The following is a 288,358-nucleotide window of genomic DNA, read 5'->3' on the forward strand; positions in this document are numbered from 1 at the left end:
AGTTTCTCTAAATAGTGGCCTGTTTACCCAAGAATAATTTTTGCACTAACCCGTTGACTCCATTTTTAATTCAGAGCCTTCTAATTTGGCTCATCTGATTTTCAAAATGGACATCATGCTTTTCTAGTAAACACAGTGCGTTCCATCAGTCCACTGCAGATCAGATTTCAAGCAACCTCCAAAAGAATCAAGATAAAGCAGCGACTATTCATGATTAAGCTCAAGAAATGTTCGAAATCAGTGCATGAAACTTTTTTTTTCTACACTCATCAGCTAAGAAACCCCAAGATGTAGGTCTGTTGAAGAAATAATGTATCCCTGAGTTAAGTTTACATCACTAATAATATTTACATTAGTTTTGAACAATGTCTGCTAAACTTTTGCGCACATAGAAAATCCTTGAAAAAAAAATGGTAATAGCCATTGCAGTGGCCTTGGGTTTCTTGCTGCCGATGACAAAAGTTCTAAATGGAAATCTTTCAGGTGCTGGAGAGCATGAAGACTGGCAATGTTCCCAAGACAATTCAGTATTGTGCCAGAACATTCAGACTTCAAAACTGGCTAACTCCAAACTATCCACGTTGCTTTGCAAAAAATCCCTACCACATTCCTAATATCCAATTTTAAAACTTGTTACCTGTAACTATGTGGACAACTGCCATCCTGGTGTTTCTAGTAACAATAAAAGACGATGAGTGAACTGTATGATCTAATTGCTCAATGACCTAACTCGTCTAATCCAAGGACTGAGTAGCATTCAAAATTCCTGCCTAATTGTTTGCAATCCGACTGGTTCAAGAAATCAGAATTACCTCTTTCCTTCTTGACTCGCTCAAATCAGAAAGAGAGTCAGTGTTCCATTGTGTGAATGTAAGGAGAGATTTTCTTGCTATGTAAAGGAGCCAGAAGAAGGGAATGGAACTAAGCTGTGCAGGTACAGTGACCTAAATGGCTGCCCCCTGTGCATTAAATTCCTGATTCTATGACTACAAGTAGTATTTTGGGTAAACCTAAGCCCCAAAACATGTTGCTCGACTGTAACCCACCAGAAACCCTACAATTACTAAGAACCATTAAACATGAGTAGTTGCTGTTATGTGAGCTCTCTTTTTAAATATGTTGCTTTTGATATCTGTAAACCATCTCATTTGAACAGTTTTAACACATTCACCATAATTTCTGTTTGGATTAGGCTGCAAAGAGATGTGCAATATTACAGAGCTGTCATAGTCTTTGCCTTGGACATTGAGCAGACCAGGTCACTTCTGAAGGGCAGCAGCTTGGAAGAATAACCCATGATTTGTCAAGGTTAATGATCAAGAACAACGGTTGACTATCTGCCTTCAAGTATATTTTAAGTCTTTAACTAAAATTAGTCTCTATTTACAAAGTGTGCCATTTGGTCTCTGATTAATTGCATTTCTCAGTTTACAACAACAATAACTTGCATTTTATATTGCTCCTTTTTATTTTGTATTGCTCCTTCAATGGAGAGAAACATCCTAAGGCGCTCTACAGAAGCTTATCATACAAAATTGAAGCCGAGCCAAAAAGGAGATATTATGAGGGGTGACTAAAAGCTTGGTCAAAGAAGTGGGTTTTAAAGAGGGCCTTAAAGGTGGAGAGGGAGGTGGAGAAGCAGAAAGGTTTAAGGAGGGAAATTCAGAGCTAAGGGTCTGGATGACTGAAGGTACAACCGCCAAAGGTATAACAAAAGAAGTATGGGATGCGCGAGAGGCCAGAGTTGGTGGATCACAGAGTTCTTGGAGGTATGTAGGGCTGGAGAAGGTTACAGAGATAGGGAGGGGCAAGGCCATGAAGGGATAAGAATTTTAAGTTTGAGATATGGAGGACCAGGAGCTAACGTGGGTCAGCAAGCACGGGGTGATGGGTGAGCAGGACTTGCTGTAGGATAGGATATGGGTAGCAGAATTTTGGATGAGCTGAAGTGTATGAAGTTAGAGGATGGGCAGCTGGCCAGGAGAGTATTGGAATAGAGTCTGGAGGTAATAAAGGCATGAATGAGTGATTCGGCAGCAGAAGAGCTGAGGCGCGGAGAGACGGGCAATGTTGCTGAGTGTTTCCAGCGTTTTCTGATCTTACTGCAGATGCTGGAAATCTGAAATATTTTGCTTCTGATTTTATGTTCTCGGCTATTTCGTTTTCTCCTAAATTGTTCCATCTTGTGGGTAAAATTTTGGAGTCTATTATTAAGGAGACAGTAGCGGAACATTTGGATAAACATAATTTAATAGGACAAAGTCAGCATGGCTTTACGAAGGGGCAGTCATGTCTGATAAAATTTGCTTGAGTTCTTTGAGGACATAACGTACAGGGTGGATAAAGGGGAACCAGTGGACGTAGTGTATTTAGACTTCCAGAAGGCATTTGACAAGGTGCCATATAAAAGATTATTGCTCAAGATAAAGAATCACTGGATTGGGGGTAATATTCTGGCATGGGTGGAGGATTGGTTATCTAACAGGAAGCAGAGAGTTGGGATAAATGGTACATTCTCGGACTGGCAACCTGTAGCCAGTGGTGTTCCGCAGGGGTCGGTGCTGGGTCCCCAACTCTTTACAATCTATATTAACGATTTGGAGGAGGGGACCGAGTGTAACATATCAAAGTTTGCAGATGATACAAAGATGGGAGGGAAAGTAGAGAGTGAGGAGGACATAAAAAACCTACAAGGGGATATAGACAGGCTGGGTGAGTGGGCGGAGATTTGGCAGATGCAATACAATATTGGAAAATGTGAGGTTATGCACTTTGGCAGGAAAAATCAGAGAGCAAGTTATTATCTTAATGGCAAGAAACTGGAAAGTACTGCAGTACAAAGGGATCTGGGGGTCCTAATGCAAGAAAATCAAAAAGTTAGTATGCAGGTGCAGCAGGTGATCAAGAAGGCCAACGGAATGTTGGCTTTTATTGCTAGGGGGATAGAATATAAAAACAGGGAGGTATTGCTGCAGTTATATAAGGTATTAGTGAGACCGCACCTGGAATACTGCATACAGTTTTGGTGTCCATACTTAAGAAAAGACATACTTGCTCTCGAGGCAGTACAAAGAAGGTTCACTCGGTTAATCCCAGGGATGAGGGGGCAGACATATGAGGAGAGGTTGAGTAGATTGGGACTCTACTCATTGGAGTTCAGAAGAATGAGAGGCGATCTTATTGAAACATAGATTGTGAAGGGGCTTGATCGGGTGGATGCGGTAAGGATGTTCCCATGGATGGGTGAAACTAGAACTAGGGGGCATAATCTTAGAATAAGGGGCTGCTCTTTCAAAACTGAGATGAGGAGAAACTTCTTCACTCAGAGGGTGGTGGGTCTGTGGAATTTGCTGCCCCAGGAAGCTGTGGAAGCTACATCATTGAATAAATTTAAAACAGAAATAGACAGTTTCCTCGAAGTAAAGGGAATTAGGGGTTACGGGGAGCGGGCAGGAAATTGGACATGAATTTAGATTTGAGGTTAGGATCAGATCAGCCATGATCTTATTGAATGGCGGAGCAGGCTCGAGGGGCCGATTGGCCTACTCCTGCTCCTATTTCTTATTTTCTTATGTTACAAAGGTGAAAGAAGGCGCTGTTTGTGATGGTGAGGATATGGGGTTGGAGGCTCAGCTTGGGGTCAAATAGGACGTCGAGGTTACAAACAATCTGGTTCAACTTGAGACGGTGGTTGGGGAGGGTGATGGAATCATTGGCGAAGGTACGAAGTTTGTGGCGGGTGGCGAAGACGATGGCTTCAGTCTTCCCAATTTTCAATTGGAGGAAATAGCATCTCTTTCTGGACTAGTTGTTGGACAAGCGGGCTTGACAACACAGGCAGTGAAGGGGTCAAGATATTTGGTGGAGAGGTAGAGCAGGTGTCATCAGCGTACGTGTGGAACTTGACGCTACGTCTTTGGATGATGTCACCGAGGGGCAGCATGTAGATAAGAAAAAGGAGGAAACAAGAACAGATCCTTGGGGGACTCTGGAGGAAAATTAGATTTAAACTAAAATGTTTTCCTGCACTGAGAATATAATTCTCAGGTTAAAAAAAAAAATCATGCACAATGAAAGGAAATAAAAGCAACAATTGGAGCAGCTTTAAGGTCACTGGAGCAGTGGATAGTGAACACTTGCAGCAGCAATGGTTAAAGCTTTTTTAACTATGTTAGGAGTCAAATGAGCATTAAAGACTGTACCAGGCCATTGAAAGATTCTCTAGGACTCCCAGGTATTAAATGATTACTTTGTATATGTCTTTACTTTGGAAAGTGATCAACTATCAGCAATAAGTTAACAGCAAAATTGTAAATATTAAAATAGATGAGGATATCATCTTAGACAGAATCATCTGCAGTCTGCCTAGGGCAGGTTCTGACTCAATTATACCTTCTTCAAACCACTCAGTCTTGTGCTTCTCTCTTCAATTTTCCATGCGTTTTTCCTTTCTTCAGATGATCCCAAAGCATCCTTCTTTTCCTCCCTTAGACAGAATAAGGAACCTCAAAATAGATGGGGCTGCCAGCTCAGATGACATCCACTCAAGGGTCCTTAAAGGGTTAAGACGTGCTTTGTGAGCTCCTTGCCCATTTTTTTTTTAAACAGTTCATTAGAGTTATGGGACTGTTCCCTTGGATGAAAGGTTGCTCATGTAGACCAATTTTTAAAAAGGGTGACTAGGCAGAACCAGGGAACTATAGGCCCATTAGTCTTACTTCAGTCATAAGTAAGATTTCCGAAGGAACCATAAGGGAGGCTCTTATGATCAGCTAGAGATGGAGTCATCAGGGGCACAACACAGCTTCTGGAAAAGGAGGTCATGTCTTACTAATTTGATCAAATTTTTTGAAAAAGTTGCTAGGTTAGCGGATGAAGGTACCCCGGTAGACATTGTCTATCTGGATTTTCAGAAAGCCTCTGATAAGGTACCTCACAATAGGTTACTCTATAAGATAGAATGTTGTGGAATTAGTGGGTAGCTGCTACAGTGGTTAAGAATTGGCTGCACGCTCGTAAGTAGAAAGTATCAATGGCTGTGGATCTGCTTGGAGACCAGTTACCAGTGGTGTCCTACAGGGATCTGTGTTAGGGCCTTTGCTTTTTACTACCCTTATTAATAAGCTCGATGTAGGTTTCGGGAAGTGATCTGCAAGTTTGCGGATGATACAAGGATTTGTGCAAGTGTTAGAACGGTGAGGAGACTAAACTACAGCAAGCAGATCTTGATGTGTTGGGGAAATGGGCATATGCTTGGCATATAGTATTTAACTTAGATAAGTGCAATATCCCAAATAGGCTTTAAAAGCTGGCTCTATATACTTTAGAAAAGCGTATACTCGGGGACAATTTGCTTGATGTCCAGGAAATAATGAAGGGACTAGCTTGTGTTCACAACGACAAATTATTATCATTTAGATAGGTTGGAGAGGACCAGGTGGTCATACTGATAAATTACGCAAGGGCAGATCTAGGTTAAATATTAGGCAGTTCTTCTAGAGAACAGTAGACAATATGGAACCAGTTACTGGCTCATGTGGTGAGTGCTGGTTCGCTGACTTGGGCAAAGATCACATCATACAAGGGATAGATACCCAAGCAATAGAAGACATATAAGCTGCAATGTGGATCCTGGACTAATTCCGATTACCTAGGGGGATTGGAAAGGAATTTTGCAGATTTTTTTTCCTAATTTGCCTTGGGTTTTTATCTGGTTGTTCGTCTCGTTCCAGAAATTACATAGCTCCTGGTGGGTAGGGAGTGTCTTCATTGTGATTCATAAAGCACCACAACTGTATGGGACGGGCTAGATGGAACAGCTGTTCTTTTCCTGTCCGATATTTTTATATATTTCGTATGTAACAGTGCAGGGGCAGGAAGAGAAGAGATTACTGGAGATGCCCTGGCTATGATTGGATAGGTAAGAGCGGAACCAACTGAGTTGGACCAGAGAGGAGAGGTGCTGGAGGAGGATGGTGTAGTTGAACATGTCAAAGGTTGCAGAGAGGTTGAGAAGGACGAGGAGGGATAAGTGCACTACTGTCAGAGGATATCATTAATGATTTTGATTAGAGCTGTTTCAGTGCTGTGGCAGGGGTAGAAACCTGTTTGAGGAGATTCAAACATGGAATTGCAGGAAAGCTGGGCACATTTGGGAGGCGACAAAGAGTTCAAGGACTTTGGAGAGGAAAGAGAGGTTGGAGATTGGTAGTTTGCAAGGACAGAAGGGTCGAGGATTTTTTTGAGGAGGGAGGTGATGACAGTGGATTTGAAAGGCAGGGGGACAGTACCCAAGGAGAGAGAATCATTTACAATGTAAGCTAACATGAAGTCCATGAAGGGACGTTGGGTGGTCAGCAGATTAGTGGGAATGGACAAAGGGAGCAGTAGATGGGTCTCATCGATGAAATGAGCTTGTTAGCGTGGATTTTGGACTGTTGAATTAAAGGCAACGATGAAGTCCGTTGTTGCTGTGCGGACTTAATTGGTTAATGTGTGTAATCAAGATTTATGATGTAAAAGCTACTGAAATCTGTATTTCAAAGGTATAAAAAAGCATGACAACCATTTTAAAGTTGAGAAGGGAGCTGCGGTGTTGCGGAATGCCCAGCCTTCTCCCAAAGTACTTTGTCCAATAAACTGCATGTTGAATCTTTAAGTCTGACTCCGAGTGGTGATTTTTTCCCACAACAAGCTCAAAGAGCATGGCAGGGAGATGTGGGTTCAGAGCTGTGGGATGCTCGGGGAGATATGTCTTGGTGGGCAAGGAAAGCGGGAGAAGCAGCAGAGGTCAGGTGGTCTCAGTCTTGGTGACAAAGAAGTCCATAAGCTCCTCGCGCATGTTATTGGAAGTGAGGGTGTATGTTCATCTTGGAAGTGAGGGTGTATGTTCATCTGGGATCAAACTGGCATGCAGTTCGGGCTTCAAAATAGCCCAGTGCAGCAGAAATGGGACAGATGTTTGACACCTTAGGATAAATTGTATTTCGAGGCTACAGCATGTTTTGTATGAACAGAGAATTTTTAGAATAGCAGCCTAGAATGCTGGGATAGGCTAACTTAAGTCAGGATTGTGAAGGCTGCTTGTTCTTCCACTGAAAGCAAAGCAGTGTTCAAGTGCAAGCTGGTGGCCATTATTTGCAGGTGTAACACTTTAATAAAATGTTTTAATTCTATCAACTTAGCTTTACCTAATATCAACTTTGAATACTTGGGAGATACTTTAATACTTTCTGGTAAAATCACTTTTACCTTCTAGGACACCAAGCTGGGTGGATCAGTAGCAGGCAGGACACAGCACCCTTGATATTGAAAACTCCTAGCACAGTGCCACCCACGGGCACAACCGGTACTACAGGCAGTATAGTGTTTTTTCCATGGAGGCAAGGTGACCATGAACATTTTCAATAAAGCACACATCCCACATACCAAATATAATAGATGTCCACCATTCCACTAATGGTGGGCTGGGGGTTAGTCAGGATCTGTCTCGATAATCGGGTTGGTAAACTGTGAGGACCTCTTTACTCTAAGGCAAGCTTTAATAGTGCTTCAGTCTTTCAATAAGCTCATTTTCATCACTGATTGAAACTCTGCATTATAAATATTACCAGAAGATGGGGATATTTCCTCTAAAATCAAAATGAATAATTACTATTACAAGAAATCTAATCATTAGATTTCATTCTATGATATAAAGCAATGTAAAAGTAAAAGCAATTTTTTTCTGAAAACTGAAATTTGATGTTCTATGTGAACTAGGTTCAATTTTTAGAAAGTCATAATGAACAGTGTGTCGAGGCACCAGAATAAAGCATAGTTTCTTCAGTATAAATCATAAAGCAGAATAGGGATCATCAAGCTTTTGAATGTTCCATCTCATTGAGGCTTTAAACTTTAATGAGATATAAATCCGTTCACTCCCGAGGATTATCTCTAATTGTTGAAGGAAATCCTTGAAATGTATACAACACCTGAAAATTAGCAATGTACAAACTAAATTACTTGTTTTTACAAGGCAATATACACTATACCTAGTGTTTGAAAGTTTATTGATGTGATGTTTTTTTAATTACATGTTTCTGAAAAAATGTTTTACAGTAGATGTAATTACACATTTGTTTTCTAATCATTGAGATTTTATTTGTGGTTTGGCATACAGTATACAGTGGTATATGAAGTTTGCCAAGTAGAACAATCGATCACGTACTCCATCCCGTGAGTTCAGAATGGAACATTTCCTTCCTGTATGAGATTGTCGCTTTATCATTATCATTTTTTGCATCCATTGTTAACTACATCCATGAAGAACTGAATGCCAACAGAAATAATCTCTATTTGGTCTTCATTGTTGTCTCCAGAATTCCAGTCAGAATAAAATATAATTCAAACAGATATTTGCCTCCTGAGAGTCCATAAATAGATCTAGGATTTCAAATGTACATTTCTTAAAATCATTCATCCTAAAAATTATGGAAACAAATATTTTTACAAGAAATTCAATCCTTCCATTTTGCTAATGGTTGGATTTCAAATGGTCAATAATCACAATATGGGGTGTAACTAAATCTTGTAATTTAATATATGCCATTTTGCTTTTTGCTGAACATAGCTTTATTTCACAAATGTGTGTAACTTTTAGATTTGTTTTAGAATATTTGACATACATAAATATTGTCAGAAAAAGGGTGCAGAGATTATTGATATTAAGACACATTTTGTGATTTTAAATTATCTCTGGTGTTATTGTGGGGAATACATCTATTTGTACACTTTTATTAACTAGTATAATGAGTTATGTATCACTTACATCTTCAATACTGATTCTGAAGCTACTTATAAAGTTCTAGTATTATCTCTGTTTTGGTAAACTCTCTGTGAACTTTTACCCAAGGCAAGTAATGAAAAAAAAGTCTTGTAAGAAAACTCTGGCCAATTTGACTACAAAATGTTTGGAACAAACAATGTGTCAATTTGTCTAATTCATATATATACAATTACAGTAAGAAAACTAAAGTTAAAAAATTAATGTTGTCTTTGTAGTAGATTAATTGGCTCAAATGAAATAGTTTATTTGGCGTAATCACAGAAAAGTTAGCCAGGGATTTAAAACATTGCATTTGCCTTCATTCCCAGAAAGATTCATTTTGAAACTTGTATTTCCTTAAATCCCTCTTCCAGCCCCCGCTATCCTTATCTCAAACATCAAATGCAAAGAATTCAGGGATTACTTTGTCTCAAAAATCAAGACCATTCATGGTACAGCTACTGCTGCTTCCTCCAGCTCAACATCAAGAAGACCAAAGTATCATTTATGGCCCCCACCACAAATTGCACTCTCTTGCCACTGTCTCCATCCCCCTCCTTCAGACCGAATCAGATTATTTAGAGCGTTGGTGTCATGTATGACCCTGAACTGAGTTTTACGCCACACATCTTATCTATTACCAAGACCATTTATTTCCAATTCTGCAACATTGCTCACCACTGCCCCTACCTTTGACACTAAAACTCTCATACATGCATTCATCGCCTCCGGAATCTGTTACTCTAATGCCTTCCTTTTTGGCCCCCATCCTCCACCCTCAATAAACTCTAACTTCTCCAAAACACTGCAACCTATTATCCTGTCCCACAATAAATCCCGTTGGCCCATCACCCCCATTCTTGCTGATCTATAGTGGCTCCAACATGTCAAATTTAAAATTCTCATCTACAAATCCCTCCATGGCTTTATCCCACCCTACCTCTGTGATCTTCTTCAGCCTTATATCCCCTCCTGAATGATCCATTCCCCTGATCCCAGCCTTTTGTACATCCCCTATCCCTTCATGCCTCCATTAATGGCAGAACATTTAGCCACTTTGGTCTGCTCTCTGGCACTTGAAAGGAAAAAGTTTGCAGGGCTACAGGGGAAGGGCAGGGGAGTGGGACTAGCTGGATTGCTCTTGTATAGAGCCAGCATAGACTCAATGGGCCGAACGGTTTCCTTCCGTTCTGTAACCTTTCTAAGATTCTAACTTCCTCTCTAAATCCCTTCACCTCTCTCCACTTTTAAAAACCTTCTAAAACCCATCTCTTTGTCCAAGCTTTCTGCCAACCCTCCTGATCTCCCTCTTTCTGGCTCTATGTCCATTTCCCCTATTTGATTTATGAAGTACTTTGGAACATTTTTACATTAAAGGGACTGTATAAATGGAAGTTGTTGCCAAAATTACTCAGGTCACCTTCTGGACCTCCTGGGCACTTTATAAACTTGAACAGAGTGTTTTACTGATTTGCAAAATCAGATGTTCCCCTTTGTGCTCTCAAAACATGCATGTAAACACTAACGTGCAAGTCTCTCTCATAGTCAGGGCATAGCCAGGCAATGTAACTGGTTTTCCCAACCTCAAAACATATTCTACAATGTCTGATTTCAGAATGGTAGTGCAATATAACAGTAACCTAAAATTACCTGAAGCAAATAGATCCTGATGATTATGAAATCTCCAGGGAAAATCGTCCTCATTTTTGATCCATGGTATCTGATTCCTCTTATGGACTAAGTAAGAATTTATGTCTCTGCTATTACTATTTGTTCCACAAATGTGCATGGGTTGGAAGAGAATTTCTCATAAGGGAAATTGATATAAAGGTTGTAAGTCATTTAAAAACATTTTCTTTTATTAAAAATAATGTTGCAAAAAATGAAGAAGCTAGAAATTGAAAAGATGTAGGGAAATTATAGTGGGTACCAAAAGGTAAGTTACATATTTTTCTCCAACCACATTGGCTATTATCCTGTATCAGCAATGGCAGAAGAAGTGTGCATCTGTCACAAACTTTACAAGAAGGTTTGAAAGTGCATTACTACATAATGTTTTGCACCATGGTCAAAATTTTAACGTTCTTTACAAAGTGATCATAAAGACGTTGGTAAACTTATATTTTCACTATCATCCTGGATTAATAGCTTTTAGTGGTCTGTGTTGTTATTGCAACCTGTTGTGTCTTGCCTACCACAATGTATCAGTTTTAAGTGAATTGATCTTGGGTCAACTGATCAACAGTTTTGCAAACATATTGAGTATCCTTTTAAAATAATACTGCCTATTGAGTCACTTTAGATGTGTATGCAATATCTGGACCAGTTGAGAAAGTTTCTAGTATTTATGCCATCCAAGTGACATTGCCAACACAAATCCTACAGATGAGCAAGCAAGTTAGCTAATGTGATGGTTGTGGAAGAACACGAATGATGGACTATGATCCCATTTTTACAGAAAAAAACTATTATAGACAATGTTTAATATTTCAATTGTAGCCGTACACCAAAACTATCATAAGGGAAGTCAAGGTTATGGTAGCCTAGTGGTTATGGCACTAAACTAGCAACCCATGAATTCATAATCCACCATGACAAGTTGTGAAATTAAATTTGAAAAATCTAATAATTTGTGGGCTAGCACCAGGAAATAACCATGAAAACTTCTGGATTGCTGTAAAAACTCAACTGGTCCATTAATGTCCTTCAGGGAAGGGAACCTGTCACTCCTACCTGGTCTAACTTACATGTGGCTATAATTAAGAACATAAGAAACAGGAGCAGGAGTAGGCCATATGGCCCCTCGAGCCTGCTCCGCCATTCAATAAGATCATGGCTGATCTTCGACCTCAACTCCACTTTTCAGCCCAATCCCCACGTCTCTTGATTCCCCTAGAGTACAAAAGTCTATCTATCTCAGCCAAGAATATCCTCAACGACTCAACATGCACAGCCCTCTGGGTAGAGAATTCCAAAGATTCACAACCCTCTGAGTGAAGAAATTCCTCCTCATCTAAGTCTTAAATGGCTGACCCTTTATCAATCAAGCCTGGGAAAAAAGTTAGTATGCAGGTACAGCAAGTGATTAGGAAGGCAAATGGAATGTTGTAATTTATTGCAAGGGGAATGGAATATAAAAGTAGAGATATTTTGCTACAGTTGTACAGGCCATTGGTGAGACTACATCTAGAATACTGTGTGCAGTTTTGGTCTCCTTATTTAAGAAAGGACATAATTGCTTTAGAGGCAGTTCAGAGAAGATTCACTCGACTGATTCCTGAGATGAGGGGGTTATCTTATGAGGAAAGGTTGGACAAATTGGGCCTGTATACATTGGAGTTTAGAAGAATGAGAGGTGATCTTATTGAAACATATAAGATCCTGAGGGGACTTGAAGGATAAATGCTGAGAGGATATTTCCCCTTGTGGGACAGACAAGAACTAGGGGACACAGTTTAAAAATAATCTCCCATTTAACACGGAGATGAGGAGAATTTTTTTCTCTGAGGGTCATGACTGTGGAACTCCCTTCCCCAGAGAGTGGTGGAAGCAGGTTCATTGAATATTTTTAAGGCTGAGTTAGATAGATTCCTGATTAGCGAGTGAGTCAAAGGTTATAGTAGGTAGATGGGAAAGTAGGGTTGAGGTCACAATCAGATCAGCCATGATCTTATCAAATGGCAGAGCAGGCTCAAGGATTCGTATGTTCGTATGTAATCTAGTGAACCTTCGTTGCACTGCCTCCAAGGCAAATATATCCTTCCTTAGATAAGGAGACCAAAACTGTACACAGTACTCCAGGTGAGGTCTCACCAAAGCCCCGTACAATTGTAGTAAAACGTCCTTAGTCTTGTACTCCAACCCCCTTGCAATAAAGGCCAACATGCCATTTGCCTTCCTAATTGCCCACTGTACCTGCATGCTAACCTTTTGTGTTTCTTGTACGAGGACACCCAAATCTCTCTGAACACCAACATTTAATAGTTTCTCATCATTTAAAAAATATTCTGTTTTTCTATTCTTCCTACCAAAGTGAATAACCTCACATTTCCCCACATTATACTCCATCTGCCACCTTCCTGCCCACTCACTTAACCTGCCTATATCCTTTTGCAGACTCTTTGTGTCCTTCTCACAGCTTACTTTTCCACCTAGCTTTGTATCGTCAATTCTACCCTATATGGTTGACTCTTAAGGCCTGCCAGTGGTGCCCACATCCTAGGTACAAATAATAAAGTGGTAAATAGGTAGTTCTTTTCTGGGTTGTTTGAGAATTCTCTCTTTCCTCCCTCCTGCAGTCTGATGAACAGCTACAATAAATGTCCAAAATATTCTCCACCACAGCAGATATCCTTGCCATTCTGTCAGTTAAACTTGTAAGTGTTTCTTTTTAATGCATAAAGGTTAAGGAATGATAAAGAAAAGCAGTAAGTTTAAACGAAGGGAATAATTTGTAATTCATTTAAACACAATTGGTAACTTGCACAATATTTTATAGTGAAAACCCAAGTATCTTAAACATGTAGACCTCCATAATGCTGTATGAATATTATCATGAGGGTCCACATATCTGTATTCTTGTTCAAACAAAATTAAAATTACATCCTTCAAAAAATGACATAACTACTTGCATTTCAGCGCATACACTTAACTCTAAAGGTTTGTTATAGAATGAGCTGGAAAGGGTATTTTTTTAAATGAAAGAAAAATACAAAAATTGACTTTTTGGGGGGGAAACAAAAGCTGTTGAGAAATCATTTGCATCGCGGTTCGAGGTGTTTGAAGCCACCGCAGTGCCTGTGCGGGACGGACCGGCGATGCTAACGGGACCGCCGTCCTGTGTATCCCTGGAGCTCGAGGCCCGGATGTGCGGTGCTGCTTCTCCTCATTTCCATAAAAGGCAGCGGAGGCTCGGCCTCATTGTTCCGAGTGCGGGGATCCTGGCGGGACTGGAGCGATAGGACGGCGCCACAGCCTGCAACCGAGCGGCACTCGGATCACGGCAGGGAGAGAGGGGGAAAGGAGGAGGAGGAGGAGGTGGAGGTGGTGTCTCTTAGTCTGGGTGCAGCGATGGACGAGGCGCTGTGAGCTGCGAGTGCTGCAGCTGCTGAGATTGAACTTTCAGGCGAGTGACGTTGAAGTCCAGTGGGGAGGGAGGGAGGGAGAGAGAAACAAACCAGGATTGACTCCATTAAACGTCCAGCAGGGAAGCGAAGAGCCGGCAGTTTGGACACTTTTCTGCGCCTACACTGGGAAAATTGTTACATTGTATCCCCCCCGCCCCCCCCAATCCCCCTGCCCACTGTTGGGCTACCGCCAACATTACTTGCAGTGGATTCTCGGAGGTAATTTTCTTTTGCATCTTTGCAGTATTTAACCTGGAATAACTGTTGCTGTCGAGCAAAGGCACCCCCCCCCCCCCCACTGTTTTATCTTTAATGCCACACTCGGTGACTTTCGGAACCCAGCCTCAGTTCAGGTTTGGTGGACTCTGGTCGGGCAGATCCGGGGGGTTTTGTTTTGTTTTTTTTGTTGGTTTGGGGGAGAAGCTGTAGTGAAGCGGTGTCCTTGTCCTTCTGGATCCAGTGACAGACGGGGAGGGGTCTGACACGATGGGCTTCATGTTAAGGATCGTTTGTAAAGCGGAAAACATGTTTAAAGACGCCCAAGGTTTTCATTGTATCGAAAGCTACATTCGAAGACCTTTCCCTTGGTTGTGCTGCTATTTATACTGAAGTGTTTTAATCAGTTTCAGATTGTGAACTGCAAAGTCATAAATCAGCCCTTTGAAGTGGTAGTTTGTATCCAACGTACTCGATGTAATTCTCACGCTATATTCGGAATGGAACAAGAAAACATTGCTAAGCTTCATTTTGTTCTCAATAATGTTTTAACTTTTTTAAATATATAAAACGATTTCAACAGGTTTGCAGTACTGCCATGGCGATCATAAACTAATTTGAAGCCCTATAACGGAAAATGCATGGCCGTGGAAAGGCGACTCCTTGCAGCTACATTGTACGTGCAAAGACCTTCAATTCGATGATCTTTGTTGTCACTTTGATTCTTATGGTCTGCATTTAATCTACGTTGTTTGCAAAATCTATTTTACTTCACGCCTTGCTGTGTTGTCACCGTGTGCTATCTGGGTGGGAAAAGTGAATGACATTTTTCGTTTATTCCAATAGCTATTGGTTTACCCTGACTGTTTTAAAAATCTCGCTGATGATTTTTTTTTTGACCAGTTAGCTTCAATCTTTGACATCCCTTTTTTTCCTCCAGGTTAAAAAATGGCACTGGACGGTATTCGGATGCCCGATGGCTGTTATGCTGATGGGACGTGGGAGCTAAATATTCTTGTGACCGATCTGAGCCGCGATGTTTCCCTCCGAGTGACTGGGGAAGTGCACATAGGTGGAGTGATGCTCAAGCTGGTGGAGAAACTGGGTAAGTCCTGCTTTTAGTGGATGTGCCATCTCTTACTTTTGCCAATTCCAAAAAAAACGTCTTATGGATGCTGTCGACATAGCGCTTGCACGATGCCTTGTATGGTTTATAGTTTAGACCAAAAGATGCGTTGGCTGTGCAGAGAAAGAATTTCAGAATGTTGAGCCAAACTCCAGTTTTACTTTCTGCTGAATTGCTGCCAGTCTGGTCCTGAGTTATGTTGAAACTCACCGGAAAAGGGTAAAAGCCCTTTAGAGGGGTTATATTTTGGTACAAATCATGGCAGCGCTAATTTTAAGAATTTTGTTTGTTGTTCAGTGGTTTGAAGTCCGATGGTGTAATGTTGGGTAAATAGGTTCAGAGGTCTCTTCCCCCCCCCCCCCCAACATTCATAAAGAACATGTATTTTTAAAAGATTAGTAACAATGTTGTAGTGTATAGGTTTACAGAAGAAAATTGCTAATCCTAATTAACCCTGGGTGGTTATATTTGGAGCTGCAATCTCTGAGGCTACGTATGTTGCAGTTGCAAAATAAAACTGGGAGGGGGAAAGAATGTATTTGTAGTAAGTATTTTCCAGTCTTGGCCTTTTTTATTTTTGGTATATCAAAAGCAAATGTGAAGTCTTTCTTAAAAAAAATATCATGCATTGTATTCCAAGATCTAATTCTTATAAGCAACAGAAAATTGACTACTTCCAACTTAATGGATTGTATTTTATCCAGTCTCGTCCTCACCCCAGCTCTTTCCTAGTGCTTCCAGTTGATTTGTGTTGTGGAGGAAATACAAAATGATCAATTGTGTTGTTTAAGGATTATCTTCACAACTGATGGGTGAAGGCTTGTTTAAATTTCAAACATCTTGCCTTTTTATATAAGTTTTTTTAAAAAAGCACTAGGTTATTTAGGATTTTGGTATGTGCCGTTTGGAATGGAAGTGACTGCATGCATGTAATATACAATAGATATAATCTTTAAAGATAAAAGTGGCTTCACGATAAAGATAGCAGTGTAAACTATACTCCTTTAGTAACTTTATTTTAGCCCCCAAGGAGTCTTTGTAATGTGTAAAGATAGACATAGGCATAGATAAGCCTGTGTAAAGGACTGGTATAGATAAGCTTTGGTTGTGGAGAAACAGTTATCCTTTTTGTTTTGTTAAAACAATGAGATAAATAAATTGCTCTCTATCAAAAAAATCAGGATTGGAGACGCATATCCTGGAAGGTTTAAAGATGAGCAGCACTGCAGCTTTCATTGTAGGAATGGAAGGATCAGAGGGCCAACCTGTCATGTGACATGTATCTATGATGCGCGATCCTCAATCCACAGACAATTTGAAGAGTGTATATATGTGAGGCATTTAAGATGTTGTATTGCTTAAGTAGAGGGTCACTGAGCTTGAGGACTAGCTGGCTACACATTATAAAGTACAGAAGATGGAAAGTTCTCTATAACATGCATTTCCACAGTGTGTGAGAGGCCAAGATAACACAGCATGGGAGAGGTATTGGCTTGCCACATGTAGGGGAGATAAGAGAAGACCAGAGCTGCTGGTGTAGGGAACCTTTAGAAGCCTGGACTTGTACTGTGTTCTCAATACGTGTGATACAGGAAGGATAATCGAGAACCACAGCACTGGGATGAAGCTGCCTTTTGCAACAATACAGGTGGTGGTCTGGGGCTTGGTCACATGGGAAATTGGGAAATTTCTTGAGTGCCGCGTGAGTGGTGGCACAGTCCTGTTTTATCAGTGTCCCTTTTTTTTTGAGACTCCCACGTCCTTTCAGTCGAGCCAGTCTGCCTCCGATGGTAGTTGTAGGAGATTTTGCTAATTAGGTCGTTTGTGATGCGGTTGTGTCTTGAGTCCTGAATCCATGTGATGCCTTCCAGATACCAGGGTAAAGGACGTAATGTAGCTGGCTGAAAATTTCCTGGCATGGGTGGGAGAACAGCCAGGAATCATGTTTCATGTAGGACCCATCAACATAGGAAAGAGTAGGTTTTAGGCAGGTGCATTTTGTGGGATAAGGAGGAAGGGACTAATACATATTTTTTTGAAGAGAGGAATATGAAGGCAAGAATACTTAATGTAGAATACCTAATACAGAAGTAATATTTCCAGGGTGAAAATAATTATAATTGTTATCATTCATAATAGAGGTGATGGACAGGCTGAGGGGATTAAATGAGAGTAAGGAATCTGGCCTGGATAGACTGTATACTAGGATACTTAAAGAAAAGCTAACGAAATTGGTCCTTTCTGGTTGAGATATTTAGGGAATCATTGCAAATTAATGTGATGCCCAGAGATTGGAGACTGTTGAACATAGTGCTGATTTTTTTTAAGCCTGTACAGATGACCCTACAGGGCAATGAATCTGACATTGGGAGCAAGTAGAATATTAGAGGAATCCTAATGTAACTTCTAGATAAATATACAATAATAAGGGATTGGCACGTCTTTTGGGTAGAGTCATCCCTGACCTCTGAGTTCTTTGAAGAAATAGTGAACTTGGTGTATCATGTATTTTGATTCTAGCAAAGTTTTACACATAGGGCCACATCGGAGATTGGTCCTCAAGGTTTGAAGAGAGAGAGAGAAAACTTGGAAATGTTTGCATTGAAGGTTCAGGGACAATGTTATTGAAGAATACTAATGATTTGAATCCTAATATATTTGGTATGAAGTCTGTACAACAAGGGAATACTGACTGAAGCTTAGTTGGAGGGAAGATGACTGGACAATTTACATTGGCCAAGCCAAATTAGCAATAATACTGTGGAGGATGAATTCCTGGAGTGTGTACGAGACGGTTTTTTAAACCAGTACGTTGAGGAGCCAACGAGTGAACAGGCTATCCTAGATTGGGTATTGTGCAATGAGAAGGGGTTAATTAATAATCTTGTTGTGCGGGGTCCTTTAGGGGAGAATGACCATATAATGATAGAATTCTTCATTTAAGATGGAAAGTGAAGTAGTCCAATCCGAAACTAGGGTCCTAAATCTAAACAAAGGAAACTACAAAGTTATGAGGAGTGAGTTGGCTATGATAGATTGGGAAGCTTCATTAAAAGCTGTGACGGTGGATAGGCAATGGCTAACATTTAAGGAACGAATGCATGAACTGCAACAGTTATACATTCCTTTCTGATGCAAAAACACAAAAGGAAAAACGGCCTAACCATGGCTAACAAAAGAAATTAAGGATAGTATTAGATCCAAAGAGGAGTCATATAAAGTTGCCAGAAAAAGTAGCAAGCCTGAGGATTGGGAGCAGTTTAGAATTCAGCAAAAAAGGACCAAGAGATTGATTAAGAGGGGAAAAATAGAGTATGAGAGTAAACTTGCAAGGAACATGAAAGTGGACTGTAAAAGCTTCTACAAATATGTAAAAAGAAAGATTAATGAAGACAAATGTAGGTCCCGTACAGTCAGAAACGGGAGAATTTATAATGGGGAACAAGGAAATGGCAGAGCAATTAAACAAATACTTTGGTTCTGTCTTCACGGAAGAGGACACAAATAACTTCCCATAAATGCTAGGGAACCAAAGGACTAGTGAGAAGGAGGAATTAAAGGAAATTAGTATTAGTAAAAAAAAAAGTGCTGGAGAAACTAATGGGACTGAAAGCCGATAAGTCCCCAGGGCTGATGATCTGCATCCCAGAGTACTAAGAGGTAGTCATGGAAATAGTGGGTGCATTAGTTGTCCTCTTCCAAAATTCAATAGATTATGGAACAGTTCCTGCAGATTGGAGGGTGGCAAATGTAACCCCACTATTTAAAAAAGGAGGGAGAGAGAAAACAGGGAACTACAGACCGGTTAGCCTAACATCAGTAGTAGGGAAAATGCTAGAGTCTATTATAAAGGATGTGATAACAGGACACTTAGAAAATATCAACAGGATTAGACAAAGTTAGCTTGGATTTATGAAAAGGAAATCATGTTTGACAAACCTACTGGAGTTTTTTGAGGATGTAACTGGTAGAATAGATAAAGGAGAACCAATGGATGTGGTTTATTTGGGTTTTCAGAAGGCCATTAATAAAGTCCCACATAAGAGGTTAGTGTGCAAAATTAAAGCACATGGGATTGGTGGTAATATATTGGCACGGATTGAAAATTGGTTAACAGACAGGAAACAGAAAGTAGGAATAAATGGATCTTTTTCGGGGTGGCAAGCAGTGACTAAGGGGTACCGCAGGGATCAGAATTGTTCAAAGTGTTACCTAATATTCACAATGTATATCAATGATTTGGACGAGGGAACCAAATGTAATATTTCCAAGTTTGCTGACTACACAAAACTAGGTGGGATCGTGAGTTGTGAGGAGGATGCAAGGAGGCTTCAAGGTGATTTTACACAAGTTGACTGCAGATGCAGTATAACGTGGATAAATGTGAAGTTGTCCACTTTGGAAGGAAAAACAGAAAGGCAGAGTATTATTTAAATGGTGATAGATTGGGAAATGTTGATGTGCAAAGGGACCTGGGTGTCCTTGTACACCAGTCACTGAAAGCAAACATGCAGGTGCAGCAAGCAGTTAGGAAGGCAAATAGTATGTTGGCCTTCATAGTAAGAGGATTTGAGTACAGGAACAAGGATGTCTTACTGCAGTTATACAGGGCCTTGGTGAGACCACACCTGGAGTATTGTGTGTAGTTTTGGTCTCCTTACCTAAGAAAGGATATACTTGCCATAGAGAGAGTGCAGCGAAGGTTCACCAGACTGATTCCTAGGATGGCAGGACTGTCGTATGAGGAGAGATTGGGTTGACTAGGCCTGTATTCACTCGAGTTTAGAAGAATGAGAGGGGATCTCATTGAAACATATAAAATTCTGACAGGGCTAGACAGACTGGATGCAGGGAGGATGTTTCCCCTGGCTGGGGGATCCAGAACGAGGGGTCACAGTCTCAGGATACGGGGTAGGATATTTAGGACTGAGATGAGGCGAAATTTCTTCCCTCAGAGGGTGGTGAAGCTGTGGAATGCTCTACCACAGAAGGCTGTGGAGGCCAAGTCACTGAATATATTTAAGAAAGAGCTAGATAGATTTCTAGACACAAAAGGCATCAAGGGGTATGGGGAGAGAGTCGGAGTATGGTATTGAGATAGAGGATCAGCCATGATTATATTGAATGGCGGAGCAGGCTCGAAGGGCCGAATGGCCTACTCCTCCTATTTTCTATGTTTCTATTGTAACTACTTCACACTCTGTAAATATATGGAACAAGCTGACACTGTCTGCAAAGACAGTAGATATAGATAATGCTAGCAGAATTTAGAGGGAAATGGATAAATATTTGCCAGTGAAAATAATTTTGGGGGTATGAAAGTTTATATATGGTAATTTTCAAAATTTGAGACGGGTCCTGTAAAATCATAAAAACCCCCACAGTGGATACGTAAAATTATTTGGTCCAAAACTGCAGTTTCATCTTGTATTTAAACGGGTGGCTCTGAAGTAGATATGGTAATCTGTGTAATCAATTGTGCTGGTCAAACTTTAAAAAAAAATCAGAATTATTTCCCTCCTTCCCTGAAGCTGTACACTGGGGTTTGGTTCCATGATGCAAGCAGCCCTCTGGTTCCCCGCTCAGTGGCAATTCTTCTGTGAATCTAGTCACTGAGTGTAGCAGGCTATTTGGCCTTGTGAAGGGGGTCTCAGCCAAGCCTGAGAGGAGGGGTTGAAGAGGAGACAGGTTGCCAAAGTCATAAAAGGTTTTGAAAGCAAGGAGAGAAGTGGCAAAGCAGAGGGATCTGACTACACATGTTCCAGATGGCAAGAGCATAGTGACTAAATAGTCAGTAGAGAGAGTGAGGGGTGGGGAGAATTTTAAAATCAACACACTGGAAACCAGTGTCCTCTCCCAGCAATAATGGTGTGGAGGAATGTGCGATCTGCTGCAGGTGAAGTTGTGGATTCTGGTGTTTTGCACGAGTTGAAGCAGGGAAGCTGGCAACGGCATTGGAGCCTTGAGTGTTGACAACCTCAGAGTTTCAGCAGCAGAAGATTTGAAATGGAAAGGTGGCTGGCAGTGTTGCAGAGGTAAAAGAAAGGGGATTGATAATGGAGAGAGTATGTCAGGGAATGTAAGTAATGGAGGGATTGAGCCAGGCACCAAGGTTCCACCTCTTGACTCTGAGCTGGGGGAAGTTGATAGAATTGAGGCTAAAGGCTCCGATGTACTGATGGGAGCTGAAGAGGATGGCTTCCGTTTTGCCACTGTTCAGCTGGAGATAGTTATAGACCAGATCTATAGCTCAAGTGCTGCATCATTGTTCCTGGTATAGATTTTCCCATGAATCAGATGTATAATGATGAAGAGGAATGAGAAGTATTGCAATGGGATGAACAGTGCCCTCTCATCTATAGAACCTAGGTTTCAATCCACCCTAATCCTTCTCTTGTTGCAAACTCTAAAGTGAATTTTATTTGGGTGAACTCCAGTTCTTGGAGGTCTGAGTCCTCAGTAGAAAATCTACTTTATTTTTGCACTAACTGGCAGTATGATTGTGAGACCACCAAGATGGAAATGAAAATGTCATATTTAACATGCAGTAGTGTTGGAGCACATCCTTCATTTGTATTCTCTATACATCAAGAGGAGAGCTACATAAAGAAGTGTTTTTTTTTTCTCCTTGCTGGTTTGTGGTTCTCTAGTATGTTGGGCTATTCAACTGTATAACATAGCAGAAGCCAATTTTATCCTTATCTGATATACACTTCCAACAGGTGTGTGTGCGTGTGTCTGAAGATGGCTTCTGGTGTTTGGGTTGGGACATGACTCTAGAAGGACGGCTTGGAGGTCTCTTTGTGATTAGACTTCGCCAGAGGTGCAGGAGGCCCACTAACCTTCCTGTTTTTGTTTTAATTTGTTTATGGGATATGTGCGTCGCTGGCAAGGCCAGCATTTATTGCTCATCTCTAATTGCCCTTGCGAAGGTGGTGGTGAGCCGCTGCCTGGAACCGCTGCAGTCCGTGTGGTGAAGGTTCTCCCACAGTGCTGTTAGGAAGGGAGTTCCAGGATTTTGACCTAGCGACAATGAAGGAACGGCGATATATTTCCAAGTCGGGATGGTGTGTGACTTGGAGGGGAACGTGCAGGTGGTGTTGTTCCCATGTACCTGCTGCCCTTGCCCTTCTAGGTGGTAGAGGTCGCGGGTTTGGGAGGTGGTGTCGAAGAAGCCTTGGCAAGTTGCTGCAGTGCATCCTGTGGATGGTACACACTGCAGCCACGATGTGCAGGTGGTGATGGGAGTGAATGTTTAGGGTGGTGGATGGGGTACCAATCTAGCGGGCTGCTTTGTCCTGGATGGTGTCGAGCTTCTTGAGTGTTGTTGAAGTTGCACTCATCCAGGCAAGTGGAGAGTATTCCATCACACTCCTGACTTGTGCCTTGTAGATGGTGGAAAGACTTTGGGGAGTCAGGAGGTGAGTCACTCACCTCAGAATATCCAGCCTCTGACCTGCTCTTGTAGCCACAGTATTTATGTGGCTCGTCCAGTTAAGTTTCTGGTCAATGGTGACCCCCAGGATGTTGATGGTGGGTTATTTGGTGATCGTAATGCCGTTGAATGTCAAGGGGAGGTGGTTAGACTCTCTTGTTGGAGATGGTCATTGCCTGGCATTTGTCTGGCGTGAATGTTACTTGCCACTTATGAGCCCAAGCCTGGATGTTGTCCAGGTCTTGCTGCATGCGGGCACGGACTGCTTCATTAACCGCGGAATTGCGAATGGAACTGAACACTGTGCAATCATCAGCGAACATCCCCATTTCTGACCTTCTGATGGAGGCAAGGTCATTGATGAAGCAGCTGAAGATGGTTGGGCCTAGGACACTGCCCTGAGGAACTCCTGCAGCAGTGTCCTGGGGCTGAGATGATTGGCCTCTAACAACCACTGCCATCTTCCTTTGTGTCAGGTATGACTCCAGCCACTGGAGTGTTTGCCCCCTGATTCCCATAGATTTGGTATGGCTTGTTACCTAGCATGCAGTGCATTTACTCACTGGATCCATGTGCCCCTGCAACTTCTGTATATAATGTGTCTCTGCTAGGAATCTTTTTTCTCTTTTTCGGCCCCCCCCACTTTTTTCTCTCAATTGCTGCCATTTAAAATTGCTGTTTTCCTTGCAAAGGAAATGAGAAAAATCATATTTCTTGACAAGCTTTAAGCATTGTGTTAAAATGTCAGGATGTTTTCGATCTAGGATAGCCATTTTTGACCTCTTTGAAGGATTCTCCTGGTGCTGTCTCTGGATCCCACAAGGAATATCAAATTCAAACCATGACTTTTTTTTCTCTTTGTGTCTCTCTTTAATCTTATTACTAAGCCCACAGAATGCCCTGGCAAGTCTTGGATGTCATCACAATAGAGTGCTTTTATTCACCATCACTTTTTCCACCCATCAATAGCATTGGGCCTCCTGGAGCTAAGTCCTGTCCTGGCTAAGTGATCTCACTACCAAAGCTGAAATTTTCTTTGCTGTGAAATTGGCAGTCTTTACTTTACTGCATGTACATTAGTGTGATGGATAAGATTACACTGCACCACTGTGAAATGTGCAGTGTAGCTGGGAGCATAAAAGCTATAATAGTACAACGAAAATTACAAAGATGTTTTAGCAGCTTAAAGAATCAGGGCTCCTAGCAAACTATTTGTTCTACTTGGTGCATTTTATCCCTTTGCTAGTGGTGATTCTGGACAATGGTGGTAGGATTGGTTTGCCTGGATTATTTTTTTAATTTCTGTGAGTAGCGCACATATAAATGTTCTCTTGAAGAAACCAGTTTGAGATTTTTTTTCAGTGCCTTAGATTGTTTGCACAGGAACTGCCCTGGACCATGTGACGTTTTGATTTTGTTCTCCAGCTGCGGGCAGGACTGTTGAAGGTGATTTGCTTTGTCATTGTGTGGCTTGAATGGAGTTCCATGAACCAGAATCACTATATGAAAGGTTAACTGCATGCAGTGAAATGGAAAAACTTTCTAAAGAAGATTAACAAAAGAATTGTTCAAAGTGTTACCTAATATTCTATTAGAATTTTTTTTAGAAGGAAAAAGTATGGAGAGCACTTTCTGCACAAAACACTATGCATCTCCTGTTTTTTTTAAAAAGTTCAACCAGGTGTTTTAGTTAAGATCTTGGTTCTAACGAGTATTTTGGCTGCTACGGCGACCTGTTCACTCCAGTATGTTGGGAGGTAGCCTTTGTACGTTCTTGAACGGCCACAGCCATTTCAATGGGAGGCCAGGGTGGAAGCATGTGACCTGACAAAGCCAGTACTCCTTAAGTAGCTCCTCAGCTGGTACAAACATTTTTCCCAACTCAGGAATTTTGAGATTGCTGTATCTGCTGGTCCAATGCACAGCTGCCATTGAAATGTTTTTGGATGCATGTGGACTGTGGGAGCAGTTTAATGTGGAGATCCAAAATGGAATGTTTCAATAATGGGCAAACCAAGCCATCAAAACTAAATCTTTTCTTGCTTTACAATAAGGCAGATGGTGATGGGGAAAGTACTTCTCCTCTGCCCCTCCCACACCCTTTCTTTCTAGGCTGTCCTTTTTAATTTAGTGCTTTGAAGGAAATGCTCATTTTAGGCAATGCAATGCAGTCGTTTCAACTCACCTGCTGTTCCCTGGTGCTGTTTCAGATCTGGGAACAAAGTACACATGATGATACAAATGGAGGAGGGAGAGAAGCAAGGACTGCTCTCTGGCACTGAATTAGATGCGAAAGAAATCTAGTGGCATTTTGTGTATTTATCAATATATTCAAAGTTGCGATTAAATCATAAATTAATAATTGATCTAATTGCAGCAACCACACTTGTAAAATATTCAACAAAGCTATTAAATTGATAGTATATTCAATACAACATATACTGCATTGAGCCTATGTATTTTCTTTGAATCCTTTTCAAAAACTATAGTTTTATGCTTTGTACATACTTGGTCTAGTTTGTCTGCAGTCAGCCACACAATACTAAAACTCTTACTTGCCCACTCCCAAAACCTAAACAACCCTAAATTTTCCCTCTGTACCTGATAATTTTTGCTGGTAAACCTTGGTGTGCACTCAAAATGTTGATCCTTTCTTTAACTAAAAGGAATTTGTTTTCTTCCACTTAACCCCGAAACAGTGCATGCGAAGACTTTTTTTAACCATTTCATGAAACAAATCTGGAGGTTTATGTGTTTAACACAGTTAGATTGTGCTTATGTTCCCGAGCTTCAGTGGTAACCAACTTCCAGATATTTAAAACTGACTACTATTCACAGGGAACAAAATTGCTGGCACTTCTGTTGAAATATTCTTAATTATATGAATGAATAAGTTGCATGTTCAAGGCTGAGATTGATAGATTTTTGGACTCTAAGGGAATCAAGGGAAATAGGGATCGGGCAGGAAAGTGGAGTTAAGGGCTAAGATCGGCCATGATCTTATTGAATGGCGGAGCAGGCTCGAGTCGACTGTATGGCCTACTGCTCCTATTTCTTATATTCTTTTATTAATTTTAAATCTATATAAGAACATATTAAAATTCTTTCATGGAGTATGCAGTTCCTACCCATAAACCTTACTTCCTGTTATGATTTTGGTCATTTTTTGTCAACATTTACTACTGTAAACTCCTATAACTGCTGCCATGACGTACTTACCAGCAATGGCCACTAGGTGGCTCTATGGAGGAATTTCTGATGTCTCTTCCTAACTCCATTTGCTTGCATGTGTGTGAGAGTAGAATGTACATAAGCCACAAGCAATTTACTAGTCTCAATAGACACTTAGTGCTCAATACCCCTCCCCCACAGATGGAGGCGCATTCCGTGTAAGTTGTAACTGACTACTAAGCATGTTTACAGCTTATGGCTGGGGCCACTGTTTTATGGTGAGTGATTTTAAGTCTGATTTCTGTTTTTATCACAAGATTGAGATTTTTACTGATGTTTTGGGGATTTTGTTATGTGACTTGCCTGTTTATAATTGGGTGCACAGGTTTATGCTTAAATTCTGTTTTTATTACATGGGATTTTTTGGAGGTCATTCAATTTCATTCTGTGACCAAATCAGGTGATCTTGCTCATGACCATCCTGGTGCAGTCTTTTGGGTAGACTGTTCAACATCCTGTTTAAAATAACCCTTTTCTCGTTCTCTGCTCAGTCACACCCTCCAACCAGAAGGATGATTGCGAATGTAATTAAATGCATATTTTCACTTATTCCTTCTTGGTCTTTATTTCTAGGCAGTAACTAAAGCTAAAAGGGAAGTGTTTTCCGTTTCCACATTACTTTATGAATGATCCACGCATTCAAATATTTTAAATTTTATGAAATGACCTTGGAAAAAACTCAAAAGCCGTTACATGGTAAGGATTACATATTACACAGGAAAAGCTGCTGCAGCCAAAATTGCTGCTTCCTCCAGGAATACTGCTGCTGAGGTAAAACATGCCAAATAGTGCAAGTCACTTCCTGTTCAGGAAACTTTATAGATTTCTGCTGCACTGAGCCATTTGTCGCTCTTGTGTATGTAGTTTCTGTAGTGCTTTTTAACACTGATGAATAGATTTTTGTTGGTTTATAAACTTTAATATTACAGAAGTCATACAAGGAGCGATTCAGATTTTTTTTTAAGACTCCAAATTCTCTGCTAAACATAAATATCCAAGAGGCATGTTTATACTGATTTAATTGAAACAGCATTCATTACTTCAAGCATTATATTGGGAGTTAAAGATAATAGATTACTGAATGCAAAAATACATCACAAGACTGATATTTTCATAATCTAAAAGTGCCTCTGATTTTTGTGCTTTAGTTCTCTTTTGTTGATAACTTCAATTCATTATGCTTGCTGTTATTTTCTTGGGCACAGATTGCAGTCTCCATATTTTTTTCTCTTAGCCAGGGGTGCATTTTCTTTTTCTTTTTTTTAAAAAAGTAGTTAAATAAAGTATCATTGAATATTTTTGATGGAAGTCTTTTGTGTTTTGGAGGGGTGGGGGTGAATATTATCTTGTAATGTTGAAACTTCAGTTTTATTCTTGTACCCCTAGTTTTGGAAACGGCTTGTAATCTACATACATCCCATACTATTTGTTTTAATGACCAGGTTCCCACTTGTTTATCTTTGTACTAATGAAAACTGCCCTTTTAACTTTTTGCTCATTTCTGAATTGCCTCTTTCACATTAATTGAAAGTAAGGAACACTATTTCAAATGGAGCCAAACAATCAGGTTGTACAGGTTTAAAATAACTTTTTAAAATATAGGTATAGTCTTGTACCTTGCTCAGGTACCCATTATGTGAGAGCACTGACAGTGTCAGCAATACCTGGTTACATATTTGATTATGGGAGTAATTCCTGCGCTCACCTGATGTGTACAATTTGAGTTCCAGCAAGTCAACCGAAAGTAGTCTGGAGAGTTTCCCCCCTTTCTAATGCAGAATATGCGGAAGCCAATTGTAGCCCCCCTACTGTCACCCTGGTTAAGTTCAGCTAACTCCATACGAACTGAAGATTGAACCTGGAACCTTCTTGGCCTGTGACTCAGCTACTCTTGCAGAGTTTTATAATTTATATCTTAAAAATGGTTGTAAATTTCACTTTGATTATAAAGATTTTGTGCATCAAAGTATATTATTACAACAATAATAACTTGTACATGTCTAGCACCTTTTTAATGTAGAAAAATGTCCCATAGTGCTTCAGAGGCATCATTTTAAAAAAAAATCAAACACTGAGCCAAAGAAGGAGGTATTGGGAGGGGTGACCAAAAGCTTGGTCAATGAGGATGGTGGGGAGGAGGGGTTAAGGCTTTGATGGGGGAGTTGGAGAGGCAGAGGAGTTTAGGGAGGGAATTGTAGATTTTGGGGCCTAAGCGGCTAAAGGCATGGTGGGCAAAGGGAGGGGAGTGCATGCAAGGCCAGAGTGAAAAGTTTGGTTCTGAGGATTGTAAGGCTGGCAGAGGTTACGCAGATAGGGTGGGGCAAGGCCATGAAGGGATTTAAATGCAAGAATGAGAATTTTTAAAATTGAGACATTGGGCGACCAGGAGCTAGTGTAGGTCAGAAAGGACTGGGTGATGGGTGCTCGGGACTTGGCGTAGAATAGGATATGGGCAGTATAGGTTAGTGAATTTCTTTTTAATATATAAATTGCCACCAAAAAAAAACAGCTATTGTCTTGAATTTCTGTTACATAACAGTAAATTGTACAAACCAACTAGTCAAAAGCCCCAGTGAGAGTGGTATTTTTGGGGCATTACCAGCGGACCTCCATGGATAGATTGGGATCTGGAGCACTGCTGTGATAGAATGAACTTTCGTTTATATATAGTGCTTCACAACCAATGAGTTATTTTTTGAAGTGTAGTAATTGTAATCTAGACAAACACAATTGCTAATTTGTGCACAGCAAAGTCCTATGGTTGGCAAATAAGAGTGATCATTTAGCTTTTCTTTTGGTTGTGTTTCACAGAGACGTGTTGAGCAGGATACTGGGAGAATTCCCCATTTAGCTGTTAAGGTGGAGTAGTGTTTAACCTGTCCACTTAAGATCACCGCTCAGACAGTCCCTATAGAGAAGTGGTCTAAACAGGAGCGTACAGAAGTTGATTACAGGCTTACTGTTGAGGGCAGTTTCTGTACATTTGGCAGCTACTTGTAGATCCCCAGGGAGAGGCCAGTTTATTGAGGTGAGTGAATCCAGCACAAATGAACTGGCTGCTTTTGACAATTTGGAGTGTGACTGACAGAAAAAGGGTGGCACCTAATCAGCTGTGCTTCCCTCTTGCATTTTATTATTTTCTCCCCCCATGCTCCCTTTTTATAGTACCTTGTAATTCACTGACAGCAATTCAATGACTTTTTTAACTAATTGATAATTGTATGAAGAGTAAACAAACCTGTAACTTTCATGGTATTTGTTGTTAATAACAGAATGTAAGTTGCTTTTGTATATTTTCTTCCTTTTTGAAGTTGGCCGAGCTGAACGACATTCAATTGAAAAGTACTGACAGGATGTTTATAAAGAGGTTAGCACGGTTCAAGATGTGGGTTTATCTGATTTAATTATTGATATGTAATACCAAATTGTGTATAAACTTAAATACAAATCACGTTTGTCATTACTGTTGGATCACCCTCACTTATTGAATTGCCTTGATGTATCGATATTTACCCCCAGTTTCCGCCCCCCCCCCACCCCCTACTGTGAAGATGGGGAGGGAGCAGGAATAAGGATATCAGTTTTAATCTAGGAAATCCGTGTATTTTTGTTGTGATTTTGCTGAAATTCTTGCTTGATTTAAGCACCATTTTATTCCTTCTTGAGCACAGGAAGCAATTTGGTCAGAATTGCGAGCTGTGCCCAGCCCAGTGGTTTCCGGTTATAAGGCTGTGTTCTGCTGCGATTTTGTATTTGAGCAAGTTTTTCACTTACTGGACTATAGTCACAATGATTGGTCCCACGCGAATGAAAAGAATGGGAGGGGGGAAATTCAATTTCTGCAGGGATTTATTTTGCATGTTAATTCTTTTTTCCTAATGGGGAAAATCTGTTGCTTGTTCCTTTTTGTGGTAATCCTACCGTCCCTTTCCTAATGGTGTTTTATTGGATCAGACCCAAATATTGTATTTTTAATGTTGTACAATCAAGGTGATCCAAAGGCACAAACAACATTCTGGTTCTGAATGCTCTTTTTTTTATTACTTTAGCAAGCAATCTCCTACAATACTGCTCATGGTAGGTTGGTATTTTAGAAGGACGGGAGCATTATACCATGTAATGCACGTCTTTTGCTGCTAAATAGCTGTGTATAACTTAGAGTGCCATTTGTTAGGGCGCAAGGTGTAACTGTTGTGCCTTCCTGCGGCCATTTGGTTGCCAGTCGCCTCCAGCAGATCCTTGGGTTATGTTTTTTGTTTTAATTTTGTTCTTGGGATATGGGCGATGTTGGCAATCCCTAGTTATCCTGAGATAGGAGTGCGGTGGTGGGCCTTCACAAGGACTGCAGCAGTTCAAGGAGGTGATGGTACTCCCACAATGGTGTTGGATAGGGAATTCCAGAATATCGACCAAGCGACAATGAACGTCCAACTAAGAATATTGTGTGATTTGTGGTGGAACTTGGAGGTGATGGCAGCAATTTTACATATCATCTCGAACCTAATGAGGTCTAGATTGTAGTTTTGTAGTGGAACCCGAACGGAGTGTGAGCATGTTATTGGTGACTACGTGTTGTTTAATGACTTCTTGCGTCACTTTACTGATAATTGGGAGGAGGCAGTAGGGTGGTAATTGGCCAGACTAGATTTATCCTGCTTTTTTTTTGGGATGGGAATTACCTGGGAATTCTTCTACATCCTGAGATTTTAAAAAATCTCAGGATGTAGAAGATTTATATAGAGCCTTTCACAACCTTTGAACTTTTTTACCAAAGCGCTTCACAGCCACTGAAGTACTTTTGAAGTATAGCCACTGTAGGGTAAGTATATTGGAAGATATTTGTTGTACATTAGAAATTATTTCTCTTCCCCCTCCTCTCTTTCCCCCCCCCCCCCCCCTCCTCGTGTGCGATGCAGAAGCATACATGTGTGACGTGTCTCATAGTGGTTACGAGTCAGGTTTGAGGTGATGGGTGAATTAAAAATATCACTGTACACGAAAGTATGGTTTTAAGTAATGGTAGTAATATACTAAATGAACCTAATAACTTTGCGCTGTTGCATCATGAGTTTGTGTTCAAGTTACTGCTAAATGGTATACTTTTTAGCTAAACGTTTAACCAAGTGGGGCTAATACCTGAGAATATGTGGAAATCATACCATAATATAATCCGGTTCAATTCAGAATAATGTTTCAAAAATAAGGGTTCTGGATTTTTTTAAAAAAAGGATCTGGTGCTAATTGACTGGGTAAAATATTGTGTAAACAGCGGGTAATCTTCAAATACCAGATGGATAGAGTACAAAGTAAATATTTCTATAAGACAAAAATGTTCTGTGTTCTAAACAAACTTAAAAGGGAGCCATATGATAACATTAAGGTTAATGATACTGTTCTAAAGATATTCATGAGGAATATAGAAAGTGTAGTGGGGAGGTGAAATAGGACATTAGAAGGGCTAAAAAGGAATGAGTGGGAGGGGGGGAAAGCTAGCATACCACATAAAGATGTTTTATAAATATGTAAAAATAGTTGGAGAGAATGGGACTGCTCAGATGAAGGGAGTCTTAATTGTAGAGTTTCACAATATGCCAGAGATTTATAATTTGCATTTTTTTTTACAAATGTTGGAAGATGGTTGCTGGAGGAGAATATAAAACACTTGTTAAGAGTTAACTGTAGAAAGTAGATAGGTTCTGCTCATTTTATTCAGAACCTGAGGTTGGGTCACTGGGCCCTGATGGGGTGCAGTCTAGGCTGTTCAAAGAAGTCCGTGTAGAAAAATACATGCTCTGGTCATTTTTCAATTCTCAAATGGGCAAATTGTGCCGTTTGTTGTTCTCCAATCCTGTTCAAGAAGGGAAAAGAATAAATGAAGGTAAGTATAGGCCACTCAGTCTAATGCCAATTGTAGGCAATCTCTATAATTTGAGAGAAAATTAGTGAGCAATTAGAAATGCATGGGCTAATAAAAGGCAGCCAGCATGGATTTGTTAACTTTGTCAAGCATGACTTAACTTTAATAGTTTTTTCCTACTGAATTTCAATTTTAGTTTAGCAAAAAGGAAGATTTCTATATTAGCCTTCCCAAGCAAAGCAACACCCCTGCATTCCACTCGAGTCTCTCAATCTCATGTCTGCCTGCGCTGCTAATTTCTGGCACTTCCCTTGCATCTTCTCACCTGAGGAGTAAAGGCAAAGCACGAGAATGTTATTTAGACAGTGCTCTGTCTGCAGTCATTGCAGTAATGAGAGGTCTAGATTAAACCATGTACGGGAGAGAAATAGAGAAATATGAGGAAGTGAGGATAGAGCAAAGGAGAGAATATATTAATGCTAAAACTAACATGACTTGTGATTGGCAGCTTGCCACTTTTAATCTTGTTTGATTTTGAGAAGCAATGCCTTGTAGGTAGCTTGCAACTGAAAATCTCAATTGTGCAGTATCAGCAGCTTTGCTCTATTGCATGTTGGTTTTTTTTGTTATTGCTGTGTCACAAGTGACAGTTACTGAAAATAGTAACGTCTTGGATTGGTACAGAAGCAGATATCTCTGGGCTATCATTTAAAAGGCTGCTATGCTGATTTGTAAGATGCCATAAAAATACATCAGTTTTATTTCCAACATATGCATGCTATGCCAGTTGTATTAACGTGTGAATCATGGAAAGTTTACAGCATGGAAGGGGGCCATTCGGCCCATCAAGTCCATGCTGGCTCTATGCAAGAGCAATCCAGCTAGTCCCACTCCCCCGTTCTATACCCATAGCCCTGCAAATTTTTTCATTTCAAGTACTCATCCAGTTCCCTTTTGAAGGCCACGATTGAATCCGCCATGCAGCAGTTTATCAAACGCCTTTTGAAAGCCCATATACACCACATCAACTGCATTGCTCTCATCTACCCTCTCTGCTACCTCATCAAAAAACTCTATCAGGTTAGTTAAACACTATTTGCCTTTAACAAATCCGTGCTGGCTTTCCCTAATCAATCCACACACGTCCAAGTGACTGTTTGTTTGTTTATTCTGTCCCGGATTATCGTTTTTAAAAGTTTCCCCACCGCTGAGGTTAAACTGACCTATAGTTGCTGGGTTTATCCTTACATTTTTTTAAACAAGGGTGTAACATTTGCAATTGTCCAGTCCTCTGGGACCACCCCCGAATCTACGGGTGTTTGGAAGATTATGGCCCATACCTCCGCAATTTCCACCCTTTCTTCCCTCCGCAACCTAGGATGCATCCCATCCGGACCGGGTGACTTATCTACTTTAAGTACAGCTAGCCTTTCCAGTACCTCTATCAACTCTTGGGGTACCCCAAAGAAGAAAGTTGCCAGAATGAGGTGTACCTCAACCTTATCGCAGATATTTGTTGAAGTAAGATTGTCCTATTTCGGGCCATGTGTCTGTAGTTCCCTTCGTCAGTGTCTCTTCTCTTGTGCTGTTGGAGTTGCCAACTAGATGCATTTCATAAGGTGTGAAAGAAATACCAGTAATTTCTTGGCAACTGGACTGAGCAGTTGTGGTGCGGGGATGTGTGCTCACTGGGAGAAGGTGTATGAAGGCTTGGGTGAGGGGAAAAGCCTGTACTTTGCTTTTCCTCCTACCTCCCCCTGCCAACCACTCAAATTTTTTATATTTTATTGTGGCAATTCTTTTTTCCTAAAAAAAAATGTATAAATGATGCCCCAGGAGGCCCAGAAAAGGAAATGCTATTTTTGTGGTTGTGCCATTTAAACTGGGGTTTTGATTTTAAGTGTCTGTTCCAAATCCAACTCTGATTCAATTTTTAGATAGATAACTTGAATTTTCTCCATAAATATTGGATATTTTAGGAATTTAACTTTTCCAATGGGTTCAAATCTCTTTTATACATATTTACTAACTCAGGAAGTCCTAATTAAAGCAACATGGGTGCTAGAGGAAGCTGCTGATAGGTGTGTGCTCAGTTACAGCAGATGATATGGAGAGGAAATATAAGCTTATTTCACCAATACAGAAGTGGATCTCTCAGGGCTAGCATTTAGAAGGCTGCTCGTCCTTGATATGTATTCTGATAAGATGCCATAAATATGTCAGTGTTTCTTCCAACATGTGCATGCTATGCCAGTTGTGTTATCAGCGTGTGAATTGATGCCATTGCACCCCAAAGAAGAAAATTAGCAGAATGAGACGTCCCGCAACTTTTAAGTTTGACAAATCCTCTCCTAAATGGTCTGGTTAAGGGAACAGAAAGAGATATAACTTCATGCTATGTCTTTTTTTTTCTTTTCCCTTGTCCCCAAAGGAGATGCTAAATGGAGGGTAATACTAGCAGGTACCTAGCATTCACATTGAAAATCAGCTCTTCCAGGCCAGTGTTCCACAATTGCCCCAGAATACCAGCAATGCCAGATTTTGTTCATGTGCATGGTGAGATGTGCCCCACACTGCACAGCTCCTCTTCTAAAGCCTTCCCAGAAAGCCCTGTGAGATTGCATGGGGCTCCACGCTCCTCGTCAAGCAAGAGATTGTGTTTTAGTAACAGAACGTCTCAGTTTGGAAATAAATCCTATTGAATTATTGGGGAGGGAAAACCCACCAAATTAGTTAATTTAAATGTTTGTGAGATAAGCATACATGTATAAATATATATACATACAGAAATAGCATCTCCCACAATAGACTGTATGAACTACATTTTAAAAAGTATCAAAAATTGTTTTCTTGTGTACGTTAAAGCATAATTTGGTTTCCATTTCATGAAAGAAGCCAAACCAGCATACTTGAACAGTTGGATTTAACAATCGTACATGCAAACCATCAGGGTTTGACGTGGACATTGAGGGTATTAATCATGAGTTCATAATTTCAGACGAAAACCATCATCAGTCTTGGACACCCTCCATAGCACCACTCCAGGACTTTTACCTCCTTTTGGTGCTGCAGTTTTGAACATCATTGCACAGCATCAGGATCTCTTGAGATCAGGAATTCCTGATGCAGTGACATTCAAAATTAGAGCAACAAGAAGATGATAAGAACCCCAGTACAGCACTGAGGAGGGAACACAGATTGTGTTTTGTGGGGGTTGGGGCGGGAGGAAGGGAGTGCGTGATGGGGATATGGAAGCTGAAGAATGGTGCAGGTGGGGGGCAGCATAAAAGCAGTACTGAATGGGAAGAGAAGAGTGAAGCAAACGCACAACAGCAGTATTGAGAGAAAGGAAGAGGAGGACCCTCAAGTAACGCCAAGAAGGTGGGAGATGTCGAATATGTCAGCTTGAACTGGGTAGGAGGGCGGTAACATGAATTGATAGGGAGGAATGCTAGCATGGAGGGGGAGAATACATCTGTTGGAGGGGAATTTTAAATGAGCAGGAATGCACCATTTTTAATATAAAACTTGCATATCCCAGATGCCCTGAGAAATGCACCAACAACTACTTGCATTTATAAGAAAACAAGAAACAGGAGTAGGCCATACGACTCCTCGAGCCTGCTCCGCTATACAATAAGATCATGACTGATCTTCAACCTCAATTCCATTTTCCTGCCCAATCCCCATATCGCTTGATTCCCTTCGTGTCCAAAAATATAAGACCGTTTATATAGTGCTTTTAACATATAAAAATATACCTTCCAATGATGGTATGAGGGGGGTGGGAAAGCAATGAACAAGAGGCTAGCGTTGGGAGGTCAGAGGGTTCGAGGTCAGAGGAAATTCTGGGGCTGGAGCAGGTTACAGAGATGGATTCGAGCCCATGAAGGGATTTAAACTGGAGGATGAGAATTTTAAATTGGAGGCGTTGGCAGTCCGAGGGACAGTGTAGGTCAGCAAAGTGAGGGGTGAGCTGGATTTGATGTGGACAATAGAGTTTTGGATGAACTGAAGCTTATGGAGGATGGAATGGTATTGGAATAATTGAGTCTGGAGGTGACAACGGCACCAGTTGGCACAGGATAGCATTTGGAAGGAGTATGTAGAATTCCAAATTTTCTCCCTTCGTCCCTGACTGTTCAGTGTCAGTTGGTCAAATTTCCTATTTGCTGTTAAGCAATATTTGTAAGTAAAAAGACCTAAACTCACCTGATAAATTATCTGTTACCATTGAGAGAAGTTTTAAAATATAAATTCCCAATGGCAATGAGTAGTTTTCAGTAAAATTAACCAAATGTCATTTTTTGCAATTTAAAAAAAACTAATGCCTGTGTTCATTGTAGAATCCAAAATGCTGGAAACAACACGAGATAGTGTGAAAAAGATCTTTAGGGTGGGGGAGAAAATGAAACCTTGTGCCTCAACACGTACTCCTCCTCTTTGGGTTTTTGTACATTTTTGTCTGTCTTCTCCCTCCCCAAACTAGTGAAAGAATGTGCTTTACTAAACCTAGAACTTAATTCTAAGCCTATGCCCCACTATACTTTTTCACTGTAATTTACCTCTGTTCACATGTCCTAAGTTTATGTTCAGTGCCATTTTGGGGCTATCTGCTTTTTTTTTTCAGGCTGTTTATCAGGCTTTAGCAAATTTTCTAGCTTGCCATGTATTTGCGTGGAATTAGTTTTTTTTTGTGTTGAGTAAAGATATTCGTCTCTTTTAAATGCTTGAAAGAAATGGGCAGAATTTTGCTAAAGAACATACACTGAGTATCCTGTGTGGTTTCGGAGGGGCGGGACAGAGAGAGAAGATGAGTGCATCAAGCACAACGTGGTAAAATGAAGTAAGATTTTGTCCAGACCTAGGTTGCTTTAAAGTGATGGCAAGTTCCTCCTCCCCCACCTCCCTCCCCACCAGCAAAAAAAAATACACAACACTAAAGAATATTCTTCATTTGTTGGTTTCTCAACTTTGTGAAGATCTGCCAGTTTGAAATTCTTTGAATTGGAAGCAGCTCAATTGTTTGACTGACTTCCATTATGATATGCTGCATGATATGATGTATATCATTTAACTCCATTTGGTAATTCCCAGGATGTGTGTAATTCAGGAAAAGTTACTGCCACCATTAGCGTTTGTCAGCTTGGGCTTTAACTGTTGGGCATTTAAGTGGAATGTGGCATCAAGCTGTATCATTCCTATGGAGTCATTCCCAGGTGCAAGGGGAATCTGTGATGGCAAGTCACCAGAGGACTGCAGTGATTTTGGCATTTCTTCTACAATACCCCAAGTGGTTTTCTTTTAGTGTTGGGTGGTAGGAATTTTATGTTCCCATAATTTGAATTTAAAACTTTTTTTTTTGGTTCTGTGCATTTCTTCTATCTAAATGTTGATTTTTGAAGTGTATATATAATGTGTAACATGTTGCTTTACTTTTTAAAATTACAAATTGCCTTAGATGGAAAGTTAATAATGCTGGTATATGACATTTGTTTGAATTTTCTGATGTATACATTACCATAGTATAGGTTTAATTGTCAATATAATTACTGAGCAGATATTAGATGGGAGCTGAATTCGATCAAGGCTCTTTTCATTGGTTTATATTCTTTGCATTTTATTCGGTGTACTCTTGTGTGCTGTCAGTTGTTTGTGTCCACTTTATCCTTCGTGGGTTGGCTGGACACATTGGTGTGAAGAATTGTGTCCAAATGTCATCATGGACTTGTGGTTCCTGCACAGAACCACCTTTTTTTTCAGAACTGAGCATTGATTTACATAAGTCATGATGCAGTTGTACATCTTAAACAATAGTTGCAGGAGTGTGCATTTGATACAGTCTGTTGGTAAAGTTGTATATATTGTATAGTAATGTTACTTTAGCTTCATAGATGTAACAAGTAATGAACCGTCTACCTGTTTACGCAAGAAACGTATTGCATCAGCGAAAGGTGAATTCCGATGGATACAGATGCAGTGCATTTTATTTTGGATTGGTGTTTGTTTTGGATTTCAGACCTGTTTGATATCTTCTTAGATCTGGTATTTTGTAACAATAGATTTTTTTTTTAAACTTAGATTTACATATCGTCTTATGACATCTCCGAGGAACATATTCAAAGTGCTTCACTCAAATTACTTTTAAAGTGTAGTCACTATTATTTAGTAGGAAGACAGCAGTTGATTTGTGCACAAAAAGATCCCACAAACAGCATTGAGATGAATGACCATTTAATCTATTTTGGTGGTGGTTGAGGAAGGAATCTTGGCCAGGACATCAGGAGCACTTCTTACTCTTCCGATGTTTGTTTATTATCTATCTGAACAGATGGGACCTTTTTGTTTAACATTTTGTCTCAAGAATGGCATCTCTAACAATGCAGCACTGCATCCTAGAATATGAGCTCAAGTCCTTGAGTAGGATTTGAACTTAAAGCAAGTACAATTTAAGCTTGCTTTAAGTATTGATGGATAGTATTCTTGCCTCGGAGTCAGAAGGCTTTGGGAATGAAGGGTTTGACATCTGCAATAGTGTTCTTTTTTTTCCTGTTTTTAAACTCCAGTGAATTTTAATTTCCATGGTTGAATATCCCATCAGCACAGCCGAACATGATCCTGCTTCATCTGCCTACTATATACATGCATTTTTAGTAGTGGGTGGTAATTAGGAATAGAAAACTTTTAAGGCCAGTTGTAGCATCTTCATTAATATCCTGGCTGAAATTGTCTAGCTCAGTCCCAGCTAGGAACTAAATCTGTGTTCTTGATCCGAATGGCTCAGTACACGGTCATGCACTAAATTTACTCCAAAAACCATGGACATTTCATACAATTTTGTAAAATTAAATTGCTGGGATCTGGGTGAAACCCGTTTTGTATAGTATCATGTCCATTTTTCTGTCTGGATACAAATTTTTTTTAAAAGAAACACTCCGTTGTTGATCTACAGTGCTGTGACAATTTTTTCCCTTGCCTATAGTGTCCCAGTCAACCTCCATAAGTGAGGAACCTGATCAGAAACCTTCCATGGACCTTCCACAGTGTTTTGCATTTTGCATTGACTTTGTACTGTATCTAACCAACCGCATTGTTGAAAATTTGGTGAGACTTTAGGATTTATTTTTTTTTAAAACTTTTTAAATAAAGGACATCATTCATTTGTGGAACCATGTACCATATAGAATCATAGAAGTTTACAACATGGAAACAGGCCCTTCGGCCCAACATGTCCATGTCACCCAGTTTATACCACTAAGCTAGTCCCAATTGCCTGCACTTGGCCCATATCCCTCTATACCCATCTTACCCATGTAACTGTCCAAATGCTTTTTAAAAGACAAAATTGTACCCGCCTCTACTACTGCCTCTGGCAGCTCGTTCCAGACACTCGCCACCCTTTGAGTGAAAAAACTGCCTCTCTGGACCCTTTTGTATCTCTCCCCACTCACCTTAAATCTATGCCCCCTCGTTATAGACTCCCCTACCTTTGGGAAAAGATTTTGACTATCTACCTTATCTATGCCCCTCATTATTTTATAGACTTCTATAAGATCACCCCTAAACCTCCTACTCTCCAGGGAAAAAAGTCTGTCTATCCAACCTCTCCCTATAAGTCAAACCATCAAGTCCCGGTAGCATCCTAGTAAATCTTTTCTGCACTCTTTCTAGTTTAATAATATACTTTCTATAATAGGATGACCAGAACTGTACACAGTATTCCAAGTGTGGCCTTACTAATGTCTTGTACAACTTCAACAAGACATCCCAACCCCTGTATTCAATGTTCTAACCAATGAAACCAAGCATGCCGAATGCCTTCTTCACCACCCTATCCACCTGTGACTCCACTTTCAAGGAGCTATGAACCTGTACTCCTAGATCTCTTTGTTCTATAACTCTCCCCAACGCCCTACCATTAACGGAGTAGGTCCTGGCCCGATTCGATCTACCAAAATGCGTCACCTCACATTTATCTAAATTAAACTCCATCTGCCATTCATCGGCCCACTGGCCCAATTTATCAAGATCCCGTTGCAATTCTAGATAACCTTCTTCACTGTCCACAATGCCACCAATCTTGGTGTCATCTGCAAACTTACTAACCATGCCTCCTAAATTCTCATCCAAATCATTAATATAAATAACAAATAACAGCGGACCCAGCACCGATCCCTGAGGCACACCGCTGGTCACAGGCCTCCAGTTTGAAAAACAACTCTCTACAACCACCCTCTGTCTTCTGTCGTCAATCCAATTTTGTATCCAATTGGCTACCTCACCTTGGATCCCGTGAGATTTAACCTTATGTAACAACCTACCATGCGGTACCTTGTCAAAGGCTTTGCTAAAGTCCATGTAGACCATGTCTACTGCACAGCCCTCATCTATCTTCTTGGTTACCCCTTCAAAAAACTCAATCAAATTCGTGAGACATGATTTTCCTCTCTCAAAACCATGCTGACTGTTCCTAATCAGTCCCTGCCTCTCCAAATGCCCGTAGATCCTGTCTCTCAGGATACCCTCTAACAACTTACCCACTACAGATGTCAGGCTCACCGGTCTGTAGTTCCCAGGCTTTTCCCTGCCGCCCTTCTTAAACAAAGGCACAACATTTGCTACCCTCCAATCTTCAGGCACCTCACCTGTAGCTGTCGATGATTCAAATATCTCTGCTAGGGGACCCGCAATTTCCTCCCTAACCTCCCATAACGTCCTGGGATACATTTCATCAGGTCCCGGAGATTTATCTACCTTGATGCGCGTTAAGACTTCCAGCACCTCCCTCTCTGTAATATGTACACTCCTCAAGACATCACTATTTATTTCCCCAAGTTCCCTAACATCCATGCCTTTCTCAACCGTAAATACCGATGTGAAATATTCATTTAGGATCTCACCCATCTCTTGTGGTTCCGCACATAGATGATCTTGTTGATCCTTAAGAGGCCCTACTCTCTCCCTAGTTACTCTTTTGCCCTTTATGTATTTGTAGAAGCTCTTTGGATTCTCCTTTGCCTTATCTGCCAAAGCGATCCAGTCAGAATTCAACTCTTTAGGATGTTTTAACCACTAGATCTCATTTCATGCTGTACACAAAAACCAGTGTGCCTCTTTCCAGAGTGCATATACTGTTGTGAAACAACCTACCCATATTACTACACAGAAGAAAGCACAGTGAAGGTAAATTCTGTCTCTCTCAAATACTGTCCATCAACATCCTAGCCATGTGTAGTATAATTTGAGAAAATAGTTTTCACCGCTTTCTAATTGCCGTTATTTTAATATCGTCCTGATGCAACTCCGGTTGTAAGGAGACCAGAGCCTGTGATCCTTTTTATAACCACATGATGGATTTTTTTTATGGTAAACAAGTACAAAAAAACTTCCACATTCCAGGACCTTAAGTGAAGAAATTTAATAAATACTTAAGTCCACAGTTCTATAACTCAGTCATTTTCAGAAATGTGGAATTCCTCATTGACATAGCTAAAACTTAAAAACAAAAACAGGGACAAGGAGTGATCAAAGAAAAGGGAATTGTAATTTCTAAAATGTGTAAAGGGCACCTTCCTCAAGCTGTCTGTTCATGGGGCTACAAGGGGAGAGGTGTTGCTAGATCTAGTTTTGAGTAATGAATTAGATCAGGTAAATATGGGTGAGTAGCGACCATATTATGATGAGATTTAAGGTCTAAGTAGAAAGAGTAATAATACAAAAATAAGGACACCAGATTTGAATAGGGCAGATTTTAGAAAGGGGAGGTGGGAAGAAAAATTGGCACACAGCACTGTGTGTCAACAATGGCATTTTTTTAAAAAGAGATTGCAAAAGTGCAGAATAAATAATAACCCTTTTAAGGAAGGAAACTACTTCCAAGTTTCGGGATGCCATTGATAAATAGATGTTAGGAACAAACTAAAGAGGGCATTATAGGTGTGATTTTAAAAATAAGGGAAAATACAAGAAAGTAAGGAAATGAGTTATGAGAGGGTTAGGAAAGGAAGGAGGGGATATGAGCAATGAATCTTAAAATATGAATGTGAACAGTAAAGGATTCTAAATATTAGTAAAAGAGAAATATTAAATGTGAGGTGGGAGCCCTGAGAGGATAGTGAGTCAGTAGATGAATCAGAAATTGGCAGGGATACTTAACAAGTGCTTTACATAAACGTTTACAAAAGAAAAGGATAATGAGAAGAGGTAAATCCTGAATTGGTGAAAAGCAAGATGAGCAATGTTATAATAAAAGGAAAGTATTGGAGAAGTTAAGCTAAAGGAGGCTGAAATGCCAAGATATGACTGACACATCCAAAAATCCTGAGGGAAATGGGGAAAGACATAGTGGAGGCCCTATGAAGTATGGGAGGGGAAGGATTTTGATTTGTAGAGTGTTTAAAATTATGAAGGATGGGACAGAGTAGTTAGAAACAGACTCTTTCCAGTGATTTGAGAGGACATAGATAACATAAGATTTAGAGATTTAAGACAGAGAGCAGGAGAAACACTGAGGGTTGTAGGACTGTGGACTGCACTTATGGAGTTAGTGACCGAAGCGTATCAAGATTTAAGAATTGTGTCTAAAGAAAAAGGGATTAAAGGAAATGGAGCAGGACAGGCACATGGAATTAGGGCTACTGGTCATCTGGAGGATAAATACCAGCCTGTACTAGTTAGGCCAAATGTCCTGTTTGTGTTGTAATCTCTGTGTATAATTCTATGTAATTACATTGCCTCATTCAAGATTTTATATAAATTTGAAAGAAGCTCATCTCAGAGCAAATCTCTCTCTGGCAGTAATGGTAACTAATACATTTTCTTGGTTGAACAAACTCAAATTTGGTGAAGTCAGATGATTGAAACAATCACTTTATAACCCAGTGTTGAATAGAACTGAAACCCACTAGCACGTTACTACTTGACCAGCATCAAGTTCAGAATCTTCTTACTAATAATTACATTTCTTTATAGTAGCTGCAAAATTGGACCCGATTCTAAACATTTGTTCAGATATTAAAGCAACTTTTCCAAATCCCTCTCAGTGGAAAGCCGAAGGTCTGTTCACTTTCCATTTTAGAAACATTTTCCTCTCCTGAGCCTGTGGTAGCCATACTGTCCCTGCTGAGATCAGTCAAATGGCATTATCTAGGAATCAAAGCTGGGACCTTTCTGCTCTTTATGGCTCCGTACCACAACACACATTTACTCAACCATTGAGGAGCTCTTCCAGCTTTATTAAAAGGTTGGGGCTGGGCAGAGTAATGGCAAGTGGTGAACTACTCCCAAGCCCCTGTGCTATTTTGTACTGCCATTGAGCTGCTGGAATGTGCTGAAGAACAGCCTGGGCAGTGACTTCATCTTTCAAGTTCCCATTTTCTTGTGCTGAAGGAGACTTAGCATTCACTCAGTACTTCCCCAGCAGTGGTGAAGGAACTTGCTATGTGGGGCAATTCTTGGATACAAAGCCATGTTCTTTCTCTCTTCCCTCCCCCCTTTCCCACAGGCGCACTCCACCATTGCATTTTGTCAAATTACTACTGGCAGTTTGAATAGCTTACAGTTCAGTTCAAAGGCCCTGCTGAAGAATTTATGATGCAATGTTACTTGTTGGGTTTTGATGAGGTAAATAGGGAAACATTTTTTACTGGTGATCAGTGACTAGAGGTTGAGATTGTTGACAAAAGCAAAGGGTAGAGAGAATTCTTATATACAGGAGGTTAATGGGGCATTTCATGTTCTGTCAAAAATAATGGTGGGAGCAGAATCTATAATTTCTTCTAAGAATAAGTGAACAAATATTTGGGGAAAAAAAAGTGGGGATTGGGACTAAGTGAATAACTCTTTTTCATAAAGCTTATATAAGCACAATGGACTGAATGACCACATCCTGTGCTATTAAAATTTTAAGTTCTGTGTGTGAGTGAATAAAAGAGACCAAGTGAACTTGTATTTTTAAATGGGCATTTTAGCAGTATGTATTGTAGATTGGACCCCTCTCCTCCCTCATACATACTTATAGGTCTTGTGCTCTGTGCTGTTCTGTTTCTGGAATGTATTAAAGTGTCCACACTACAGTATGTACATTTACCTCTATCAGATTCAAAAAGATACTATTTGCCAGATATCACAATATTTTCGAATAGTATAAATGGTAAGTGTAAGTTCTCTTCAAAGTTTTTAAGAGAATGGAAGCTATTCTTCATTCAAGTTGAGACTATACATACTCTCTTCACTATTTAACCACTGTTGATGTTGGTAGATTGCTAAACTAAATTGCTTTTGATTTTTCTTTTTAAGAAGACACACCACGTTTACAGAAACCGAACAAAGACATGGTTGGACTACCTTACTGTTTGTGTGGTTTAATACAAATTTAATCTTGAACAGTTGTTCTTTAGGGTAGGGCTTTGTATAAGTCACTTTGACATTAATGAAATACAATAAAAGCAGCTTGGTGGTATGCGTTGTGCTGGGTTTCTAGTACATGTTTCAGGCCAAGTCCTTGAATCTAATGCAGATGATTATAATCTCTGATTTTTGAATTTGGCCTTGCACCAACTGTACTAGTTTATTTTTGCTGCCTGAATTCTTGCTGTGGAAGACCTTTTCATAGAATCTTAGAATGATACAGCACAGAAGGAGGCCATTTGGCTCATCGTGCCTGTACCATCTCTTTGAAAGAGCTATCCAATTAGTCCAACTCCCCAGCTCTTCTCTCCATAGCCTCGTAACTTTTTTTTCCCTTCAAGTATTTAGCCAATTCCTTTTTGAAAGTTACTATTGAATTTGCTTCCATCGCTCTTTCAGGCAGTGCATTCCAGATCAAAACAACTCTCTGCATTTTTAAAAAAATAATTCCTCATGTTGCCTCTGGTTCTTTTGACGATCACCCTAAATCTGTATCCTCAGGTTACTGACCCTTTTGCCGCTGGAAACTGTTTCTCCTTATTTACTCTATCAAAACGTCTCTTATGCTCTCTCGTTAGAGCAGAGACGATTAGCAGTTGAAAAGATGGATGACATTTGTGTGATTATTGTGGAAGGAGATGGTGTCTCTGTAACTTTAATTTGAAGTACAAAGCATTAATTTGATAAGTTATGGTTCAATTAAACTGACCTTGTCTGGCTAGCGGTTATAAAATGAGATGCAATAGAGTGAGTAGATTGTAACTTTTTGTTTATTTCTTTAGAAACAACCTGCCAGAATGTTAAAGTTTGGAGACTTATCTTTTTCCCTGTACAAGTAGCAGTAAATGAAATGACTGCAATCTCTTTCAGAAAAATAAAATCTAAATCCATAACTGCCTATGCAGATCAGAGCAAATAACAGTTGCTGCAAAATAACTGTCCCATTTCAAGGAAGGCAAGGTGTCACCAATTTAAACCCAGAAAGATGTTTTTCAGGCATGTTTTTGAAGAAAAAGGTCAAGTATAACTTGGTGCTTAGTGAGCAGAATAATTCCAGCTGAAATCTGTACACTCAAAACCTTGGAATTCAGACGTGGTCCTTTTATTAACCACCATTTGGATGGCTGTGTTCCAGTATGGTACATCAATGCCTGTCTATTTTGGGAATAGCAGTAGAATTTGCACATATGGGCCTAGAAATTCAATGGCGCCGTGCCCGTTTTTCATGCCCAAAATGGGCACCTAAGCATCCAATATGGCAGTTAAGGCACACGCGCGCTCGCTCATTGCATGCCAGAAATGCATTGGCCACCATATTGATGAAGGCAGAAAAGGAGACGTATAAATAGGAGCCCCAACGCCTGATTGAGGCCTCCTACCCAAAATTCGGCTGTCCTGAATACTGCTGGCACCAGGCTGGCTGTGTTCAGAAAACCGTAGTCCTTAAAGGGACCGTTGTAGGCTGCCACAAAAAAGTAAGTTTAAAAAAACTTACCTGAATATGGAGCTGGGAGGTGCAGGAGTGCTCCTCCCAGCTCCACTGCAATGTTGAAGACTGTTGCCGGCCCCCTCTCCCAGGATCTACGTGAGGGTTGTTGTCAGTGATTTAATGGCCCGAAATTTAATTCCGCTTTGCCCGCGAGCTGCCTGGGGATGGCCATCAGGCATTTGCAGCTCGCCAGCATCATTCTAAATGAGACTTGAGGCCCAATATCAGGTCTGCCGTGGACCTACCCATTCCAGTGCCGGAATCATTCCATGTGCCCATATCGCACCAGCAGGCTGGCATGAACCAATTCCTAGTTCTTAATGTCTTGTGGTCTTTGATCACCAAAAATTCTCTTGAATTACCATGGTTTTGACTGTTCTGAACTTGCCTAAACCAATAGAAAATTTGTATATGGTTGTGATTATTATATTGTGTGCAAGCAGGATCTAGTGGTGGAAACCAAGCACTACATTTGCATTTTTTTTCTCTCTCCTACAGCTTGAATTGATGCTATCTAAGTTTGTATGGAAAACCTTCAGTAGATTTGCTGTATAAAGATATATCGTGCTACCTAAGGTGTAATACAATCTTGAGAAGAATGTTGTCCCAGGCCACAAGACCACAAATATGAATTGGGGTTTTAAATTGGGCAAAAGCAAAGTGTATACCATGGATGTCTTATGCACAAATGACAGGGGTGGTTGTTCAAATCTGACACTGCTTCCCCTCATTTCAGTTGCTTTCTGTGGCAATTTTCCAATGGTTTTAATAGTCTAAATGCATCTAAACTTTTGGGCTTGATTTCTTTATATGTGCATCATGTATCAATCGCTAGAAGCGTACCCTGAAACATCCTTCTCAATTTTTGAATTCCTTCTTCAGTGCTATCCTTCTGCTTACTCTCTTCCACTATTGACCGTTGTTCCTTTAGGCTTCACACTTCTGCCTTTCGAATCACTCCTGCCTTGCTACCTCCTTCCTTGCTTTCAAAAGCCTTCTAAAACCCCTTCTGTTTGACTTGGTTTTGAGCAACATTCCTTAAATCCTTTCTTGCTTTTACCATCTTGCTCAGCATTCATTTTTTTTTCTCCCCTCTGCTCTAAAGTTTTCTGTATGTGAGGAATGTTAGAGAAACTTAATTTGTTGCATAGTTGCTGTCTGAATAAAGGGTTAATGACTTTGTTACAACTATGGAAATGAGACCATGTTGTGTTTATCAGGTAATGTGTATGCAGTAAAATGGTATTTAATATGCATAGTCCCATCTGTTACACAGGTGTTGAGAGGAAACTTTCTTGTGAAAGTTGACTGAGTCTTACATTTTTTTTTGGAAAATGTTTGTATTCGATGGCCTATACAATTTAAAAGCTCCAGAGAATTTACTACTTTGGATTTATCTTGGTACTTCGGAACAGTCAAGTAGCCGTTTCTCTGAATACTTCTTAAAACTTGATATAGTTTTTAAATGCTACTATAGTTCTTTTAAAAGTAATTAAAATACAGGAAGTACATCCCAGCCTAACTGAGCACTATGGGGTGGGGCGAGGAAGGCAGGTCATGGTAAAAGAGGCCAGTGGGTGTCTGAAAACAAGAGCAGAACGCCTAGAAGGAGCCAAATACTCAAAACAATTTTTTTTAATTTAAAAAGTTTAAAAATACTTTTAACATTTAAAAATACACATAAAGATAATTGCTGTAATGACTTGCCTTCCAGCAGAACAATAAGATGGTGACAGAATTGGGAAACCTCAACATTGAAAATTGGCATGCAGTGCCACCTGGTGACGAGCCTGTAACTACAGCATTACAGCCACTGTTTACATAGGCAGCTTCAATTTTAAACGTTGACATAAGAGTCACATTCTATGACAATAGAAAGTAGTTTAGATGGACAGAATCTGTATGCATATACAAGTTTTGAGTGAAAATGTGTGGTGAGGCAGGAGGGGAACTGCTCATTGAGGAGCTTTGGAATTGGAAGTGAGAAATAAGTACATTTCTTGCTCAAGAACCACTGACCAGGTGTGTTTTCTCTGACCCTGTTGACTGCTGAGAGCACAAAAATGTGGAAAAATCTGTGTTTGGACATAAATGAAATTCCAGAAGCAAGCAAAACTGTTTGAAAGCATTGAACTGTACTGATTCATATCCCTAATGTGAATATGATCATATGCACGACTAACTTAATGCTGTGTTTGTAAATTCTGGAAAAACTTGATTTCAAACTTTTTTGTTTGGAGGAACTCCCCTGCAAATATTGACCCACTCCTGGGGACCCGTGTCCTAACTTCTGAAAGACAGTGTTAGCACTGATCAATCTCTCAAATGATTTTCTTTTACACTACATAAATAATGGGCTACTAAGTCAACAAATGCATAAATGTGATTCCCATTTGGACTTCCTAAAAGTTGGAGACCCCAATTTGAAAACCTATGCTATAATATAACCTATAGCTGGATTCCTTAGCATTTGGAGCAAAAAAAAACTGCATACTCTGCTGTTTATGTTGCAGTTTCTGATTTTTTAATTTTCTGACCATCAAATCCCTCAATGGTTGAGTGACTAACAGTGGCTAGAAAAGATGGCGGTTGCCTGGTTCCTTCAGAGGTAGAATTTTACATTTGCCACTGGAAGGCTGCTTCCAAATGCATGGTAAATACACCTTCAGGTAGATGTTGGTGTCTCCAAAGCTGTTCTTTTACGTCCTTGCTACCTCCTTCCCTGCTCAAGGTAATGCAATAAGTTAAATGCCCCATCAAAGTTGGTATACAGATTAGGAGGGAGAATTGCTTCAAACAGATGTTGCAGAAAACCATTTATTTTTATTGCACTTCCCCCCGCACACGCACACACGCCAGCACACAATAACTTTTTATAAATCATTTTTTTTCTTACTAACAAATTATTTTTCTTGCAGATGTGAAGAAAGACTGGTCAGACCATGCTTTGTGGTGGGAGAAGAAAAAAACGTGGCTCTTGAAAACCCACTGGACCTTGGATAAATATGGTGTGCAAGCTGATGCCAAACTGATGTTCACACCTCAGCATAAAGTACTTCGCCTCCAGCTGCCCAATATGAAGACTGTGAAGGTGAAGGTCAACTTCTCGGACAGAGTCTTCAAAGCAGTCTCTGATATCTCCAAGACATTTAGTGAGTACCAGTGTTTATAGCGCCTGTTGGGTTTAGTGGCACCTTTTCAAAAACAGTAGAAAAAAATAACAAACGGTAAAGTTAATATCAATATTTGCATTGCAAAGATCAATATTTCACCTCGTATCAACAAAAACTGAAGTTAAAGTTACACTAGAAACCTAGCAGTTACATTTAGCTCATATCATATCTAAATATTTACCAAAATTGGATTTGGAAAGTGACTCTGAACATTTGGGGTCAGTTTGGACTGTTTGGAGTCGATCAGCACCTGTTGAGACAGCAGCTCCAATTTTCAAAAATTTAGTTTGAACAAGAACAATCAGAATTTTTGTTCCGATTCAGTAAATTAATTGTTGTTGTGACAAATGAAACCAATTGATTTAAACTTCTTTGATTCTGCTCCTGTTTATAGCAGCTAACCAGGTAAAACTGAAAGGATGTCCATCTGATTCCATAAGTAGTTGGTTGAGCAAAGTAGATGTTGCACAAGAGGTCAAACTTTGTGATGTCCTAAAATGAGCAGGTTCAATCTGCAGAATTTGTTTAGACACTCTTTTTTCAAAACTTAACTATTTTAATCCTTGAGAATTCCTGCTGCTGTTTCAAATTGAAAAGAATAATCTGAGCTTTTATCCATCACTGCCTTCAAGTTTTTTTTTTATTCGTTCATGGGATGTGGGCATCACTGACGAGGCCAGCATTTATTGCCCATCCCTAATTGCCCTTGAGAAGGTGGTGGTGAGTCGCCTTCTTGAACCACTGCAGTCTGTGTGATGCAGGTACTCCCACTGTGCTGTTGGGAAGAGAGTTCCAGGATTTTGACCCAGCGGTGATGGAGGAACGGCGATATATTTCCAAGTCGGGATGTTGTGCGACTTGGAGGGGAACATGCAGGTGGTGTTGTTCCCATGTACCTGCTGCCCTTGTCCTTCTAGGTGGTAGAGGTCGTGGGTTTGGGAGGTGCTGTCGAAGAAGCTTTGGCAAGTTGCTGCAGTGCATCCTGTAGATGGTACACACTGCAGCTACGGTGTGCTGGTGGTGAATGTTTGGGGAGGTGGATGGTGTCGAGCTTCTTGAGTGTTATTGGAGCTGCACTCATCCAGGCAAGTGGAGAGTATTCCATCACACTCCTGACTTGTGCCTTGTAGTTGGTGGAAAGGCTTTGGCGAGTCAGGAGGTGAGTCACTCGCTGCAGAATACCCAGCCTCTGACCTGCACATTCGCTGATGATTGCAGAGTGTTCAGTTCCAGTCGCAACCCCTCAGTAAATAAAGCAGTCTGTGCCTGCATGCAGCAAGATCTGGACAACATCCAGGCTTGGGCTGATAAGTGGCAAGTAACATTCGTGCCAGGCAATGACCATCTCCAACAAGAGAGTCCAACCACCTGCCCTTGACATTCAATGACATTACCATCACCGAATCCCCAACCATCAACATCCTGGGGGTCACCATTGACTAGAAACTTAACTGGATCAGCCACACAAATACTATGGCTACAATAGGAGGTCAGAGGCTGGGTATTCTGCGGCGAGTGACTCACCTCCTGACTCCTCAAAGCCTTTCCACCATCTATAAAGGCACAAGACAGGAGTGTGATGGAATACTCTCCACTTGACTGGATGAGTGCAGCTCCAACAATGCTCAAGAATCTCGACACCATCCAGGACAACGCAGCCATGGAGACGAAGTCCCGACTTCACACTGAGGATACCATCCAACGTGTTGTGTGGCAATACCACCGTGCTAAATGGGATAGATTCAGAACAGATCTAGCAGCTCAAAACTGGTCATCCACGAGGTGCTGTGGGCCATCAGCAGCAGCAGAATTGTATTCCAGCACAATCTGGAAACCTCATGGCCCAGCATATTCCTCACTCTACCATTACCAACAAGCCTGGGGATCAATGAGGAGTGTAGAAGGGCATGCCAGGAGCAGCACCAGGTGTACCTAAAAATAAGGTGCCAACCTGGTGAAGCTACAACTCAGGACTACATGCATGCTGATGAGCGGAAGCAACATGCTATAGACAGAACTAAGTGATTCCACAACCAACGGATCAGATCAAAGCTCTGCAGTCCTGCCACATCCAGTCATAAATGGTGGTGGACAATTAAACAACTAACTGGAGGAGGAGGCTCCAAACATCCCCATCCTCAATGATGGCAGAGTCCAGCATGTGAGTGCAAAAGACAAGGCTGAAGCGTTTGCACCATCTTCAGCCAGAAGTACTGAGTGGATGATATATCTTGGCCTCCTCCCGATATCCCCACCATCACAGAAGCCAGTCTTCAGCCAATTCGACTCACTCCATGTGATATCAAGAAATGGCTGAGTGCACTGGATATAGCAAAGGCTATGGGCCCTGACAACATCTCGGCTGTAGTGTTGAAGACTTGTGCTCCAGAACTAGCTGCGCCTCTAACCAAGCTGTTCGAGTACAGCTACAACACTGGTATCTACCTGACAATGTGGAAAATTGCCCAGGTATGTCCTGTCCACAAAAAGCAGGACAAATCCAATCCGGCCAATTACCGCCCCATCAGTCTACTCTGTCATCAGCAAAGTGATGATGTGGAGATGCCGGTGATGGACTGGGGTTGACAATTGTAAACAATTTTACAACACCAAGTTATAGTCCAGCAATTTTATTTTAAATTCACAAGCTTTCGGAGGCTTCCCCCTTCCTCAGGTAAATGTTTACCTGAGGAAGGGGGAAGCCTCCGAAAGCTTGTGAATTTAAAATAAAATTGCTGGACTATAACTTGGTGTTGTAAAATTGTTTACAATCAGCAAAGTGATGGAAGGTGTCATCGACAGTGCTATCAAGTGGCACTTACTCACCAATAACCTATTCACCAATGCTCAGTTTGGGTTCCGCCAGGACCACTCGGCTCCAGACCTCATTACGGCCTTGGTCCAAAGATGGACAAAAGAACTGAGTTCCAGAAGTGAGGTGAGAGTGATGTCAAATGCCCTTGACATCAAGGCAGCATTTGACCGAGTGTGGCACCAAGGAGCCCTAGTAAAATTGAAGTCAATGGGAATCGGGGAAAACACTCCATTGGCTGGAGTCATACCTAGCACAAAGGAAGATGGTAGTGGTTGTTGGAGGCCAATCATCTCAGCCCCAGGACATTGCTGCAAGAGTTCCTCAGGGCAGTGTCCTAGGCCCAACCATCTTCACCTGCTTCATCAATGACCTCCTTTCCACCATAAGGCCAGAAATGGGGATGTTCACTGATGATTGCACAGTGTTCAGTTCCATTCGCAACCCCTCAGATAATGAAGCAGTCCGAGCCCGCATGCAGCAAGCCCTGGACAACACCTAGGCTCGGGCTGATAAGTGGCAAGTAATATTCGTGCCAGGCAATGACCATCTCCAACAAGCAAGAGCCCAACCACCTCCCCTTGACATTCAACAGCATTACCATCGCCGAATCCCCCACCATCAACATCCTGGGGGTCACCATTGACCAGAAACTTAGCTGGACCAGCCACATAAATACTGTGGCTACGAGAGCAGGTCAGAGGCTGTGTATTCTGCGGCGACTGACTCACCTCCTGACTCCCCAAAGCCTTTCCACCATCTACAAGGCACAAGTCAGGAGTGTGATGGAATACTCTCCACTTGCCTGGATGAGTGCAGCTCCAACAATGCTCAAGAAGCTCGACACCATCCAGGACAAAGCAGCCCGCTTGATTGGCACCCCATCCACCACCCTAAACATTCACTCCCTTCACCATCGGCGCACTGTGGCTGCAGTGTGCACCATCCACAGGATGCACTGCAGCAACTCGCCAAGGCTTCTTCGACAGCACCTCCCAAACCCGTGACCTCTACCACCTAGAAGGACAAGAGCAGCAGGCACATGGGAACAACACCACCTGCACATTCCCCTCCAAGTCACACACCATCCCGACTTGGAAATATATTGCCGTTCCTTCATTGTCGCAGGGTCAAAATCCTGGAACTCTCTTCCTAACAGCACTGGGGGAACCTTCACCACATGGACTGCAGTGGTTCAAGAAGGCGACTCACCACCACCTTCTCGAGGGCAATTAGTGATGGGCAATAAATGCTGGCCTCGCCAGTGATGCCCACACCCCATGAACAAATTTTTTTTTTTTTTTTAGTTATTTCCTACCCATCTCCACCCCTGCCTCTGCTCATCTGCTGCTGAAACCCTGACTTCCATTGCTTGCTGGCCGGCCTCCCATCTTCCACCCTCCATAAACTTGAGCTCATCCAAAACTTTGCTGCTCATATCCTAACTTGCACCAAGTCCTGTTCACCTATCACCCCTGTGTTCGCTGACCTTCATTGGGTCCTGGTCCGACAATGCCTCGATTTTAAAATTCTCATTGTCGTTTTCAAATCCCTCCATGGCCTCACCCCTCCCTACCTCTGTAACTTCCTCCAGTCCTTGAACCCTCCGATCTCTGCGCTCCTCCAATTCTGGCCTCTTGCACATTCCCGATTTTAATCGCTCCACCATTAGTTGCCAGGATGTAACTGATTGAATGAGGATGTAACTGGTAGAATAGATAAGGCAGAACCAGTGGATCTGGTGTATTTGGATTTTCAGAAGGCCTTTGATTAAGTTCCGCATAAGAGGTTAATGTGCAAAATTAAAGCATGTGGGATTGGGGGGAATATACTGGCATGGATTGAAAATTGGTTAATAGACAGGAAAGAGAGTAGGAATAAATGGGTCTTTTTCGGGGTGGTAGGCAGAGACTAGTGGGATGAGTGCTTGGGCCCCAGCTATTCACAATATATATCAATGATTTGGATGAGGGAACCAAATGTAATATTTCCAAGTTTGCTGATGACACAAAACTACGTGGGGTTGTGAGGAGGATGCAAAGAGGCTTCAAGGCGATTTAGACAAGTTGAATGAGTGGGCAAATACATGGCAGATGCAGTATAATGTGGATAAATGTGAAGTTATCCACTTCAGAAGGAAAATCAGAAAGGCAGAGTATTATTTAAATGGTGATCGATTGGGGAATGCTGATGTACAAAGGGACCTGGGTGTCCCTGTACACCAGTCACTGAAAGCAAACATGCAGGTGCAACAAGCAGTTAGGAAGGCAAACGGTATGTTGGCCTTCATTGCAAGAAGATTTGAGCACAAGAGCAAGGATGTCTTACTGCAGTTATACAGGGCCTTGGTGAGACCACACCTGGAGTATTGTGTGCAGTTTTGGGCTCCTTACCTAAAATGGGTATACTTGCCATAGAGGGAGTGCAGCGAAGGTTCACCAGGCTGATTCCTGGGATGGCAGGACTGTTGTATGAGGAGAGATTGGGTCCTTTGAAATGTATAAAATTCTGACAGGGCTAGACAGACTGGATGCAGGGAGGATGTTTCCCCTGGCTGGGGGGGGGGGGGGTCTAGAACGAGGGGTCATAGTCTCAGGATACGGGGTAGGACATTTAGGACTGAGATGAGGAGAAATTTCTTCACTCAGAGGGTGGTGAACCTGTGGAATTCTCTACCACAGAAGGTTGTGGAGGCCAAGTCACTGAATATATTTAAGAAGGAGCTAGATAGATTTCTCAAAACAAAAGGCATCAAGGGGTATGGGGAGGGAGCAGGAATATGGTATTGAGATAGAGGATCAGCCATGATCATATTGAATGGCGGAGCAGGCTTGAAGGGCCGAATGGCCTGCTCCTGCTCCTATTTTCTATTTCTATGTGCCTTCTGCTGCCTCGGCCCTCAGCTCTGGAATTTCCTCCCTAGACATCTCTGCCTCTCCACCTCTCTCTCCTCCTTTAAGATCCTCCTTAAAACCTACCTTTTTGACCTGTCCTAATATCTCCTTATGTGACTTTGTCAAATTTTATTTGATAACGCTCCTGTGAAGCGCCTTGGGACTTTTTGCTACATTAAAGGCACTATATAAATACAAGTTGTTGTTGTTGAACTGGGACCACTTTCAGGAGAGGAGGAGGAAAAATATCATTCATGCTCTGCAGAAAGTAGGAGGTTTATGTTGACCATATTTAAATGTTTTTTTAAACTTTTGTGGGAGATCAAATCTGGTGTCAATTACAAGGAGTTTAACTCTTACTAAAATTGGAGTAAATAACTCCATGCTACTTTAATACTATGAATTAAATTTGTTACCAAAGCTGGATCATTTTAATGCACATAGGATCTATTAGGTTTAGCCATAAAGTACAGCCACACATTTGAAAGTCGAAGGTAGATTTCTCTGTTCTAATGGGATGGTTCCCTTTTTATATATCGACATGTCTTCCTAGAATTTAAATACATAGTTAAACCAATGGAACAGCAAACATAACCATTCATCTTAATGTCAATGAAGTATTTGTCATTGGCACAAGAATAAATTTCACATGAATTCTCCTCTTTCTTTCTCCCTCTCTCCACCTCAAAAATTATGTCTGGTATTCTGAGCTCTGGTTCCATTGTGGGGGATGGGACAAAAAGTATGGTTCATCACTTGTTAGCACTGAAGTTCTGAATGGAGAAGAAGTAGCAGAAAGGGAAGACCAGGGTAATGCAGTAAATGTAATATATTTGGATTTTCAAAAGGCCTTTGATAAGATGCCACATAGTAGATGCAAGGCTAAGGTCAGAGCATGTGGAGCCAGGGGACAAGCAACAGAATAGATAGCAAGCTGGCTAGAAAACAGAGAGTAGGGGTTAAAGTTACTTACTCAAACTGGCAAAAGGTTCCAAGTGGTAGTCCACAAGGATCGGTGCTGGGACCACTGTTGTTCACCATTTACATAAACAATTTGGACTCTGGAATCGGAAGTACAATTTCAAAATTTGCGGACAACACCAAGTTGGGGGGTATAGTTAATACTGAGGAGGACAGCAACAAACTACTTATTAAACTTGTAGAATGGGCATGCAGTTGGTAAATGAATTTCAATATGGACAAGTGTGAGGTATTACATTTTGGTAAGAAGAATAAAGGGGCCACATACTGCTTGGATAATCGTCTAAATGGGGTAGAGGAGCAGAGGGATTTGGGGTACAGATACACATCACAATGTAGCGACACAGGTTAATAAGGCCCTGATAAAAGCAAACTAAGCACTGGGGGTTCATTTCTGACGGGATAAATTGAAAAGCAGAGAAGTTATGTTGAACCTGTATAGAACCTTGGTTAGACCACACTTGGAGTATTGTGAACAGTTCTGGTTTCCATATTATAAACAGGATATAGGTGCAAAAAATATTTACTAGGATGATACCAGAACTGAGAGGTTATACCCTTCAGGAAAGCTTGAGCAGGCTGGGGCTCTTTTCTAGAAAAGAAGACTGAGGGGTGACCTGATAGAGATCTTGAAGATAATGAAAGGGTAGACGTAGAGATGTTTCCACTTGCAGGGGAGACCAGAACTTTGGGCCATAAAATATAAGATAGTCACTAATAAATCCAATAGGGAATTCTGGAGAAACTTCTTTACCGAGAGAGTGGTTAGAATGTGGAACTCACTACCACAAGGAGAAGTTGAGGTGACTAGAATAGATACATTTAAGGGGAAGCTAGATAAACACATGAGGGAGAAAGGAATAGAAGGGTATGTTGATAGGGTTAGATGAAGTAGGGACGGAGGAGGCTCGTGTGGAACATAAACACTGGCATGGACCTTTTGGGCCGAATGGCCTGTTTCTGTGCCATACCTTCTATGTAAAAGGATTAATGGGAGGTGTCGATCTGGACTGGAAACCACAAATGCTCATATTGACTCTTTATCTTATGAGTCCTGTGACCTTTGTCTCTGCTTTGACCTGCCTCTCAGACCAGGCAGAGGTCTGGGAACTGTCAATTTTTGGCACAGTAGGAGGTCATTTTGCCCATTTGTGCTAGTGCTAGCTCCACATCCAGGTTTGCCAATCCCAGGGGTCTCCCAAAACTAAGAATTGATCTCCCGGTCACTGCATAGCAACCCAGGAGAGAAGAACTTTGCATTTGTGGCTCGCGGAACTTTGTGCCTGCGTCGCCTCTGTACTCTGACCGTGCAATTCTCACCCACACCGTCATTTCATTTCTGTCTGCCTTTTCCACCCGCCCCCCCCCCCCCCCCCATTTCAAGAAGTGACCTAGAATTTCTTCGTAGCTAATCCCGCCCCATCACTGACTTCGCTGGAAATGTGGCTAGCTGCACTTCCAGTGAAGTTATGGCATGCAGTGGGACCAGCCATTGGGAAATTCCCTGCCGGCTTTGAGAATTTCAACTACTAAGCAGCCCGTGATCGGTAAGTGAAAATAAACAGTAAATTGCACACACTGAGGTGGTGGAAGCCCAAGGAATGCACCTGGTATATGTTCTTTGTTAGTACTGCACGATTTCTAATGCTGTACTTGCTGTAGTTCATGCTATAGTCTGCAGATATTTTAAATCTAGCAATGCACTTAGTAATAAAAGGAAAGCTGTCAGCAATGTAGGAGGAGTAAGGCTGCTTTCTTGGTCACCACCTTTAAATCATGATTCCTGACAGCTATGATGGCCACTTATGTTAATGATTGCATATTCTAATAACCCTTTACATGAAAAAGTTCTTCTAACTTCCACCTTTATGCTTTTAAGAAAACCTTCAAAAAGCAGATCTTATTGCATTGCCTAGTACTTCTGGTCAACTTGCAGATCATTGCTCATGTGAAGGATTGAAATCCTTACCATTAGCATACTAGGAGGTGACAGCACTTTTTCTCTGACGAGTCCTGCTTTTAATATGGGGCAAGGTTAAGTGAATTTTAAACAAAATAGCAGTGAGGTATCTTCTGGGGAAGAATGAAACCAAGAATAGCTCCTCCTGAAGTACAAGATTAGAAGGAAGTAGATGATTTAAATCTTCATGACCCAATGGAATGCTGTTTAGCATTTCATATTGAACTTGTTCCTAGTGAGTTTTTTTAAAAATCAGCTATCTTCACTTGTATAACTACATGTTTTTTCCTCGATCAATTTTGTTTCTCCCTTCAGCTACTGAAGGTGAGTTTATTTCCACTATCCTCTGTTGTGCTTTTTAGTACCTTGCATTATCTGTTATCAGTACCTATCTATCATTCATGTGTAAGCTCTGATGGATTTATGGCAGGCTATTCAACTGTGGTGGGAGCACTGGATGAGCCCAGGCCATTTAAGTCACTCCTAAAACCTATCTCTTTGACCAAGCTTTTGTCCTAATATCTCCTTATCTGGTTCGGTGTCACATTTTGTTTGACAACACTCCTGTGAAGCGCCTTTGGACGTTTTACTATGTTAAAGGTGTTATATAAATGCAAGTTGTTGTTGGTCCTGTCTTTGCCCAACATCCCCACATGTAATATTCATGGGGGTCACTGGATAGCAAACGGGAATGGAGCACTGCTGATTTTCCAACGCCCAAGAATGCTGAGACCAATTGAGTTACCTTCCTTTCCCCACTACTCTTGCTGAGGTCTACTAACTCAGTAGAGTGGGGATTTGACCTACAACCTTCCTGATCTGATGACTCAGCTACTCGCTGAGCTAATTTTGGTATTTTTAATCCCTTTCAGCAACAGTGTTTCATGCTGTTGAGGTTATGACCAAGCCTCTAATCACAGTTTATAATCCTTGACATTTTTGAAGACTTTACAGAAAAATTACATAGCGGAGCTCCATATGACTTATAGCTGATTTGGACTTTTACAAAGCTTTTCACAAAATCTTCTATATGAAGATTTCTAATTGAACTAAAAACTCTGGGAACCTAGAACAGAACAAAGGATTGTATAAGAAGCAGGTTTTAAATAAAATAGGAAACCAAGTGAAGGTTCTTGCTTGGCATCTGTTGTTTCAAATCTAGGTACTGAACATTATTGCATACTTGTCAGATTTGCAGAAGGATTTAGCTCAGTTACACAGTTAGAAAGAAAGAAAAGGAAGACTTGCATTTACATAGCACGTTTCACAACCTCAGGAAGTCCCAAGGCGCTTTGCAGCCAATTAAGTTTTTTTTTGAAGTATAGTCACTGTTGTAATGTGGGAAACAGGCAGCCAATTTGCACACAGCGAGCTCCCACAAACAGCAATTTGATGATGACCAGATAACCTGTCTTTTTTTAAAAGTGATGTTGCTTGAGGGATAAATATTGGTCAGGATACTGGGGATAACTCCCCTGCTCTTCTTCGAAATAGTGCCATGGGATCTTTTACCTGAGAGGGCAGACGGGGCCTCTGTTTAACGTCTCATCTGAAAGGCACCACCTCCAACAGTGCAGCATTCCTCAGTACTGCATTGGAGTGTCAACCTAGATTTTGGGCTCAAGTCTCTGGAGTGGGACTTGAACCCATGACCTTCTGACTCAGGTGAGAGTGCTACCGGTTGAGCCACAGATGTGTAGAGAAATAGCAAATTACATTTAATAGACAACTAACATTTTGAAATAAAAACAGAAAATGCTGGATTTACTCAGCAAGTCAGGCAGCATCTGTGGAGAAAGAAACAGTCAATGTTTCAGGTCGATGACCTTTCGTCAGAACTGGAAGAAGTTAAAGATTTTTAAGCAAGTACAGAGCTGGGGAAAGGGATGGGGGTGGGGAATTGTGGAGGAAAGAAAAAAAGGGAAGGTCTCGGATAGGGTGGAGGACAGGAGTGATTAAATGACGAGGGATGATGATGCAAGGTAAGGAGGGTGGTAATGGGACAAGTAAAGAAACAAAAGATGGGTCTAGAGAAGCTGTAAACAGCAACAGCACCTGTTGTCTGAAAAAATGGGAGTAGTGGTTATGATCTAAAGTTATTGAAATCAATGTTGAGTCCGGATGGTTGTAAATTGCCTAATTGTAAGATGAGGTTCTGTTCCTTGAGCTTCGTTGGAGGAGAGTAGGAGGCTGAGGTAGGAGTGGGACGGAGAATTAAAATGGCAAATGACTGGAAGGTCAGGGTCACGCCTGCGGACTGAGCGGAGGTGTTTCATCTCCTGTGCTTGCACAGGAAGGTGCCGTGGGAAGGGTTGGGGGTGATGGAAGAGTGGACCAGGGTGTCACGGATTTTGAATACTGGTCAAAAATGTGCGATACAAGCTTCCAATCAATGGAAGATATAAAATAAATGGAATAAAATTAGCAGAGAGATGGCATCACTTTCAACAAATAGACAATGTGGAAAAGCAGTTTAAAATGATATATAAACAAAGCATTGCAATACAACAGAACATTAGAATACAAGTCTACACAGGTTATACAGAGTCTTTACAATACACTAATACAACTATAGACGTTTACAGCACAGAAGGAGGCCATTTGGCCCAGCTTCTTGTTCAATCAACCCAAAATTAATCTTGCTGCCCTGTGCTCTCCCTGTACCCCTGTATCTTCCTCTGCTTCAAATATTTATCCAATTTTCCCTAAAATAAAATGCAGTGTTCTCTGCCTCATCCACTTCCTGTGGTTAGAATATTCCCTGCTCCAAGAAATTTCTCCTAATTTCTTTCCTCACTTTTGATTATTTTAGATTGGTGATACTCTGTCAACCAGCAGAAATGGTATTTCTCTGTTCGCTATCAAAACATTTCATAAGTTTAAAAACCTCCCTTAGCTTTCTCTGCTTTAGTGGAAATAGTACCACGTCTTAAGTCTTTCCTCATAACAAAGTCTTCCACCTGTGGCATCATTGTGATTAATCTATGCTAAATGTTCCATATGGCTTTAATGAGGCACCCAAAACTGCGCAGTGGTCTAACTGTGACCTAACCAATGTTTTGTATAAATTCATCATTCTTTCTTTACTCTTGTACTATATGCCCCAGTCTTTAAAACACAAAAGTCTTTTTTTTAATTGCTTTGTCTACTTGCACATTTTAAAATTCTCATCCTTGTTTTCAAAACCCTCCATGGCCTTGCCCCTCTCTATCCCTGTAACTCCTCCAGCCCTACAACCTTCCGAGATCTCTGTGCTCCTCCAATTCTTGCCTGTTGCGCGTCCCTGATTTTAATCGCTCCTTTTGCCACTTTATTGCTCTCTTGGGCATGTTTTGAAGCATTCAGCAGCATGCCAAACTCTAAATATGTTTAAAAATAACATGCAGACTTACATCAGCATAATATTCTTGTGACTCTTGGCTCTGATTTCTACATCTTGCTCTACAAACTTCATTTTTCAGAAGGTTTTTTTGTGACCATTGTTCATGTTGCTGATTTACGTTCCTTGAATGTCTCAATTCCCAATTATCTTCCATGTTGTTTTTCTATTCTAATAGATATAAGGCATCCTGAAGAACTCTCGCTCCTGAGAAAACCTAAAGATCCAACAAAGAAGAAAAAGCGAAAGGCTGATGAAAAAGACCAAGGTGAAGATGAGACACTGGAGTTGGAGGGACCTTTAATTACTCCAGGATCAGGTCTGTAGAAGTGTTCTTGCTATTGAAGAAAAAATTGAATTGTTGGCCTCCCAGTCTGTTTGGCTGAGGTTGAGTCCCTAGGCTGCATGCTTCCTCATCTGCAAGATATGTTCCAGACTTTACGTGCCCCCTCCTATTCTACCAGTGGTTTGGGAATAAAAGAATTTTATGTCATTTGTCATACTAAACCAGAGAGAAGCTAGACATAGACGTGCAGCTCATGGTATCTGCATTCTACAACTTCTATATAAACATCACTTTTTTTTTGTAATTAAGTAGATATTCATACTAGAGCACATCCACACAACTTTGATGGGACAGGGGGGCAGAGAAAGAAAGGAATGAGGTGGAATCCTGCTAAGTGCATTATTAGCTTGTTTTTAAAAAAAATAAAATCAGCTATTGTGCTTGAAACAATTTCTGTGTAATTTTTCAAGCAATCTGAATTAAGCTTGAATATGTAAACAACTTCTATTTTTAAAAAAATGGATTAATCAGTGTGTAAAAATTGACCCATGCAGAGCAGTGGATCCTCAGAAGTAGTGATTCATTTGCTTCTTAGAATCATAGAATGATACAACACAGAAGCAGGGCACCTTAAGTCTCAAGAACATAAGAAATAGGAGCAGGAATAGGCCATACGGCCCCTCGAGCCTGCTCCGCCATTCAATCAGATCATGGCTGATCTTCAAATTCAGCTCCACTTTCCTGCCTGATCCCCATATCCCTTTTATTCCCCCTAAAATCATAGTTACGGCACAGAAGGAGGTCATTCGGCCCATCGTGTCCATGCCGGCCGAGAAAGAGCTATCCAGCTTAATCCCATTTTCCATCAGGTCCGTAGCCCTGTAGGTTATGGCACTTCAAGTGCACATCCAAGTACTTTTTAAATGAGTTGAGGGTTTCTGCCTCTACCACCCTTTCAGGCTGTTAGTTCTAGACCCCCATCACCCTCTGGGTGAAAAAATTTCTCCTCAGCTCCTCTCTAATCCTTCTACTAATTACTTTTACATCTATGCCCCCTGGTCACTGACTTATCTGATAGTCCTCCCTATCCACTCTATCTGGTCCTGTCATAATTTTATGCACCTTTTTAATTAAACTCCCCTCAGCCTCTTTTTTTTCCAAAGAAAACAACCCCAGCTGATCCAATTTTTTCTCATAGCTTAAAAAGCTTGCAGCCCTGGCGACATCCTCATAAATATCCTCTGTACCCTCTCTAGTGCAATCACATCTTTCCTGTAATGTGGTGACCAGAACTGTATGTAGTACTCAAGCTGTGGACTAACGAGTGTTTTTTGCAGTTCTGGCATTACCTCCCTGCTCTTATAGTCTATGCCTCAGCTAATGAGAGAAAGAATCCCATATGCCTTTTTAACCACCTTATCTACCTTCAGCGATCTGTGGACAAGCACTCCATGTCCCTTTGTTCCTCTATACCTCTCAGATCCCTCTATTTATTGTGTACTCCCTTGCGCTCCCCAAATGCATTTCCTCACACTTCTCTGGATTGAATTCCATTTGTCACTTTTCTGCCCACCTGACCAGTCCATTGATATCTTCCTGCAGTCTACAGCTTTCTTCCTCACTATCAACCACATGGCCAATTTTTGAATCATCTGCAAACTTCTTGATCAACCCCCCACATTCAAGTCCAAATCATTAATATATTACAAAAAAGCAACGGACCTAGTACTGAGCCTTGCAGAACCCCACTGAAAACAGCCTTCTAGTTGCAAAAACGCTCGTTGACCATTACCCTTTGCTTCTTGCCACTGAACTAGTTTTGGATCCAGCTAGCCACTTTCCCTTGGATCCCATGAGCTTTTAGTTTTTTGACCAGTCTGCCACGTGGGACCTTGTCAAAAGCCTTGCTAAAATCTATGTATACTACATCAAACACATTACCCTCATCGACCCTGCTTGTTACCGCCTCAATAAATTCAATCAAGGTAGTCAGACACGACCTTCCCTTAACAAATCCATGCTGACTGTCCTTGATTAACCCGTGCCTTTCTAAATGGCGATTTATGCTGTCCCTTAGAATCGATTCCAATAATTTGCTCACCACTGAGGTTAAACTGACTGGCCTATAATTACTCGGTCTCTCTCTTTTTCTCCCTTTTTAAACAACGTTACAACGTTAACAATCCTTCGGCACCACACCTATAGCCAGGGAGGATTGGAAAATGATGGTCAAAGCCTCTGCTATTTCCTCCCTTCTCAACAGCCTGTGATACATTTCATCCGGGCCTGGCGATTTATCTACTTTCAAAGATGCTAAACCCCTTAATACTTCCCCTCTCACTGTTTATCCTATCCAATATTTCCTAGAGTCCAAAAATGTATCTATCTCAGACTTGAATATACTCAACAACTCAGCATCCACAGCCTTTTGGGGTAGAGAATTCCAAAGATTCACAACCCTCTGAGTGAAGAAATTTAACCTCATCCCAGTCCTAAATGGATGACCCGTTATCCTGCAACTATGCCCTCTAGTTCTAGACTCTCCAGTCAGGGGAAACAACCTCTCAGCCTCTACCCTGTCAAGCCCCCTCAGAATCTTATACGTTTCACTGAGATCACCTCTCATTCTTCTAAACTCCAGAAAGTATAAGCCCATTCTACTCAATCTCCCTTCATAGGAAAACGCTCTCATCCCAGGGATTAATCGAGTGAATCTTCTTTGCATCGCCTCTAAGGGAAGTATATTCTTCCTTAGATAAGGAGACCAAACTGTACATAGTACTCCAAGCGAGGTCTCACCAAAGCCCTGTACAACTGTAGTAAGACTTCCTTACTCTTGTGCTCCAACCCCTTTGCAATAAAGGCCAACATTCCATTAGCCTTCCTAATTGCTTGCTGTACCTGCATGCAAACTTTTTGTGTTTCCTCCTCGCTGCTTACTACATTTGAGTTTCATGACATCTGCAAACTTTTGACATTATGCCCTGTATACCTTGGCCCAGGTCATTAATATATATCAAAAAGAACAGTGGTCCCAACACCGACCCCTGGGGGACAGCACTGCACACTTCCCTCCAGTCTGAAAAGCAACCGCTCACTATTACTCTCTGCTCCCGAAGCCAATTGCATATCCACATAGCCACTGCACTTTTAATCCCACGGACTTCAATATTGCTAACAAGTCTATTATGTGGTACTTTATCAAATGCCTTTTGAAAGTCCATAAACACAACGTCAACTGCACTACCCTCATCAACCCTCTGTTCTTTTATCAAAGAACTCAATCAAGTTAGTCAAACATGATTTGCCTTTAACAAATCCGTGTTGGCTTTCATTTATTAACCCATATTTTCTCAAGTGCCAATTAATTTTGTCTCTGATTACTGTCTAAAAATTTCCCCACCACAGACGTTAGGCTGTAGTTGCTGGTTTTGTCCCTCATTTTTTGAACAGGTGTGCCACATGTGCAATCCTCCAGTCCTCTGGCACCAATCCCATACCTAAGGAGGATTGTAGGTTTGTGGCCAGAGCGTCTGCAATCTCCTCTTATTTCTCTCAGCAACCTAGGATGCATCCTATCCGGACTAGGTAACTTTTCTACCTAAGTGCCTTCTCTATCTATTTTTATCCTTTCAAATTTTTCTGCTACCTCCTTCTTTACTGTGACATTGGCAGCATTCTGTTTAGTGAAGACAAGTACAAAGTACTCTGCCTCCACAAGAATATCTCCTTTTTGGTCCCTAATTAGCCCCATCCTTCCTTTGACTACCCTTTTACTATTTATATGTTTCTAAAAGACTTTGAGTTCCATTTTATGTTACCCACTAATCAATTCTAATACTCTCTTTGCCCCTCTGATTTCCTTTTTTCAGTTCTCCTCTGTACTTAGTATTCAGCTTGGTTCTCTACTGAATTATGAACCTGACATCTATCATAAGCCAAAAGTTCTGACGAAAGGTCATCGACCTGAAACGTTAATTCTGTTTCTCTATTCCTAGATGCTGCCTGACTTGCTGAGTATTTCCAGCATTGTCTGTTTTTATTTATCATAAGCTTCCTCTTTCTGTTTCATTTTAATCTCTATATATCTTTAGTCAACCAGGGAGCTCTAGCTTTGGATGCCCTTCCTTTCCCCCTTGTGCAAATGTTTCTACCTCTGTACCTGAACTGAAGGCCTCCCATTGTTCATTTAGTGTTTTACCCTCCATTCTTTGATTCCAATCCACCTGGGCCAGATCCTTTTTCAACTCACTGAAATTGGTTCTCCTCCAGTTGAGTATTTTCACATTTGATTTTTTTCCTTATTCTTTTCCATAACTATTCTAAACCTAATGATATTGTGATCATTGTTTTCCAAATGCTCCCTCACTGAAACGTGCTCCATTTGCCCCACTTCATTCCCCAGAACTAGATCCAGCACTGTTCCTTCCTCATTAAGCTGTAAACATACTGATCAAGAAAGTTCTCTTGTACACGTTTCAGGAATTCCTCCCCCTCTTTGGCCTTTACACTGTTACTGTCCCAGTCTATATTAGGATAATTGAAGTCTCCCATTATCACTACTCTACTCAAGTTCTTGCATCTTTCTACAATTTGCCTGCAAATTGGTTCCTCTTTCTCCTTCTCACTATTTGGTAGCCTATAGTATACAACCAGCAGTGAAATAGCTCCTGTTGTTCCTTAATTCCAACCAAATAGATTCTGTCTTTGAACCAATTACAGCTGTGAGGAGGGATTATATGTTTGAAGGATCATCAAATGAGGCCATATGGGTTGATCTAAGGAACAAAAAAGTGGGCAGTCACACTGCTGGGAGTGTACTATAGACCCCCAAACAATCAGAGGGAATTAGAAGAGCAAATATGTAGGCAAATTTCTGAAGTGCAAGAACAGTGGGACAGTAATAGGGGATTTCAACTACCATAATATTAACTGGGACACAAGCATGTGAAGGGTATAGAGGGTGCAAAATTCTTAAATTGCATTCAGGAGAACTTTTTTAGCCAGTACGTAGCAAGCCCAACAAGAGAGGGGGCAGTTCTGGATTTAGTTTTAGGAAATGAGGCTGGGCAGGTGGGAGAGTATTTTGGTGGTAGTGATCATAACTCAGTTAGATTTAGCATAGTTATGGAAAAGGACAAAAATAGAACAGGAGTTAAAGTTCTCAATTGGGGAAAGGCCAATTTTACTAAGCTGAGAAGTGATTTAGCAAAAGTGGACTGGAGACAGCTACTTGAAGGTAAATTGGTGTCAGAGCAGTGGGAGACATTCAAGGGGAAGATTCAAGGGGTTCAGAGTAAACATGTTCCCACAAAGAAAAAGGGTGGGGCTGCCAAATCTAGAGCCCCTGGATGTCAAGGAGCATACAGGGTAAGATAAGGTAGGAAAGGAAAGCTTATGTCAGACACCGAGAACTCAATACTGCAGAAAGCCTAGAGGAGTATAGAAAGTGCAGGGGTGAAATTAAAAGGAAATTAGGAAAGCAAAGAGAGGGCATGGAAAAATATCGGCAAGGAAAACCCAAAAATGTTTTATAAATACATGAAGAGCAAGAGGATAACTAAGGAACGAGTAGGGCCTATTAGGTCTCTGTGTGGAGGCGGAAGATGTTGGTTTGGTTCTTAATAAATACTTTGCGTCTGTCTTCAAAAAAGAGAGGGACGATGCACACATTATGGAGGAGGAGGAGGAGTGTGCAATATTGGATGGGATAAACTTAGTGAGAGGAAGTATTAAGGGGATTAGCATCTTTGGAAGTAGACAAATCACCAGGGCCAGATGAAATGTATCCCAGGCTGTTAAAAGAAGCAAGGGAGGAAATAGCAGAGGCTCTGACCATCATTTTCCAATCCTCGTTGGATACAAGCGTGGTGCCAGAGGATTGGAGGACTACTAACGTTGTACCATTATTTAAAAAGGGAGCGAGGAATAGACCGAGTAATTAAAGGCCAGTCAGTCTAACCTCGGTGGTGGGCAAATTGTTGGAATCAATTCTGAGGGACAGGATAAACCGTCAGTTAGAAAGGCAGCATGGATTTATTAAGGGAAGGTCGTGTCTGATTAACTTGATTGAATTTTTTGAGGAGGTAACTAGGAGGATCGATGAGGGTAGTGCGTTTGATGTAGTCTACATGGATTTTAGCCAGGCTTTTGACAAGGTCCCACATGGCAGACTGGTCAAGAAAGTAAAAGCCCATGGGATCCAAGGGAGAGTGGCAAGTTGGGTCCAAAATTGGCTCAGTGGCAGGAAGCAAAGGGTAATGGTCGACGGGTGTTTTTGTGACTGGAACACCGTTTCCAGCAGGGTTTCGCAGGGCTCCGTACTAGGTCTTTTGCTTTTTGAGATATATATTAATGATTTGGACATAAATGTAGGGGGCATGATTAAGAAGTTTGCAGATGATACAAAAATTGGCCGTATGGTTGATAGTGAGGAGGAAAGCTGTAGACTGCAGAAAGATATCATTGGACTGGTCAGGTGGGCAGAAAAGTGACAAATGGAATTCAATCGAGAGAAGTGTGAGGTAATGCATTTGGGGAGGGCAAACAAGGCAAGGGAATACACAATAAATGGGAGGATACGGAAAGGTGTAGAGGAAGGGAGGGACCTTGGAGTCTATGTCCACAGATCCCTGAAGGTAGCAGGACAGGTAGATAAGGCGGTTAAGAAGGCAAATGGAATACTTTCCTTTATTAGCTATAGAATATAAAAGCGGGGAGGTTATGCCGGAACTGTGTAAAACATTGGTTAGGCCACAGCTTGAGTACTGCGTACAGTTCTGGTCACCACATTACAGGAAAGATGTGATTGCACTGGAGAGGGTGCAGAGGAGATTCACGAGGATGTGGCCAGGATTGGAGAATTTTAGCTATGAGGAAATATTGGATAGGCTGGGGTTGTTCTCTTTGGAACAGAGGAGGTTGAGGGGTGATTTAATTGAGGTGTATAAAATTGAGGGGCCTAGATAGAGATGGACAGGAAGGACCTATTTCCCTTAGCAGAACGGTCAATAACCAGGGGGCATAGATTTAAAGTGATTGGTTGGTTGAAGGATTAGAGGGGAGCTGAGGTAAAATGTTTTCATCCAGAGGGTGCTGGGGGTCTGGAACTCACTGCTTGAAATGGTGGTAGAGGCAGAAATCCTGAACTCATTTGAAAAGTACCTGGATGTGCACCTGAAGTGCTGTGACCTACAAGGCTACGAACCAAGAGCTGGAAAGTGGAATTAGGCTGGGTGGCTGATATTCGGCTGGCGTGGACGTGATGGGCCGAATGGCCTCCTTCTGTGCCATGAAGGTTAGAATCAGAAACTTTAAGTACATCATCCCTTTCTAGTGCTGTAACGGTATCTTTGATCAATACTGCCACTACCCCCCCTGCTTTCTTTCCTTCCCTATCTTTCCTGGATACATTGTAGCCAGGAATATTAAGTGCCCATTCCTCCCCTTGTTTGAGCCACGTCTCTGTTATTGCCACTTTATCATAATCCCTTATGGCTACTTGAGCCTGCAACTCACCAACCTTATTTACCACGCTTGGTGCATTTACACACATGCATTTCAAACCCATCTTAGTCTGCCTCACATTTCTTCCGCCCCCACCAGTCTGATCCCTCCTATTTCTAAACTACTCTTTATTCTAATGCTGTTTGTCTCTCCCTGTCCTCTGCATCTTTTATCTCCTCTCTAATCCTTCATCCTGGTGCCCTTCCCCCTGCTAAATTAGTTTAAACCCTCCCTCACAGTACTAGTTAACGTCCCTGTGAGGACATTGGTCCCAGCCATGTTAAGGTGCAACCCATCCATCTTGTACAGCTCCCTCCTATCCCAGGAATTTGAAGCCCTCCTTCTTGCGCCATTTCTCCAGCCACGTGTTAACCTGTCTTATCATATTGCTCTTTTACTCGCTAGCACGTGGCACTGGGGGTAATCCAGAAATTACTACCTTTATGGTCCTACTCTTTAACTTCCTCCCTAGCTCCTGAAAATCTGTCCGTAGGATCTCAACCCTTTTCCTACCTATGTCATTGATTCCAACATGGACCACAACTTCTGGCTGTTTCCCTGCCTCCCTCCGCCCCCCCCCCCCCCCCCCTCAAAATGTTCTGCATCCATTCAGTGATGTCCCTTACCCTTACGTTGACGGTTGCAGAAATGCCCGTCTATCCCCCTGACTATCGAATCCCCTATGACAACTGCATTTCTGCCGTTTGCTGTGTCCCCCTGTGCAGTCATTTGCCCCATGGTCCAGTGGATGTGCTCTAGACTGCACTCCCCTGAGGTGTCATCACCCTCACTGGTATTCAGTACTGAAAACTGGTTTGTGTGCCACACTCCTGGAGGGTCCCTGCCTCTTCCTACCCTGCCGAATGGCCATCCACTTACTATCTTCCTGAACTCTCGTTGGCTGTGGGGTGACCACCTCCTGAAACGTGTGCTCCAAGAAATTCTCAGCCTCCCATATGCCCTGCAGTGACACCAGCTGCTCCTCAAGCTCAGAAACCCTGAACTTGAGTTTGAGCAGCTGGAGGCACTTCCTGCACATGTGGTTATTCAGAGAGAGAGAGCGAGACTTGTGGTAGAAGCATGATGTCTAAGAATTTAGTGCCATATGAGAGCCATCTGACTTCTCACTCTACTGCCAAAGCCCTCAGTTCTTTTTCTCCTATTGTCAGCAGGTCTCTATGTTCCCCATCACTAAAAAATCAATTTCAGTCTGATTCTGTGGCACAGTTGGTAACCTTGTAGTCGTCTTCAGCAAAATTAAAGCCCATGGGATTAAAGGGACAGTGGCAGCGTGGATACAAAATTGGCTAGGGGACAGAAAGCAGAGAGTAGTGGTGAATGGTTGTTTCTCAGACTGGAGGGAAGTATACAGTGGTGTTCCCCAGGGGTCAGTATTAGGACCGCTGCTCTCAATTTGATATAAATGACTTGGGTATAATTTCAAAGTTTGCAGATGACAGGAAACTTGGAAATGTAGTAAACAATGAGGAAACTAGTAACAGACTTCAGGAGAACATAGAAAGACTGGTGAAATGGGCAGACACATGGCAGATGAAATTTAATGCAGAGACATGTGAAGTGATGCATTTTGGTAGGAAGAATGAGGAGAGGCAATACAAAGTAAATGGTATAATTTTAAAGGGGAGTGCAAGAACAGAGAGAGACCTGGGAGTGCACATACACAAATCCTTGAAGGTTGTGAAGGCTTATGGGATTCTGGGCTTTATTGATAGAGGCATAGAGTACAAAAGCAAGGAAGTTATACTAAACCTTTATAAAACACTGGTTAGGCCTCACCTGGAGTATTGTGTTCAATTCTAGTCGTCACAATTTAAGAAGGATGTCAAGGCCTTAGAAAGGGTGCAGAAAAGATTTATTAGGATGGTGCCAGGGATGAGGGACTTCAGTTATGTGGAGAGACTGGAGAATCTGGGATTGTTCTCCCTCGAATAGAGAATGTTAAGGGGAGATTTGATGGAGGTTCAAAATCATGTATGGTTTTGTCAGGAGTAAATAAGGAGATATTGTTTCCGGTGATAGAAGGGTCGGTAACCAGAGGACGCTGATTTAAGGTGATCGGCAAAAGAGCCAGAGGCGACATGAGGAAATTTTTTTTACACAGTGAGTTGTAATGATCTGGAATGCACTGCCTGAAAGGGTGGTGGAAGCAGATTCAATAATAACTTTCAAAAGGGAATTGGATAAATACTTGAAAGGGGAAAAATTTTACAGGGCTATGGGGAAAGAGCAATGGAATGGGACCAACGGGATAGCTTTCAAAGAGCTGGCTCAAGCACGATGGACCGAATGGCCACCTCCTGTACCGTACCCACTATGATACTATAGTTTTCAGTTACTCAGTCCATGTACTGACATCAGCATGCATCACATAAAAGAAAAAGCAGAACAGCCATTTAGAAGCCTCCAGTTAGACTTTTTAAAAGGATTTTTTGGGGGCGTGTCCTTGGTGGCTATTTTCCAGTGTTTATTCTGGAGAATGGGGCAGATCTTTTAAGGAGGGACTTCATTTCCAAGAGCTGCCTGGGACATAGGCCTCCAAACAAAGGCATGCTGCTGTCTCTGGACATAAATTACATCTCACTGATAGGAACATATGATGATCTAGTTATCTCCGTACTGTTGGGTGGCAGTATGAAATGACTAATATGGTTTCTTTAGTGTATTGCTGACATTATTGGCATCATAGTAAACTAAATAGGTATCGACGCTGCATTGCAACATGTACGCTGGTGAAAAAGGTTTTTTTTTTAACAGGCATTGCCACTAATAGTAACAAAACCAGAATTGGACTGTCATTCAGGTCCTGTTTTCTGACTAATATAAAACCTACTATAAAGCAATTTTGTGCTTACTGGACTGTGTGGATCTTCCCCGGGCATTGAGAAGGGTACAGCATACATAGCTGCAAATTGCAGCTCGAACAGCTATACATTCGTACCACACTATCCCAGCGGTCAATGGAAAGTATAAAGTTTCCTGCCAGGCGAGTGTTGCTTATAACATATTGAGGCACTTTTAACTGTTTAACATCAGTCCTGATAAAAACAGTTGTCAGCTATAACATGTTTATGACCTCCAATACATGGGTTAAGTATCACACTTCCTTATTCGCATTTGTTTTTAGAAACATGGAGAGCACAACTTCTATGTAGTGTCATACTAACTTAAACACTTAAATGAATCATTAAGCTTATAGTAGTTTTATGTGATGGGTGTGGTAATTTAGTAATTGAAGCCAAATAACTTCTATCAACCATTCCTTTTATTAAGAGGAAGTCTCCAATTGATGGGCTGAAAAAGTATGATTGTAGTGAATGAGGGAATCATTTCTGCCAAGAGCCGTCCATATTTAGGAAGGCCTTTTCAGCTTTCAAAACATGATATATTTGTGCGGCACAGAAACTTGATTTTTAGCAGTTTAGGAATGAAAAATGCACAGTATAGAGCAACGATAGTGCATTTCTTTACCAAATGCAGTGATGTTGTGAGAACTGATGTGTTTCAGTTAAACCACTGTTATTTACTGTAGCTATTAGGATGAATATCTTTACATTTTATTTAGCATATAAATGCATTTGGTTTTGTATCAAGGACTCTGAAGTATTTGCAATCTTCACAACCCGCATCCCAACAATTAGCTTATTGTCGTTACTCTCCTTGTTGGACAGTTTTAATAATACCAATCCTATTTTTATTTTTCTGATTATCTGTCTGCTTCAGTGTGTGGTGTCCTTCAAGGTTTCAAAGCTCAGGGTAGATGGACATCATTAAGCATTAGTCAGGATCAGTTCTGAAGAACATGCATTTTTCCACAGAATATGACTGCAATGGGTTAAAACATCAACAAGAATTCCAGCTTCTGCTCTTTGTTGAGACATAATTGTAGATGCATCTTTGGTGCTAAAAATAATTAACCTTTGCACAGTACATCTGGATACAGAATGTAGCCATAGATTACTAGAGCAGAGATGGGCTGCCATTTTAATGAGTATCAAATCTGTTAAAGGAATCTGGAATATTGAGTTATAGTCAATGATCTCCTGTTTTCCTAGGGGGAAATATTCCTCCCTAAATATTTCCTTATTCCAAGAATTTACAAATTCTTGTGATGTTCAACCTCCCCTGAGAGAGGCTAGGTTCTCAGAGATGCTAGAGCCAAGATTCAAACACACTTTTGTTTTCACTCACAATCTAGATCTACTGACACAAATCAGATGCAATTCCTTCTGGCAGTTTCCCAATTAACAGCTTAGCCTGTTAATTATGGGGCTTCTGAACTTGTGGATACCATTTTGGCATTTTGATAATCCATTCTAAAGCCATGTAATGTGGTAAAGGGTTTGCTTTCTGTTGAGTTCATTTTAATTGATGAATTGATTTGAAATTGATAGTTGGCAAATCTTTTTAATATTTGCATAATTGGGGTTGGTGCTAAGTTTGATCAGTGCTCATTTGGAGGTGCCTATTTTAGTATTATAGCCCTATTTTGATAGGATGTTTTCCAACAATTTTCCTGTCATTTCAGGCCCTTCATTTGGCCTATGACTCCAGTTTCAATCTAATGTCCTCAATTATTCAATGCTCTTCTGAGTATCATTTGTTTCTTAGTCTTAAAATAGTTATTTTTCTTGCATTTGGTTTGTGAGAGTCGATTTAAGTGAGCTTCAAGCACTTGGTCTATATCAGTTCCATTATTTGGACCAAGGTATTTTTGCAGTTCATGTCATAAAAGGGAGTGGTGGTCAGGCAAAAATCGGTCCCACTTATCTTCACCCATAGCTATTTCAGTACCATTTTTTGGAGTACATGTGTTGTCCATTTTCATTCCTATGTGTAGTACTTCACATATGTCAGTAATAAATTTCATCTGCTATCAGCCTGCCCATTTCAATATTTTGTGCAACTCATTTGTTTGACCATTTTGCATTGGGTTCCTGAATCCAAGTCATTTTATATAAATTGGAACCACTAGTGGTCCCAACATTGAGCCATGGGGCATCCCACTTGATATTTCCCCCCACTGACATAACTCATCTAGCAAGTGCCTGTTGTTTACTAACCTTCAGCAAATTGCTTATCCATACCCAAGATTTACCCAGACTCCCAACAGCTTTGAGCCTAACTATTAGTCTTTCACATGAAACGTTGTCAAAAGCCTTCTAGAAAGTTTAGGTACAACATGTTGTGGAGCTTACCATGGTCCACCTGGGATTTCACTTCCTCAAAGAAGTTAAGGAGGTTTTTAAGGCAGGATTTTCCCTTCTGAATCTATGTTGATTGCTATTAACTAAGTTAATATTGTACACAAGAAATAATTTCAGCCAGTGGTAGTCATCAAATGACTGGGGGCTATGTGATGTGGTGAAAGCAGAGCTCATTCTTGCTTCAAACTGTAACATTCCTGGATTATAGTACTGTTTGATTTTTTTTGTTTGCTTGGCCAGGTATTGACATTTAAAATGGAACTCTGCTGCACTCAAAGAAACTTTTTTTTTTCTTCACTCGGGGTTTAAGTTTAAGCAAGGATGTCATATTTGAAAGTAGAGGCTTACAGTGTAGAAAATCAGGACTACAGATCTGTGTCCCACTGTGGTACAGTGTGACTGTGTTCCACAATTTAAAAAACGCTCAGGATTATGGTCCTTCACTTTAAAGAATGCCTTGATGCAGCAGACAGAAGGAATTGAGCTTATTTGGCTGTGCAGATGTGTCTCAAAATATACCTAATTTACAAGCTGGAAGTTCTGTTGGAATATTAAATAAAAGCAGAAATTGTTGGAAATATACAGCAGATCCATCAGTACCTGAAGAATACAGGTGAAAATACATTAACATTTTGGGTATAGAACCTTTGTTGGAGCTGGAAAATAAGTGAGTCCCTTAATGGGAGTGAACAAAATTTAAGTCTTTTACTTGTACTGCATGGAATGTTAAACCTGGAAATACTTTGTGTATTCTTCCTTCTTCCATATCTACTTTTTAGAAGTCACAAAACTTGGGGCATGACAAAAATATATCCAGTTTCTTCTTGTAAGTTTATTGTAGATGTGCATTACCCAAACTGATATAATTGTGTGTTTCTCAGCAGTAACTCTACATATTAATATTTTATGACCAATTTGGTTTACTGTTAATTAAGGGGTTCCTCCACATGTCTGTAACATGGAGATGATGGCAGTGTATTTTGTGTATAGTACAACGGTTTTCTTTTGCAGCCTCATCTTGGAAGCTACAAATAAAATGCATACTTCAGAGCTAATACAACAAGCTAGTGAAGCTCTTTGTCATATTGGAGCAGCATATTTTGTGTGCATATTTGTGGGTTTTTTTAATTGAATAATAGGAGAACTCATAAAATGGAGGTCTTCGCTTTTGGTTTGGAATGTTTGGTCATCTCTGGCAACCAGAGAACTGTTATTTCAAAGGCTGCACTAGGAAATATATCAAACCTCATTCCTAATGCTAATGCTCTGTGTATCCAAAGCTCACACATGGTATTGTGTAATTGCTAAAGACCAGGCTGAATGTGGATTATTTTTTTCTTCCATATATAGTATACTAAATGAATACAAGCTATTTTAACCCAGCATCGCTCATGTTCTATAAAATGAACAGTACGTGTGTTTTAATTGTTTCACCTATTACCAAATGAATGACCTATTCATTATTTTTCTTCGTTTTGAGTAAATTAGACTTGTGATTAAACTAGATTAGATTAGAGTCCTTTTAAACCCCAAGGAAATTAACTGTTTGGCTGCACCGAAAGGCCATCAGTAAGACGTTGGAGGAATTGCATAATTTGGAGGAATTTGGGAGTTAGCATTTTTCAGTTCTGATTTATATCAGTTTTCTGTCACTTATTAATGATTGCTAAATATTTTCTGTCTTAACTTTTAAGACTCCAGTTAAATTCTTGAGATTTACTGCAAATTTAAGTCCGATTCTTTCAACAAAAACTTGCTGGTCATTGGGATTCCTGTTATTGGGGATTCATTTAAGTTAACCAGTTTATCCCAAGCTTTTTATGAATATTAGTGGCAATTCTGCAGAATTGCTCATGGGCAATATAGATTTAGAGGCTATGGGTGCTTATTTTGGGCTGCTTAGCGCCCATTATGTAGGCACTACCTGGACTCAAGTCCCAAAAATAGTGTCCAAGATGCGCGCGCGCACATGACGTGCGCAGGACGCCATATTGGTAAAGGCGTTTGCGCATGCGTACCTACCGAACGCTGGCAGCATGTAAATAGGGAGATTTTGACCCTAATCAGTGTGCAACGCTAATTTAAAGGGACCGCTGCTATATTGGAACTCTATGCTCCAGCCAACGCACTGTCTTAACCTCGCACAGCTGAACAGGTCTTAAATGGCATGGAGGACTCCCTACCAGTGCTATTTAAAGGGATCATGCAGGAGTTCCACGTTAGTTGCTGGATTATTGCTTCTGGCTGCTGATACATTTGTACCTGTTTTTGGAGGCCTCCTATACTTGCCCCCTACTTCTAGTATTCATAGCATAAAAGTTAGAGCCAGGACTTTCAGGAGCGAAGTTAGGAAACACTTCAACATGCAAAGGGTGGTAGAAGTTTGGAACACTCTCCCGCAAATGACAGTTGATGCTAGCTCAATTGTTTTTAAATATGAGATTAACAACAATCTATCAATCACAGGTATTAAGGGATATGGGGCTAAGGCGGGTATATGGAGTTAGGTCACAGATCAGCCATGATCTCATTGAATGGCAGAACAGGCTCGAGGGGCACTGGCGGAGAGGCAGTGGTGGGACAGGAATGTTGTCAAACTGAGAGGACATCAGGTTCATGTTCCATGGAGCCACTGCCAGTTGCTGCCTCCTGTGCCATCTTCTCCCACAAGAAAGTGAGAAGTGTGTCGGTGAGTGTCCTGCAAGATGTTTGGGTGATGTGCCTGTCATGGTTGAATAGCTGCCAGTGTGAGAGACCTTTGAGTTGAGTGTGCGGCTGGCAACAGTGGTGATGTGAGGGTGAGATGAAGCATCTGATTGAAAGAGTGTGTTGGTAGTTGGGTGATGGGTGTGGTGCGTGGAGCAGCGGATGCGGCTAGTGGTGCAGTTGGTAAAATATGCCACGTGACAGTTGAACTCAATCACCTTGACCACTCATGTCAAAGCATTGAACTGCATCCATGGTCGTTGTACTATGCTCCTGGCATTGACCTCATCCCCTACTGCTTTCCACTGCCTCGGGAGCGCATGTCTAGAGGGCCTCTTGCCCCCACTGCGGAAATCGGATGCCTCTCCTTCTGTCCACCTCTTGCACCAAGGCCTCTAGTGCATCATCAGAGAACCTTGGTGCATGCACTCTCGCAGGCCTGATACAAACTCAGTTCGGCAGATTGGTGGGGTTTGGCATGCAGATTGGAGGATGTGGGATGTAGTTGTGAGCAACCTTTATTCAATATTTTAAAATAAATCAACAGTTTTTAAACATAAGGCTGAGACCTGCATCTGTGTTTTACATGTGCGATTTCTGATCGCCATTCAGTCTCTGTTCAGACCCGTATCTTGTATTTTGAAAATATGAGTCCCGCAAACTTTGAACAGCCAAGTTGTTGCTCCTTAAAAATTCCAGAGTTCCCATCATCACCATGCTTCACTATATTGCAGCACAGATTCACTTCATCATTGACTTCCACCACTTCCTGTAGCCACAGTGTATCTCCCCTTTTTAAGATTTGCGGGCTGCCTTTAAATGGTGCTAGCCACTCCCGATATCTTGGCCCCCTGCTGGTGCGTGCAGCCACTCAACAGCGCAGGCAGTGCTGACTGCACGCAGCAATCATTGAAATCACCAGGCGGCATGAATGGGGGCCACTAAAAGGACCGGCAAGAGTGGACCTGAGTAGTGAAATCAAAAAAATCAAGAATAGACAAACCGTGACATCACAGGAGCGCCGAGGGTAAGTCAGTGTAAGTATTCAGTTTATTAGTAAGTGTTTTTAGTGGTTAATTTCTTTAGTGGTGGTTAGTGTTTTTAGTGGTTAGTCTATTGGTGTTAGTCAAAAAGGCTTAAAACTAAACAATTAAAAGGAGGAGGAAACTAGTTTAAAGTAGATAAATTAATTAATTTTTTAAAAAAAGAAAAATAAACCATGTCAATTAATTACATAAAAACTTTGATTAAATATATAAAACAAGGTTAGATAGAGATGGTAGGACAGGTGGTGTGTCGTAACTGCAGTGTGTGGGAATTGATGGAGACCATTGAGATCCCAAGCAACCATGTCTGCAGTAAGTATTTGCAACTCAAGGAACTTCGGCTCAGTTGCTGAGCTGGAGTCTGAGCTGTAGACGTTGCGATGCATCAGGGAGGGGGAAGTGTTATCTGGATACTTTGATCCAGGAAGCAGCCACACACCCCTTTAGGTTAGGTAGTAGTTTAGATTTGGTCAGTGGTCAGGGACAGGAGGATGTAACTGCGAGTCAGGCAGGTATGGGGACCCAGGATGCAGTGATGGAGGAGCCTCAGCCTTTGACCTTGTCCAACAGGTACAAGGTACTTGCTACCTGGTGTGGATGAGAACAAAGACCATGGAGGATGGGCAATTTGATCACGGCACCGTGGTAGGAGGCCATTCAAGTGGGCGGAGTAAAAAGCAATGTGGTAGCGGATAGTATAGTCAGGGGGATAGATACTGTTCTCTGCAGCCGTGACCGGGAGTCCCAAAGGCTGTGTTGCCTGCCCGGTGCCAGGGTTAAGGTTATCTCCTCGTGGCTGGAGAAGAACTCGGAGCATGAGGGGGAGGATCCAGTTGTTGTGGTCCACTTAGGAACCAACGACATAGGCAGAACTAGGAATGAGGTTCTGCTGAGGGAGTTTGAGGGGTTCGGGTCCAAATTAATAAGTAGAACCTCAAGGGTAGTCTCTGGATTACTACCTGAGCCACGTGCAAATTGGCATAGGGACAAGCAGATCAGAGAGTTAAATGCGTGGCTCAGAATGGTGAAGGAGGAAGGGGTTTCGATTCATGGGACACTGGCACCAGTACTGGGGAAAGAGGGAGCTGTTCTGTTAGGACGGGCTCCACTTAAACCAGGCTGGGACCAGTGCCCTGGCGAATCGAATAACTGGGGGGGGAGGGTTCAGATAAGGGTAAATTTATAAATCTAAAGAGAAAAGTCAAGGCCATAGAGCAGTGTAGTGATTTGGGTAAAGATAAACAGACTGTGTCAGGAAGGGACAGAGAGTTCAACCGTAATAGTGCATCAGTGAACAAGGTCAAATCATGGAACAATAGTAAAAAGTTAAAATTGAAGGTGCTTTATCTGAATGCATGAAGCATTCATAACAAGATGGACAAATTAATGGCACAAATAGAGATAAGTGGGTTTGATCCAGTAGCCGTTACTGAGACGCGGTTGCAGAGTGACCACGGTTGGGAGCTAGATATTCCAGGGTATTTTGACTTTTTGAAAAGACAAAAAATGGAAAAGGAGTGGGGGGGGAAGCCCTGATAATGAGTTAGCTGTTTGAGTACTTTAGAGGAGGAATCTATCTCACGGTGGGCATGTCTCTTTACAAAAGTCACTCATAAGCACCAGGATTAAGTAGTTGGCGATGAATAAGTGGAAAGTTAGTTGCAAGCAGTACTTACAGATTGCATGGTGTTTGCTGGTTAAAGACAGTAGTGAAAAAGGATCTTGAATCAGTATGGGTGGAGATAAGAAATAACAAGGGACAGAAAACACTGGTGGGAGTAGTTTATAGGCCCCCAACAGTAGATACTCTGTTGGCCAGAGTGTTAATCAAGGAATAAGAGGAACTTATAACAAAGTTAATGCAATAATCTTGGACTTTAATCTTCATATAGACTGGGCAAATCAAATTGGCAAAAGTAATTTGGAGGACATGTTCATGGAATGCATTCGAGACCGTTTCCTAGAACAATATGTCATGGAACCAGGCTATTTTAGATCTTGTCTTGTGTAATGACAGGGTTAATTAGTAAGGGATCCTCTGGGGAGGCATGATCAAGCTGTGGTAAATTTGTGGCAAAAAGAGGAAGTGATTGCCAGGTGTGCAGGTCTACAGCCTACATGAGTCAGCTGTTTGAGTACTTTAGAGGAGGAATCTATCTCACGGTGGGCATGTCTCTTTACAAAAGTCACTCATAAGCACCAGGATTAAGTAGTTGGTGATGAATAAGTGGAAAGTTAGTTGCAAGCAGTACTTACAGGTTGCATGGTGTTTGCTGGTTAAATACCAGCAGTTACTCTGAGCACATTTGGAGGCAGGGGTACCTAAGCCTGACTCTGCTAGCCTGCATTTGAGCCCTCTGGATTTGGGTATGTGGGATAACTCTCTGAGGAGGAGGTGTTCCCTATATGTTGTCAGTGGATGTGGATTTCTGCATAATTTGGTTTAGAGACTCTTAAATATAATGGGTTTCCATTGGTGATGGCTGACCAAAAAATTAGCTTTCGGGCCTAGAAAAGTTTCCATATTCTTTACTCTATGCCAGTAGAAGAGCCTTGCAGCTCAAGGGTTTGTGGAAACTTAATAATAAGCATTGGGATGATAGAGCCAATAGTTGCCCATTGACTTTGGCTTACGTCAGGTCCGTATTCACTCACAGCTGATGTTGCTGTGAATCTTGGTGGGGGTGTCTGAGCGGTCTGACTCTGTCTCAGAGTCCCTACTATGTCTCATTAAGTGCAGTTATAGGAAACTGTTATGGTCAGTTTCTGTTCTTCGTTTTGGAATCTGGTTCCCCTACCCAATCTGAAAACAGAGGGACCATTTAGGGTATTGAAACATTTTTTAATTGAAACAGTTTTGTGAAATGGCCTGTAATTCATCAACTATCACCTTTTTGTCTTGCAGTAGTTTTTTTTCTCATGAAAAATCTTCGCTGATGTCAGGAGTTTTTTTAAATTACTATCTGCAATGGTTTAGATGAATTGTTTACAGCAACTACTTTTGTAGCCAAATTACAATCTCATCAAGTTCTTTCCAAAAGCAGTTTGTCATTTGTGTATATGCTATTCCTGTAGTACTTGTATTTACTTAAAATTATGCTTGCATTAAATGATTTGGAGCAGAAAATAATATGGGCTTTCCTATTGTGCAGCCTTGGAAGAATTAAGGAGTGTGCTGTCTGATTTATGGTGACATAAAGTTGAAAGCTATTAACATTTTTCTGCAAACTTTCACAGTGCATGCTGTCTATATAGAGGTTTGGTCTGCGGCCCAAGGCATTCTGTTCCACAAGAATGAATCATAGAATCATATAGCACAGAAGGTGACCATTCTGCCCATCGTGCCTGTGCTGGCTCTTTGAAAAAGCTATCCAAATAGACCCACTCCTGTTTTATCCCCATAGCCCAGCAAATCTGACACATCACTGTTCCTTCATTGTCGCTGGGTCAAAGTCCTGGAACTGCCTACCTTACAGCATTGTGGGAGTACCTTCACCACAGGCCAAGAAGGAGGCCCATCATCTCCTTTTAGAGGACAACTAGGGATGGGCAATATATGCCAGCCTTGCCAGTGACGCCCACATCCCGAGAATGAATTTTAAAAATGTATATCTAATTCCTTTTTGAAAGTTACTATTGAATCTGCTGCCATCACCCTTTTTCAGGCAGTGCATTCCAGATCATAGCCACTCAGTGTAAAAATATTTCTGCTCATTCTCTTTCTTCTTCCCCTCCCACCCCAAGTTCTTTTTTTGCCAATTATCTTCAATCTTATTCCTCTGACTACTGGCCCTACTGCCAGTGGGAAACAGTTTCTCCCCATCTAATCTATCAAAGTACATGACTACTACTTTCAAAGCAAAAACTAAAATGTGTTTGGGAGAACCTGGAGTGATCTTATCTAATCTCCCAGATGAAGGAAAGGAAGAGAGAGACCAAGTAATTATAGGCCAGTCAGCCTAACCTTGGTGGTGGGCAAATTATTGGAAAAAATTCCGAGGGACAGTATTAATCATCATTTAGAAAGGCACGGATTAATCAAGGACAGTCAGCATAGATTTGTTATGGGAAGGTCGTGTCTGACTAACTTGATTGAATTTTTTGAGGAGCTCACAAGGAGGGTTGATGAGGGTAATGCGTTTGATGTAGTTTACATGGATTTTAGCAAGGCTTGTGACAAGGTCCCATATGGCAGACTGGTCAGAAAAATAAAAGCCCATGGGATCCAAGGGAAAGTGGCAAGTTGGATCCAGAATTAGCTCAGTGGCAGGAAGCTAAGGGTAATGGTCGACAGGTGTTTTTGTGGAAGGCTGTTTCCAGTGAGGTTCAGTACTAGGCACATTGCTTTTTGTAGTATATATCAGTGATTTAGACTTGAACATAAGGGACATGATTAAGAAGTTTGCAGATGATACAAAAGTTGGCCGTGTGGTTGATAGAGGAAGAAAGCTGTAGACTGCAGGAAGATATCAATGGACTGGTCAACCGGACAGAAAAGTGGCAACTGGAATTCAATCCAGAGAAATGTGAGGTAATGCATTTGGGGAGGGCAAACAAGGCAAGGGAATACACAATAAATGGGAGGATACTGAGAAGTGTAGAGGAACAGGGGGACCTTGGAGTGCATGTCAATAGATCCCTGAAGTTAACAGGACAGGTAGATAAGGTGGTTAAGAAGGCATATGGGATAACTGTCCTTTTATTAGCCAAGGCATAGAATATAAGAGCAGGGAGGTTATGCTAGAACTGTATAAATCACTAGTTAAGCCACAGCTTGAGTATTGTGTACAGTTCTGGTCACCACATTACAGGAAAGATGTGATTGCACTAGAGAGGGTACAGGATGTTGCCAGGACTGGAGAATTTTAGCTAAAAGGAAAGATTGGATAGACTGGGGTTGTTTTCTTTGGAACAGAGGAAGCTGAGGAGATTTTAATTCAGGTGTATTAAAATTATGAATTATGAAAATTATACAATGGATAGGGAGGACCTATTTCCCTTAGTAGAGGGGTCAAAAACCAGGGGGCATAGATTTTAAAATAATTGGTAGAAGGATTAGAGGGGAGTTGAGGTTTTTTCATTCAGAGGGCAGTGGGGGTCTGGAACTCACTGCCTGAAAGGGTGGTGAAGGCAGAAAACCTCATCACATTTAAAAAGTACTTGGATGTGCATTTGAAGTGCCGTAACCTACAAGGCTACGGACCAAGAGCTGATAAGTGGGATTAGGCTGGATGGCTCTTTTTTGGCCGGCACAGACACAATGGGCTGAATGGCCTCCTTCTGTACCGTAAATTTCTATGATTCTATGAAGTGTTGAAGCACCAAAATGGAGCCACAAGTTTTTTTTAACAAGGGGGTGGATTCTTGCAGATTAAAACTTCCATCTATCTGTAACTCCAGATATGTGTTGAGCAACAGAGAGGTCAGGGTTTGGGCAATGCTGGCATGGCTGTATTTATTAATGACCTCTTGTTTTCTGAACTGAGACTTGCTAAGCCCTTAGAGGGCATTAAGGGCTCAATTTTCGGGTGAAGGTGCTGTTGCGTTGGGGGCAAGGGGGCTCTGAAGATCACTGAAATCCCGAGTGGGTCCAGGGGCCGGAGCCCGGCTCCAACCTGCCGACTTCCGGGTTCCACAGTGACCCGTCCGGGTGCGCGCATGCCTCCCGAATGCGGAACTCCCACCGGCAATTAAAGCCAGCGGGATGATACTTTGCATTGTTTGTTAGCTAGTTGAAGTACTTAATTGTCTCGACATTTTGGCAGGGGTGCGGTTTTGAAGGATCCTCAGTGTGTTTCCCGTGATGTGGGTAACACTCCCTGTTGCAACAGACATGTTTCAGCCAGCAGCCAGTGGGAGATGCAAATACTTATTTGACAGGTGGGGAGAAAACATCATTTACTGCAGCAGGGCACTCTGTCACTTCAGACAAAGTTTTGGCTGCAAGACCTTTGTGTTTTCACTCAAAATTCTTACTTTCCACCCAAAACTCTGCTGTTCAAACATATTTAACTACTTTGCGGACCCCCTCAAACTCACACCGTCAGGATAGGGGGTGCCATGGCTTCATCCGAGGACGAGCAACATCACCGGCCTCTCCAGGCACGGCGTCCACCTCCACCACGTGGAGATCCACAACACAGTGCTGCACCACAGGCACCTGCACAACAGCATAGAAGGCAACAACAGAGAACGATGTCGCAGGAGGCACTACCCTCCCCACAGGGTCTACAGACAGAGGCTCAGCTTCCTGGACACCTCTGAGGACCAGTGCATACGGAGGCTCAGTCAGTCGCCAGGTAGTCGCAGACATCTGCAGCCTCCTTCATGCCGAGCTGCTCCCGGCTGGGCCGAGTAGCATCTCCTTACCTGTCACTGTCAAAGTCACCACTGCCCTCAACTCCTTCGCCTCCAGATCTTTCCAGGGTGCCACCAGGGACATCACCAGGGTGTCTCGGTTGACTGCACACAAGTGCGTACGGCAGGTCACCGACGGCTTGTTTTGCAGGACCTCCCACTTCGTCAACATCCCCATGGATGACCTCAGCCAGACGGAGAGGGCAGTGGGATACTATGCTGTGGCTGGCTTCCCAGAGGTGCAGGGTGTAATTGATTGCACCCATATAGTAATACAAGCACCTCCACGCAAGCCAGGACTGTTCATCAACAGGGAGGGGTATCACTCCATCAACACTCGGCTCGTGCGTGCGCCAGATTTCCTGGCAGCTGCCACGATTCCTTCATCCTCCAAGAATCCAACATCCTGCCCCTCTTCCACACACCGAACAAACTTAAGGGCTGGCTCCTCGGGGACAAGGGATACTCCCTGCACACGTGACTCATGACACCTCTGAGGAACCCCACCACCGAGCAATAGCGTCGATATAATGAAAGCCACATCGCCACCAGGTCTACAATTGAGCATGCTATAGGGCTGCTCAAGATGCGCTTCAGGTGCCTTGATCGTTCTGGGGGAGCGCTTCAATACGCACCAGACAGAGTGGGACGTGTTATAGTCGTGTGTTCTGCCACCCATATTGAGGCGGAGGAGCAGGAGCAACCCATGGGCAGAACACCGGCTCACCTGGCTGCTCGTCAGGCCAGGGAGTCACTGATATGTGAACGGTTCTCCTAACATCAGACAGTGTGAAGAGTCCAGTCCTCTCACCACATGGATAGAGCAGCACCCACATCAGCACCGCCCCCCCAACCCTCCCCGCACTAAACAGTCCTGCTCCTGCACCTACACATACACCCACTGTAGAGTGACCCATTGGGTGGCATCAAGTGTGGGCGTTCATGGTGAACCTCATGAAAGGGCCTTATTACAGAAGCCAGTCAAGCATGACCAAGACTTGGCAGTAGTGATGACGATAATAATACTTAATGTGCGTTTAACAAAAAGCAAATATAAATTTAAAAAAAAACATGACCAATCGTCAAACACCCTTGTGCATCCCCTTTGTGCTTACAAAGCCTTCGCCTTTCGCTTCCGACTACTTCTATGTGGTGCATCCCCTGTGGTTGCAGCAGAGGTAGTGGCAGGTTGCTTTTGTTCATTCCCTGACCGATTTTAGATGCTTTGGGCCTACGCCCTCTGGGATTTGGTGCCAATGAGGGCCCCTCCAATGACTGCTCCGCCTACACCTGTACAGGGGCAGACTCGGCCATCTGGAGAGGAGGCAGCATTGCGGGTACTGGTTGAGAAGTTGCAACGGGTGAGACGTGGGAGTGCTTTGAGTGGCGTCCCCTTTCGTCATCATCCCTCCCCTGGGCCAGGCCCACACCACTCCTACCGTTCTGCTGGACAACAGTTTGGAGGACATGTGTGAAGCCTTGTAAGGCCAGTGCTGGTGTATCTGCCTGCCTGTTTAAGGTGGTGGAATGTTGTTCGCTGAGTCCGAACAGCTGTTGTTAGGGCCTGAATGGACTCATTTGTGAGCTGTGCTTGAAGCTCAATGGAGGCTAGCCTTCCGTCCATTGCAGATATTCCCGCGCTTACCCATGACAGTATCTCCGAGATGCCCTCGCCTCCCTGTGACAGTATCTCAGGGAGTTGTTCATGTCCCTATGATGCTACCTCAGAGATTCCTTCCCGTACCTGTGCCACCATTCCACTCTTGCAGGAGTTGGACTCCTTCATCCTCTGCGCTATTGTAGAGCATGCTCGTGGCACCTGTTCCAGCACCTCTCAAATGTGCTGCTGTCCCTCGATCGTTCTCCTTTTAAAAGATGGCCCCCAGGGTTCAGCATCTGTGTCCAACTGAACGGAGCCTAGAGAGGTGTGCTCCCACTGATGTGGTCTCTCCACAGCTGCCCCTGCCACCAGTGTCTGCTCGTGCTCACGTGTGGGGTAACTCACCATGTTGTGACCCCAACTAACTGCGGACTGGGACCTATCGAGGTGTGAGTGTGCACTGGTGGATGGCTCGCTAAGATGCGACGGTGCACCCTCAGAGGCCGGCAGGTCCTCTGAGGAATCGTCCTCTGCCATCACAGCGGTCCCTGAAGGCCCTGTAAGAGAACAGAAGGCAGTATTAAGCATGATGACAGATGTGTCATGTTGCGATGAGAATCCTTGTGCTGAGGATGGCAAGGCATGTTAACAACAGTTGATATTGTGTGTGGTGAATGTTGAAGTTCTGACACCAGACATTTGTCGGGTGCCCGTCTCGGCGTCCCCGATGGACAGGCACTCGAGGGTGCCGCACAGCTCCAGCGCCTCCTGCTCGGCATCTGTGAGGACAACGGTTTGTTGCGGTCCCCCTCCGGTCCTCGCCCTCTCCCGTGCATTCTGTGCTCGCTTCTCCTATAAGGGAGAAAGTATAGAAGCGTGACTGAGTGATGGTGACCTGGCCAACCGATGAATGCATTGGTTTTGGGTGCGGCTGACCGTGCAAGGGATGCATCAGAGGGTAAGTATGAGACAGAGCCATTACGTTGTATGAGGATTGGGTTGAGTGGTAGTGGTGGGTGACTAATAGGGAGGTGAGGAAATGCAGGTAAGTTGAGGCTGAGCTTTGTGTGGATGTGAGGATTGATGTGATAGAGTAGTGTTGGCAGTGCAGAATGAGTTGGGGGGTGGGGGCAGTGATGTGGAAGATTGAATGTAGGAGAATGAGTAAGTGTACTCACTTTGGCTGATCTAGTTAGGTCATTGAAGCGCTTCCTGCACTGGATCCAGGTGGGGGAGATGTTGCTGCTGCTGGTGACCTCCTGCCGCCTCGAGCCAGGCCTTGGGGGCAGAGACAGGCCACTTCCTCCTGTCCACCAAGTACAAGACATCCCTCCTCCTCCTCACCCCATCCAGTAGCACCTGGAGTGAGGCATCGCTAAATCTTGGAGCAGCCTTTCCCCTGTGCTGCTCCATTGTGGTGTGTGGCTGTTCGCTCCAGGAGCAGCCATTGGAGGATTGCACCTTTTATTAAATAGAGCTCCTCCAGCTGACTGCCTGTGATGCGGGTGCGCAGTCCGCCCAGCAAACCCAGAAGCCATGTTAAGTGGCTCCAATTGACCTGCAATCGCATGGGAAACGGACATTTTTTATTGGGCGGGTTACCCACGTACCCGATCACACCCCCCCCCACCGGCTGCCATCCCGCCTCCCCACTAATATCGACGCCTAAGAGTCAATCACATAGATGTAGTGAAACCTTGCCAAAAAAGAAAGTACAAAAATAAGTAATGGACCCGTGGAAGTTTATTGCCTGGATTCAGAAACTCAGTGCAAAGTGGTTAAATTTTCAGATGATGCCAAACTAGGAGGGGCAGTGGAAGTGGAAGAGGCAGCTCAAATTACAATGAGTTGAACAAGATCTGTAAGTGGGCAGAACAGTGGCAGATGAAATTATAATGCAGACCAGTGTAAAGTGCTGCAAGCAGAGATGACCGCCATACTCCCAGAATGGTGTTGAAATGGTGAAGAATGAAACTGAAAGAGACCTTGGTATACTTGACGCTAAACGTATCCAACCAATGCAGAGCAGCAGTCAACAAAGCCAATGGGATGTTGAAGTGCATCGCTAAAACAGTATAATACAAGTCAGAGGAGGTAATGATTAAACTTTATATTGCTCTAGTCAGACCGTGCCTTGAATAGTGCATTCAGTTGTGATCACCAGCAGACAGTCAAGCGCTGGAGCCAGTGTAGATAAGAGCGATGAGGCTAATCCACCGTATCTGAGATATACATTGAGGAAAGACTGAAGAAATTTCAGCTTTTCGCTCTGGAAAGGAGGCATCTGAGTGGTGATAATGGAGAAATATAAGATGCTAACCAGGAATATTACTTTTAAATTAAACTGTGGGAATAGAATTAGGCGACATAGGTTCAAACTAGAGAAAGGTACTTTTAGAACAGATATCAGGAAATTCTTCATACAAGAGCGATCAACATATGGAATAAACTTCCAGATAGAGAAGTGAAGGCAAAAACCCTGAATTCATTTAGGAAACAATTGGATGCTACAATTTTTGGGGGCAGGTTGGAGGGTGGGTAGTAGATGGGATCTCCCTGGATGGATGAATCAAGATGGGCTGATGGCCTTCATCATCCATAATTATCCTAGATGGCCTACAGGCTTCCTATTTAAATTTGCTACTCTGCGATTGGATGTTACAGCCGATGAGGTCATAAATAGCATCTTGGTCCTGTGATTTCTTTCTCAACGCAGTTTTCTAAAATCCCGTTCCGACATTTAACTTTTGTGTTAATTTCACCTGGTATGTTAAATTTTGCAGCTAACTGCTGGATACTTAACATTGACACTCTAGTTTTCTTACAGGCTTTGAAGGTTTTAAAAAAAACAGTATTGATGCAGGAAATGATAGTAAACTGTTTACTATAATGTAGTGTTCCATCCTGTTCAGCTAATAGAACCTGTTGTCTTCTACAGAAAATTAATTAAAGTATGTTTGAAGTTGAGGGATATTTAATAGTCTGTAAGGTAGTTGCACAAAAGCTGATTGTGCACATAGCTAGAGAGAGTAAGGTGTAAACAAATGTAATTTACTTTCTAAACTAAGTTAAATCTGGAAAAAGCTTGAACCTTTTGAAATCTGAACCACGTTTGTCAGCATCGAGGTGTAGGAATGGTTTTAAGGTTGTTTCTCAATCTTCAATTGAAGGCAACTGCCATGTACCAGAGGATGAAGCCTAGATTGTAGTGGGGATGATGGGAGCAACATGATGGCTATTGCTGCTTTTTAACTTAGAGATATTGCCCATATGATTGATTCTCCCTTTTTTCCAGCTGTGTAAAGATGTCTCCCTTCAGCTGGCTCACCAATATTGTTTTTTAGTTGGGGAGGGGTGGGGATGGAAATCTGTGATAACTAACTATGCATATAGCAATTTATGTAATTTATTGGAAGTTTCATTTTGTAAATAGAGGGACTGTGGAGCAGGGTGGATGGTAACTGGAGGATGTTTTGGTTTCAAGAGTTACGGTTTTGCACTGATTTCTTTCCAAGATGCAAAACCAAATAGAACTTTCTGGCAGGTGATTAGGTGGAAGAGAGTGTCATGTCATTTGTAACCAACCAACCAATCTTCTGAACAGATGGTTTGGTTGATTTCAGGCAAACTAACAAGTTTGAATTTTTTCCTGGTTTAGGTTTAAATCAAACAAAGGCAAATATGTCACTGTCTAATTGGACTATAAAGTAACAGGAATTAAATTCCCCTTTTTTCATGGAGCTGTTCTGTAGCTCCTGAATAAATTAAATTGTTCATTTTAGCAGTTAGGATCTATCATTTAGATTTCCCGAAATCCACACTCAAACTGTTCCATTTAAAGTTGGTAAATTCCATCTCTGTGTTGCTATAGTAAGAGTGCTCGCTTCTATTATAACCTATAATTTTGTCCAAGCTTTTGGTCACCTGTCTTAATATCTCTTTATGTGGCTCGGTATCAAATTTTGTTTGGTCATGCTCCTGTGAAATGCCATGGGACGTCTTACTACGTTAAAGGTGCTATATAAATGCAAGTTGTTGTTATAAGCCAGTTATAATGCAGTTTCTGCATCAATGTGACTAAATATTCAATATGTCTAGTATGGTATTAAAATGAATGAAATGTTTTGCCTAAGGACATTCACATAGAAACATGCCTTTGGGCCTGCTCTGCCATTCAAAATGATCATGGCTAATCATCTAACTTAGTACCCTGTTCCCACTTTTTCCCCATATCCCTTGATCCCTTTAAGAAATATATCTATCTCCTTCTTGAATACATCTAATGACTTGGCCTCCACTGCCTTCTGTAGTAGAGAATTCCACAGGTTCACCACCCTCTGAGTGAAGAAATTTCTCCCCATCTCTGTTCTAAATGGCATACCCCGTATCTTGAGACTGTGACCCCTGGTTCTGGACTCCCCAGCCATCGGGAACATCCTCCTTGCATTTCGTCTGTCTAGTCCTGTTAGAATTTTATATGTTTTGACAAGATCACCTCTCATTCTTCTACACTCCAGTGAATATAGGCCTAGTTGACCCAATCTCTCCTCATACGTCAGTCTTGCCATCCCAGGAATCAGTCTGGTAAACCTTCGTTGCACTCCCTCCATGGCAAGGACATCTGTCCTCAGATAAGGAGACCAAAACTGCACACAATACTCCAGATGCGGTCTCACCAAGGCTCTGTACAACTGCAGTAAGACATCCCTGCTCCTGTACTCAAATCCTCTTGCAATGAATGCCAACATACCATTCACCTTCAGCGACTGGTGTACAAGGACACCCAGGTCTCGTTGCACCTCCCCTTTTCCCAATCTATCACCATTCAGATAATAATCTGTCTTTGTTTTTGCAACCAATCTTTCTGTTTTTACAACATGTACATTTTCAGTCCAGTACTACAATAAGTCCAGTACTACAATACAATGGACTCCATCCAGTACTACAATAAGTCCATGCAGTGATATCAAAAACTAAATGCAATTCTTCTCCTGTATTAGATTAATATTTTTTTTCAGTTACATCACTCACTTGCTTGGTCCCTAAATCAGATACTGGAAACGCCAATTTATCTGAAATGTATAGCACATGCCAAGACCAACATATATCCAAAATTAGCAGTGTCCAATTTTTAAACTTATTTTTTGTTTGAGATTTCATAAGGTGCACTTCCTCTAGCAAGTGCATGTTTGTATGGCTTTGAAATCTGAAGGCCCATTAATTATTTCACTGGTGTTACCAATGAAGCAGGCTCTATAAAGGGGACATGATGAATACACGTTACAGACAAATTCACTTGTATAATTGTTCTTATCACTGGCCATGTTCTTGTAGCATGTTATTTTGCTCTGCCTGTACACTCTGTGCTCTGCCTGTACACTCTGTGCTCTGCCCTGCCTGCTCTGTGCTCTGTCCTGCCCTTCTCATTTCCTCTGTTTTCCTCTTCTGTAGGCTCTGATGTTCTTTATATTGGTCCATCAAAAGGTAAGCTTTCAATTTATCACTGATTTTATGATGAGATGTATTGCTGTGATATGCACAGCTGTTTGTGTTTTGTTTTCCTTTTTTGATATTTCCAAAACACACATATTTGCTAACTAGAATTACTGGTTCTGTAGTTATGCATCTTGCTAAACGCTCTATATACTAACTGGCAATTAACCCAATAAAATTACATTTCTTTTAATCTCTCTTTTACAGGAAGTATTTACTCGAGCCCAGGATTGTATAGCAAAACAATGACTCCAACATATGACTCGAGAGATGGTAGTCCACTTTCCCCAACCTCAGCTTGGTTTGGTGACAGCCCTCTGTCAGAAGGCAATCCTAGTGTTCTCGCGGTGAGCCAGGCAATCACCTCTCCAGATATTTTGGCACAGCTATTCAAACCCCAGTCTCTACTCGATAAGGCAAAGACTAATAAAGGGTAAGTACAGGTATTTTTTCCTCCCTTTCATGTTTTTTTTTAAAAGTATGAAGTCACCAGTTGTGTAAATTTATTTCATCCTTATTGTACAACCTTTGCGTATTTTCTTTTAGATGGCTAGATTCGTCAAGGTCCCTGATGGAGCAAGACGTGAAAGATAATGATGTTTTAATGCTCCGATTCAAATATTACAGTTTCTTTGATTTAAATCCAAAGGTATGTTTTCACAAAAATACATATCATTTTGAAAGGCTCTTTTTTTCCTTCATGCAGGCATTTTATTTTATACTTCAAAAGATATTTCATATGTATTTTACAGGGCAATGACTTGTAAAGTGGAGTAATTTTCTGTACTGTCCATTAAAACTGATTTGTACCAACTTATTTTGCTCCAATAACTGAAAAATAAGCAGATCCTCAATGTTAAAAGCACTGGAAGGAGTCTCGCAGTATTGCATGTTTGATCACTTCCATTAGCAAAGTTTTCCCATTCTGTATGAATATGCAAGTTACACTTTATTAACTCTGCCACCCAACACTTAACTATTTTAGCTTAAGGTGTTGACAAAACACATATTTAACTGTTTCGTAAAATACTTAGTGATTAGAGTGGAAGGCAACAATAGGTTACTACCATGTTCAGGACAATGTAGGCTGCATTAGGATGAATCTGCTTTCTCTATTTAAACCTTTCTTGTTCAGCCTTTTACATGGTTAGCTACAGTTATTCCAGTGGCTTCTTTTTCTGGTGCAAACGGAAAAAGAATCTACTTGAAATGTCTTTTTCTGATGAATATGAGAACAATTATGCAGCAACAGCAATGTGTTTTTGTATAAATCCTATAATCTCAGCTCATTTCTGTTATTGAATAACACTGTTTAAAGTACAAATCTTAGAAATTACAGGACAACATTTGATGATTTAAAATATTTGTATAAAATCAATGCTTTACAATGTGATGACTTTCATAGTTTATAGTTGAAGTGCTGTTAAACCAGTAACTGAGTATTAATCTTCAAAATTAATATACCAAAAATTGTACTCTTTATATTAAAAAGCTATCTGCAGCAACATTTTTTATTATGTTTGTTCATGCTTTGTGCTGCCACACATGAACACGTGTTTTCACAAGTTGCGGCAATTCTAAACATTTTGTTTTACTTTTAAATTTCAGTATGATGCAGTGAGAATCAACCAGCTTTTTGAACAAGCTAAATGGTGTATTCTTCTAGAAGAGATTGAATGCACAGAGGAGGAAATGATGATGTTTGCAGCTTTGCAAGTAAGTAAATGCAGTCTGGATCTTTGATTAAATTCTCTGTACATTATAATTTCACTAAAACTGCTGCCTCAGATTAATTGTCACATCGAAGATTTTGGTGCTGAGATCTGTTTGTCTAAACTCTGCATATCTTCGCCACACTAGCTATAAACAACTTTGGAGCATTTGAGAAGGGCAAAGGGCTGCATGATGTCATGTGGCTGCAAGGGAGTGGGCGCTGTGCCCAGAACATCATTGGGCAATTCTACATGTTCCACAAAGGCATTTATGAGCACAAATACACTACAGAATGAGATCAGCTTGTGCTATTTTTAATGTATGCTTGAGCAAAACTGCTTTACATCATTCTCCAATGAGAGATTGATTTAACTATTTAGTGTGGTTACTAGCTTTTCGTCTTCAATATATACAGGAATATGTGGGGTATGGTAGCATAGTGGTTATGTTACTGGACTAGTAATCCAGAGGCCTGGACTAAAATCCAGAGTCATGAGTTCAAATCCCGCCACGGCAGCTGGCGAATTTAAATTCAATTAATTAATTTAATTCAATTAATTAAATAAAAATCTGGAATTAAAATACTAGTATCAGTAATGATGGCCATGAAACTACCGGATTGTCGTAAAAACCCATCTGGTTCACTAATGTCCTTTAGGGAAGGAAACCTGCCGTCCTTACCCGGTCTGGCCCATATGTGACTCCAGACCCACAGCAATGTGGTTGATTCTTAATTGCCCTCTGAAATGGCCGAGCAAGCCACTCAGTTGTAAAAAAATCTCGCTACGAAAAGTCAGAAGAATAAAACTGGATGGACCACCCGGCATTGGACAACTAGGCACCGGACACGACAACGGCAAACCAAGCCCAGTCGACCCTGCAAGGTCCTCCTTGCTAACATCTGGGGACTTGTGCCAAAATTGGGAGAGCTGTCCCACAGACCAGTCAAGCAACAGCCTGACATAGCCATACTCACAGAATCATACCTTTCAGCCAACGTCCCAGACTCTTCCATCACCATCCCTGGGTATGTCTTGTCCCACCAGGACAGACCCACCAGAGGTGGCAGTACAGTGATATGCAGTCAGGAGGGAGTGGCCCTGGGAGTCCTCAACATTGACTGTGGACCCCATGAAATCTCATGGCATCAGGTCAAACATGGGCAAGGAAACCTCCTGCTGATTACCACCTACCGTCCTCCCTCAGCTGATGAATCAGTCCTCCTCCATGTTGAGCACCACTTGGAGGAAGCACTGAGGGTAGCAAGGGCACAAAATGTACTCTGAGTGGGGGACTTCAATGTCCATCACCAAGAGTGGCTCGGTAGCACCACCACTGACCGAGCTGGCCGAGTCCTGAAGGACATAGCTGCCAGACTGGGCCTGCGGCAGATGGTGAGCGAACCAACACGAGGGAAAAACTTCATCCTCACCAATCCACCTGTCGCAGATGCATCAGTCCACGACAGTATTGGTAGGAGTGACCGTCGCACAGTCCTCGTGGAGATGAAGTCCCGTCTTCGCACTGAGGACACCATCCAACGTGTTGTGTGGCACTACCACCGTGCTAAATGGGATAGATTCAGAACAGATCTAGCAGCTCAAAACTGGGCATCCATGAGGTGCTGTGGGCCAGCAGCAGCAGAATTGTATTCCAGCACAATCTGTAACCTCATGGCCCGGCATATTCCTCAGTCTACCATTACCAACAAGCCAGGGGATCAACCCTGGTTCAATGAGGAGTGTAGAAGAGCATGCCAGGAGCAGCACCAGGCGTACCTAAAAATGAGGTGCCAACCTGGTGAAGCTACAACTCAGGACGACATGCATGCTAAACAGCGGAAGCAACATGCTATAGACAGAGCTAAGCGATTCCACAACCAATGGATCAAAGCTCTGCAGTCCTGCCACATCCAATCGTGAATGGTGGTGGACAATTAAACAACTAACGGGAGGAGGAGGATCTGCAAACATCCCCATCCTCAATGACGGCGGAGTCCAGCATGTGAGTGCAAAAGACAAGGCTGAAGCGTTTGCAACCATCTTCAGCCAGAAGTGCTGAGTGGATGATCAATCTCGGCCTCCTCCCGATATCCCCACCATCACGGAATCCAGTCTTCGGCCAATTCGATTCACTCCACGTGATATCAAGAAACGGCTGAGTGCACTGGATACAGCAAAGGCTATGGGCCCCGACAACATCCCAGCTGTAGTGCTGAAGACTTGTGCTCCAGAACTAGCTGCGCCTCTAGCCAAGCTGTTCCAGTACAGCTACAACACTGGCATCTACCCGACAATGTGGAAAATTGCCCAGGTATGTCCTGTCCACAAAAAGCAAGGCAAATCCAATCCGGCCAATTACAGCCCCATCAGTCTACTCTCGATCATCAGCAAAGTGATGATAGCACTGTCGACAACACCTTCCAAGTGGCACTTACTTACCAATAACCTGCTCACCGATGCTCAGTTTGGGTTCCGCCAGGACCACTCGGCTCCAGACCTCATTACAGCCTTGGTCCAAACATGGACAAAAGAGCTGAATTCCAGAGGTGAGGTGAGAGTGACTGCCCTTGACATCAAGTGAGCATTTGACCGAGTGTGGTACCAAGGAGTCGCAGTAAAATTGAAGTCAATGGGAATCAGGGGGAAAACTCTCCGGTGGCTGGAGTCATACCTGGCACAAAGGAAGATGATAGTGGTTGTTGGAGGCCAATCATCTCAGCCCCAGGACAATGCTGCAGGAGTTCCTCAGGGCAGTGTCCTCGGCCCCAACCATCTTCAGCTGCTTCATCAATGACCTTCCCTCCATCATAAGGTCAGAAATGGGGATGTTCGCTGATGACTGCACAGCGTTCAGTTCCATTTGCAACCCCTCAAATAACGAAGCAGTCCGAGCCCCCATGCAGTAAGACCTGGACAACGTCCAGGCTTGGGCTCATAAGTGGCAAGTAACATTCGCACCAGATAAATGCCAGGCAATGACCATCTCCAACAAGAGAGAGTCTAACCACCTCCCCTTGACATTCAACGGCATTACCATTGCCGAATCCCCCACCATCAACATCCTGGGGGTCACCATTGACCAGAAACTTAACTGGACCAGCCATATAAATACTGTGGCCACAAGAGCAGGTCAGAGGCTGGGTATTCTGTGGCAAGTGACTCACCTCCTGACTCCCCAAAGCCTTTCCACCATCTACAAGGCACAAATCAGGAGTGTGATGGAATACTCTCCACTTGCTTGGATGAGTGCAGCTCCAACAACACTCAAGAAGCTCGACACCATCCAAGACAAAGCAGCCCGCTTGATTGGCACCCCATCCACCACCCTAAGCATTCACTCCCTTCACCGGCGCACTGTGGCTGCAGTGTGTACCATCCACAGGATGCACTGCAGCAACTCGCCAAGGCTTCTTCGACAGCACCTCCGAAACCCGCGACTTCTACCATCTAGAAGGACAAGAGCAGCAGGCACATGGGAACAACACCACCTGCACGCTCCCCTCCAAGTCACACACCATCCCGACTTGGAAATATATCGCCATTCCTTCATTGTTGCTGGGTCAAAATCCTGGAACTCCCTTCCTAACAGCACTGTGGGAGAACCGTCACCACACGGACTGCAGCAGTTCAAGAAGGCGGCTCACCACCACCTTCTCGAGGGCAATGAGGGATGGGCAATAAATGCTGGCCTCGCCAGCGACGCCCACATCCCGTGAACGAATTTTTTTTTTTAAATAATTCTATCTAGGACGTCATTTTTAGACCATGCATGTGGTGGTAGTGGTATTCAGTTATCTAGTCAGAATAGTTACCATTTAAGGTGGGATCCAGGCACAGCATTGCCTTCAGATTGTAATAGCCATACCTGTGGTCTCTGTTGTATAGCTCCTTAGTAGACTGCTGCAATTTCATTTTTATTACTGTACTTTCCACTAAACTGAGAAGTCTGGTTATACCAGTAGATGTGCAATGATGCCCTTGAGACAAATGCTATTAGATTGTTACTGCAATCTTCTTACCCACCTCTTGCCTTCATGATCAGTGTTTCTCTTGAAGTTTGAGGCGTGCAACAATTGGTGGCCTGGACCTAGGTTTTGTGGTCCCCACCATACAGCTATTATAAACAGAGACCCTGAATTTCCAGCTTAATGATGCCGTACTTGGGGTGGTCTCCAACTAATTTGGTGTCTGTCAGGGTTTGCACTAAAAGTGGAGGCAGGTGCTTCTTGCGCCCACCCCTTCTGTGCAGATGTTGCTGAAAGAGGCTGGAATGTCAAGGTGATGACATCCAGCATACAGAGCATTTGGTTGAGGGTATAGACATTCAACTTGATGCCAGGTGCATAAGTAAGCTTGGTCCTGTCTAATCTACCTCAGTACTTGCAGATCTGGTACTGGTGCTGTTGAAACTTCACAAACCTCTCTGCTCATCACCTCGGTGATGCAGAACCTCTGCAGGGATAAAGTCTTGTTTTTGCAGTGGGAACTTCATGTCTAATTGATTACTTTTATTTTGTGAGAAATAGGGCTGCAAAGACTGATACAAATTTCCAAAATAGTCAGTTGCTGATTTTTTTTTTTTGCAACTGGAGTTCAGGCACGGAAGGCAGCAGCCTACTGGTTTTCTTGGAATAAGAAGGACCTTGTTCCCTTTGCTAGCCTCCTTTCTCCTCTTTCTCTTCCCCCGCCCCCCCCCCCCCTTGTCTAGTTTTCCCCTTAGTCTGAAAGTCTTCAAAAAGTCCATTGGGGAGGGAACAATGACATTTTTGCTATCCCTTGTTGGCAGTGGAGAACCTGATTATTTCACGATCTGCTACCTCTGATGGAAGGCCAGGGTTTCCACAATCGGTTAGGACACCGCTCCTTTTATATTCAGAAAAGCCTTCAAAACTCTGAAGGCTTATTGTACTAAATGGAAAAGGTGATCCACTGATATTGAGACCATAATTATAATCTAGTCCCAATGAGTTTATTTTGCTTATAAATGTTGCTCAACCAAGGGCGCTCTCCTGGTTCGATAAGCGTCCATGTTGTATTTGGCAGGAATGGCAGTTGGTGACAATCCATTCGTGTGCAGATATATGAAAGATTCCTGAAAAGATGGCCATTAATTCCTTCAGTTAACCTTGCTCTGTGCGAACCTTGATTCTTGTGTCTTACACTTGATCTGTTCCTTTTTATTACCCTTAACTTCAGCACAAACAATTTGTGAATTTCATACTTTGATTTATTTTGTTTAGTACATGGTTCAGGCAAGTTCCTGTACTTTATCATTTTTGCTGAAAAGCATAGCTTGTATCTGCAGCATCAGCTTTTCATCCATCACCTTGCATTTTAGTGAGCAACATCATATCAACAGTCGAGAACTTAAGGCTACAGTTATATTGATGCCAGTATATTACAGCCAACAAACCAGAGTTAGCTATCAATCTGACTGGCAGCAAGGTACAGTGACAGCAGTATGCACACTCCACTGGCAGTTGATTTTTAATGTTAGAGGATCTGCTTTATCCTGACATTAAAAATATTCGCTAGGCAGTTTTCAAAGTTCCAAGGAGTTATAATAGACTGCCTGGACACTAAAAATGCAGTTGCAAAGGATTAGAGTTGTACCTCTCTCATGGGAGGGAGTTCTCATCGCTGTGCATTTGGGTGTCGATTGGGATTTCAATCCAAGTTATACTTCACTGTTTGTTTGTGCTGATACAGACTTGAAAATACATCATATAAACCCAAAAGTGCAACCATATAATTGCATTCTTGTATTCTACATCAAGATATGTGATATAATGCACAGAAAAGTCACTACTTCCTGTGGGCTCTAGGTCTGAAATGCAGTAGTTGGAAGTACCCATTGTCAAATTGCACTTCCATTTGGCCATTTAGCCATTGCTTTCTATCACAGTGCTGCTCAGATCAGAAACTCTTTGGGCAGCTCAGAACTAGAGCACACACTCTTAAGTCTTGGAGTTGGTTCTCTATCTAAGCTATGCCAAGCTCCACACATAGGTTGCAGCTTTCAAAAGGCCTTCGATAAGGTACTGCATTGTAGACTCATGACTAAGGTCAGAGCATGTGGATTCAGGGGACCCATGGCAGAATGGATAACAAGCTGGCTACAAAACAGAAAACAGAGAGTAGGGATTAAGGATACGTACTCAGACGGCCAAGAGGTGGGAAGTGGTGTTCCACAGAGATTGGTGCTGCGAGCACCGTTTTCACCATTTACATAAAATGATTTGGATTCGGGAATCGGAAGTAATTTCAAAATTTGCGGACAACACTAAATTGGGGGGTATAATTAATACAAAAGAAGAATGCCTCAGAATGCAAGAGGATATTAATAAACTTGCAGAATGAACATGTAATTGGCAAATGAATTTCAATATAGATAAGTGTGAGGTAGTGCATTTTGGTAGGAAGAATAAGGAGGCCACATACTGCTTAGATAATAAGAGTCTAAATCGGATAGAGGAACAACCGGGATCTAGGGGTACAGATACACAAATCATTAAAAGTAACGATGCAGGTTATTAAGGCCATTTTTTTTAAAAAGGCATATCAAGCACTGGGGTTCATTTCCAGAGGGATAGAATTGAAAAGCAGAAAAGTTATGTTAAACTTGTATAGAATCTGGGTTAGACCACACTGGAGTATTATGCACAGCTCTGGTCTCCATATTATTGAAAGGATATAGATGCATTGGAGAGGGTGCAAAAAAGATTCAGAAGGATGATACCAGAACTGAGAGGACATACTTATCAGGAAAGGCTGAACAGGGTGGGGCTCTTTTCTCTCTAGAAAAGGGAAAGCTGAGGGGTGACCTGATAGAGGTCTTTAAGATAATGAAAGAATGTGATAGAGTAGACGTAGAGAAAATGTTTCCACTTGTGGGGAGTCCAAAACCAGAGGTCATAAATATAAAATAGTCGCTAAATCCAATAGGGAATTCAGGAGAAACTTCTTTACCCAAAGGGTGGTAAGAATGTGGAACACACTACCACAAGGAGTAGTTGAGGTAAATAGCATAAATGTATTTAAGGGGAAACTAGATAAGCACATGAGGGAAAAAGGAAAAGAAGGGTATGCTAATAGGGTTAGATAAAGTAGGGAGGGAGGAGGCTCGTGTAAAGCATAAATGCCAGCATAGACCAGTTGGGCCGAATGGCCTGTTTCTGTGCAGTAGTTTCAATGTAATTTCCTGTGGAGGAGGAGGGTTGGTGGCTGGGAGTGGTTAGGATTGGGAAGGGTGAATTGTTCTCAAGGTGTGTAGTGCTCCCTGTGGCCAGCTGCAAGAGGCCTTGGTGGCAGTTTGGGAGCAGGTTGACCGCTCTCAGCAGTAGAAATGTCGAGGCCAGCAATGGTTGAAGAAAATTACTTAAGAAATTAAACTTTGGGATGTGGAAGTTCATGGTTGTGAGCTTGTGTCCCCCCATTTCATGGTGATGTTTTGGTGCTCCAGCTCATTCTGCTAGTTCTGAGCTGCATAGATACCACAGTAACTTAGTGTTCTGTTTTTTTCTATAGGAAGCACAAGAGGACAATTAATTTTGCCTTTTATCAAACCCGGGGAGAAAGGAAATTCTCCGGACAGGATTTGTTTTCCTTGGGAGATTTTCAAATACGCTAACTTGCCATTGAGTCACTGAATATAAACAAGTTGCGACAGAAAATTTATTTGGCTTGAATTTTAGTGAATCAATTTCCATGCAAAGATTTCTATTTTACAACTGAAACTACATCTCTCCACACTTTCTTGAGCATTCTTTTTAAAGTGACTTCTAAATAATTCATTGTTGTATAAATGTTGAACTAGTCTGTCATGATAGTACAGATCTTAAAATTTTCTACAAAGCGGGCTTTTACTTTACAATTTAAAAAAAAAATGCTAGAAATACTGAGCAGGTCAGATAGCATCTGTGGTGAGACAAACAGATAATGTTTCAGGTCGAGGACCTTTCGTCAGAACTGGCGAACTCGGGATGAAAGATCCTCGACCTGAAACGTTAACTCTGTTTCTTTCTCCACAGATGCTGCCTGACCTGCTGAGTATTTCCAGCATTTTCTGTTTTTATTTCAGATTTCCAGCATCTGCAGTATTTTGCATTTTGTTTTACTTTACAATGTCTGGGTGCTTACTTAAACCAGTGGTGTCCTAACAATACAGTAACCCTTTCCATATCGGTAGAAAAATAATGGGATTGGAAATAAAACTGACTTTATCAAATCATACAGCACAGAATGAGGCCATTTGGCCCACTGTGACTGCTGTTTGAAATAGCTATCCAATTAGTCTCACTCCCTTGCACTTTCCCCATAGTCCTGTGAAATTTTCCTTTTTAAGTATATATCCAGTTCCCTTTTGAAAGTTACTACTGAATCTGCTTCCACCACCCTTTCAGGCTGTGCATCACAGATCATAACATTTCACTGCACACAAAAAAAATTATCCTCATCTCCTCTGATTCTTTTGCCAGTTACCTTAAATCTGTGTCCTGTGGTTACCAACCCTTCTGCCACTAGAAACCGTTTCTCCTTATTTACTCTTGTCAAAACCCTTCATGCTTTTGAACATCTCTATCAAAATCTCCCCTTAACCTTCTCTGCTTTATGGAGAATAATCACAGCTTCTCTAGTCTTTCCACATAACTGAAGTCCCTCATCCCTGGTATCATTCTAGTAAATCTCCTCTGCACCCTTTCCAAAACCTTGAAGTCCTTCTTAAACTGTGGTGCCCAGAATTGGGACACAATACTCCAGCTGAGGCCTAACCAGTGATTTATAAAGGTCTAGCATAACTTCCTTGCTTTTGTAATCTCTGCCTCTATTTATAAAGCCCAAATATATGACATAAAATATAATTCTATAAAAATGATAAAATAAGACTAAGAGGTGTATTATCAGACTTGGGCTGAGAGAAAAGAATGGAATCCCACAAGACGTTGTATATAGACTGTTTACTTCTAATCTACATAAATGGCTTGGATACCAAAACTAACTGCAATGACTATGCAATAACAGAACAAGCAGTAGAGATTGAGATTGCTATAAAAGGATTTAATCAATTTTATGTAATTCAGCTTGCACATGGCAAATTAAATTGAATACTGACAAATGTAATTATACATTGGTTATAAAATGGGAGATATAAGTTTACAGTGAAAGGAACTGAATTAATGCAGGGATATTTATAAAGGGACCTGAAAGTAATCATAGATGTGACATTTTCAGTAGGTACACAATGAAGCAATTAAAATGGTTTCTAAAAAAGATAATGAATGCAATATTACATAACTGGAAAGATAATGCAAGTCTACAGAATTTATGCACTGGTTAGATCACGTTGAGAATGCTGTGTTTAGTTTTGGTCACCACAGAAAAAGATTAGAAATTATACACATAAACAACAATACTGATCCCAAATGTAAAGATGAGCTATTGAGAAGACTAGACAAGTTTAAGCTTTAGAGATTAGAATGAATGCAGTCGAGTGCGGTTAACCCAGATGATTACTTCAGAGTAGGATCTTTGAGCATAAATGGAAATTTGTGAGAGATAAATTTAGAAGACACATTTCCATAAACAACTTTATTTGGTGATGAATAGAACAATCGATCAATCAAGATAATTGATAAAATCGTTGTGGATTATTTAAAATACAATTAAATGCTGTGTTGGCAGAGTTCATGTACTGGAGAGATGAGCATTGGTGTGCCAAATAGCCTTTCCACATCCCTGATTTTCCTTGTATTCTATGGCACAAGTGGTCATATCATGTATGATTCACTTATCCAGTTTGTTCAGCTAATTGTGATTTAAGAAGAAGCTTTTAATATTTTTTTGTCAATTGGGTGTCTGATACGTGGAAACTGATCACCAGGTTTCTCTCCAAATCAGTCTACTGAGATTCACACCAGTTCAGTTTGTTTGCTCAATGAGGAAAGTGCAAACCACTTAACCAGGACTAGAGCTTGGGAGCAGGTTGGCAGAATTGAGGTTTAATCGAGTAGTTGCGCATCTGACAACTGGAACGTGTGAGTTTTAATACTGTACCAGGTCCCAATTTCTTGTATATTTGCTGGACGTTTTCATTAAATTCTACTGATTTTTCCTGTGCAATTCATTCAGATTTGCATCAAAAATATATGGTAAATCTTTAAGCATAACGTGTATCCCTCCTCTTGGGCCACACAGTTTTAGAAAAATGTAGCATCAAAGTACAAGAAGCATCCCACCCAACTTCTGACTTAGGCAAATAATTTATTTGTTTCATATGTGACCTTGTAAGATCTAAAATGCAGCAGTGAAGCTCAACATTGTTTAGTAGACTGAAGTGCATGGCAGTCCAGCTGATTTTCAGCTGAATAAAGGTAAAGAAATAGTCACATTTATATAGCACCGAATCACATCCTCTGAATGTTCCAAAATGCTTCACAGGCAATAAATTACTTGAGCAGAGCAGTCACTTTTGTAAGAAAATGTAGCAGCCAATTGTGCAAGACAAGCTCCTACAAAGCGAATGACCAGTTAATCTGTTTTTGGCGGTACTGATTGAGGAAGGAATGTTAACTAGAACAGTAGGAGAACTCTGCTCCCCTTCGAATAGTGTTGTGGGATTTTTTATGTATATCTGAACAGGCAGATGGATTCTCAGTTTAACATCTCATCCAAAAGATGGCACTTCCAACAATGGAACATTCCTTTGTAATGCACTTGGGTGAAATTCCCTGCAAGGGGCTGACACTGGATTGAATCTGGTCTCTGATGTGCGACCTGCGCTGCTTAAAACTAAATGTGCTCTAAACATCCTGGATTCAATCCTTAAATGCCTTCTGTCTTGAAGGGAATTTTTTTTTTTTAAAAACTGAATACATTTCACAGTGATTCCCAGGGAATGTCGAATATGTTGAAGCTGCTGCCCGTAGCAGTGGATAAACTTAATGAATGCCACCATGAGTGAAATGAAGTACTTAGATGGCCAATGGGGCACATACTTCCCTGCTTGAGTTCATATGTGATTTCCATATCTGGTAGAAGCCATCCAGTGGACACTGGATGTCTGAAAATTATTGGATCAGCATAGTTTTGTAACTGGCTTCAAGAAATGCAGAATATCTAATGCCATGGATAGCACTGAAGATAGTTTACAGGGACTATAACATTTGGACACTTAGCACAACTTAAATGATGCCAACTTATGTTCTCTGTTCAGGCCCAATGATTATGAATGAGAGTTTCTGAACATGAGAAATAGGAGCAGGAGTAGACCACACAGCCCCTCGAGCCTGCTCCACCATTCAATAAGATCATGGCTGACCTTTGACCTCAACTCCACTTTCCCGCCAGATCCCCATATCCCTTGATTCCCTTAGTGTCCAAAAATCTATCGATCTCAGTCTTGAATATGCTCAATGACTGAGCATCCACAGCCCTCTGGGGTAGAGAATTCCAAAGATTCACAACTGAGTGAAGACTTTTTTTTTCCTCCTCTCTGTCTTAAATGGCCGATCCCTTATCTTCAGATTATGACCCCCTAATTCTAGACTCCTCAGCCAGGGGAAACAGCCCCTTAGCATTTACTGCCAAGCCTTCTAAGAATTTTATATGTTTCAATGAGATCACCTTCCATTCTTCTAATCTCCAAAGAATATAGGCCCAATCTACTCTATCTCCTCACAGGACAGCCCTCTGAGCTTTTTTTGCTATTACTGTTTTTGCCATCTCCAGTTATGGTACCAATTTAATTCATAATCTGCACTTCCAGCAATTCAGGATGTTAGTAATGTAAACAACTACATTTCTTATCCTTTGTGTGCATATCACATCCATTTTAGTGTGGTTGCACTTCGAGAAAAATATGGTGGTAATTTGTAGTCTGCCTCTAATCTTGTCAACAAGAATGGTACTTCCCAGCTGTGGCCTCCATATGTGCCATTGCATAGCTGGTATCTTCCACCGCCCCCCCCCCCCCACCCCCTCCGCAAACCATTCCTCTTTCTGCCAAATGTCAAGAAAGCTTTGCATGCTCTAATTATTAGCATATGTTGAAATAAATGCAAAGCACTGGCTGTGCCCATTACAAAGGGTTTTACATTTCAAAGTAAAATTCATAATAAGCTTTTTGATTTGTAAGCCTATTTCATACCAGTACTTTAAAGATTGTGTTTAATAGTGCCTTGTCAAGATCTGCTAAATTTCATAGCGGCGGTATAAATGCTTTTAACATTTCAATAACAAACCTTTTGATCGAATGTATTTATGGCTGTTATATTAACATACTTCCTTATCATGCCACTTTTCACTGCCATACTTTTTGTATGGTTCCTTAGGGACTATTCAAGGTTTGGGCTCTGAAAATCTGCTGGGTGTAGAGGTGCACTCCTGGCATAAGTCTGCCAGGAGTGCAACGAAGGGGTCAGATACCTGGATAGACCAGGTCCTGGCATCCCCTGCTAGTTTCCATCAGGGCCTATTTAGAGTGGAACCTTTGTCTGCCCTAAACATGGCCCCCAATGCCAAAGGAGATGGGGAAATGGATGGGAAGACCCATGTTGGGAATTTCCTTGTTACTGGCCTCCTTTCTGCTGAGTGTCCAGTACACTATGATGAACCAGATGTACCTGAGCAGATGTGGAGCTCAACTGAGAATTACAGCCTTGATCCAGGCTTGGCCTGTTTTTTAAAAAAATTGTCTCCATGTCATTGAAATTGGCCCCGTTATAATGTGCATAATTGGGCTGAAGAAATTCCAGTGGGTTAGTGAGGCTGCTCACTGCAGCCCTATTAGATGGCAAGCCACATGCTTTGACTGGGTCAGAAGCAGATATTATTAGTACTTAAGCTAGTGGAGTGATCTTGCAAATTTGTGGGGTCCTAGTGCGTTGACAAAGAGGTGTCTTAACTATGGACTGTAGTCCATATGTGGCCTGTGAGCCCTGGCTATCTGTCCCACAAGTCACCACTTTCCGTAAGTACTCTTAAAGAACAGTTCCGCATGAGATTTGGAGGTTCATTCAATGACCTAATAATAGATTTAGTACCTGGCTGTAGCAGAAATGGTCATTCAGTTGGGAGTAATGGTTTTACGACAACCAAAACACCATTGGAATACACGAAAATATTGATTCCCAATTTGCTTTGAGGTGTTTTTCATAGTACATATTCAATACAAATTTATAAACAAGACACGATGAGCAAACAAATGCTTTGGTCATCAAACTGATCCTGCTAGGCTTCCAGGAAATTCCAGTGTAAAATTCAAGACCTAGCACGGTATTATAATGTTGAAGTTTGTCTTATATGTAGGTCATGGGATTTTATGTGGAATTCTGAGGGTTTGTTTTATACACAGATAATCAATGGGTAATAAATGTTTGAAATAATCTGCCCGGTAGGCTAGTTGAGTCAGATGTTAGGGGAGTTTAATGCAATTGGAAGCTGTAAGCCTCCAATGAGTTTCAGTGCTAGAGGATTGGGCTTGATGCACCGAATGGCCTTTTCTCATCCTTTTTATGTTTTTCACTTTGTACAGCAGTGTATACTACCCAAGTGAGGAATATGATTCGTGGTGAAAGCAGCACTAAGTTGGTATCTTTAGAGTTTCTAGATAAACTTAAACATTTCTTAACAGGTATATAATTGTGTTCAGTTCTTTTAAACCAAAAGATAATTGTGGATTTTGTTACATAGAAAATGCCCATGTAAAAATGGTTAGAAAATGCTAGAATTGTGTAACTAGGATCACTTATTTTTCTGTCATGTTTTATCTATTACTCCTGTCTTTGCTCAACTGTATGAATTTTAATGGTTTAATGCATTTTTTCCAGTGTTTTTGGCAGATGAAGTGTAGAAAGCTTAAGAGATCTTGATACATTCACATTCAACATTTTCTGGCATGCAAAATTATAACCAAGATATAAATTTAAAATGTAGGCAGAGGGGTCAATTGCTATAAACTAGCCTGCCGTTCAAATTGTCTTCAAGTGAAAAGCTTGCATTTAATTTCCCAAAATTAAAATTATATTTTAAAGTGTGAACCTGCCACTGTTTATCCCCTTTGTGATCATTAAACCTGATGCCTGCATTGAAGATCATCATCTTGTCATGGTGACGCAACCCATGTGATAGTGATCGATTAGCACCTTTTTGCATCCTCTGTTAGCAATCTAGGCCCTGAATTTCCATGTTGTCTTCAGCACTTTTTCCATGTAAAATGAGGATATCTTTTTATTTTGGGCGGTAAAATGGGGCAGCAGCTGTTTCATAGAATCATAGAATGGCCTTCTTCCGGTACAGCACGGCAGGAGGCCATTCGGCCCATCGAGTCCGTGCCAGCTCTATGCAAGAGCAATCCAGCTAGTCCCACTCCCCCACCCTATCCCTGTCGCCCTGCACATTTTTTCCTTTTCAACTACTTATACAATTCCCTTTTTTGAAAGCCATGATTGAATCTGCCTCCACCATTCCCCCTGGCAGTGCGGTCCAGATCCTAACCACTTGTGGTGTAAAAAAGTTTTTCCTCATGTCACCTTTGGTTCTTTTGCCAGTCACTTTAAATCTGTGTCCTCTGATTCTTGATTCCTCCACCAGTGGGAACATTGTCTACTCTGTCTAGACCCTTTTATGATGTGGAGATGCCGGTGATGGACTGGGTTTGACAATTGTAAACAATTTTACAACACCAAGTTATAGTCCAACAACTTTATTTGAAAATCACAAGCTTTCGGAGGCTTCCTCCTTCCTCAGGTGAATGTCAAGAAATCCTCGAACCTTTCGCATTTATAAATCACAGAACAATACCTGGTGATTACAGATAGTCTTTCCAACTGCCCGTTGCCAAGACAATCAAAGTGTTCAGACAGAGAGATGTTACCGACAGGGCCACCGAATATACAAACAACCAAAAAAAGAGGCAGAAACATAGAAACATCCGGAAGGAAGAGAAAGACAGCAAATGACCCGTTATATTAAAAACAAATAACTTTTGTTCGCTGGTGGGGTTACGTGTAGCGTGACATGAACCCAAGATCCCGGTTGAGGCCGTCCTCATGGGTGCGGAACTTGACTATCAATTTCTGCTCGACGATTTTGCGTTGTCGTGTGGCTCGAAGGCCGCCTTGGAGTACGCTTACCCGAAGGTCGGTGGCTGAATGTCCTTGACTGCTGAAGTGTTCCCCGACTGGGAGGGAACCCTCCTGTCTGGCGATTGTTGCGCGGTGTTCGTTCGTCCATTGTCGCAGTGCCTGCATGGTCTCGCCAATGTACCATGCTCTGGGGCATCCTTTCCTGCAACGTATGAGGTAGACAACGTTGGCCGAGTCACAGGAGTATGAACCATGTACCTGGTGGGTGGTGTCCTCTCGTGTGATTGTGGTATCTGTGTCGATGATCTGGCATGTCTTGCAGAGGTTACCATGGCAGGGTTGTGTGGTGTCGTGGACGCTGTTCTACTGAAAGCTGGGTAATTTGCTGCGAACGATGGTCTGTTTGAGGTTGGGTGGCTGTTTGAAGGCGAGTAGTGGAGGTGTGGGGATGGTCATAGCCAGGTGTGCGTCGTCATTGATGACATGTTGAAGGCTGCGGAGAACATGGCGTAGTTTCTCCGCTCCAGGGAAGTACTGGACGACGAAGAGTACTCTGTTGGTTGCGTCCCGTGTAATTCCTCTATTTATAAAACGCAGGCTCCCATAACTGCTTTCTGAACCTGCCCTGCCGCCTTCAACCATTTGTTTACATATACCCCCAGATCTCTCTGTTCCTGTACCCCTTTTAGAATTGTGCCTGCTAGTTTGTGTGGCACTACCACAGTGCTAAATGGGATAGATTCAGAACAGATCTAGTAGCTCAAAACTGGGCATCCATGAGGCGCTGTGGGCCATCAGCAGCAGCAGAATTGTATTCCAGCACAATCTGTAACCTCATGGCCCGGCATATTCCTCACTCTACCATTACCAACAAGCCAGGGGATCAACCCTGGTTCAATGAGGAGTGTAGAAGAGCATGCCAGGAGCAGCACCAGGCGTACCTAAAAATGAGGTGCCAACCTGGTGAAGCTACAACTCAGGACTACATGCATGCTAAACAGCAGAAGCAACATGCTATAGACAGAGCTAAGCGATTCCACAACCAACGGATCAGATCAAAGCTCTGCAGTCCTGCCACATCCAGTCGTGAATGGTGGTGGACAATTAAACAACTAACGGGAGGAGGAGGCTCTGCAAACATCCCCATTCTCAATGATGGCAGAGTCCAGCACGTGAGTGCAAAAGACAAGGCTGAAGCGTTTGCAACCATCTTCAGCCAGAAGTGCCGAGTGGATAATCCATCTCAGCCTCCTCCCGATATCCCCACCATCACGGAAGCCAGTCTTCGGCCAATTCGATTCACTCCACGTGATATCAAGAAACAGCTGAGTGCACTGGATACAGCAAAGGCTATGGGCCCCGACAACATCCCAGCTGTAGTGCTGAAGACTTGTGCTCCAGAACTAGCTGCGCCTCTAGCCAAGCTGTTCCAGTACAGCTACAACACTGGCATCCACCCGACAATGTGGAAAATTGCCCAGGTATGTCCTGTCCACAAAAAGCAGGACAAATCCAATCCGGCCAATTACCGCCCCATCAGTCTACTCTCAATCATCAGCAAAGTGATGGAAGGTGTCGTCGACAGTGCTATCAAGTGGCACTTACTCACCAATAACCTGCTCACCGATGCTCAGTTTGGGTTCCGCCAGGACCACTCGGCTCCAAACCTCATTACAGCCTTGGTCCAAACATGGACAAAAGAGCTGAATTCGAGAGGTGAGGGGAGAGTGACTGCCCTTGACATCAAGGCAGCATTTGACCGAGTGTGGCACCAAGGAGCCCTAGTAAAATTGAAGTCAATGGGAATCAGGGGGAAAACTCTCCAGTGGCTGTAGTCATACCTAGCACAAAGGAAGATGGTAGTGGTTGTTGGAGGCCAATCATCTCAGCCCCAGGGCATTGCTGCAGGAGTTCCTCAGGGCAGTGTCCTAGGCCCAACCATCTTCACCTGCTTCATCAATGACCTTCCCTCCATCATAAGGTCAGAAATGGGGATGTTCGCTGATGACTGCACAGTGTTCAGTTCCATTCGCAACCCCTCAGATAATGAAGCAGTCCGAGCCTGCATGCAGCAAGACCTGGACAACATCCAGGCTTGGGCTCATAAGTGGCAAGTAACATTTGTGCCAGATAAGTGCCAGGCAATGACCACCTCCCCTTGACATTCAACGGCATTACCATCGCCGAATCCCCCACCATCAACATCCTGGGGGTCACCATTGACCAGAAACTTAACTGGACCAGCTATATAAATACTGTGGCTACGAGAGCAGGTCAGAGGCTGGGTATTCTGCGGCGAGTGACTCACCTCCTGACTCCCCAAAGCCTTTCCACCATCTACAAGGCACAAGTCAGGAGTGTGATGGAATACTCTTCACTTGCCTGGATGAGTGCAGCTCCAACAACACTCAAGAAGCTCGACACCATCCAAGATAAAGCAGCCCGCTTGATTGGCACCCCATCCACCACCCTAAACATTCACTCCCTTCACCACCGGCACACTGTGGCTGCAGTGTGCACCATCCACAGGATGCACTGCAGCAACTCGCCAAGGCTTCTTCGACAGCACCTCCCAAACCCGCGACCTCTACCACCTAGAAGGACAAGGGCAGCAGGCGCATGGGAACAACACCACCTGCACGTTCCCCTCCAAGTCACACACCATCCCGACTTGGAAATATATCGCCGTTCCTTCATTGTCGCTGGGTCAAAATCCTGGAACTCCCTTCCTATCAGCACTGTGGGAGAACCGTCACCACACGGACTGCAGCGGTTCAAGAAGGCGGCTCACCACCACCTTCTCGAGGGCAATTAGGGATGGGCAATAAATGCCGGCCTTGCCAGCGACGCCCACATCCCGTGAACGAATAAAAAAAAAAAAAATATTGCCTCTCTTCATTCTACCTACTGAATTGTATAATTTCTCATTTTTCTGTGTTAAATTTCGTCTGCCATGTGTCCGCCCATGCCACCAGCCTATCTGTATCCTCTTGAAGTCTGTCACTACCCTTCCAAGTTTTGTGTCCTCTTCAAATTTTGAAATTGTGCCCTGTACACCCAAGTCCAAGTCATTAATATATATCTAGAAAAGCAGTGGTCCCAGCACTGATCCCTGGGGAACACCACTGTACACCTTCCTCCAGTCTGAAAAACAACCGTTCATCACTACTGTTTCCTGTTACTTAGCCAATTCTGTATCCATGCTGCTACTGCCCCTTTAATTCTATGGGCTTCAATCCTGATGACAAGCCTATTATGTGGCACTTTATCAAACACCTTTTGCAAGTCCATATACACCACATCAATTGCATTGCCCTCATCTACCCTCTCTGCTACCTCATCAAAAAACACTATCAAGTTAGTTAAACACGATTTGCCTTTAACAAATCCGTGCTGGTTTTCCCTGATCAATCCACACGTGTCCAAGTGACTGTTAATTCTGTCCCAGATTATCATTTCTAAAAGTTTCCCACCACCGAGGTTAAACTGACTTGCCTATAGTTGCTGGGTTTATCTTGCACCCTTTTTTGAACAATGGCGTAACATTTGCAATTCTCCAGTCCTCTGGCACCACCCCCATTTCTGCTGATCTTCTGGCCCAAAACAGATTGTCGCGCACGCACACACTTCCAAATGTGATTTGTCCCTTCCTGTCACCTGCCTGCTGAGTTCCCAGCCACCTAATTTGATTTGTATTTAAGTGAGGGCCAGGAGCCCTGCAGCCCCAAATTTTCTGGTGTTACACTTGCAATACACAAGGGATAAGTTAACATAAGTATAATTTGCAGCTGTTGCCAGGATTACTGAGACAGGCAAAACAAGGAGTTTTTGAGCCTGAGTATTGCTGAAAGTTAGAGCGATTACAGCAGCTGGGAATGATTGATTTTTTTTATTATTGGCGTTTTGCCAACATGTCCTTGGCCTTACTCCTGACTGCATCTTTGAGCGAGAGACTTACTGACACATTTTGTCATGCATGAATACATATGGATGTGCACACAGGGCGTCTTAAGAGCAGACATCGCTTTCCCGATGGGCACAACTTTGTATGTCATTATCGTGGAGAAGTTAGAGGAGAGTAGATTGAGGCAGCATTTGAGGAGGATGACTGTGACAATGGTAAACTATCCTTCTCAACCTGTCTGTAGCCTTTGACGTGGTTGACCACGCCTCTCCTCCATCATCCAGCTGGATGGGACTGCGCTCGCCTGGTTCCATTCTTATCTATCCAGTCGTAGTCAGCGAATAACCTGCAATGGCTTCTCTTCCTGTTCCCGCACCATTGCCTCTGGAGTCCCCCAAGGATCTATCCTTGGCCCCCTCTTATTTCTCATCTACATGCTGCCCCTCGGCAACATCATCCGAAAACATGACGTCAGGTTCCACATGTAGGCTGACGACACCCAACTCTACCTCACAACCACCTCCCTCGACCCCTTCACTGTCTCTCATTTGTCACATTGCTTGTCTGACATCCGGTACTGGACGAGCAAAAATTTCCTCCGACTAAATATTGCGAAGACCAAAGCCATTGTCTTTGATCCCCGTTGAAAACTCCATTTCACAGCCACTGACTCCATCCCTCTTCCAGGCACTATCTGAGGCTGAACCAGACCGTTCGCAACCTTGGCTTCCTAATTGACCCTGAGATGACCATCCAACCACAGATCCGCTCCATCACCAAGACCGCCTACTTCCACCACTGTAACATCACCCATCTCTGCCCCTTCCTCAGCTCATCTGCTGAAACCCTCATCCATGCCTTTGTTACCTCCACTTTGGTTTATTCCAATGGTCTCCTGGCTGGCCTCCCATCTTCCATCCTCCATAAACTTGAGCTCATCCAAAACTTTGCCCGTATCTTAACTTGCACCAAGTCCTGTTCTCCAGGGGGCGGCATGATTTTAAAATTCTCATCCTTGTTTTAAAATCCCTCCATGGCCTTGCCCCTCCCTATCTTTGTAACCTCCTCCAGCCCCACAACTCTTTGAGATCTCTGCACTCCTCCAATTCTTGCCTCTTGCGCACCCCCGATTTAAATCGCTCCACCATTGGTGGCCCTGCCTTCAGCTGCCTAGGCCCTAAGCTCTGGAATTCCCTCCCTAAACCTCTCCGCCTCTCTACCTCACTCTCCTCCTTTTTAAGTCGCTCCTTAAAATCTACCTCTTTGACCAAGCTTTTGTTCATCTGTCCTAATACCTCCTTATGTGGCTCGGTGTGAAATTTTGTTTGATAATGCTCCTGTGAAGCGCCTTGGGACATTTTACCACATTAAAGGCACTGTATGAATGCAAGTTGTTGTTGTTGTTGCTGTTGCACGTCACCAGATATTACCCCGCCATCATGAAAAGACTATGGGTAAAACTGATTTGGAATAGTAACTGGGTGAGGAGGCATGTCACCAAAAAAACAATAAGGAAGCTGTGCTGTCTACAGCATAAGGACCTCCAGCCATGGTCATCTGCCTGCGCTGCTGTGTCTGGTCATGAAGATGATGACCCCGTCATTTCGGGCAGCCACGAGGATCTCTAATATCAGCTAGGGTGCAGGACGGGCATACGTTTCAGTTGGCTGCTCTCGGTATATGGTGGCCCTCTTCTCGCAGCAGTTTGCTTCTTGGAGGGAGCCACTGTTGGCTACGTCTCTGGTGTTGATTGAGCAGCCTGATGTTGCCTCCTATATGCCACTGGCATGGTTCTCTGAGGGGAAAGGCCAACATCTGGCATGTGCTGCTATCCTGAGAAATAACAGCCTCGCTCAGGTGAGTTCGAGCCATTGCCATTCCACTGAGCCCTGAGCCTGTGTTGCCACAGATCAATGGGCTGGCTGGTCTGATGGCAGCTGTCCTATCCTGAGAGCCCTTAGAGACAGCATCCTGTATCCTGGCTGCCAAGGTTTGGAAGCTGGTACGCAAGGTATTCTGTCCTAGGACGTAGTCTGTTTCCATGAAAGTGGAGACACTGGTCCTGGTAACTTGTTGGGTGGGGGTCTGCTGCAAATTCCACTGAAACTGCCACACGCTCCGTTGATGCCTGCAACGAGGAAAACCACTCCTTGATGTGAATGCTAATGAGGGCAGTAGTCTCTGCAGTCACACCTGTCAGTTACTGCACATCCTTGGAGCTCCAAGTATGCACATAAGTATGGTGCTTTCAGGCAAGTATCTGAGTTCTGGGTCCCATGACTCAAGCAATGGGCAGCCTTCTCCTTCTCCTCTTCTGGGAGGATGGCATAGTCTCACCTCCTCCCCACTCTTCTGGCTTGCCTCGTGCTCTAAGTATGCCTGAAGTCACATCCTTGAAATACCTAATTCCTCCCAGGTGGAAGTATCTGAGTTGGTTTCTGGGAGTGAGATCAAAAGGGTTGTGGCAAAGAACGTGGGATGGGATGTCAGTGCAGAAACTCCTCGGGGCTTCAGCTTTTCTTCTCTCTCTTCATCCATCCTCCTCACTTCTTCTTAATCTGAGGGAGATGTTCCAACTCTCCTCAGCCTCTTCTTCCTCTCCCACTTTCCTTCTCTTCCATCTCCCTCTTTCTTTGCTGTGGTGGGTCTGCAGGAAATGAAGTTAGAACTAAGAATGGGTGTGCATTACTCCCTTAGAATTAAGGAGACAGAGAAGGATGTGGAAGTGTATGGCTGTATGTTGGTTCACAGGGATGCCACAGAGACTATGTAGGTGTGCAGTCTCTAACCTGCTGCCAGGACTATGCTCCCAAATTTTCTTTCTCCCATGGCAGAAGCAGAATGTCTCCCCATCAGCTCCATGGCATGTTCCTCGTAGTGGATGAGCTCCTTAATGTCAGGATGCCCCCTCCATGCTCTGCCCCTCAGGAATGGTGCGCAAGTTTGTCCTACAACAAGATTGCGTGAATTAGGTGAAGGCTAGCATCAGACAGCTTATGTAATAGATCTGCTGGTATCAACATGTTAAATTGGAAGAAGTAGTTTTTTAAGGCTATGCATGCAAGTAATTGCTGTTAGGGGAGATGGTGACACATACAGCAAGATCCCAAGTTAATGCCCCCCTTAACCAAAGTGGAGGGTAATGCTTAGTCAGCTCTTAATTTTAGAGGGTGAAGAGTGTACTGGTGCCCAGAGTACCCAAGGGAGAAAAGAGAGAATGTGTTGCCTTCTCTGCAGTGGTCAGGTCATTGAACTTCATGCAGCATTGGTCTGCAGTTCTGGGCATAAGAGTTGGTATTCAGTGCTAGTGCTGATGGATTTTTTTTTTAGGTTTCCTCCCGTGGAAATCCAGCGGTCTGTCTCCTCGAGGAGGGTTTAGAAGCCGGTCTCACTGAAATTGTGAGCTCTGTCCCTCCTCCTTACCATTCACTTATCCCTCTTTGCTAGTCTGTGCTAGATGCTCCGTCGGCAGACATCCTTGAAAATGGGGACTAAAACGCACGTGCCGTCCAATACATTGAACTAAGTGATTCAGGCACTGGTACTTAACTGCTGCAGTGCCAGCCTGCTGCTGCAGTCTTCAGCCAGAATTGGCTTTTTAATTTCCAAGCACCCTAGAAAATTATTCCCATTTTACACAACATTTGCGCCAATGAATATACAGATAAGCTGACCCATAAAATTCTGGTGAATTCAGCTCTGCAGAGCATTGACAGGTACAGCCCATGATTCATTGGCACAAATCCAGCTCAATTGACTGCGTGGAATTTCAGAGCCTTAGAATTGTTAATGCTGGAAGCAAATGTCTGTTTATATTAATAGCTGTACACTTTGTGTAAAGTTGAGTATATTACTAGAAGATAATTACTGTTACACATATAAAGTTTCTTAAACATTTTCTGTATCTGTTACCATTTACTTCAGCAAGTGCAGTGTTTAAAACAGGGCTTTTGATATATTCTATGATCTAAATTTCAAAACAACTAGGGATAGGTCAAATTCTTCATCCTCACTGCTAGATACTGTTCATTAATGGTGCAATAGTTTGTCTGCTTGCAAGCTTCTGCTGCTCTTAGTCTTGTAAGTTCACTTGACTTTAAACCCCTGCATACTGTTGAATAGAAAACTGTTGGATGATGGTGATGGAAAAACATATAAAGAACAAAATAATGTAGAGGGTGAAAAGACATGGGAGAGATGCATACAAAGGAGTTGTACTGTCATTTACACATTGCTGCAAAGTGGAAACTGCTTCAATGACTCAAGTGGCAGCATAATTGCCTTAGATTGGGAAGTTGGGATGTGTGAATCATAGCCACAAAACTGCATCCTAGCATTAATTTCTGAAGTGCTGAATAGCATTTGCTGAACCAAAAGAAATTCATAGTCTTTAGATTGCTTTACGTGAAAATTAATTGAGGTTGTTATACAAGCAATTATATATATATTTACTCCCTTTCCATCCCCAAACGCTGAATAAACCTGAATGTCTGAAGCATTAAGGGTTTAGCATTCCTTTGGCAGATATTTGACAACATGGTGTACCTCTCCAGGGATTTGTAATGTGAACAATATAGTTCTGTACGTTCTACACTTGGCTACAGTCTTAAAATTGGCTGATGAATGCACTAGATTTTAAAATGAAAAACGCAATGGGTTTTAGACGTATGCTTGTAAATGTTACCATTGAATGGTTAGAAGTTCATCTAAATTTGTGAATAAATATTTTAATTTGTTCTCAGATTTGTACAGTAGGTAGATGCAGATTATGTTGAAGCTTTCATTTCATTTTTGAATTTAAAAAATAAAGTTGCAGCAATCATGCAGTGTGTAAAAGTGGTGGCAGAAATATGGAAAGAATTTGTGTGTGGTGAACACTTTGGCACATTTCCGTAACTGCTTTGATTTGTCTGAACCAACTCTAACTTTCTTTTTCCCATTCCAGTAACACAAAATGGTAACAAATCTATAATTGAAACTAAACCACAAATAAAAATAAAATACTTGTACCTTTCTATAAATGGCATGTAGTCTCCTCTCTTCTGTTGTCTAGCTCTGTGGGACTGACCTTGCACAGTTCCATTCCTATCTATCTACTGTAACAGGCACTCTCCATGACATCAGCTCCTGCCTCCCTCAAGGATCTATTCTCATCCTGTTCTAAAGACTGTTCATTGGCAATATCATCCACAGGCATGGGATCATCTTTCACATGTATAGCACCTAGCTGTACCACTCACCTCTTTCAACTACCCAGCCATCTGGGTCCTACTTTCGAATTCCCTAGCTAAACCTCTCCACCTCCCTTTCCTAGTAAAAACATCCTCCGTGCCCAACTCATCAACCAAAACTTTGGTCCTTCTGTGAAGCCCCTTGGGACATTGTTCACATTACAGGCACAATGTAAATGCAAGTTATTGTTTTGCATATGATGCACACAATTTTTGTTGCACTCAGAGTAAGAAAGAACGAATTTGCATTTATATAGTGCCTTTCATGACCTCTGGATGTCCCATAGTGCTTCCCAGCCAATGAAGTACTTTTGAAGTGTAGTTGCTGGTATAATGTAGGGAGATTTGCATACAGCAAGGTCTCGCAAACCGCCATGAGATGTGGTTGAGGAAAAATGTTGGCCAGGACACAGAGGACTCCCCTGCTCTTTTTCAAATAGTGTCGTACGATCTTTTACATTCACCTGAGGACAGATGGGGCCTTGGTTTAACGTCTCATTCAAAAGACAGCACCTCTGATAGTGCAGCACTCCCTCAGTCCTGCAGTGAAGTCTCGGCCTCGATTTATGTCCTTAAGTCTCTGGAATCAAGCTTGAACCCACACCTCCTGACTCTGGCGAGAGTGCTACTTCTGAGCCAAGACTGACGCCTAGTAGACTAATTTACTCATGACTAACATATAAACTAGTAATATCCATCAGAAGCTTCAACATAATACTGTACTGTACTCTACTGTGAAATCCTCCTGACCAAGGAAATAATTGAGATGCCCTTTCTCTAAATATTTTGCCTCAATCTGTATAGCTTCTAATGAATTGGAATAAAAATTTGAAGAAAGAATAGCAGAGTTGCTTGCTTCAACAACTCGTACCAAGTTACAGATTTTTTTTCCAGTACCACATCAACAAATTGTCCATTATGTCGTCGGAGAACCACATGAACAATAGTGAAAAAGAAGTGGATGAAGTAGATGCAGCCCTATCTGATTTGGAGATTACTTTGGAAGGTGGAAAAACATCAACCATTCTGGTACGTAAAATTATAAATGTGCACACACATTGTGATAACATTATAATCTTTTTAATGTGCTTAGTTTAATTTGGTATCAAGAATACTGGGCTACTGAATTACAAGCGACGTCCGTGAGGGTAAAAACTAAATGAAGAACATAAAATGCTTCTTTTCAAACCTGTGCTGTAAATTTCATCTAATTTTAATCAAAGTATTTCTTGTGTGGAAAGAGTCCCAATATATAAATCAAGCTGTGAAAATGAGCAGAACAACACTGATCTTGCACTAACTCTTCAGAAACTATTGCTGCATTATTTAGAAACGAATAAGCAGATTTTGGCCAGTGCCTTTGTTTGGCAAGAGTTTTCAGCAATGTCGTGGAAATTTGAATTGGTGTCATTTTTAGCTTGTGATTCAGTGAACAAATCTGCTGTAATTCAATTTAGTCATTGTGATTGGATTATGCAAACACTGCTTGGTGCCTAGAAATATCCAGCATGTGAACAACTAGTTGAGTCACTTGTGCCTGTTGTCAGACCAAGTTGTAGGAAAAATTGTGAATTTACTCAAATGTAATACTTCTGTGGTGCATATGCTGCTTCCTGTCATAATTCTTGGTGTGTTGCATTGTAAATGCTATTTTATAATCCCTCCTTGCCAATATTTATGCCTGTTACATTTTAGACCTGGAGCCATTTGGCATATCCTGTTCTATAACCAAACAATGCAAATATTAGTAGTGAATTTAATTATTTTTTTTGAAGCAGTGAACAATAGATTTTATTGTACTATCAAATTAGGCTATTAACTGAGAATTTATTCTTTTTAGGGCGATATCACTTCTATTCCTGAATTGGCTGACCATATTAAAGTGTTCAAGTAAGGTTTTTTTTGTTCACATATTTTCCACGTTTATGTCTACTCCCTTTTGAATCCTTCCCTTTTCCACTACTCTCTTTTTCACTTTCTGTGAAGGGATGTTTGTGTAATTAAGTCCTTCTTGACCAATGTGACTATTGCCCTTTGAGTGGCTTTCTTACGGCATACGAAACAATTGTTCGTTCTCTGTCTCTTCTGGAAAGCAGTTAAAACTTGTGGAAGGTTGACTGGTAGAATGTCTGTCCCCATTGAGATCTGCTACTACTGTAGCAGTATGAAGTGAGCATCATAACTATTAAGCTGTTTTCTCATATAGCTTTTCATCACTTTCTTGGGGAAATTCTGCTTTGTGCTGAGGGTCAGCTTTTTGGAATTGAAATTTACTCTGCTCTGAATTTTAGACCCAATCTGATATTTTTATATCTCTGTTTAAAGAACAGTTGTTGAATAGCCCCATACTGTATATCATGTGTGACCACATCTGCTGAGGAGGACAGAGATGTTAGGGGCCCAGCAATGAAACGAAAACTGCTTGCCTCACACAAGCAGTTACACAAGGTTTTGGAAAGCCTGCCAAAGAGTTTCAGCACCATGACTGAAAGTCCCCTTCCAGCTTATGTGGTGTCATCTTGTCTGGCATCACCACTCTGCAGTCTACTTTGGAGCACGTGGTCAGCTCCAGGGGCACTTCAGCTGAGCACTCACAATAGGAGTCGATGTTGCCAGCCATTGCACATTTAATAGAAGCTCAAATGGCTGCCATCCAGATATTGCAGAGTCTGGTGGACCAAATAGATTGGGGTTTTTAAGGCATCATACACCTTCTGCTGTCTGCTCTCTCACAGCTCAGTGGGACTGATGAGCCTCAGTCCTGTAGGAGTTGCAGTGACGCAATGAGATTGGTAAATGTTGCCCTCTCTCAGGACGTCAACACATCTGCTCCCTCACCACCCTCTCAACCAATACCCATGGTTCCAGAAAGCAAGCCGGGTCAGACCGCCCTGGCAGCAGCCGAAGTGCAGCAGTCTGAAGCAGGGCCCTCTCTGGCTCCAGTTCCCAGAAGCCACTGGCCTGGAGCATCTCAAGGGTTTTGGCATAAGCAACAACAGCCTTCCACCAGCTTTGCTGAAATCACTGGAAGAGCACCTTGTAAATGTAGTGGAGCTAGTAAAGCTTTCCTGGTGGTCCCATGGCACTGATTGTACTTGAACTGTTCAAGTTTGATGAAGTTGCAGAGGGATGTCATCAGTTATGTGTGCAGGGGGTACCTCCTGTTCCCCAGCAGCCACCCTCTTACATTCCTGGAAGGGTGGAATAGTAGGGAATGGATGAGTGTTGCAGGATGAAGGCATCATAACACCTACCTGGGAAATTGGCAAAGACTTGATCTTTCTGCAGTGATCACACACCAGCTGGGCATTAATTGAGTGATGGCCCTTCCTGTTGATGAAAGCTGCTGATGCCTTGATTGACTGCACTCATGTAGCTGAGCTGAGTGTTGGTATCCATGGAAAAGGTGATATATTGGCTGACCCTGGCAAATAAAGCATCGGTGACTTGCTTGATGCAGCTGTGCACTGCATACTGGGTAATGCCCCCTGTAACAGCCTGGCAAATAAGTTAAGGGTGGTGGTGACTTTGACAGCGCTGGCAAAGCATAGCCACCTGGTCCAGCAGGCTGCAGTCTTGTTGCTGGAGGCCTCATAGATCAGCGACATCCTGCTGGGTGAAGCACAGCCTTCTGATTTACTGCTCCTTTAGTCATATCCAGGAAAGTGACTTTTGGCTTATAGAGCCTGTGGTCTGGGTAAAGCCTTCTACGAGCAGCCTCCCTCATCGGTCTTCTAACAGGCCCACCTGCTGCTTGATCTAGTTATTACTGCTGCTCCTCTTTCTCCAACTGTTCCTCTATCCAAAGTAATGAAGCAAAACTGGCACCTGTAATAAACTGAGAGCTTAATCGGGGTGAGTAAGGCAAAGGAGCAATCTCCAAACTGAAATATGCCTTGGAAATCCATTAAACATAATGGCACACAGCTTCCTATAATCTGAGTGTCCCTTTAAGTATTGTAATCAGTGAGTCAGATTGTTTGTGAAGCAAATCCAGTGAGGTTTTATTCAGAGGATTGGCTGTTGGACCGGTTTTCTGACCCACCCAGTTAAAATCGGGTCAGGGACCTAATTACATCATAAGACCCCGATTTGCACCCATTCATGAGGCACCTGTCTGATTCTGAGCAGGTACCTCAACCAGCTAAATGAATTCCGGAGCTAAAATGACGGCCAGTGGGAATGGGTGGGAAGTCAAAACGCTCGCTTGTCAAAGCTGTCCCCATTCCTGTTGGACAAGATGGGTTTAAATCGCCCCCATGGTTTCAGTTGTTTTCCATATTCTCCTACAGTTAAATGTGTTGCAGATCTCTGTTTACAGTATGACCAGCTGATAAGCAGCCTCCAACAAGTTGATGAATTATTTTTTTTTGTACAAATTTTATAGGATTACACTCTCAATCCCAGTACCCAAGGGGGCAATCGCTCAATGTTGTGTAGCAACTTCAATATTTGCACTTAGGAAGTTAAGCCTTCTCCAGGTCTTTTCACAATCCTAATGTCCTTTGCAGAAGCATGATGGAATATTGTGAAGCTCTGGCATTTATTTTTATTTATGTGGAAGAATTTTTTTTTAATTAGTCACTTAAATGGTACATTTAATCGAGGGAGAGGGTGGTGGTGGTTGTGTGTCCCTCTGTTAGCAAAGGAAATGTCATTGTTTGCATGAAGGGTTTATTTTTATTCATTCTTGTGGCAAATGTTAGCAAAGTTCTCCCATTTTCATTTGATGTTGCAGAAGTTACAAACCCATCCCTAGAATTGTTAAACTTGCGTTGATCCACACAATGTTTACATGCTGTGAACGAGTGGGACTTGAATTTTTTTTTAAAAAATAATTTTAAAATACTTTTGTCTCCTGCAGACCAAAGAAATTAACACTAAAAGGTTACAAGCCATATTGGTGCACATTTAAAGACACCTGCATTTCCTGCTACAAAACCAAAGATGAATCCCATGGACCTCCAGCTCATCAGATGAACTTACGAGGTAAGGACTACTTTTTAGTGCGTCAAAATGCAGTGGCATCCAATATCTGCTGGAGAAGGTGCAAAAACATGGCAATTGGAGGAGGTTCATTGTAAGGTGGAACAAGTAGTGGTGTGGGTCCAGAGCTACACCAAGTCCCTGTGGGTCAGTATGTGTGTGGAAGGTGAACTCTCTCCCATCCCTTCCTCTCACTTCAACACTCCCTCCTCCCAGTGTCCAAACCCTAAGGAGTCTAGAGCCAAGGTTTCTATGATTGAAACCACTAAGAGGGAGGCAGAAGAGTTGGGCAGTATGCTTTCCTTCTGCCATCCTGTTTGTGGAAAACCAACCACAACCATTTATTCCTAGGTTAACAACAACGCTGTGATCATAGTATCATTCATAGTAGGTACTACAAAGGAGGAGGCCATTCAGCCCATCGTGCTTGTACTGGCTCTTTGAAAGAGCTATACAATTAGTCCCATTCGCCTGTTCTTTTCCCCATAGCCCTGTAAATTTTTTCCCTTCAGATATTTATCCAATTCCTTTTCAAGTTATTAGATTCAAATGCTGTCTATAGGTCAGAGCACAAATGATGTAAATAGGAACAGCAGTAGGCCATAACCCTTGATATCCTCGCCTAACAAAAATCTATCAATCTCAGTCTTGAAAAATTTGAATTGACCCAGCATCTGCAGTTTTTGGGGGAAGAGTTCAAATTTCCAATCCTGCCATACTGTGGTGATCACTATCACAAATGCTCCCACCTTCAAGTAATGGACTATATGTTGCAACTGTTTTCTCTCCCTGTTTTAGATGGGCCTCGGGATGCTCCCGGTGAACTACAATTAAAGTGATTTAATAAAATCTAATGTGGAGGACGATTTCTTCTGATAACTATTGGTAGCAAAATGATAAATGCAAAGCATGTTTGGAAGAAATTTTCTCCCCGTCACGAGATTCCAACTGTCAGGCTTTTGGCCTTCCATTTGCTATGTTATCTTTGTAGTTGTTGATTTGCTCAACTGCTCCCTAACATCCCCCTTTGCCTTGTCCCCAGTTAAACCATCACTATGTGCCATTCTGGTCATTCCCTGTGGTATACCCCTTATCATAGCACCCTGATGTCCAAGGGATGCAGACTTGAGCATATATGGTGCACCAGTGGCCATAGCCACATCTGACTGGACCACATCAAGCTCTGCTAGGCCTCTTTTTCCTCCACTGAAACCATCCACTATTCCAAGATTGAACTGGAGAGTAAATATAACCCATGGCTTATTTTCTCCACTACCTACTGCCTCCTTAAATCCTCACCTGTCCCCTTCACCCTCACCTCTAACATCAAGTGCAAGGAACACATGAATTTTTTTCAGCACCAAGATAGAGACCAGCTGCTGTTCAGCTACCACCACTGCTTTCCCCCCCCCCCCACCACCAAAAAAACCCCAGTGTCTCTATAGTTTCTCGACATCTCCCCCAACACCACCTGAGTTAGTCATGTCCATGAGACCCAGCTGCTGTATCCTCAACCCCATTCCCACTAATCTGCTGACCACCAACTTCCCTACCTGGCCTCTAAAACATCCTCGTCCAATCTGTTCTTGCCAACTACCAGCTCATCTCTGACCACCCATTCATCCACCTAAGTCCTTGCACATGATGTCACCTCCCAGATCTGTGCCCATCTTTTCCATAACTCTCAGTTTGAATCTTTCCAATCAGGCTCCCACAGCACTGAGACAGCCAAAGTGACGAGCAGCATTCTCTGTGAATGGGACCATGGTGCATTATCCCTTCTCGTCCAAGTCTACCTTACTACAGCCTTTGACACAGTAAAGTGGAACATCCTTCTCCAATGCCTCTCTTCCATTGTCCAGTTCGGTGGGACTGCTCTTGCTTGGCTCCATTCTTGCCTATCCAATTGTAATCAGAGCATATCTACCAATGGCTTCTCTTGCCACCTCCACACCGTCACAACAGGAAGCCCCACGGAGCTATCCTTGGCCTACTTCTCTGCCATAGCTATGTGCTGTCCCTTGGTAACATCATCCATGGACATGGGTTCAGCTTCCACATGTTTGATGATGACATTCAGCTCTACCCCTCCATCACCTCTCCTGACTCCACCAATGTCTATGTGCTGAGATGTTTTGTCCAACATCAAAATTTGGATGAGCCACAATTTCTTCCATCGGGAAGACCAAAACCATTATCTTCAGCCCTACCACAAACATCGTGCCCTTGCCTCCCGCCCCCCCGCCCCCCATGGCCATTGTATCAGGCTGAACCAGACTGTTTGCAACTGCGTCATCCTATTTGACCTTGAGCTGAGCTTCTGACCCAGTATCCTCTTCTTAACAAAGACCACATTGCCTACCTCAGCCCATCAGCCACTGAAGCTCTCACGCATGCACTTATCACCTCCAGAGGCACTTTACTCCACTGCCCTCCTGGCCAGCCTCCAATCCTGCATCCTTAATAAACTTCAGGTTATCCAAACCTCTGCTACCCGTATCTTATGCTCTGTTCCTCTGACTCAAGCCCACATGCATTCCCTTTCCTTAACCACCATTGACTGTTGTACCTTCAGCTGCCTAGGGTATGCATTCTGGGATTCTGCCAGTAAATCCCTCTGTCTCTCCACTTTCCTCAAAAGTCACCTCTCTGACCAAGTTTTTAGACACCCCTCCTAATATCTCCTTTGGCTCGGCATCCATTTTTTCCCTGCACCGCTGAAATGTCTTGGAATGTGTTTCTATGTTAAAGGTGATACATAAAGGAAAGTTGTTTCTGTTCTTCGCTACGATCACAATGTACCCGTACATGCAAGTGTTATGTTTACCTGCAGTTTAGCTTACCAGGAGCAGAACTGGCATTCACCTAGTTCATTGGGGATGGGACTGTACATTGAACAGCAGATCATGAACATTTGGGACAGAATTTTATTTACTCTCCTGGGTTAAGAATAAATGGTGTTTCAGGAATCTGCAGGATGTTTGTTTGAATGGCGACACCTGAATTACTGCTCTGGACCTGATATTAAATTGGGCAATAATCATTTCAAAATATTCAGTTGGATTTTGTCCTGAATTGATCAGTCACCAGCTCCCTACAGCTATTAAAGCTATAAGTTACCTGTTTCAAAAGTAAGCCAAGTTTATACTCTTGAGTTTGAAGCTACTGGTGATTTCTGCTATAATTTGATGAAACAGGTTGTGAGGTGACCCCTGATGTAAACATATCTGGCCAAAAATTCAATATCAAGTTGCTGATACCTGTGGCAGAGGGGATGAATGAAATCTGGCTCCGTTGTGATAATGTAAGTATTAATCTTAAGTTTTATCATCTTTTCAGAATCCAAAAGAAACTTTCTGCAATTAATAATGTTTACATTGATTTAATGTGAACCTTATATCCAGGAAGAAAATACAAATTAACTCTAATCATAAACTCAACATAAATCCTGTTCCTTAAATTCTGGTTAGATTCTATAGAATAATTTCTAATTTTAATCTAGTTTGTTTTACTTCCAATGTGTCTTTGTGATTGTGACTGCTTTAGTTAGTAAAATATTGAATAAATATGATTGACTTAAATACATGCTTACCAATTATATCCTCTTCGTCAAGACATTTTGATGTATACACTGAAACGAGCCGCGCCTCTAGCCAAACCGTTCCGGTACAGCTACAATACTGGCATCTACCAGACAATGTGTAAAATTGCCCAGGTATGTCCTGTCCACAAAAAGCAGGACATATCCAATCTGGTCAATTACCGCCCCATCAGTCTACTCTCAATCATCAGCAAAGTGATGGAAAGTGTCGTCGACAGTGCTATCAAGCGGCACTTACTCACCAATAACCTGCTCACCGATGCTCAGTTTGGGTTTCGCCAGGACCACTCGGCTCCAGACCTCATTACAGCCTTAGTCCAAACATGGACAAAGGAGCTGAATTCCAGAGGTGAGGTGAGAGTGACTGCCCTCGACACCAAGGCAGCGTTTGACCAAATGTGGCACCAAGGAGCCCTAGTAAAATTGAAGTCAATGGGAATCAGGGGGAAATCTCTCCAGTGGCTGGAGTCATACCTAGCACAAAGGAAGATGGTAGTGGTTGTTGGAGGCCAATCATCTCAGCCCCAGGACACTGCTGCAGGAGTTCCTCATGGCAGTGTCCTAGGCCCAACCATCTTCACCTGCTTCATCAATGACCTTCCCTCCATCATAAGGTCAGAAATGGGGACGTTTGCTGATGATTGCAGTGTTCAGTTCCATTCACAACCCCTCAGATAATGAAGCAGTCTGAGCCCGCATACAGCAAGACCTGGACAACATCCAGGCTTGGGCTGATAAGTGGCGAGTAACATTCACGCCATCAAGAGAGAGTCTAACACCTCCGCTTGACATTCAACGGCATTACCATCGCCGAGTCCCCCACCATCAATATCCTGGGGGTCACCATTGACCAGAAACTTAACTGGACCAGCCACATAAATATTGTGACTACAAGAGCAGGTCAGAGGCTGGGTATTCTGCGGCAAGTGACTCACCACCTGACTCCCCAAAGCCTTTCCACCATCTACAAGACACAAGTCAGGAGTGTGATGGAATACTCCCCACTTGCCTGGATGAGTGCAGCTCCAGCAACACTCAAGAAGCTCGACATCATCCAGGACAAAGCAGCCCGCTTGATTGGCACCCCATCCACCACCCGAAACATTCACTCCCATCACCACCGGCAAACCATGGCTTCAATGCGTACCATCTAAAGGATGCATTGCAACAACTCGCCAAGGCTTCTTCGGCAGCACCTCCCAAGCCCATGACCTCTACCACCTAGAAGGACAAGGGCAGCAGGCACGTGGAAACAACACCACCTGCACATTCCCCTCCAAGTCACACACCATCCCGACTTGGAAATATATCGCCGTTCCTTCATCGTCGCTGGGTCAAAATCCTGGAACTCCTACCTGACAGCACTGGGAGAACGTTCACCACACGGACTGCAGCAGTTCAAGAAGGCAGCTCACCACCACCTTCTCAAGGACAATTAGGGATGGGCAATAAATGCTGGCCTTGCCAGTGATACCCACATCCCATGAACAAATTTTTTAAAAAATACACTGAAATGAATGTAAATGTAAATTTTTAAAACTCATTTGAACCTTGCGGGTACAACAGGGTGCATTGTTTTTTCTTGTAGCAATGTTGTAATGTTTCCCATCCGCCTCGATTCAGTATCCCTGTATCACTGTTGTCGTCCTGTCCTAATTTTCAAAGTACGATGCAGGGTAAAGTATCTGTCAGTGATTAATCACGAAGGTCAATGGTTTGCAAGTATCACTGAAAAATGGACAGAATTGCAGAACACATTCTCAAAGATTCTGGAAAATCCTGTAATCCATTTAATAGAAGTAGAATTTGACTTGCTGGATCATAATAAACCAGTGGGCCAAATTACAAACGGACAAAATTATGTAACATGATCCACAACAATTAAGATCTTTCAATCCAATGTAATGAAAATAGAATTTGATTTATTCATTCTGTGTAATAAAGTGATACCATGTTCATCACCATGTCTCTGCCTGTCTCTTCTGTTTCTCCTGTCTGTTCTGTTTGGTGTCCTTGTGTGACTTTGTAACATGATAACAATTTATAAACTTTTAAGCAATTAACACATTGTAAGAGCAATTTAATACATTGCTCATTTGTGCGAACCATGTAAATGGTGACAAATTGTCGTCCGCTGACGCTAATGGAGACTCCTTCACAGCTTTTCTATTTAGTGTTTAAAAATATGAACCTTGTATTGTTGTAAATATCTTGCACTCTGCTGCTACCTCAGCTCATCTGCTGCTGAAAACCTCATCCATGCCTTTGTTACCTCTAGACTTGACTATTCCAATGCTCCCCTGGCCGGCCTCCCATCTTCCACCCTCCATAAACTTGAGCTCATCTAAAACTCTGCTGCTGCTCCTATCCTAACTCAGCAGCCTCGAAGGGCCGTATGGCCTACTCCTGCACCTATTTCTTATGTAACTCTTACCAAGTCCTGTTCACCCATCACTCCTGTGCCCACTGACCTACATTGGCTCCCGGTCCGGGAACTCCTCAATTTCAAAATTCTCATTTGGCTCTGTACTTGCTTTAAAAACTGTTAAATCTTCAACTTCTTTCAGTTCTGATCAAACGTTGACTCTTGTTTCTTTCCACACAGGTGTGCTGCCTGACTTAGAGTATTTCCAGCATTTTCTGTTTTTATTTAAAATTCTCATCCTTGTTTTTAAATCCCTCCATGGCCTTGCTCCTCCCTATCTCTGTAACCTCCTCCAGCTCTACAACCCTCCAAGATCTCTGCGCTCCTCCAATTCTTGCCTCTTGTGCATCCCCGCTTTTAATCGCTCCACCATTGGCGGCTATGCCTTCAGCTGCATAGGCCCCTAAGCTCTGGAATTCTCTCCCTAAACCTCTCCGCCTCTCTTCCTCTCTCTCCTTTTAAGATGCTCCTAAAAACCTACCTCTTTGATCAAGCTTTTGGTCACCTGTCCTAATATCTCCTTACGTGGCTCGCTGTCAAATTTTGTTTGAAAATCACTCCTGTGGAGCGCCTTGGGACATTTTACTATGTTGAAGGTGCTTTATAAATGTAAGTTGTTGATTGATTAGCTGCAAAACTGACTGTAGGGCACCTCCATGAACTCTAAGATGTAAAAACTGAATATGACCTGATGACTAATAATGCTTGATTATAATAGTGAATCAATGTTTGTTGATAAATATTGAAAATCGGTATTCAAGTGGGCAGCTAAAAATTATTTTCGGGTGTTAAAATGCTTTCCTTTTGAAGCTAACTTTTTTATCCCTTTTATTAGGAAAAGCAGTATGCACAGTGGATGGCAGCCTGCAGGCTAGCATCAAAGGGCAAGACGATGGCAGACAGCTCATACAGTCTTGAGGTGCAGAATATCTTATCGTTTTTGAAGATGCAACATTTAAACCCTGACCCACAGGTTATTCCAGACCAGAACTCAACAGACATCAATCCAGAGTGTCTTGTGTCGCCTCGCTATTTGAAAAAGTATAAAAACAAGCAGGTATTTTACCAATACTTCTTTTTCTGCTGGCTGATAAATTGACAATTTTGCATAAATCTTAATGATCACAGATATTTGTAGGATGAAATGTCATTGGTGATATTATAAGTGAATCATCTGGGATATATGCTAGTTCAAAGTCAAAAATATATAAACCTATTTGAAGTGTGCAGAGCATTGACTTTGTTCCGATGCAATTATACTAACTTTTCTGGTAAACTAAAGTATCAGTCAAAATTTCAGAATTATTTCACAATCCGTCTATCAGAGATGTTGTTATGCTGTAACTTTCTATTATAGTTGACCATATCTGCCATGATGCATTAGCAGTTCTTGTGACCTGCAAAATTGGGTATAACTTATACAGTGATCCAAACAGTACGCTCTATTTTAAAATAATTCTGTTCTTCACCTATTTATCATCTGCTTAGCTTATGCGTAGTCTTCTAATCCCCAGGAGTTTTACTTCCTTTGCAGTCATGAATATGATCTTTCTGTCATTTCTCTCATTCTGTAATGCATAAAAGTCTTGATCATGAACCTTTTTTAATCCCTTCTGAATACCTACCACTCAGCTTTCACCCTAAAATTTTTGATGTTGGCTGCAGATGGTAATTTTGCAATTTCTCCCAAGTTTAACTGAATCTTGTTGTGTTTGTTGAAATTAAAGCTTCTAGTCTTGGAGCTGAGGTTCAAAACAGGTCCTTGAGTCGTATAATACTTTTCCTGTTCCTAAAATATGTAGACCAGAAGCATCGTTGCAGCTTGTTGGTAGGTCCTTGAAACTTTTGTTTCCAGGAAGTTTATTAACTGAACGTCTGAGATAGAGGTCCCAGATCTTGCAGCAATAGGTTTATTTTTAAAGAAAGAAAGACTTGCAATTATACAGCACTTTTCATGACCTCCGAACGTCCCAAAGCGCTTCACAGCCAATGAAGTACTTTTGAAGCGTAGTCACTGTTGTAATGTAAGAAACGAGGCAGCCAATTTGAACACAGAAAGGTCTGACAATCAACAACGTGATAATGACCAGATAATCTGTTTGATATTGGTTGAGGGATAAATATTGGTCAGGACACCGGAGAGAACTCCTCTGCTTTTCAAAATAATGCCATGGGATCTTTTACGTCCACCTGCGGACAGACAGGTGATGCGTAAGTTGACACCATCACCTCCTCCCAATTAATTATTTCTTTATGTATGGGCATGTATTGATCACATCTATTGAGGATAGGATTTGATGCCCTATATCTATTTTAGACTCGATGCATAGATTTTTTGCCTTACTTCAGAAGGCTGACTTATTTTAGAAGATCCTTGACATGTGTTGGTAATTGGTAGGGAGGTAGGATACATAGAGTAGGGATACAGGGACATTCTCTGATTTTTTTTTTATATATATTATTCGTTCATGGGATATGGGCATCGCTGACAAGGCCAGCATTTATTGCCCATCCCTAATTGCTCTTGAGAAGGTAGTGGTGAGCAGCCGCCTTGAACCGCTGCAGTCCGTGTGGTGCAGTTTCTCCCACAGTGCTGCTAGGTAGAGAGTTCCAGGATTTTGACCCAGCGACGATGAAGGAACGACTAAGTCAGGATGGTGTGTGACTTGGAGGGGAACGTGCATGTGGTGGTGGTCCCATGTGCCTGCTTCCCTTGTCCTTCTAGGTGGTAGAGGTCACGGGCTTGAGAGGTGCTTTCGAAGAAGCCTTGGCGAGTTACTGCAGTGCATCCTGTGGATGGTACACACTGCAGCCACAGTGCGCCGGTGGTGAAAGAAGTGAATGTTCAGGGTGGTGGATGGGGTGCCAATCAAGCGGGCTGCTTTGTCCTGGTTGGTGTTGAGCTTCTTGAGTGTTGTTGGAGCTGCACTCATCCAGGCAAGTGGAGAGTATTCCATCACACTCCTGACTTGTGCCTCGTAGATGGTGGAAAGGTTTTGGGGAGTCGGGAGGTGGGTCACTCGCCGCAGAATACCCAGCCTCTGACCTGCCCTTGTAGCCACAGTATTTATGTGGCTGGTCCTGTTAAGTTTCTGGTCAATGGTGACCCCCAGGATGTTGATGGTGGGTTATTCGGCGATGGTAATGCCGTGAATGTCAAGGGGTGGTGGTTAGACACTCTCTTTTGGAGATGGTCATTGCCTGGCACTTGTCTGGCACGAATGTTACTTGCCACTTATCAGCCCAAGCCTGGATGTTGTCCAGGTCTTGCTGCATGCGGGCACAGACTGCTTCACTATCTGAGGGGTTGTGAATAAAACTGAACACTGTGCAATCATCAGCGGAACGTCTCCATTTCTGACCTTATGATGGAGGGAAGTTCATTGATGAAGCAACTGAAGATGGTTGGACCTAGGACACTGCCTTGAGGAACTCCTGCAGCAATGTCCTGGGGCTGAGATGACTGGCCTCCAACAACCACTACCATCTTTCTTTGTGCTAGGTATGACTCCAGTCATTGGAGAGTTTTCCCCCTGATTCCCATTGACTTCAATTTTACTAGGGCTCCTTGGTACCACACTCTGTCAAATGCTGCCTTGATGTCAAGGGCAGTCACTCTCACCTCACCTCTGGAATTCAGCTCTTTTGTCCATGTTTGGACCAAGGCTGTAATGAGGTCTGGAGCCGAGTGGCGGGATGTGACAAGTGGTGGTCCCCATGGATCTGTACTGGGGCCTCAACTTTTTACAATGTATACTAATGACTTGGATGAAGGAATTGCGACTTGGATATCCAAGTTTGCAGATAACGTAAGTTAGGTGCAGTGAGTTGTCCAGATGGGAGCAGGAAGTTACAAAGGGATGTAGACAGAATAAGTAAGTGGGCTATGTTAGATGGAATTCAATGTCGGGAAGTGTGAGATCATCCATTTTGGATATGTGAAAGATAAATCTGAATATTTTTTAATGGGAGATGGGGTGGGGGAGGGAGGAGGAGAAGGGAAGAAGACAGAGTGTAGGAGCCTTGGAAGAGCAAAGGGATTGTGTCCACATACCCATCATTAAAAGCTAGTGCACTGGTACAAAAAGTAATCAAAAAAAGCTAATGGAATGTTGGCCTTTATTTCAAGGGGATTGGAATTCAAAAGTAAAGAAGTGATGCTTCCGTTGTACAGAGCCTCAGCCAGACCCCCATCTGGAGTACTGCATTCAGTTTTGGGCACCGCACCTCAGGAAAGATATATTGGCCTTTTTGGGGTTGTAGCACAGATTCACCAGAATGATACTGGGGCTTAAAGGGTTAAATTATGAGGGCAGGTTCCAAATAATGTCTGTTGGTTCACATTGGTACCAACTGTTCTTAATTATGGTGCTTTTCCTTAAGTAGCCTTCAATGCAAGGACTTTGAAATTAATATTTTGAACTGGCATATTTGAAGCAGATGAAGATTTGAAGGATCTGGTGTTAACATTGGGCAGGAAATGCTTCTTGTTTGAAATGATCAGTCTGATAGGCCCTGGCCTTCAGAGGCAGAACTTGGTGTGGTTTATGAAATAATGTACTCACTCCAATATGCCATAATAATAAATGTTTGATTAGTGCCAGAGAATTTACTTGTGCTCCAATTTATTGCATGAAATGTCTGACTTTATAAGCTTGGAGCTGTTGAAGAGTACAACAGAGATTATCATCATTAACAAAATGTTAGATTGTTGCTTAAATACCAAATTTAAAGACAATTTCTGCTTCAACTGAAGGCTGCAGCTGTAAATTGTTGACTTGAGAATTTTAGAAGTGACTTGTTTTAATAGCTAAATCACTATAATTCAAGCATTTATCACTTTTAAAGTCATAGAAATGCTGGACCATGAGCAGCATTTATTCCCTAACATGTCATATCTAGCACAATTAGTTTCAGGCTCCCAGTAGGCAACAGGTTCAATGTGTAAAACACTGAAGAGTGGCTGACAGATGCTGACAAGTGTGCAATTCACCCCTTTATAATACAGATTCATGCAATAGAGTAGAATGCACTTTCTCATTAATTATGATAGTTGAATTTTTTTTATTATAAAGCTTGCCTTTTATTTGCAGACCTGCTGATTAAACTTACTTTAGTAAGCAGTTGTCAACTTAAAGGTTGCAGTAACTTAGGTTTGAAAAGCTGCTTTGTGTGGATAACCCAAATAGTGAAAAGTTCCAAATACAAAAACTTTCATTGAGAAACCATGCAGAGATTCTATGGTTTAGCTCTGTATAAATGCTTCACTGTGCTGACATTTCTGAACTGGGAAGAATGATTCATGTTTAATTTGAAGGCAGTTTCTGCTGCCCATGTAACGTTTCCTTCCCATTGGCAAAACTCTTCCTATGAAAAAAGAACAGGAAAGGGAAAATCTGTTTAACACTAAACTAGTCTGATGTAATTTAAAATGAGCTTTTGTATTCCCTGATTTCATCCTGCAGCTTGAGTCACCAGGAATGTGTTGTGCTATATAAGGCAGAGATGTCTGTTTAAACCATGTACTGAAATGCTTAAGTCCAAGGCTACAAAGTCTGCAACTATAAACCTTCATCTATGTGCTTTTGTTGTATTTGTTTATTATAGGATTTGATATTTTTTTAATGAGTAGCTCCAAAATATAAAATGGGGGAATATTGCTACAGAAGATTTTTCAATTTAACATTGTGCATGGAAATAGTTGATATCTTCATAGCTCTCTTGCTGCTTTCGATAGTCCCATCACACTGCTGCCTCTGAGGTCAAGTAGCCATGTACTGAAGTTATTTATCACGGAACATCACGTGATTGTAGAGAAAGAAGGAAAAGCTTGATGTGAGCGTTTGGAGAATTTCTGGAATGTATGCCTACAAGCTAACAAGCAAAATGGAGCCAGCTCAATTCAGTTCCTGGGGCTAGAGTCAAAGTTCTGTATTGCTTGCACTTTAGTACACAGAGGGCTTTCATAGAATTTTAGGTTGAATTTGCTGTATATTGCAGTCATCTCAGAAGTATTTTCACATTTGCTACAGTAAAAAAAAACTTTTTTCCTTTCTTGGTCCCCATGGGACTCGTCCACTGTTGTGAACTGAAGGCTGCCGATTGCTTTTCAATTTTTAAAGGTGGAAGTAGCAGTTGGCCTAATTGTGAAGGTAAAAGAATTGTTAAATATTATGCAGGAGGAATTAGTGGTTCTTGCTGTTCAAGGTTAGAAATCGGAGCTTGTAGAAGGATTTGCATATTTAAGTTGTAAACTATTTTTAATGAGCTGAAATAGAACCATATAAGTTTACAACACAAAAGGAGGCCATTCAGCCTATTGTGTCTATGTCTGCTCTTTGAGCAATCCAAAACTAACCCATTGCCCTACTCTCTCTAATCTTGTATCATCTTCTGCTTCAAATATTTATCCAATGTTTGCTTAGAATATAAATAGTCTTTGCCTCAACCATTCCCTGCAGCAAAGCATTTCATGCTCCAATAAACCTCTGCATAAGGAAATTTCTCCTAACTTTTCTCCCCACTCTGTGACCATGTTAAATTTATGACTCCCCAACCAGAGGAAATAGACTCTTCCAATGCATTCTATCAAAACTCTTCATAATTTAAAAAAAAAACAACTTTTGTTAAATCTTTTTTTAGCTTTTTCTGCTCGTGGAAATAGTCCAGTGTCTCGAATGTCGCTTCTACACTAAAGTTTCCCAATTCTGGCATCATGATGATTAATCTGTGTTGTATGCTATCTATGGCTTTAATGCCTTTTGTGTAATGAGGTGCCCAAAACTGCACAGTGGTCTAACCAATGCTATGTATAAATACATCATTGTTTCTTTACACACTCACTCAATGCCCCTTTTCTTATAAAACTCAATTCTATTGGCCATTTTTACCTGCACTTGCACTTTCAAGAAATTATATATTTGAACCCCAGGTCTCTCTTCATCCCCACCATTCCATGTATACTCTGTTAAGTGTAAACTCCCAATCCATATTTATTTTCCAAAATGCATTACCATACATTTATCCACATTAAATTGCATCTTTGACCTTTCTACAAATTCCACTAAACTGCCTGCCTTCCTGAAGTCTTTACAGTCCTCATCACTGTTTGTCAAACTTTTACTTTTGTGTCATCCTCAAATTTTGAGATTGAGTTCCCTATACCCAAGCCCATATGTTCATACTCCGAACAAAAGTGAACCTAGCACTGACCCTGAGGTACACCACTTCCAACCCTTCTGCAGCTGAAACAACATCAATTTACTCTAACTTTGTTTCATGTCTGTCAACTGACTTTCTATCCATATTCCTAGTTTCCTCAAACACCTGAATTTTTCTAACTAACCTCTTGAGACACCTTATTGAATGCCTTCTGAAAATCCATATGCACTATATATCCATTGCATTCCTTTTATCTAATCAGTCATTTCTTCAAAAAACACTTTTTAAATTTGTTAAAACACAACATGCCTTCAACAAATCCTTGCTGGCTGTCCTTTATTAATCCATCTATTTCTAAATGCTTCCTAACTTTATTTCCAATTGTGGAATCTAAAAATTTGACCACAACTGATGTTGGGCTAATTGGTTTATAGTTGCCTGATTTACCCTTCTCTTGAAAAGGGTTTTATATTGGCTACTCCAGTCCAGTGGCACAATTTGCTTATTTAAGGAGGGTTGAAAAATTGAGGCCAGATTCTCTGCTATCTCTTCTCTGACTGCTTTGAAAAGTGTAAGGTGCAGACTACTCAGGGCCCAGTGACTTGTGTACCTTGAGTTCTGCTATTTTTTACAAAGCCAATTCCTTTTCTACACTTGGCTCAATTATTCCATATCCTTCTCTAGTATACCTATGTTGTCACTTATAGCATCATTTGTAAAAAGCCGATGCAACATATTTATTTAATATCTATGCCATACCTTCATCCTTCACAATTATAATCTCTCCTTCATCCCTGAGTGGCCCTACCCGCCTTTCATAGTTTAACATTCATAGTTCAAGCATTTTCTAATGATTTGCAACAACAAAATCATGAATATTTATAGAACCTTTAACATCTAAAATGTCCCAAGATGCTTTGTCTACAACAGTCTACAAAACTAATTGCTTTTTTGGCAAATTGCTGCATGTCAAGTTAAATGTTAAATATGCTCTCCTTTACAGACTATTCATCAGTTGTGGTTTCCATGAAATGTGCATGGTTAACATAGAGAATTCGACAATTTTTGCAAATATAGTTTTACCCCAAATTTCTAAGGTGTGTGGCTTAGAATAGGATGTGAAAAGCATATGACGAGCATTACATTTTGCCCTACTGATATGAAAAAATGTTGACATTTTTGAGTCTATTCACCTCATTCCAATTGTAGTTTTCCAATGTGTAATTTAATTATTAGCATATTTCACATTGTGGAGTCATTGTGCTGAAGGTATGGGTTGGATAGTTTCAAACTAATGCATAACTTTTAGTTGCTGATTCCTTTTTGTAAATGGTGAGTTTATGGTACATTTTCCCCAAAACAAAATGTGTCAACTCAGAATTAAATAGTATTAACGCAAATCTTGGTGTGAATGCTTTTTCATCAGATGTTTTTACTTTGCATTTTTAACATTCAATATTTATAGAAGTTGCTTAAGTGACATGTTGGATTTCAGTAATTTATTTCATCTGTTTAGGTTTTTTTTTCTTCGAGTGGTGGGAGGCAAATGGATGGGTATGAAAAGCTGTTTGTGTGCTTTTGTTACCTTATTCTCACTGCATTTTCTTTCAACTTCCTTTTCCCTCTTCATGCTGCCCTCTTCAGCCAGGCTATGTAAGGGACTTGGTAAGTGGACAGTTCAGTCACTGTGATGGGATGGAATGTTTTTTGTGTATGTGGGCTTCTTTGTGTGTCAGAATTGTTAAATGTTAATACTGAAGTGAAAACCTCCACTGGACCCAAACTTGGAGACAAAGGACAATCGGTAAATGAGAATAATGCAAACTTAGCCATTTTATTAAAATCTGACACTGTAGAATTAATATTCAAATGTGTTTTTAAAAAAAAGTCCTGGGAAACAAATCCTATGAGGTTAAAGGCATTTAGCATAACTGTTTACATGAATGTACGTCTCGTTTGGTTGACCTGTTCGATCATGTGACGGTGGAAGTTTTTTCTGGTGCTGAATGTCTTGTTTTTTTTATGAAAACTAACTTTATAGACCTAGACATGTCTATGTCTTTAACCTTATTATACAGGTATCTGCCATTCCCCCTTGTTTTATTTTTCTTTGCTGTTCAGTGCTGTTTTGATAACCCTTGCTTGCCTCAGCTATGAAAAAGATTTTGAATTTCATTTTTTTTCAGATCTCGGCCAGAATCCTTGAGGCCCATCAGAATGTAGCTCAGATGAGTCTCATTGAAGCAAAGATGAGGTTTATTCAGGCCTGGCAGTCACTACCTGAATTTGGCATCACACACTTCATTGCAAGGTAACAATGATATAAATTCCCTTGAGCAATAAAAACTCCATGGGAAAAATGATCCAACCGTGGCTAACTTAAAAAAAGTTAAGGACAGTATTAGATTAAAAAAAGAGGCTTACAATGTTGCCAAAAAGAATAGTAAGCCTGAGGATTGGGAGGGTTTTAGAAATCAGCAAAGGATGACCAAGAAATTGATAGAGGGAGAAAACTGTGAGTAAACCAGCAAGAAATATAAAAACAGATTGTAAGAGCTTCTACAAGTATATAAAAAGGAAGAGATTAGCAAAAGTCAAAAGTCCACACCGGCTCTATGCAAGAGCAATCTAGCTGGTCCACTCCGCCGTCCTTTCCCCGTAGCCCTGCAAATTTTTTCCTTTCAAGTACTTATCCAGTTCCCGTTTGGAGGCCATGATTGAATCTGCCTCCACCACCCCCTCGGGGAGTGCATTCCCGATCCTAACCACTCGCTGTGTATCAGTAGTAGGGAAAATGCTAGAATCTAATACTAAGGACGTAGTAACAGGGCACTTAGAAAGTCATACGATTAGGCAGAGTCAACACGGTTTTGTGAAAGAGAAATCGTGTTTGACAAATTTGTTAGTTTCATAAGGATGTAACTGTCAGGGTAGATAAAGGGGAACCAGTGGATGTAGTATATTTGGATTTTCAAAAGGCATTCGATAAGATGTTACACAAGAGGTTGTTACACAAGATTAGGGCTCATGGGATTGGGGGTAACATATTAGCATGGATTGAGGATTGGTTAACGGACAGAAAACAGAAGGAATAAACAGGTCATTTTCGGGTTGGCAGGTTGTAACTAGTGGGGTGCCGCAAGGATCAATGCTTGGGCCTCAGCTGTTTATAGTATATGTCAATGACTTAGATGAGGGGACCGAGTGTATTGTATCCAAGTTTGCTGACAATACAAAGCTTGGTGGGAAAGCAAGCTGTGAGGAGGCTGCAAAGGGATATAGACAGGTTAAGTGAGTGGGCAAGAAGGTGGCAGATGTAATGTGGGGAAATGTGAAATTCTCCATGTTGGTAGGAAGAATAGAAAAGCAGAATATTTTTTAAAAGGTGAGAGACTAAGAAATGTTGGTAGTCAAAGAGATTTGGGTGTCCTTGTACATGAATCACAGAAAGTTAAAATGCAGGTACAGCAATCAATTAGGAAGGCAAATGGTATGTTAGCCTTTATCACAAGGGGGTTGGAGTGTAAGAGTAAGGAGGTCTTGCTGCAGTTATCTGGGCCCTGGTGAGACCACACCTGGAGTTCTGCGTACATTTTTGGTCTCCTTACCTAAGGTAGTATATACGTGCCTTTGAGGGGGTGCAACAAAGGACCACTAGATTCCCACAGCTACCTTGATTACACTTCCTCTCGCCCCGCTTCCTGTTCTATTCCCTTCTCCCAGTTTCTCCGTCTCCGTCGCATCTGTTCTGATGATGCCACCTTCCGCACCAGTGCTTCCAACATGTCTTCCTTTTTCCTCAATCATGGATTCCCCTTCACTGTAGTTGACAGGGCCCTCGACCGTGTCCGTTCCATTTCCCGCACTTCTGCCCTCACCCCTTCCCTTCCCTTTCCTTCCCTCCCAGAACCATGATAGGACCCCCTCATCCTCACCTTCCACCCCACCAGCCTCCACATTCAACGCATCATCCTCTGCTATTCCCACAACCTCCAGTGCGATCCCACCACCAAACACATCTTCCCCTCCCCTTTCAGCATTCCGAAGGGACCACTCCCTCCACGACACCCTGGTCCAATCTTCCAACACCCGCTCACCTCCCCGTGACACTTTCCGGTGCGAGTGCAGGAGATGCAACACTTGCCCCTTCACCTCCTCCCCACAATCCAGGGCCCCAAACACTCCTTCCAGGTGAAACAGCAGTTTACTTGTACTTCTTTCAATTTACTATACTGTATTCGCTGCTCACAATATGGTCTCCTCTACATTGGGGAGACCAGACGCAGACTAGGTGATCGCTTTGCTAAACACTCTGTCCACAAGCATGACCCTGACCTGCCGGTTGCTTGCCACTTTAATTCCCCTTCCCACCCCTACTCTGTCCTCGGCCTCTTGCACTGTTCCAATGAAGCTGAACGGAAGCTCGAGGAACAGCACCTCATCTTTCGTTTAGGCACATTACGACCTTCTGGACTCCACATTGATTTCAATAATTTCATATCATAACTACTGCTCCCATTTTTTTCGGTCAGCTAGTGCTGGTAATGGTTCTGCTGCTGCCATTTACAGCTACCGATCAATCTTTTGTTTCTTAACCTGTCCCATTACCACCATCCTTACCTTGCACCATCATCCCTTTTGTCATTTAATCGCTCGTGCCCTCTACCCTATCACAGACCTTCCCTTTTCTTCTTTCCTCCCCTCCCTCTTCACCCTTTCCCTGGCTCTGTACTTGCTCAAAAACTTTAACTCTTTAACATCTTCCAGTTCTGACGAAAGGTCATCGACCTGAAACGTTAACTCTGTTTCTTTCTCCACAGATGCTGCCTGACTTGCTAAGCTTGTCTGGCATTTTCTGTTTTTATTTCATATTTCCAGCATCTGCAGTATTTTGCTTTTGATTCACTAGATTGATTCCTGAGATGAGAGGGTTGTCCTGTGAGGAAAGATTGAGTAGAATAGGCCTATAACTTGAGTTTAGAAGAACGAGAGATGATCTTATTGAAACATATAAAATTGTTAGAAGGCTTGACGGTAGATGCTGTGAGAGGCTGTTTCCCCTGGCTGGTGAGTCTAGAACTAGGGATCATAGTCTCAAGATAAGTGGTCGGCCCTTTAGGACCGAGATGAGGAAAAATTTCTTCACTCAGAGGGTTGTGAATCTTTAGAATTCTCTACCCCAGAGGGCTGTGAATGCTGAGTCGTTGAGTATATTCAAGACTGAGATCTATGGATATTTGGACACTATGGGCCCGATTTTAGCACCCGGTTCCGGGTGCGTTCTCGGCGGGGGGGCCTCTAAAATCCCGGTTTCGAGGAGCGGGACCGGATCGCGCCTCGATCCCGCCCACTTCTGGGTTGCGCGCTGACGTGCGGGGGTGCGTGCGTTGGCCCCGCTGGTGGGAATCCCGCAGGCAATTAAAGCCAGCAGGGTTCCACTTGAGTGTATTTATCTTGGTATTTCAGGTCATTAAATGACCTGATTGAGCTGTTTATTTAACAGGTGTCGGATTTTACAGTGAAATGAGACTGTTTCCCATACTGGGGGAAACACTCACACTCTCAACGGACGTGTTGCAGCCAGCAGCCTGTGGCAGCTGCCAAGGTGCATTCCACAGGTGGGGGGGAGAGCCTTCACCAACGCAGGAGGACACTCCGTAACATTGGGCAACGCCTGCCCTCCACCACCCTCCTCCAAGCAAGAAGATTCACCGGCGTGGAAGTCCAACCCCTGTGCGAGGACACACTTTTCTAGCGTGCACAACCCCGCAAACTTAACCTGCCAGATGGGTGCTGCATTGACCTCCTCGGAGGACGAACAGCATGACCAGCCTCAGCAGCCTCGCAGTCCACGCCGTCCACCTCAGAGACGTGCATCCCCACAACACGGTGCTGCGGCACATCCACCTGCACAGCAGGAGGGAGGGCAACCGCAGAGAGAGATGCGTCGCAGGAGGCACTACCCTCCGCACAGGGTCTACAGACCGAGGCTCAGCTTCATGGACCTCTCTGAGCAGCAGTGCATACGGAGGCTCAGAGTCACTCGCCAGGTAGTCGCCGACATCTGCAGCCTCCTCAATGACGAGCTGCTCCCGGATGGACCAAGCAGCATCTTCTTACCCGTCGCCGTCAAAGTCACCACTGCCCTCAACTTCTTCGCCTCCGGATCCTTCCAGGGTGCCACGGGGGACATCACCAGGGTCTGTCAGTCGTCTGCACACAAGTGCATAAGGCAGGTCACCGATGGGTTGTTCCGCAGGGCCTCGACCTACATCAACTTCGCCATGGATGAGCGCAGCCAGACGGAGAGGGCGGTTGGATTCCATGCTGTGGCTGGCTTCCCACGGGTGCAGGGTGTAATCGATTGCACCCACAGAGCAATACGGGCACCTCCACATGAGCCAGGGCTGTTTATCAACAGGAAGGGGTATCACTCCATGAACGCCCAGCTCATTTGTGACCACCGCCAGAGATTCCTACACGTGTGCGCCAGATTCCCTGGCAGCTGCCACGATGCCTTCGTCCTCAGGGAGTCCACCGTCCCGCCCCTCTTCCACGCACCCAACGCCGGCAACGGCTGGCTCCTCGGCGACAAGGGATATCCCCTGCACACGTGGCTTATGACACCTCTGAGGAACCCCATTACCGAGCCACAGCGTCGGTATAATGACAGCCACATTGCTACCAGGTCTACAATTGAGCAGGCTATAAGGCTGCTCAAGATGCGCTTCAGGTGCCTTGATCGTTCCGGGGGAGCGCTCCAATACACGCCATTCAGAGTGGGACGAATTATAGTTGTCTGCTGTGCCCTGCATAACATGGGACTACAGAGAGGGGTGCCGCTGGAGGAGGCCCCATGCACACCCGCCACCCACATTGAGGACGACAATGAGGAGGAGGAGGAGGAGGAAGAGGGAGAGGAGGAGGAATGACCCATGCGCCGAACACCGGCTCACCTGCGTGCTCGTCAGGCCAGGGAGGCACTCATATGCCAACGGTTCTCCTAACATCACACTGTGTGAGGCGTTCACATGTCATAACGTGCACAGACGAGGGTCCATACAGGCTCCCTCCACATAAGAGTGGTGCCTGTACTCCTGCACCCACTGGATTATGCCCAATGGGTGGGACGGGGTGGTCGTCGTCATGATGAGGCGCACGGAAGGGACATATTGCACAAGCCGCAGAATTATGGACAAGAGGCGGCAGCATTGGTGAGAAAAAGTGAGTTTATTTTGTGGTGACATTCAAAGAGTAGAAAATTTTTTAAAAAAGAACGACAAACACCCTGGTGCAATCCCTGTGTGCTCACGGAACTTTAGGCGTTCGTTTTCGGGACCCCCTACGTGGTGCTACCCCTGTGGCTCCAGCAGAGGTGGTGGCAGGTTGCTCCTGTTCGTGCCCTGACCGGGTAGATGCTTTGGGCCGACGCCCCCTGGGTTTCGGTGCCCGTGAGGCCACTTGGAGAGGATGGACTATTGCGGGCACTGGTTGAGAGGGGGGCAACGGGTGAGACTTGGGGGCGCCTTGAGTAGCGTCCACACTTCCATTTCCCCGTTCACCATCTTCCCTCTCATGGCCAAGGCCCACATCACCCCTTCCACCCTGCTGGACGGCAGTTTGGATGACGTGGGTGAGACCTTGCAAGGCCACCTCCAATGTATCTGCCAACCTGTTGATGGCGGCAGAATGTTGTTCACCCTGAATCCGAACAGCCGTTGTGAGGGCCTGGATGGACTCATTGGTGAGCTGTGCGTGACGCTCGAGGGAGACTAGCCTGTCCTCCACCGCAGACGTTCCCACACCTACCCGCGACACTATCTCAGAGATGCCTTCACGTCCCTGCGACACTATCTCGGCGATACCCTCCTGCACCTGTGCCACCATTCCCCTCATGCAGGAGTTGGACTCCTCCATCCTCCGTGCGATTGTGGAGAGTGCGCGTGGCACCTCTCCCAGGACCTCAGCAATGTTCTGGTGCCCCTCGACGACTCTCCTTTTGACAGGTGGCCCCCTGGGTTCAGCATCTGGGTCCGGCTGAGCAAAGCCTGGAGAAGAGTGCTCCCACCGACGCGGACCCTCCGCGGCTGACCCTGCCACCAGGGTCTGCTCATGCTCACGTGTGCGCGGTGACTCACCATGTGCAATCCCAACTAGCTGAGGGGGGGGACCCACGAGGTGTGTGTATCTGCGCTGGTGGATGCAAGGCTCATGTGTGACGATGCACCCTCAGAGACGGGCATGTCCTCTGAGGAATCGCCCTCAACCGAGACGTCGATCGCAGACGGTCCTGCAAGAGAACAGAGGGAAATATCAGGCATGTGACCAAATGTGGCGGTGCGGCATATGCCATGTGATGCTACGATCATTCACGATCATGAGTGATGAGTGCCAGCTTTCCCTTACCGGCCGTTTCGCCAGAACCAGACTCGCCATCCGCCATCGACAGGCAATGCAGCGTGCGGCTGATCTCCAGTGCCTCGACCTCGGCGTCTGTCAGGGCCATCTCGTGTGGCGGGCCCCCTCCGGTGCGTGCCCTATCGTGTGCGTTCCTGGCCCTCTTCTGTGAGGACAAAACACAAAAACGTTATTGAGTGATGATCACAATGTGAGACGCTTCAAGCATTGGTGTGATTGGGTTGAGCGTGTGCCAGATGGATGGGAGGATGCGTGTGCCACATGGCCATCCCATTGTATGGGCATTGGGGTGTGTGGTAGTGGTCGAGTGGGGACAGGGACGGTGGGTACGTGCAGGCACTGTGAGGCTGATAGTTGGGTGGCTGTGAGGATTGGTGCGGGAGCGCAGTGCTGTCAGTGGAGATGGGGTTGTGAGGTGTTTGAGGTGATGTGGAAGACGGAGTGATGCAGAGTGCGTTAGTGTACTCACTTTTCCGGACCTGGTGAGGTCATTGAATCTCTTGCGGCACTGAATCCAAGTGCGGGTGGTGTTTCTCCTGCTTGTGACCTCCGCGGCCACCTCCTCCCATGCCCTCTTGGTGGCGCTGGCAGGGCACCTCCTTCCATCCGTGGGGAACAGCGTCTCCCTCCTCATGCGGACCCCGTCCAGCAGCACCTGGAGGGCGTGGTCCGTGAAACGGGGAGCAGCCTTACCCCTGTGCTCCTCCATCCTTGATGGAGTGTAGTTTGTGGCTGGAGGGGCTTTGGTGGACTGCCCCTTTAAATAGAGCGCAACCATCGCTCAGACGTCAATGCGCATGCGCAGGCCGCCGGCACGCAGCTGAGAAGCGCGGAACCCGTAACTGCCGGCTAATCACATCAATCATCCCGCGATCGCGTGCGCAACGCACTCAATTTGGCCGGCGCGTTTTCCTCGAGCCCGCCCGACCACCCGCTGCCAACCCGCACCCCTGGTAAAATCGGGCCCTATGGTTATCAAGGGATATGGGGATAGGGCAGGAAAGTGGAGTTGAGGTAAAAGACCAGCCATGATCTTACTGAATGGTGGAGCAAGCTCGAGGGGCCGCATGGACTAGTCCTGCCCCTATTTCTTCTGTTGTTACATATCTATAATAAAAATCATGAGGTAGAAATGATATGCTTTTCCCATGTTTTTCAAGCGTAAAATGGGTGCAATGTTCACCAATTTGAGTGTGCTGTCCTGCGCCCAATCTTTCCTGATGCCTGCCTAAAATTAGCATTGGATAAATTTAAATATGCAAAGAAGAGTTCTGTGCTTGTTTCCATGTGTGTAATACCATGGACGATCGACTAGTATAGCAAAAAAAAATCTTGGCTTTTCTCGACTGAGTACCATAAAGTTGTCTCCAAGATGATTTATTGTACGTTTAGCCAGCTATTTCTTCAAGGGGTAGAATGGGACCATGGCTTTAATGTACCCTTACCACTGACTTCTATTCAAAGGAGATTTGGATCTTGACTAGCTCTGTTTCATACATATTTAGCTGGAATTAAACTATCAAAATGAAAACATTATTAGGAATGAACATTTTATAGATTTTTTTTTTTCCCCTTTTTCCCTTCCTCTATTGACCCCATATGGATGAGCAGGCAAAGCACCTCTCCAGTATTCCAAGGATCATGAATGCATATCCGAAATCATTTTATATAGTCACCCATTTTGACTAATACATACCCACTACCAAGTTTTTTTTATTCATTCATGGGATGTGGGCGTCGCTGGCGATGCCAGCATTTATTGCCCTTGAGAAGGTGGTGGTGAGCCGCCTTCTTGAACCGCTGCAGTCCGTGTGTTGAAGGTTCTCCCACAGTGCTATTAGGAAGGGAGTTCCAGGATTTTTACCCAGCGTCGATGAAGGAACGGCGATATATTTCCAAGTCGGGATGGTGTGAGACTTTGAGTTGCCAGGAGTTGTTGCTAATAAACTTCATGACATTTTCTATATTCCTACCTGTCATAAGCTGGTGATAAACTGATGGCGTGTGACAAGAAGGTGGCATCCCTCACTGATGGACATTTAGTTCCTCTGCACAGGGAATGAGCAGGATGTGGGAGTGTGGGATGTTCCTGTATTCCTTGTATAGAGTTTCTAATCAGCTGCTGTGCGGATGAAGTAAAGTACCTTCCCCATGTGGAAGAAATGAATAAAAATCTCTGCACTTAGCATCTGTTATGCATCTCCCAGTGGCTGGTTTGAGTTGCGTTGGCCGATACCTGAAAGCATGCCACGTGCTAGTCAGAGTAGAAATAGGAGGATATTTCAAATGAATACGTGGCTAGAGGAATGGTGCAAGGGGGAGGGATTCAAATTCCTGGGACACTGGAAACGGTTCTGGGGGAGGTGGGACCAGTACAAACCGGATGGTCTGCACCTGGGCAGGGCCGGGACTGCTGTCCTAGGAGGAGTGTTTGCTAGTGCTGTTGGGGAGGGTTTAAACTAAAGTGGCAGGGGGTTGGGAACCTGAGCAGGGAGAGAGAGGAAAGCGTAACAGGAAGGGACAGAAGGTATGGAGTAATAGGTAAAGTGTTAAAAAAGGAAAAAGCAGGAACTAAGCGTCACAAAACAGATTTGAAAGTTCTTTATCTGAATGCACGTAGCATTCGTAATAAAATGGACGAGTTAACGGCACAAATAACTACGTATGGGTATGATCTTGTGGCCATTACAGAAACATGGCTGCAGGGTGACAACGACTAGGAATTAAATATGCCAGGGTATTTAACAATCAGGAAGGACAGGCAGGAAGGAAGGGGAGGTGGGGTGGCTATGTTAATAAAGGAAGGAATCACTGTAATACAGAGAAATGATATTGGGACAAAGCATCAAGATAATGAAACAGTTTGGGTGGAGATAAGGAATAATAAGGGAAAAAAAACATTAGTGGGCGTAGTATATAGGCCTCCTAATAGTTGCAACTCTGCTGGAAGAAGTATTAATCAGGAGATAGTCGGGGCATGTAATAAGGGAACAGCCATAATTATGGGGGATTTTAATTATCATATTAACTGGACAAATCAAATTGGGCAGAGCAGCCTTGAGGACGAGTTCATTGAGTGCATCAGGGATGGATTTCTTGAGCAGTATGTAACTGATCCTACAAGGGGGCAGGCAACCTTGGACCTGGTCCTGTGTAATGAGTCAGGATTAATTAATAATGTCCTAGTTAAGGATCCCCTTGGAACGAGCGACCACAACATGGTTGAATTCCATATCCAATTAGAGGGTGAGAAGGTTGATTCTCAAACAAGCGTACTGAGCTTGAATAAAGGAGACTATGATGGTATGAGAGCGGAATTGATTAAAGTGGACTGGGAAAATAGATTAAAGGGTAAGACGGAACATGAGCAGTGGTGTTCATTTAGAGAGTTATTTTACAACTTTCAAAATAAATATATTCCACTGAGGAAAAAAGGGTGTAAAAGAAATGACAGCCATCCGTGGCTAAGTAAAGAAATCAAGGATAGTATCCGACTAAAAACAAGGACATATAAGGTAGCCAAACTTAGTGGGAGGATAGAAGATTGGGAATTCTTCAAAAGACAGCAAAAAGTAACTAAAGGATTGATTAAGAAAGGGAAGTTAGATTATGAAAAGAAATTAGCAAAAAATATAAAAACAGATAGCAAGAGTTTCTATAGTTATATAAAAAGAAAAAGGGTGGCTAAGGCAAACATAGGTCCCTTAGAGGATGAGACCGGGAAATTAATGGTGGGAAACATGGAGATGGCAAAAATGCTGAACAAATATTTTGTTTCAGTCTTTACAGTAGAGGACACTAAGAATATCCCAACACTGGACAAACAGGGGACTCTCGGGGGGGAGGAGCTAAATACGATTAAAATCACTCAGGAGATGGTACTCAGTAAAATAATGGGACTCAAGGCGGATAAATCCCCTGGACCTGATGGCTTCCATCCTAGGGTCTTGAGGGAAGTGGCAGTAGGGATTGTGGATGCTTTGGTGATAGTTTTCCAAAATTCCCTGGACTCAGGAGAGGTCCCGGCAGATTGGAAAACTGCTAATGTAACACCGTTATTTAAAAAGGGTAGTAGGCAGAAGGCTGGAAATTATAGGCCAGTTAGCTTAACATCTGTGGTGGGTAAAATTTTGGAGTCTATTATTAAGGAGACAGTAACGGAACATTTAGATAAGCATAATTTAATAGGACAAAGTCAGCATGGCTTTATGAAGGGGAAGTCATGTCTGACAAATTTGCTTGAGTTCTTCGAGGATATAACGTATAGGGTGGATAAAGGGGAACCAGTGGACATAGTGTATTTAGACTTCCAGAAGGCATTCGACAAGGTGCCACATAAAAGATTATTACTTAAGATAAAAAATCACGGGATTGGGGGTAATATTCTGGCATGGGTGGAGGATTGGTTATCGAACAGGAAGCAGAGAGTTGGGATAAATGGTTCATTTTCGGACTGGCAACCAGTAACCAGTGGTGTTCCACAGGGGTCGGTGCTGGGTCCCCAACTCTTTACAATCTATATTAACGATTTGGAGGAGGGGACCGAGTGCAACATATCAAAATTTGCAGATGATACAAAGATGGGAGGGAAAGTAGAGAGTGAGGAGGACATAAAAAACCTGCAAGGGGATATAGACAGGCTGGGTGAGTGGGCGGAGATTTGGCAGATGCAATATAATATTGGAAAATGTGAGGTTATGCACTTTGGCAGGAAAAATCAGAGAGCAAGTTATTTTCTTAATGGCGAGAGACTGGAAAGTACTGCAGTACAAAGGGATCTGGGGGTCCTAGTGCAAGAAAATCAAAAAGTTGGTATGCAGGTGCAGCAGGTGATCAAGAAAGCCAACGGAATGTTGGCTTTTATTGCTAGGGGGATAGAATATAAAAACAAGGAGGTATTGCTGCAGTTATATAAGGTATTGGTGAGACCGCACCTGGAATACTGCATACAGTTTTGGTCTCCATACTTAAGAAAAGACATACTTGCTCTCGAGGCAGTACAAAGAAGGTTCACTCGGTTAATCCCGGGGATGAGGGGGCGGACATATGAGGAGAGGTTGAGTAGATTGGGACTCTACTCATTGGAGTTCAGAAGAATGAGAGGCGATCTTATTGAAACATATAAGATTGTGAAGGGTCTTGATCGGGTGGATGCAGTAAGGATGTTCCCAAAGATGGGTGAAACTAGAACTAGGGGGCATAATCTTAGAATAAGGGGCTGCTCTTTCAAAACTGAGATGAGGAGAAACTTCTTCACTCAGAGGGTGGTAGGTCTGTGGAATTTGCTGCCCCAGGAAGCTGTGGAAGCTACATCATTAGATAAATTTAAAACAGAAATAGACAGTTTCCTAGAAGTAAAGGGAATTAGGGGTTATGGGGAGCGGGCAGGAAATTGGACATGAAGCTGAGTTCGGATCGGTCAATGCCCTGTGGGTGGCGGAGAGGGCCCAGGGGCTATGTGGCCGGGTCCTGCTCCGACTTCTTGTGTTCTTTAGATTTGTGGTTGGGATCAGATCAGCCATGATCTTATTGAATGGCGGAGCAGGCTCGAGGGGCCGATTGGCCTACTCCTGCTCCAATTTCTTATGTTCTTATGTTCTTATGTTCATGTTCACCCACCCATCCTCTTGGTTGTGTTAGTGCATGGCACAGAATTTTGAGACCATGCAGGATTTCCACCTGCTTAGCATTTGGGTCATCAATAAATTGAGTGTTGCTGGGATTGATAGTTGCTTTAACTATGGCTAAACATATAATTTTGCTGCTTGAGTGATCATTAACCTAGATGTTGTCCCCTGCCACCCCCCTCCCTCCCTCCATCAGAAGCAGATTATTTTGAAAGAACAAAAAATACTGGCACTGCAAGTAATTACATTAGGAAGGTCAGGAATGGGGCCACAAAACAAAAATGAAGTATTTAAATGCATCATTTTTGAGGGATACATCCTCTGGAAATTCCCTGGAATATTACTTACCAGTATGAATGCAATAATTACCGTCATTCATTATTTTACTGTATGCAGTGAAATTAATCATGGGTGTTTTTTGTAAATGATTGCAGTGTTGTATCCTAGAAGCTGCTGCTGATTCACTTTCCTGTACAGGCATGAAGAAAATATTTAAAAATTCAAAGCTGACTACCGAATGGGTCTTTGAAACAACATTAAATGCGAAGAAATCTGTCCAAAGTAAAGGTTTCTAGCAAATCCTCAATTTAAAATATTTTATAAATTAACTGAAGCTACAGCAACAAAAATACATGGTGTTTGTGGTAGTGAATGAGCTGCTATTTCTACTCTAGATCAGTCCTATATCCTCATTTTAATTTTTTTTTTAAGAAATTGCTCACTTTTAACAGAAAATTGCACCAGTGCAATCTTCCTATTTCAAATGGATACCTATGTTAAATTTTGATCTTGAATAAGCAATTCTAGTGTTTTTTGATAGCTTATGGTAGCTTCAAAACTGTCAATTTGATATCACATTTTGTCTTTCAGGCTGTTTTCAGACCAGATCTTTAAAAATTGATTCAAGGTCTTGTACTATGCTGTACACTTGTATTTCTGGACATGTAGTTCAGTTCCTTTTTATAGGCCTGGTGTTTTGCTGTAATATTTAATGCAGGCAAACATAAAATTGATTTTTGAAGAATGAGGCTAATGTCTGTTCAGTAGATTCTTATACTACAGATGGTTATAAATATGGGTATTCATGAAAAATGTGTTGGATTTTTTTTGTTGAAAAAATTGTCTTCCACCATCCAACTGCATTTTGCTATAAAATGTTATCCAATGTATTGCAATTTAGGTTTCAAGGAAGTAAGAAAGATGATCTGATTGGCATAGCCTACAATAGGTTGATCAGGATGGATTCAAGCACGGGAGATGCAATCAAGACATGGAGGTTCAGCAACATGAAACAGTGGAATGTAAATTGGGAGATCAAAATGGTACGGTTAGTTAGAAATGTACTGAATCTTTTATATTTTAAAGAAACTTGGCACATTAAGTTATTATAATTTGGATATAATCACTATTTTGAATAGTTAAGTTTGGTCAGTGGTCTGTCATGTGAGATCCATATGAGTAAATCAGAATTAATGTGTACAAATAACAATCAAGTTGGAATATTTTTCAGTATGTAATTCTAGTTGCAGATGAAACAAACACATTTGAAAGTGCAAAATATTATGAACTGTATATTCTATTAAATAATTTTTGGAGCACATCTCTGGGTTGGAAATAATTTGATTTTCAAAAATCATAACTAATTTTGCTACCCTATTTTTGGGGTGCAGAAAATGGAAAGCAATGTGGAAAGGGAACAAACTAATGATTTAATTATTCTCCCAGTTTTTGACATTTGCCTCTCTCCTGTCATGGCCTTTAAATATGCTTCCCTCCCCAACAACTCATTTTAGCTCATTTTCCAAAATACAATGTACACAATGGCAGTCTTGGAACAAACAGCAGATGATATTTTTTTTAAACTCTCTGTTCTACTGCAGTCTTCTAATAAGACTTTATGATTAATTTCTTGGTGTACCTTTTTGACTAAATAAAACTTTTTTTGTTTTTAAAAAAAACCTTATTGGAAAAGCAGCATATTATCATGTTTAATATAACATTGTAATGCATGTTACAAGATATAATGCAGATTTTTTAAGGACGTGCTATTTCTCCATTCTGTCCTTCCCCCTTCCTGCTCTCCTTGCAAAGTGCTTCATATTCAATGAACTACTTGGAACTGCAATCACTGTCATGTCGGCAAACATGGCAGCCAATTTTCATTCGGCATGTTCCCGGGAACAGCAATTGGCTAATGATGGGTTATTTTTTGATTTTGCTGGTTGAGAGAGGCATGTTGGCCAGGACACATGGAGACCTAACTGTTCTTCACTGAATAGTACCATGGGATCTTTAAAGTCTAATTGACCACAGGAACATGAAGACCTAACTTCAGTTTAAAGTCTCTTCTGAAATTCAGCACCTTTTAACAATGCAGCACTCCTTCATAACTACAGTGGAGTGTCGGACAGGAGTGGGATTTGAACCATGACCACCTTACTCAGGCATGGGGTAGAAATTTGCGAGGCTGGCATGAACTGGGTGCAGGAAACTATCCCTGCACCTAAACAGATGTGCCCGAGGCCTGATTGACATTGGCCCGGCAAGCTGCCGATCTCTTCCATACATCTGCAGGCAACTTGTTGGAAGCGGAGGTCAATTTTGGCCGGGGCCCTCTGGTAAGCGCTGGGAGGTGGGGAAGCAGAACAGGAGGGGTTACTTGCAGGTTGGTAGCAGCCCTCAGTAGTGCTGCGGAGCCAAGAGGAGCACTCCTGCTCCAATTGGCTCTGCATGAAGATTTTTTTTAACCGTACCTTTTTGGTGGCTGCCATTTGTTAGGTTGCATCTAATACTGGAAAAGCTGCTCAGAGCAGCCCAATTTCAGCAAGGGTGTCCTTAAACAGGTGTTAGACCTCTCATTACCATATTCAAGGAGCCTTACTCCTGCAGAGCATCTGAACCAAAATGGCATCAGACGTGTATCCAACACTGTTCAAGCATGGGAGGTAGGCTCCCTAAATTGGACCTCTGCACTATTTTCCAGCTGGAAAACAGGGGCACAGAGAGGTCCAATTTCTACCTAATATTGTTCCCAATTAAGCCAAGCTGATACAAGTAGATTAGATTCTGTAACAGACAACAGTTTTTTGGGATGCTTCCCAGCTGTAGCTATTATACCAGTGCCAGCAAAATGCAATTCCCTTATCAGACCAGTGGGTTTTGAGAGTTGGTCTAAATGCATCATTTCTAATTCAGCTGTGTTAGGATATTAATTTGATCCCAAATCTACACCAATTCCAACAAGAATTTGGTTCCAAAAAGGATTATTTCTCCAAATATAAAAGGATTAGTTCTCCAAATTGTCTCTCCCCTATCCTCCAATGTCAGCAAAGGGATGAATCAATATATTTATTTGTTTATTTAAAAAAACCTAATTGAATAGCTTTTTTTAAAAAGAATTGGAATTTCTGAAATTGTTTTACACATTAGTTTCATTTCTGCAAAACTGCATTCACTCTAGGTTAAAAGAAAATGATCATAATTATCATATTTTTTGATCAAAAACAAGCAACAAAAGGGATTGTAAAGTAGGTATACTTAGCATGACTGATTTTTTTTTTAAGGACTCCTAAAGATGAGAATTCATCTTTTGAATTAAGAACATATATTCTGCATGACATGTTGGAGGGAGGAGAAAGTATACTGCACCTGCAACTTTAAAAATGCATTAAATTTTGTGTATCTATGTTTAGGTGACTGTTGAGTTTGCAGATGATGTTCGGCTTTCGTTTATCTGTGGAGATATCGACTGCAAGGTAGTTCACGAGTTCATTGGTGGTTACATTTTCCTGTCGACACGGGCTAAAGATCAGAACGAAAGCTTGGATGAAGATATGTTCTTTAAGCTTACTAGTGGTTGGATGTGACAGCAAATACATGGAAAGATATATTCGGGCCATTAAAAAGCCTTTGTTAGATGAGTGCTGTTACTCAACATATGCTGCTTATTCCAGCAAGCGCCTCGTACTGTAATCTTTTACCATGGATTTTTTTTTTGTGTTTTGTTTTAGTTACCAGATCAGTTAACACTGTATGTGCACTAACAGGAACACTTAGTAACTAGCTACCAAACAACCAACTGCAGTTTTGGAAATGGCATGTTCTCCCCACCTGACACAGCAAACTTGAAAGATCCCTCATCAGAAATGTTTCATAATTAAAGCCTTGAAACAAGCCATATAGTATGATCCATAAGCTGACCACGAGGAGTAATGTCGAGGGCAGAAAAAACGCGAAGAATATTTATCAAACTTTTGCATGTGTGTTTTTAACTTTAATGTTTTGGCCTTTTTAAAACCAAACAAAAAAATCCCCTACATAAATCAGAACTATTACAGATTCTTGGAAAATGAAGGTAGTTTTGTTTGGGAATTGAAGAACACAGCTCATATTGTTTTAACTTGCCTACCCAAATGTCCAGTTATTTAGTTTCATTTACATATTGTACTTTATATTGCCAACCATTTTTTTACACCTTATAGTATTATGTGAAGCTGTTTTAATCACCAGCATTAGTTACCTCTTTGTTTCACTTAAAATGAATTTTTTCCAGTACATTATGAAGTAATGCTATATGAAGTATTTGTTTTTTCATGTAACTAATGTAAAAACACAAGTTTTATATAATTGTACAGTTTTTGAACTATAGCATCACAAATCGATTACAGAATGTGCTTAGAATGTATTAGGTTTTGATGTGCTTTTGCAGGCATAGATAACAGTAAAAATTTATTTCAATAGAAGAAAATTAATTTTTTGAGCCTTGCTTAATTATATCATGTTTCATTGTAACAGCTAGCTGAAATTGTGCCACAAACATCCTAAGCAGTGGAGCATAACATTGTTTTGAAACTATGTATAAATGCATTTATTTTAAATAAAAGTTAATCTTTTATTTAAAATGTCTCTTTCACTATTTATTTAAAATTAAGTTTGGTTTGAGGTCAACCTGATAGACAAGCCGCAACATGTTAGTTTTGCACAGATGACTCACTGGGAGAATATAACTACAGCTGAGCTGTTGGGTGGAATACCACACGGTAGCTTTCCAGATCAGCCCTGTCTTCACAGAAGAGTCTTTGCTGATGGCAATTAACTGATTAATCTTGACCACCTGATGTGGAGAAGTTTGAGTTCAGGCCAACTTCTCTAGATGGAGAATCTCGATCAGCAATAGCAAGAAATGTTGATTTGGAATAATTTGTTCAAATAAAGTGGAGTGTAACTGAAGTACAGTGAATCTTAGAAAGTCAAACTAGTGGCAGGAGGGAAGGTCATTATATCCAACATGGTTATAAACCTGTTTCTTGATTCTTGGGAAATTCAATACTTTGCCATTTTCAGTTTTTACAAGAGATTACTGGATCTATTTTATCAGTTTGGATGTCCTTAATATCCAGATAATGTTGCTTTGCAGATAATTGTATTTATTTTTTTTAAATTAGATTGGTTCATTGGTGCTTTGATGCGCCCTGTTGTGGTAGAATACAGGTATTTGTCTGAGATCCTGGCCATAACTGGACAGTGCTGAGCATAGGCAAGGCATGTTGTCAGGAGAGTGCTCCATGCCAAATTATTCTTGCTCACTTTACAGTATCTACCCCCAGAGGTTTGAATGTAGATTGCCCCCTCACTCAGGGATGATGCAATGCATGAAAATCGTATAAAGTAAAATCTATTGGAAATAATTGACTCTCAAAGTCAGCCTAACAATGACAGATGGCCATGAGAATTCATGGAGTCTGGAGTCAATGGTGATGGAGGAGTTGACTGATTTTGTGAGTATGACTATATTAGGCTGTTGCTAGACCAGTCTAGGGGACAACTTTGCTGATTTTATGAACTTTTGTGCAAAATTGGAATGTACAAAGTGCTGTCTTAAGAAAAAGATTATTTGTTGCCTGATGTTTGACTGCTGTGAGGAAATTGTTTCCAGTACATCAGATTGTCAGATTGTCAGATGTCACATCAGGTCAGCTTTTCCACAAGGTGTGGTATCCCAGCCTACAGAAGTTTGTAGAAAAATCAGACAACTGCACTGAGTTTACACTGGTCTTTGAGAGAATTGCTCAACCCCTAAGCCATAAGATTGAGAATGCTAAAAGATAATTATTTCCAAAACCCAAATTGGTAACAGGACAGCTGATTGATGTAGCTGAGATGTTGCAAACTTCTTATTTGCTGTAGCTTCCATGTGCTCTCAGACCTTTTTAACAGGAGGAATTTGATCAGTAGTTACTGCGATCTGTGTTCCTTCTAGACGAATGTGATCCAAATTTGGAATTAACCATACCATTGATCAACAGCTATTGACATCTGATTGGGTAAGCTTTTGAGCACCCAAGCAGCAAATTAGAACAAATTTCTGAAAGGCTAATCACACTTATTTACCAATGACCTGTTTGAACATATGTCTTTGAATTTACTTGGGGAAAGAGGTGGCAATAATACTGCAATGTCTATTTTAGGAGTTGTGGAAACTGCTTGAATTGTCCTGATTATAAAGTATTATCTCATTTTTAATTTATAGCCTGTATAACCAAAGAACTTCGTGCAGCTTTTTGACTCTGATTGAGCCAGATTCGATGAAACGACCTATATTGTTGGATAGCTTTGAAGGGAGAGGAATGAATCTGAACTTTAAACCACATAATGGGGTGATTTTCAACTGCCGACCGCCTGCTTCTTACCTAAAAATGGGCGACCAACAATTGAAAATCAAGGGTGGGGGATCCTTGGCTGTCCTGTTAATGCCCAAGGCCCGCTTGATATAATTTTCAGGTGGGTCTGTAAAAGACTAACAGCCTGAAACAACAAGCAGGAGGCTGCTTAAATATGCAAATCTGAGTCCCGTGCTAGTTGTAGGATTTTAAATTACAATTTTCAGGTACAAATGGGCAGAGCATGCATTGATCGGCCAAACCAGCGAACCTTAAAGAGACCGCTCAAAACACGGCTCAGGAAACTTGTGATTTATTTTACTGGGCCCCCAAAAACATTCCAGCCCCCATCCCCACCCTGGGATCACCACCCTCTCTTCCAGGCCAGACCTGCCAGCCAGTGGTAGACAGATAATTTCCCACCCTCTCAGAACCACCGAGCTGGGGCTTGAAATGGCTGGAGTCTCCCTCCAGCACGAACTGGTGGATAAAGTGGCTGCTCTGATGACTTGGGCACAACTTTAAAATGGCTCCCAATATGTTTTGGTTGGCAGCAGAGGTAATCGTTATAACTTGTATTTCACATTTGTACCATGCTCGACATACTAAAGGCCACTATATAATTTTTGCTACCTGCTCTTTTCAACCATGATGGGGTTTTTTTTATATAAACTATATGAAACTTGCCCCTGCACCTAGGCTTCTCGAATCAAATTAACTCCTTGGTGTGAAGAAGCCTATTGTGAAACTGTAAAAGTAATATTTACTATTGAAGAGGACCTTTATAAACTGAAAGGAAAACTGAAACTTTCAATAATTGCTATTTCTGCCAATTTTAATTCCCGTGCGGATGAGTAGCATTCCTGCCCGGGAGTTTGAGTTGGAGGCCTGGCAGATTTTAGCTGACTAGCTTACAGAAAAGTATGTAATCTTTCACTGAAAAAGCCTCATCTGCTGCCAAAACCAGCAGCATTAAAATGGGGAATTGGGGGAACAGCGCGGAAAATGGAGCCACTCCATTTTAACTGCTCCCCGGCTCCATTCTCATCAATTGAGGAGAGTTAAAATTTCCCTCCTTTTGTGTTGAGAAAATTTCCTAAGTGACATCAATTATTGAAGCCTGACTTTTTCAGTGCAAGGTTACATACACTTGTGCAAGCTAATCAGATAAAGCTTTCACACATAATCAGATTGATACACTGTTTAAAATAAATATAGTTAAGGCCTTTTGATTCTGTGGAAAGCTCCTGAAAGGTTAGTGCTTTCATTGTCAATGTTTGAAATAACTATTTCTTATGCATTGTCCTATGAATAATTTGGATGGCAACTGCTCCCACTGCACAATAAAATTTGTATTATGATATGGAATTGAAAGCAATTAATTATTAAAAACAGTATGTAATCGCAGTAGCTGATTGGAATACGATTACATCTGTACACTCATACAAATTTTTATTGTCAGTTTTTTAACCTTTCTAAGTAAGAAAATAAAATCTGCAAAGATCAAAACTTCATTGTTACTTCATAATTCTGCATCCATCTGCATAGAACAGCTGCAACACAGTTGGATGTGGCTAGGGAAGAGAAGCCTTTGCCAAGCATTGAAATTGTGAACCAGAATGAGATGTGCTGTCTGCAATTGTTTATTTCCCTTTAAAGGGCAGACTGGTGACTGTAATACTTACCAGTAAAATGGACTATTGAAATTTTTTTTCATGCATTCATTAATAGGATTTCAGTGAGCCTTTGCACCGTTGTCATCTGCCAGTTAGAATTTCTTCAATAGTACTTGATTATTGATTTGTAACAACTATCCTGGCTAGCTAAAAATGAAACTATTATCTAACTCTAGTTCCAAGAAAGGGCAAAAGGGGCTAGTACAAAGGTCACTGTAATACAACACTCCAGAAAGTGAATGCGGGGAGGATTCATTCTCCAAAGCCACTGTTCACAACGTTTTGGAGATGTTTTCTACTCGTCAAAGTGAAAGAATGGAAAATTTTTCCTCTTTGCATCAAGCGCTTCCAGCTTCAGTACATTGTGGCTCGGAAGTAGAGTAAAGCCCTTCATTCCCCCATTAATGTGCCTTTACTTCAACCTCGAAGAGCAGCCCCAAAGATTCTGATTGACCAGGTATCGCCTCTTTAGTTAAGGGTTGTATCTACAAAAGTCCAGTCTGAAAGCCTCAATGGACCACCCAGAAAGCAGATCAGTCATTTCCACCGTATAGTCCCAATATTGCCACCAGGGGAATGTACCAATATTGGGACTATGATATAGTGGCAATAACAGAGACCTGGCTCAAAGAAGGGGAGGATTGGGTACTTCATATTCAAAGATAGGGAAGGAAAGAACAGGGGTGTGGTGGGGGGGCAGTATTAATCAAAGAAACTATTATAGAACTGGAAAGGAATGATGTTATTGAGGGGTCAAAGACAGAATCTATTAAGGAACAATAAAGGACCTGTTACACTGCTGGGTGTATACTATAGGCCACCAAATAGTGGGAAGGAGGTAGAGGAGCAAATTGCAGAAAGATGCAAGAACTATAAAGTTGTGATAATGGGGGCTTCAATTATCCCAATATAGACTGGGACAGTAACAATGAAAAGGGCAAAGAGGGGGAGGAATTCCTGAAATGTGTTTGAGAACACTCCCTGGCATAGTGTGTTTTCCAGCCCAACCAGAATGGAAACAGCGCTGGGTCTATTTCTGGGGAATGAAGTGGGGCAGGTGGAGCATGTTTCAGGTCGGGGGGAGGGGGCACTTGGAGAACAGTGATCATAATATCATTAGGTTTAAACTTGTTATGGAAAAGGACAAGGAACAATCAAATGTGAAAATGCTTAACTGGAGGGCAAATTTCAGTGAGTTGAAAAGGGATCTTGCCCAGGTGGATTGGAATCAAAAATTGGTAAGCAAAACAGTAATTGAACAATGGGAGGCCTTCCAGGAGGAGTTGGTTCGGGTACAGAGTAAACACATTCCGATGAGGGGGGGGGAAAGGAAGAGCATCCAAAACTAGATCTCCTTGGATGACTAATGATATAGAGATTAAAATGAAACAGAAAAAGGAGGCTTATGACAAATGTAAGGTTCATAATACAGAAAGTACAGAGGAGATCTAAAAAAGTGAGTAAGAGGGCAAAGAGAGAGTATGAGAATAGACCAGCGGCTAACTATAAAAAGACTTTGATTCCCTTTTATAACATATAAATAGTGAAAGGGTAGTCAAAGGAAGGATGGGACTGATTGCCTCCACAAGAAGATATACTTTTGTGTCCCCAGAGGGCATGGCTGAGGTACTAAATGAATACTTAGCATCCACCTTCACTAGAGGAGAGGATACTGCCATTATAGCAGTAAGGGAGGAGATAGCAGCAATACTAGATAGGATCAAAATAGATAAACAGGAGGAAATTAAAAGATTGGCCAAGTCCTGAAGAGTATAATTGCCAGACGGGGCCTGCGGCAGGTGGTGAGGGAAAAACCTACTTGACCTCATCCTCACCAATCTAGCTGTCGCAGATGCATCTGTCCATGACCGTATTTGTAGGAGTGACCACCGCACAGTCCTTGTGGAGACGAAGTCCTGTCTTCACACTGAGGACACCATCCAACGTGTTGTGTGGCACTACCATTGTGCTAAATGAGATAGATTCAGAACAGATCCAGCAGCTCAAAACTGAGCATTCAAGAGGCACTGTGGGCCATCAGCAGCAGCAGAATTGTATTCCAGCACAATCTATAACCTCATGGCCCAGCATATTCCTCACTCTACCATTACCAACAAGCCAGGGGATCAACCCTGGTTCAAAGAGGAGTGTAGAAGAGCATGCCAGGAGCAGCACCAGGCGTACCTAAAAATGAGGTGCCAACCTGGTGAAGCTACGACACAGGACTACATGCATGTTAAACAGCAGAAGCAACATACTATAGACAGTTAAGCAATTCCTCAAACAATGGATCAGATCAAAGCTCTGCAGTCCTGCCACATCCAGTCGTGAATGATGATGGACAATTAACTACTGGGAGGAGGAGGCTCTGTAAACATCCCTATCCTCAATAATAGCGGAGTCCAGCATAAGTGCAAAAGACAAGGCTGAAGCGTTTGCAACCATCTTCAGCCAGAAGTGCCGAGCAGATGATCCATCTCAGCCTCCTCCCAATATCCCCACCATCACAGAAGCCAGTCTTCAGCCAAATCGATTCACTCCACGTAATATCAAGTAAAGGCTCAGTGCACTGGATACAACAAAGGCTATGGGCCCCGACAACATCCCAGCTATAGTACTGAAGGCTTGTGCTCCGGAACTAGACAATGTGGAAAATTGCCCAGGTATGTTCTGTCCATAAAAAGCAGGACAAATCCAATCCGGCCAATAACCGCCCCATCAGTCTACTCTCAATTATCAGCAAAGTTACGGAAGGTGTCGTCGACAGTGCCATCAGCGGCACCAGCTCACCAATGTTCAATTTGGGTTCAGCCAGGACCACTCGGCTCCAGACCTCATTACAGCCTTGGTCCAAACATGGACAAAAGAGCTGAATTCCAGAGGTGAGGTGAGAGTGACTGCCCTTGACATCAAGGCAGCATTTGACTGAGTGTAGCATCAAGGAGCCCTAGTAAAATTGAAGTCAATGGGAATTGGGGAAAACTCTCCAGTGGCTGGAGTCATATCTAGCACAAAGGAAGATGGTAGTGGTTGTTGGAGGCCCATCATCTCAGCCCGAGGACACTGCTGCAGGAGTTCCACAGGGCAATGTCTTTGGCCCAACCATCTTCAGCTGCTTCATCAATGACCTTCCCTCCATCATAAGGTCAGAAATGGGGATGTTCGCTGATGATTGCACAGTGTTCAACAATGAAGCAGTCTGTGCACGCATGCAGCAAGACCTGGACAACATCCAGGCTTGGGCTGATAAGTGGCAAGTAACATTTGTGCCAGACAAATGCCAGGCAATGACCACCTCCCCTTGACATTCAACGGTATTACCATCGCCAAATCCCCCACCATCAACATCCTGGGGGTCACCATTGACCAGAAACTTAACTGGACCAACCACATAAATACTGTGGCTACAAGAGCAGGTCAGAGGCTGGGTATTCTGCGGTGAGTGATTCACCTCCTGACTTCCCCAAAGCCTTTCCACCATCTACAAGGCACAAGTCAGGAGTGTGATGGAATACTCTCCACTTGCCTGGATGAGTGCAGCTCCAACAACACTCAAGAAGTTCGACACCATCCAGGACAAAGCAGCCCACTTGATTGATACCCCATCCACCACCCTAAACATTCACTCCCTTCACCACCAGCGCACCGTGGCTGAAGTGTGTACCATCTACAAGATGCACTGCAGCAACTCGCCAAGGCTTCTTCGACAGCACCTCCCAAACCCGCGACCTCTACCACCTAGAAGGACAAGGACAACAGGCACATGGGACCAACACCACCTGCACGTTCCCCTCCAAGTCACACACCATCCCGACTTGGAAATATATCGCCGTTCCTTCATCGTCGCTGGGTCAAAATCCTGGAACTCCCTACCTAACAGCACTGTGGGAGAACCGTCACCACACGGACTGCAGCAGTTCAAAAAGGGGCTCATCACCACCTTCTCAAGGGCAATTAGAGATGGGCAATAAATGCTGGCCTTGCCAGCGATGCCCACCTCCTATGAACAAATTTTTAAAAACTCAAAGTAGAAAAGTCACCCAGTCCAGGTGGGATGCATCCTAGATTACTGAGGGAAGTAAGGGTGGAAATTTTGGAGGCTCTGGGCCACAATCTTCCAATCCTCCTTAGATATGAGGATGGGACTGGAGGATTGCAAATGTTACACCACTGTTCAAAACAGGGGAGAGCGCTAAACCCAGAAATTACAGGCCAGTCAGCTTAACAGTGGTGGGGAAACTTTTAGAGCCAATAATCCAGGACAAAGTTAATTGGCGCTTGGAAAAGTATGGGCTAATAAGTCAGCATGGATTTGTTAAAGGAAAATTGTGTTTGACTAACTTGATTTGAGTTCTTTGATCTTGAAGAAATGGAGAGGGTTGATGAGGGTAGTGCAGTTGATGTTGTGTATGGACTTTTCAAAAGGCATTTAATAAAATACCACATAATAGACTTGTTAGCGAAATTGAAGCCCTTGGGATTAAAGGGACGGTAGCAGCGTGGATACAAAATTGGCTAAGGGACAGGAAGCAGAGAGTACTGTTGTTTTTCAGACTGGAGGGAAGTAAACAGTGGTGTTGCCCAGGGGTCAGTATTAGGACCGCTGCTCTTTTTGATATATATTAATGACCTGAACTTGAGTATAGGGGGCATAATTTCAAAGTTTGCAGATGACATTTCCAAGTTTGTGTCATCTGCAATGTGGAGGATAGTAACAGATTTCAGGAGGACATAGACAGACTGGTGAAATGGGCAGACAAATGGCAGATGAAATTTAACGCAGAGAGGTGTGAAGTGATGCATTTTGGTAGGAAGAATGAGGAGAGGCAATATAAACTAAATGATACAATTTTAAAGGGAGGTGCAGGAGCAGAGAGACCTTGGGGTGTATGTACATCTTTGAAGTTGGCAGGACAAATTAAGAAGGCTGTTTTAAAAAGCATATGGGATCCTGGGTTTTATTAATAGAGGCATAGAGTAGAAAAGCAGGTTAGGTATGCTAAACCTTTACAAAACACTGGTTAGGCCATAGCTGGAGTCTTGCATTCAATTCTGGGCACCACACTTTAAGAAGGATGTCAAGGGCTTAGAGAGGGTGCAGAAGAGATAGTACAGGGGATGAGGGACTTCAGTTTTGTGGAGAAGCTGGGGTTGTTCTCCTTAGAGCAGAGAAGGTTAAGAGGAGATTTGATAGACTTGTTCAAAATCATGAATGGTTTTGATAGAGTAAATAAGGAGAAACTGTTTCCAGTGGCAGAAGGGTCGGTAATCAGAGGACACAGACTTAAGGTGATCGGCAAAACAACATGAGGAAACATTTTTTCACGCAGCGGGTTGTTATGATCTGGGATGCACTGCCTGAAAGGGTGGTGGAAGCAGATTTAATAATAACGTTCAAAAGGGAATTGGATAAATACTTGAAGGGAAAAAATTTACAGGGCAATGGCGAAAGAGCAGGGAAATGGGGCTAACTGGATAGCTCTTTCAAAAGAACAGGCATGATGGGCCGAATGGCCTCCTTCTGTGTTGTATCACACTATGAAGCGACTACTACTATTGTATGTTGCCATCTATGTTGAAGATCACACTTATAATAAAATGCAAATAATTGGACAAAATAAGACTTAACTGCAATGTAACAATATTTGGATGATTTCTTTAAATCAATTTTTAAACATGTAGACTGTTGGAAAGTGGTGAGGAAAAGTTGAGCAGTAAAGTGAAATGGATCTGACCAGAAGAAAATCAGGAGAGGTAGGATTCATCATTGTATAAATGTAAGTTGAAAGAGCTTTTCACAAAAGGGCTCCAGTTTGCAAATTGTTCAATCAAGAAATACCACTTTCAAATCGGGAATTTCAGGTACAACTGGAGCCACAAACCAATTTAGAACTGTGTTGAGAACCCACAAGAGTATTGTTGTACACAGCTTGGGATCTACTGATGCATATACAGTTTGAAATGTGTCAGATAATCCACTTAACTTTGGAAGACACTGCTAGCATAGTATAACTGTTTGCATTCTGAACAGCCATTTATTATTGCTACAAGGCGATAAGGAGAGGTGCCCTAGTTAAACAGAGACATTCAAGGAAAGCAGATGGCAGCCTGTGAGGTTGTTTCAAGACTGTTAGAGAATATTTGGAAGGAAGCCCGAAGGAGTATTCCTTCACTGAAAATATTTACTTAGATAAGCTGGAAATAAGGACTGTTTGGCAGACCTATGCTATCCTCTACTCTAGGTCCCAAATAGATCCTCCCTTAAAAGATTACTACTTTGGCAAAAATATTCATGGTATGTGGAGGATAATGAATGAAGTAAATTCCTCATCTTTATTGTGGTACCCTTGATTATTCAGATCGTGATCCTTCACATACCATAATATATCTTATATGCAGCACACGCGCGCACTCACACATCCCTTCCAGATCCTGGTGTAGCAATGCTGATTTCGTGTACGCTGAACTTTAAGCATGCAGTTAAAGAAGTTGAGAAATCAACAACCATAAAGAAAAGTAAATAAATCTAATTTTTTTTTTGGTAAAATAACACTTTAGGCATCATAGTTACTAGGCATCATATAGAATCTGCTTTGATCAGCCTCCAGGAGATGTACCAGAGTAAGGTACTTGTGTTGATGAAGGTGAGGCAACAGTTACTATGTGAGATTGTCCGTTAATCTCCTCGTCCTTTAAACAGTTAGTAGGTTTGCTGCATGTTTTTCCTTTTGGCCCCATTTTTCTAACACAGATCTGTAATTTTTAGGTGTTTCCACACCCTTTCCTTTTTCACCTACAATACAATCTTCTCAGAAGGAAAAGATCTTAATTAAGCAAAAAAAAAATTTAGATTTAGATGCCACATCCATTTGAGGTATTTGTCTGGAATGACACCCCAGGCCACTAAAAGTTTACGGCCTTAAAATGTATCACTAACCAACTGTCAACACATTTCCTGCAGTGCTTCTTCTCTCACCCCAGTATGTCAGCTCAAGAATACTCCAAGGATCCACTCATATTCCTTGTCTACATATTGGCCCTTGGCAGTGCTGCATGTTTTGGAATTGATCATTCTTTGCATGAAGGACTTCCTGAAATCAACAGTTGGAATCGACTTTCAGGTAAGATTGCAAGCAAAGACCTTGGAGCCATTTAAGGCAGTTGGATACTGTGATGAGGAAACTAGGCTTTCTTTAAAACAGATGGGCTGAACAGCTGCCTTCATCTATTTATCTTGTAAGATCTCTGGTGTACTAGTTTATAGTTATCGGGGGCTGACTTTGATCCCTTGTGGGCAGGCATGGTGTTTGCTGCTTTCCATTCAGGTGGGCAACAGTAGTTGATGGAGATGATTAAAGTTCACGAGCCAGGGAGCAGCTAATTATGTGGACAGGGCATTGCGAACCAAAACATTTATATAGTGCCTTTAACATTGTTAAACAGTAGTTTTCTAGGATCATGAACTGTTTGACTTTCTTGCACCTAATCTCGATTTGGCCGATCAAGTTGCTACATTTTGGGATTTTTGATACCTGACTTTTCATTTCAGATGACGATCCAGTGAATGTGATGTGCATGACTAACTTTAAAAAAAATATATTGTGGTGCTCAAAGCTGGCACAGAAGCATGTGAAAAAATATTGCTGAGCTATTTGAGGCAAAATGTTTTTCATTCCCATTTTATTTAGGGCCTGGCACTCATGATCTGGACAAAGCTCAATGTGTCCTTTAATTTAGCCATACTGTATAATATGTCTTGACTGAATTTTCAAATGATTAGGAATGCATCTTAGGCAATCATTAATGTTAAATGAGCAAGATTCCAGGAACCCCGTTGGAATCTCTTCATTGAATCCGATCAGGAAGGATATCCGTGTTAAGTTGTAGATCTTTCACATTACTTTGTGTCCAAAAAGCTGAACTCCAGATTGCTCAAACAATGTGGCACAGATAGTCTAATGAACATGCTTAAGTATCGTTTGTTGTTTTTTTTGGTTAGCTGGGAACCTGTCACCATGCATGAGTCTTTAAACTAGGCAACTGAGAAATCTACAGGTTGAATTTCTGCTTGCCTGATAAGGAATGCACGCAGACACTCTGCCTACCTAACTCTAGTAAACAATTTTATAACACCAAGTTATAGTCCAGCAAATTTATTTTAAATTCACAAGCTTTCGGAGACTTCCTCCTTCCTCAGGTAAATGTTCAGGAGCTCCTTGAAGCCTACGCATTTATACATATAGAACAATACATGGTGTTTACAGACTGCCCCTGCAACTGCCCGTTGCCAAGGCAATCACCGTGTTCAGACAGAGAGGTGTCACCTGCAGAACCCCCGAATACACATTCAACAAAAAAACAAACAGGGAAAAAAAACAGAGAAAAAAAACAGAGAGAGGCAGAAACATCCGGAAGGCAGAGAAAGCCAGCAAATGACCCATTATATTAAAAACAGATAACATTTGTTCGCTGGTGGGGTAACGTGTAGCGTGACATGAACCCAAGATCCCGGTTGAGGCCGTCCTCATGGGTGCGGAACTTGGCTATCAATTTCTGCTCGACGATTTTGCGTTGTCGTGTGTCTCGAAGGCCGCCTTGGAATACGCTTACCCGAAGGTCGGTGGATGAATGTCCATGACTGCTGAAGTGTTCCCCGACTGGGAGGGAACCCTCCTGTTTGGCGATTGTTGCGCGGTGTCCGTTCATCCGTTGTCGCAGCGTCTGCATGGTCTCGCCAATGTACCATGCTCTGGGGCATCCTTTCCTGCAACGTATGAGGTAGACAACGTTGGCCGAGTCACAGGAGTATGAACCATGCACCTGGTGGGTGGTGTCCTCTCGTGTGATGGTGGTATCTGTGTCGATGATCTGGCATGTCTTGCAGAGGTTACCGTGGCAGGGTTGTGTGGCGTCGTGGACGCTGTTCTCTTGAAAGCTGGGTAATTTGCTGCGAACGATGGTCTGTTTGAGGTTGGGTGGCTGTTTAAAGGCGAGTAGTGGAGGTGTGGGGATGGCCATAGCGAGGTGTTTGTCCTCATTGATGACATGTTGAAGGCTGCGGAGAACATGGGGTAGTTTCTCCGCTCCGGGGAAGTACTGGACGACAAAGGGTACTCTGTTGGTTGCGTCCCGTGTTAGTCTCCTGAGGAGGTCTATGCGATTTTTTGCTGTGGCCCGTCGGAACTGTCGATCGATGAGTCGAGCGTCATATCCCGTTCTTACTAGGGCGTCTTTCTTATATCCCGTTCTTACTAGGGCTGAAAGACGCCCTAGTAAGAACGGGATATGACGCTCGACTCATCGATCGACAGTTCCGACGGGCCACAGCAAAAAATCGCATAGACCTCCTCAGGAGACTAACACGGGACGCAACCAACAGAGTACCCTTTGTCGTCCAGTACTTCCCCGGAGCGGAGAAACTACGCCATGTTCTCCGCAGCCTTCAACATGTCATCAATGAGGACAAACACCTCGCTATGGCCATCCCCACACCTCCACTACTCGCCTTTAAACAGCCACCCAACCTCAAACAGACCATCGTTCGCAGCAAATTACCTAGCTTTCAAGAGAACAGCGTCCACGACGCCACACAACCCTGCCACGGTAACCTCTGCAAGACATGCCAGATCATCGACACAGATACCACCATCACACGAGAGGACACCACCCACCAGGTGCATGGTTCATACTCCTGTGACTCGGCCAACGTTGTCTACCTCATACGTTGCAGGAAAGGATGCCCCAGAGCATGGTACATTGGCGAGACCATGCAGACGCTGCGACAACGGATGAACGGACACCGCGCAACAATCGCCAAACAGGAGGGTTCCCTCCCAGTCGGGGAACACTTCAGCAGTCATGGACATTCATCCACCGACCTTCGGGTAAGCGTATTCCAAGGCGGCCTTCGAGACACACGACAACGCAAAATCGTCGAGCAGAAATTGATAGCCAAGTTCCGCACCCATGAGGACGGCCTCAACCGGGATCTTGGGTTCATGTCACGCTACACGTTACCCCACCAGCGAACAAATGTTATCTGTTTTTAATATAATGGGTCATTTGCTGGCTTTCTCTGCCTTCCGGATGTTTCTGCCTCTCTCTGTTTTTTTTCTCTGTTTTTTTTCCCTGTTTGTTTTTTTGTTGAATGTGTATTCGGGGGTTCTGCAGGTGACACCTCTCTGTCTGAACACGGTGATTGCCTTGGCAACGGGCAGTTGCAGGGGCAGTCTGTAAACACCATGTATTGTTCTATATGTATAAATGCGTAGGCTTCAAGGAGCTCCTGAACATTTACCTGAGGAAGGAGGAAGTCTCCGAAAGCTTGTGAATTTAAAATAAATTTGCTGGACTATAACTTGGTGTTGTAAAATTGTTTACAATTGTCAACCCCAGTCCATCACCGGCATCTCCACATCATACCTAACTCTAAACAGCTATGGTGCAGATTAAAAGAACTAAGCCTTGGTGGACCCCCAAGTGTACACAATGGTACCACCGAATTTTAAACAGCTTATACAATGCAGTTTAACAGCACAGAGCACTAGTAATCTTCCTGCTGTTAGCAACAGCCTACGCAGCCGACACTGGCTTTCAAAGTAACTTGTGGTCTGAGACAAAGATTCCCAGTCCCCAGTAATGGTCTACACTTCCACATCCCACTATTAAGGCAGACTGGCTGGTCAGTTATCAATAGTGCCGTGTAGTATTACAAACCTGCGGGGCTTAATTGGATATAACGCCTCGATTTTAAAATTCCCATCCTGGTTTTCAAATTCCTCCATGGCCTGGTCCCTCCCTACCTCTGTAACCTGCTACAACCTTCGCCATCTCTGCACTCTTCCAATTCTGGCCTCTTGCGCATCCCCGATTTTAATCGCTCCACCATTGGCAGCCCTGCCTTCAGCTGCCTAGGCCCTAAGCTCTGGAACTCCCTCCCTAAACTCTCAGCCTCTCTACCCCTCTTTCTCCTCCTTTAAGACACTCCTTAAAACCTACCTCTTTGACCAAGCTTTTGGTCACCTGTCCTAATATCTCCTTATGTGGCTCAGTGTCAAATTTTGTCTGATAATGTTCCTATGAAGTGCCTTGGGACATTTAACAATGTTAAAGGCACTATATAAATGCAAGTTGTTGTTGCTGAGTTTTGTTTGGCGCAATGACTTGATTCCAGTTTTCCATCGCCAAATGTGTCATCTTGGAGCTATATTGACCCAAAAGAAACTCTGCTTACCCCTCTTTCCTAAGAAGGATGGTCACTAGTTGGTCATCAGATAACTGACGAGTGTGGGCTTGAGCCCTTGCTTTGTCTGAGTGCTTTGCCACTATTCTCATGACCACAGCATACCCCATTAAACAGTGGTTCCACCAATTTATGGTGCATTTATAAATCAGATATTTACAGGAATATGCTGCAGATTTATTCATAAATACATCAAGAAGTGTAACAGATGTGTTTTTTCTCCCAATATTCTCATCCCTGTACTAAGGGCAGTGACTCGTGTTAAGGTATACAAGAGCATTTGCACTTTGGTACCTAGGCCATGAGTGAGCCCACATGTAAATATCAAGAGGCCATTTCAACTATGGACAATATCACAGCCAAGCCAGTCACGCTCACTTCCAAAAGAAGTCACTGGATAGCAATCAGGAGCAGAAACTCTGACTTTTGTATTCTTTTCCCCAGCTCCTGCCTTCACAGCCCAGTAGCACTGAGGCCAAATCTTATCACTTATCACAAGTTACCTTGTCGCAAATTGAACCTTCCTGGTCTGTATGGTTCAACAGCACACCAAATAGTGCCTTTACCCAACAAAACATTTATGCTATTTCTTATTATATTGTATTTAACATGAGCAGTGTATTAAACTACAAGCATACTTAGTTTTTCTCAGCAACTCTTTTTTTGTAATGAATTTGTAAGGACTTGATTATCAAGTGGTTTAAAATGTAAAACCAGACAGCTGATTCAAGAAAAAAAATGATAACTTCACATGCTGGAAATCTGAAATACAATCAGAAATGCTGGAAATACACAGCATCATCTTTAAAGAGAAAGAACAGATTAACTCTTCGGGTGTATACACCACATCATAAGAAACTGAAAGATAAGAGAGACCCTTAAAAGGGTTGAACAAAACAAAGGGAGAAGGATAAGAAAACTGCATGTAAAAGTATGAGGAATTCTGACCCCATAGGATTCCAACTTTGGTTGGGCCCCATTCTGGGAGGTTTCATCACATGACTCCCACCTCCGACCGTTCTTCCTGCCCGAGACATCATTCCTCATGGCAATCAGTCAATAATGGCGGCTACAATACTCACAATCCACTGCTCCAGAAACTGCCCTATCCATCGTGTGGTTTTACCAGTTAGAGTGCACATGCTCAAGGGCCGCATTGCATCCTGGGTGCTTGTGGCACTGCTGATTATTTTTCGTCATGTCAAAGCAAAATGGGAGAAGAAAATGCACCTATGATTTTCTCCCAGGTTGCTCGCCGTGAATCCAGGAGATTAATTTTTCATTCTGGGGTGATAGTTGCTGTTGTTGGAAGCCAATCATCACAGCCTCAGGACATCACTGCAGGAGTTTCTCAGGGCAGCATCCTCAGCCCAACCATCTCCAGCTACTTCATCAATGATCTTTCCTTTCCCCCCCCCCACCCCCCCCAATCATAAAGCCAGCTGTGGAGCTATTCTCTGATGATTCCAGAGCGTTCAGCTCCATTCATAACTCCTCAGTTAATGACGCAGCCTATACCACCGTACAGCAGGATTTGGACAACAACCAGGATTGGGCTGACAAGTGACTGGTGACTTTCGCACCACATACATACCAGATAATGACCATCTTCAACAAGCGAAATCCTTAACAACCCCCCCTAAATTTCAGTGGCATCACTATTACTGAGTGCCCCAACATCTTAGAAATTCACCATTGACCAGGACCTTAACTGGACCAGCCATATTAACCCTGTGGCTACAAGAACAGGAAAATACTGGCTACTCTGTGACAAGTGACTCACTTCCTGACCCAGCCTCTTCCCCCATCTAGAAGGCTCAAGGCAGGAATTTGTTGGAATAGTCATCAAGCTGGTCATGCAGGTTCTCCCTCCCCCCTTTCTGAAATCATATTGACTACTGTATAATAAAGTATTTTCATGCAGGTAGTTTGTTTCTCACGATCCATTTCATTATTTGCCAGTTATTGGTGTGAGACTAATGGATCTATAGATACCTGGGTTTGTTTTGTGGCTGTCACATCTTTTTCAGCTGGAGAACAGTTTGGTCTGGAGAGTAAACCTCCTTCATAGCTACTGCTACTAGTGCTGCATAATCAGCTGGTAAGATGGGCATCTCTCTGGGGTGGGACTGTCCTTGCTATTTTGTCTTGCCTCCTTGAGATTGATAGCTCTACAGTCTAACTGAGAGTGAACAAATTTTACCTATTAGGATGCCAAGGCTTCTTCGGCAGCACCTCCTAAACCCGCGACCTCTACCACCTAGAAGGACAAGGGCAGCAGGCACATGGGAACAACACCACCTGCAAGTTCCCCTCCAAGTCACACACCATCCCGACTTGGAAATATATCGCCGTTCCTTCATCGTCGCTGGGTCAAAATCCTGGAACTCCCTTCCTAACAGCACTGTGGGAGAACCTTCACCACACGGACTGAAGCGGTTCAAGGCAGTGGCTCACCACCACTTTCTCAAGGGCAATTAGGGATGGGCAATAAATGCTGGCCTTGCCAGCGATGCCCGCATCCCATGAACGAATAAAAAGAATCAAGTCTGGAATTTGAACGTGTGGAAGTCCAGTGTCCCACCAACAACTGTTAGGCCACTCCAAAGATACCTATCTTCTATTTAAAGCAGAATTTCTTAATTTGCACTCACAGTTTTGATTAGCTGATTTTTGTATGTTTATCTCAATGTCTTTCCTAAGGCCAAGGAAGTTGTAAGTGGCCAATGTACATAATAAAATAAGCACAGTGGCATCAATTCTCAAAATTAAATTACTTTATCATAATAGTATACACTTTGTTTTAGAAATTTAGTTTAGAAAAGATATCATTATCACATTTTGCAAATTAATTGGAAAATAAAAGCTTTATTATTTGATTCTAGCTGCATATTTAGTTAGTTCTGTAACTCATTCTAATAGAGTTAAATGTCTTCACTCCCCAACAGCTGTTATAAGTTACAAATTAATTGAAGTTTGGGAACTTTAATCTACTCCCCATAGGATGAAATTCCACAATACAAATAGGTCCCAAATTTGGTATTAATGTGGCAGTTTCAGCTATGGTTTCCATGGAAACATTGTGCAAACATACAAATCTAAAACATTACATTGTGTACAGGAAGCTGATTCAAAATTTCTACTTTGATTGCAGTCAAAAGTCATTTTTCTGGATAAAGTGACTGTTTAGAAGGACTGGGGGGTGTAGCTGGTTCAAACTTTATCCTTCCACATCTGGGACTTTAGTTCAAATTGATCCCAGACTGATGAGATCAAAATATTTCTCTCTTTAACTGAAATTTGTTTGAACAGCTACTATTAATTTCCTAATAAACAAATCTGCCCTCAAATTGGCACAATGGACAGTAATGCAAAAGTGTCGCTGAAAATGGTCAACATAACAATGTTGGAAACATAAATGTCAGGTTGAAATTGGGTATTAGGCAAATTGTCAGTGTAATGTTTTAATAGTAAGACCTATGTGTTTTGGTGTATAATTGGAATCTGCTTTGTGGGTCAAGTCTCTGTACTAGTTCAGTAAGACATTTTAAACAATAGTTTTGAAACTGTTATTTTAATCATGTATATTGGCATTCTAATGTGAGACTAATTCAAAAGAACATGTGAATGATGTCCTGAATTACTGCATCACACACAGCAGTTCTTCCCTGTGCAACCGTGAGAAAAAATACTAGCACCCCCAAAGCAATGGTTAGCTGTGTCATCACACTCCCACAGAAGTTCAATGGGGCTCCGCTGCACTTAGTCCTTGCAACAAAAACAACCAGCAACTTCGAGTTCTTAATTAGTTTTTAAACACTTCATCTTGAGTGGCACAGTGTATTGGTGCTCTGACACACTGCATCACAGAGCAGTAGAATATGAGTTCACAAACAGCTCTCACATGGGTACCACTTCATTTGGTCAGGTTTTACTCACATAGTTATTGTATCCCAACAGTTGGCCCTGATATCTGGCATTTAATCGCTAAATATAAATTCTAGTATTTATAGTGAGGTTACTGAGTCACAAGTGTTTCAGATGAATATTTAACTGAATGTACCCAGGCCAAATATTGCGAGAATATCAAAGCATTGTTAAATATGGAATTGCAGGTACATTAGAACTGTAAAGGTTAATAATCCATTCAGCCTCTTTCTAACCCCTCTACATTTGCCTTATTTTGGAGCACTTTTGAATGCTGTAATAGGCTGCTTGACGGTGCAGATTTCTTGAAATTAATTTACGCAGGCAACAATTCTTGTCACTTTTAACAGAGAAAGAAATATAAAGAACACAGTTTGAAAATATATGTGCATGTTATTTGTTTTTGGTGCTTAGTGAGCTCTGTGCTGGAATTGTAATAAAATGTGAGGATTAATTGAAATAAACAATTAAATATTGAGCTGATTATCTTCTATAATTAAAATTGTACAGGTAATTGAACAAGAGATAATGAATGGTGTAACAATTTTAACTATTGTGTGTACCAATCATCTGCAGTTGCTTTAGAGGCAGTGCAACAAAGGTTCACTAGATTGGTTCCTGGAATGAGAGGGTTGTACTGTGAGGAGAGATTGAGTAGAATGGGCCTATATTCTCTGGAGTTTAAAAGAATGAGAGGTGATCTCATTGAAACATATAAAATTCTTAGAGGGCTTGACAGGGTAGATGCTGAGAGGCTGTTTCCCCTGGCTAGAGAGTCTAGAACTAGGGGTCATTGTCTCAGAATAAGGGATGGGTGATTTAGGACTGAGATGAGATAATTTCTTTTCTCAGAGGGTGGTGAATCTTTGGAATTCTCTACCCCAGAGGGCTGTGGATGCTGAGTCTTTAAGTATATTCAAGGCTAAGATCAATAGATTTTTGGACTCTAAGGGAATCAAGGGATATGGGGATCAGGCGGGAAAGTGGAGTTGAGGTCAAAGATCAGCCATGATCTTATTGAATGGCAGAACAGGCTCGAGGGGCCGTATGGCCTACTCCTGCTCCTGTTTCTTACGTTCTTATGTCTATATCCCTTTTGCAGCCTCTTTGAGTTCTCCTCACAGTTTACTTTCCCACCTAGCTTTGTATCATTGGCAAACTTGGATACATTACAGTTGGTCCCCTCATTTAAATCATTGATACATATTGCAAATAGCTGAGGCCCAAGCACTGATCCTTGCGGCATCCCAATGGTTACAACCTGCCAACCCAAAAATGGCCCGTTTATTCCTACTCAGTTTTCTGTCCATTAACCAATCCGCAATCCATGCTAGTATATTACCCCCAATCTCATGAGTCCTAATCTTGTGTAACAACCTCTTGTGTGGCACCTTATCGAATGCCTCTTGAAAATCCAAATATATTACTTCCACTGGTTCCCCCTTATCTACCCTGCTAGTTACACCCAGAAAAAGCTCTAATAGATTTAATGGCAATTGATACTAACTCAATGCTAAATTTAAATCTGAGATAGATAGCTTTTTGGCAATCAAAGGTATTAAGGGATATGGGCCAAAGGCGGGTATATGGAGTTAGATCACAGATCAGCCATGATCTTATCAAATGGCGGAGCAGGCACGAGGGGCTGAATTGCCTACTCCTGTTCCTATGTTCCTATTTGTCAAGCATGATTTCCCTTTCATAAAACCGTGTTGACTCTGCCTAATCAGATTATGATTTTCTAAGTGCTCTGTTACTACGTCCTTAATAATAGATTCTAGCATTTTCCCTACTACTGATGTCAGGCTAACTGGCCTTTAGTTCCCTGTTTTCTCTCTTCCTCCTTTCCTGAATAGTGGGGTTACATTTGCTACCTTCCAATCCACGGGGACTGTTCCAGAATCGAGGGAATTCTGGAAGATCAAAACCAATACATCCACTATCTCTGCAGCCACCTCTTTTAAAACCCTAGGATGTAGGCCATCAGGTCCAGGGGGTTTGTCGGCTTTTACTCCCATTAATTTCTCCAGTACTTTTTCTTTACTAATCTTAATTAGGTTAAGTTTACATACTTGTAGGAGCTCCTACAATCTGTTTTTATATTTCTCGCTAGTTTACTCTCATATTCAATTTTCTCCCTCTTTATCAATTTCTTGGTCATCCTTTGCTGATTTCTAAAACCCACTCAATCCTCAGGCTTACTACTCTTTTTGGCAACATTGTAAGCCTTTTCTTTTAATTGAATACTGTCCTTAACTTCTCTAGTTAGCCACGGTTGGATCACTTTTCCTGTGGAGTTTTTATTCCTCAAGAGAATGTATATTCGTTGAGAATTATGAATTATTTCTTTAATTGTTTGCCATTGCTTATCTACCGTCATGTCTTTTAATCTAATCTCCCAATCTACCTTAGCCAACTCGCCCCTTATATCTACATAATTGGCTGTGTTTAAATTTAAGACCCTAGTTTCGGACATCACTCTCAAACGCAATATGAAATTCTATCATATTATGATCACTCTGCCCCAGAGGATCCTTAAGTGTAAGATTACTAATTAGCCCTGTCTCATTACACAATACTAGATCTAAAATAACCTGTTCCCTAGTTGGTTCCTCAACATATTGTTCTAGAAAACTGTCTCAGATGCATTCCATGAACTCATCCTCCAAACTACTTTTGCCAATTTGATTTGCCCAGTCTATATGAAGATTAAAGTTTCCCATGATTATTGCATTACCCTTGTTACATGCTCCTCTAATTTCCTGATTTATACTCTGTCAACCACTATAACTACTGTTAGGGGGCCTATACACTACTCCCACCAGTGTTTTCTGCCCCTTGTTATTTCTTAGCTTCGCCCATACTGATTCTACATCCTGATTTTCTGAGCTAAGATCCTTTCTCACTACTGCCTTTATCTCATCCTTTATTATCAGGGCTACCCAACCCCCTCCTTTTCCATTTTGCCTATCTTTTCCAAAAGTCAAGTACCCTGGAATATTTAATTCCCAACCTTGGTTGCCCTGCAGCCATGTCTCAGAAATAGCCACTAGATCAAACCCATTTATCTCTATTTGTATCATTAATTCATCTATTTTGTTACGAATGCTTCATGCATTCAGGTATAGAGCCTTTAATTTTAACTTTATACTGTTTTACCCTGATGTGACCTTAGTCACTAATTTCCCATTATCTTGTTAAACTCTCTGTCCCTTCCTGACACACACTGCTTGTTTTTACTCAAATCGCTACTCTGCTCTACAACCTTGACTTTCTCTTTAGACTTATAAATTTACCCTTGCCTGAACCGTCCCCCCCCCTCCCCCGCACACTTATTAGTTTAAAGCCCTATCTACCATCCTAGTTATTTGATTCACCAGGACACTCGTCCCAGCCCGGTTTAAGTGGAGCCCGTCCCAATAGAACAGCTCCCTCTTTCCCCAGTACTGGTGCCAGTGTCCCATGAACTAAAACCCCTGCTTCCCACACCACTCTTTCAGCCATGCACGTAACCATCTAATCTGTTTGTCCCTATGCCAGTTTGCGTGTGGCTCAGGCAGTAATCCAGAGATGATTACCTTTGAGGTTCTGCTTTTTAATTTGGACCCTCACTCCTCAAACTCCCTCAGCAGAACCTCATTCCTAGTTCTGCCTATGTCGTTGGTTCCTACGTGGACCACAACAACTGGATCCTCCCTCTCCTCCTCCAAGTTCTTTTCCAGCTGTGAGGAGATGTCCTTAACCCTGGCATTGGGTGGGCAACACAGCCTTTGGGACTCTCGGTCTCATTACGGATGAGCTGTGATGTGCAGACACTGAGCACTTCCCATCCATACTTGTCCTAGGTTCAATTCACAGTAAATCTGCTAAGATTTTAGAGAAATTAACCAGCTATAGGGGAAAAACTTACTTTTAAATTTAAAAACTCTCGTCTTCATTGAAATCTGGGATTGAAATTCTGTTGTAAAAGTATCTTTTCAAATCTAAACAGTAAGCAGAAAAGTGATGAAAGCATGGAACTTATAGAATTTTTTTTTTAAGGCTTACAATAGATTCCTGATTGGGAAGAAAGAAATAAAATGCCATGAATTTTTCTTATGATTGACAGCTCTTTCTGTTTAAGATCCAGATGTAAGAGCCATCTAAATTCAGACTCGGCAAAAGGTGGCAACCCAAAGCAGGAATAATTGGATAGCAATCAGGGGCCGGGCACTGGCTGGTTTTATTTCCTCCTGCCATAGTTCAGGGACGCTGAGGCCGATTCCTACTACCACCACCTTAGCCCCCAAACCCAACACCATCCAGTTCCATGGCTGGGAACAGCTAACTCAGCACAGACCAAGGATTAGATTTTAACTTGGTGTGAATGGGGTGGTAGTGGCTTGAAAATGGCATACCGCTACATTTTCGCCGGCACTAGCTTGGTCGCCACCCTCAAAGGGACTTTGCAGTGGATGTCGGAATGCCCACCTGTTTCAGGCAGTCAGCCCTTATGATATGTAAATCAGGGTCCTACGATTTACAAAGGACTCCGATTGCAATTTTGAAGAACAACTGGGTGAAGTGTGCACCATGGACCCTCCCAGTTTTACCGGGCGGTACAGTAGAAGAGGCACCAAAAAGATAAATTTAAAATTATTTTTTCGGGCCCAGGTCTCTACAAGAATAATATGGGCCGCTGCCATCGCAGGCTCCCCCCCCTCCCCCAATCCCCATCCTCCCCCATGATTGTTCTCCCCAAGCCCCTGGACCTACCTTGCTGCCGGCTGGGTTGGCCTCCAGGTTGCCCAATACTGCGCTGGCCCAAAGCCAGTGAAGTGCAGCGGGGTGCACTGTTGGCACCCGTAGCTTGCCGGTGGCATGGTAATGAGGCCTGGGCCACCACCAGCAGAATTGGATAGCATGTCATCATGCTCCGCCAGTCAGCCACCCAATAGTTGAAATCTATCCCCAAGGATCAAACCTGGTACCTTCCGAGACTGAGTATCACACCAAACGATGCATTCACCCACTGAACCATCGGCTACTCCAAGTCATTTAAAATGTAATGATTTAATCGTAACTTGTAACTCCTATAAACAGTCTGCCATTTTTATTTGTGTTTTATTCTTAATATTTTCTGGATCAGTGTTTAGAGAAAATAGAACACATTTTATGGATTGGTGCACTATGAGCTATTCACAGCATGTTTCACAATTTGGTTTTATTTAAAATGGTAAACTTTTTTTCAGTTCTGAAGTATAACTTTTGTTTTTTCTATATCTGTGCATTTCACATTTTATGGCTAATAAGAAAAATGAATAAGAGCTCTCCTTTCAAAAACTGATTAATACCAAAATTAGCACAGTTGGTAAAAGGATTACTTTCCAATTGCTACAGTGCTCAGCAGGAATCAAACCCATGACAGGGAGTTACAATAAGGGAACAATAGTGATGGTGCAGTCCATTGAGGAGAGAGAAATGAAATATGTAACGCAGATGGGAGAATTATCTCATAACAATGTGCAGCTGTGTGCAATGTTCTGGAATTAATTTAAAGCTGCTGTGCCCTATTAACATTTTAAAAATGTATTTAGATTTCATTAAATTTTACCATCTTACCTCATTTTATTCAGGCCTGTGTGTATGCATGCATGTGTATATTATATTAACAAATAGAAGTAAGCAGCATCTTTATAGAAATGAGGTCACCAATGCTGTCCCATCACCCAGTGCACATGCATCCCATTTGATTGTCCAAATAAAGAAGTGCTGATAGTGCCACAGTGTGTTAAATAAGCTCAGAGGTTTTCTTTGTTTAAATTACTGGAGGGAGAAGTCGTGAAGGATTGCAGATGGCTGGAACAGCACATAGACTAGAAAGTTTCAGAAGAAGTGAGAAAGACACATGCTGGAGACCACAGTGGAATGCGCACAGTTCCTGGAAACGATCAGTAGCTGTGAAGGAATGAGAGACCTGAGCTCATTAAAGCAGTTGGAGATTGAAAAATAGCAAATGGAAAACTGATCTGATTGCAATCGACTCTACAGATACCACTCACTCAGCCACTTATTGTTCATGTTATAAAAGCCAGAAGGGAAAATGTGTGCTAAATTCATTGATCACTATTTCAATAATGTTTTCTTTACAGGCCTGGGGCTGACCATTAAAATTTAGCATCAGTTTTGTAAACAAAGTGTGTACATATGTCATATAGTAAAATATTCAGTGCACACCACAAATGCTCACATTCTGAACCTAAGGAATCGCCACCATATTTTTGAAGAGACAAGTCCCTGAACTATGAGGGTTAGTACCTTTAAAAATAAATGTATTGTGTTTCTTTCCTATTGTTGAAAACCTGCCGCGTTGCTCCCTTTCGCAAAATATCTCGTTAGTAACTTTGATCAGTCATTCTATCACTTGTGTAAACCAAGATAATAACTCATTCATCTGTTCAGCCACCTACCAGTAATACATTGTCACTAGAGAAAGCTCCTCCAGTCTTTTATTTTCAATCAATTCCATATATTCTCTTGTGTTTTCACCAATATCTGCATTTAGGTTTGTATTGAATGGGTGTAATCAGACAGAAGCAAAGATATTCATAAATACAGAATTGTAAACAACCTGTTACATAATGTAGATTTTGGTAATACAGCCCAATAGACAACTACTGTGCTGTAAAGAGACCGCTTTGGATTTCTCTATCTCACCATTTCCACCTTTTTCCTTTCGCTTGTTTCACACATTATCTGGCTGTGGGGTGACATATTCCCAATTCTTTAGCCATCCTGATGTTGGAAGGTGCATGCTTGTGGTTCACTTCACCTCTGATTTTCCCTTATTCCTTTTTGGAGAGAAATGCCTCACTTCCACTGAGCATCTCTGCTCCCTGACCTCTCCCCCATGCTAGTATCAAGAATTGTAAGCATGAATCCATTCCAACCATTCTGTAGTACAAAGCACTGCAACAGCAATTGACCTGTAACTTTAGAACTCTTAGTTTAGAAGTGCTCTGTAAATATTCTAACGCATTGTTAGATATTCTTTTTGGAAAATGCATGAAATTTCACCTAAAGATTTACGGCATGTGAGCATTTATTTAAATCCTTAATGTTTGGACAGGCAATTACAGGTACAGAAAATGTCAGTATGATATCCTTGCGAATTAATATTGACTGCCTGCTTAGTAATTTTTCTCACTGCTTTCTACTGCCTTTTTACTTTGGACTACTCATATCGTGGCACCTCATTCTCTAGCCTGGGGGAGGGGGAGGGGGAAGGGGAAGGTGGGAAGAGCTGTTTGGGCCACAGTGACTTTCAATTGTGCTTCATCATCATTCTGCATTATATAGCAGGTTTTTACAATTCTGTACTTATGACTATCTAAACTCTGGAATTGCCTCTGATAAACCTCTCCACCTCTCTCTCCTCCTTTAAGACCCTCCATAAAACCTATCTCTTTGACCAAGCTTTTAGTCACGCCTCCTAATATCTCCTTCTTTGGCTCCGTGTCAATTTTTTTCTGATTACGTTTCTATGAAGCACGTTGGGATGTTTTTCTATGGTTAAAGGTGCTACATAAATGCAAGTTGCTGTTATCTGTGGCTAGCATGATGAACTGCTGTAGCAAATGTCAGCTCCTCCTTCTGTACAGTGCTATATCTGGCACCCCCAACAAAAACTTAGTCCCGGACTCTTGGATTCAAATCAGCAACTTATTATGTGGAAGTGTCCGCTCCAGATTTTTTTGTCAAATAATCATTGGTCTCTTGTGATTCTGATGCAGTCTAACGCTCGTAAGGAACAATAGTTTATAAGGTGTTAACACAGTTACAGCGTTCAAACAAAATTATTTTGTATTAACATATCAACAAATACATACTTGTTTTTTTTTTAAACAAGAGTTGAGATTTTTTTTAACGTTTCTCTAGGATCTATTTTTGTTTATGGAACAAAGATTGTCTGCCTCGTGTATGTCACATTCACATTCCCACATAATTGAATGCATTATTCAAACTATAGTGTTAAAGTTGATATTAAAAAGCACAATGGAACATGAATGTGAAGTATTAGTTAAAATAAAAGTAAAATATTACAAAGAGATAGAGACCTCATTCAATTAAACACTATTGAATCCAATTACCAGAACAAACCTATATTTAGTTTTTAACAGAATGTCCTTTAGATGACCTCAGTCTGTATATTCGCTCCCAATCCTTTTCTGAGCAATCTGTTTTATGAAAGAAATCTATATGAAGCATGCCTAAAGTCAATGTGATCACATATAATAAGAACATTTGATCAATTAAACTGTCAATAACCAAAACATAAAAACATGCTCGGAATGCCGAGAAGCTTGCACATAAACCCAAAGAAACAGGGAAAGAGATATGTAACTGGCTAAAATGGTGCGAGAGTCAGCAGAACACATTATACATATACGCAAAGATCCACTCGTAGTATTAGTTTCATGAACAAGTCATTCATGTTAGGCCATTAGCTGCATAAATCATTTTTAGTACAGAGTCACTACATTTACATGAGCTAATAAAGTCATACAGACGAGGTCCAACAGTGTCTCGTCCATGAGATGCAGTTTGCTGTATAAATCACTTTTACTGGATGATCACTATATATCCAATATTAGTAATGGTATTTTATACATGTGGAAATAACAAAACTGATCAATGATTCTCTTGCTAATTACTCAAAATTTCAAATGCTCAGAATGCTGATAATCCAAGCATGTGGTGCTTTTTTGATTTTGAACATTTCTCTAATATAAAACTTAAAAAATAGCTTTTATAACGTTTTCAGGTCATCTTGTACTTGGAATGATAGTTTGTGTTCAGCATGCGGATCACATCTAGAAAGACTATATATAGTGAACACATAACCATAATCTGAGGTCACAGGGCAGCTTTCTTGGGAATAGAGAATCTGCCTGGAAGTCACAATGAGAGGCACCATTGTGGTGTTCGAAAAAGAGCCAATCATTCCCATTAAAAACTCAACTGTCCCAATTTAATCAGGATCTCCTAACATTAAAAACATCACTGAGAAAAGTAGCAGTGGCATGACAGAGTCACAATCATAAAAGGCAAACGATTTGCCAATCAACCAAAAATCAACTCATTTTGATCACTCTCAGGGGTCAGAGAGGAATTTTCCAGAATTTTTTTTTCTTTGAATTGGCCTAGAGTTTATTTTAATTGTTTTTTTTTGCCTCTCCCAGGAGATTACACGGCTGCTGGAGGGTGGGGAGCATTGAGGGTTGTGTTGCTGAGTTGCAACACGACTGAATGGGACAGACTCGATGGAACAGCTGGTCTTTTTCTGTCTGTCCTTCTTGTATGTTCCACAGAAAAACTTCACTTGTGTTCCTGCCCCAAGCACTCATTCAACAGGTTGCAGGTGAGGAGGTGTGTTTTAAAAAAGAGTGAATTATATTTTTACATTTAAATAGCATACTTAAACTTCAAAATCTTTCAGTTAATCAAGGAACCAAACTATTCTCTTTATTCAGCGACTGTGAGAGGATGGATGGTCGATATTTCGTGCTTATAGAGATGAATGTGTATATTAATAGAATCAGAAAAGGGGGAAGGGGACAGAGAAAACAGACAAATACAGAGAGACGGATCAGTGGAATGATAGTTGAAGAATGTAACAGATGATCTCAGTCAAGAAATGGAAAGAAGCTTCAATGAAATAAAAACAGAAAATGACGGGAACACTCAGCACGTCAGGCAGTATCTATGGAGAGAGCAGGCCAATTCATACTTTGGGTGTGGATCATTCTTCAAAGCAGCTTTAAAGAAGGGGTCACACCCCAAATGTTAACTGGTCTGTTTTCTCGCAGATGCTGTGCCTGACCTGCTTAGTGTTTCCAGCATTTCCTGTCCTTTGTTTCACATCTCCAGCATCTGTAGTTTTTTTTTGCGCTTCTAAAGAAACAAAGGAATTATGAATAGGCAATACAGTGGGAGGCCCAAGGAAAAGGCAAGAATATGGGCGAGATGGAAAGCATTGAAAATGTGAGAATCAGGTTTGAAATTAAAATGGAAGATGCTGGTAAATTACAGTAAGTCGACCAGCTCAGAAGAGAGAGAAAGAGAGAAAACAGGTCTACAGAGAGGGCCACCTCAGATTCTGGAGCCTGACAGTGACACACCACTGCCACCCTGCCATTGTCCGCTTCACTTAGATGAATCACCAAATCTGTTAGCTGAGCACAAAGGACAACCACTGATAGAAAGGGGAAATACTGTGGTGGAAAGGGTTCGATTAATGGTGAGACAATGTAATTTTATGAAATAAATGTATTGGATCTAGATGATGCTTTGTGCAGTGTTCATTGAAAGATCCAGGAAGTAAATATTGATAAGGATCTACAGATGGATAACACTCTAGTTTCTCAGGGATGTATTTATTGTAGAGGATGGTTAGGATAGAGAGAAGAGCAGGCTGTGGTCCAGGGCAGAAATGGTCAGGAGAAAGTCTCCATGATCAGCATTCTGCTGAAGGCTCTATCAGAATGAGCTTCTGCTCTATCTGCCTCCTCGTCTGGCAAATCATCTGGCTCCTCCGCTGTTTGCTCCACATCTTACTCCTCCAGGTGGTTGCCCCTTTCTATAGATGGATTATGGAGAACACGGAAGGCCATGATGATCCTGAAGACCTTTGTGGGACTGTATTTCACGACTCCCCTCAAGCAATCCAGATAGCGGAACCTCTGCTTCAATATGCCAGTAGTGTTCTCCACAATGACTCTACGGAAAAAGCTGTGGAGGCATGAAATTGTGGCTTCAGGTCTTCTTCTGGCAGTTCTCTTCGTAATTCACTGCTGAAATGAAGCCTCCAGATGTATTGCTCCTCTGAGATATCCAGCAATATGGTCTGTACGCCCTCTCAGCTGCATACCTCCGAGTCAGCACACCCCTCCTCCGGTGGTGTCTCACTGCCCTCACATCCAGCAGTGCCTTCTGCTCATCATCATCCTCCTCCTCCTCCTGCTCCATTTCCACATAACACATGTATAGAGGGATAATAAAGGACAGCCAATCCTTCACCTTGCACTTGTTTCCTCTCAGCAGCTGCAAATAATAAGAAAAATATCCAAGCAAAATGTCCCTTTTTACATTAGTTGAAAGCTCCTGTATCGGATTACTGGCTTTACCTTACCAAATCTGCTGATTCAGGCCTCACAGCATTCTTAACAGCTCTAACTTGTCTTAGTGGTTCACTTTTTATGGAGGCAGCTTGCCCATGAGATGTGCAAGTGGCACTGAACCCACAATCCTGTGACATTGTACACTGATAAACATTTTATTGTGTGCATCAGATGTTTGAGATGCAGCACTATGGGGGGCCTCATCAGTCATGGCAGCAAATCTGTGGTGCACGCTGTTGAAACAGAAACCCAGCGCTGTAGGACTCCACCCACATTTCTGATTGATTGTGCTTCTTCTATGGGTGCTAGGCTAGGACCAGGAAAATCAGCCAATTGACGTTGCACTACAAAAGGCAGAAATCAAAAACAGTGTAACAAAGTTCAGGCTGTTAAACCACTGGAATATAAACAGGTTGGATCTCAGTAGAGTCAGCATTTTTCAAAAAAACTGCTCCCCATCCAGCTCAAGGCTATGCCTATGTAAACAGATAAAGTTTGTGGGAATTTATCTTTGTTTTTGTGACAGTGAGCAATAATCTGGTTGGCTTTATTTATAAACCTTGAACCAGGCATGGCTGTCGTCAAGCTTAATGCTTAAATATTATGCAATGTCCCAATGCAGTCATTTGTACCTGTCATGGAAAGATCAATACCTTTGGGTGAAAGAACGGCGCAAGCTAAATATTAGTTACATACAGCGACTGAAAGAAGTGTAACTTTCTCAGGATAAGTTGATCGCTTCCTATAATTAAATATTTATTCATGGGGGAAGGGAAGATGAGGTTTTGTCTTATTCAGAAATGCTTTTGTGGGTTTGTACATCCATTTTTAAGTGGCTAGGTTGTTTTGTGGGTGTTTCTGACTCAGTAACATATTGCTCCAAACAGGGTGCTTTGTCTGCTTTTTGTTGCTTTCTACTTTTTGAATGTTGGAATGACATTCATTCCTGCTGCAGTAAATACTGTGTTTGTAATTAACTATGGTTGGCAAATCCTCACAATTCGTAGTCATGTACCAAGGTACCACATGGAAGATTACTAGAGAAGATTAAGGGGTATAGAATATGGAGGAGGATGACAAACTGGATTAAAAATTGGTTAGAAAAGAGAAAACAGAGGAGTTAAGTTTCTAGAGTGGTTGGAGGTGGGTAGTGGTGTCCCCCAGGGTTCAGTTCTGGGGCAACTTCTGTTCACTGTGTATATAAATGATTTAGGAATGGGCCTGGAGGGAGTGGTGTAAAAATTTGCAGATGATACCAAAATTAGGAGCTATAATTAATCCTTTAGAAGACCAAAGGAAGCCACAAAGAGTAATTGATAAGATGGAGGAATGGGCTAAAAAGTGGCAGATGGAATTTAATGTAAGTGTGAGGTGAAGCATTTTGGTTTTAAAAAACAGTAGTAATTATCATAAGAGGTATAAAGTTTAAAATCCAAAAGGTAATGATGAGCTTCAGTTAGAGTACTGGTATTGGGCTCCACAGTATAGGAAGGATATTGAGGCTTTATTGCTGCCTGGTATGAGGAAATGTTAAATATGAAGAAAGACTTGAAAAATTGGGTCTTTTATCATCAGAACAACATAGGATATATGGGACAGGGTGGATAGAAGCAGACTGTTTCCAGTAGTTGAGGGGTCATGAACGAGGGGCCATAGATACAAGATTAAATGCAAGAGATTTTGAACAGAAGGCAGGAGAAACAACTTCACACAGAGTTGAGAGGCTGTGGAATTCACTTCCAGAGTTAGTGGTTAAGGCAGAAACAATGTCAACATTCAAGATTATATTAGATATGTAGATGAATGAAAAGGTGTTGGGAGCAGGGTAGATAAATGAGATTAAGCTTATTTGTTCAAGTGGTGGATAAATGTCAACACAGACTGGTTGGGCTGAATGGCTTGTTTTTGTTACTTTTTCGTATATCACAATCCAAACTTACATAATCTGCAAATTCATGACCAATTAGATTTAATCCAATTCCCAAATATGTGAATATTTGTAATTATGAACAAGCAAATATTTTCTCCTTCATTTTCTCCCATCTCTTCTGAAGGTGCTGATTCTTGCTGGTATACTGCTCCTCGAGTGCTGACAACCCTTCAATGCTTCCCAAGTGCTCGTTCTTCAAGCGCAAGCCCAGTAAGCATTAGCAGGCTGTTTGGTTATGGGGGGCATCGCAGCTAAGTCCAATCTTGTCCTCAGCCTGCTGTAAAGGCACGCTTCCAGCAAGGTCAGTAGGCAGCGATCGGGATTTTTCCCCTCCCCAGCCCAGAGATGCTGAGGCCAACTTGACAGCTGCTCCAACTGAGATCAAATAACTCAGCACATCTGGAAAATAACCAAGTCTTCCTAGTCTGTATGACTTAGTATTTCACCTTTACCCACTAGGTTGTGGGAGGAGCTGCAAATGAATTTTTTAGAAACAATATTTTAACAGATTTTGAGATGTATCATATTTATCATTCAACAGCTTTCATAAAAGAATGCTAAGAAATGAAGCAATATATTGGATGTTTGGTACATATTGTGACAGATATCAACTCTGTTTTTCTCCTAGATCGTTCCTCGTGCTTGATATATTTCTATGGCCTCTGGCTACTTTTCCACTCCTGTAGTTTGCATGGTAATCACAGCAACTGAACTGGTGCCCAGCCCTGGAAAAGTCAGCTGAAAATGCAAGATATTCCTTTGCCAGGATATGATGATCTTGCCCCCCCAGCTTTGCTCAACGCAAAGAGAAACAGAAACCTTGATGGGCAGAAATCCTGGTGTAACGAAACGACGAAAAATGCTAGAATTAACAATCTCTTGTACAATAATGGGCTCTACTGAATAACATGGCAACCACTGACCTTCAGAAGGCTCGGCAACAATTTTTAATTTATGCATTTTCATATTTCAATGACAAACATAAATATTTTAGAAGCTCATTTGCTGCCTATAAGTATATCGATAGTTATATTCAGTTGGTGGTTTGACCATGGTGCTACAGGACTTAATGGATAAAACAGCCAATTAAAGTACACCAACCCATGAACCCCACCCCCTAGCCTAAGTCCCACCCCAACTGATCTTGGGCTTGGCAAAAGGTGATGACCCTATTCCAGCAGGAGTCACAAAATAGTAATCAAGAGTGCGAACATACGAACATACTTACGAACATACGAATTAAGAGCAGGAGTAGGCCATTCGGCCCCTCGAGCATGCTCTGCCATTTGATAAGATCATGGCTGATCTGATTGTGACCTCAACCCTACTTTCCTGTCTACCTACTATAACCTTTGACTCCCTTGTTAATCAGGAATCTATCTAACTCAGCCTTAAAAATATTCAATGACCCTGCCCCCTGGCTGTTTTTAAAAAAATTTTCCCACCTCCCTAATCCAGGTGCCAATAGCACACCTCGAGGCCAAATTTCCCCTGCCTAATGCCATGGATGCAACAGTTTGACCTGTATTTCCTGGGGCATCTCTAGTGTGGACACAAAACTTCCATCTGAAACAGGTGGGAGCATTTAAATAGTGCATAAATTACACGGGAATGGTATTTTTCTTAGGTCTTCGGTGAAGAAGGGCTGCATTGCAGGGTGGAGGTCGGTCCTCTGGCTGCTGTTTCTGGTCAAAATACCACTGGGTATTTTCACTGGTACAGGTTTTTAAAGCTGCAGCAGTGCACAACTTCCCTCCCCTAATTTGGAGTGAGAACCAATTCACAGGTAATAATCCCATCTGACAGTCTGTCGGGCCATTTAAATAAGAAAAGGAAGAACTTGCATTTAGATAGCACCTTTCATGACCCAGATTTACAGCCTGGTTCAGTTGAGGTCCAGTTGCAAGAAGTTCACCACCCAAAGGTAAAGGATCAGGCTGTCTTTTGGTATCTCAGTTGACTGTGGTTTCCCCCCGAAGGGGATCGAAAAATCCTGCCCCAGTTAACTGAGCTCAGACCAGGAGTGGAACCTAGCAGTTTAAGCTTACAGTAGTTGGTGTCTTTAACCTCTAGACCAACAGGGAGCATTCTACCAAATGTAGAGTTCAACTTGCACTGTTCCCGGAACATTACACAATATGTTCCCGGAAAGCCTTGTTTTTTTTCAGAGCAGATTTTAAATACATTTGTTGATGTCAGTATTCTCATCACATGATTTTCTCTTGCAGTTCATTATAACAGAGGTATCCGTACTCCCGCCACCATGTTTTATTGCATTTGTTGGCAAACTCTTGGAAAAAATATGCAGTGATTCAGTCGCATTACTTATCAAAGCAAGAAAGTTGGATGGGTAGGCCTTTCTACTGTGTTTTCGTCATTATCATGGCGCGGTAACACAAATCTAAATCAGATGGAAATGGTTCCTCTCTGTGTGTACCATATGATTCAGCGGTCAGTCGCAGCTTTCACTGTATTCTCTGGCTTTTTATCTTTTGGCACAATTCTCAGTATTCATCTTCCCTCAACCATCTTCACTCAGCATTGTCTTTCTTTTTCAACAATTTCCCAGTGTTCCAATTAAAGAAAAATCCAACTGACAAAGGTATCTACTGAGGGAATGATCACAAAGGTAAGATCTTTGATCTAATAAATCAAATCAAAAGTGCTGATTTTGCTTCCTTCAATAAAAGAAAATTTGATGCCATTCCTCACACAATATATTGCAAATCCAAGGGCAATAATGAGGAAAAAATAGCCATTACAACACACAGTAAAATGATCACAATATCACTTTATGAACAGTTTCTCCTATTGTATTGCCATAGTGGAATAAAGCCAGTCTGAGGAGTCTCCTGCAATGATGAGTGGTGACGTGAAAAAACTGGCAGGAGAAGCAGCTCAGATACAAAGATTTACAGCATGCTTTATAAATGGCTGGAGGAGAAAATGCATTAAAGTAAATCAATAGCTATAATGCCCCCCGCCCCCACCATACACACAGACCTAGAGGCTGAGGTAATAAATATAGCTGAAACTCACTGCATTTAAAAATTAACTATAACTGGGTACAAAAGACTTAACTTTACCGTTTCATTATTCTTGATTATGGTCAAATGATGATTCAGCGTGGTTAGACAGTGTTTAACTTATTCAAGTAAAATAGAGAAAACACAGATGTTGTTGGAAATCACTGGTATTATGATCCATGTTTTTCTCCCACTCTAACTTTTTAACTTTTTTGTTGCTGCATCCTCAAAGTGACTTCCCTACACCTGAGCTTCCCTGCCTCTTTATTGTGCATGGATCATATCGACCTGAAACGTTAACTCTGTTTCTTTCTCCACAGGTGCTGCCTGACTTGCTGAGTATTTCAAGCATTTTCTGTTTTTATTTCAGATTTCCAGCACCTGCAGTATTTTGCTAATGATCCCTTGAGTTCCCTTTGTCTTTGAGTTAGCCTTTGTGAGTCAAGCAGATATTCAGTAGGTGTGTGGGCTTGTTAAAAATCTCACTTAGCCTGTTTTAGAGAGTTTGTCTGACATTGTTGGGAAATGTTATACAAAGGATAGACCTGTCTTCAATCTAGTTGAAGTGTGACAGCTTTGGGACATGTACTGGCCATTAATGTCAGCCTCATCATCCTCATCCTGCAGCAGTAATGTTCCAAACTGGGAATCAGCTTGGTGTTATACACCTTGTAACTTGCCATTGTATTTTTGAGAGGTGATCTGGGACGTGGGCATTGAATGGAGGACTTTAATCTATTTTAAGTTAACGATTTGATGAATCTTCAATTTTTCAGTGCTGTCACAATACTGATGTGGAGATGCCGGTGATGGACTGGGGTTGACAATTGTAAACAATTTTACAACACCAAGTTATAGTCCAGCAATTTTATTTTAAATTCACAAGCTTTCGGAGATTTCCTCCTTCCTCAGGCAAATGTTTCAAGAGCTCCTTGAAGCCTACGCATTTATACATATTGAACAATACAGACTGCCCCTGCAACTGCCCGTTGCCAAGGCAATCACCGTGTTCAGACAGAGAGGTGTCACCTGCAGAACCCCCGAATACACATTCAACAAAAAAACAAACAGGGAAAAAAAACAGAAAAAAAAACAGAGAGAGGCAGAAACATCCGGAAGGCAGAGAGAGCCAGCAAATGACCCATTATATTAAAAACAGATAACATTTGTTCGCTGGTGGGGTAACGTGTAGCGTGACATGAACCCAAGATCCCGGTTGAGGCCGTCCTCATGGGTGCGGAACTTGGCTATCAATTTCTGCTCGACGATTTTGCGTTGTCGTGTGTCTCGAAGGCCGCCTTGGAGTACGCTTACCCGAAGGTCGGTGGATGAATGTCCATGACTGCTGAAGTGTTCCCCAACTGGGAGGGAACCCTCCTGTTTGGCGATTGTTGTTCCCTCCCAGTCGGGGAACACTTCAGCAGTCATGGACATTCATCCACCGACCTTCGGGTAAGCGTACTCCAAGGCGGCCTTCGAGACACACGACAACGCAAAATCGTCGAGCAGAAATTGATAGCCAAGTTCCGCACCCATGAGGACGGCCTCAACCGGGATCTTGGGTTCATGTCACGCTACACGTTACCCCACCAGCGAACAAATGTTATCTGTTTTTAATATAATGGGTCATTTGCTGGCTCTCTCTGCCTTCCGGATGTTTCTGCCTCTCTCTGTTTTTTTTTTCTGTTTTTTTTCCCTGTTTGTTTTTTTGTTGAATGTGTATTCGGGGGTTCTGCAGGTGACACCTCTCTGTCTGAACACGGTGATTGCCTTGGCAACGGGCAGTTGCAGGGGCATTCTGTAAACACCATGTATTGTTCTATATGTATAAATGCGTAGGCTTCAAGGAGCTCTTGAAACATTTGCCTGAGGAAGGAGGAAATCTCCGAAAGCTTGTGAATTTAAAATAAAATTGCTGGACTATAACTTGGTGTTGTAAAATTGTTTACAATTGTCACAATACTAGATTAAGACTGAACTCTGTGCTGTATATGCAGAGATTCTGTCTGTAGTGCTAAAACCCATTACAGCTGCCGGCAGAGTTAACCTCTCAATCTCATGAATATATTTCTTGCTGATACAAATAGGGTATGAGAGAGGATTTTGTTTTTACAGAAATGTTTCTATTCCCGTTTGAAAGAGATTGTTCTCCAGAAAACTATGTCGATGACCAAGAAGTTAATTTTGAATAGTGGCAAACTTGTTTTACAGGGATTCTATGTGCATTTTGGATATTGTGTGGCTGGGATCAGTGACATTGAAGGGAAAGTTGGATATAATACAAATCAATTTACACAATAAAGCCGACCTTGGCACAACACAGGGTGATGCTATCTTATTTTTGGTTTGGCATGGAGACAGATCGGTTCTCACCTTCACTGATCAAGTTCTCATATTTATACAAGATTAATAGTTGGCTTGATACTACAAGGACTAAATTATATTTGGATTAATATGAACATGCATGTGGGTACCTCGTGTTGCTAAGAATCGGGGATCTTTCCAGGCAGGTGATATTTTCAGAATTGCTGCAGAGCAGTCAAAATCTAACAAAGACTTGCTCTTACTGTGTGTCATGATTCAAAGTGTGGAGTTATGGAGATATATAAGAAATTAAACATTATAGAAATGGTAAATTCAAGCACTACTCCAGGGTTAACCTTGACCGTAGGACAGTGGAGTATAGGTTCAAATGGGTGAAGTGCAAATGTAGGACTGATGACAGGAGGTTCTTTATTCAAAGCGTGTTCAACACTTGAAAGGGAGTTCAGGATTGAGGAGTGGAGGCAACAACTTTGGAGTCAATGAAAGGATGATCCCAAGTTTAGTCCCTAGACTGCATTGCTAGTTGACCAAAACTGTGATGGTAGTAAGGATGCTACAGTTGATATCAATGTCCTCAGTGTCCTGCAAGGAGAAAGATCAGTAAGGGTTCTGCTCCTGATTGCTATCCAGTGAATCCTATGGGAAAGTGCTTGTGTTATCTGAGATACCCTTCATGGTTGAAGAGCCTGCTGACCCTCATCATCTGAGCTCACACATAAAAAATGGCCATTTTGAAGAGGTTCTATATCCCAGCATAAGCTAAGTATCTTTAAAAGAGATGGGGGGAATAATACCAGAAACAAATCAACAGAGACCATTTGCTAAGGAAATGTTTCAGCATCTGTGGCTTTGCTATCAAACTAGATTTCCTAATAATATGTATTACCATCCCCCTGAAGTACAGACTTCCACCATTCTTGAGTATTAGTGAAACTGAACACTTTGGAGGATTAAAACTGCTTCCTAATCCTCAGGCAAATAATCACATTGTATTCAAAGAAAACACAACCCCACCTTTCTATCGCCATCGATATATCCTCAGGGTTTCATTCAATATCTGTCTTAGTCTGTGCAATGTCAAGAATGAAAATTTTTCCGTTTAAAATACCGCCATTCAGATTAATTTTCAGTTTAACAACCACCAAAGGATTTTCTTTCTCGATTAGCTGAGATAGCCAAATGTAAATCTAAGTGCTCTGATGTCACAATCTGAAAATCACTACCACTGAGAAGTAATTAGGTTTCAAGGCAAGTTTTTGTTCCCATCAGCTTGGTATTAGCCAAATAGCAATATCAACCCCCAAATCGGGTCAATGTGAACTGTAAGTAGAAATAAAAATGGGGAGGACATCCTTCAAAAAGTCTCCATAACAAGGCTGTAGGCCTCTTCCTGGCAGCAGGACATACGCTCACAAATAAAAATTGTGTTAACATGTTAATGAACCACAAAGATTTAGCACAGGAGGCACCTTTACATATATGTATGTCATAAAGCTATTGAATAACAGCCTCACCACAGTGATCGTCAACCATTCACTGAATTGTTTCATTCTTGTTTTCAAATCCCTCCATGGCCTCACCCCTCCCTATCTCTGCAACCTCCTCTAGCCCTACAAGCCTCTGAGATTCCTGCACTCCTCCAATTCTGGCCTATTGCGCATCCCTGATTTTCATTGCTCCACCATTGGTGGCCGTGCCTTCAGCTGCCTAGGCCCTAAGCTCTGGAATTTCCTCCCTAAACCATTCTGCCTCTCTACCTCTCTCTCCTCCTAGATATGTTGATAGGGTTAGATAAAGTAAGATAGGAGGAGGCTAGTGTGGAGCATAAACACTGGCATGGACCAGCTGGGCCAAATGGCCTGTTTCTGTTGTATACATTCTATGTAATTTTAAGGCGCTGCTTAAAACCTACCTCTTTGATCAAGCTTTTGGTCACCTGTCCTAATATCTCCTTATGTGGATTGGTGTCTAATTTTGTTTGATAACACTCCTGTGAAGCGCCTTGAGACATTTTACTACGTAAAAGCTGCTATATAAATGCAAGTTGTTGGTGTTGAATTACCAATGACTCTTTAATGAGACTTACTTTGTGAAGTGTACAAAGTAATTGTATTGTTTTAGTGACAGCTGAAAGGACATATCCTGTCTGCATGTGCATCCTTATGTTTATAATAATTTGCTGAAACATATACATGGGCTTGGAGGCAGCAACAATTTTTATCCAAATAAAAATTCTATTGTTATTTTTGGATATTATTTGAGCTTCACTCTATATTCAAAGTTAATGCAGGTCCAATTCTCTTGCATCCTCCTAGCCACAGAGAGGCAACCTGCTCACTCCCTCCCAGCTTCAGGCAGGGCCCAACCTTCCTGCGAATTAACTTATGTCCTCACCTTCCTCCTCACTCCTTACTCATTCCTGGCCTTCCCCCTCCTGATCTCACCCTCTCTGCCCAATCTCCTCTGGCCTGGAAATTTGTAGGTATAGAGATTGGGTCAGAGTTGCGGGTCCACATAAACATGGTTGCCTCCACTCCCAGGAAGAGAGAAGATAATTTTTGTGGCACCAGGGGGCCTGGCTCTTAGTTTCCATGGGAAATTGAGGAAAAGGCGAGAATAAGAGGCAGACCGAAAGAAAGAGAGGTATGTGAGAGGTGTTCAGTGAAAGTAGGGAACATACAGAATAGAAAGGAGATGGAAGGTCAAAAGACTTACAGAAAAAAAGAGATAAGAAAGAGTGAGAATAAGCTTTGGAGATAAACAGAATGCAAAAGGGATACAGAGAAAAGAGTGGAAAGTAAACAGAAAGATGAATGGAGACAGAAAGAATTAGAAAGTGGGAAACATGCAGAGAGACAATTACAGGAAGAGACACGTTTTATGTTTTATTTTTGTCTGTCATGATTATCCATTATTAAGGAAGTGGTAACAGGGCACTTAGAACATCATAATATGATTAGGCAGAGTCAACATGGTTTTATGAAAGGGAAATCATGTTTGACAAATTTATTAGAGTTTTTTGAGGATGTAACTAGCAGGGTAGATAAATGGGAACCAGTAGGTGTAGTATATTTGGATTTTCAAAGGCATTTGATAAGGTGTCACATAAAAGGTTGTTACTCAAGATAAGGGCTCATGGGGTTGGGGGTAACATATTAGCATGGATAGAGAATTGGTTAACGGACAGAAAACAGAGAGTAGAGATAAACGGGTCATTTTCAAGTTGGCAGGCTGTAACTGGTGGGGTGCCACAAGGATTGGTGCTTGGGCCTCAGCTATTTACAATCTATATTAATTACTTAGATGAAGGGACTGAGTGTAATGTATCCAAGTTTGCTGACGACACAAAGCTAGGTGAGAAAGTAAGCTGTGAGGAAGACACAAAGAGTCTGCAAATGGATATAGACAGGTTAAGTGAGTGGGCAAGAAGGTGGCAGATGGAGTATAATGTGGGGAAATGTGAGGTTATTCACTTTGGTAGGAAGAATAGAAAAACAGAGTATTTTTTAAATGGTGGGTAATTAGTAAATGTTGGTGTTCAGAGAGATTTGAGTGTCTTCGTACAAGAAGCACAAAAAGTTAGCATGCAGGTACAGCAAACAATTAGGAAAGCAAATGGCATGTTGGCCTTTATTGCAAGGGGGTTGGAGTACAAGAGTAAGGAAATCTTACTACAATTGTACAGGGCTTTGGTGAGACCTTACCTGGAGTACTGTGTACAGTTTTGGTCTCCTTATCTAAGGAAGGATATACTTGCCTTAGAGGCGGTGCAACAAAGGTTCACTAGATTAATTCCTGGGATGAGAGGGTTGTTCTATGAGAAGATGTTGATTAGAATAGGCCTATACTCTCTGGAGTTTAAAAGAACGAAAGGTGATCTCATTGAAACATATAAGATTCTGAGGGGGTTTGACAGGGTAGATGCTCAGAGGTTGTTTCCCCTGGCTGGAGAGTCTAGAACTAGGGGGCATAGTCGCAGGATAAGCAGCCATTTAAGACTGAGATGAGGAGGAATTTCTTCCTCAGAGGGTTGCGAATCTTTGGAATTCTCTACCGCAGGGGGCTGTGGATGCTGAGTCATTGAGTATATTCAAGGCTGAGATAGATAGATTTTTGGACTCTAGGGAAATCAAGGGATATGGGGATCGGGCAGGAAAGTGGAGTGGAGGTTGAAGATCAGCCATGATCTGATTGAATGGCAGAGCAGGCTCGAGGGGCCATGTGGCCTACTCCTGCTCCTATTTCTTTCTTATGTTCTTATGTCAGCAACACCACTTAGTAAAAGAAAAAGAACAAGACAGCCAGAGTGACAGAAGGACTGAGGGGAGACCCAAGAATAGGATTCCCCATGGACTCATGCCAGTCTTGCTTTTTAAAACAGAAGTACTGTTCACACAGTTGTATTGTACAAATGTAAATAATGATACAATCTTCAACGTGTTTACTTTTCATGACCATTTTCATTTATCAAAGGTCTAATCTCCAACAGCAGGTTAGCCTTTCTGGGCATCCTAAGCAAATATAATATATAGGGAAATAAGTCATTTGTAACTGAGCACCTCGGGCACTAACAAGATTCAGAAACAACTTTTCTTCAAAATGCCTTTCAGTATATTCCTGGAATCGTGTGAGCTCTTCGTAGAATTTAACATGAGATATAATGAGCCAGTAAACAAAAATAGCTGCCAATTCTAGCCTGTCACTGAATTGTCCTCATTTGGAGTAGAATGCAAAGTTACAATCTGTCACAAACTGATGGATTTAATGTAAGGAATCTTACAACACCAGGTTATATTTGAAAATCACAAGCTTTCGGAGCTTACCTCCTTCGTCAGGTGAGTGAGTGAATGATGGATTTAAAGTAGTGATGAAGAAAAAAAACTGGGTTTGCAGGAAATCTGAAATAAAAACTGAAAATACTTTGAATACACAAGCTCATCAGCACCTGAAAGGAGAAGATATGTTAATTTTTTGAGTAGAGACCTTTTGTGAGAATTGAATAAAAAACTTATAGGGCTGACCAAAACAAAAAGGTCAGGGAAAAACAGCAGGTAAAAGAGTGACTTTACATACCTTAGCTGTCTCAATCTATTTTCCTGACATGCTCTCTTCAAAATCGTATTTTCTCCCTTCTATTTTGGACTCTCTTATTCATTTTTTGTCTAATGCCTTTCCATGCCCTGACTGAGATAATCTTTCTCCAGCATTCTTCACCTCCTTTCAGTCTGAAAAAAATCTGCTCCCATGCTATTAAACCCTCTTTGTAATAGTAGTCAGCATATCTGCTCCATGATCTTCACATTGTTTTCCCCTCCCCTCCCCCTTTGTTTTGCTCACTCCTATAAAGGGATTCTTGCCTTCCTTTTTCAGTTCTGACAAAGGGTCTCCACCCAAAACACTGACCTGCCTTTTTTTTTCTTTTCAGATGCTGATGATCTTGTTGCATAACTTCAGCATGCTCTATTATTACAGGATTTAAAATGCAATTGTTTCCTCATTATTCCCCCGTCTCCTGAAGGCGTTGACTCGTACTGGGATATATTTCCACTGGTGCCAGTAGCTGTCCAGCTCCTCGCATAACTTTTATTCCCCATCCGGACAACCTTTTATGAATCTCTGTGCTTGGTTTATGACCTTTGAGAGAAAGCAAGGGGGGGGGGGGAGGCAGGCAAATGAAAAAAGGAACTGATTGTAATAAAAAAAAAGTTACTGCTGCAGCCAAAATACAAACAGCTGTTATTTGGGAGCTTTATTGCCTACGGTGCTCATACATGATCCAGCGTTGCCTTACTTGCTGGTGAACAAAACCTGGGATTTCCTGCCCTGTGTGGCTTTCTACAGCAACATGCTGGACCCACTAAGCTATTGGGAGAGCTGCAATGCCAAAAACTGTCAGCAACCCTTTAATAGTAGCTGATAATGTTTGGTAACTGAAATGGCACAAGAGATGACTCATTGACCATAATACTTAATGTGTAATCATGCTGCAGACATTCCTAACCACAATTCTATAAACTCTGATCAATCAACCTTATGTATACTTTGGGAATAATAATGGTAACTCAGACTAGACATGGCAAATAGATCATAAGTTTTTCCAATACTCTGATTCCTAAAATATTCCACAGTGATTCACTACCACATTCAAATGTGTGAAACAGTCACAAATTACACAGTACTGCTCAAGCAGGCAGATAACTGGCATGAAGCCAACATCATGTAGTAAATCTTCACTGTGTTTTATACGATGCTATTTCTACCGTTTTTTAAAAAAAGTTTTTATCAAAGCACACAAGGGGCTATTCTCTGATTGTGGGGGGGATTTCAGCTACAATTGCATCACTTGTCTGCACATCTAGAGGGGCCTGCAGACACTGCCAAATTTGGTGAAGTCATCTAATTTGAATGTGGTTAAATATGCTCCTTGTTCGTTTCCCACATGCACAGAGAGCACTTTGGCAGCAATTTGGTGAAGAATGAGGAATGCAGCAGCTCATGAAGGACTGCTGCACCTACGGGGCTATTGGTCATTTTGCTTGAAGCCTGACGACGGAGGCGATTTTCAACTGCCGACCACCCCGTTTACGAGGCTTCTGGCAGAGATACAGCAGCCGCCCCTTGGATGCCCAAGGCCTGCCTGATGACATTTTCAGGTGGGCCTGCAAATAGGCCCTGAACACTCTCTCCTGAAAGAAGCAAGAGGGTGCTTGCAAATGCAAATCAGGGTCCTACGGTCTCATTTGCACCAGGCGGTGAGCAGCGTAACCAGTGGTCCTTTAAAGGGATGTCTAGAAGCTGCTCCAAAAACAGCTTGGGACATATTATCTGCCAGTTGCTGGGTAGGTTCCCTGCTTGTGCACCCCCTCCCCCCTACTCCATTTACTGCTGATATCTGAATCGCTCAGAGAGCAGTCAGATTTCATCTCCCCCCCCGCCCTGCCCCCACCATTTGGCAATCTGCCCACTAGCACTGATTAAGTGCTGGGCAGCTTACCGACTGTATTCTACTAAAATGAACCTGAAAATGGTTCGAACATCCCACTAAATGTATCAGGCAGGTGCAGCAGACGCACCAGCCACTTTGCACCCATTTGGACAAAAGTTGAAAATTGACGCTGATGCCTGAAGCAAGGAGGAGAACTGCCGCCTTCGCTGAAGTCTGGATATCTTGTCGGACAAGGTGCAGTCATTTCTGTGGCTGAGAAGAACACTCCCGTCTAAGCCAGTATGCATGGCAGGAGACAGCCAGTTGTGTAAATGCAGCCTCCCACAGATAGGTTTTAGGAGCAAATGACAAAGTTCTCTAATCTGAGAAAGAGTGCCCCCCTCAAAGGGGCTTTTTCATTAGAATAATGCAGATTTTGTTGCGATATGATTTAAGTGTTTAAAATTATGAAAGAATGGGGTGGGGTAGATAGAAACAGACTGTTTCCAGTAGTTGAGGGTCTAGAATGAGGGGCCATAGATATAAGATTAGATGCAAGAAATTTATAACAGAAAGCAGGTGAAAACTGTTCACAGAGAGTTGTGAGACTGTAGAATTTACATCCAGGGTTAGTAGCAGCAGAAACTATGTCAACATTCAAGGTTAGATTGGCTCAGTGGCAGGAAGCAAAGGATAATGTTCGCCAGGTGTTTTTGTGACTGGAAGGCTGTTTCAGATGGGTTCTGCAGAGCTCAGTACTAGGTACTTTGCTTTTTGTGGTATATATTAATGATTTAGACTTCAATGTAGGGGGCACGATTAAGAAGTTTGCAGATGATACAAAAATTGGCCGTGTGGTTGATAGTGAGGAGGAAAGCTGTAGACTGCAGGAAGATATCAATGGTCTGGTTGGGTGGGCAGAAAAGTGACAAATGGAATTCAATCCGGAGAAGTGTGAGGTAATGCATTTGGGGAGGGCAAACAAGGCAAGGGAATACACAATAAATGGGAGGATACTGAGAGGTGTAAAGGAAGAGAGGGACCTTGGAGTGCATGTCCACAGATCCCTGAAGGTAGCAGGACAGGAAGATAAGGTGGTTAAGAAGGCATATGGGATACTTTCCTTTATTTGTCGAGGCATAGAACATAAGAACATGCTAAAACTATATCATACACTAAGTTAGGCCACAGCTAGAGTACTGTGTACAGTTCTGGTCACCACATTACAGGAAAAATGTGATTGCACTAGAGAGGGAACAGAGGAGATTTACGAGGATGTTGCTAGGACTGGAGAATTTTAGCTATGAGAAAAGATTGGATAGGTTGTTTTCTTTGGAACAGAAGAGGCTGAGGGGTGATTTAATTGAGGTTATAAATTTCCCTTACCAGAGAGGTCAATAACCAGGGGACATAGATGTAAAGTAATTGGTAGAAGGATTAGAGGGGAGCTAAGGAGACATTTTTTCACCCAGAGGGTGGTAGAGATCTGGAATTCATACCTGAAAGGGTGATACAGGCAGAAACCCTCATCACATTTAAAAAGTACTTGAATGTGCACTTGAAGTGCCGTAACCCACAAGGCTACGGATCAAGTGCTGGAAAGTGGGATTAGGCTGGGTAGCTCATTTTCGCGCGGCACAGACACAATGGGCCAAATGGCCTCCTGTGCTGTAAATTTTTCTCCGTTTCCATTTGGATGAAAGAATAGGGATGAAGGCATATGGGAACTGGGCAAGTAAATATGAGTGGGATTGTTTGCTCGCGTGGAGGGTAAACGCCGACTTGGACTGGTTGGGCTGAATGGCCTGTTTCCTTGTTGTAACTTCTATGTATTTCTATGACTGACTATCAAACACTGAGCCAACCGCATCAGCAATGCAGCCTAGGAAGCTCTGGTCCAATCCTCAAGTACACCACTAACTACCATGTCTGTAAAGCTGCAGCTGCAACTGCAACTCGATGACTTCCGGGGGGAATGGCTTCCTTCGCCTCGCAAAACAATTGCATGTTCTGTGACCAAGTCCCTGCAATTCCTCAAACTAGTTGAATGCTCAGTAGTCACATTTTCACCCCAGTAGGAATGTCGACTGGTCATTGGGGAGAACCTAGTGTTGTATCCTAATGCTGAAAGTGGCTGTTTTGTCTGGTTTTAAAGGAGTAAGTTTCCCACAACAATTGAGAGTGAAATCTGGTGGCAGATCTGCATCACCTCATCCTCAATGAGCAGCTCACCTTCCAAATTATTAGGGTGAAGGCTATAGAGGGTTTGGGTGAGGAAAAGTTTGGTGGCATCTGCCAGGGTGCTGCCCATTCAACAGATCATCCTCCACTATTTCCACCACCTCCAGCGCAAAGCCACCACTAAACATATCGTCCCCTCCCCTTTCAACAATCCAAAGGGACCGTTCCCTCCATGGCACCCTGGTCCATCACCTTCAACACCTGCTCCATTTCTCCTGTCACCTTCCCATCCAGCTCTATATTGGAAGAACAAACACAGATTGGGTGATGGCTTTGCTGAAACCTCTATTCAGTCCACTAGCGTGACCCTGAGCGTCCAGTTGTTTGCCACTTTAGTTCTGCATCCCACCTCCCTGTCCTTGGCCACCTACATTGTTCCAATGGAGCTCATTGCAAGCTCAAGCAGTAGCACCTCATCTTTCTACTAGACACTTTACAGCCTTCCGACCTTAACATTGAGTTTAATAACTTTAGACCTTAACCATCTTAACAGTTTTCTCTTGGACAGCAGGTGCTGATAATGGAGGATGGCTGCACCAAAGCCACTGTAATTAGTGCAGCTATCTCTAGATTTTCCATGCTTCCCTCATCCTCTGCTATTCTGTTGGAACCATTTACACCTCCTCTGGGCCCATCTTTTGTTGCTATACTTGTCCCATTATCACCCCCTTTTGCCTTGCACCATCATCATTTAATCACTCCAGCCCTCCACCCTATTCCAGACCTCTCCCTTTTGTTCTTTCCCTGCCCCCCTTTTCCTTGACTCTGCACTTGCTTAAAATCTGTTCATCGTCAACATCTTCCAGTTCTGATGAAAAGCCATCAACTTGAAACATTAACCCTATGTTTTTCTCTCTCTACTGATGCTGCCAGCTTTTTCTGTTTTTGTAACAAATTATTTCATTCTATACAGCAGTACCGGACGGACCACCCGGCATCGGACCACTAGGCACCGGACACGACAAAGGCAAACCAAGCCCAGTCGACCCTGCAAAGTCCTCCTCACTAACATCTGGGGACTTGTGCCCAAATTGGCAGAGCTGTCCCACAGACTAGTCAAGCAACAGCCTGACACAGCCATACTCACAGAATCATACCTTTCAGCCAACGTCTCAGACTCTTCCATCACCATCCCTGGGTATGTCCTGTCCCACCGGCATGACAGACCAACCAGAGGTAGCGGTACAGTGATATACAGTCAGGAGGGAGTGGCCCTGGGAGTCCTCAACATTGACTCTGGACTCCATGAAATCTCATGGCATCAGGTCAAACATGGGCAAGGAAACCTCCTGCTGATTACCACCTACCGCCCTCCCTCAGCTGATGAATCAGTCCTCCTCCATGTTGAACACCACTTGGAGGAAGCACTGAGGGTAGCAAGGGCACAGAATGTACTCTGGGTGGGGGACTTCAATGTCCATCACCAAAAGTGGCTCGGTAGCACCACTACTGACCGAGCTGGCCGAGTCCTGAAGGACATAGCTGCTAGACTGGGCCTGCGGCAGGTGGCGAGCGAACCAACACCAGGGAAAAACTTACTTGACCTCATCCTCACCAACCGACCTGTCGCAAATGCATCTGTCCATGACAGTATTGGTAGGAGTGACCACTGCACAGTCCTCGTGGAGACGAAGTCCCGTCTTCTCACTGAGGACACCATCCAACGTGTTGTGTGGCACTACCACCATGCTAAATGGGATAGATTCAGAACAGATCTAGCAGCTCAAAACTGGGCATCCATGAGGCGCTGTGGGCCATCAGCAGCAGCAGAATTGTATTCCAGCACAATCTGTAACCTCATGGCCCAGCATATTCCTCACTCTGCCATTACCAACAAGCCAGGGGATCAACCCTGGTTCAATGAGGAGTGTAGAAGAGCATGCCAGGAGCAGCACCAGGCATACCTAAAAATGAGGTGCCAACCTGGTGAAGCTACAACTCAGGACTACATGCATGCTAAACAGTGGAAGCAACATGCTATAGACAGAGCTAAGCGATTCCACAACCAACGGATCAGATCAAAAGCTCTGCAGTTCTGCCACATTCAGTCGTGAATGGTGGTGGACAATGAAACAACTAACGGGGGGAGGAGGATCTGCAAACATCCCCATCCTCAACGATGGTGGAGTCCAGCACGTGAGTGCAAAAGACAAGGCTGAAGCGTTTGCAACCATCTTCAGCCAGAAGTGCCGAGTGGATGATCCATCTCGGCCTCCTCCCGATATCCCCACCATCACAGAAGCTAGTCTTCAGCCAATTCGATTCACTCCACGTGATATCAAGAAACAGCTGAGTGCACTGGATACAGCAAAGGCTATGGGCCCCGACAAAATCCCGGCTGTAGTGCTGAAGTCTTGTGCTCCAGAACTAGCTGCGCCTCTAGCCAAGCTGTTCCAGTACAGCTACAACACTGGCATCTACACGACAATGTGGAAAATTGCCCAGGTATGTCCTGTCCACAAAAAGCAGGACAAATCCAATCCGGCCAATTACCGCCCCATCAGTCTACTCTCAATCAGCAAAGTGATGGAAGGTGTCGTCGACAGTGCTATCAAGCGGCACTTACTCACCAATGACCTGCTCACCGATGCTCAGTTTGGGTTCCGCCAGGACCACTCGGCGCCAGACCTCATTACAGCCTTGGTCCAAACATGGACAAAAGAGCTGAATTCCAGAGGTGAGGTGAGAGTGACTGCCCTTGACATCAAGGCAACATTTGACCGAGTGTGGCACCAAGGAGCCCTAGTAAAATTGAAGTCAATGGGAATCAGGGGGAAAACTCTCCAGTGGCGGGAGTCATACCTAGCACAAAGGAAGATGGTAGTGGTTGTTGGAGGCCAATCATCTCAGCCCCAGGGCATTGCTGCAGGAGTTCCTCAGGGCAGTGACCTAGACCCAACCATCTTCAGCTGCTTCATCAATGACCTTCCCTCCATCATAAGGTCAGAAATGGGGATGCTCGCTGATGATTGCACAGTGTTCAGTTCCATTCGCAACCCCTCAGATAATGAAGCAGTCCAAGCCCGCATGCAGCAAGACCTGGACAACATCCAGGCTTGGGTTGATAAGTGGCAAGTAACATTTGTGCCAGACTAGTGACAGGCAATGACCATCTCCAACAAGAGAGAGTCTAACCACCTCCCCTTGACATTCAACGGCATTACCATCGCCAAATCCCCCACCATCAACATCCTGGGGGTCACCATTGACCAGAAACTTAACTGGACCAGCCATATAAATACTGTGGCTACAAGAGCAGGTCAGAGGCTGGGTATTCTGCGGCGAGTGACTCACCTCCTGGCTCCCCAAAGCCTTTCCACCATCTACAAGGCACAAGTCAGGAGTGTGATGGAATACTCTCCACTTGCCTGGATGATTGCAGCTACAACAACACTCAAGAAGCTCAACACCATCCAGGACAAAGCAGCCCGCTTGATTGGCACCCCATCCACCACCCTAAACATTCACTCCCTTCGCCACCGATGCACTGTGGCTGCAGTGTGTACCATCCACAGGATGCACTGCAGCAACTCGCCAAGGCTTCTTCGACAGCACCTCCCAAACCCGCGACCTCTACCACCTAGAAGGACAAAAGCAGCAGGTACATGGGAACACCACCACCTGCACGTTCCCCTCCAAGTCACGACAATAAATGCCGGCCTCGCCAGCGACGCCCACACCCCATGAACGAATAAAAAAAAAAGTACCTGCTTGTCAAACATAGTGAACTGATTTGATCAGATTGAACATTCAACACACAGAAATTATCAGTGTCATTGTCTAATGTTAAGGACTGGTGTCTTGTTGTATTGGAGATATATGTCAGTAACAGGGATTGGGATTATGGCAGAGTGTGGCACAGTAGAACAGGGCAATGTGTTTGATTTTATTTATAGTTCTGCCAGTCTTCAAAGATTATGGTGTATTTCTTTTAACATGTTGTTTCTTTCATTTTAATATAAAAATGTACATTTAAATAGCTTGCACACAAGTGTAATCATCTGCTAAGTGTTCTCAACCACATGCTGTTTTGTTGTGGAGACATGCCGCTTGTAACATTTCAGTTAGTCTCTGCAACGGTGACTACATTTCCTCCTTTATTTTATATTTGTTGGCTTATATTGGTAGGTTTTTCCAGCAAATTTATAACAAATGGGCAATTTATTGCAAAATAACATTGTGTTCTAGACCCTAATCGATAACTAATTTGGTGGAACATGCTTATAATGAATTGTAACGAAAAGATGTTTTAAAAAAATGTCTTCAATTCACTTACCCAGAGCTTTCAATAAATTTTGCATTTTTATCTTTCTTTTTCTTTTGCGTTCCTCCGATTCTTGCCTCTTATGCATCCCTGATTTCCTTCACTCATCATTGGTGGCCGTGCCTTCATCTATCTAGGCCCAAAACTCTGGAATTCCCTCCCTAAACCTCTCCGCCTCTCCACCTTTAAGACATTCCTTAATCCCTACCTCTTTGACCACAGTTTTGGTCACCTGGCCTAATATCTCCCTATGTGGCTCGGTGTCAAACTTTGTCTGATAATGCTTCTGTGAAGCGCCTTGGGATGTTTCACTAGGTTAAAGGTGCTACATAAATGCAAGTTATTGCTTTCTTTCCCCCCTCACTACCTCTTCATTCCTTCTCAACTTATGTGAAAATCTTTCAGTTTAGCTCTCAAGAAGCAGTGGAACGTTCCTCATAATGTTCTTTCTTTGTCCGTGCGCAGACTCACTGTGAAATGTTTGATCTGAAGAATGGATCCAGTTTCAAGCCCAGCCCAGAACCTTTCAAAAAAAAGAGAATTTAACATCTGGTTTGGATTTGGGTCCTTTTTGGAGGGCAGAGAATTGTTGTGCTCATCGAAGAAAGGATGAATGGAACACTTTCTTCTTTTAGGCACCTAGGGGGTGATTTTAACTCCAAGGAATGGGTGGGTTGCGTGCACATCCAAAACATGGAAGTGCTGTCCCCACCTAAAGACGACGGGCGGATTGTTGAAAGGGCAATTTACCTCATTGAAATAGTTGAGGTACTTAGTTTTTTGTGGATTCTAAAGCTGAAACTAATTTAAGCTCACCAGCACGGGTTTCCCATATCTTCTGATTCTCGTTAGGTGAAAGCGGGCGGGAAGGGCCGGATCCATGAGGTGAGTGCCTTTATTGCACTGCTTGTGGGCCCGGAGGAGCAGGAGTGCTTCATCCAGGCCCAACAAGCTTACCTGATGCGATTGGATGACCCCCCCCCCCCCCACTATGGTAGGCCCCCCCGATGGACGTTCTCCGCACCCCCCCCCCCCCACCACCCCGGCGATGGTCATTCCCACCACCCCAACCCTGCCCAATGGTCGATCTCTTCTCCCCCCCCCCCCATCCAGATGGTCATTCCCCCCCACCGGATGGTAAAACCCCAACCCCCCCCCGATGGTCAATCCTTCCCAAGGGTAGACTCCCGCCATCGGCCGCCCTTCTACTTCCGACTCTTCATCCAACTGCTGATCCAATCACCTCCCTGCCCCCAATCTTCTCCAAGGCCTCCCCCCTCTGATCTTCTGCAAGCCCCCCCCCTCCACCCCAATGTCCTCCATGGCCCCTCCCATCCCCCGATGTCGTCCATGGCCCACGATCTCTCCCTCCCTCCTCTACGATTCACAGTTCCATTCCCTCCCAACAGGCAGCCAGTCTGTCAATCTGGCTGGCTGTCACACGGGAAACCCGGAAGCAAAAATAATGACCACCAATTGAGCTGCGATCGCAGATCGTGACGCATTCACTTAACTTCAGGGTTCCCCACTCGCTGGATTTCCAGCTCCAAGTAAATACCATGCCCCTAATGTCAGCATCAAGCATTTCCAGGATAGGCACAGCACTGTCATCTAAAAAGTAAAACTCCCTCTACTCTGCTCCAATGATGCACCTTAACCCAACCTCAGTGAAGCACCCCATACTGCATCATCACCCATTAATTTCCTGCACCATCATTTTGGCTTATGAATAATATTGCCAATTCTTGTCAAAATCAGGGACAGTTTTGTGCTGTGAGTCCATGCCAACAAAGAACTAAATTGAGACTGCCTCAAGCTCATTTTGTATAGCATCCAAAAAAACCATCAGTGTATCTTTCATCCCAACAATCTGGCCTGGATTTAAAATCAGTTCCCAGAACAGTGTTCTACCACCCATTTGCAAAGGTTGGAATCTTTGAATCATTATTTGAGTCAATATACAAAATATACTGATTTGAGTGAAACTGACTCTTTACTGTAACTTAACTTGCACTTTTATGTTTTGTCAGATTCTTCAATATTGTTCAGGTCAGTTGGCTCCTGTTATAATCAGCTTTTATGGTGAAACACTATGGCAAAATATTTCACTACACATTGGTTCCACTGACGTTTGCAGCCAAATACTTTGAAAGTGTCCCACCTACTGGGAAATCCGAGTACTATTGAGTTCTTTTTTCCACAGGCACAGTGGGAAGGAGGAGAAATTACAATACTATAAAATGGATTTACCCACAGCAAAACTGTAACATATGGTGCAGAACACTTGGCAGAGGATTGTGCTGATGAGTAACCCATTGAAATTAAGCATTTTAAACGCAGAATAGAGTTTCCCTTTAACTCTAACATTCTAGGTGTTTTACTCATTCCTGATTTGTATCTTAAAGGAATAAAAGAAATTATCACAATTCACAATTGTTTAAATAACCCTTTGGCTTCCCAGCACTACCTTCTTGACATGCAGTTTCTAATCATATCCATTATCTACAGCTCTGCCTGTCATAGTCAACCTGCCTGTTGCCTGCAATTACAGAAGCATCATTTTGCCTTAAGCTATGTTTGAAGTTCATAGACATAGACAAAAGCTGAGAGATGAAACATGAGTCGGTATTGTGACAAACCAATACATGAAAGAAAGGCCACACCATTCGTTCATTCTCCGCAGATACTTTTACTTCTATAACACATTACATGTGAAATACAAAATCTTCACTGGTGCAACAATGATTTGAAGAATTTATTGAGCAGCCTAGTGGGAATCATTCTTCCCCCACACAAATTTTTAATAGAATTAGAAGTATTCCATCTAGTGTTGGCACTATGCACATGGCCATCTGAACCCAGGCATGGAGATCACATGTGAAAAAGATCCTGGTTAAGTATAATTGCACTAAATGTCAGTTATTGCTTCAAGGGTTGTGCAATTTTAAAGGTCATCTCCACTTTGGGTAACCATCCCACTGAACTTTATTTGTGAGAATAAGTAACTACAATCATACACCTTTTGAAATTTTGACATTTTGCCTTTAGATATGTAACTGGAGAGTGGTTAGTTCAAGGGCTGAAATGTTGGGAGAGAGAGTTGTCACTTTTCCACCAATTTGTCATTGTTTTCTCTTATTTCCTGATGGCTTTGGATTACTGAGATTGATCTCAGGGGTCTCAGGTATTTTCCACTACTTGACCCAACTGGACATTCTCCATGGATGAATTTAGACAAGGGGTGTAGATAGGCTCTGCAAACACACAGGCATCAGGGCTGAGCCCAATTCTGTTCTCACTTGATACTGACACATAGCAATTTAGAGCAGGAACCCTTGTTGATATTTCCTCTCCCCAACCCAGGGACGTTGAGGGCAATTGAAGCATCCCACCTACTGCACCAGCTGAGATCAGAATAGACCAGAGATCAAAACTGGGACTTTTTGGTATCTCTGGCTCAACTACTCACTGCCTTAACCAGCGGAGTCCTGACGTATTGTTTTAATACATTTTCACTCATTTTAAGTACATAGTTCATTCACCTTTATTTTGGCACATTTATTTTGGAGAGTGTACAAAGTAGTCTTCCACTATTTAACACTGATCAGCATTTTACCAAGGGAAAAAGTTTAGCCTTGGGGAGATAGCTTGCAATTTTATATTGTGGCAGTAATTACTTTTTCATTCTGTACCAATATGGTAGGCCTAGTGAAAGAGAAGTTTGTTTTATTTTTCTTTCAAAGGCTTATTATAGATAAGCTTGCTGTCAACTTTTACCATTATAAATTCCTATGTTCATATTGATAATGAAAACTGCCCATGTAAACTTATCACACTATAATTACACTGTCCTGTCAGTGGAGGCACTGGTTAAGTGTTATGACAGTAACAAAGTTAATCCTATTAATAATTTTACAACACCAAGTTATAGTCCAACAAATTTATTTTAAATTCCACAAGCTTTCGGAGGCTTCCTCCTTCCTCAGGTGAACGGTATGGATCCACACCATTCATCTGAGGAAGGAGGAAGCCTCCGAAAGCTTGTGGAATTTAAAATAAATTTGTTGGACTATAACTTGGTGTTGTAAAATTGTTTACAATTGTCAACCCCAGTCCATCACCGGCATCTCCACATCATATTAATAACATATTATAACTTCCCAAGTAAAACTACATGGCTACTGAACAAAAAGTTCTATTCTCCCTCACCTCTTTTTCATAAGTCAGTCTTTCTTTCCTTCTTCTCCCCAACTGTTTAGAAGTGTAGGTTCTTACTTCTCTTTCCCCTTTCTCTCATGGTTTAATGTCCACAAGTCCACCAAACATTGGCTTCCATTTTCAGGAAGCAAAAAAACACACAAACACACATACATCCATTGGCTGAAATCCTGACCTTGTGATTTTTTTCAGCCAATGAACTCTGACATTACTAGATTATCATTTGATCATTGAAGAACAGCAATTGGACAAGTTTCTGTGATACTGTTTTTCCACAATGAAATTGAGAAAGTCCACAGGTTAAAATATGCAGTTGGTGGCCATGGAGGCTTTTTCAAAGGAATAAGATATCTTATTTTTGATTTTCTGAGGACTAATTAAAGTGAGTATTGCTAAGGAGATGTTACCTTAAATGATAAAGATTTCACAGAATCAGGATTGGAACAATAAATGTGTGAAAAATAAGGTGAAATAATAACATGCCTTCACACAGCATTATTTCCATCTTAGAAAACAGTGTCAAGGTTAGACCATAAGAGATAGGAGCAGGAGTAGGCCATTCGGCCCCTTGAGCCTGCTCCGCCATTCAATGAGATCATGGCTGATCTGATTTTTATCTCAACTCCACTTTCCCACCTTTTCCCCATATCCTTTGACTCCCTTGCTGATCAAAAATTCTAACTCAGCCTTGAATGTATTCAATGACTCAGCCTCCACAGCTTTTTGGGGTAAAGAATTCCAAAGATTCACGACTCTCTGGGAGAAGAAATTCCTCCTCATTTCCATCTTAAACGGGTGACCCCTTATTCTAAGACTATGCCCCCTAGTTTTAGATTCCCCCGTGAGGGGTAACATCCTCTCAGCATCTAACCTATCGAGTCCCCTCAGAATCTTGTATGTTTCAATAAGATCTCCTCTCATTCTTCTAAACTCCAATGAGTATAGACCCAACCTGTTCAATCTTTCCTCATAAGACAACCCTTCCATACCCGGAATCAACCTAGTGAACCTTCTCTGAACTGCCTCCAATGCAAGTATGTCCTTCCTTAAATAAGGGCACCAGAACTGTACGCAGTACTCCAGGTGTGGTCTCACCAGCACCCTGTACACGTGTAGCATGACTTCTCTGTTTTTATACTCCATCCCCCTTGAAATAAAGGCCAATATTCTGTTTGCCTTACAGATTACCTGCTGCATCTTTATGTTGACTTTTTGTGTTTCATGTACGAGGACACCCAGATCCCTCTGTACCGCAGCATTTTGTAGTATTTCTCCATTCAAATAATATTTTGCTTTTTTATTTTTCCTCCCAAAGTGGATGACTTCACATTTACCCACATTATATTCCATCTGCCAAATTTTTGCCCATTTGCTTAACCCGTCAATATCCCTTTGCAGACACTTTGTGTCCTCATCGCAACTTGCTTTTCCACCTATCTTTGTATCATCAACAAATTTGGCCACAAGACACTCTGTTCCTTCATCCAAGTCATTGATGTATATTGTAAATAGTCGAGGCTCCAGCACTGAGCCCTGCGGCACCCCACTAGTTACAGATTGCCATTTTGAAAATTACCCTTTTATCCCGACTCTTTGTTTTCTGTTAATTAGCCAATCCTCTATCCATGCCAGTATATTACCCCCAACACCATGAGCTCTTACCTTATGCAGTAATCTTTTATGTGGCACCTTATCGAATGCCTTTTGGAAATCCAAATATACTGCATCCATTGGTTCCCCTTTATCCACCCTGCCCGTTATTTCCTCAAAGAACTCTAATAAATTTGTCAGACATGATTTCCTCTTCATAAAACCATGTTGACTCTCCTTGATTGTATTATGAATCTCCATATGTCCTGCTACTACTTCCTTAATAATGGATTCTAGCATTTTCCCAATGACAGATGTTAGGCTAACTGGTCTATAGTTACCTGCTTTCTGTCTCACTCCCTTCTTGAATAGGGGCGTTACGTTTGCGGTTTTCCAATCCGCTGGGACCTTTCCAGAATCTAGTGAATTCTGGAAAATTACAACCAATGCATCCACTATCTCTGTAGCTACTTCCTTTAAGACCCTCGGATGCAAGCCATCAGGTCCAGGGGACTTGTCAGCCTTGAGACCCATTAGTTTACCTAGTACTTTTTCTCTCGTGATAGTGATAGTTTTTAGTTCCTCCCTCCCCTTTGCCACTTGATTTTCTACTATTATTGGTATATTATTAGTGTCTTCTACCATGAAGACAGATACAAAATATCTGTTCACCTCTAGGAGGTGGTGATATGCTACTTTGGTATTGCCAACTCACAGCCTCAACAGGCCCTGATCTTGATAGTTTAAATCATGCAATGTGAAAAATAATTCTTTGATGAACCTGGTCTTTATCACACTTTTTTAGGGTAAAAGAACGTATTATATTTTAACATATTATATGGAAAATGGTATTCGTCCATTAAAAAAAGTGTACAAATTATCAGTAAAACACTTTTCTTCTCAGCCTGATCACATTCTGCCTCTGGACTGGCCTCACAGTTCTGTAAACCATCCAATCTTTCATGATACGAAGAACTTGGAAGAAAATAAGGGCAGCTGCTGGGGCCATAACAGAAGATACATACTCCAATAATAAAACCCAAACAAAACGTATTGAGAGACAACCAAGACAAAACTGTGCATTTTATATAAAAAGCAATATTTCACCATGTATTCACAGATGAAATACTTTCTGCAGATGCAGATGAGTTCAGTTTCTTGTCTTGCTAATAATAATATTATGCTGGGATATGCAGCAAGTGGATGGCTGGAAAAGCTGTTAGAAGAGTGGGAATCTTTAAGACAGTTCAGCTTTACTTCTTACCGTTAGCAACTTCATTGCTTCGGAATTCCATATATGCCCATTGGTGGAATGTTCTAGCCAAGAGAACAACCATTTCTTACTCCTGGATTCACTGAAAATGCAAACCGATAGACCGGATCGGGATAGCCTACTCCTTGCCAAGTTTCACCTTCTACAACAGTGGAAAGATTTGAAATAATAACGGTAAATGCTGGAGGTACACAAAAGGTCAGTCAGCATTCGTAAAGATAAAAAAGACAGGTTATGATGTTTCGGGTGTTTTAGACACCATTCATCAGATTGGTGTCCAAGAGGTAAATAGGCATTTTAGTAAGGTTGGAAAAATAAAGAGAGAAAGGGGAGTGGAGAGGGAAGAAAACCAATAGGTACACCAATCACAGAGCAGGGGTTAATCTGTTAAAAAACCTGCAAACTGCTTAATAGAAAACAGTGATGTGATCGAAAGGATCTTGAATGAAATAACATATAGAAAGGACTAAAGAATGTGCAAATGGTGAGGTGGGTTAAAAGACACAAGTGAGGTCCATATACAAAAAACACATTAGAAATAGAGAAATAATTTTTTAAAAGTTTTTTAAAAAATGCTGGCTTTGTCAAGGGAAGATCATGTCTGACTAATTTGATTGAATTTTTTGAGGGGGTGACTAGGCGTGTGGATGAGGGTAACGCAGTGGATGTGGTATACATGGATTTCAGTAAGGCCTTCGATAAAGTCCCGCACAGGAGACTGGTCAAGAAGGTACGAGCCCATGGAGTCCAGGGTGCCTTGGCACTTTGGATACAAAACTGGCTTAGTGGCAGAAGGCAGAGGGTGATGGTCGAAGGTTGTTTTTGTGACTGGAAGCCTGTGGCCAGTGGGGTACCACAGGGATCTGTGCTGGGGCCCTTGCTGTTTGTGGTCTACATTAACGACTTGGATATGAATGTAAAAGGTATGATCAGTAAGTTCGCTGATGATACAAAAATTGGTAGGGTGGTAAATAGCGAGGAGGATAGCCTCAGTCTGCAGGACGATATAGATGGGTTGGTCAGATGGGCGGAACAGTGGCAAATGGAATTTAACCCGGAAAAGTGCGAGGTGATGCACTTTGGAGGGACTAACAAGGCAAGGGAATACACAATGAATGGGAAGACTCTAGGCAAGACAGAGGGTCAGAGGGATCTTGGTGTGCAAGTTCACAGATCCCTGAAGGCGGCGGAACAGGTAGATAAGGTGGTAAAGAAGGCATATGGGATACTTGCCTTTATTAGCCGAGGCATAGAATATAAGAGCAAGGAGGTTATGATGGAGCTGTATAAAACACTGGTCAGGCCACAGCTGGAGTACTGTGTGCAGTTCTGGTCGCCGCACTACAGGAAGGATGTGATCGCTTTGGAGAGGGTGCAGAGGCGATTCACCAGGATGTTACCAGGGCTGGAGCGCTTCAGCTATGAAGAGAGACTGGGAAGATTGGGTTTGTTTTCCTTGGAGCAGAGGAGGCTGAGAGGGGACATGATTGAGGTGTACAAAATTATGAGGGGCACAGATAGGATGGATACTAAGGAGCTTTTTCCCTTCGTTGAGGGTTCTATAACAAGGGGGCATAGATTCAAGGTAAAAGGCGGGAGGTTTAGAGGGGATTTGAGAAAGAACTTTTTCACCCAGAGGGTGGTTGGAGTCTGGAACTCACTGCCTGAGAGGGTTGTGGAGGCAGGAACCCTCACAACATTCAAGAAGCATTTGGATGAGCACTTGAAATGCCATAGCATACAAGGCTACGGACCAAATGCTGGAATATGGGATTAGATTAGACTGGGCTTGATGGCCGGCGCGGACACGATGGGCCGAAGGGCCTCTATCCGTGCTGTATAACTCTATGACTCTATGACAAGTGAAACACAGTGAATCTGCCAACAATGAGAAGAGGAAAAGAACAGTGCTGTGCTCTGATGGGGAGTCTCTAACCCAAATGTACACCTGCTTCCCATCCCCTGACACTGTAATTTACCAGATTATCCAACCAACAACTTGCATTTATATAGCGCCTTTAATGTAATGAAACATCCCAAGGCGCTTCACAGGAGCGTTATCACACAAAATTTCACACCGAGCCACATAAGGAGGTACTAGGACAGGTGACCAAAAGCTTGGTCAAAGAGGTAGGTTTTAAGCAACATCTTAAAGGAGGAGAGGTAGAAAAGCAGGGAGGTTTAGGGAGGGAAATCCCGAGTTTAGGGCCTAGTCAGCTGAAGGCACAGCCGCCGATGGTGAAAATTAAAATCGGGGATGCGCAAGAGGCAAGAATTGGAGGAACGCAGAGATCTTGGAGGGAAGTAGGGCTGGAGGAGGTTAAAGAGATAGGGATGGGAGAAGCCATGGAGGCATTTGAAAACAAGAATGAGAATTTTAAAATTAAGGCATTCAAACCTCTTGTGTATATTATCCTCATGTAACACAGCTCAGATGGTGTCTATGTACTCTACAGTTTCAGCAGGGTTCAGGTCTGTTTTTCTATTTATAATGTTTGAATTGTTTAGGAAATAAAAGGTTTAATGCTTGCATGTATTTTATTGAGTCAGTGTAGGCCCACCGAAACACATCACACATAATTAGATCCCGTCCTGCCAATGCAACTACATAAGCATATTCTGGAACGTTGTCAGCATTTCAAGTTGTTTGTTTCTGTTCCTGGACTGTTAATCATAAAAGGTTAGTTACGGCACAGAAGGAGGCCATTCGGTCCATTGTGTCCGTGCTGGTCGAAAAGAGCTATCCAGCTTAAACCCACTTTCCACCACTTGGTCCGTATCCCTGTAGGTTACGGCACTTCAAGTGCATATCCATGTATTTTTTTTTGTAAAACGAGTTGAGGGTTTCTGCCTCTACCATCCTTTCAGGCAGTGAGTTCCAGACCCCACCATCCTCTGGGTGAAAAAATTTCTCCTCAGCTCCCCTCTAATCCTTCTACCAATTACTTTAAATCTATGCCCCGTGGTCACTGACCCCTCTACTAAGGGAAATAGGTCCTCTCTATCCACTCTATCTAGGCCCCTCATAATTTTATATACCTCAATAAAATCTCCCCACAGCCTCTGTTTAATATGTGCTGCCTCCTTGTGGTCTATTCCAGATTAACTCTCCATGTAAATAGTTCTGTTTATTCCCCCAAACCAATGCTATAGCTATATCAAACCAAAAGAAAATTGACTTTGTTTATTAATCTATTTATCAGCCAATTCAGAAATGGCATCTCGGTGCCAATTTTATTGAGATGCACCACATTGGATGGTTTCAAACTAGCACCAATTCAGACGCTATGCAACATATAAAGTAGGCTGTAAGAGGACTTGATGCCAGATCAATTTTGGCAACATAATACCATGATGAAGTCATGATTTGCTTCCCCCACCCCCTCCTCCATGCAAGTGACACTTTTACTATGCTCTACACTGGATGTTTGCTCATTATTTCCTGAACGCAGAATGCTTCTGGAAATTTTGTGCAAAAGCACGTGGCAAGCTAATGGGATTAAAAGTGGAAATGTCACGAGGGTCAAATGGTTTGGCTCCCAGAATACTAAAGGAGGTTATGTTACTGGACTAGTAATCAGGAGGCCTGGACTAATAATCCAGTATTATGAGTTCAAATCCTGCCACGGCAGCTGGGGATTTTAAATTAAATTAAATCGGGAATAAAAAAACTAGTATCAGTAATGGTGGCCATGAAACTACCGGAATGTTGTAAAAACCCATCTGGTTCACTAATGCCCATTAGGAAAGGAAACCTGCCATCCTTACCCGGTCTGGCCAATATGTAACTCCAGACCCACAGCAATGTGGTTGATTCTTAATTGCCCTCTGAAATGGCCTAACAAGCCACTCAGTTGTACAATCTCGCTTAAAAAAAGTCATAATAAGAAAAAAAACGATCGGACCACTAGGCACCGGACACGACAAAGGCAAACCAAACCCAGTCGACCCTGCAAAGTCCTCCTCACGAACATCTGGGGACTTGTGCCAAAATTGGGAGAGCTGTCCCACAGACTAGTCAAGCAACAGCATGACATAGCCATGTTCACAGAATCATATCTTTCAGCCAACGTCCCAGACTCTTCCATCGCCATCCCTGGGTATGTCCTATCCCACCGGCAGGACAGACTGACCAGAGGTGGTGATACAGTCACGAGGAAGTGGCCCTGGGTGTCCTCAACATTGACTTCGGACCCCGTGAAATCGGTAGCACCACTACTGACCAAGCTGGCCAAGTCCTGAAGGACATGGCTGCCAGACTGGGCCTGCGGCAGGTGGTTAGCGAACCAACACGAGGGAAAAACCTACTTAACCTCGTCCTCACCAATCTACCTGTCGCAGATGCATCTGTCCATGACAATATTGGTAGGAGTGACCACTGCACAGTCCTTGTGGAGGCGAAGTCCCGTCCTCACACTGAGAACACCATCCAACGTGTTGTGTGGCACGATCATCATGTTAAATGGGATAGATTCAGAACAGATCTAGCAGCTCAAAACTGGGCATCCAGGAGGTGCTGTGGGCCATCAGCAGCAGCAGCAGAATTGTATTCCAGCATAATCTGTAACCTCATGGCCCGGCATATTCCTCAATCTACCAACAAGCCAGGGGATCAACCCTCGTTTAATGAGGAGTGTAGAAGAGCATGCCAGAAGCAGCACCAGGTGTACCTAAAAATGAGGTGCCAACCTGGTGAAGCTACAACACAAGACTACATGCATGTTAAACAGCAGAAGCAACATGCTATAGACAGAGCTAAGCGATTCCACAACCAACGGATCAGATCAAAGCTCTGCAGTCCTGCCACATCCAGTCGTGAATGGTGGTGGACAATTAAACAACTAACGGGAGGAGGAGGCTCTGTAAACATCCCCATCCTCAATGATGGCGGAGTCCAGCACGTGAGTGCAAAAGACAAGGCTGAAGCCTTTGCAACCATCTTCAGCCAGAAGTGCCGAGTGGATGATCCATCTCTGCCTCCTCCAAATATCCCCTCCATCCCCACTCCACGTGACATCAAGAAATGGCTGAGTGCACTGGATACAGCAAAGACTATGGGCCCCGACAACATCCTGGCTGTAGTGCTGAAGACTTGTGCTCCAGAACTAGCCGCACCTCTAGCCAAACTGTTCCAGTACAGCTACAACACTGGCATTTACCCAACAAAGTAGAAAATTGCCCAGGTATGTCCTGTCCACAATCTGGCCAATTATCGCCCCATCAGTCTACTCTCAATCATCAGCAAAGTGATGGAAGGTGTCGTTGACAGTGCTATCAAGCGGCACTTACTCACCTTTGCTCAGTTTGGGTTCCGCCAGGACCACTCGGCTCCAGACCTCATTACAGCCTTAGTCCAAACATGGACAAAAGAGTTGAATTCCAGAGGTGAGGTGAGAGTGACTGCCCTTGATATCAAAGCAGCATTTGACCGAGTGTGGTACCAAGGAGCCCTAGTAAAATTGAAGTCAATGGGAATCAGGGGGAAAACTCTCCAGCGGCGGGAGTCATACCTAGCACAAAGGAAGATGGTATTGGTTGTTGGAAGCCAGTCACCTCAGCCTCAGGGCAGTGTCCTAGGCCCAACCATCTTCAGCTGCTTCATCAATGACCTTCCCTCCATCATAAGGTCAGAAATGGAGATGTTTGCTGATGATTGCACAGTGTTCAGTTCTATTCGCAACCCCTCAGATAATGAAGCCGTCCGTGCCCACATGCAGCAAGACCTGGACAACATCCAGGCTTGGGCTGATAAGTGGCAAGTAACATTCACGCCAGACAAGTGCCAGGCAATGACCATCTCCAACAAGAGAGAGTCTAACCACCTCCCCTTGACAGTCAGCGGCATTGCCATCGCTGAATCCCCCACCATCAACATCCTGGGGGTCACCATTGACCAGAAACTTAACTGGACCAGCCACATAAATACTGTGGCTACAAAAGCAGATCAGAGACTGGGTATTCTGCGATGAGTGACTCATCTCCTGACTCCCCAAAGCCTTTCATAGGAACAGGAGTAGGCCATTCAGCCCCTCGAGCCCGCTCCGCCATTTGATAAGATAATGACTGATCTGTGATCCAACTCAATATACCTGCCTTTGGCCCATATCCCTTAATACCTTTGGTTGGCAAAAAGCTATCTATCTCAGATTTAAAATTAGCAATTGAGCTAGTATCAGTTGCCATTTGCGGAGTTCCAAACTTCTACCATCCTTTGTGTGTAGAAGTGTTTTCTAATCTCACTCCTGAAAGGTCTGGCTCTAATTTTTAGACTGTGCCCCCTAGACCTAGAATCCCCAACCAGCGGAAATAGCTTCTCTCTAGCCACCCTATTCATTCCCCTTAATATCTTATAAACTTCGATCAGATCACCCCTTAACTGTTTAAACTCCTGAGAATACCACCATCTGCAAGGCACAAGTCAGGAGTGTGATGGAATACTGTCCACTTGCCTGGATGAGTGCAGCTCCAACAACACTCAAGAAGCTCGACACCATCCAGGACAAAGCAGCCCACTTGATTGGCACCCCATCCACCACCCTAAACATTCACTCCCTTCACCACCGGCGCACCGCGGCTGCAGTGTGTACCATTCACAGGATGCACTGCAGCAACTCGCCAAGGCTTCTTCGACAGCACCTCCCAAACCCGCAACCTCTGCCACCTAGAAGGAGAAGAGCAGCAGGTACATGGGAACAACACCACCTGTACGTCCCCCTCCAAGTCACACACCATCCCGACTTGGAAATATATCGCCGTTCCTTCATCGTCGCTGGGTCAAAATCCTGGAACTCCCTACCTAACAGCACTGTGGGAGAACCTTCACCAAACAGACTGCAGCGGCTCAAGAAGGCAGCTTACCACCACCTTCTCAAGGGCAATTAAGGATGGGCAATAAATGCTGGCCTTGCCAGTGACGCCCACATCCCATGAACAAATAAAAAAAGAGGCAGTGATTGTAGTTTTTCAAAACTTTTGGAAACAGGAATTATGTTAAAGGATGTCAAACAGGAAAGGAATATGCCAGAATATTGTGAACCAGTTGTCTTATCTCAGTTGTTGATGAACTTCTAGAGTCTATAATAGATGATGAAATTAGTGATCACTGAGGAAGGCATAGGCTAATCAGCATGGATTTGTAAAGAGTTTGCTGTTTGATTAATTTAATTTAATTTTTTTAAGGAAATCACAGTGTATGGATCAAGGGAATGTAGTGGAGGTTATATCTATAATATATTAAAAATCTTAGGTCTGCATGCACTTCTGGTCAACTTTTCCTTTCATAAATTTCTACATCTACGTTTATAATGACACCTGCCATGATGTAATTACACCCTCCTGCCAATAGAGGTACTGCCACACAACCATTGTCAGGAAAGTGTAATTACAGCATGATAAAATTAAAATTAAATGAACAGTTCCAGTTATAAATGTGGACATAGGAATATATAATGGAAATATAATAATGACAGAACGTATTATTTATAAATGGGCACTGAATTACAACTGGTCCAATTATCCACCACCCTCAAGCACTCTTGACCTGAAGACTACACTTAGAACCATTGAAAAGATACAGCACAGAAGGGGGCCATTCGGCCCATCATGTCCGCGCCGGCTCGAAGAACAACCAGGTGCCCATTCTAATCCCACCTTCCAGCACCCGGTCCATAGCCCTGCAGCTTACAGCACTTAAGGTACAGGTCCAGGTTCCTTTTAAAAGAGTTGAGGGTCCCTGCCTCTACCAGCAATTCGGGCAGCGAATTCCATACACCCACCACCCTCTGGGTAAAAAAGTTTTTCCTCATGTCCCCTCCAATTCTTCCGCCAATCAGCTTAAATCTATGTCCTCTAGTTCTTGAACTCTCCGCTAGAGGAAACAGGTACTTCCTGTCTACTCTATCTGGGCCCCTCATAATTTTGTACACCTCAATCAAGTCTCCCCTCAACCTCCTCCGCTCCAAGGAAAACAACCCCAGCCTATCCAATCTCTCCTCGTAGCTGCAATTTTCTAGCCCTGGCAACATTCTTGTAAATCTTCTCTGCACTCTCTCCAGAGCAATTACGTGCTTCCTGTAATGTGGTGACCAGAACTGCGCACAATACTCCAGCTGTGGCCTTACCAGGGTTTTATACAGTTCCATCATTACATCCCTGCTTTTGTATTCTATACCGCGGCTAATAACGGGGAGCATTCCATATGCCTTCTTCACAACCTTATCTACCTGTACTGCTACCTTCAGGGACCTGTGCACATGCACTCCAAGGTCTCTCACTTCCTCTACCCCTCTCAATATATTCCCGTTTACTGCATATTCCCTTTTACTGTTTGCCCTCCCTAAGTGCATTACCTCACACTTCTCCAGGTTGAACTCCATTTGCCACTTTTCCGCCCACTCCACCAACCCAGTGATATATTCTTGGAGTCTACAGCTATCCTCTTCACTATCAATTACACGGCCAATTTTTGTGTCGTCTGCAAATTTACCAATCATGCCCCCTACATTCAAGTCGACTTGATCTTGACACCCGTCTGAAATCCACATATTGTCTCGTATATATATTTTCAGAGGGAATAACAACAACTTGCATTTATATAGCACCTTTAATGTAGTAAAACGTCCCAAGGCATTTCACAGGAGCATTATCAAACAAAATTTGACACCGAGCCACATAGAGATATTACGACAGGTGACCAAAAGCTTGGTTAAAGAGGTAGGTTTTAAGAAACATCTTAAAGGAGAAGAGAGGTAGAGACGCGGAGAAGTTTAGGGAGAGAATTCTAGAACTTAGGGCCTACGCAGGCATGGCCGCCGATGGTGGGGCAATGGAAATCTGGGATGCGCAAGAAGCCAGAATTGGAGGAGCGCAGAGATCTCGGAGAGTTATAGGGCTGAAGGAGCTACAGAGATAGGAAGGAGCGAGGCCATGGAGGGATTTGAACACAAGGACGAGAATTTTAAATTTGAGGCGTTGCCAGACCAGGAGCCAACGTAGGTCAGCAAGTATAGGGGTGATGGGTGAACAGTACTTGGTGCGAGTTAGGATACGGGCAGCAAAGTTTTGGATGAGCTGAAGTTTACAGAGGGTGGAAGGTGGGAGGCTGTTCAAGAGAGCATTGGAATAGTCAAGTCTGGAAGTGACAAAGGCATGGACGACGGTTTCAGCAGCCGATGGGCTGAGGCAGGGATGGGGACGGGCGATATTACGGAGGAGAAAGTAGGCAATCTTGGTGATGGAGGGGATATGGGGTTGGAATCTCATCTCAGGGTCAAATAGGATGCTGAGGTTGTGAACAGCCTGGTTCAGCCTCAGACAGTGGTCAGGGAGGGGGATGGAGTCAATGACTAGTGAACAGAGTTTGTGGCGGAGACTGAAGACAATGGCTTTGGTCTTCCCAATATTTAATTGGAGGAAATTTCTGGATGGCGGACAAGCAGTACGACAAATCAGGGGCATTGGAGGGGTCGAGGGAGGTTGTGGTGAGGTAGAACTGGATGTCGTTCGAATACATCAAAATCTGACGTATTTTTGGATGATGTCGCTGAGGGGAAGCATGTAGAGGAGAAATAAGAGTGGGCCAAGGATAGATCCTTGGGGGACTCCAGAGGCAACTGTGTGGAAGCGCGAAGGGAAGCCATTGCGGGAGATTTCAACGGATGGAAAATTGCAGGTAACATGCCTACGAATTTACAATTTGTGCTGGCTGCGTATGAGGCCCTGCCTACGTCATCGGGTCTTACAAAATTTAACCCAAATTGTTTGAAAAAACATGACACAAGAAAGTGAAATGTATGTTATTAAAGGAAATGAGGCTGTGGGACAGGAAGCCTGAGCAAATAGGATAAAAAGATGTTTTGGGGTTTTGGGGGAGTTGGGTACTGCTGTGCTCTTGGAATCCATTTTGGGACCTCTATTTTCCATTTCTATAGATGACTTTGACATAGTGTATATTAAAGTTTGATGTTGGTATAAAATTAAGAAGTGTGGAAAACTGTGAGGAACAAAGTAGGAGGCAGTAAAAGGACATAGACAGATTGCCAAATAGTTGCAGTTCAATGCAGAGAAATGTTATGTACATTTTGGGATACATAGATTTTAAAGGGTGGGAATGCAGCTAGAAAAGGCTGTAAAAAAGGTCTGTGATTCTGGGTTTTATATAGCGATTTTGACTATAAAGCTAGAAAATGTTGCTGAATTTCTACATGACATTGGTTAGACCACAGTTGGAGAATTGCATGCACTTCTGGGCACTCCATTTTAGGAAGGATATCAGATCCACGGCAACAACACAGCAAAGATTCACTAGAATGAGAGGTTATAGTTATGAAGAAAGTGCAAAAAGGAATTGGAGTTTTTTTTCACTGGAACAGAGAAGGGAGATCTAATGGAGGTTTCAAAATTATGAAAGGTTTTACAAGGGTAAATAGTGAAAGGTTGTTTCCACTGGTTGTCAAATCTGTAACTGCTGAATTTTCATCAGGAAAACAAAGGGGTAAGTTAGAAGAAATTTGTTGATAGGATTATTAGAATATGCAAAGCCTTACCGTAGGTGGATACCTGATAGTGCTGGCAGGAGGCCTGGTCTATTTGAGGGCCAGTCTCATTGGCATATATGCAGCGAGCTGCACACCTCGAACGAGGGGTCCCAATGCATATCGCTGGTTCCGAGCCGGTGCAATATCAGGCAGCCCGGAGGTCAATCCGGCCAGAAAAAGGTAAGTCCCCGAGCTGAGCTTCCAACCTTAAATCCATCTCCATCCCAAAAACCACCTACTTCCACCTCTGTAACACCACCTAGTTCCACCCCATCAGTTGCTGAAACCTTCATCTATGCCACTTGGTTATTCAAATGCTCTCCTAGCAAGCCTTCCATCTTCCACTCTCCATAAACTTCAGCTCATCCAAACTCTGATGCTCGTATCCTATCCCGCATTAAGTCCCGCTAACCGATTACCCCTGTCCTTGCTGACCTACATTGGTTCCCGATGCCCAAACGTTTCCAATTTAAAATTCTTAACCTCATGTTCAAATCCCTATCTCTGTAACCTCCTCCAGCCCTGCAACCCTCAAAATTCTCTGTTCTCTGTGACTCTGGCCTCTTGTGCATCCCACCTCGCTTCACCTCAGCATTGGCAGCTGTGCTCAAGCTCTACACTCTGGAATTCCCTGCCTAAGCCTCTCCTTTTCCCTCTCCTCATTTAAGACCCTCCTTAAATCCTACCTCTGACGAAACTTTTGGTCATCCCTGCAATTATCTCCTTCTTTGGTTTGGTGTCTTATTTCTTTGTGGTTACATTTCTGTGAAGCGCCTTGAGCTGTTTTTCTATGTTAAAGGTACTATATAAATGCAAGTTGTTTTTGAGTCAGAGTAGGAGACAGTGTGATAAATTTTGATTTCAGCACAGATCGAATGTAGATGACGAGCAGCAAATGCTTGTCTCTCAATGTCTCCAGTTCATGATCAGCATGGTCAGATCAACATTAGTTTACAGATAACATTCATGGCCTTTTGCCTTTCATTCATCAGCAGAAATACAATTGGGCACTTCATTAAATCAAAAACAAAATACTGCGGATGCTGGAAATCTGAAATAAAAACAGAAAATGCTGGAAATACTCAGCAAGTCAGGCAGCATCTGTGGAGAAAGAAACAGAGTTAACGTTTCAGGTCGATGACCCTTCATCAGAACTGGAAAAAGTTGATGGTTAAACAGTTTTTAGGCAAGTACGGAGCCAGGGAAAGGGGGCTTCGAGCTTCCGTTGAGTTTCCTTGGAACAGTGTAAAAGGCCAAGGACAGAGAGGTCAGAGTGGGAGTGGAACAGGGAATTAAAACGGCAAGCGACTGGCAGGTCAGGGTCACGCTTGCAGACTGAGCAGAAGTGTTCAGCAAAGCGATCACACAATCTGCGTTTGGTCTCCCCAATGTGGTTGATTCTTAATTGCCCTCTGAAATGGCCTAGCAAGCCACTCAGTTTAAAATCTCGCTACGAAAAGTCACAATAAGAATAAAACCGGACGGACCACCCGGCATCGGACCACTAGGCACCGGACACGACAACGGCAAAACACCAAGCCCAGTCGACCCTGCAAGGTCCTCCTTACTAACATCTGGGGACTTGTGCCAAAATTGGGAGAGCTGTCCCACAGTCTAGTCAAGCAACAGCCTGACATAGCCATACTTACAGAATCATACCTTTCAGCCAACGTCCCAGACTCTTCCATCACCATCCCTGGGTATGTCCTGTCCCACCGGCAGGACAGACCCACCAGAGGTGGCGGTACAGTGATATACAGTCAGGAGGGAGTGGCCCTGGGAGTCCTCAACATTGACTCTGGACCCCATGAAATCTCATGGCATCAGGTCAAACATGGGCAAGGAAACCTCCTGCTGATTACCACCGACCGCCCTCCCTCAGCTGATGAATCAGTCCTCCTCCATGTTGAGCACCACTTGGAGGAAGCACTGAGGGTAGCAAGGGCACAAAATGTACTCTGGGTGGGGGACTTCAATGTCCATCACCAAGAGTGGCTCGGTAGCACCACTACTGACCGAGCTGGCCGAGTCCTGAAGGACATAGCTGCGAGACTGGGCCTGCGGCAGGTGGTGAGCGAACCAACACGAGGGAAAAACTTACTTGACCTCGTCCTCACCAATCTACCTGTCGCAAATGCATCTGTCCATGACAGTATTGATAGGAGTGACCACCGCACAGTCCTCGTGGAGATGAAGTCCCGTCTTCGCACTGAGGACACCATCCAACGTGTTGTGTGGCACTACCACCGTGCTAAATGGGATAGATTCAGAACAGATCTAGCAGCTCAAAACTGGGCATCCATGAGGCGCTGTGGGCCATCAGCAGCAGCAGAATTGTATTCCAGCACAATCTGTAACCTCATGGCCCGGCATATTCCTCACTCTACCATTACCAACAAGCCAGGGGATCAACCCTGGTTCAATGAGGAGTGTAGAAGAGCATGCCAGGAGCAGCACCAGGCGTACCTAAAAATGAGGTGCCAACCTGGTGAAGCTACAACTCAGGACTACATGCATGCTAAACAGCGGAAGCAACATGCTATAGACAGAGCTAAGCGATTCCACAACCAACGGATCAGATCAAAGCTCTGCAGTCCTGCCACATCCAGTCGTGAATGGTGGTGGACAATTAAACAACTAACGGGAGGAGGAGGCTCTGCAAACATCCCCATCCTCAATGATGGCGGAGTCCAGCACGTGAGTGCAAAAGACAAGGCCGAAGCGTTTGCAACCATCTTCAGCCAGAAGTGCCGAGTGGATGATCCATCTCAGCCTCCTCCCGATATCCCCACCATCACAGAAGCCAGTCTTCAGCCAATTCGATTCACTCCACGTGATATCAAGAAACGGCCCCGACAACATCCCAGCTGTAGTGCTGAAAACTTGTGCTCCAGAACTAGCTGCGCCTCCAGCCAAGCTGTTCCAGTACAGCTACAACACTGGCATCTACCCGACAATGTGGAAAATTGCCCAGGTATGTCCTGTCCACAAAAAGCAGGACAAATCCAATCCGGCCAACTACCGCCCCATCAGTCTACTCTCAATCATCAGCAAAGTGATGGAAGGTGTCGTCGACAGTGCTATCAAGCGACACTTACTCAACAATAACCTGCTCACCGATGCTCAGTTTGGGTTCCGCCAGGACCACTCGGCTCCAGACCTCATTACAGCGTTGGTCCAAACATGGACAAAAGAGCTGAATTCCAGAGGTGAGGTGAGAGTGACTGCCCTTGACATCAAGGCAGCATTTGACCGAGTGTGGCACCAAGGAGCCCTAGTAAAATTGAAGTCAATGGGAATCAGGGGAAAAACTCTCCAGTGGCTGGAGTCATACCTGGCACAAAGGAAGATGGTAGTGGTTGTTGGAGGCCAATCATCTCAGCCCCAGGACATTGCTGCAGGAGTTCCTCAGGGCAGTGTCCTAGGCCCAACCATCTTCAGCTGCTTCATCAATTACCTTCCCTCCATCATAAGGTCAGAAATGGGGATGTTCGCTGATGACTGCACAGTGTTCAGTTCCATTCGCAACCCCTCAAATAATGAAGCAGTCCGAGCCCGCATGCAGCAAGACCTGGACAACATCCAGGCTTGGGCTCACAAGTGGCAAGTAACATTCGCGCCAGATAAGTGCCAGGCAATGACCATCTCCAACAAGAGAGAGTCTAACCACCTCCCCTTGACATTCAACGGCATTACCATCGCCGAATCCCCCACCATCAACATCCTGGGGGTCACCATTGACCAGAAACTTAACTGGACCAGCCATATAAATACTGTGGCTACTAGAGCAGGTCAGAGGCTGGGTATTCTGCGGCGAGTGACTCACCTCCTGACTCCCCAAAGCCTTTCCACCATCTACAAGGCACAAGTCAGGAGTGTGATGGAATACTCCCCACTTGCCTGGATGAGTGCAGCTCCAACAACACTCAAGAAGCTCGACACCATCCAAGATAAAGCAGCCCGCTTGATTGGCACCCCATCCACCACCCTGAACATTCACTCCCTTCACCACCGGCGCACCGTGGCTGCAGTGTGCACTATCCACAGGATGCACTGCAGCAACTTGCCAAGGCTTCTCCGACAGCACCTCCCAAACCCGCGACCTCTACCACCTAGAAGGACAAGAGCAGCAGGCGCATGGGAACAACACCACCTGCACGTTCCCCTCCAAGTCACACACCATCCCGACTTGGAAATATATCGCCGTTCCTTCATTGTCGCTGGGTCAAAATCCTGGAACTCCCTTCCTAACAGCACTGTGGGAGAACCGTCACCACACGGACTGCAGCGGTTCAAGAAGGCGGCTCACCACCACCTTCTCAAGGGCAATTAGGGATGGGCAATAAATGCTGGCCTCGCCAGCGACGCCCACATCCCGTGAAAGAATTAAAAAAAAATGTAGAGAAGACCACATCGTGAGCAGCGAATACAGTATACTAAATTGAAAGAAGTACAAGTAAACCGCTGTTTTCAAGCTCGAGGAACAGCACCTCATCTTTCGATTAGGCACTTTACAACCTTCCGGACTCAACATTGATTTTAATAACTTCAGATCATAACCACTGCTCCCATTTTTTCAGACAGTAAGTGCTGGTAATGGTTCTGATGTTGCCATTTACAGCTCCTGCCCTCCATCCTGTCAGAGACTTTCCCTTTTGTTCTTTCCATCCCTCGCTACCTTTCCCTGGCTCTGTACTTTCTTAAAAACTGTTTAATATTCAACTTCTTCCGATTCTGACGAAGGGTCATCTTCACAGATGCTGCCTGACTTGCTGAGTATTCCCATCATTTTCTGTTTTTATATTATATTATATTATATTGTATGAGCACTTCACTAACTGTATTGACTCATGATGTGGAGATGCCGGTGATGGACTGGGGTTGACAATTGTAAACAATTTTACAACACCAAGTTATAGTCCAGCAATTTTATTTTAAATTCACAAGCTTTCGGAGGCTACCTCCTTCCTCAGGTGAACGATGTGGAAATGAAATCCTCGAAATGAAGTCGCATTTATAATTCACAGAACAATGCTTGGTGATAACAGACAGATATTTCAACTGCCCGTTGCCAAGGCAATCAGTGTGCAGACAGGTGTTACCTGCCAGGTCTCAGAATATACAAATCACCAAAAAAAACAACAAACAAAAAAAAACAGAGATAGAGAGGGAGAAACATAGAAAAGACAGCAACTGACCCGTTATATTAAAAACAGATAACATTTGTTCGCTGGTGGGGTAACGTGTAGCATGACATGAACCCAAGATCCCGGTTGAGGCCGTCCTCATGGGTGCGGAACTTGGCTATCAATTTCTGCTCGACGATTTTGCGTTGTCGTGTGTCTCGAAGGCCGCCTTGGAGTACGCTTACCCGAAGGTCGGTGGATGAATGTCCTTGACTGCTGAAGTGTTCTCCGACTGGGAGGGAACCCTCCTGTTTGGCGATTGTTGCGCGGTGTCCGTTCATCCGTTGTCGCAGTGTCTGCATGGTCTCGCCAATGTACCATGCTCTAGGGCATCCTTTCCTGCAACGTATGAGGTAGACAACGTTGGCCGAGTCACAGGAGTATGAACCATGCACCTGGTGGGTGGTGTCCTCTCGTGTGATGGTGGTATCTGTGTCGATGATCTGGCATGTCTTGCAGAGGTTACCGCGGCAGGGTTGTGTGGTGTCGTGGACGCTGTTCTCTTGAAAGCTAGGTAATTTGCTGCGAACGATGATCTGTTTGAGGTTGGGTGGCTGTTTAAAGGCGAGTAGTGGAGGTGTGGGGATGGCCATAGCGAGGTGTTCGTCGTCATTGATGACATGTTGAAGGCTGCGGAGAACATGGCGTAGTTTCTCCGCTCCGGGGAAGTACTGGACGACAAAGGGTACTCTGTTGGTTGCATCCCGTGTTAGTCTCCTGAGGAGGTCTATGCGATTTTTTGCTGTGGCCCGTCGGAACTGTCGATCGATGAGTCGAGTGTCATATCCCGTTCTTACTAGGGCGTCTTTCAGCGTCTGTAGGTGTCCATCGCGTTCCTCCTCGTCTGAGCAGACCCTGTGTATTCGCAGGGCCTGTCCATAGGGGATGGCCTCTTTGACATGGTTAGGGTCCTTGAATGTCCTTGACTGCTGAAGTGTTCCCAGTCGGGGAACACTTCAGCAGTCATGGACATTCATCCACCGACCTTCGGGTAAGCGTACTCCAAGGCGGCCTTCGAGACACACGACAACGCAAAATCGTCGAGCAGAAATTGATAGCCAAGTTCCGCACCCATGTGGACGGCCTCAACCGGGATCTTGGGTTCATGTCACGCTACACGTTACCCCACCAGCGAACAAATGTTATCTGTTTTTAATATAACGGGTCAGTTGCTGTCTTTTCTATGTTTCTACCTCTCTATCTCTGTTTTTTTTTGTTTGTTGTTTTTTTTTGGTGATTTGTATATTCTGAGACCTGGCAGGTAACACCTGTCTGTCTGCACACTGATTGCCTTGGCAACGGGCAGTTGAAAAAACTGTCTGTTATCACCAAGCATTGTTCTGTGAATTATAAATGCGACTTCATTTCGAGGATTTCATTTCCACATCGTTCACCTGACGAAGGAGGTAGCCTCCGAAAGCTTGTGAATTTAAAATAAAATTGCTGGACTATAACTTGGTGTTGTAAAATTGTTTACAATTGTATTGACTCAGTCCTTGTTGTCAAAGAGCCAGCTTATTGTAGGGCTCAATATAGTAAACAGAAATTGCTGCAAAGGAAGTTGTTTAAAATTATTATTTATTCCATGAGCAAAGGAGACTGTATGACTCAAAGTCCAGTGAATTATTATACAAATGTCTTCATGAGTGGAACACTGCATTTAACAATTTCCTTTGTCATATTCTATTTATATGATGCATGTGCCCAGCTTCATATTAGAAATTTTAAAAGGTTATTTTAGTCAAGGAGTTCACTGGTACTGCAGTACAGAATTATTTGGTATGATGATGCTTGCTGGTGGTGAAAGCTAGTATGAGTGCATATTTTTTTCCAACCCATCTGGCAGGATATATTGCACATACATGAGATAAATTCCATGTTTTGCATATATGAAATACCAGCTATTTGTTGTCTCTCCTAATTTCTGCCATGGCTACGTAACCTGAATTTCCTCTGTGTCCACTCGCGTGCACATTTTGGCTGCTGCTCCAGATCCGAGCCCTTTCCTTTTTCTCTTGGCCACTCTTGGACCCTCCCCACCTGACTATATTTTCCACCAACTGACATGCCCAAACTGCCACCATGGTAGTGTGACCATTATCACCAAATCAGACCTTGGTCTCTCCCACTATTCCTCTGGTACCTTCTCCCCCATCAAGCTCTTTGTTCCATCTCTCTCTTGTCTCCTTTAAAATCCTCTTTATCTACTGACCCCCAAGCCCAACCTAGAGTTTCTCGTTCTCCCTCTTCTCCTCTCTCAGCCTCTGTACTGAGCAACTCCTCATCCTTGGTGATTTCAATCTCCATCTCAGTTCCTCTTGCCCTCTCTCATTTGAAATCACTGCCCTCCCTAAACCTTTCCATCCATATAATCTCTCCTACCCACATTCACACCCTTTCTCCTCAACCTTGCCATCTCCTGTGGCCTCTCTACTCCTATGGTCTTGATCACAGACAAAGTCATCTCTCATCCTCATCGCCCAGCACCCTTAGTAAATATTATTGATAAGGTCAACTCAAAATAAGGCAGAATGCGCACCTAAATTTAAATGAGTGAAAAGTAAATTCAAAACAGACATTACTGTTTACTTAAGTTGTGACAATTGTTTGGAATAATCTTCCAAACAAGGTCGTAGAGTCATAGACATTAGGAGGCAGTTGGATGCTAGGCTGAGAGAATTAACAGTACTAGAGGAATGGGTTTCATTGGTCTGTGACTTTTTCTTGCCATTAACTGTTCTTATGTAAAGAATTATTGAGCCAGGAAATTAACCAGTGCTAGCTAATGGATATCTCCTGCAAGACTTTCAGTTGCTGATTTCATCATTACTTGTATGCTTGAATCTTTATCACAGCAAATGGATTATAACTCTTCTGGGTTTTCCATTTGAGATGCTCAAATAGATGTTTTACAAGAATAAATTTTTAACACTTTAATTTACTATCATTCTATTACTAATTTCCTAGCTATACAGATTGTTTTCTCTCACACTTACATACACTGTTAGCAAAACTGTTTTGCTTTAGACACTACTGACAGCTCAGGATAAAGTCAACTCAGAATATTAGCTTTGGATAGATAAAGAGGGGAAAGAAGCATCCAGGCAAAAATTGTCCAAAAAATTAAAACTTCCATCACTAAGACAGATACAGAAAAATATAGGAAACATCTTAGTAATGTCAGCATGTCAGGAAGGCTACAGAGGAAATAATTTACTGGATTTAGTCCTTAGCAGTGACCCTGCAATGGTATATGACCGCCATGTGGGGAACATTTGGGTAACAGCGACTATATCATCAGATTTCAATTGGATTAGGCAAATTACTGCTGCAGATAATTTAATGATAGAGCCAGATTTCAGGAAGGTTACATTTTCAAGAATGAGATAGGATTAGGAGAAAGTGGATTGGGAATTGCTGCTAGATGGGAATAACTGTAGTACAGAAGAAAATGGATTTCTTTTAAAGCTATCCTTATGGACAGTAAACCTTGTGGGTGCCTCAGATTAAAAGGTGGGTACATGATAAACTGAAACCCAAATGAGGAAGGAGAAAATCTCCGAAAGCTTGTGAATTTAAAATAAAATTGCTGGACTATAACTTGGTGTTGTAAAATTGTTTACAATTGAAACCCAAATGGCTTAAGAGAGATGTTTGTAAACAAACTAAACTTAAAAAGTAGTATTTTACCAGATGTGAAGAAAATCAGGAACAGAAGGGAATAAAGAGGTAGCCACAAAAAAGGGATGGGTGAGTGAGGTACTTGCTTTTCAAAGCTAATTAATGTAAAGTTGTTATTGGGAATATTGTGTGTGTTGTTAAATTAAGTAAACTAAATTGTGAAAATGCAAAATTTCCAGTAACTCTCATGTATGTCCTCTCTCAGGATGCCTCCTTGTTCCTCACATCAGATTGTTTCTAACTTTCTTCTTCACTTTTAGGATTTGTCTCTTTGGATCCTGGTGTTTACACCAACTGCAGTCTCTTTTCCCAGCTTTTAGGTCTCTTATACCTCCGTGGCTGCCAGGGACAGCAAAGTCAATGGATTGTAAAATCGGAGGAGGTGTAAAATGAGCGTCCAGCCTGAATCCACTCCATTTCCGCCAGGCGAGTTAGATTAAAATCAGGGTTTAAGTCTGTATATGGATACTGCTGGAGATGAACCATCTAAAATCATACATCCTATCAGTACAGAGCTTCTCACTGCTTGTCCAGCTAGGACAACTCTGCTCATGACTTCAATGGCTTGCAGGGTTATCTGGAGCTGAGTGGAAAGAACCTGTGCCCTGGTGACAGGCTTTTCCATCTAAGTTGCAGTAGGGAGTTGGGCTGGCTGGTCAGTCAACATTGAATTGAGTACTGTGGGCCTACCTAAAATCCAACAATTGAATTGGTTCTGAACTTCCAACGCCGAATGTTTCATCTTAGAGTAACCTCCACCCCAGAGACCCCCAATTACAGTGATGCTTAAACTAAAGTTGATCTAATAAAATAATTTCACATAATTCATGAGGCAAACAGAAAGCCAGCACCCATAATAATTTCCCTGACCCGTTCCGGCCGGGTGGGTGGCTTAGGTTAAACTCGGGGTTATAATCCCTAAACCTTGGCTCTACCAACTTCCAGCTAAGCACTCTGGACCCGAGTGAGTGTGATGTGTCCTTACTGGGCGAGGGCTTGCACTTTGTACCCAGAAAATAGAAATTCAACATGCGCCCATTGCTCAGTACTGTAACTTGGTTTGGAGATTATTAAAACAGTGTGATTCTGTGCATGCCAGACGATCAAAACAAATAATTTCCCCTGAAATAGAGGGAATCATTTTATATTCTAAAAGGAAGTAATCCTATTTTCGAAAAAATATCATTTTGTAGCCGTCTGTGACGCCGCAGCCGAAAGATACTGGCCGGAGAATGAAACAGGCTATGGGAAGGTGTTGACTTGCCCTCGCCACCCCAGTCACTGCTCCAAGTCGTTTTGTTCTGTAAACCCGACAACCATCAGAATTAAACTTCTCCTGGTTACACGTCACCAGTCCAATCCCCTTAATAGACCGCCTCCCTGGCAAACAAACAGCAACTGATATCATTTCACTGGTCAGACTTTCCTGACGATTCCAAACAAACAACGCAAACCTTTATTTGCAAAGCCAGGCTCCCCTCCAACCTCCACAAGTGAGGCTCTCATTGCCACTAATAACTCTGTCCATTCGCCGGGTTGCAGGTCAATCTCCCGCCACCCCGGCTCGCGCCGACTGACGCCACGTCATCACGTTAATGCGTGCTCCCATCCTCTGCCACGTCAGTGGAGGACGGTTAAAACGCCTCCCGTGCGGCTTTAATCCGGAAACGAAAGCCGGTGGAACAGAGAGCGAGTTTCTAGCATCTTTCTATGGGTGAGTATCGTGCCTTGCTCGGTCTCTGCTCTCTTCCCGGGGCTCCTCTCACTTTATTTAAGATGCTGGTGGCCACCCATCCGCGGGCTGTTTTCTGCTAGGCCTCGCCTGCCGGCCAGTGACCCCCAGGAGCCTTCTGTCAGGGTGCCGGTCGCTCGAAGTTGTGTTAACAGTTGTTCCGTGTGATGGGTTTCAGCAGCAGCTACAGTGCAAAACTTGACCAGCAGACAGTGCCCCATCTCGGGGGGGGGGGGGGGGGGTGTGTCAGTGACCAGCAGACAGTGCCCCATCTCGGGGGGTGTGTGTGTGTGGCAGTGACCAGCAGACAGTGCCCCATCTCGGGGTGTGTGTGTGTGGCAGTGACCAGCAGACAGTGCCCCATCTCGGGGTGTGTGTGTGTGGCAGTGACCAGCAGACAGTGCCCCATCTCGGGGTGTGTGTGTGTGGCAGTGACCAGCAGACAGTGCCCCATCTCGGGGTGTGTGTGTGTGGCAGTGACCAGCAGACAGTGCCCCATCTCGGGGTGTGTGTGTGTGGCAGTGACCAGCAGACAGTGCCCCATCTCGGGGTGTGTGTGTGTGGCAGTGACCAGCAGACAGTGCCCCATCTCGGGGTGTGTGTGTGTGGCAGTGACCAGCAGACAGTGCCCCATCTCGGGGTGTGTGTGTGTGTGTGTGTGTGTGTGTGGCAGTGACCAGCAGACAGTGCCCCATCTCAGGGGGTGTGTGTGTGTGGCAGTGACCAGCAGACAGTGCCCCATCTCAGGGGGTGTGTGTGTGTGGCAGTGACCAGCAGACAGTGCCCCATCTCAGGGTGTGTGTGTGTGTGTGTGTGTGTGTGGCAGTGACCAGCAGACAGTGCCCCATCTCGGTGTGTGTGTGTGTGTGTGTGTGTGTGGCAGTGACCAGCAGACAGTGCCCCATCTCAGGGGGTGTGTGTGTGTGGCAGTGACCAGCAGACAGTGCCCCATTTCAGGGTGTGTGTGTGTGTGTGTGTGTGTGTGGCAGTGACCAGCAGACAGTGCCCCATCTCGGGGGGTGTGTGTGGCAGTGACCAGCAGACAGTGCCCCATCTCGGGGGGTGTGTGTGTGGCAGTGACCAGCAGACAGTGCCCCATCTCAGGGTGTGTGTGTGTGTGGCAGTGACCAGTAGACAGTGCCCCATCTCGGGGTGTGTGTGTGTGTGTGTGTGTGTGTGTGGCAGTGACCAGCAGACAGTGCCCCATCTCGGGGGGTGTGTGTGTGGCAGTGACCAGCAGACAGTGCCCCATCTCGGGGGGTGTGTGTGTGTGGCAGTGACCAGCAGACAGTGCCCCATCTCGGGGTGTGTGTGTGTGGCAGTGACCAGCAGACAGTGCCCCATCTCGGGGTGTGTGTGTGTGGCAGTGACCAGCAGACAGTGCCCCATCTCGGGGTGTGTGTGTGTGGCAGTGACCAGCAGACAGTGCCCCATCTCGGGGTGTGTGTGTGTGGCAGTGACCAGCAGACAGTGCCCCATCTCGGGGTGTGTGTGTGTGGCAGTGACCAGCAGACAGTGCCCCATCTCGGGGTGTGTGTGTGTGGCAGTGACCAGCAGACAGTGCCCCATCTCGGGGTGTGTGTGTGTGGCAGTGACCAGCAGACAGTGCCCCATCTCGGGGTGTGTGTGTGTGGCAGTGACCAGCAGACAGTGCCCCATCTCGGGGTGTGTGTGTGTGGCAGTGACCAGCAGACAGTGCCCCATCTCGGGGTGTGTGTGTGTGGCAGTGACCAGCAGACAGTGCCCCATCTCGGGGTGTGTGTGTGTGTGTGTGTGTGTGTGTGTGTGTGGCAGTGACCAGCAGACAGTGCCCCATCTCAGGGGGTGTGTGTGTGTGGCAGTGACCAGCAGACAGTGCCCCATCTCAGGGTGTGTGTGTGTGTGTGTGTGTGGCAGTGACCAGCAGACAGTGCCCCATCTCGGTGTGTGTGTGTGTGTGTGTGTGTGTGGCAGTGACCAGCAGACAGTGCCCCATCTCAGGGGGTGTGTGTGTGTGGCAGTGACCAGCAGACAGTGCCCCATTTCAGGGTGTGTGTGTGTGTGTGTGTGTGTGTGTGGCAGTGACCAGCAGACAGTGCCCCATCTCGGGGGGTGTGTGTGGCAGTGACCAGCAGACAGTGCCCCATCTCGGGGGGTGTGTGTGTGGCAGTGACCAGCAGACAGTGCCCCATCTCAGGGTGTGTGTGTGTGTGTGTGTGTGTGTGTGGCAGTGACCAGCAGACAGTGCCCCATCTCGGGGGGTGTGTGTGTGGCAGTGACCAGCAGACAGTGCCCCATCTCGGTGTGTGTGTGTGTGGCAGTGACCAGCAGACAGTGCCCCATCTCGGGGGGTGTGTGTGTGTGGCAGTGACCAGCAGACAGTGCCCCATCTCGGGGGGTGTGTGTGTGGCAGTGACCAGCAGACAGTGCCCCATCTCGGGGGGTGTGTGTGTGGCAGTGACCAGCAGACAGTGCCCCATCTCGGGGTGTGTGTGTGTGTGTGGCAGTGACCAGCAGACAGTGCCCCATCTCGGGGTGTGTGTGTGTGGCAGTGACCAGCAGACAGTGCCCCATCTTGGGGTGTGTGTGTGTGGCAGTGACCAGCAGACAGTGCCCCATCTTGGGTGTGTGTGTGTGTGTGGCAGTGACCAGCAGACAGTGCCCCATCTCGGGGTGTGTGTGTGTGTGTGGCAGTGACCAGCAGACAGTGCCCCATCTCGGGGGGGGTGTGTGTGTGGCAGTGACCAGCAGACAGTGCCCCATCTCGGGGTGTGTGTGTGTGTGGCAGTGACCAGCAGACAGTGCCCCATCTCGGGGTGTGTGTGGCAGTGACCAGCAGACAGTGCCCCATCTCGGGGTGTGTGTGTGGCAGTGACCAGCAGACAGTGCCCCATCTTGGGGGGGGTGTGTGTGGCAGTGATCAGCAGACAGTGCCCCATCTCGGGGTGTGTGTGTGTGTGTGTGTGTGTGTGTGGCAGTGACCAGCAATACGGTGCCCCACCTCGGGGTGTGTGTGCCAGTGACCAGCAGACAGTGCCCCATCTCGGGGTGGGGGGGGGGGGGTGTGTGGCAGTGACCAGCAGACAGTGCCCCATCTCAAAGTATGTTTAAGTTAGGTCCCAGGGCAAGATTGTTACCCACTTAGCTCATTATAGTGTAAGTGGATGGTGTGTAATTTGTGGCAATCTGCTTCCATTTAACATTAAAAAATATAACATTACATGTGACTTCTATGTTTTCCTTTCATTTGTGAGAAATAGTATAATAGAGGCTCCGGGATCTTGGCAGTGATGGTGCATTTATTCACGTGCAAACACTTGTAACTCGGTCATTGTAGGTGTGAATTAATTGACGGTGTTTTGCTCAGGTGAAGAAATGCTTGTGATACGGCCACTAGTAAGGTTCCGGAGATTCTATGGGTTTGGACTCCTGATATAGTCATATTTTTTATAAATGTTTTAATTAGGTATTGTAAAATCTCTTGCACGTTGGTTTTAGTTTACAAGAATTACTCCCACAGCTAATATGGCTCTTATACCACAGAAGGCAGTGGAGGCCAAGTCATTAAATATATTCAAGAAGGAGATAGATATATTTCTTAATGCTAAAGGGATTAAGGGATATGGGGAAAAAGCGGGAACAGGGTACTGAGTTAGATGATCAGCCATGATCATTTTGAATGGCGGAGCAGGCCCGAAGGGCCGAATGGCCTACTCTTGCTCCTATTTTCTATGATTAAGTTTAAAATGGTTTGAAAGATATTGGTTGGAATTGACAGCAATGTGCTATGTTTATCTGATGTATGATAATGTTGACACTGAAGGATTAACAACTTGTAATTATGCAATATGTAATAGTCTGGATTACTAGGAAGTAATGGTACATACTGTATTATAATGTCCGGGCTCTTGGAACTTTGTGAAAATTGCAATTTATTTTGAACAAGTGGCAGGAATTACATTTTGGCTGGATGAATTGTATGTTTTGCTTTGTGAATTCTGGAACACTACTGTGGCTGAACATCAATTTGCATTTATATGAAACAGCACTTGTCATTAGTTTTATCACACACAATATTGATTCCTTATAATCATTGTACATAGGATTGGGAATCTATCTCAAACAAGTTCAGTATATTTGCATTTTAAAGTATATTTATCATTAATATAACCAAGAAAATTTGCTATAGTATTATCATACCTAATGCATAATACCTGTATTTCCACCCTGGCATTCAGCCTAATAGGATTTATAGGGGCCTCTGTTAACATTGTGATTCATTTTTTTGCATATTTTTAATGTTTTTTATAAGGTGATATCAGTAGCTCAGTAATTAGATATCTTTATGATTCAGCGAAGGCAATTAGACATAAAGAATGAAAGTGCTGCTGGCAGCACATATGGCCCAGCATACCAGGGCTGGGGAAGAAGAAAAATAAGCCAAAGTTCTCATTCATGATCAATGTCCATTAACTCCTAGTGGAAATTGTGCAGGTGTTGACGTTGGGACAGGACAGCATTGGGCTAAGGTGTGACGTGCGCCACTCTGGAATAGCCCACTGGCACTCATTGTCTAGGCTTGCACATAAACAGCCACTTGGAAGAAGCCATGGAAAATTGCAGCCACCTGTGGAATCATAACCTTCAATGGAAGAGAGAAAGCAAAAGTGAAGAAAATTGGTGGAGGCAAAAAAGTAGAAAATCAGCCATTGGTGACTTTCACTTCCTTCATGAGCGTGAAAGACCTGTTAGTGTGTATGAGTGAGTTGTGTGTTCTCATTTCCACCTCCTATTATTGGTCCACTTTTCAACTGTGTGAAATAAATATCCTATAAATGGTGAAGTTAAGATGTCAAGTAAATAAGATATAGCATTACATTATGAAAGTTTCTATTGTGTTTCTGATTGTAGTTGCTGCTTAGGATGTACCAAGAGCTGTAGTTTTGAAATCTATTGGAACTGAAATTTCTAAACAAAATGTGAAAGGGCTTTCATGTTGGGGAATGAAACACTTTTTCTATATACCTGATGTAACATTAAGCACTAACAAAGGTTAAAAAGCTGCTCAAATTTATTCTGCATTGTGCAATAATATGCCATACCCCTGAAAAGGATATATTTGTTATAGACAAGTGGTGTAATTATTCTTCCTTCTTCTTCTTTGGCAGTCCCTCAGGGTCGAGGATGACTTGCTTCCACTCCGGGAGGGTGGGTTCTGCAGTGGCTGAATAGTCCAATCCTGGAGCCGCAGACTCTGCCACTGGTGGGGCAGGTAGTATTTAATAAGGCGGGTGGGTGAGACGCTCTGGATTCTGTGCCCTCTTTCCGCTGCTTACGCTTGACCTCCACGTGCTCCACACGGTGACGCTCGAGGCGATTGGCGCCTTCACGGATGCTTCTTCTCCAGTTTGGGCATTCTAGGGCAAGCGATTCCCATGTGTCGGTGGGGATGTTGCAATTTTTTTAGGGAGGCTTTGAGAGCATCCTTATAGCATTTCCTGTGCCCTCCTAGTGATCGCCTGCCATTGCGGAGCTCGGAATAGAGCACTTGTTTAGGGCATCTTGTGTCGGGCATGCGGACGTGTGGCCCGCCCATCGCAGCTGGTTGAGCATGACCAGTGCCTCGATACTGGGGATGTTAGCCTGGGAGAGAATGCTCACATTGGTACACCTATCCTGCCAGTGGATTTGCAGGATTTTGTGGAGACAACATTGGTGATATCTCTCCAGGGATTTGATGTGTCTGCTATACATCGTCCATGTTTCTGATGCGTACAGGAGAGCGGGGACCACGGCTGCTCTGTAGACCATGAGCTTGGTGCTGGATTTGAGGTCTCAGTCTTCGAACACTCTGTTCCTCAGGCGTCTGAAGGCTACACTGGTGCATTGGAGTCTATGTTGAATTTCATCTTTAATGTCTGCTTGCGACGAGAGGAGGCTCCTGAGGTATGGGAAATGATCCACGCTGTCCAGAGGCTCACCCCGTGGATCTTGATGGTCGGGGGACAGTGTTGTGTGGCAGGAGCGGGCTGGTAGAGGACCTTTGGTTTCCAGATGTTTAGCCTGAGGCCCATTCTCTCATACGCCTCAGTGAATGCGTCAACGATGGTTTGTAGCTCGGCCTCTGAGAGTGCGTACACGCAAGCGTCATTTACGTGCTGCAGCTCGATGACAGAAGTTGGGGTGGTCTTGGTTCTGGCCTGGAGGCGTTGAAGGTTGAACAGTTTCCTGCTTGTCCCGTAGGATTAGCTCCACTCCGGCGGGGAGCTTCATGGTGATGGGGTGGAGTGTTGCAATGAGGAAGATGGAGAAGAGCATTGGTGCGATGACTCAGCCCTGCTTGACCCCAGTCTGCACTCGTATTGGGTCTGTGGTGGATCCGTTGGTGAGGATCATGGCTTGCATGTCATCGTGGAGCAGGCGGAGAATGGTGACGAATTTCTGCGGGCAGCCGAATTTGAGGAGGATGCTCCATAATCCCTCACGGTTGACAGAGTCGAAGGCCTTTACGAGATTGAAGAAGGCCATGTACAGATGTTTATGCTGCTCCCTGCACTTTTCCTGGACATGTCGCGCGCTAAAGATCATGTCCATTGTGCCTCTTGATGGGCGGAAGCCGCATTGAGACTTGGAGGAGCTCTTCGGCCACAGGAAGGAGGCGATTGAAGAGGATTCTCGCGATGATCTTTCCTGTGGCAGATAGTAGGGAAATCCCTCTGTAATTTCCACAGTTGGACCCATCTCCTTTCTTGAAGATGGTCACAATTACGGCATCTCTGAGATCTCCCGGCATGCTCCCTTCCAGACAAGGGTGATAAGGTCGTGTATTCGTGTCAAGTGTGCCTCTCCGCCGTATTTTAGCACTTCAGCGGGGATTCCATCTGCGCTGGGGACCGGGTGTGATTATAAACCTTTTTATGTATAGCAAACGTGAATCGTAATCCAAATATAAAGAAGACTGTCAAATAGATTTAATTGCATGGCTCTTGTATTTTGAGTTGCACAATCATTTAATGTTGTCATAGCCCTGTATACCAGCTGTTGTGTTACTTGGTACTCAAATTTCTAGTTTGTGAGATTGGATAGGTTGTGACCTGCCAAAAAGTAATCAAAAGGAAGGTGACGGAGTGATACTGCACAGGATTTCGACTTAAATTACCAAACAAATTTATTAAACTGTAATAGAACAGCAGTAACAACATTTTTTACAGTAGTTATTAAGCTTTACTGGTTCCTCAAGTGGTAGAAAATAAATCGTTTGTGGCTGCTGCGCTAAATTTTGATGTAAGTAGTATTTCTTCTATGGTGATTCGTTTCTTGTTCGCGCCATCTACGGAAACTTTCTGGCCTGACTTTGAAGGCCACAGCCAATTTGAACAACTCTAGTTGATAAATACCTTCAAAAGCGTGACTGAGGATCAACAGGTTTAAGTAACTATTACAGTTTATAGAAAGCTGCCAATCAAACACTCATTTGAATCAAATGATTTGGCTGTTCTCACATACATTAGGTACAGACAAACTAGCAAATGTATCAAATTAAGCTGAATATGATTGTGGTTAGTTTTAAACCCCATGTATACTGTGGCAGAATTGAAGAAGCCAGTATCATTCTAACTATTAGACAAAAATTCTTCTTTATGTCACTGAGCCTGGATTACAGTGCCAACACCCGGTGTACAAGTTGCAAAATGACACCTTTTTATATTACTATCTAGAGTGACAGCAGTAGATTCTCTTTAGATGCCAGTCATTAATATTTACACTGCTGTGGACTTCAGCCACCATTTATGCACTGAGCATGGATACTAACGCAATAGTGGGAGGGTAAAAGTTTACTTTCATTGTATAAAAGAGGTACCGATTTGCTATTTTCTTTCCTGACCTAAATTTTTAGGAGTCACACGAAAAACAGATTTTTTTTTAATGGACATTTTTCTCTAATATTAAAATGTGAAGTTCTGCATCAAAAAGCCCTATTTCTGGATATTATCTGGTATTGCTTGTTCAAAAATTTAATCCATTAGCAGTACAGTGGCCATGGGGTTGGTGCTCTAATGTGCTGCATTGGGGGCAAAGGTACTACAGAAGTTAGATGCTTCCTTACAAGGATGTAGCAAGTTGGTAGCGGGAGGGCAGGAGAGGAGAAAAAGAGTTGTTTGTCTCGTACACCACTAACTGGCCTAAAGGAACTGTGATAGTGACCGATGTCCGGGACTGACTTGCCTGTCTTTCTTTCAATTAGGGAAAAGTGTTGCTGGAGGCCCTAAAGGCAGGGACCAAAAAGTAAATTAAATATCAAACCAAGAGCAAGCTCTGGAGGAATTGTATTCACTTTAAGTATTTATACAGGCAGACTTCCTTCAGAGTGTAGTCCATATTGACTTGAACGATTTGAATGAGGTCCAACTCCATGTTTAAATCAGCAACAGAATTTACAAAATATAACTTTTGAAGAGTGAAGTGAGATGCAGTTGTTCTATGGGTTAGCTAAAGTGAGCTGTTAATCATTTTTTTTAAAATGCAACATTTTAAAAATAAACATTAAGGGTGAAGAATTGAGAAAAGGCCGAATAATTGGATCACTTGACCAAGCCTATGAGGCTGCCTGCGAGTCCTCAGCACAGTACACCTATCATTGTTACTTAATTGAAGCTGCTTGTTGCGTTGTTTAATAAACCACAGCAGGCAAATGATGTATTGCTGCAGTGCTCCAAAATATGATGATTGACTAGTAATGTGTGGTTGTACAGTAACTGTCACACCTTTTAAATTTAGTTTACTTTACTTTGAGAATTTATTAGTACACTATTTGATCTGACTTATAGTAATGTGGAGCATTACCAGAAAAAGGAACCAAATTTAAAAGATCACATTATATTTCTCTTGACTATTTTTCGGTGTAGCATTAATCTGAAATAAGTAAAAATATATCTTTTTATTAGGGTTTTTAAAGCGTTTTACATTTTTCTTAAACAGTGTATTGATTGTGTGCTCCTCCTGCCATGATTCTTGATGATACACCCTTGTTTGATCCCATCATGTTAAGTGACCTGGACTGGAGCCAGGATATGGTGAATTTCTCGCCTAAAATTTCCCCTTTGAACCCAGGGGATGGACTAGTTATGAGGCCTCTCTGTACTGCTGACTTCAACAGAGGTACTGTTTGAACTGTAATCTAAGATGCATGTTAATACTGACTAAGTTTGTGAATTTAATTCTTACTGAAATGTTCAACTTTTAAACAAAGATTGTATTGAAGAGGTTAAAATTTTAAATTGCTGTTGAACAATTTTCACTCCATTTCAGTCTAATTAATTTTTGGAACCACTTTGGATAGCACATGTTTGCTTTTTTGTTAAAATATATTTATGTAATTAAGCAATTTTTTTTTTTGTTAAACTTATATTTTTTCATATTCTTGCATTGTTTTGCCTGCGTTTACACCTTCATGTTTGTAGGCTTAACTCCTATTTGAATCATGATACAATGTCTACGTAGTAATTAAGTTTAAGAAATTTACATACAACCTCTCTCCGCTAACTCCTAGTAGCTATTTTGAGCACCCAATCCACATGGTCCCATTGGCTCTTGTTTCAATTCTAGAATAGTGTATATATTTTAGGAACATGCCGAGAAGGAACTAAAGTAGTTACATCAGCGTTCTCCTACCTCTCGCATAGTTTCAGTCCAAAGCATGTACTGTCCATTTCTCTTATGTTCATTAGGTAAGAAAACTCCAGGGCTGTAGTTAGTTTTTGTCATCTATCTATCCATCCATCTAGCCACCTTTTTATTTCCTTGTACTTCTTCCCAGCCATCTATTATTCTCTTTAATTTATGCAGCTCTTGTGTGAATTCTACCCCATTATACACAAACAATCCTTATCGCCTCTTTCAATCTAGTGCCAAATTATGGGCAGTTTTATACTATGGATGCTCTAAGAACTGGGTTGAGGAACTCCTTTCACTTAAGATCCTTACAAAGAGAGATATTTCATTCCTTCAGTTCTTAGGATTCAAATGTAGTTCTGAGGTAAAAAAAATAATTGTGATGAGAAAATTTGTAGATTAACTTATGTATTCGCAACTGACAAAATATGAAAATTGACTGTATTAATCTTGAGTCCTAGGGTAATAGTATCTATATTTGCATGCATATTAACTGGTCAGTCAACTCATTGCTGTTTGAGATCTTGCTGTGTGCAAAATGGCTGCCCTTTCACGTGTCCACCTATTTGAAGAAGAGCAGGGGACTTATCTTGGTGTTTTTCTTTTTTATTTGACAACCTGGAACAGCACTGATACTTTAAGCATACATTATTGTTTGAGGATAAGAAATGTCAGGGCCATGAAATGATATTCAGCCCATCTAAGTTCATCTCTTGAATACTCCCAACTCTTCTATCATGACATCCAATCGTATTTGAACAATCCTAGTGTTTGGTAGAAGGACTATCTTAAATGGGGCTTAGGTACTAATAAACAGCTTCAAAGTCCTTTCCTGTTCCAGCACAATTATTTTTTAGTGGGGAAATGTCAATAAATTAAACCAAGCCAAGCACAGTTTTTTTTAAGGATATTGTACATTCAGTCTAAATCAAACTGGGGTAGATCTTGACTTTGTGCGATGGTGTAAAACTGGTGATAGCGAGTCAGCAGTCTGTTTTACATCTTTCCCGATTTTTTTTTTTTAATTTCCATTGATGGAAATAAAAATCGGGAGAAATGTTAAATGGGCTGCCTACTTACTATCACCCGTTTTACACTCGCACAAAGTCAAGATCTACCCCATTATGTCTAAAACACACTGATGCACCAAAACGATTTGATTCTGCTGATGTAACTCATTTAATTCTAATTTTTAAACAGGTCTTTTTAAGGTACTTGCACAGTTAACAAAAGTAGGTGAAGTTGCACCTGAACTGTTTATAAGTAAGTAGACTATCCCTTTCAAATATTATCATGCATTTTACTTCAAACTGTTAAGAAGCTATCCTGCCTAGGTTATTAATGTAGTGATTTTGAATGCTTTGTAAAGCTGTATGTTTAATTTCAAAATGTGAAGAAACTTGCTTTCAATTTTCTTTCATACTCTTGCTTCAAGAACATGCAGGCTTCTCTGCAAGAACTACATGGGTGCCCCCCCCACCCCCACCCTGCCAAAAATTATCTTTGCAGTAGGATGATTGATTTAGTTGTCTCACTGCCAGGTCTGTCATTGTACCTGATGCCTTTAATGATCTCTGGGCCTGGAAGGGCCCATTGAATTGAAGACTAAGGGTGTGAGTTCTTTGGTGACGTAACGGAGAGGGTTCATGAGGCTAGTTTGGTTAATGTGTATATGGATTTTCAAAAGGCGTTTGATAAATTGCCGCATAATAAACTTGTTAGCAAAATTGCAGCCCATGGGATTAAAGGTGCAGTGGTAGCGTGGATATAAAATTGTTAAGAGACAGAAAGCAGAGAGTTTTGGTGTGCATTTGTTTTTCAGACTGGAAGGAAGTATACAGTGGTGTGCCCCAGGGGTCGGTATTAGGACTACTGCTCTCTTTGATATATGTCATTGAGCTGGACTTGCGTATAAAGAGTATAATTTCAAAGTTTGCAGATGACAAACTTGGAAATGTAGTAAATAGTGAGGAGGATAGTAGCTGACTTCAGAGGGACATAAACAGATTGGTGAAGTGGACAGACACATGGCAGATGAAATTTAATGCAGCGAAGTGTGAAGTGATGCATTTTGGAAGGAAGAATGAGGGAAGGCAATATAAACTAAATGGTACAATTTTAAAGTGGATGCAGAAACAGAGACCCGAGGGTTCACATACACAAGTCTTTGAAGGTGGCAGGACAAGTTGATATGGCTTTTTTTTTAAAAAAAAGCACACAGTAACCTGGGCTTTATAAATAAATTTATAGAGTGCAAAAGCAAGAAAGTTATGCTAAACCTTTATAAATCACTGGTTAGACCTCAGCTGGAGTATTGTACCCAATTTTGGGCACCACACTTTAGGAAGGATGTGAAGGCCTTAGAGGGTACATGTGAGATTTAATAGATTGGTACCTGGGATGAATGACTTCAGTTACGTGAAGAGCCTAGAGAAGCTGGGGTTGTTCTCCTTAGAGCAGAGAAGGTTAAAGGGAGATTTAAAAGAGGTGATCAAAATTATGAAGGGTATTGATATGTGTAAATAAGGAGAAACTGTTTCCACTGACAGGAGGGTCAGTAACCAGAACACACAGAGAACCAGAGGGCAGATGAGTTTTTTTTTAATGCAGCAAGTTATGACCTGGAATGCACTGCCTGAAAGGGTGGTGAAAGCAGATTCAATAGTAGCTTTCAAAAGGGAATTGGATATATATTTGAAAAGGAAAAATTTACAGGCCATGGGGGAAGAACAGGGGAGTGGGACTAATTGAAAAGCTCTTTAAAAGAACCAGTGATGGCACAGGTACGATGGGCTGAGTGGTCTTCTCTGCGAATTTATGATTCTATGTACTAACACTGAGATACTCACGGTGTAGCGATAAGATTTTATCTCAATCTCATGATTTATCATTGTGGGTCCATTACATAACCTCCACTTTGGTTAATTCTGGCGAAGCTAACCAATCCAAATCTGCATTCACCATATTGATTCTCCCATTCAGTGCATTCTGGATTAAAGCAGCTGCTAAAATACTTGAATGTCCACCACAGTGTCTGACTGAAACATTAGGTTCTTGCATTATAAATGTCCATCAGCCTGCTTTTATGATCTCCTTACAATTTGTCAACCATTTTAAGACATTATGCACACAGTTGCTTGTGCTCTCTCTCTCTCTCTCACTCTCTCACTCACTCTATCTCTATCTCTATCTCTCTCTCTCATGCATTAGCTTGCTGTTTGTTTCTTGCTTGCTTGCTTGCTTGCTTGCTTTCTCTCTCCCTATCCTGTTACTCAAGTAACTTATACAGTATTGTCATTATCTCCATTTTCTCACTGAAATGGTACAATGACAATGTGTGAAATTAATGTTAAGGTTATGTAGGTGGCAGGATAATGCAGTGCATCTGCATTTTCCTTGCCTTCACTAGACAGAAGAGAAGGGAAACTCAAACAATAGTCAGCCCCAGGCCACTTTTGTGCACCTAGACGCTGATTTTCGGGGCAAGAGAGTTCCAAACTTCTACCATTCTTTGTGTGTAGAAGTGTTTCCTAACTTCAATAGTTTCTTAACACCACTTGTCATATCCTGCCAATTTGAGTACCTGCCCATTATCCCTACTCTCTGTCTTCTGCCGCTCAGTCAATTTCCTAACCAGGCCAATAATTTGCCCTCCATTCCATGAGCATTACCACTGCTCCCATTTTTTTCAGATGGTTCTGCTGTTGCCACTTACAGCTCCTCCTAGATCCATCTTTTTGTTTCTTTACTTGTCCCATTACCATTTCCTTTGCCTTGCACCACCATCCCTTTTTTGTTATTTAATCACTAGGCCCAACCATCTTCAGCTGCTTCATCAATGACCTTCCCTCCATCATAAGGTCAGAAATGGGGATGTTCGCTGATGACTGCACAGTGTTCAGTTCCATTCGCAACCCCTCAGATAATGAAGCAGTCCGAGCCCGCATGCAGCAAGACCTGGACAACATCCAGGCTTGGGCTCATAAGTGGCAAGTAACATTCGCGCCGGACAAGTGCCAGGCAATGACCATCTCCAACAAGAGAGAGTCTAACCTCCTCCCCTTGACATTCAACGGCATTACCATCGCCGAATCCCCCACCATCAACATCCTGGGGGTCACCATTGACCAGAAACTTAACTGGACCAGCCATATAAATACTGTGGCTACGAGAGCAGGTCAGAGGCTGGGTATTCTGCGGCGAGTGACTCACCTCCTGACTCCCCAAAGCCTTTCCACCATCTACAAGGCACAAGTCAGGAGTGTGATGGAATACTCTCCACTTGCCTGGATGAGTGCAGCTCCAACAACACTCAAGAAGCTCGACACCATCCAAGATAAAGCAGCCCGCTTGATTGGCACCCCATCCACCACCCTAAACATTCACTCCCTTCACCACCGGCGCACTGTGGCTGCAGTGTGCACCATCCACAGGATGCACTGCAGCAACTCGCCAAGGCTTCTTCGACAGCACCTCCCGAACCCGCGACCTCTACCACCTAGAAGGACAAGAGCAGCAGGCGCATGGGAACAACACCACCTGCACGTTCCCCTCCAAGTCACACACCATCCCGACTTGGAAATATATCGCCGTTCCTTCATTGTCGCTGGGTCAAAATCCTGGAACTCCCTTCCTAACAGCACTGTGGGAGAACCGTCACCACACGGACTGCAGCGGTTCAAGAAGGCGGCTCACCACCACCTTCTGAAGGGCAATTAGGGATGGGCAATAAATGCCGGCCTTGCCAGCGACGCCCACATCCCGTGAACGAATAAAAAAAAAAAAAACTCCTTCCCTCCACCCTTTCACACAGACCTTCCCTTTTGTTCTTTCCTCCCCTCCCTTTTTTTTTCCCCCTCCTTTCCCTGGCTCTGTACTTACTTAAAAACTGTTAAATCTTTACTTCTTCAGTTCTGATGAAAGGTCATCGACCTGAAATGTTAACTCTGTTTCTCCTCCACAGATGTTGCCTGACCTGCTGAGTATTTCCAGCATTTTCTGTTTTTATTTCAGATTTCCAGCATCTGCAGTATTTTGTTTTTGTGACAGGGCATAGCATGTTTACTTTGGATGCATTTTTTTTTGATCGCCATTTTCTGAAACTTCACAGAAAAATTTGAGCACATGAAACAAACTGGAGATTATTATGCCATTGTTGTTGAAGACACTAACCTTGGACAGGTCATTGCTACAGCAACGCTAATAATTGAACATAAATTTATACATGGTTGTGCAAAGGTAAGCCTTCAACTGATATTGTAATATAACAGTTTTGTTTTGCTGATGGCTGTTGATAAAACAGTCTGTGCATATAATTTGTTCTGCTAGCCTAACTAAACAGGATAGAAGTTTGGCAATGGGAGTGAATTGTGGATGGCGCATCTACTGGTTTGAGCAAATAAGTTATCATTGTCTAGAATGATTCTATTGTCAATAGATAGATATTTAACCATTAAAGCATTTGCATATTAAATGAAACCTAGATATAAAAATACTAAACTCTTTTTTTCAAATTTAGCGAGGGAGAATAGAAGAAGTCGTCGTAAGTGACGAATGCAGAGGAAAACAACTTGGGAAACTGTAAGTGTTGGTGTATTGAAAGCTGAGTTGTGTGTTCTGGTGTTGAAAGTGACCTTGCATGAGTCTATTTGGGTGTTTAAATATCCCCACTTTCACAATGCCTTCTAATATTTTATTCACAACAGATATTCAGCCTTCTGTAACATAATATCTAGCTTCTGTATCTTTTCTACCTCTACGTCAGTTTATTTTCCTTTCTATGTTTGTTCTGTTTACCCCGAGGCCCCTGTCTTATTAGTTTAAATCCTCCCCAGTGCCTTACTTACTCATTCTACAAAGACATTGATATGAGACCAATTCAGGTGAAGCCCAACTTGTCTGTACAGTATCCCCTGTCCCAAAATGTGAAAACCTCACTTCTACATTATCCAACAAGCCACATTTGGTGAGTCTAGTCTTTTTTTTCCCCCCCCTAACCAGACCAGTGTGTGGCATCAGGAGTAATAGTGAGATTACCACCCGTGTAGTCTTGGTCTTCAATCTAGAACCTAACTGCTGAAGCTGTCCTTTCAAGGCCTCTGTTATACTTTTTCCTATGTCATTGGCTCCTAAATGAGCCATGCTCTCCTTCCCTTCCTAGAACCTTTTCCACTCACATTATGTCCCTCACCCCGACACTTGAGAGGCAGCACACCATTGGAGACTCCCAGTCACAGCCAAAAAAAGGTCTGTCTGTCTTCCCCCTAATTATGGAAACCCTTCACAACTACTACGAGTCTGTTTTTCTATTTGGTGTTGCTCTTTTTCCCATGAGTAGTCATCTGCTGCACATGTTGCTCATGGCTACCCTCCACTGTACTGCTGCCTTTCTCCACTTCCTAAGTACCGTGCACTGCATTCCTATTCGATAAATGATCCCTTGCACTGATCACCCTGTCTCTTCCTGCCTCCCTTACAGATGGTGGCGCATTCCTTGGCTTCCCTATTCCTCTTGACCTGTAGGTTATCCCTTCTGGAATATGCATTCCACAGACCTCTTTTTCCCACTAAGCCCTGGAGCTCAGTGTTTATCTGCTCAAGTAGCACCATCTTCCAAATCTTCCTGGTTACTCGGTAATTCCAGGAAGGCCCGCGCCATGTATGCTGCACACGTCACTGGCTTAGCATCTCCTGTCGACATTCCTATGTACCCCAGCTACTGCACTAATTTTAGAGAACTCATTCACTAGATCTTGGAGATACAAGCAAGGAATTGGCAGCAGAAACCCAGAGGTCCCATCCCCACCTAAAGCCAGTGGGTCAATGCTTAAAGGGCCAATGTACCTCATTGCAATAGTTGAGGCACTTAATCTTTTGTGTATTAGAAATGTTAAACAAATTTAACCACACCTGTTCAGGTTCCCCATGGCTTTTGATTCACGTCAGGTGAAAGCGGATGAGAAGGGCTGGATGCATGAGGTGAGTGCCTTTTTATAACACTGCTTGTGGGCCTGGAGGAGCAGGAGTGCTTCATCCAGGCCCAACAAGCTCACCTGGTGCGAACGGCTGCCTGCTATCTTCTCCAAGACCCACCTGATGTTGTACACGGCTCTCGCGCTCTCTGTCTCTGTCTTTCTTTCTCTTCCCCACTGCCCCCCTCCCCCACCAATTTGCAGCTCCTTTCCCTCCCGACATGCAGCCAGCCTGACAATCTGGCTGCCTGACGCGTGAGAAACCCGGAAGCACAAATACTTAGCTTCAAATAAAAACAGAAAATGCTGGAAATACTCAGCAAGTCAGGCAGCACCTGTGGTGAAAGAAACCGAGTTAATATTTCAGGTCGATGACCTTTTGTCAGAACTGGAAGAAGTGAAAGATTTAACAGTTTTCAAGCAAGTACAGAACCAGGCAAAGGTGGGGTGGGGGGGGAAAGGAAAGAACAAAAGGGAAGATCTGTGATCGGGTGGAGGGCAGGAGTGATTAAATGACAAAAGGGATGATGGTGCAAGGTAAGGAGAGCGGTAATGGGATAGGTTTTGCTTTTTAAGACTTGCCTTCAATTGAGTTGCGATCACAGAATGTGACTCACTCACTTGACGTCTGGGTTCCCTATGCGAATATCTAAACGTGCGAATATCTGGCTCCGAGCTAAAATCATGCCTCTTGTCTCAGCAACAAACATTTATCAAGTTGGTAAGCACAGTATCCCAGACTTGCATAATTTTTTCTAGGACCTTGAAACTGTAACTTCTCATCTTTCTCTTACAATCAACAGGCTTCTAAAACCCAAACTTCCCCGTTTATCTTGTCTCTCCTTTTACTGTTTCAACCTTCAGAGGTATCATGCGGTACAGCCCTTGGCTCTTCGCCTTGGTTTCTCAATTTAAAAAGCTACAATCATGGCCCTGTAAATAGCTAAAAACAACGTTTGTTAAAAGCATAGGTGAAGTGGGTAGAAATATTAATGATCCTTTGCCTCCTCTGGCTTGGGATTTTCACTTCTTGGTCTGCTTGGTCATCACGGGTGTGGTAATTTTATTGGATTTGCTGGTACTGATGGTACTTTTCTGATGGTAGAAGAGTAATACTATGGTAATTACCATTGATGCAGAACTGTTAGATGCAATTCAGTTTATGAGATCAAATGTAGTAATTTGCAAGCAGCAAAGTTATCATGTCTCCCAGGGCTTGCTTGATTGCCTGAGTGTTGGATAGATATTTCTCTTTTTCTCCCCCATAAAATGGTCTGTGTTTTGTTTCCCCTCTGGTTTTTTGCCTCTCCAAGCAGATTGTGTGACTGCAGGGAAGGGGGTGGGGGGGGGGGTGGAGAAGGGGGGGGTTTAATGGTGTGCATAAGTTACTCCAGTCAGGTTGGCACAGGTTTGAAGGACCAGCTGGTCTTTTCCGGCACTTTTTTCATATGTTTGTAAGTTCTAATGAAAGGTAGGTTTGCATCCCATGGATCCGCATTATTCTGTTTATATCACTGTCCGTGTGGGCATGTCGTTCATGAAGCATCAAGGCTGCATTGTTGGGTGCCAGCAGCCAGTGAAGGGTTACTGGCTACTTGTTCTGTGTGCCAGGCACTTTCTCAGCATAGGGAAGGGACATCAGGGCAATGGGGTATTTTGCCCTGAGCACTGGGCAGCTTTTTTTTTCTGCCTCCTGATGGCCAGCTTCCGTTTAGTGCCCGTTTTGAATGAACACTGTTTGGCTGGAATACTAGTCAGGTGTTCCAGCCATATTATAAAGTGTTCACCTTAATTGGTGTAAAATTTGGGGGCTAATGAGCCAAGCGCACAACTTGTGCACAGGTTTCGATCCTCCTTTGCACTCTGACTACACTGGGGCTCAAGCGCCTTGACTGCATTGCAAGCCTCCACATCTGATTTTCTGGAGCTCCCACCAACGCTTCTATCTGCCCTCATGTTTGTCATATGGCCTCAATATGATCAGGAGATGAAGTAAATATACGTAGACATGTCATGAAGATTAGTTATGTAAGCAGTGAGACATCAGTTCTGTGAAGCTGTTTTAGTTTGGGATTTAGGTGTTATTGCTACTAAGATGCCTTAGTGAGTGTTGTGGGAAAATCACGACTCGGAGTCAGACTTAAAGATTCAACATGCAGTTTATTGGACAAAGTACTTTGGGAGAAGAACTGGACACTCCGCAGTGTACGCAGCTACTCTTCTCAACTACAAAATGGTTGTCATGCTTTTTTATACCTTTTGAAATACAGATTTTCAGTAGCTATTACCTCATTAGTCTTTATTAGTGTATACATTAGCCAGTTAAGCCCGCACAGCAACCGCGGACCTCCAATCACATTAAAACAACTGTTATCACCTTAAGACAGTATGGTCTTTGTCTATTCAGTCTGGTTCTGTAGTTTTTATCAGCTCGTTGTGAAATGTCTTTTGCATTCAGTTTTGGAATATACAAACTCAGCACTTTTAACTGTCTTTCCCACAGTCACAGAATCCATTTTGTTTAGTAGTGTCCATTTTGTTAGTAGTCAAGTGTTATGTTTAAGCTTTTAATTAGGGTTAGTCTGATCTACACAAAGCGCATTTCGGTGTGGTTTTAGGGTAATGACCGCCGCCATGCACACAATAGTCACTTCATCGTTGCCTTTAACCCAACAGCCCAAATTTTACGCTAACAGTGAGTAAGTGACGATCCGGATTCTTTCCCCTCAGTCTGGTTCAGTAATAACTGAAGTCGAATACATTTTAAAGTTCAACACATCTTTAATAGCAGGGTTCTTAGTCTGCAGCATTGATTTGGACTCCTGATAGAGTCCCTCTATGCTGGCAGAGCAAGAACAAAAACATACAGAAATCCACACGTTTTTATACAGATGAATAGGGGTTGGAACATACTTAACGAGGGTCAACACCAATCATAAGCCGGGCATAGGTTGCCATGTGAGGTTACATTATTGCCGGCCAATCATAGATCGTCCATGTGCTGATCATGCTGCTGTTAGACATCAAAGGGGATAACTTCCTCACTTTCCAACTTGGAATGTTCTTCCCTGTTCCTTCTGTTCCTTATCTCCCAACCTGGAATGTCTTTCAACTTTGGCTAAGCTCGTTACCTATATTGATCTGCCATAAACATGGAGACATTCAGACCAGTCCTTGAATCACATCAAAGACCTATCATTGATAAGACAATGCAGGCCTGCTGACTAAGCAAACATATGGCCCAGCAGGAGGGCCAGGCCACTTGTATCAATCTCAGTTACTAACTAATTAACCCTTTCTAACCATTTTGCATTCTGCTTCTTTGCCACGTAGGCATCTTAATATTTTACCGAAAACTGACCACGTAGGGATTCTCATAAGTACTATGGTGTGCTACTGAGCTATAGAGACTAGGAAGGATCCAGGCTTAATATGTACTGAGTTAGCTGATTTTGATAGTGCGCATACTATAACTGGCCTCTGTGCCCCTTGCCTAAGCTAGGGGAAGAATCAGTCCAGGTTGCCACACCTAATTGCTATCCGGTACATATGCACAGATGGCTGATGAGGATGTGATTGGACTTGGCTGTGATGATTACCAGCCGTGGTCATAGAACCTCTTTAGAGACTACTTTCGTGGTTGGCAGTCGCAGGAGGTGCTATAGGGCTGCCTGTTCTTCTGGAACTGCACCCCAAGAAGGAGGAAAAAAATGAGGGGGGATGGCTACACCTCAACATCAAGCAGCTAATGGGTTCTTAAATAGATTATTGCAGTGTGACGACCACATCAGGATTCTCTCACTTTCATGATGTACTATAGTCCCTCTCCACGGTGGGCCACATGGTTGACCTCGATGACATTTTTTATTTTCTCAAAAGACACAAGCCCCTCATGATATTCCTCTCTTGTATCAACCCTCTTGTATATGACTTCCTTATTAATGGATACATCTTATTCCTGTTAAGCCACCTCCACAACATTATGGTATGATTTTGCTTAAAGAACAGTGAGCTCGTCAGCGCTCACCCTTTGTTAATAGTGATTTCAAGGAGCAAGTTCTGGCGTTCGCACATGCGCAAACGCGGAAATCTGGAACTTACTCCTCCTGGTTCACCGGCGATATGACAGCTTCGCATTAAAGAGATATCGCTAGCTGAAATCAACAGACCAGCGCCAACTTGTTCTTCTGCCCAGCTGGAAAGTAACTTATATCATCACAAAACAGGTATGCTTAAAAATAACCAGTCTAAACTAAGTTTTAACGGTCTTAATGACTGCCAAACAACTAAATATTAACTTTAAAAAATGTTAAGACCCATTACTCCTTATTTTAATAGTTTTCGGTCATTAAAAGATTTTTTTTAAAATTAAAATTTTTTTAAAAACTTTTTCCTTCTCTTATTCGATTATTTCTTATACTTTTTTTTCGCTGCCTGTTTTTCCAAATGATTTTAGTGTACCTTTCACTTCACTTCCTAGATTTTACATTCCAGCTTTCAGTAACTGTTGGCAGCTTGTCAAAAATGCTGCAGTCTGATTGGTGGAGGGGAGAGAGTGATCCTCTCGCTTCTCCCATGGGTCCTAGCTTCCCTGGAGTTAACACTGGGCTCATCTCGACTTCCTATTAGAGGAAGTGCCCGCAGAAAGTTAGTGGGTTAGTATAAATCTATGGAGCAGCGAGCACTATTGTTCGCTGCTTGGTTTCTGGGCCACTGTTTTACTGTGCTTTTTTTAAAAAAAAAAGTTCATTGTTTAGTTTTCTTAAATACTTGCATTGTATTTTGAATTTTCTGTAATTTTGTGGTTACATGTTGATCTGCCTCCGTGTTTCCTGAAGGGGTCCACTGTAAAAGTATATTACCTCTTTGTATACAAGTGAAGATAAATAATGTTACTAAACTATAGCTTTTTTCTGTCCTATTAATATAGGTTAGTTGCAGCCCTCACACTTCTCAGCAAGAAACTCAACTGTTACAAAATTACATTAGAGTGTCTACCAAAGAACGCAGCCTTCTATCAAAAATTTGGATATAAAGCTACAGAGGAACTGTACATGCAGTGCAGATTTTTTGACTGAAATTTGTTTAATGAGTTGCTTATTTCTATTTGTAGAAAGATGTTGGGGATCTAGCTGTAAACTGCTATTCTAATCTATTACTGCAAGGGTGCACGTGGTATATTCTGGTACGAATGGCAATTTTTTTCTGCCTTTTCTTGTTACTGAGAATGTAGTTGAAATTTAATAATGCGTTTTTTCTTAAAGTAATCAGTCTTATGGGTGACTGGGGAAACTGCTGTATAGTTCACTTGACATTATTAAACTTTAGCTTGAGGGCAAATCTAAAGCACTAAATCTGTGAAGAAATGTTGTTTTACTTAGAAACTGGAGATGGAGATAATTGTACCAAAGGAATTTTTGTTGTTGTCTGGATCCAAAACCTTTGTTTTGAATTTATCTAGAACTTGGAGCAGTACATTTCCATGCATCTATTTCTGTTTTTAAGAGACTTAACTGGTAATTGTGCCTGCAATGGTGCTCTTGCTGCCATGTCGAAATAAGGGTGTAGTTATGCTGTCATTTTTGCATTGCTCTGAAGCAATTCCACTTTGCATCAATACAAAAGTTGCAGAAAACTTTGGAGTCAAGCCTTGAACAGTCCCAAGTATGATGGTGTAAGCATCTCTTAGATTGATATTGCATGGACTTCATGGGCACTTTAAAAGTTGAAGTGGAGGTTTTAAAAATACATTGCGTGGGTGTTCCCAATAACACTTTTTTAAAAAAAAGACTAAAATTAGTTGCTGGTGGAGTCTTGTGCATATGTGTAACCATGCCTTCATAGAGCTCTCTTGCCATGACAGGAATGTGTATTCACAGCCACAAGCAGCCCACAAGGTAACTCCAGTGTTCTTTGCTGCTGATCTGAGATTGCTAGCTGCAGTGTAACTAAATCCAGGCATTAGGACTGACATTTGTTAAGATCAAATATGATGTCATCCATGTCATCTGATTTTTGTTTTTAATTCATCTTGCAAATGAAAGTTTATAAATCCAAAGCAGACATTTTATCTAGTTTACAGAACAAGATCTTAATGTTTTTGTGTGTTTAAAGCTGAACTGCTAGATTTGTATGCACTTCAATACAAAGGAATCTTGCTTTATACAACAGGTGTTAACTAATATTTTATCCACAAGGATTTTTCTCACTTCAGTGTAATCTCAGACTTATTGGTCTATATGATTAACCTTGCAGATACAAAAACTAATTCCTCCTGAGTGACACATAAATCTGCTGTTTTCAGCCAGTTTATAGGAGTAGCTTCACATTTGTCTATTATTAATGGGAGCTGCTTTGTTCCATTACTGTTGATAGAAAATTTCTATTTTTGTTTGTGGAGTCAGAACTAAATATTAACATTAGATCCATGACTTGGTAAAATTAATATTTTTGGTTGAGATGGCTTCATAAATTTAAACATAAAATCCCAACTTGGGATTTTTAAGACTATGGCCAGTCACATCTAGAAGGCAACTCTCATTACCTAACAAAAGTTCTAGAGTCCTCATTAAAAGAGTTTTAACTTTCAAAACTTTAATTTGTTTTAATTTTTTTTCTATATATATATTGTATAAAGTCAATGTGATGGGAAAATGTCTAGTTTTAATAATCCCCATTGTGTTATATGGACAAAATATAAATGTAACAAGAATAGTTATATTAAAGTACTGAAGTAAAAATTGGAACTTGATAGAAATGCGCTTAAAGTAGATTTGACTATGTTTATATAGTTTTTAACTGGTCAGAGTAACTGTATTTCATATTTTCTATAGGAAAGGTAGATTCTAGTGCAAAAGATGCAGTTAAGGTTAAAATTTAATATTCTGAAGGAATTTGCTTTACAAAAGATTGTATATTTTCACCCTATGTTAATTTTTTAAGAGTCTGGTCTGTAAAATATTTGAAGCTTTAGTTTTGTACTACTGCATCAGAGTTAATATTTGTAGAAACTTGGTTTACTATTGCTGTGGGCATATTTTATCTACTATATAGCTGGTGAGAAATGCTGTAAAAGATTGCAATATACTGAATGTCAGTTTGTAATTTGGACACTTATTTAAAACTTTGGGACCAAGATGGCCAAGTTCAGTCCTTCTAATGTAACTTCTGTTTACTGTACTGACTTTACTTTTTTAGTCTCAAACTTCGTATCTGACAAATGCCAAAAATCCATCTCTGCCCCAAAAATTACTCTGTAGTATGTTTTTTTAAAAAGGAGCTACATGAACCATACAAGCATGTTGTGCTTTTTTGAATTATGGCCACTTTTATGTAGTTTTTTGATGAGCTGGAGATGGTATTTTTTTCAGTAAATTTATTTAGTATTTGGTTAATGCATTTTTTTTTATTGTGTGGTATTTATTTAAAATTGTATGTGTACCTTTTTATGTGGAGGGCAAATAAAATATCAAACTATTGAAGTGTGTAGTTGTGAATATTACAACAATGTACATAACCTCAGAAATACATAAAAGTTACAACATGAAAACAGGCCATTTGGCTCAACCAGCCCATGTCATTATTTACCCTCCATGTGAGCAAATAATTCTAATCACGTTTACTCACCTTGTAGTTGGTATGTGCAATAGCAGCAAAATAGCTAATTATAGATCTAGATAAATACATCTTTGACCAATTAGTTGTTTTAATAAGAAATTGTTGCTGATGCTGTTAAAGGATGTTACACTTTTGAAGTGAAGAGGATTGCAATGAAGATTTATTTCTATTTGTTGCAAGGCAACTTTACAGGTTTGTTTTAGCATTTTATTGGAACATATTAAGAATGACATTCTTGCACAATTAAGACACTGATACACTATACTGAAAAGTATTGAATTCTCCCTATCACATGATGTGCTATTCTATAAGAATAGGAGTGTTATACCTTGTAATACACTTTTATTGTGCTAAGATGGAACTGTGACCCTTGTCTCAAAGTCTAATTGATGCAAAATGATGTTAGGTTGTGGAGATTTCCAGCTTGTTGGAAAACTACGGCAAAAGAAATAGGAGTAAATTATTGGCTTTCTTACTCAAGATTGATTTCTGCATATTAAAAAGTGTAATTGATGCTATCACCACTAATAGGGTTGCGCATGGTAAATCAGAAAAAAGTAATTGAATTACTCAATTTCTACACTCTGGTCAATGTACACAATAAAACAATTAATAATACAACAAATACATGAGGTTTCCCTGCCCTTTTTGTCTGGGGGTCCTTGGCTCTTGAGGTTTCCAGCTGCTGTGGACAGATTTTGTTTTTGAGGCAGAGATATATAGTTTTTACTTTGCTCAGTGGTAGCACACTCGCCTGAGTCAGAAGCCTGTGGGTTCAAGCCCCTCTCATGACTTGAGCACATAATCTAGGCTGATACTTCAATACCGGGGTGCCGTCTTTCCGATGAGACATATCAGAAGGCTCCCATCTGTCCTCAGATGGATGTAAAAGATCCCATGACAATATTCGAAGAAAAGCAAGGGAATTCTCCCCGGTGTCCTGGCCAATATTTATTCCTTGATCAATACTACTAAAACAGTCCGCTTGTGTGCAAATTGGCTGCTGCATTTTCTACATTCCATCAAAAGTACTTTACAACAGTGACTACACTTCAAAAGAGCTATGGGTTGTCCTGAGGTTGTGAAAGGTGTTATAGCAATGTTTTGGGGTTGAGGATTTTTGATGTTAAAATATCCTGTTCAAGTGCTTTGATATGATCACTTGCCCCTGGCTGAGGATCACTTTTTTAGTTTATCATTAGAGACTTGATGATAAACCCTCCGCCAGTGCTGCAACTCAATTGTGGACAGAATAAACAGCATAACAAACCTACCTTGAACTAGAGCAAAAAGTTTTTAATGTAGATAACCAAATAACAGGTTTTTGCAGAGAATGTTAAACAAGTTTTGTTAAGTAGTACAAATATAGCTGCGAGGCTATCTTTCAGTATATTTTTGTTTCCTTTTGGCCAATTAGCTAACTCACTGAGGTTGCAGTAAGAGTTGAAGCCGACACAAGTGGCAGTCCTCCACCAACAGACCATTGATAGTTATCTTAAATATAGTTATCTTTCTTATAAAGTTCTACACTGTTGATGCACTTAGTTAGCATATGTACAGAAATGGTCACAAAATATTGTGTTGAATACGGGCTCTCCTTTCCTGATTTGCAGTGGAGAATAGATGCAGCACAGTAATTAACCAAAGATTGTAGACAGAAAAGAGATTAGATTGGGAGAAGCTAGGGCATGAGGAATAAACTATTTGCCTCAACTAATAAATGTAGTTTTAACAGCTGGTGGCATGAGAGAGGAAAGAAAATACACATGTACCCTTATAGCATATTGTAAACTATTTCATGAAATTATCTAAGAATATGTTAAGTGCAGGTCTGATGCTCCCCAGTGGGTTGTGAACACATCCTGCTTAATCTGCTTAATTTAGTGGAACCAAATAAAATATTATTTGAGGCTATATATGTGGTGACAGCTGATGCGACGTATACATATAATAGAGTTCTCCATAAGGAATTAATCAGAAAACTTTTTTTATTGAAAGTTTTAATAAATTACACTCAAAAAGATTAACACTTTGTAACATAAATTGCATGTATGGGTCTGACATCAAGCACACAGTGCATTATTTCCCTATCAAACTCACATACAATCAAAATTCAAGTATCAAAAGTGCATCAATGTCTTAGCACATGCGTACTTATTAACTGTCATAAAACTGCAATTGGTAAAAATGTAAAATAATTAGCACATGACTTGTAAATCCATCAAAAATTCATGTTCTGCTGTTCCTGGTCAGAATTAAATCAGTATAATATTTTCATAAGAGATTCTGGTGCTCCAGGTTGTTCTCACAAGAAAGGGCAAGTTTTCTGTTCCAGCATCACTTCCTCAGAAGTAGCAAGACAGAGCTGAGAAATGGAAATAAAGTAAATTTGCCATGTAGTATGTAAGTTTTTAGTATTCATAATCTTAAATATCCAGTAACACTTCTCATCCTTTTATTCACTTAATGTGTTTAATACAGTACAGTTTATCATGTCCATTATAAGTAATGGAGTAGTTACAGGTTACCCATCATGGGCTGCAGCCACCTGCATATTTGAAATATCATCATCGTCTTCCAGCATTCTTTTCAAGGTTCCTAAGCAAAACAAAATGTCATTATTACTAAAATAAATGCCACAAGTTCTACATCAAATCTTGATGGGTAATGGTAAATTCAGATCATAGAAAAGCAAGAATACTTCAGCATTACAAATATTTTAAATATATAGTCAAACTTCAACTCATTAAGATTGCTGTATTTAACTGCAAGCTACAACAACAACTTGCCTTTATATAGCACCTTTAACATAGTAAAATGTCTCAAGGCACTTAACAGGAGCGTTATCAAACAAAATTTGACACTGAGCCACATAAGGAGATATTAGGACAGGTGACCAAAGGTTTTAAGGAGCATCTTAAAAGGAGGAGAGAAGAGGTAGCAAGGCAGATAGGTTTAGGGAGGGAATTCCAGAGCTTAGGGCCTAGGCAACTGAAGGCAAGGCCATCAATGGTGGAGCGATTAAAATCAGGAAAGAGCAAGAGGACAGAATTGGAGGAGTGCAGAGATCTCAGATGATTGTAGGGCTGGAGGAGAATCCAGAGATAGGGAGGGATGAGGCCATGGAGGGATTTGAAAACCAGGATGTGAATTTTGATATGATTATCCTTGACATCGCAGAGAAGATATGGGGACAGTATCCACCATTCCCTATGATTCCAGCTACTTGTGACCATTCTTAGTAAGTAGCGTCCTTACACTGAAGAGGTTTTTTTGTTGTTGAATGGTTACACCAAAGAACCTTAACAAGGAAAAGGCATAAATTCATCGAACCAGGGTCTATAGATTTGCTAATGGGAGTCCACTCTGATGGGAGGGGGTAGGGAAAGTGAAAGTAGTTGGCCAGCCATTGTTACATACTGGTAGGATGATCAATAAGGAGGGTGGCAAGGCAAATCTTCCAAAGGTTGAAGTGGTGGCCTCTGGAAGATAAAAGAGGAAAACCAACCTTGGTTAACACTGTCCAGGATGAGCGATATTCATCAAGGATAGCCACATACCATACATGATCACTGCGATTTGATACAAAAACAAGAGGCTATGGAATTCTTAACAGTTTTCATCCATAGAGTCCAGGTCGGCACCTTATACAACCAGCACCAATGTTTGAGATGGGATTGCTAGGTCCAGCATAAGGGGCTAGGATTCTCCAGAATCTACACTCACACAGGAAGACTAACTTTCTTCACAGGTGGTAGCCCACTTGATGTCGTGTGTTTCAATTATTATTTTTTGTAATGGGTGTTGGCCAACCATTGGATCGCCCCATCTGCCTTTTGGAGCTACAATGACCCCAAATTGTCATTTTAGCCAGTGACAAGGACGCTGTGCCAAAGCAACAGGCAAGATATTTCAAACAAAATCCATTTTGGTATTGATCGACCTCCAATTTATGTTGTTCATTCCTGCATTGAATCTGTTCTGTGTCTCGCCTCTGCAAAAGGTCTAATCTAATGCAAGAGAAACTCAGGAATGTTTTGCATGTTGACATATTACAATGATAGGCACTAAAGGCAATAAGAATTGCTGTATGCCAAAGTGAAGGACCAGCTGAAATCTCTACAGTGCTTTTATTTGAGAAAATCTTGAAAACATTAAATGAAAGCATGAGAAGTATTGAAAACAAACTTGAGAATTTACCACATTACTCATCATAGCACAGAAAGTGAAGTAAGATAGGTCCATATAGAAATTACAATACAGAAGGACATTCAGTCCACTGTGCCTGCGCTGAGATGTTAATTCCATCAGTTCACTGTATGGGCACAGTGAGGATATTGAAAGATTTTCCAGCTTGTAGGGTCATCTTTAATCTTAGAAATGGAAACATGTTTCATGTATGAGCATGTTCAGACTGATTACAGGGAATAGGATGTTGTAACTAAGTTTTTGATGTCACTGATTTCCAGATTTGCTAATATAATTTTTTTCCCCATCTTGTATAAAAAACACTTCCAGTAGGCTGACAAATCAGCTTTTTTTTTGTAGAGAAAGCAACTTGAGAAAGGTTTCTGGGCTGATTTGGTGGGATCTTGATATGGTGAAGGATATATGCATTCAAAGAAAGATTACCCTACAAGTAAGTAACTCCACTTCATTACAGCATCGTCCATGTACTACTGATGTCCCACTCAGCAGCGTCCTAGAGAAGGAAGGAGAAAATCTTACAGGGCTATAATATCCACGGGGTTCTCTGGATCACATTCCGTTTACACCATTTCTCCAGGATTTCCGTTGATGCTACGGTGGGTGTACCCCCACAGAAATTCGAGGTGATCAAGTCTAGGCAAAACACTTGCAGCCATAACAGGCTCCAACTAAATAGTTGGCTGATACATCCATGCAATAATGTTTGCTTAAAGTGCAGCGATTACTGTAGGTACAAGCCTTCCAGGAACTGTAATATGATATTAAGACAAGCCTTAAAACAGATGTAGAGCAACAGACATTACCTGAAGATTTACTACCCACAAATGATACAAATCTAGAATATATTCAAGCAAACATTTTGTTAATCTTTGTGTTGAGATGGCCATGCCAGATATTTGTAGTCTGCAGAATACAATAGCTGATGAGAACTACGAAATTCCCTACCTAACACCATTGTGGGAATACCATCACCAGAAGGACTGCAGCAGTTAAAGGAGAAGGCCCACCACCTTCTCAGGGCAACTAGGGATGGGCGATAAATGCGGCTGTTCCAATGTTGCCCACATCCCGAGAACAACTAAAAAAAGGAAAATATTCTGTTGCATTTACACACAGATCATATATCTTTTACCATATGTAAACTAGAATCTGAGGATAATTCTAAAAACCAGTGATCGTACCACAACAGGACTAGTTGTTTGACTACCAGCAACTGAGATACATGGATCCTTCTAACTGAAATCAGAGCTATCAGGAAAGTAATTTACAATGATAAAATCTTGTGGAAGATTTAGTTCAAAGACAGGATATGGGGTGCCAGGTTTAAATGCCAAGGAGGAAATGAAGCAAATTAAGTGAGACTTTATTTCCATGTCCCTTTCATGAACAAGGATAAACAAGAATTTTCATAAAGAGACCTTCTAAGAAGAAACATGGAGCACTGCAGTAGCTATAAATGAACGGCGTTGGTGCTTCATTTCGAAACCAAGTTCAGCAGATACTGGTTCCAGGATGAACTCCGAATGATTAACAATTTCTACTTTTCATTATGTATGCTTTAATCATGGAAGGTTTCCTGGAAATCAAAGTATCCACTATGGAAAGAGGCCTTTTGGCTATTGAAAGGAAATGATGAAAACCAAACAGTAATACAGAATCCTGTGGACTTTGAATGAAGAATGTAATCTAATAATGGGATAACATGGCCCTGCCAAAGAACAGCAAAATGGGATTAGCACTATTCAACACAATATTTGAGGACTAATAATTTTACAGCCAGAATGAGATGATTAAAATCACATCCTTAATTTTGTTGCAATACTCTGGGAATCAGAGGAACATTTGCTCACAAATACAGTAAATGACTGCCTTGCACTTGAGGAACTGATTGCTGCTCATCAAAGGAGCACTTTGATGCCAACAAGGAAAGCTTTTATAAAACACAGGAAGAAAAAAAAAAATCACATGGGCAACATGCCAACAAAACATTAAGGAGACTAAATTCTCTCCAATTTCCCCATTGTCAGCCTGTGTTTTATTCTGTGATATATGGAAAATACTGAAAAGAAGAACAACTAATAAGAATTATTCAGGAAATTGTTGCCATGGCTGTTTGCCCTTTATCTTTCCCAGGCTCCTGATTGGAGCTGCTGTAACACTGACCCTTTATATCAAATGTGAATAAACAAACTTATTTATTTACTTGGCGTTCAGAACAACATAATGTTATTTCTCCAATTGCACTCCAGCACCTGCAAATCCTAGCTGCAGGCTGTTATTCTTAATCAATTACTGCAATTTTCACAATGCCTCAGAAGGATTAAACATTTTTTTAAAACCCCTTTGTACCAAGGTGTGGTTTGCAGCCTATTTCACAATGCTGTATTAGCCAAACATAATTTAATAAAATCCACCAATAGCATTACATAGCACAAAATAAATCTTAGCAAACATAACAATTTTCAGAAATTACTAACCTTGTGCAGAAACTGATCTGCCCAGCTGGAGTGGTGACATCATCTTTATTGTCAATTTTGCTAAATAAATGGCTTCATACTCCTGTGTATAGAACAGTTCGTGTTAGCTTTTTTTTAAATAAAGATTTTGGACTTTTTAAAAAACATTTATCTAGAAGAACTCTCAAGGCCTCATTCACATATATTATTTCAATGTAATTTCCCTTAATGAAGATGAGTCACTTTATCTCATCAGATCAACTACAATTCTCTAAGTCTGGAAATACTCTTAAGTGGGAATGTTGGTACATCAACATATGTGAAATGGAGTGCTTAGTTTGCCAACAATTTCTCACAGGACAAGTTCCTGATAAACGACGCAAACAAAGTACAGAATGGAGGCAGGTAGGCAATTGTCCTTAGTTATATCTACTGGTTACCTGTTACAGAGCAATAGGTCTGCTCTCTCCCAGCTGGCAAAAGCTATGTTTTGTGGTTTGTAAAGCGGCTATCTTTAAAGGAAATAAATCCTAAACTACATGAAATAATAATCTATCACCATTCATTTTAAGTCTAGCATATCTAGAAATGTAAAACTTGTATCAAAATAATTAAAAATATCCAACATAAATTTTACATTCATAACATAAGTTAAGATTTTATGGTAATTAATAAAAAAAGCCAGCCAATTACCTGCAACTGATGGACAAATCCAGCATTTGGATTAATACAAAATCTCCTTTCCTGAACATATGTAAAGGCATCCCTAAAGAAACGAAGGGAAGAATTAGACCATGATGATGGTTCAAAAATGTATTTTACTTACTTGTCCCCCACCCATTTTAAGTTATTTCCCCTTTTCCCTACTCCCTTCCCAAACCATTCCTTAGATAAAAGATTAGGCAGGTGAACTGCTCCTAGGCATCGGTGATTTTGAGTCTGATTGTTACGAAGTGTATGAGTGATTCACCTGACAACTTTCATGCTCTCCATGGAGAAACACATAGCTTTATCTTGACAACTCCCACTGATCGGACAGTAGCTCACAGTGTGAGGAACTGCATATACGGATCCCTTTTCCTGTGACCTATTTAAAAGTTGTGTTTAATAAAGTTAATAGTTTTCTGAAGAAGTGACCCATTGGACGGAAAAGGGAATGCAATGGATGTGGTGCATATGGATTTCCAGAAAGTGTTCGAATAGGTGAGTCATCAATAGGCTTGTTAGAAAAATTCAGACATACGGTATAAGGGGAAATGTAGCAGCATAGATAGAAAGTTGGCTGACAGACAGGAAACAAAGTTAGGGTTGTTGCTCAGACTGGAGAATGGTTAGAAGTGGTGTACTCCAGGGGTCAGTGCTGGATCCATCTTTATTCTTACTACACATAGCTGATTTGGGCATGTTCATAGGGAACAAAATCTCAAAGCCTGCTGATGACATAAAAGTAGGGGTGTGGGTTGGCAGACAGCATGAAGAATGATAAAAAGACTTCAGGAAAGTATAGGTTAATGGAATGGGCAGACAGGTGGCAGATGTAATTTAATGTGGATATAAGTGTACGGTAATACATTTTGAGAGAAAAAAAACATGAAATGGGAAGGCAAGGGTGTGGATGAAGAGACATTTAGGAGTTCAATTACAGTGCAAGTGCAAGTACAGGTCGATAAGGCCACAAAAACAGCAGCAGGAATTTATGCTTTATAAATAAGGGCATAGGATATAACAGCAAAGAAGTAATTATAAATCTGTACAAAGCATTGGTTAGTCTACAGAGTACTGTGTGCAGTTTTAGGCACTGTATTATATAAAGGACATTAAAGCCATGGAGAGCATATAGCACAGATCTAACCGGATAATGCCAGGCTTAAGAAACTATAGTTGTGAGGAAAGACTGAGATACTGGGACTATTTTCACTGTAGCAGAGAAGTTTTAGAAGAGATTTAATAAATGTTTTTAAAGTGAAGGATTTTCATGGGGTGAATAGAGAAAGTATATTTTTTCTTGTTGCGGAATCAGTGACAGTTTAAAACTGTCGCTAAGAAATTGAGGAGAGAGGTTAGGAGCAATTTCTTTACGCAAAGGACTGTTGGAGCATGGAATGCTTTGCCATAGGGAGGCTGCATCCACTGCATCTTTTAAGGGAGCATTACATAAATTTTGAAGAGAGGAAGATACAGGGCTATGGGGAGAAAGCGAGGCAGTAGGGTTAATTTTTGGACTGCTCTATCAAAGATCTGGCACAGACACAATGGCCCAACTGACCTCTTCCTGTGCTAAGAACTTCTATGGTTCTATTACACTACTTGTCTACTGCCCCAGTGAAAGTGGTAAGCTGGAAGGAGTCTTTCAGTTCAGTAAACTGGACATTGAATTTGATTTTTTTTTAAAGGAACTATGTAAGTAAGTTGTTACACTATTTATTGCAATCTTACTTTTTTATAATATAGTGTGGCATTCAACATCTTAAACTTTCATATTTCTTATCATTCCTTACCTATATTTAACACCAAATGTTTCCATTATATACGCTATCACCAAGGCTGCACTGGAGAAGGGAAAAAATAAGTCAGTAAGCTTCCTCTAAAGAGAAGGGAAAGAAAAACAGATTGAAAACTCCAAAAGTAAATCATGTTCCTACCTTCGAGAAATACCTGCATTTCCATGTAAAAGAACCTTTCCTGAAAAAGCAAAGCAGCCAGGGTATATCACCATGGCTATGTTTCTTCAAAACATATGAAAGGAAAACTATCAAATCTAAATCAGATTTTTACCTCCATTTTCCAAGCATCCATCGATGAACTCTTTAGTCTGAAGCAGAGATAACATAAAAATAAAGTTACAGTATATATTTTGTCACATAATTCCTGTATTATTACAGATACTTGCCACCAAGAGAATTAGCAATCAATAAAGGAGATAAAAATTTAATTGTTCTGTGATTGAGGACATGCTTATATTAGGGTCCAAACAGGTAAAAATATCAAGTTTGACCGAGTATAAGAAAGTTAAAATAATGTACCACATGGTGTGGCACTGACCCATGCAGACCAGAAGGTGCCAAATTTGGTCCCTGGGCTGTGTCGAATTAGGGGGAAAAATTGGCAAAAAGTGTGTTGCAAATATGTACCTGACCTCTGCCTCTGGAGGGTAATACTATATCCAGCTGGCTCAAATAGCAGACACCAAGGGGTCGACTTTAACCCCCAGTGGATTTCGGACGGGTGGGGAGCAGCGCAAGTGCAAAACACATCTGCCTCAGTTTGAGGCCCAGAATATTTTAACTCGAGTCTCTTCTGCATGGCACCGGTCATCTGCCAGCCGGAAATTAGCAGAAAGCAGCAGCTGGCCAGTAGGCAGGAGTGGAAGTTCGGCCACCCAGCACCAAAGGCAGGCTTGTCAGCAAGCAGGTAAGTGGCGGGGAGGGGGTATTGTGGGAGGTAGGATCAAAGATTTCCACTTAACTGGAGGCCTCTTCGTCCTCCCGACACCTGTCGGGAAAGCCAGAGCTACTTCCTTGCTGAGGCCGGGGTTAAAATACAACTGGAGTCCCAACGATGTAACGGGACCCTAAATGCCTCTGGTGGGCGTCTCAAGACAACTAACTGCAGTGCACAGTTAAAATGGTGGCCTGCAGGAACAGAGTGATATGGCTGAATACTCCATTTAAGGTCCCCAGCCCTGTTCTGACCGGGTAGAGTGAGTTAAAATCCACCCACCCCCCCATAAGTTCTAAATTGGCTAGTTACACATTTTGGCTGAGTACCTAAACAATACTGAGCCAGTATGTTATCCCATCTACTCAAATTTGTAAATATCCTTAAATGACATGATGTTAACATTTTCCATCTGCTTGCCAAAGCAGAAAACAAAAAGTTAACTTTACAATTTCAAATAAAGAACCCTCCTTGATCAGTTTTTAAGAAAATAATTCATTCTCTCAATGCTCTCCTTTTCTCTTTTGAATCTGCTGACTCATAGAATGTTACAGCACAGCAAGTCATTTGGCCCATCATGCCTGTGTCAGTATTTTTGTCACATGCACCACCTAGTCTAATCCCACTCTCGCTAAGGTACAGTTCCACAAGCTCAAGTAGCTCTGCAATATCTCACCCAAATAACCATTCTTCATATGAGAGATAAAGACAGTGAATGTTGGCAGGCTAATCAACAGTAGAAGTGATATTCATTCAAGGAGTTATTTTACAACTTTCAAAAAATATATATTCCACTGAGGAAAAAAGGGTGTAAAAGAAATGACAGCCATCCGTGGCTAAGTAAAGAAATTAAGGATAGTATCCGACTAAAAACAAGGACATATAAGGTAGCCAAACTTAGTGGGAGGATAGAAGATTGGGAAGTCTTCAAAAGACAGCAAAAAGTAACGAAAGGATTGATTAAGAAAGGGAAGATAGATTATGAAAATAAACTAGCAAAAAATATAAAAACAGATAGCAAGAGTTTCTATAGTTATATAAAAAGAAAAAGGGTGGCTAAAGCAAACATAGGTCCCTTAGAGGATGAGACCGGGAAATTAATGGTGGGAAACATGGAGATGGCAAAAATGCTGAACAAATATTTTGTTTCAGTCTTTACGGTAGAGGACACTAAGAATATCCCAACACTGGACAAACAGGGGGCTCTGGGGGGGGGGGGGGGGGGGGGAGGAGCTAAATACGATTAAAATCATTAAGGAATTGGTACTCAGTAAATTAATGGGACTCAAGGCGGATAAATCCCCTGGACCTGATGGCTTACATCCTAGGGTCTTGAGGGAAGTGGCAGTAGGGATTGTGGATGCTTTGGTAATAATTTTCCAAAATTCTCTGGACTCGGCAAAGGTCCCGGCAGATTGGAAAACTGCTAATGTAACACCCTTATTTAAAAAGGGTAGTAGGCAGAAGGCTGGAAATTATAGACCAGTTAGCCTAACATCTGTGGTGGGTAAAATTTTGGAGTCTATTATTAAGGAGACAGTAGTGGAACATTTGGATAAACATAATTTAATAGGACAAAGTCAGCATGGCTTTACGAAGGGGAAGTCATGTCTGACAAATTTGCTTGAGTTCTTTGAGGATATAACGTACAGGGTGGATAAAGGGGAACCAGTGGACGTAGTGTATTTGGACTTCCAGAAGGCATTCGACAAGGTGCCACATAAAAGATTATTGCTCAAGATAAAGAATCACTGGATTGGGGGTAATATTCTGGCATGGGTGGAGGATTGGTTATCTAACAGGAAGCAGAGAGTTGGGATAAACGGTTCATTCTCGGACTGGCAACCAGTAGCCAGTGGTGTTCCGCAGGGGTCGGTGCTGGGTCCCCAACTCTTTACAATCTATATTAACGATTTGGAGGAGGGGATCGAGTGCAAAATATCAAAGTTTGCAGATGATACAAAGATGGGAGGGAAAGTGGAGAGTGAGGAGGACATAAAAAACCTACAGGGGGATAGAGACAGGCTGGGTAAGTGGGCGGAGATTTGGCAGATGCAATACAATATTGGAAAATGTGAGGTTATGCACTTTGGCAGGAAAAATCAGAGAGCAAGTTATTATCTTAATGGCGAGAAACTGGAAAGTACTGCAGTACAAAGGGATCTGGGGGTCCTAGTGCAAGAAAATCAAAAAGTTAGTATGCAGGTGCAGCAGGTGATCAAGTGATCAAGAAGGCCAACAGAATGTTGGCTTTTATTGCTAGGGGGATAGAATATAAAAACAGGGAGGTATTGCTGCAGTTATATAAGGTATTGGTGAGACCGCACCTGGAATACTGCATACAGTTTTGGTGTCCATACTTAAGAAAAGACATACTTGCTCTCGAGGCAGTACAAAGAAGGTTCACTCGGTTAATCCCGGGGATGAGGGGGCGGACATATGAGGAGAGGTTGAGTAGATTGGGACTCTACTCATTGGAGTTTAGAAGAATGAGAGGCGATCATACTGAAACATATAAGATTGTGAAGGGGCTTGATCGGGTGGATGTTCCCAAGGATGGGTGAAACTAGAACTAGGGGGCATAATCTTAGAATAAGGGGCTGCTCTTTCAAAACTGAGATGAAGAGAAACTTCTTCACTCAGAGGGTGGTGGGTCTGTGGAATTTGCTGCCCCAGGAAGCTACATCATTAAATAAATTTAAAACAGAAATAGACAGTTTCCTAGAAGTAAAGGGAATTAGGGGTTACGGGGAGTGGGCAGGAAACTGGACATGAATTTAGATTTGAGGTTGGGATCAGATCGGCCATGATCTTATTGAATGGTGGAGCAGGCTCGAGGGGCCGATTGGCCTATTCCTGCTCCTATTTCTTATGTTCTTAACTCAGTACATGCCAGGAATTGAACCTGGACATTTTGGTGATGAAGCACTGCCTGGTGCAATACTAAGACATATAAACATTATTATTACATCAGACAGTGTCGCGCTACCAAAAATGCTGGTTACTGTTTGTGGGTTGTCGTCACTTTTGTACAGAAACATCTCCATTATGAATTAAAACACATGCAACTGAATGTATTTGCCAAAGAAAAATTACATCAAATCCAGCTTAAGAACAGATCTTTTTGGATATTTGTTGTAAAGTATTTGACATTGCTGTTTCATCTACGTGGTAGATATTGGAACATACAGTAGAAATGTGCAAAAGATGTATGGTGATAAGTAACACACACTGTACCAGCTTATTAAATCATGTGCACTCAGGGCTTTGATAAGTACAAAAATATTTTTTGCTATTGTACATATTTCTCCTCTTTGCTTCTTTGTTTTGTGCTAGGTGGACATGAAAGGCAAGCAATACCATGCAGTAAACCAGCTATTCGAAATACACAAGCTGCCAAAATTGAAGACATAAACCCACATCCTGCCACTGTACTGTGCTGCTGTGTACGTAGTAAGACTTTATCAGACAACTAATAACAAAACAACGTGTATGGGGCAAATAAGTAACTGGTTTATTGACTCAGCTGATTAGACTGAGCAGCACGTCACTCAAGTCATCAGTGAAGCCAGCAATAACAAAAAAAAACTACTGTCCATTATTACAATATTTTCATCCATGTTTTGTAACGCTGCCATCATTTATGTGTTTTATTTATTTATTTATATTAGTTATCTTGCACAAAAATTCACAAAAAATTTGGTGTGGCATTTTATATACATTTAAAGTGACAATATTAGAACAGCTTTAATAAACCACTAGTAAATATTTTCTCTGCATAAGTAATAAGTTAATGGGAGGAAAAACTCATGCATTGTTTGTAGAAACCTGAAACAGTCGATTTAAAATTAATAAACACAGAAACAGATTTTGAGCTTCTGCTGCGAAAACAAAATGCAACAGTTCAATGTTGTTGGATGAAATACTTTATGAAGCTACATTTTATGTAAAATACTGTTATATACATAAAGGGGATAAAGATTAAGTCAAGATTTTCAATATACGTTTAGATAATTATTCAAAAAATAAATTAAGTTACTAGTATATCGAATCTATGAAACGAAAAAATGTGCAGGGCTACGGGGATAGGGCGGGGCAATGGGAGTAGCTGGATTGCTCATGCATAGAGCCAGCACAGACTCAATGGGCCGAATGGCCTCCTTCCGTGCTGTGACCTTCTATGATTCTAACTGTCACAAAGGTAAGGATTACGGTTAAGGCCCATAAAGATTCCATGGGATATTAACGTACAAACGTTTAATGCATTTGTCTGAATTTCCTCTATTTTAGCGGAGGTGGTAAACCATTTCTTTTAAAGTGGTTAACGTGTCTGCAAAAATAGCAGGGAGGGAAATTTCAGGCGAACGCATTAGGCATTCATACATTAGTATCCTACTGCATAACTTCAGGGCCTAAGTTTATAGCGATGAACATGGTTTGAGATACAGTATGGATCAAAATGTGAAATATTAAAAATACACACAAGCATAACTTTAATGAGGTTTGGTATCAGTAATCCATCTTCACTGTAGAACATATCATTTACACAATGACATGACAAAAGGATTCTCACCAATATGTACAAGTTATTACAAGAAATTGTTGCAAGGTCTTTGCTGACTCAAATATTCTATGCGTTATAAAGGTAAATAGTTCATTTCTATTTTTCCAATTTAATTTCACTTTCTCTCCTGAAAGTGCTGACTCTTGCTGGAGTGCAGTGCCACAGGCAAAGACAGCCCCAGGTATTCACCCATTCTTCAGGTGCGAGTTCTAGACAGTGAGTATCAGCAGTCTAATCGATTGTGGAGGGCATCACAAATAAAGCTGATCCTGCTCTCAACCAATATCAACACCCACAGCTGCCAACAGAGGGTCACTGGATAACCATCAGGAGGGGGAATCCAGACTAACTTTTCCTTCTCCTACACCAGAGGGGGGGGGGATGAAGTTAAATGCTGTGCTCAGCAGTCCTAGCTGGATTAGCTAACCCGGTACAAACTAAGAATTGTACCTGGGATTTTCTGGTCTGTATTATTTAGTTTTACATCAGGTGAGCCCTCGGCCAACAGGGGAGCTTCAAGCAAACATATATAGTAGAAAGGTTTCTCGAAAAGTATTCCCTTATTTAAAAATCCAATAAAGTGTTTTTTAAAAAAATATATAATACATCTATCTTTTGAATGGATCGCCTCATAATTAACATATTCACCAAATACAATCAATCAAGGTGGCTTTCCATTATTTTTTTCCCCAAACAATCTAGACCAAAATGGTGCTTTTTAAGATATTGCATACATTTGGAATTTTAATTCTCAGTGGTAGTTTTTAAAAAAAACTATGATACAAGACATATGGCAACTTAGACTCCATTACCTTATTTCACTGGAATACACAAAGTCCAGTCAGTATTAAGTATTACAACTTAAAGTTTAAGCAACCAGCTTCTGAAACAAAAGTTATCCTGACAAGAAAATGAGAAGCACAGTCACAAAATTCACAATGATGAAATAACACCATCATCAAAGATATTTAAAGCCTGTAATGATTGAGTGTTGCTACCTTTTTCAGGACTACACTGTTAGTTTAATTTCGGGGATAATACCATAGAAAACGTGTTCATACAATTTGGAATTTTAAAAAGTAATAGAATCATAGAATGGTTACAGCACGGAAAGAGGCCATTCGGCCCATCAAGTCCATGCCGGCTCTGTGCAAGAGCAATCCAGCTAGTCCCACTCCCCTGCCCTATCCCCGTAGCCCTGCAAATTTTTTCCTTTCAAGTACTTATCCAGTTCCCTTTTGAGGGTCATGATTGAATCTGCCTCCACCACCCCCTCGGGCAGTGCATTCCAGATCATAACCACTGGCTGTGTAAAAAAGTTTTTCCTCATGTCACCTTTGGTTCTTTTGCCAATCACCTCAAATCTATGTCCTCTGATTCTTGTCCCTTCCACCAATGGGAACGTATCATAGTAGTAAGAAATATGTGGTTCATCAAGATACATATTTGTAGAAAATACCTACCACAGGGAAATATCGTATTATATTTTCCACTGGATTATCAGCAATATCCAAAACTAAATACCTGTAAGCAGAACAGAGAAAACTTCAATTAGATGACATATTTTGCCTTTTTAGAATCGTCTTTGCCACTGTAAATCCGAGGAATGCACATTGCTGTCAATTGACAGCTTCGAACAGTATAGTCTAGATATTTTCTTAGCTTGCCTGTCAAGTATCACCAATTTGGTAAAGGTGACCTGACCAGCTTTTCCTTCCCTCTCACGGATGACTCAACTGAGATTAGGAAAAAGTTGCCTGCTAGGAAAACAACTTAGTTAAGACTGGGGTTGGAGGGCAACAATTTGTATTGTAGCACCTATAAAATGGCGGTACAGCTGCTTGTGACTCTGATCTGCCTCACTGCTGTGAGTAAGCATCAAACAGATGCATTCCCACAGGGAGGGAGGGGCACGGAGAGGAGAAATAAGAGAAGTAGGGAGAGTCATCACTCAGGTTACTTTACACTTCCTTTGCAGTTGTCTGACTGTCATTGGTGGAAACAAGGAGTAGTTGGCGTGTGGTTAAAAAGAGGGGGCGGGAGGGGCGTGTTGGCGAAGATTTGGAAATGGTAGGTTTTAAACCATTAAAAAAACTAATTCAAACCCTGGTAGAATACAATATTCCTACAGATATTCACTTTTGGTTCAATAACTTACTGAAAGTCATAGTAAAAACACTACATACCACAAACAATAGCAACACATATTTTAAGTATGACTATTTAAGAACTAGCTAAAAACATAGAATTACACAGAATGTAGAGCACAGAAACAGACCATTCGGCTTAACAGGTCCGTGGCGGTGTTTATGCTTCACATGAGCCTCCTCCCTACTTCATCCAACCCTATCAGCATATCTTTCTATTCCTTTCTCCCTCATGTGTTTATCTAGCTTCCCCTTAAATGTATCTATTCTAGTCGCTTCAACTACTCCTTGTGGTAGCGAGTTTCACATTCTAACCACTCTCTAGGTAAAGAAATTTCTCCTGAATTGGATTTATTGGTGACTATCTTATATTTATGGCCCCTAGTTCTGGTCTCCCCCGCAAATGGAAACATCATCTCTACGTCTACCCTATCAAACCCTTTCATAATCTTGAAGACCCCTATCAGGTCACCCCTCAGTCTTTTCTAGAGAAAAGAGCCCAGCCTGCTCAAGCTTTCCTGATAGGTATACCCTCTCAGTTCTGTTATCATCCTAGTAAATCTTTTTTGCACCTTCTCCAGTGCCTTCCAAATCCATTTTATAATATGGAGACCAATGTTCACAATACTTCAAGTGTGATCTGATCAAGGTTCTATACAAGTTTAACGTAACTTTTCAATTCCATCCCTCTGGAAATGAACCCCAGTGCTTTGTTTGCTTTTTTATGGCCTTATTAACCTGCGTCACTACTTTTAATTATTTTTTTATTTGTTCATGGGATGTGGATGTCACTGGCTAGGCCAATATTTATTGCCCATCCCTAATTGCCCTTGAGAAGGTGGTGGTGAGCCGCCTTCTTGAACCGCTGCAGTCCGTGTGGTGAAGGTTCTCCCACAGTGCTGTTAGGAAGGGAGTTCCAGGGTTTTGACCCAGTGACAATGAAGGAATGGCGATATATTTCCAAGTCGGGATGGTGTGTGACTTGGAGGGAAACGTGCAGGTGGTGTTGTTCCCACATGCCTGCTGTTCTTGTCCTTCTAGGTGGTAGAGGTCACGGGTTTGGGAGGAGCTGTGATTTGTGTATCTGTACCCCCAGATCTCTCGGCTCCTTTACCCCATTTAGACGCTTATTATCCAAGCAGTATGTGGCCTCCTTATTCTTCCTACCAAAATGTAATACCTCACACCTATATTAAAATACCTATATTAAAATTCATTTGCCAAATACACACCCATTCTGCAAGTTTATAAATGTCTTCCTGTATTTTGTCACAGTCCTCCTCAGTGTCAATTTGGAATCGTCCACAAATTTTGAAATTGTACTTCCGATTCCCGAGTAGTTTACGTAAATGGTGAACAAAGCTGGTCACAGCACTGATCCCTGTGGAACACCTTTTGCCAATCTGAGTAACTACCTTCAATCCCTACTCTGTTTTCCGTTTTGTAGGCAGCTTGCTATCCATTCTGCTACTTGTCCCCTGACTCCACATGCTCTGACCTTAGTCATGAGTCTACTTATTGAAGGCCTTTTGAAAATCCAAATATATTACATCAACTACATTACCCTTGTCTACATTTTCCTGAATTTTTCGAGGAGGTGACAAAGAGGATCGATGAGGGTAGTGCAATTGATGTAGTCTACATGGATTTTAGCAAGGCTTTTGACAAGGTCCCACATGGCGGATTGGTCAAAAAAGTAAAGGCCCATGGGATACAAGGGAATGTGGCAAATTGGATCCAAAATTGGCTCAGTGGCAGGAAGCAAAGGGTAATGGTCGACAGGTGTTTTTGCGACTGGAAGGCTGTTTCCAGTGGGGTGCCGCAGGGCTCGGTACTAGTTCCTTTGCTTTTTATGGTATACATTAACGATTTGGATTTAAACATAGAGGGCACGATTAAGAAATTTGTGACACAAAGATAGGCCGTGTGGTTGATAGGGAGAAGGAAAGCTGTAGGCTGCAGGAAGATATCAATGGACTGGTCAGATGGGCAGAAAAGTGGCAAATGGAGTTCAATCTGGAGAAGTGTGAGGTAATGCATTTGGGGAGAGCAAACAAGGCAAGGGAATACACAATAAATGGGAGGATACTGAGAGGTGTAGAGGAAGTAAGGGACCTTGGAGTGCATGTCCACAGATCCCTGAAGGTAGCAGGATAGGTAGATAAGGTGGTTAAGAAGGCATATGGAATGCTTTCCTTTATTAGTCGAGGCATAGAACATAAAAGCAGGGATGTTATGCTGGAACTGTATAAAACACTAGTTAGGCCACAGCTTGAGTACTGCGCACAGTTCTGGTCACCACATCACAGGAAGGATGTAATTGCACTAGAGGGTGCAAAGGAGATTTATGAGGATGTTGCCAGGACTGGAGAATTTTAGCTATGATGACAGATTGGATAGGCTGGGATTGTTTTCCTATGAACAGAGGAGGCTGACGGGTGATTTGATTGAGGTGTACAAAATTATGAGGGGCCTAGATAGAGTGGATAGGAAGGACCTATTTCCCTTAGCAGAGGGGTCAATAACCAGGGGGCATAAATTTAAAGTGATTGGTAGAAGGATTAGAGCGGAAATGAGGAAAAAAGTTTTCACCCAGAAGGTGGTGGGGGTCTGGAACTCACTGCCCGAGAGGGTGGTAGAGGCAGAAACCCTCCACTCATTTAAAAAATACCTGGATGTGCACCTGAAGAGTCGTGACCTACAGGGCTACAGACCAAATGCAGGAAAGTGGGGTTCGGCTGGGTGGCTCATTTCTCAGCTAGTGTGGACACAATGGGCCGAATGGCCTCCTTCTGTGCTGTAAATTTTCTATGATTCTATATTCTGTGACTGCTGCAAAGAATTCAATAAGGTTGGTCAAGTATGACCTTCCCTTTTCAGTTTCTAGATGTTTTTCTATTACATATTTGAGTAAATGATGCATACCACAAACAATAGCAACAGGTATTTTAAGTATGACTATTTAAGAGCTAGCTAAAAACATGCCAGCATAACTTTAAACAGGATTTACCTAAACTTCTCTTGGAAATTTGCCTTGATGAAGTTTGCCTCGATATCTTGCCGTACACATATTATGTGAGTTATTCCATTTTCTTCAAGAATAGGAAGCTTCCAAAGAAAAACATTTACTTTTTTAGATTCTTTGATCTGCAAACTCATACTGAACTATTTTCAAACAGCATAAAGGCAGACAAGATTTTTTTTTAAAATACAGGTTATAACTTTGATAACAACTTGCCAACCAGACTAGCACAGCCTGGTACATGCTTACTTGTACTGAAATTGGATGCGTGGCAGCAGATTTCTCATTTATCAACTTTTGCTACACTTTTAAAAACAATTTTCAGTCAAAAATAGCTGTCTTAAAGTAATGAACTGGATCTTTTTATAATTCATCCTCCAAATGATGTTTGCAAGGCCAAGCAAGCAAACTGATTAACTAACTTTCACTTATGTGACCAGCTTCAAGAGCTCATACCCAAATGGCTCGATTCCTCTAAAGACTGAAGAATCCATTCTAGTCAGCAGCTCAGTCATTGAAGCTTTGAAAACCTTGCTACAAGCATTGCATTGACTAAGCAACCACACATCAATTTGTCACAGTCAGCATAGCTAACTTCAGTGAAGAATACTGATGCTTGTGCACCTCCTGTGACATTGCTTAAGAATCTGAGTGGATCAGGATTTTACCACTGTGCCAGCATGTTGAGTGTATTCCACCGGGACTGTAGGTAGTGTGCCCGTTTTTTGAGTGGGAGACTAGGGCCAAGATTTAGTTAGATGGGGAACGGTCATGGCTGATACATCTTTTATTTTAAAGCAACCAAGGTTTAGTCAGTTGCAGAATGATCATGGACCTCAATGGAGCTTCTACCACTGTGCAAAAAAGATAAAGTGAATACTAGACTCAGATGATCATTCAACAAACACTATTTGCTATTAGAGATGTAGCCTATTCAGCAGTGTGGGACTGGTGTTAAATCAGCCTCACTTTATAGGAGCAGCATTCAAGTTTTGGGCAGACCAGCTTTATGGAGAATTAAGGGGTTTTAAGAAGAAAAAGACAACACAAAAGGAAGCTACGTTTCTTAGAAGTACCTTTAGCAGTGGAGATTCCATTTATAAAAGGAATAAACATTCAAGCCATTCATAGGAAACGGTAGAGACCTATATCTTGCAAAAATTCCCACTGTTGCACTCTAAATAATGTATATTTAATGAAGACATGAGCGTCAACACAATTTCCTTCCTCTCTCACTCCAGACATGAAACTATTTGTACAAATGAATCTCATATCCTTAAGCTCACCCTACTACTCTCAAAAAATTGTTCAATTATCAATAATCAATTATTGTGAAGACACAGTATTCCAGTTTGTTTTGATTTCCACAGATCTCTAAGTGAACTGTATTTTGTAAAATCTTGCAATTCCCTAGCGGCCCATGATATTGTAATACGAGTGACGATACCGTGGTTTAAAAACAAAGATGCTCATTATTAATGCCATTAAGCTATCTTTGTACGTTCTGACATTCTACCTCAAGCAATACACAGGTGTTAAGGAAATGCCTTAAGCTCCCCGAAAGTGAACGTCAGTAAAATAATGCCATTTTTAAAACACAAAAATAGCTTTTACTCCCTTTCATTCAGATAGTAGTGTTGTTCTTTTATTTCTCAAAGTTCATACCTTACTTTTCATAGCGGCAGAATATGGGCCCAAGTACAAGCCAGGCAGAATCTCCTATGAGAGAAAGCTATAATTAGCACAGTAGATGAAATCAAAATAAAGCACAAGGCAGCTTACTAATGTAGTATATTGGTAAATATATTTCAGAATCAGTGGTGGATGGACTGCTAACGTTGAGTTTTGAAAAACTTTGGTTTAAAAACAGCTCTTTTATTTTTCATTTTAAGGAATTTTCAATTGCATTCCACTACAAAAAAATTCTACACAATCACAATGTACCAAAAAATATTCTACAGAGTCTACCCAGTCACATTCAAGCAAGAAAACTTCTGAGAGATACAGCCACCATGAGTTTTGCAACTACCCCATTATAAACTCCTTAAAAATAAAATTTGACACATAATATGTAATAACTTATGTGCCCGCACAGCCGTCTTCCCCCACTCTCTGCCCACCCCCAAGGACATGCAGAAGTCGGTTTAGTCATCTGCATTCCAATCCTGACAGTCAGGCCTACAATGCCCAGGAGTACTCCCCAACAAGACCACTGTGGCTACACCATCCTGATCTCTATACAATTTAGTGGCTCGAATGCTCCCAATCGCAGTTCTTTTTTGTTGGTAGGCCTGTCCCGGCTCGGCCTCCACTACAGTCTCTCCATGCAACAATGTGATAGCTGCCGGAAATGTGGGGAGGGGTAAAAAGTGTTGCTGAAACAGAGGTAAAACAGAAGCATTAAAACGGAGGGGAAAAAAAAGTTAAAAGAAATAAAATTAAAATAGCAGAAAGTGAGGAGAGGCAGAAGAATAGCAGTATGCTCACATGAAATAATCCATCTCCAATGAACAAACTTATAACTTTATTTTAGCAATGCCTCTGCCCAGGGAACTGGGAGAGTAATCAGACAGATGCTGTGTGGCAGAGTGACCCTCTTGGGGAGAGGGATGCAGAAAGATTCAGGCAGCTTCTCCATTGAGAATAAAAGGTGAAAAAAAATAGAGAAAAAAAATTCCATTAAGTATAATCCACTTTAATTAGATCTATACTATACCACAGTTATTTTCTGCAAAAATATAATTCACATTATATGTAAAATTTAAAAATAATTTTTAAAAAAGTAATTGTGTCAGGTCATACCTTAACTTAACATTTAACTTACATCATATACTAACACAGATTACTTCATCCCTTGAATGTTGTTCCACCTCCACTTACAAATGAAGGGATTATACTGGAACTCTGCCCCTTTAAGAGTCTAGTGGCAGCATACATTAGCTACGTTAACGAAGAGAGATTTCCCCACCCCCGCTGTCCATAAAGAATACATTGGCTTCCTTTCCTTTTTGCAAAAGAATTAAGTTAATACAAGGAGGAAATTAAATGCACAATAAGAGGCTTCAACTTTGCATATGGACAAATTAGACAAATTGTAACATTTGAGAAGAATACCTGCATCGCTCGTCTCATTGGATACATCCAATCCTAAAAGATAAAATAAAATGGTGTAAGACACCACAGTTGTGAATTCTTACTGACAAATGTGACCGGCCGCGTTCATTTTCCTATGTCAAAACTGAGCCAGAGATTAAATTGTTTTATTATCTCTTTGAATTCCAGCAATTATTTCCCAAACTTCAATTATTTTTCATGTAACCATTATTTCAGATCAGGGAATTTACCTTCAAATATTCAGTGAAAGCCTGATGAATTTTTGCTACAGTTAATATCATATTTAAAACATATTTTGCATAACTAGTTTGATTTCATTTACCCACTTATTGTCAGAATGCCTTGAGAAACAATTCTAGATAAACAGGCTACAGAATTATTTCAATTATATTTACTTAAATATTTGATCCTCTTTGAAACGGGTAAAGTTATTGTAGGGGAAAACTGATATTTCTTTTTTTAAACAGAATAAAGTTTGACAACTGTAGATGTAGTAGTTGATAATGTAGCTAGAAATGTCTGCTATTCCATGTTCAATCTAACTGTAATGAACTGCAAGTAAATTGCACAATAGCTTGTTACTTGTGCATCTACACGGTAATATAACAGCTAATTCTTTTTATCTTCAAGGAATATGAACCAGAACAATGACTACTTTTCAGATTCTACTGTAAGAAAATCAGTTAGGAAACAAGAGAAGACATCTGCTTTAAGTTATTCCCATACATATTAGTCTTACACTGCCACTCTGGTGTATTATACAGCAGACATTGTGATGTTTGCAGCAGCTTAAATAGCTATGATAGGAAAATGCCAGGTACAACTGAATAGATCACAGGGGTTTAAGGACAATGTATTTTTCAGAGAGGAGCTTAAATAGAGAGGGAAAATATTATGATAATAGTTCCAAATGTTAACTAGCTTCAGGTGACATTGAGTTGTCCAATATCAAAGGAAAATGCAGTTTATTTATAATTGTGACAAAAATAAACAGCAGGCAGCTTCAACAAAAATTTTTAAAATGTAGATGTAGGAAACAAGTTTTAATCATAATTTCTAAATGCACTCCCTAATAATTTGACATATAACTTTCCTGTATTTTGTGGTTAAATGGAAATTCAGTACCTTAAACAGAACACATTAAGTGCCTCACTGAATACCACCTTACTGAAATCACAATGAGACCGATGTAATATTTAATGCGCCAAAATTATAAATCTGAAACATATGCTTAATTTTTATTAAATTGTAATTTTAACAGGGTACCAAGGTAAAGGACATCACAGAGAGGGTGCAGAACATTTTGGGGGGGGGGGGGGGGGGGGGGGAAGGGAGGAGAACAGCCAGAAGTCATGGTCCACGTGGGTACCAACTACATAGGAAATAAAAGGGATGAGTTCCTGCGGTCAGAGTTTCAGGAGCTAGGGAGGAAGTTAAAAAGCAGCACCTCAAAGGTTATCTCTGAATTACTCCAAATGCCATTCACTAGTAAGTACAGAAATAGGAAGATAAGGCAGGTTAATGCGTGGCGAGAGACATGTTGCAAGAGGGAGGGCTTCAGATTTTTGGGGCATTGGGACCAGTTCTGGGGCAGGAGGGACCTGTTCAAGACGGACGGGTTGCACCTCAACAGAGCTGGGACCAATGTCCTTGCGGGGAGGTTCACTAGTGCTGTGGGGTTTAAACTAATTTGGCAGGGGAATGGGCGCCAGGATGTAGCATTAGAAAGGAGAAACAAGGTGCACAAAGGATTGGGAGAGACAGATAGCACTAGAGTAAGAAATAGTACATTAGGTGGGGTCAGACTAAGAGAGAATACGAAAAGGTCTAAGATAGGTTTAGAGTGCATGTGTGTAAACACATGAAGTGTGGTAAATAAGGTTGGTGCTGCAGGCACAAATAGCCACATGGGAATATGATGTAGTGGTGAGACCTGGCTCAAAAAAGGGCAGGATTGGGTACTAAATATTCCTGGATACAAGGTGTTCAGGAAAGATAGGGAAGGAAAAAAAGGAGGGGGAGATGGCAGTATTCATTAAGGAGAATATTGCAGTGCTGGAGAGAGGAGATGTCTTTGAGGGGTCAAGGACAGAATCTATTTGGTTAGAGTTAAGAAACAATAGAGGCGCCATTACACTACTGGGTGTATTCTATAGACCACCAACTGGAGGGAAGGATGTAGAGGAGCAAATTTGCGGGGAAATTACAGAGAGGTGCAAGAACTATAGAGTAGTGATAATGGGGGACTTCAATTATCCCAATATAGACTTGGATAATAATAGCGTAAAGGGCAAAAAGGGGGAGGAATTTATGAAGTGCGTTCAGGAGAACTTCCTTGATCAGTATGTTTCCGGCCCAATGAGGAAGGAGGCATTGCAGGATCTAGTTCTGGGGAATGAAGTGGGTCAAGTGGAGCAAATGTCAGTGGGGGAACATTTAGGGAACAGTGATCATAGTATCATAAGGTTTAGATTAGTTATGGAAAAGGACAAGGAGCAATCTAGTGTAAAAATACTTAATTGGAGGAGAGCCAATTTCAGTGGGTTGAGAACGGATCTGGCCCGGGTAAATTGGAAATTAAAGATTGGCAGGCAAAACTGTAATCGAACAATGGGCGGCCTTTAAAGAGAAGATGGTTCGGGTACAGTCTAGGTACATTCCCACGAGGAGAAAAGTAGGGCAGCCAAAGCCAGAGCTCCCTGGATGACAAAAGAGAGAGAGTAAGATGAAGCAGAAAAAGTATGTCTGATGTCAGGTTGATAATATGCAAGAACCAGGCTGAATATAGAAAGTACAGAGGAGAAGTGGAAAAGGAAGTAAGAGGGGCAAAGAGAGAGTATGAGAATAGACTGGCAGCTAACATAAAAGGGAATCCAAGAGTCTTCTATAGGCATATAAATAGTAAACAGGTAGTAAGAGGGGGGGGGGGGGATGGGGCCAATTAGGGACCAAAAAGAGGTAGAGGGCATGGCTGAGGTATTAAAAGAGCACTTTGCATCTGTCTTTACCAAGGAAGAAGATGCTGCCAAAGTCACAGTAAAAAAGGAGGTAGTTGAGATACTGGATGGGCTAACAATTGATAAAGAGGAGGTACTCGAAAGGCTGGCTGTACTTAAAGTAGATAAGTCACCCGGTACGGATGGGATACATCCTAGGATGCTGAGAAAAGTACGGGTGGAAATTGCTGAGGTGCTGCTCATAATCTTCCAATCCTCCTTAGATATGGGGGTGGTGCCAGAGGACTGGAGAATTGCAAATGTTACACCCTTGATCAAAAAAGGGGTAAGAATAAACCCGGCAACTACAGGCCAGTCAGTTCAACTGGTGGGGAAGCTTTTAGAAATGATAATCCAGGACAAAATTAATAGTCACTTGGACAAATGTGGATTAATAAAGGAAAACCAGCACGGATTTGTTAAAGGCTAATCATGTTTAACTAACTTGATAGAGTTTTTTGATGAGGTAACAGAGAGGGTTGCTGTGTATATGGACTTTCAAAAGGCGTTTGATAATGTGCCACATAATAGGCTTGTCAGCAAAATTGAAGCCATGGAATAAAAGGGGCAGTGGCAGCATGGCTATGAAATTGGCTAAGTGACAGGAAACAGAATAGGGGTGAACAGTTGTTTTTCGGACTGGAGAAAGGTATGCAGTGGTGTTCCCCAGAGGTCGGTACTAGGACCACTGCTTTTTTTGATATATATATTAATGACTTGGACTTGGGTATACGGGGCACGATTTCAAAACTTGGAAGTGTAGTAAACAGTGAAGAAGATAGTAATAAACTTTGATATAAAGGCTAGTGGAATGGGCGGACACATAGCAGATGAAATTTAACACAGAGAAGTGAAAAGTGATACATTTTGGTAGGAAGAATGAGGAGAGGCAATATAAACTAAATGGTACAATTCTAAAGGGGGTGCAGGAACAGAGAGACCTAGGGGTATATGTGCACAAATCTTTGACGGTGGCAGGACAGGTGAAGAAAGCAGGTAAAAAAGCATATGGGATCCTGGGCTTTATAAATAGAGGCACAGAGTACAAATGCAAGGAAGTTATGTTGAACCTTTAAAAAACACTGGTTTGGCCACAACTGGAGCACTTTAGAATGTGATGGCCTTAGAGAGTGCAGAAAAGATTTACTAGAATGGTTCCAGGGATGAGGGACTTCAGCTATATGGATAGACTGGAGAAGCTGGGGTTGTTTGCCTTGGAGATCAGAAGGTTAAGGGGAGATTTGATAGAAGTGTTCAAAATCATGAAGGGTTTAGATAAAGTAAATAAAGAGAAACTGTTCCCATTGGCAGACGGGTCAAGAATTAGAGGCCACAGATTTAAGGTGATTGGCAAAAGAACCAAAGGCGACATGAGGAAAAACTTTTTTACGCAGCAAGTAGTTATGATCTGGAATGCACTGCCTGAAAGGGTAGTGGAAGCAGATTCAATCGTGGCCTTCAGAAAGGAATTGGATTAATATTTGAAGAGAAAAAATTTGCAAGGCTACAGGCGAAGAGCAGGGGAATGGGACTAACTGGATTGCTCTTACAAAGAGCCAGCACAGGCTTGATAGGCCGAATGGCCCCCTTCTGTGCTGTAACCATTCTATGATTCTAACAAGACCGTTGTAAAACAGAATCACAACCCACAATCGAAGCGTGTTCAGTACTTTACCACGCTGCAACGGATAGTTCAGTAACAAATCAATTTTAATCTTTTTGCAATCAACTGGCATTTGTGAGGAGGGAGCAGATGCTGAAATCTGGTTGAGTAAAAGTCCATGTAATTATGGTTGCACAGCAACACAGCTGGACTTAGTTTACAGAAATAGTACTTCGTGCAGGAGATAACATAAGAACAGGAGTAGGCCATTCAGCCCCTTGAGCCTGAAACTAACTAACACAGGCTGGAAAAGTCTGTGCTCTGATATGGATTGACAATGAGAGGGACACATGTTCAATATCTCATTTTATTATTTTGCCCAGAGATCTCCATTTCAGTATCGATTTTGGAGAGGACTCCAAGCTTTTTTTTTAATTTAAAAAGTTAATTTTAAAATACAGTCCATTTAATTTGCAGAAGTGCAAAGCGTATGTGTGTGTGTATATATCTCTTTTAAATTATATATAATTGGTCATATTATGCAGTAAAAAATCAATAGGAAATGCAGCCTTGGAATAAATGGGGTTTTCAAATAAAAGGGAAGTATCAGGTTTAATCTGTAACGGCACTGTATTGGAAAAAAACTTCCTCCATTTGGCCCTTTGAGGATCATCCCTCTAGCACCTTAACTCTCCCAGCCTAGCATCTAATTTTGGATGCCCTGCCTTTCGCCTTGTCTGGCAAATTCTTCTAAATATTCGATTGAAGAATTTCTTTGACATCAGTTTTAAATTTACTTTTTACCAATTTAAATTTATGTCCCTACTGGCCCCACCTTATCTTTTACCATTTAATACTTTATACATTTTGATTATATAACCTTCTCTCTAGACTGTAGAGCTTAAGCTTCCTTAATCAATCTTCTTTTCACGTAGGATAATTCTTGTCGTTTTCCTCTACACCCTCATCAATGCAAGTGCATCCTTTTTTGCTCCAAGTAATTTAAAATGTCCAAAAGTTGAATTTTGTTTAGGAGCGCTTCTACGTTTACAGATGTTAACAATAGCAGTAGCCGTACATGGTGGAAGATGCCTCCACAGTAAGTACCATCACTGGTCAATAGTTAACAGCAACAGTACATTATTTTACACCTCAACAGGTCTCCTCTATAGAACACTGTATACACATTTACAGTAATACTAAGAATGAGCATTGCTGCAAATACTATAACTGGGGCATGCACACTGGAGTGACATAGGGCAAGGAGATCCGACTGCAGGATATGTAATCCAGTGGTAGCTTGAATGTAATACTCTCACTAGATGTCAAAGTTGGCCAGGAAGTGAAAGCAAGAGATTCATGCTCATCTGATATAAATAGCCAACCAAAATGTCTTTTTGCTGTTTAGGAAAAATCAGAAATTTGATGCTTCCTGGCACAAGTTGGGCAGATCTAACTAGATCAATGGGGAAAATCATATTCATAATCATATTTGATTTATCCTTACTTCAACTAAATTCAAAGTTTGAGAATTTGATACGATAGTACAGTGTTGCATTTATTTGGGGCATAATCTAGGGACAACCAAAAAAAATCTAACCACAATCACATTGGTGAGTTATATTTACAAACTTTAGCTACAGTTCCCCTTGCTTATCGTCCAGCCGAACCCAACCACCAGAAGGCCTTCCCCGTGCCTCAACCAGGAAGAGAGTGGTCAGAGATTACTCAATCACCAGACTTCCCTTTCTGGCAAGTGGGCCAAGTTCAGCTTTGTGACATTTCACAAAAGAAAACAAATAGATAACTAGTTTTAACTGATGTGCACATTCTTAAAAAAACAAACGGTTCGCCTCATCCTGTTGAATGAATAAAAGTATTTTTTTAAGCTTAAATGTGGTTGGTTTTGTCCCGTGCCCCAGTTTCACGTGTGCTGACCTGTCAATTAGCTATTAAGCACGACATTTATTAAAAAGGGGCCACAATTACCAAATTGCACAAAACAAATTTCTAAATAGTTTTCTGGCAGCAGCAAGCTTCACACGAATTCCCGAGACACACCAATCAACACAAGCGCCAAGCAGCAAATACAATGCGCTAACCAGAGTAAAACTGCCCCCCCCCCCCTCCGATCACCGCTCACAACCCGGGCGGGCTCGGTGCAGAATCCCCGGTAACAGCTCGGAGGTGCCGGGGTCCATCCCCGGGTTGACGGACCTTCTCCCCCTCGCTCCCGCTTCCCCTCAGGATCAGAGCCGGCTTTGTTCACAACTTTAGGCCGAACTCGGCGCCGGTTACCTACCCCGGCGTCTTCTCTGGAAGACGGTAAGGTTGGGAATTCCAGGTGCACTCCATCCATCTCTCGGCCTGTCCGGGATTGTAATTGTCGTTAATCCCTCCGCCAGTCACCCGGGAATAAACCGCGCTCTTCTGTTACGTGTAATGAAACACACGCGCCGCCATGCTGCTGGGGAGCAACATCAACACTACGTCATTACGCTGCACGCATTCGACGTCATCCCCCCTATGTCAGCACGCAATCCATCTTCTGCCTCCGTGCAGCAAGCTCTTCCACCCACCGCCCCCCCCCCCATACACCCGGCACCTTCCACCCACCGCGCCATGGACACCCGGCACCTTCCACCCACCGGCCCCCCCCCCACCGGACACCCGGCACCTTCCACCCACCGCCCCCCCCCCCACCTGGACACCCGGCACCTTCCACCCACCGCCCCCCGGAGACCCGGCACCTTCCACCCACTGCCCCCCAGAGACCCGGCACCTTCCACTCTCTGCCCCCCAGACACCCGGCACATTCCACCCACTGCCCCCCAGACACCCGGCACATTCCACCCACCGCCCCCCCCCCCCACCGGACACCCGGCACCTTCCACCCACCGCCCCCCGGACACCCGGCACCTTTCACCCACCGCCCCCCGGACACCCGGCACCTTCCACCCACCGCCCCCCCCCCACCGGACACCCGGCACCTTCCACCCACCGCCCCCCCCCCCACCTGGACACCCGGCACCTTCCACCCACCGCCCCCCGGAGACCCGGCACCTTCCACCCTCTGCCCCCCAGACACCCGGCACCTTCCACCCACTGCCCCCCAGAGACCCGGCACCTTCCACTCTCTGCCCCCCAGACACCCGGCACATTCCACCCACTGCCCCCCAGACACCCGGCACATTCCACCCACTGCCCCCCAGACACCCGGCACCTTCCACCTACTGCCCCCCCAGAGACCCGGCACCTTCCACCCACTGCCCCCCAGAGACCCGGCACCTTCCACCCACTGCCCGCCAGACACCCGGCTCATTCCACCCACAGCCCCCCGGAGACCCGGCACATTCCACCCACCGCCCCCCCAGACACCCGGCACCTTCCACCCACCGCCCCCCAGACACACGGCACCTTCCACCCACTGCCCCCCAGACACCCGGCACCTTCCACCCACCGCCCCCCAAATACCCGGCACCTTCCACCCACCGCCCCCCGGACACCCGGCACCTTCCACCCACTGCCCCCCGGACACCCGGCACCTTCGACCCACCGCCCCCCAAATACCCAGCACCTTCCACCCACCGCCCCCCAAATACCCGGCACCTTCCACCCCCCGCCCCCCGGACACCCGGCACCTTCCACCCACTGCCCCCCGGACACCCGGCACCTTCGACCCACTGCCCCCTAAATACCCTGCACCTTCCACCCACCG

At 42.5% G+C, this 288,358-nt stretch overlaps 3 protein-coding genes and 2 long non-coding RNA genes across 14 annotated transcripts; 2 read left to right on the forward strand and 3 right to left on the reverse strand.

The window, feature by feature from the left end:
- The first annotated feature begins 13,732 nt into the window (after positions 1-13,732).
- fermt2 (FERM domain containing kindlin 2) lies at positions 13,733-154,164 on the forward strand. Of its 8 annotated transcripts, XM_067991606.1 has the most exons (18): positions 14,487-14,625; positions 14,732-14,824; positions 15,089-15,253; positions 48,613-48,846; positions 61,072-61,212; positions 91,071-91,103; positions 91,320-91,545; positions 91,659-91,761; positions 92,721-92,828; positions 117,940-118,074; positions 118,886-118,935; positions 121,910-122,034; positions 125,229-125,335; positions 128,893-129,114; positions 136,863-136,883; positions 137,405-137,529; positions 150,444-150,585; positions 152,956-154,164. In XM_067991606.1, the coding sequence occupies exons 3-18, from the start codon at positions 15,097-15,099 to the stop codon at positions 153,127-153,129; spliced, it is 2,103 nt and encodes a 700-aa protein (XP_067847707.1). In that variant the 5' UTR covers positions 14,487-14,625; positions 14,732-14,824; positions 15,089-15,096; the 3' UTR covers positions 153,130-154,164. The 8 variants fall into 8 exon arrangements, with proteins under 8 accessions (XP_067847709.1, XP_067847708.1, XP_067847710.1 ...); XM_067991608.1 differs by lacking the exons at positions 14,487-14,625; positions 14,732-14,824 and adding an exon at positions 13,733-13,931; XM_067991607.1 differs by lacking the exons at positions 14,487-14,625; positions 14,732-14,824 and adding an exon at positions 13,964-14,151.
- Positions 48,148-61,281, reverse strand: LOC137326478 (uncharacterized). The gene is made up of 3 exons (XR_010964201.1): positions 60,907-61,281; positions 55,547-55,634; positions 48,148-48,416 (listed from the first exon to the last, which is right to left on the reverse strand). It is a non-coding gene; the product is annotated as an uncharacterized lncRNA (long non-coding RNA).
- A 27,051-nt stretch (positions 154,165-181,215) lies between the features above and the next one.
- LOC137326479 (uncharacterized) lies at positions 181,216-209,021 on the reverse strand. Its single transcript, XR_010964202.1, has 2 exons — positions 208,847-209,021; positions 181,216-183,849 (listed from the first exon to the last, which is right to left on the reverse strand). It is a non-coding gene; the product is annotated as an uncharacterized lncRNA (long non-coding RNA).
- Positions 209,022-232,733: 23,712 nt separating this feature from the next.
- gnpnat1 (glucosamine-phosphate N-acetyltransferase 1) lies at positions 232,734-257,654 on the forward strand. 2 transcript variants are annotated; one of them, XM_067991613.1, is made up of 6 exons: positions 232,734-232,834; positions 241,811-241,990; positions 243,704-243,766; positions 247,614-247,741; positions 248,022-248,083; positions 254,405-257,654. In XM_067991613.1, exons 2-6 carry the CDS (start codon positions 241,837-241,839, stop codon positions 254,550-254,552), a joined length of 555 nt encoding a protein of 184 aa, XP_067847714.1. In that variant the 5' UTR covers positions 232,734-232,834; positions 241,811-241,836; the 3' UTR covers positions 254,553-257,654. The 2 variants fall into 2 exon arrangements, with proteins under 2 accessions (XP_067847714.1, XP_067847715.1); XM_067991614.1 differs by lacking the exon at positions 243,704-243,766.
- A 1,407-nt stretch (positions 257,655-259,061) lies between these two features.
- On the reverse strand, positions 259,062-287,136 carry styx (serine/threonine/tyrosine interacting protein). Of its 2 annotated transcripts, XR_010964203.1 has the most exons (13): positions 286,943-287,136; positions 280,042-280,074; positions 278,593-278,646; positions 276,916-277,013; positions 273,222-273,282; positions 266,532-266,568; positions 266,399-266,438; positions 266,255-266,305; positions 264,450-264,522; positions 263,778-263,859; positions 262,246-262,378; positions 259,640-259,689; positions 259,439-259,456 (listed from the first exon to the last, which is right to left on the reverse strand). XR_010964203.1 is itself a non-coding variant. In XM_067991615.1 (12 exons), exons 1-12 carry the CDS (start codon positions 286,997-286,999, stop codon positions 259,397-259,399), a joined length of 696 nt encoding a protein of 231 aa, XP_067847716.1. In that variant the 5' UTR covers positions 287,000-287,136; the 3' UTR covers positions 259,062-259,396. The 2 variants fall into 2 exon arrangements, 1 of the variants encoding a protein (XP_067847716.1); XM_067991615.1 differs by lacking the exon at positions 262,246-262,378 and having other exon boundaries at positions 259,062-259,456.
- Positions 287,137-288,358: the final 1,222 nt, after the last annotated feature.

The sequence above is a fragment of the Heptranchias perlo genome, chromosome 10 (assembly GCF_035084215.1).
Source record: "Heptranchias perlo isolate sHepPer1 chromosome 10, sHepPer1.hap1, whole genome shotgun sequence".
In the NCBI taxonomy this organism is placed as follows: domain Eukaryota; kingdom Metazoa; phylum Chordata; class Chondrichthyes; order Hexanchiformes; family Hexanchidae; genus Heptranchias; species Heptranchias perlo.

Excerpts from the sequence above, each read along its gene's own strand:
- fermt2 (XM_067991608.1), top strand. The coding sequence starts at position 15,097 with ATGGCACTGGACGGTATTCGGATGCCCGATGGCTGTTATGCTGATGGG. Across the intron at positions 91,762-92,720 it reads TCTTTGATTTAAATCCAAAG|TATGATGCAGTGAGAATCAA; the intron begins GTATGTTTTCAC and ends TTTAAATTTCAG. Across the intron at positions 118,936-121,909 it reads GACCATATTAAAGTGTTCAA|ACCAAAGAAATTAACACTAA; the intron begins GTAAGGTTTTTT and ends TGTCTCCTGCAG.
- styx (XM_067991615.1), bottom strand. The coding sequence starts at position 286,999 with ATGGATGGAGTGCACCTGGAATTCCCAACCTTACCGTCTTCCAGAGAA. Across the intron at positions 278,647-280,041 it reads CAATGAGACGAGCGATGCAG|GAGATTCTGCCTGGCTTGTA; the intron begins GTATTCTTCTCA and ends TTTCTCTCATAG. Across the intron at positions 259,690-263,777 it reads CAGATCAGTTTCTGCACAAG|GAACCTTGAAAAGAATGCTG; the intron begins GTTAGTAATTTC and ends TGTTTTGCTTAG.
- gnpnat1 (XM_067991613.1), top strand. The coding sequence starts at position 241,837 with ATGATTCTTGATGATACACCCTTGTTTGATCCCATCATGTTAAGTGAC. Across the intron at positions 247,742-248,021 it reads TTATACATGGTTGTGCAAAG|CGAGGGAGAATAGAAGAAGT; the intron begins GTAAGCCTTCAA and ends TTTCAAATTTAG. Across the intron at positions 248,084-254,404 it reads GGAAAACAACTTGGGAAACT|GTTAGTTGCAGCCCTCACAC; the intron begins GTAAGTGTTGGT and ends CTATTAATATAG.